General features: G+C 47.0%; 12 protein-coding genes and 2 long non-coding RNA genes across 35 annotated transcripts in view; 7 read left to right on the forward strand and 7 right to left on the reverse strand.

The window, feature by feature from the left end:
- LOC106745960 (runt-related transcription factor 1-like) overlaps positions 1 to 36,167 on the reverse strand; it is a 108,000-nt gene extending 71,833 nt beyond the window's left edge. For 2 of the 3 annotated variants that reach the window (XM_014622034.1, XM_014622032.1), the window contains exons 1-3: positions 35,906 to 36,167; positions 23,113 to 23,272; positions 21,569 to 22,842 (exon numbers count right to left, since the gene is read on the reverse strand). The gene's annotated coding sequence lies outside the window, so the exon portion shown is untranslated. The remainder of the gene's footprint in view (positions 1 to 21,568; positions 22,843 to 23,112; positions 23,273 to 35,905) is intronic. The other variant, XM_014622031.1, reaches the window with a different exon arrangement.
- Positions 28,601 to 59,071, forward strand: LOC106745959 (protein lozenge-like). Its single transcript, XM_014622030.1, has 6 exons — positions 28,601 to 29,838; positions 30,132 to 30,362; positions 34,670 to 34,783; positions 39,782 to 40,090; positions 57,316 to 57,486; positions 57,991 to 59,071. The coding sequence occupies exons 1-6, from the start codon at positions 29,583 to 29,585 to the stop codon at positions 58,455 to 58,457; spliced, it is 1,548 nt and encodes a 515-aa protein (XP_014477516.1). The 5' UTR covers positions 28,601 to 29,582; the 3' UTR covers positions 58,458 to 59,071.
- Positions 59,072 to 61,226: 2,155 nt separating this feature from the next.
- Positions 61,227 to 80,057, reverse strand: LOC106745957 (brefeldin A-inhibited guanine nucleotide-exchange protein 3). 2 transcript variants are annotated; one of them, XM_014622027.1, is made up of 22 exons: positions 79,870 to 80,057; positions 79,310 to 79,443; positions 78,085 to 78,219; positions 77,728 to 77,893; positions 77,280 to 77,409; positions 76,894 to 77,178; positions 76,244 to 76,477; positions 75,782 to 76,009; positions 75,191 to 75,567; positions 74,631 to 74,815; positions 74,388 to 74,550; positions 73,874 to 74,182; positions 73,570 to 73,792; positions 73,324 to 73,497; positions 72,722 to 73,130; positions 71,838 to 72,050; positions 70,888 to 71,776; positions 70,646 to 70,778; positions 68,049 to 68,277; positions 65,217 to 65,446; positions 63,407 to 64,955; positions 61,227 to 62,609 (listed from the first exon to the last, which is right to left on the reverse strand). In XM_014622027.1, the coding sequence occupies exons 1-22, from the start codon at positions 79,952 to 79,954 to the stop codon at positions 62,466 to 62,468; spliced, it is 6,624 nt and encodes a 2,207-aa protein (XP_014477513.1). In that variant the 5' UTR covers positions 79,955 to 80,057; the 3' UTR covers positions 61,227 to 62,465. The 2 variants fall into 2 exon arrangements, with proteins under 2 accessions (XP_014477513.1, XP_014477514.1); XM_014622028.1 differs by lacking the exons at positions 77,728 to 77,893; positions 78,085 to 78,219; positions 79,310 to 79,443; positions 79,870 to 80,057 and adding an exon at positions 77,593 to 77,709.
- Positions 80,058 to 82,167: 2,110 nt separating this feature from the next.
- Positions 82,168 to 85,692, forward strand: LOC106745910 (C-mannosyltransferase dpy-19). The gene is made up of 9 exons (XM_014621913.1): positions 82,168 to 82,329; positions 82,443 to 82,555; positions 82,647 to 82,784; positions 82,850 to 82,918; positions 82,986 to 83,345; positions 83,953 to 84,772; positions 84,859 to 85,021; positions 85,163 to 85,291; positions 85,365 to 85,692. Exons 1-9 carry the CDS (start codon positions 82,218 to 82,220, stop codon positions 85,582 to 85,584), a joined length of 2,124 nt encoding a protein of 707 aa, XP_014477399.1. The 5' UTR covers positions 82,168 to 82,217; the 3' UTR covers positions 85,585 to 85,692.
- Positions 85,693 to 87,040: 1,348 nt separating this feature from the next.
- LOC106745962 lies at positions 87,041 to 113,409 on the forward strand. 2 transcript variants are annotated; one of them, XM_014622036.1, is made up of 8 exons: positions 87,041 to 87,748; positions 99,905 to 100,129; positions 101,024 to 101,601; positions 108,447 to 108,627; positions 109,290 to 109,424; positions 109,980 to 110,460; positions 110,963 to 111,221; positions 111,711 to 113,409. In XM_014622036.1, the coding sequence occupies exons 2-8, from the start codon at positions 99,907 to 99,909 to the stop codon at positions 112,074 to 112,076; spliced, it is 2,223 nt and encodes a 740-aa protein (XP_014477522.1). In that variant the 5' UTR covers positions 87,041 to 87,748; positions 99,905 to 99,906; the 3' UTR covers positions 112,077 to 113,409. The 2 variants fall into 2 exon arrangements, with proteins under 2 accessions (XP_014477522.1, XP_014477523.1); XM_014622037.1 differs by having other exon boundaries at positions 110,963 to 111,207; positions 111,711 to 112,019.
- Positions 113,410 to 128,066: 14,657 nt separating this feature from the next.
- LOC106745946 lies at positions 128,067 to 145,924 on the reverse strand. Its single transcript, XM_014621999.1, has 3 exons — positions 145,155 to 145,924; positions 135,156 to 135,249; positions 128,067 to 130,811 (listed from the first exon to the last, which is right to left on the reverse strand). The coding sequence occupies exons 1-3, from the start codon at positions 145,194 to 145,196 to the stop codon at positions 130,027 to 130,029; spliced, it is 921 nt and encodes a 306-aa protein (XP_014477485.1). The 5' UTR covers positions 145,197 to 145,924; the 3' UTR covers positions 128,067 to 130,026.
- Positions 145,925 to 149,063: 3,139 nt separating this feature from the next.
- LOC106745918 (apyrase) lies at positions 149,064 to 160,342 on the reverse strand. Of its 4 annotated transcripts, none has more exons than XM_014621922.1 (12): positions 160,270 to 160,342; positions 153,669 to 153,806; positions 153,203 to 153,425; positions 151,880 to 151,996; positions 151,723 to 151,803; positions 151,318 to 151,519; positions 150,981 to 151,086; positions 150,650 to 150,744; positions 150,396 to 150,550; positions 150,120 to 150,299; positions 149,739 to 149,833; positions 149,064 to 149,434 (listed from the first exon to the last, which is right to left on the reverse strand). In XM_014621922.1, exons 1-12 carry the CDS (start codon positions 160,311 to 160,313, stop codon positions 149,197 to 149,199), a joined length of 1,674 nt encoding a protein of 557 aa, XP_014477408.1. In that variant the 5' UTR covers positions 160,314 to 160,342; the 3' UTR covers positions 149,064 to 149,196. The 4 variants fall into 4 exon arrangements, with proteins under 4 accessions (XP_014477408.1, XP_014477409.1, XP_014477410.1 ...); XM_014621923.1 differs by lacking the exon at positions 160,270 to 160,342 and adding an exon at positions 156,813 to 157,199; XM_014621924.1 differs by lacking the exon at positions 160,270 to 160,342 and adding an exon at positions 155,498 to 155,551.
- On the forward strand, positions 155,184 to 161,848 carry LOC106745922. Its single transcript, XR_001374567.1, has 3 exons — positions 155,184 to 155,398; positions 160,338 to 160,740; positions 161,761 to 161,848. It is a non-coding gene; the product is annotated as an uncharacterized LOC106745922 (long non-coding RNA).
- Positions 161,849 to 161,862: 14 nt separating this feature from the next.
- On the forward strand, positions 161,863 to 167,130 carry LOC106745917 (protein 5NUC-like). The gene is made up of 8 exons (XM_014621921.1): positions 161,863 to 162,082; positions 162,796 to 163,024; positions 163,377 to 163,976; positions 164,529 to 164,693; positions 164,798 to 164,902; positions 165,347 to 165,517; positions 166,151 to 166,340; positions 166,457 to 167,130. Exons 1-8 carry the CDS (start codon positions 161,952 to 161,954, stop codon positions 166,678 to 166,680), a joined length of 1,815 nt encoding a protein of 604 aa, XP_014477407.1. The 5' UTR covers positions 161,863 to 161,951; the 3' UTR covers positions 166,681 to 167,130.
- Positions 167,131 to 167,665: 535 nt separating this feature from the next.
- On the reverse strand, positions 167,666 to 170,692 carry LOC106745921 (methylthioribose-1-phosphate isomerase). The gene is made up of 5 exons (XM_014621940.1): positions 170,237 to 170,692; positions 168,717 to 168,952; positions 168,393 to 168,601; positions 168,082 to 168,290; positions 167,666 to 167,982 (listed from the first exon to the last, which is right to left on the reverse strand). The coding sequence occupies exons 1-5, from the start codon at positions 170,672 to 170,674 to the stop codon at positions 167,683 to 167,685; spliced, it is 1,392 nt and encodes a 463-aa protein (XP_014477426.1). The 5' UTR covers positions 170,675 to 170,692; the 3' UTR covers positions 167,666 to 167,682.
- A 91-nt stretch (positions 170,693 to 170,783) lies between these two features.
- On the reverse strand, positions 170,784 to 240,900 carry LOC106745919 (sex determination protein fruitless-like). 13 transcript variants are annotated; one of them, XM_014621937.1, is made up of 6 exons: positions 232,394 to 232,983; positions 231,191 to 231,744; positions 230,156 to 230,335; positions 227,342 to 227,465; positions 171,078 to 171,182; positions 170,784 to 170,927 (listed from the first exon to the last, which is right to left on the reverse strand). In XM_014621937.1, the coding sequence occupies exons 1-6, from the start codon at positions 232,503 to 232,505 to the stop codon at positions 170,797 to 170,799; spliced, it is 1,206 nt and encodes a 401-aa protein (XP_014477423.1). In that variant the 5' UTR covers positions 232,506 to 232,983; the 3' UTR covers positions 170,784 to 170,796. The 13 variants fall into 13 exon arrangements, with proteins under 13 accessions (XP_014477423.1, XP_014477422.1, XP_014477425.1 ...); XM_014621936.1 differs by lacking the exons at positions 170,784 to 170,927; positions 171,078 to 171,182 and adding an exon at positions 173,907 to 181,834 and having other exon boundaries at positions 232,394 to 232,986; XM_014621939.1 differs by lacking the exons at positions 170,784 to 170,927; positions 171,078 to 171,182 and adding an exon at positions 181,848 to 187,155 and having other exon boundaries at positions 232,394 to 232,979.
- Positions 219,718 to 230,301, forward strand: LOC106745923. The gene is made up of 3 exons (XR_001374568.1): positions 219,718 to 220,784; positions 229,340 to 229,535; positions 230,215 to 230,301. It is a non-coding gene; the product is annotated as an uncharacterized LOC106745923 (long non-coding RNA).
- Positions 240,901 to 255,783: 14,883 nt separating the features above from the next.
- LOC106745947 (RING finger protein 17-like) overlaps positions 255,784 to 288,358 on the forward strand; it is a 170,070-nt gene continuing 137,495 nt past the window's right edge. Inside the window, exons 1-6 of one of the 2 annotated variants that reach the window (XM_014622000.1) lie at positions 255,784 to 255,824; positions 256,597 to 256,989; positions 257,726 to 257,995; positions 258,079 to 258,161; positions 258,254 to 258,457; positions 258,535 to 258,615. In XM_014622000.1, the coding sequence (XP_014477486.1) occupies positions 256,851 to 256,989; positions 257,726 to 257,995; positions 258,079 to 258,161; positions 258,254 to 258,457; positions 258,535 to 258,615 (777 nt within the window). In that variant the 5' untranslated portion in view covers positions 255,784 to 255,824; positions 256,597 to 256,850. Of the gene's footprint in view, positions 255,825 to 256,596; positions 256,990 to 257,725; positions 257,996 to 258,078; positions 258,162 to 258,253; positions 258,458 to 258,534; positions 258,616 to 288,358 lie in introns of those variants that run through there. The other variant, XM_014622001.1, reaches the window with a different exon arrangement.
- Positions 258,821 to 288,358, reverse strand: part of LOC106745949 — a 40,802-nt gene continuing 11,264 nt past the window's right edge. For both annotated transcript variants that reach the window (XM_014622004.1, XM_014622005.1), the window contains exons 2-3: positions 260,276 to 261,825; positions 258,821 to 259,873 (exon numbers count right to left, since the gene is read on the reverse strand). In XM_014622004.1, coding sequence (XP_014477490.1) covers positions 259,529 to 259,873; positions 260,276 to 261,825 — 1,895 coding nt within the window. In that variant the 3' untranslated portion in view covers positions 258,821 to 259,528. The remainder of the gene's footprint in view (positions 259,874 to 260,275; positions 261,826 to 288,358) is intronic.

The raw sequence follows: 288,358 nt of genomic DNA on the forward strand, positions 1-288,358 counted from the left end.
AAAGAATGTAAATTAGAAGAATTCACTCTTTTTGGAGTAAAACATTCATTCCAATCGGGTGAAATACTTCTTCCGAACGAGCGAAACATTCACTTCACATTTGGAGTGGGACGTTTATTCTAATAAAAAGTAAAATGTTACTCCATTTCGAGTGGTAATATCTTCATTATCGTTTGGAGTGAATTCTCCCTCGTTTAGTGTAAAGTTTCACTCCAAGAAATTTAGAAAGTATAATTAATATCTTGCTAATTGAATTGATTCTTATGTTAATATATATGTGATTAATTTCATTTATTCCACACAAACAATTTCATTATATTGTAATTTACCTTTCATCAATAAAATATAATACGCAAGTCGTACATGTGCGCGATATATTTGTAAAATACTATATATATATGCTAAATGACGCGCGCCTAGCGGACACCCTATAATGTTCTAATAATTGGAAAAAACAACGTATTGAAATCACACGAATAGTAATTATGAGAAAAGGGACAAGATCACACGCCGTTCAGCTTATTAATCGATATGACTTATTCAATCGTTATACTTAAAAGCCCACGAAAAATGAACTCTAGAAAGATTCCCATGTCTGAAAACTATTTTAGACAGGTCAAAACCTCAGAAATTACGAGATAAAACCTCGCTTGCTTGCCAACCGCGAACTAATACTCAAAAAATATACGTCCGTCGAACAAAGCGACATATATTATCGACTCTGTGTGAGTTCTACCATTTCAAAAATCGTCCACGATAGAATAGGGAAAACAGAGAGAGAGAGCAACAAAAAGAAAAGGGGCCATTTGTTGCAGAAAGAACGTTCGCGTCGTCTCATTATGACTGCCAACCCCCCTGCTGTGCAACCTTGATACGTCACAGGAAGTCGACATTTATTTCGCCTGTTTCCGATGGCAAACATCACATTTTCGCTTAGCAACGGACGGCTTAACTTCATCCTACATTTGTGACGATTCCCTATAACCCATCTATTATGACGCTTTACTTCGGTAACTAAACCTAAGGTCAAATCGTTGACAATATAACTTTATACATTTTGTGCAATGCTGATTATATCTGACTCGCTATATTCGTATTATTTAAATGTATTGAAATTGAGGAAATATTCGAATTAGTCGGAACATATATAAGATATGATCACTCTCACATCCTACATATGCTATATAGTAAAAAAAATTAATATTAAATTTAATACATTTTATATATCCCAAACGGTTCACTCAAATTTTTGTGTTAATTTAATACAAGATAAATATGTTAAAAATTATTATTATTTACACAAAATACTTAACACAAGATTACAATTAAACAATATTTAATATAAATATTATTTCAAAAATTAACACAAAATGAATACGTTAATCGACATTGAAGTATAAAATATGTTATTTTAACACTTATACATGTTGAATAATGATATAACAGAAAATGTTGAGAAAACATAAACGTAATATATTAAATTAACGCACGAAATATGTTAAAAATTTAACACCAAAATTTGAACAAGGATCGATTTTAATACATATACAACATGTTTTTTACTGTATACATTTTATATTTTTTAAAACGCGTCGATCGCTGGTTGCAAAGTCAGTTGCAAAGCTTAGCGCGGTGATCCTTGACAACATAGTTCTATAATATCGTTGGAATAGCGTACGTGTTGCAATATGAAAATCAAAATCATACATCATTGAAGTATAAATATAATTTGAAGGCAGTCTTTTGAACCGATTTTCGTGTTAGCGTATTCTGGGCCATTGGTCATCCGCAATAAAGAGCTTCTGCGGAGATTGGGTTTTGCGGGTGTTTATAGAGCCAACAGTACGCCTATTCTGTTTCCTCTTACCCAACGACCGAAACCTCAATTGTATTCTCTTAGGACTTCAGCTCTCGCCGGCCTTGTTCCTTCGACGAAGACGATTGTCGCCTTAATATAATGAATTAATCGTTGCAAGTCTCAAATTTTGCAAAATATCATGGACGATATAAAACGTTAAAAATCGCATTTTGCATGAATGTTGTTAAGCTTGTGCGAAATGTCTCGATTGTATTGCACTAACATTAAAATATAGAGGTCCCATACACAATAAAAAATCTTATTTTCAAATATAAAAATTTTTTTTATGTTACTAACTTTTGATTATTACTTCAGCGTAAAATTAACATACAGCTGATATGTTACCATTTTCATGTGTTCTCACGTGTTATATTTATGTAAATTTAGTAACTTAATATTTTTTGTGTATCATTTGAAAATGAAATATTATTTCGAGTATTTTTAACATAATTGCTTAGTTATTATAACATATTGTATTTCTTATCTCCACATTTTGTGTTCAATCAATATTCAACATAAATATTAGAATAACATATTTTATAATTCAATGTTGATTAACAAAGATGTTAATTTTACTGAATTTTATTGATTATATTTTATTATACGTTAAAATTTATAGACAAATTGTGTTAATCTTATCCGCAATAACAGTCATCTCAAAATTTAAGCAATACGAAATACATGTGTAGCTAAAACATAGCAATGATAAAATAAACTAAAATAAAATAANCAAAATCAAAAGTTTCCGAGTTCGTGTCCCATCAATAGTAAGCATATTTTTCAAATATTAATTAAATCTTGACTAAATGGCACATAATTAAAAAGATTTCATACATGGTCATTGACAACATCTTAATACGATTAAAAAAATTGATAATTGCTTAAATATAAAAATAGCATTTATTACATTTGACATTATAAATATGTCAATTTAATTAATTGTCAAACGTTACTATTACGAATAAAATTTAAATCAAAATAATTAATATCATGTGTTGAAAAAAAATATGTTATTGTCAACTCATTAACATTTTCAATTTGTACAAATAACGACCAATGAGTTATTTCGACTTAAAATTTAAAGTAAACTTTCAAGGACATGTATAAAAAATGTTAAAATTAACATTTTATTTTTTACTGCATAAGCGCATCCCTCCCATTGTTGTTCTTCTTTAAACTAATTTCTTCGAACTAATTAAATCTGGAAAAAAAGAACAAGAAACAGAATTATATCTTCTGTCCGCCAACATACTACTAATCCTCTGTCAAAAAAATACCATAATACATTCTAAGACGATACAAAATCCTATAATCCTACCGACCCTTTTTCACCACATCATCTACACATTTGTTCATTCGAATCGCTGTCTGCTCTTCTCTTTTTCCCTCCGCCACTACCAAGACTTGACATTCTATTCATATGCTATCTCTCTCTCTCTCTCTCTCTTTTCCTTTTTTCTTTTTTTTTCCCTCCCTCCCTCCCTCCCTCCCTCCCTTCCTTCCTTCCTTCCGTCAATTTTTGCGACCATTCGACCATTCTCGCGAATTCAATTCATTTATCTCTACAATCCACAACAATGAAAATAAAAGAACTCCAAGACACTACAAGTCGCACGACCATAGACAAGCGAGTTTCCCCAAAATTTTGAGATTAACAGAGCGGATTTGTTCCGCTCGTTTACGGTTGAATATCCGGCACAGGCCAGCTTACGTCACGCGTTCGTCACGCTACCTTTCCGCATTTGTGTTCAATACTAAGAAGACCTGAAGACTCGATCTCGTACACCACAGACCTCCAGAGAAGGGTCACACATCCCGCTACGAATTTCCTCGGCCACATTCCGACGATAATCGCTCGTTTGTTACATCTTCTTTTTGCATTCTTAAAAGAAATAATAGAAGTAATCTCAGAAGAAGTTACCCCCTCGCAGTATTGAAAATGGTATCGCTTCTTTTCGTCAATTCAATTCAATCATAAGGCACAATAGGATAACTTTATAAAAGTGATAAATAGTAGCCACAGATCTGACATTCGCCGTAAATGTTACTTCTGCTTTTCAATCCTGTTCAATCTGATCCGGAGTAACCGCGCACATCGAAGGTCGATACAAAGTAAAAATGGCGCGAGGCGCGAGAGGTTCGATCGGATGATCCAACGCGGAGTCGACGTAGCCCCAGTCGCGTATAACCACGGATTGCCGGGGTTCTTTATGGGCAATCTATGGTGATGGAGATGATAGGCAACGAGATATACGTAAACCTGATTCTGGAGGATCTTCCGCGACCCTACTGGAAGCGGGTACGTGGCTGGAGGCGCTGGGAGAACCGCCTCGATTCCCCAATAGTTTAACTTACGGCCGGATTTACTGGCGGAGATAGGAGAACTCCCGCGCATTGGCTGATAGACCCGCGACACCTACGCTCTCACGAATTCTCAGCGATCCTCAAACTTTTTCAACAAGAACACGTCCTCCTCTTTCACCAATCGAGACGCGGTCAGTTATAATTCAATTTCACGCGCCCACGAAATAAGCGCACGATATCAATCGACAAACATCCGTCAGCTGCAAACGCAACTACACAAAAGGTATCTATTTTATCCTGGAGACGATTAGATAAAGTATATTTTAATATATTTTTCGATACCCGAGGTATCGTAGAAGGAAGTTGAAGAGATACAATACGCGAACGTTTAACAAGGGTAGTAGCAGATCGACCTCTACCACTCGAGTCATTAATTACGCGGCAGTTTCTCAAAGTATTCGACGAAAGATCGGCTACGGTCTCGCTAAACGCTCGAAAACGTCACCGGACACCATATCCGAGGCTAGTTTCTCCGGTATCGGAAAACCGTGGACAGGAAGCTCCTCGAAGCGACGAGGAAGCACCCCTGCTTCCGCGGCAGCCAGCGGCAAAAGAGAGCGGCGAGCAAAGCGCCGAAGAGAGCGTGCGCGAGTGAAAGGGAAAAAGAACGGCGCAGAAAGGGAGCGGAAGGGAGTGTGGAGGGAGATCGGGAGGGTGAGAGCAAAGAGCGGAGGGATGAGCTTGGTCTCATCTTGCCTCCACAAAGCGGCGCCGCATCAGATAGCATTTGTTTTAAATATATGGATCGAGGGGTATGGGCCCAGTGCGATCGCTGGAAGGGATGCCACGAGAAAAAGAGAAAGGGAGCGGATACAATACCCCATATCCTACGCAAGGACCACCCTCCGCCCGTCACGAACGTACGACAGAGAGCGAGAGAGAGAAGGGACGTGTGGCGCAGCGGGCAAGAGCAAGACGGGACGAGAGCCGCCACACGTTATACGACGCAACTCGTTTCCTCGGTATTCCCCAGTTTCGGGAGCCAATACTCCAACCCCCTCTACCGAATCTACCGAACGAGTCTGCTCTCCGTTCGACCTCTCTCACTCTCTCTCACCATCTCTCTCTTCCTCTTTCCCTGCGGCCAGATATCGGCTTCCCAATAACCTAACCGACTGCTCCGCGCCGGCTACCAGCGGTATCCGTGTCCTGGTTTCCTTCCAAAACCTCTCCGAATATCCTGCGATCCTTACTTCGATGAGAAAAAGGGGAAGATTTGTTGGGAATTGTTCGAGTTTAAACATGCGAGCGCGATTGAGAGGGAGAAAGAAGGAAAGAAACGGTATCGAGAAAACAAAACCAATCGCATGGTCGGTGATAAATTAAATTCTAAATAATTCATAGGGAAATGTCGGCGTGACTGATAGCTCGAGAAAAGCACGACATTGGCATACCGCAAATTCGATCGTGACGACTCGCGAAACCCTCAGCCCTTTTTCCACGAATAACACGTGGGTCTCCCATTTATCAATCGTTTCTTTTCTCCTTGAGGTTAAAAAGTGTCAGTTTCTCTTTTCTGAAATAGCAAAAATTCAAGCGGATTCGTTACTACTTAACAGGTCACAATAGCGCTACAATAGACGTCGTTTCACGACAAAACACTGCCACCTTCTATACCAGGTCCACCCGACGCGAACAACAATAAATATATAGAAAACATGAATAATCACGCGGGTTGTCTCTAGAACCTCCCGAACATCAGCCACGTATTTTAGGCAGCTCAGGAATCATTCCACAGAATGCAAAGATGGCGTCAACGGAATTTTGTATCTCTTGGAACGCGCGCCGCTCCGCACGGAACAAAAGGAAGAGGAGAACGCGATAATGTTTCGGAGAACGGTGACAAAAATTTCAAACTACGCATGTAGTTCGCCTCGGCGTACGTTATAGTCGATTTTCAACCTCGGTCGATGATGCGCGAACATTTTATATTCCGCGATATTTCGAGAACTCGAATCGTCAGGGCACGCAGATCCCCCGATGTACAACTGCACAATACTCGACAAACGGCATTCGTCCGGCAGCATTCCTTCGGATTCGCCGATCGGATCTCGGTAGCTGTGCACGCAGCACGAGCGAGATGCTAGAAACGGCGCGGGGAGGTGGTCGGAAGGGAGAAAGGCAGGCACTTTGTCAGGGGTCAGAGGTCACTCGAATTTCACACGTGGATTAACTCTCCGGCGAGTAGAGTGCGCTCCACCTACTCCTCGTCCTCCGGCTTCCTCTCGTTCCTTCCACGTCCGCGCGCTCCCATCGCTCCCCCCCTTTCCGCGGAAGGCCTTGCTACGCGAATTCCGAGATCCACCCTGTGCAGCCGCTAATGAACGCCCGCGCGAGCTGCGACAACCACCACCCACCCCCCACGGCAATATCGTACACGGGAGTGCATGACAACGAGCACCTGGCCGATGAAGTCGGGGACGCTACGGGGGTGAGGATGTCGGGGTGTGATATTCGCGCGGTGATCGTATTAAATCTCCTTCGAGCCGTGCTTTTCACCTTGCCGCTCACGCCCGCCGGCTGCGTCGTCCATCGGTCTCGTAATTTAACCTGACTTCAAATAAAACCATCGGACGGGTATTCGCAGCCCCCAACGTCCGCTCCAATTTAGAAAGTAGTCGGAGAACGATGATCGCGGCAACCGACAAAATATCTAAACTACACCGAACTGTTAAAAATTCACGCGGCACCAATAAAATCCGCTTACGACCGATCCCACTGGGATTGACATCCGTTGACGCGATAAATCTCAAAAAAATCTATCTCTTTGCTTAATACGAAAACGGAGTCGTCTAACTTCTAAGACTGCCATTCCTGGCTTTTGAATTCAAATAAAATATATTTGAATTAAAAATATCGAACAGATTGTAAATTCGATAAATATATTAGTATTTTTAGCAGCATAATTTCAGGATTATCGTATTGTCAACTGTGCGACAATAACGTTTCATTAAGTTTGGAATATCATGTAATTTTTGTAAACCAAGCACAAGAACATATCTTGATTTATATTCTTACAATTCTTGTGTAAGAAGTTCGATATAATAAAATTTAAAGATAAAATATTATTTTTCTCCAAAATCATCTCAAGTCTAGGTTGCCATCATGAAATATGGATATTTCTCCGAACAGTCGACAATGTGTTAATATACGAGAACCGAAAATCAGAAAAAAAAACAATCCTAAAATTGAAGTCATATGCGAACGAAGTAATAATGGGCGACCATTGAAGGGTTATTTTGTTAAATGTAGAGTGCCAGCTTCAAACAACTTTTGCTTATATTTCACGTAAATAATATACGACTCCGGAAAACAATTCGTCTTCGTAAATTATCCAGTTCCATGGGTGGAATCAGTTAAACGCGTTCATAAAGGAAATACTGTGAAAGGAGAATACATAACAGACTGACAAGAGTTCACGATTTGACTAATTCCTCGAAACTCCGACCATCCGGAGACAATTTTTTCGAAAGCTCCAATTTGGTTTCAACCATTGGCACGTACCAGCGAGTCTCGCAGGAAATTGTTTCTCCATGCAAAGTATCGCGTTCGAAAAACGCACTACGCGCGCTTGTATCGGGAGCAGCAGCTCCGCTTCGCTTCGTTTCGTTTCCGAAGTCACTTCGGAAAGCATAGGTTTGCCCGAAAAATAGTTCCGCGAACTGCAGCAAACAACACCCTCCAGCTTGCAGCGAACGAAAATCGCGCGCCCGACTTTCTTCCCTTAAATCGAATAAAATTTACTATCGTCTTGGAGGAACAATTTTCCGGTATCGCGATGACGAACCTTACAGACAGATTGCAATTACGCCTATTATTTTATCGACTTCTCTTTGTAATCATTGTTATTTTTTTGTTTTTAGCTTGGTCTATACCGTAATTCGTAGCCTACCAATATATTCTGCATGAATGTCGAACCAATAACGACAAAAAGCACTTTACGTATGTTTTAACTCTCTAAAGATTCTCTACTAATTTAAGCGACATGGCTTCTCCTAAAATCTTCTTGCTGCGTGACAATTGAATTTGTCGTGTAAATTTTCAGTATTTCTTACATCAAGAATTACTGAGACCAAAGTCGATACAAGCGAACCCTTCTACAATTCTTGCTGTTCCATCTTTTCCCGTTTTGTAACGGGATGTCACAGACGACAGTTAGCTTTTGCAGGGTCAAAGGTTTAAGAGACAACCCTTTACCGTTTACCCTTTACTTCCCATTTCTCCTATTGAGCATAAAGACATGGAAAGGCTTAACTCTTCTTAGACGTTCTCTGATCTTCTTCAAGGTAACATTTGAGAAAGCGAACTGTTGCCCTGTTTTATATGGGTTGGTTCGTGCAACGGACGAAACTATTTTTACAGTTGTCTGTCCTAACCGTGTTCGTGCGAATTTTTTTACCGTGTCAGAATGTCCAGCGGAAAAGCAAAATTCTTTGCATCATTCACGACTTACATAGGTCACATGAATCGATCAAAAATAGAAATAAAATCAGGACGTGATAAAAAGAATAGCCGGTATGTTATATTACATACTGCGTTTGACGTCTAAATGCAGAACAAACCAACATAAAAGAGACCACTTTTTTACAGCCTGTGAATAGTAAAAAAATGTAAGAAAGAAGGTCACAAGTTCTTAAAAAATTAGTCTTAGGCGTTCCAGAGAAAGTCTTTGGCGCAGGTAGCGAAAAAAAAACTGATCGACTTTTTAGGGATTGCTCTAAAAAACTACTTTATAAAGGAAAAAAAGTCGTGCAGGACACGTTTAGTCCTACATCGTTGGAAAATACGACGACTTTTTTATGCTTTTACAAGTCGACAGTGACCGTGAGGTAGAAAAATGGTGTACCAAAAAGTGGGATCTCGTTTCGTGTGATTCTCGGCCGGGACTCGCGCTTCGGTGTGCTGTTTTTAATAACGGTGTCGTATATTTTTAGAGGACGCTCCATTTTTTTGCCGCTCTCTATTTTGGCCACGCAACGCCAGAGATTTTACGCCTACGCTTTATGCCCTCGGGGCCCATACTGCGCTAATTTTTAACCAAAACAGAACAGTTTTTTGGGACCGACCTCGTAGAATCTGTAACGTTTTTTTTTTCGTGTTTTTTACGACGCTTACTAAAGAAGTAAATGCGGTGCGCTGCATGGTGTCACCTAATTTACGATCGGGCGCATCTCTCTTGTCTATCTTTTGCAGTACACCACAACGAGAATCTCGTCCCGAACACTTACGGTTTGCCGCTTTTCCACCCAAAAATCTTTCCCTGGATACTTAAAAAAGTCGTTCTAAAAAACGTAAAAAAAAAACTGTGACACGTGGACGCGATTCTCGTGTGATTTATCGTCTGGATCCTCGAATAAATCACGTCGTCCAGTCCGGGGGTACGAAAGCTGGAGGAGCTGTGCGACCACCCCGATTTTAAATCGAGAAATAATCTCCCCCTAATGCGCATTTTAAGATGCACGGCGTGATGCATGTTGCACCGCCGGCAGCTGTCGGTAGTCTCGACGTTAACCTCTTCGAGGCCAGCGAACCGCCAACCAAAGTCAAACACGCCGTATCGGCCCTAACGCTTCCATTTAAAGCGGAGATATCGTATGTGCGAGCTAACGATGCATTCCAACGGGAGCGGAGACGCAGGCGTGCACATGGAATGCATAAACGCGCGTTGCGTTCACCGCGGCACGCGATAAAGTCAAATTTCATCGATGCCCGTAAGATCCCCTCCGACATTACTGACATTAATATGAAAAAGTGAGCTTCTCCCGATCTCCCAAGATTACATTGCCACGATTATTTTTACGGAGACAACGAAACAAAAATATATCTAGATGCAATTGTGCGATTGATTTGCGTCAGCGGCGCACAATCGCTAAAGTTCACGGACTCCGATATTAATTGTATTTGATTCTCAGTATCACGTTCAATACAATGGTGCATTAATCGAACGTTAAACGCGATTGAAAGGACATATCGAGCCTCCCGGGCCCGCCAATATCTCTCAGCGGCATTTTCGACTTCCGTTCGGCGAAAAATCTCGCACCTAATGCACGCTTTAGAATACACCACGCAACGCGCGTTAACTTCTTTCCCAACCCTTTCCCGTCTCTCTCGCTCTTTTCCAATCTCTCTCTCTCCCCCTTTCTCTCTCGCCCTCATCATAGGTCTACCGCCATCCAAATTCAAACATCCGTCCCCGCTCGCGTTCTTCTACACACGTACGAGCACGCGCGCGCCCGCGCGTCCGCGCCGTTGCGAGCGGTGTGCGTGAAAGGGCTCGTGGCTGCACAAAGAGTGTGGCCAGGCCGGTCCACGGTGTGTTGGTGACTTAATTCGGTGTGAATATATGCAAGCGCCCCGCCGAACCAATCTCTACCCCTACCATCGGCCGCCACGCTCGGAGCATACACGTAGAGCACCGGCCGACCGGTCGGCTAATTTCAATACCTCCCCTGCCACCCTCGCCGCCACCCTCACGTCCACCAAGTACGTACGTGTGTACGTGGCCTCCGAGTTTCAAGCCGCCACACGGCTCGTGTGTATGCGTGCGTACGCGATCGTGTGGGTGGCGGACGCGCGACAGAGAGACGGGTCCTGCGTGCGTGTCGGGGTGGATTGTTTCGCTCTTGACGTGCGTGTGCGCGTACAACGATGCGGATGTATTTGACGCCGGAGGGATATGGGAGGCGACGGGGGCGGCGATGGGACGCCGGACGGAAAAAAGGGACGCGTTTCTACACAACAGGAAGCACGCTGTAGCACATACGCGAGAGAACGGGATTTCAGGAGAAGGGACGGTGTGCGCGCGCGGACGCGGGCGCGCGAGCGAACGAACGAGCGCGATATCCTCCAATTAATACGTCTCGCCTTAACGCTCAGCTTCATTTCTCGGCGTCGCGTCGAGGAGATTTTCTCTCGTTCCGGTGTCTCGCCGGTCGCACAGCGTGACGCGTAATTTAATTACTCGGCCACCCTTTGGAGGAACTTGCCCGGATTTTTGAGCAGCCGCTCGTACCACGACGGAAAAAGCGTTTTCGATTGATCCGTCGGATATACTCGCCGAATATCGAGATTAACGAGACTGACTCTCTCCGTTTCGGAAAGATTGCGCACACCAAACGCGAGAGTGTAAAAGCGAGGTGGAAGTAAAAAAGATAGGTGCGATCAAATCGCGCGTTTCGATCTCTTTTTTTCTCTCCTTTCGAAGAAGCTATCCGAGTGACTCACGACGCTCTCGTGCGACATGTAATTTCAAATGCGACGATGAGCACGCGATGACCCGGAAATGGACCGCTCGGAAACGAGGAATTGAAATTTCAAGGTGTACCGGCGGACCCTCAAGGTTCTCACGATGTCCTCGTCTTAATTTTGCCGCCTACAGGACACAATGGTAAATCGTTACCAACGACTACTTTGTGACTCAATTTTTGAAAAACACCGGCATGACGTAAGGTATAGGTCGGGAATTCGCAAAGGCGCCGCCCGGAGACTATTTTATTTCGAGAGACCGCACAATTCTCCCTCTACTCTTCTTTCGTCGCCCACGTCTTCGGCAAAGGGATCAGAAGGAACCGCCGTGGCGATCGGCGGCCCCTTTCCGCAGGAACTGCCCGAGCAATCACGCGCAATCACGGCTCGCATTATAAAACTGTCCCCGAGGGAGAGTTCTCTCGTGCCCGACACCGCGTGACCGGCGGAGTGAAGGGAGACGGCCGGTCGGCGGAAACGCGCGATATGGTTGGCGGAAAGGTTAGATCGCGGGGAGTCCTCCGTTGGAGATTTCGCCATCTCGAAGGGGTCTCGGAATGTGAGTACGTCGTACGCGAGCGGGACCTAACTACGTAGCTCGCTCGTATGGCTCAATGGCGGGACACGTTGTCCGAGACAATAGCCAACCCCATGTGCGGGGAAACGGTGCGCGGCGACGGGCTGGACTGGGGGGACGTAAACTGGACGGTACGTATCTTTACGGGCCATAAAGGCTGGCCCTCGTTACGGAGCGACTCGCACCGCACCCGTGGCCACCAAGGCGCCGCACCGCGAACCCTCCGTGTCGCCTTTAACCCTCTCCGCTCTCTATCTTTCTCGCTCGTTCCGCCGAGCCCTATCTCCCGCGCCGATCGCCCTATGACCCTCTCCTGCTTAGCCCTTGATTTACCCGCAGTATTCCGAATACCGCGCGCGGGAAATATCGCGCTCTCTCTTTCTCTCTTTCATTTTCTCTCCGTCAAACGGCTCGATTTAAAAAGATCACGCGTGTCAGCGATATAACGGAGGTGGGAGAATATTCGGAAATTTTCCCGCTCGTTCAGTCCGATCTGATTAGTCGCAGATTTTGGAGATTTTACGAGATTTTGGGCATCGGGAGAAGAAATGGCGTGTGGAGATCTTGGGGAAGATCCTCGTAATACCTTTGGATCTTTTAATACCGTCATCTCATTGACGACGTGCTTCGCTATACCGATCATCGCTGAAGCGTTAACGACGCGTCGTAGGTTGCCGAATTGATTCGTCGTGCCGGAGGAGCCTACATTGTAGCGTGAGCAAGGGCTTTGCGGCCGCGACGTAATGAAGATGTCTCGTCACGTCATAGATGTCCCGCGTGCGGCATGGGCCCTATTCACCCGCGGCGGACCGCGGGGGCGGCGGGGAGGGGACGTAAACGATGTCACGGCCGGCTTTGTGCCGCTGGCGAAACCGAAACCCCCGGTGGAATCGGTTCTCGAAAAGCGACCCGAGCTTTTCGCTCGCCCGACTATAAATAGCTACGGCATAGCATAATTGGGCCCCGAATCTATTGAGAGGTTCTCGCGGCACCCCCCGTAACGCGCCTCGAGTACCCGCGCGACCGAACAAAAGCGTATATTGCAACATGCGAGCGCGTGCGAGTGGTCCCCTTTTTCCAACCCGACATCGGACGTGGTTAACTTCGGTACTATTAAAAATAGTAGAGGGAAAACGTGACACAAGGGAAAAACAGGCGTCGCATTAACACGTTGACTGCCAACTACGAGATATCTCGTAGGTTGTTTACTTGCCCAGGACGACAACTATGAGTTATCTCGTCGCTTCATTACTTGATTAAATCAAATTGGCTTCTTAGACCAGAATCGTGAAAAGTTCCGTGGCAGTCAACGTGTTAACAAGAGTGATCGCAGATCACGCTCGAGACAATCTTCGCAACGCTATGCATTGCCATGCTGGAACCTGCGAACGTTTAACCCTCTAACGGCAAGATTGAGGTCGGCTGCGACCCCATGGCTCGTTTATTTTACAGCGTGTACGCGCTGTTTCTCTTCTCAATCCGGGAGTCACACGGGGTCATTTAGACCTCAATTAAAAGTCGCTATTATTAACAGCATATTATCGGTTGTCCTCTGATTTATTGTTATTTAAGGACTTTGTAAGTATAGATTTACTCGCTACTTAAAAAAAAAATAAGAAGAAACCACAAAAATATTTAAGAAACGGAATAAGCACATCAAGTGTTCGTGTTTGTTTACGTGAAAAACAAAAAAGAATAAGGTGACTATTCTTTTATCCATTTTGTACGTTGATTACATGAAAAATGAATAAAACAGAACGCGGAGTTGGATCCGACCTCGTTTTACTGGATACGTTGAAGATCCACCTTGCCGTTAAGAAGGTTAAATATAAAAGCGATGGCTCGCGTTTAACAATCGCTGTACTCCGGAGAGCATACGACAGAAGTCAGGTTTTCGGAGAAAAGGAAACTGGCTCTGGACGAACTGGTGTAACGAGCGAGAGGACGCGCGTAACTCCGAAAGAGAGAGTGATTGCAACCACCCCGTGGAGTGCCAAAATATTGAGGGGCCTTATAGCTCCTTCACGACGCTCGCCAGGAGGAGAAACGCCAAAGAGGAGGACGATAAATAGGAGGCTAACCTCATTTTTCATGTGGCCCATAAAAATCGTCGTCCATGTATGGTCGGGCTGAATAGGACCCCCGAAAAACCTTTCAGCGAGACTCGGCGAGAAGATGCCGGGGGCCCTGCTCATTGGCGGGCGCGGAAGCGTGACATTATATTTATGTTGTCACCCCGCGTGTCAACGGTGCTGCTACCGGCACTCGTGAGAGCGGGACGGGGAAGAAAGAGCGGGAGAAAGAGTCGCGATACCGTCGGGGGGCTCGTACGGGACCTTGTCTGCAAACACCGCCGTTGACGCATCTCGATCGCTACTCATGCCGCGACACCAACAATGCGGGATCCTTTCGTTACCGGTCTGCCGAATCTAGTCATCGTAAAACCATCGAATCGAATCGCGAAGAAAGCGACGGGGCGGTTTTTCTTCGCAGCCTATTCCGCGTTGATCGTAAAAACGGCGCGGGGCGACGCGACGAAAGTCAGATCGTATATGAATGAATCGGTCAGCGAGAAGCCTTAAGTCTATTCTACAATAGCCATAAGAGTATGTGGTAAGACATAAGCAGTAAGCTAATTGACCAATCGGATTCTTACAGTCCAAGAATAACCGACTGTGGTTGATTAATTAGCTTACTGCTTACATCTTACTGTACACTCTTACGGCTATTGTAGAATGGATTTTAGATAGAACAGCGACGTGGTTTTCATGCAATTCCTGGACTTGTTTGCAATAACTTTGATCGTAATTATCGAGGCTCGAAACAAGCGATAGGGAGATTTTTTAGGATGTACGAGCCGAGTGAGGGGAGCGCAAGTTAACACAACGATATACAATTATACGGGAGTACGATAATTAGAGCGCCAAGATAAATGGCAGGCTCTTCGGGCAGACGACGGGCTGAAGTCTCGAGCGATAAAACAGAATGCGTGTGTGTATGTGTGTGTGATCGCAGGGGGCCCTTCCGGCTCGCGTTACACGCGCGTGCCTCTGTTGTCGCAACTGTCGCGCTCGGAACAGTTGGCCAAAGACATTCCCGAGAATCGTCTGCGAATCGTCAACGAAAGATCTTACGCCGACGACATCCGGTCTCTCGTACAATACAACGCCGGCCACTTAACGTGATCTAGAATCTGTCAACGATTCCGCGGCTTCTTTTAACACAGACTCGTTTGCGGAAGTGGAGGAAAATTTGTGAACGGGCGATGTGCTACGAATTCCTGGACACTTAGGGTCCCGCTTAGTGTCACGTTTTAATTAAATTAAATTATCGTCGCTTCTCCTGAATTTAAGACTCCTGGTCCCTCGCTGCAACTGTCTTTGTTTGATGATGTGAAAAGCGAGAAATCGCATGCCAAAATATACTACGATGTACGTGGAGATAAAAAAATATACGCACAAAATAACATTCGTGATCGATTCAATATACTTCTAAAAATGTACGACGCTTTCCTTTAACCTGAACAATCAATAAATAAAAAAATTAACGTAACAGAAATCATGAGAAAAGATCGGTTAAAAACGTAAGTAGCATGTTTACATTAATTCTCGGCTATCTGTTAATTGTTGTAGTTAACCGTACGAAGGAAACCGTACAAAATATTTTTACAAGTGTGCCGAATCGGTTTTCCCTATTTTCTGCACGTTTCTTTGGTTTCTGTGTACAACAATTTATTTAAAAGAATTCACATATGTTCGGTTAAAACCTGCCACATTAATTTTTTCCGTAAAGAAGATGAGAAACCAAAGTGTCCGCGAAAAAAATTGGAAGAAAAACGATTCTTTCCAAAACTTAAAAACTTAAAAATTACGTTAAAAAATGTGCTTAATTTTATCTATTATTTATCTATCTTCTGTTTATTTATTTACCTATTGTTTATATCTCTTAATTGTCAACTTTTATCTTCGCGATTGTTCCTTCCGTCAAATTAAAAAAGAAAATCCAACCTCCACATTTATCTACGCTCGGAAGGAAGTGCGATAGTTGAGCTCTGTGTACTTAACTAGCTGACATCCAGAGACACGCGATACGCGTATAGGATAAAATCTGACGCGAGTCGCTCTCAGACCGGGACTACGGTGGCATTACCCAATAACCAAAACGTACGTAAAGCTCGTGACGAATTACTCGAAGCCGGTCGAAAAGCCCGTAGAACAATCAATATCCGTCGTTCGTAACTGGCATAAGTCGTACGTGCTCGCGGATGTTATAGGCGGGTAACGCGTGCCAGTTTCCATCGGGAGTGACGGTAACAGCTGTTGCACGTCCATTTCGAAGCTTTCTCCGTGGAGTTTCCACGGAGAAAGAGAGGCAGAGAAGGGGGCAAGGGAGAGAGCGAGGGAGAGAAGGAGAGAGAGATAGAGAGAGAGGGATATTGGCGGCGGTGATCGTCGCGTAAACACAACCTAAAAGCAGTAGATCACCCGGCTCCTCCTCGTACGTTTCAGAACACGCGCGACCGCGCTGCGCCACGCACGGATAACTATATGCTACCTTGAAATACCGCGTCCGATCGATTTATGGTTGTCAGACAGGAAAGAAGTAAACGAGCCGGGACTGAAGCGCCAATGCTGAGAAACATATCGATCGCGAATAAACTCCGGTCGCGTGTCTTGAGTGAGCCGAAATTCGCAACGGGAATCCCGCGGCTGCGGGAAATTCTGACTGTCCTCGCGCTTGGTAAAAATTACATGTTTGTGTTGCGAATCTCGCGCAAAGTTCAATGGAAACGATTCATCGATTCATACACCACATTTGTATATGTCCCTCCTCATACGTATATGTGAATAAAAAGAGAGATTTTTCTTCGTTTTCGTTACACTGATAATTGGCCATAGTTATGCAATAAGGATCCAACCCATAAAATTATGATTTTTTGAGATTTTATTAATTGACAAGCTTATCTCTTAAAAAATAGGTAAAAAGATGAAACTAGTAAAAAATAGCACAACTAGTAAAAAATAGTTTATATTTTTTTACTAATAGAAAAGTTTTTATTTTTTACTAGTAAAAAATAGTTTTTATATTTTACTAGTAAAAAATAGTTTTTATATTTTACTAATAAAAATTAGTTTTTATTTTTTACTAGTAAAAAATAGTTTTTATATTTTACTAGTAAAAATTAGTTTTTATTTTTTACTGGTAAAAAATAGTTTTTATTTTTTACTGGTAAAAAACAGTTTTTATTTTTTACTGGTAAAAATTAGTTTTTATTTTTTACTGGTAAAAAATAGTTTTTATTTTTTACTGGTAAAAAATAGTTTTTATTTTTTTACTAGTTTCATCTTTTTTATCCATTTTTAAGTTTGTCAATGAATAACCTTAACGCTAGAACCATGTTTGGGTCATTTTTGACCCACTTGTAAATTGTTTTCTCTCCCATTTCTCTAGACTTTCATCACTGGGAAGTTTTTTTATCATAAAACAAATAAACAATATCATAAAGTTGAAAAAAGTGAATGGATAATTACAAAAAAAGAAGTAGGTCAAAATAGTGACTCATCCGCGTTTCTAGGAGGAAAAAAAATTGCCGCAGTTTTAGTAGAAGAAAATGGATCATACTTGACTTCTTGAGGGATTGTAAAGAACCTCAGTGTTATTTACATTTTTTAAGTCATATGCTAAATTTTCATCTTCATTTTTCTCGAAACGTATTTCATATGGGTCAGATCTTTCTTGCATAACTATGATCAATTTGATATAAAACAGTGGTCAGAATTATTTACACTTTTGAAGCGATTTTTGAAACCCACTTTCTTCCCATTGTCTCTGCCGCTCATCTTTTGAACAACTAACAATTGTGCATTCAGCCTCAGGACTGTCAACTTCTTAGGATCTCTGTAAGACGCCCTATAATTTCTGAAAAGTTTTTATTGAAACTAGTCTTCTAAGTGTATTATTTTTATACGCAACAAATATTATTAAACTGTTAAAATTACAACGATAGAACCGTAATTTGAATTTAAAAACTTTTTAGTAATTAATGAGCGCCTCACAGTGTTATAAATTTGTCGGTCCTCAGGTTATGCACTGCGATTGTAATTACTTGACAGGCGAGCGGAAAGAAACAGAAAGGAAGAAAGTAGCTCCTGGAAGCCACTTCGAAAATGTAAATAATTCCGACCGCTAGTCTAAAACGTAGCCCATAAAAACACAATTCGGTTTACGACATGATAAGTTGTCCTATTCTTTCCTTGCTTTTTATGCATGACTTTTTTTATCATAGTCCGCTCTTCGATGAATCTTTTTGCGAATTTTTTATCGAAAAGCACGCGTCCGTTATAATAGGTATAATATGGTCGCCTCGTGGTGGGCCTCATTCTGGGCCTAACCGACTCGTTACCTGGGCGCTCGAATTTTTCTCCAACTATCCTTCGGTCAGTCGGCGGCGAACCACAAGGATTTTACAATCCTAATAAAAAACCCGCAGAAGGAAAAACCGGCCTCGGTCGTTTGTACAGAGAGCGCTAGCGAATGGTTGCTTGCCGTTTTAACCCGAAAATCCCATAAAAATTAAAAGACCCGCCGGACCGTGGTCAGCATGCCAAGCCATTGTCCCTTCCGGCTCCCTCGTTTCCCTTCGTTCATGGTGTATGTCTTTTTTCCTGTTTTTTATATGCCAAAAAATCCAAACCTTGATGGTAAAAATGCGGATTTGGCGAATAGTTTAAAGAAAAGGAGAAAGTTACGGAAAACGTCGAGAAAATATCACCAAAAAGGTGAAAAGGTTGAGGCACAATGACGTGAAGGAAGAAAAAAAGTGCATTTTTTTTTTTTTAGAAAATGGTAAATGCGAGACAATCGTCAGTCCGCTCTGTAACTCTGTAAATCGTACGCTCGGTCGTATATCACACGGTTAAAAAATAATATCCACGCTGCCCCCGCGTTTTTTGCGTGCCACCGCCTCCTCCGCACCGCCGGCGGCGGCATCGACGCTTCGCGCCGTCGCGTCGATTTCCCTTTTCTTTCGGCAGGCATGGGCCGCGCCGTGGCGCGACACTTGAAATTCTAATTCGTGCAAATTTACTGTCTAACGGGTCAGAGATATTTCATCGCGCGTCCTAATGAAACTACCTCGACGTGTGCCGCCTCCGCGCGTCCGTGCAATCGCGTTTTTGCGGCACGTCGCGACGCTTCAAAGACGGGCCACCTCGCGAGAAATACGCCGCGCGTTCGCGACTCTCGTAAATTAATCTCCGCAGTGACTTTTGCAATTTCAGGAACCGAATACGGGACGAGCGATCCGAGCGGTCGGCGAGCTGTATCGAAAGGGAAGCACGAAGTGAGAGGCCGGCGAGTTGCAGTTTCGCGAATCGACGGCAGCCTTACTCCGCGCGTCGAAAAATCGAGCACTCACGCCCGGTAATAGATAAAATCTGGCCGCTGTCGCGAGATCGTATCGGCAGCCTTAATGCAGCTTTTACAGCGGCAAACACGACGAACGTTCTCTCTCTCCTATCGCAGACTCTGTCTAATTCGACGCTTGCATCGCGTACGCGCGAAACACGAAAGAGATCCAAGAGAGGGATTTCGGTTAAACGTGCCGCATTCGTGTAGCCACTATTTTTCCGCAAAGGGCGAAACGCGACAATAATCCCGATCGACCTCGACGACCATGGCGAACGAATCGTCTCAGCCCGACAGTTTCGCGCTCTCTCACCCCTTGCCCTCTCGCTGCCCGATACTTTACGCGTTTGCGCGCGGTCTACTCGTGCGGCAAAAAAATCCACGCAACTGCGTAATTACATGTAATTCCGGGGCTGGACCGACGCGAAATTCGGTAGTTCCGCACCGGTTGCGCGCGAGAGCGTCGAAAGGGAAAAAGATCGGCCATCCATGCGCGTACGCGATAAAATCGGAGAGCCGTGCTGAAAGCGCGCCAGATCGTATCGGCCAGTAATGTGATCCCCCAGCAACATAATGGCGCAAAACCCGGTCCATTGTTGTCGACCGGGGTGCATTCGGTGCACAGGATGTGCTCCCGATTTTCTCGGGTGTCGTATAATGTGGCTTACGCCTAGCGGGGGGAACGGGAGGGAGTTGGATAATGCAGCGAGATCCGGCGATTTAGGATACTGAAAAAGAGGGAGACAGAGCGAGAGAGGGGGAAGGACAGAGGAGAAAGTTGTAGCGGCCACGCGAGGTGGATGTTCCGTACGGGATACACTTTTTTTTCCGCCAAATGTAATCCGTGAATGCATCCTCGTGCAAAATTACAGGAATCCGTATCCGGCGAATAATTTTGCAATGCAAATAATACGATATTGGAACGATAAAGATATTTAATCCTGGTTAGTCCGATAATTTCTAATTACAAAAAGTAAACATCTAGCAGTTTTTAGAAATGTATCAGTCCAAGTCCAAGAAATGTATTGGTGCAAGTCCAACGTTTTATTTTCATTGATATGGATATATGTTCAAGACACAATAGTTAAAAATTTTGAAATTTTTGTATGTCTCTGTATTAGCCCTTATACAAATTATCGCAGTATTTTTCCATAAAAACCCTAAATGTAGTTTAAAAGAAATTAAAAACAAAAGTTAAAAATAAGACATTAAACTCAAGGAACACGTATAAAAAGTGTCATCTTCAGTTATGAATATCTCTTTCGAAGAGTCAACCGTTTTCTAACTTTACACAAACGTGTAAATAATGTTCTCATCAATGCGCAGTTAAAATTTAAAAGGATTCTAAGAATATGGTTTGACAGATCAATTATCTTAAATACGATTAAATACGTCATACTCGACATTTGACAGACTCTACAATCGGACATTTTCCATTGCATATTTAAAGGAACACGATTTCGGTCTTTATGAAAGATAATTCAGATATCTATGATTTGTGACAATAAAAGGTAATCGATAATATCATAAAATTAAAATATCACAAACGTCACAAACACGCTTGTCCGAAAGGTGGCCTAGCATCGTATTCGTGTTGGAAATGCACATTGCACCGTAAAGTGGCGCCATCGGCGATGCACGGTGCAACTGCAAAGTACTTCGCAGCCGATATATAGTCGCTGCTGTCGTAAAAATTCTAACGATTCATTTACCGACTGCTCTCTTACCTACCATAAATATAGAAGTTATCGACGTTCACGATATACTCGACAGTCAAATGATAAAACGAAGGAATCTTGCAACGCCATTCGATTTTCTATCTATCTACTGCCGATTACAATTTTACTAAAATATAAACTCGCATTAATGCCCTTCCATTGCAAATTAAACATTTCCAAACTAGCACATCGAATATACATGCTTACTGCAATTACCGATTGTGAAGTCTGAATTTACTTTTTTATAGGTTAATGTGACATCGTATAATCTCTATTATGTTCACCTTGGAAGAGCTTAGGCGCCCTTTCGTAAGAAACGAGTTTTTCACTAAATTAGTAACACCGCGACATCAAATCGTCTCGAGTAAACAAATGAAGTCAGAAATACAATTAACTTACCAGCTGCTCAATATATGTTGCACTTCCCCAGAAAAGGCGACGCTGTCCTCTCGCCCAGTGTTGTTTACTTCACCCAGCGCTGTCCTGCTTTGTCTCGTGCAGTTCATCTCAAAAGATTCCAGGATCATCGCGAAATCGATTCCCGGGCACTCCCGAGACAACACTTGTACGCCCGATTCACTCACGATTTCGCTCGCGATTTACGCATTCTGACTTTGAACTTCTGACTTCGGTAAGAAAGGGCGCGAGAATGACGGTTACGCATGCGCATTCGGTTATATTCATTTAACCGAAATACGCTCGACGAACAATAGATTGTCGCACGTACGACGATTTTCAGTGCCACGGGAGGCGCCGACAATGTTTTTCGCATCCCACGACTTACCAGGTACTCTCAACGGTTAGGTTAGTACTTAATTGAGCCGTGAGAACAAAAAGAGCGAAAATCTCTTTCTCATGACTGATGAAATAAATGCTAATGTAAATGTCGATCACGGTTTCGGGACGCGATCCAACGACGAAGGGGGTGTCATGTCGGACGACATTCTTGAGATACATGTCCGAGATAGTCATCGCGGGAATACGGTTGATCGCGGTGTCGTATACGATAAATAACACGCCACGAGAATCGTACGACACTTTATTCGACACCCCCGAGTACTTTCGGTGATTATTCGCGCGCGGGACTCACCTTGAACGAGTTAAAAGACCGCGGATCCGTACAGCGTCTCCACTCGGCCGTAGGACGATACGAACTGAAAAGGGGGCTACGCGCGCGTAGTGATCTCGCGTATGTCACTCGATTAACATTGCCCGCCACTTATCATGTTATTGTTATTCGAAAAGTTTCGAGTTGGTTTTACCAATATTAGTGAGAATTCGAGTCTATTTTAATATTATTATTTTAATATTATTTTTACCGTTATTTTACGATCGGTTAAATTGATTAAATATTGGTTGGTTAATATCGGTTACCGAAATTGGGACTATTTTGTTGCAACGGTCGTCCTACGATACTTTCAGTGGTCGTGTTTAAAAATTTCCATCGGTTATTCCATATGAAACACCGGAGCAGGACGGGTCCATTGCGATTACGAACAATGGCACGGCGTGAAACGAGATAATTAAGGTAACCGCGATAAAGTCAATTCAAACGGTGTGTTCCGATACACTTTAAATGGTCGAGCAATGTATTATTTAATTTATCCCGTTATTTATTTTCTACGTAGAAAAACGTCGGGATTCACTTGGGAAGCACTCGGACACTGGAACACCTGTACACAATATGTAAGTTACCGTTTTAATCACAGCTTCATTATCAGATTCTGAATTCCGTTCAAGAGAAAGAAAAATATATTTCTGAAACTTTCTCTCCTAACCTTTATTTCTCATATTCATGAAAGATCTTGATAAAGCAGATTTTATTATTTATAACCTCAATTCATAAGTTTGAATATTTTTTTGTGGAATTATTCCTCTGTTTAAATACTTCTGTTTAATACTTGAGTCAATTTACGCTTTGCAATCCAAGCCAAACGACTGACCAACGCTTGTACTTTAAAGCTCGCACGACCAAATAGGATGAAATCCTGAGCGCAAGAGGGAGATAGACCAGATCTCACGTCTGTGTATTACCATCCTTTTGATGTCCTTCTCAAAGCCGGACCTTGTCGAGCTTACATTCCTCGCTGCTGTTCCTCGCTGCTGTAAGCACAGGGAGGTAGAAGCTGTAAATTTCGACGACTGTACAACTAGGCAACACTGCTCCATAGTCCTCATTGAGAAGAAATGCTTCTTATCTTTTCTGAGGTATCTCATGATATTTTATTTCTAACTTTTATATCGAAATATATGCAATTATTGTTTAAATATGCAAAGGATATTTATAGAAAAATAAGATGCTGAGTAATCAACTGTATTCAAACTTAGATTTTGTTTCTTTGATAAAGGTATACGAGTATTAACAAAAATCCACATTCTTACTATGTTAATTACTAGCAAATAAAGCTATGATTATTTGAGAGATTAATTGAGGAATATATATTAATTAAAACTTATATGGTTTAAATTATGAATTTCTAAGTAATTCATAAATAATGAATTATTTCTGCTGGTCATATGTAAAACTTAATGTTTCCAGGAAATGTAATTTTGCGTAATTAAAGAATGCAAATGACAGGTTGGATCGCATTATTAAGCATCGCTTTCTGAAGTGTCGCGAAATTCGTGTGCCATCCCTGTATCGTTGGAATCTGGAGTGTATACTGGACAATACAGGGAGACAGTCGCACGGGGGCTTTATTAAGCTTATTAACGGAACATACAAGGGTGGACGTATCTACGTCGGTGGTCGGGGAAAGTATAGCCGCTGAGAGGGACGCGAGGATGGAAGATAATAGTGGCGGGAGCTGTGTTTCAACTCGTTTAATCGTGGCATTCGAGACCTCTATTTGTCGAATCTAATATCATCGTATCCCTTTCCATTTTTACCGCCTCCGCCAGTTAGTTATCCTTCAAACGACGCGGTAGAATTAAGTGAAAGAGAAGCGCTTCACGAACAATTTTAATTAAGCATTAATATTACCTGGTAAAACACGACGTATTTTTTTTACTTCGGCGATTCTACGAAATATATAGCCAGCAGATCCAACGTTAATCGATAATTAATGAAATTGTTCGCGAAAGACTTGTGGTATCAATTGATTTTGCAATTAATTTGGAAATTGTTTCGAATACTGTTTCAATACATATATAAATTAGACGACACGTGTATCTCTAGCTTCTCGAACTGAAGCATAAAATTCGCAGTCGGTTATTCTCCAACCCTCGCCTCCGACTCTTCGACAAATCCTCTCTTTCTTGACCCTGCCGCCCCCGTTTTATCGCGTGTCCTGCCCAAAAGGATTATTAACTGCACGCTTCGTAGCTGGATTAACGAACGACGAATTATATCGACGGAAACGGAAACGGAAAGGATCGCTCCGTATGGTCACGAACGAGCTGCACTTTTGCTTATTTTTTCCTTTGTTCTTCTTTTTTCTAACAAAAATACTTGCCGGTGCCATATGACGTATTCATCATTCAGGTTGCAACAATTCAAAGTTATTCAGCTGCAAAATTGTTTCACAATCTGTCTTATTATCTGTCTTCGAATTTCCTTCAAATCGTAACGACTTTCTGTAACAGGCATTCTTATTTAGGCTGCTTTCTAAAAAGTTGGACTCCTAATAAAGTTGGCCTGTACGAATATATACGCGTAATAAGAACCGAGGTAGGTGAGGGCTCGAGCACGTAAAGGCCACGGATTTGCTCGTAAGCTGACGGAACAGGAGCGATCCTCGTCTAATCGCGTCCCTAGTCCTGATTTAGGACGGGATTTTAATTACGAAGGGTCAGTAAGTGCGGCTGTCCACTTGGCACAAGTATTCCTCCCTTATTTATAGTTCATTAGCTCGGCTTTTACGTAGACGGCAAATTAACTTACACCCAACGAATTCTGCCTTTGTCCACCGGAGAAACGAAGATTTGCCTTTCTATGAGAAGTATGTCCTCTTATGTTGGTATTATTATCACGATGACACGGTGCACTGTGTTTTGTTTATATTCATAATTGCTTATCAATTATTAACTTATCACATAATCATAAAACAAATTGTTTGCAGCGTAAAATTATATGAAATTAAGTTATTTAACATGAGACACATGAATACTTTTTAATAAAATTACCTATAACAAAATTAATCATTCTATCTCGATGACTAGATAACTTTAAGTATTGAATTTTCTTATTAGATCAAAGTAAAATTAAATCGTATAAATGCTGAACGAGATACACTTAATGTATGCCGTAAAAACTATTTCTTTTTACAGACCGACATTTTTCTGAGAAAGCAATTAACGATAAGCCGGTCTTGTGAGCTTTTCCGGTGGCGCTGGAAGTGACTCGCTACGAAGCGATATCGTCGTCCTGATAAAAAAGCGTCAAAAACGTCTTTCAACTCGTTTTGCCCGCCCGCTGTTAATCTGTTATCTCGTGCTGCCTAATGCAGCCGTCGGGTATAATCTAGCTGCGGTTGAATAATGTCTTACTAACCCTGTTTTCAGACGAACGCTGGCCAAACGTTGTCCGAACCTACTTCTAATTTGCATAAGAATATAAAATGCATGAGAATACCCGAGTCGAAATATTAAATTCTACATTGAGTCTTCAAGTGGAGGAAACGAAAATAAGTTTCCACTTGTAGCATGAAAGGAGCTCAATAAGAAAGGTAATTTAGTAAGAAAGGTAATTTAGTCGTCCAGAGTCTAAATTTTAGTTTTATATTAAATCTTCAAATGAAGAATAATTTTCCTATTTGTAGTACCAAGAAAACACAACAGAAGGTCTTTGAACTTAATGTAATTAATAACTAAATTATACTTAAAATAAAACTAAAATTTCGACTCGGGTATAAATTGAAGTTATGGTCGAAAACCTGTGCGAAGAATAATCATGCGTACAGTATTACATTCACAGAATGTATTATATATATTATATATATTTTAAAATAATCGGAACTGCAATTTCACATATATTACACAGCTGCAGTGCACTGGTGTTCCGACTTTTCGTAATCAATTATTCGGCCATAGAGTGTGTGAAATTTGATTCCTTTTATACACGAACGTGCCATATATTCTCAAGATCGCCACCTCTTATTGCCGCGTCGCAACTGATCGAAAGGGTTTATGTCTTAATTCTTGGTCAGCGTCACAGGCTGATACGTTACTACTTGTGTAACTTACAAATAATGCGGTCGCAGTGGTTGCGGTTTAGCGATTGATCGAAGCGCCGATTTTTGCGGCGTTTGCGAACATTTCGCTGTATATCGCGATATAGATAGGTGAGCGATCGGTGAACTCACCCTCATATGTGGAAGCTACCCAAGGAGTTAATCACCTACACGTATTCTTGCGAACACGGGAAACCGCATGTGCCTTCTCGATTGCGCTTCAGCAGACCACAGTGTAGTAAACAGTAGCATCATGTGACCGCGATTTGAAATTTTTGGTCTGGACACCCTAGTGAAACCGAGATTTAAACGATTCTCAGGAGACATACGAAATCTTGAAAAATATAGTGTCTTTCCTCTAGGCATATAAACTGGTTGCTAATTACATGACGAGACTCTCTTCTCTCGCAGATTTTATTTGGATGCCTTCCATCGGATAAGAAAACATAAGATTGCCCAAACTTTTAGAATCTAATTTTGAGATACACTTACTTGAACAGCAAATTGCAGAATGACATGATCTGTTAAAGTAATAAAAATTGAATGAACGTGACCGCTTAAGACAACTGTTTCAGTTAAATTCAGCAAATTCGGTTAAGTCTACTGAAGATGACCAGGAATACTTCTTAATTTATGCAACAATGGCTGACTACTGAAGAGTACCGTTCACCTGCGACAGTGTTCCACGTTTCCAGTGAGAAACGTTGAGATCCAAGCCTTCGCGAAGAAGGAAAAGGGAGAACGAGAGAAGGAGAAGGTGGAAAGTGGTGGAAGCGCAAAGGAACAAAATCGCGGGGGTGGGGCAAGCGATGCATGATGCGGGAGAGTTTGACCCCTCCACCTGCTTCCCCAACGAGAAGCTCCGCCTCCAGAAACTCGAGTGACGTCACATGGACACTTGTTACGCCTTGCCGTTGCTTGACAGAATGCTGTACTACTGAGATTTTGCGGAAACCAAAGAAACCAGCCAGCGTACGGACGTGTTTATGAACCGAGCAAATGTCATCCGCTTCAAAACATCCGTTGATCTCTGGTCGTAGTCAGGTCCATTCTGCTTCAAACATCCCCCAAAATTTCCTGTATAATTTATATGTATATAATATAATATATTTATAGATACAAGTGTGGGAAATTAATTCAAATCATGCTGACATGAACTACACGATGAAACACACGGACGCAAATATATACATATATTTATTAATGAGATAAAGAGTTTCTACATTAATTAATCATATAAAACTGACTGAATTAATTATGTAAGTACTGAATTAATTATATAAATATTGATGTGAACTATACAATAAAACACAATGATACAAATATATTTATTAACCCTTTGCACTCGAGGGCTCCGGAGTGGAGCCATTTAAAATTTGTCTTCAAACTCAAATGCAAATAGCAAGAGCGGAATATCCTATACACAATAGTTTTTACGATTTGTCTTTGTCCTTATGTTATGAACTGAAAGTTATTTGCATCGTCTCCATAGCGGAGCCCTCGAGTTTGAAGACAAATTTTAAATGGCTCCGCTCCGGAGCCCTCGAGTGCAAAGGGTTAATAAGATAAAGAATGAATTCCAACGTTAATTATAATAATTATGATTATAGTTAGCATTATACACACAAGGAAATATACGGACGCTCATACATTACAATATGGAAGATGTATATATAATGGGAGATTCGTTGCTAACTCATATCATCTCCGAATGACGCTTTCCACCCCCCACGTCGCGTCCGTTCCCACTCTGGAGAAAGGAGGGGAAGAATCGCCCGAAGGCTGGGCCATCGCGATATCGCGGCCAGCAGAGGCTGGACCGTCGTGAGAAATCACGCGATAACGTCGGGAATTTCTTCGGCGTTTATCCCTTATCGTCCGCGAGAAGTGACCTGAAAAGCGGCTGATCGTCATTAGTCTACGTCCCACCGCTGCACATTGTGGATTGATAGATCCACTTTTGGAGAAGTCGCATGGTAATTCTAGCGAAAGGCTTCGATCTGAAAACTAGTTGCTTGAATGTTAATTAAACACGGCCACGGCATAAGAATCGCCCAGTCACTGTAGGAAAAACGCGAACGTCGGCGCTGACACATGGGGAATCCCACGAATTTATTCAAACTCGTATCGTACACATGCGTATCACGTCTACTGGCTCGCGACCCGGCGAATTCATGAACACCATCTCTTTCTTCATGTAACGGTCACTGCCGCCTCCGGTGCGCGGGGACGAGAGAGAGGTTTCGCCGGGCGGCGGAAGTGCTGGAGAAAGAGTACGTCGTCGGCGAGGCGAGCGCACACCGCCGGAGTCGGGAGATCCAGCGGAGATCACGCTTCGAAAAGTGGCGCGACGTGGGGCGGACGGCGAGCAACGTGATGGTGGTGGGAGCACCCGAACGTAACCCGCGCGCTACGCTCTGCCGCGAGGGACGTCAGTTGGGGGCAAAAGCGGAGGCGGGGGTCCAGAACCCGCGGGCTTAGGCCGTCCCGGGCCGCTTACGCGCGGAACACGCGGTCCGCCGAGCCGCTCGCGCGGCATTACGTCGCGCACCGTCGACCGCGACTGACGTTCGCGTGAGAGCACCGACCGAGCGCCCCACCGACCTCGCGATCATAACGCAATTCGCTAGAAGGAAATGTCAGAAGGCGTTATGTAGGAAAAGTGCGCCGTTCGACCGAGTGTAACGTCGTGACGTTCTGGCGGATTCGAAGAATCGGCATCATCGACAGCGACAACCTGTAGGAGTAGACAGATGATTAGGTGTCACGGACGGTAGTGTTTCCGGGGAAAGATACTGGAATAGTGATGGGTACGTTGGTGTCAGTTTCGGCCGATGCTGGGTGTTGAGTGAACTGCGAACTGACAGTGACGGCGGTACTTTAAATCGCTGGACTATCTGCTATCCCGTCGTGTATGAGAAGTGTCACGGTACACCTGGAGGTCTCGTGGACGGCAATCTCCGTCGATCATGGGGCGAAACCGGTACGTGGCTTCCCGTTATTGAAATTTTCACCTGTGACTATGACGATCCCGCGTTTGATCATGCGAAACGGCGCAGTCATCAAGGAAGAGAAACGACTGATCGATCACGAGCAACGAAGGATCTGTTGGGCTAGCTGGTAGCGAGGTACGAAGACGGAACGACTTCGGGGTCGCCTCCGTCCGCGAAGCAAGTGAAATCACGACGTCCCGGCCAGGGGGTGCGTGCTTAGGCGACGAGGGGCGGCTACTGGCCGATGGGATGCATCTACCGGTGGGTTCCGTGGCCTGCGGGGAGAATTACGGCACCGTTGGATCCCACGAAGGCGCCGGCCCGTGCGGTCCCTCCCTGGCGCCGCTGCAAGGTGTAAACAGCAGGTACCACCAGATAGACGACGCCGACGTCGGGGGTGGAGGTGGCGAGATGAGCGAGAGTGCCGCCGTCGGCGAACTATGGTGGACCGAAAGACTCGTCGGCGAAGCGCAGGCCGAGCATCCTGGAGAACTCGTCAGGACAGGTTAGTATTTAGTATTAAGTGTGATTAAGAACAAGCGTAACAACGACGACGAAATCTTTGATATTTGAGAAAACAGACGCAAAAATACGTAGAAAAGGAAAGTGGGAGAATACACGTAGAAAATCGGATTGTACACAATGCGAACAGGTGTCGCGTTTGCGCTGTACTCGTCACTTCATTAAAATAAGTTCTGGCTTTCGTTGAATCTTATTTGAACGGAGTGACGAGTATAAAACAATTTTTTACGATAAAAACAATTTTCTATGATGAAAATCTGCGTGACTTTGTTGCAGGTTCGCCGTATTTTCTGTGCAGTCAATTACCGACTCACTGGCGGTCCAACAAAACCCTACCAGTGGCGTTTAAAGTGGTTGCTCTCGGCGAGGTTGGCGACGGGACTTTGGTGACGGTCCGAGCCGGCAACGACGAAAACTGTTGCGCGGAGCTGCGAAACTCGACCGCGCTGATGAAGAATCAAGTCGCCAAGTTCAACGACCTTAGGTTCGTCGGCAGAAGCGGCAGGGGTGAGTCTCTATTATTATACAAAATCTCAAACTTTACATTCCGAACGCAGTAGAAAAAATCATTCCGCGTTTCGTACAAGTCGGCTAGATTAGGATAGGATGAAACTGTTCCAACGGCTTAAATTAACGCATTTTATTTTTTAGTTGTTATTCTTAGTTTGTCCAAATTAGTTGTGCGATTCCCGAGATTCTGTAACGTCTACTTGCGACGATTCTTATTGTTGTCGATCGCGATGATAAACAAAATATATTATAAATATATATCAGACAATTCTTCCCATTATTGTGGACTCGGAGTCTTCAACGCGGACTCCTAAATTATAAGACGCGTATTCGCCAAAAAAGAAAGAAAAAGAAGTGAAAAAGAATCGTTTTGCGTTTGTGAAAGAAAGGTATTAAACTTCCAATTATTCGCTCGGGAACAATTTGCCATACCTTTGATCATATCGGAGTTCATACGAGAAATCCCCGGCGCTGTATATCAGAATGAGCAAAAGCGCGTGCCGCGATTTCCAGCCCTCTAAAATCACGGTTATTGTAATCATCATCATCGGGCCACCCTCGTTCACCCCCGTGCGTCCCCATCCGCGAGTTCCCGCTCCTGCCACCCCCAGAGTCATTACTCGATGTCTGCCACAAGCCCCAACCGAGCATTCGAAACAACTGGCCGTTAATCAGAAATCATCCGACGGATATGGACGGATATGGACGGAGAGGATGACTTGCCAAAATCAACCAACGTCGATCGATGCTCTTGACTTGTTTAATTTTCGACCCTAATTTTCCGACAACCTTTTGCGGCTCTTTCGCGCGCACGTCGATTGATAAAAATATCAAAGCAACGTTGATTGCGCCGCGATGAAAAAAGAAAATGCACTATAACGCAAAGTTTGATGACCGATGCGGTGAAAATCGAAAATGCGGAGAAAATATGAAAAACAGAATGTAATCTCGAATCGCGCTAGTCTCTCTTACAATACAAAATGTTTACAGTTGAACATTCGACTTGTTTGCGCTGTCGAAATATCGATTTTCCGGCCGGCAATAATTATTCACGGATCAGCAGGCGGCTTTGTCAAAGCCTACAAATGCATTTTGCACCCTATGATCCGGAGGGTGCGTTTATGAATTAACGGGGTGGACTGCTCGTACACGGGACGCTCGTCCCGTATCGCGTCATCTATGTTTCATTTGATTTGATCATGAAGTGCAGGGCTCGCGATTTTCATGCTCCTGATACAGGTGCATCGGTCCTCGGAGTCAATTAGCGAAAGAGACACTTCCCTCGCCAAAATCCTTCGATCCCTTTGTCCATTTTTCGGCTTGTTGTTATACGTTTTTTTTTTTTTTCGTCGTTTCAATCTCTCCCCCAATAATCCATAATACTCAATTTCGGCGATTGACCAAACCGCCCTCGGTGTGTTGATATCGGCCACCACCGGGCGAGCCGGGCCTCTCCTATCATCGAGGTTTTGTTTCCGCGACTTATTAATTTGATTGAATTGCATCGCATCGGCCGGCAAACTGATTCAAGAAATTGCAGCGAGGATTTTAAAACAGCGAAGCCACGAAAAATCGCGGCCGCTGCTGCCTCCTCGATTAAAAAGGGGATCGGCGACACAACGAGCAACACGACGAGATTATTTTTCGACGAGCGACTTCGCCAGCCGGGAGCCGTTCTGTCCCTCCCGATTTTTCTCACCGCACAATTTCCTCCGAGCCGTGTGTATATATCCGATTGAAATTACTTTTACACGTGTCTTCCGTCATCGCGCAAGGCGCCGATCGCGTCTCATGCTTTATTACCGCTAATCAGTCGGCTATTAAAGCTAGTTTGCGCTAAAAAGGAAATAACACGAGATGACCGCAAGTCGACGATGATGACTGAGCGTTTTTCTCTTCATTAAAGCGTATTACTGTAAACTTATCGGACATCGACCGTCCTTTCGAAATAGCGCGTGGTCTCCCTCCGTCCCTCCCTCGCGTCCACGATCGCCCCCGGCAATTATCGCCTCCCGTAAACGCCGGAACGGCTCATCCCGAAAGCTCACCGTGAGCGGAAAGAAACGAGACGTGGTAGCGCCGAATCAAAGAGGGCTGCTGGAGGCTGAAACGACGACGGCCGTTCGTTCCATCATCGCCGGGTCGAAAGCGGCCCGTGCCTATAATTAGTAATATACCGCAGTCTATATCGACACGGCTGAAATTACCACCGATAGTAATTATTTGACAATTGCAGAGACATCCTGTTGGGAGACTCGGGGACCTCCGCTCCGTCCCTTCTCCACCGACACGTCCGTTCCCTCGCCCACCCCCATATCCTTTCTACCCCGGTGTGCTGCTCGCCTAGCCCTACGCGACCTCGTCCCCTCCGCCCGTCGCCATGAGTATTAACGGACGGTTTTGAGTGGTTTCGGGCGGTTGTGTGTGGGCGGTTTGGGTTGGCGCGCTCATCTCATCCTCGGTGTGTTGCCAACGCACTGACACACACGCACGCAGGGAGAAACACACGGAGGACCGTGAGCAGTCGAGCTGTGATGCTGCACGTTATATAGGTGCCACATACGCGTGGCCCGGTTTTGTCTGTCCGTCCGTCTGTCCGTTCGTTCGTTCGTCCGTCCGTCCGTCTGTCCGTTCATCCGTCCGTCCGTCCGTCCGTCCGACCGACCGACCGACCGTCCGTCGTTCGCGAATGCACAGGCCGGGTCCTGTCTCTGCAGATGACCGTTCCCATCATCGAGTATTAACCGCAGGTCCGGGTGCCGGAGAGGGGAGTCGGCTGTGCGGCATTATTAGCCCCAAATGCGATGGACTCGGCCGGGGAAGGGGGTCCAGCGCGCGACCCTTCCTCCGATCGGCCGCTACCACCCCCCGACTTTGGCATCCCTCCGAATTTTCCGCGATTTTTCACCACCGGATATCGCTCTCACGCTCGTTAGACGCCGATTTAACCGTTGGGTGACTTAGATAACGGTCCACCACCGACCGCGGGACCAAGTCTAATTTCACCGTTTCTTCCGGCGAGTTCAGTTCGCTCGGCTCAAAAAAAAAATCGATTGCACTCTTGTCATTCAGGCAGCCCTGCAATCGCGTCCTGCAATCGCGCTCGAAAGAACCGTCTTCTGATGCAAAAACGCGGTTTTGCATTCCGGAGCGATGCACTTTGCGCGCGACAGATGAACGATGACGATGACAATGACGGCCGCGAGAGGTAGAGGTATCCTGGGATCGAGCGGAGGGTGCAAACGGGGGTGAGCTCTATCACGGAAGAGCGGAGAGGGCTACGATATAACTGGGATATAACGCCGTGTAGCTCTGCAGTCAGTTGCAGCTCCCGGGGGTGGCGGGGTTGGCGGTGTTTGATGCCGGTTATCATGTTGACAGACACAGCGAGGTGGAACTGGGTGCACCAAGGGGAGACAATTACAAATCGTTGACATTTACGCCAACACAAACGATTGCATGTCCGCGGCGCGTTAGGTATCGTCTCTTTTGGCGTAAACAGCAGTCTTGGTCGTGTTTCGTTTCGTCATGTCGGACAGATTGGCACCGAGTGTTTCGAGGACAATGCCGCGAAAACGGATAACATCGTACGAATTGTCCTCACCCAACTTGTCGCCTCCTACTTGTCACCCTTTGACGGCGGCCCGTCCGACGGGGTTAAAAAGTATCTCTTCCGCCTCTAATTTCGGAGGACGTAAATAACGCGGGGTTAAATCTTTTGCCGGGCGACAGAACTCTCTCTCTCTCTCTGTTCGAGCGGGACAGTCGAAAGAGACACACACAACCTGGCGTCTTCTGCTCGAACGGACGAGCTGCGAAAGAGCGGCGAATTACCGAATGCATATTAGCGCGCGATGGGTCGTTTAAGAGCGCGTAGTCAATCTCTCCGACGGACGTTTATGGAGAGGGAATTAATATACCGGACCTTCAACTTTCAGACCTTCGCCGATGATATATGTACACGACCGCTCCACCCCCGAGCATCCACTCCTCTTCTATTATCCTTCAGCGTGCTTAAGAATACCGAGGGTCCGTTAAGATCTAATAGACACGGGCGTAATTGCAAAGTCGCAAATTACAAATCAGACTCCACCTTCGTCGTATCGAGTGAAAGATGAAAACTCGAATAAGTGGCGTAGCGTTCAGTATATATAATTAAAAAAAAATTGATAAATACACGAAAATAGAAAAGAAAGTAGAAAATACTTCGACAACGACGATCGACAGAGCTCTTTGGTTTGACAGATTAATGACGAGGCAGACTCAGCTTCCAACTAATTCGTAATCATCACTCTCTGTCGCAGGGAAGAGCTTCAGCATCACCATTACCGTATCGACGACACCTCCCCAAGTGGCGACCTACACGAGGGCGATTAAGGTGACCGTCGACGGACCGCGGGAGCCGCGATCGAAAACGAGTAAGTGAATCACTTTACGCGACACTTTATGCGACGCTTCGATCGCGAGATCTATTCGGCGCGGCTCCGCCGCCGGCGCCGCGCCGCGTCGCCCGGGGATTCCCTGAAAATGTACCGATAATTCAACGAAAGTCCCTGTACGCGGTAATGGGGAGTCATTACCGAGCAGATGGTGCGCGATGATGCAGTGGTCGACGTGCGTATCGCGCTGGTGCGTGTTTCGGGTTGGGCTATTCGCGCATCTACACACACGCGCGGGCGCGCACGCGGGAGAGACAATGCTTTTACAAGCGCGCGTTCGTGCCCAGCCGGGTACGCTAACTCACTTACGCTAATTCGCCGCGAAAACCCCCGAAAAATTGCTAAAACATTCTGTTGGCGGGCTCATTATCGGTCGGCCCGAAATTGATAGAATCACGCGAAACGCAGTAAAAGTCGATCGGCGGTGGCGGTTCCCGACCCTCCAGTTTTATAACTCGACCGAGTTCGCCGGGTCGAAAGGAGACATCGCGCGCGCCCGTGCGCTATGCCCGTCGATTCGGCCAACACCTATTTTGGGATGCATCCGCGGCGAGCAAAAAAAATCGTCGTTATTTCGATATCAGATTAATAGCCGTTGCGGAGTTAACCGCGAAAACGGCAGTTTTTTGCGGGCGTTTCGCATTTGTTGTATAAAGTATTGATGGGCGCAGGGCGCCGCGCGTACACCCGCTGGCCCCTGCTGTTTTTTTTTTTTTTTTTTTTTTNTGATTGATTTTACTGATGTTTTTACTGCTTGACTCGGCCCACGCATGTCGGGCGCGACCGGCGCGCAAAAACGCGTGAACCTCGTCAATTTTCCAACTGGCATAAAGTGCACTTAACGGCGGAGTTAAAGTTTCAAGTCGGCGTCGCCATTCGACTTCCAGCTCTGCGGTGCTCGGTATTTTCAACCACGAAGACGCTCTCTCCGTTCGCCTTTACCTCGCTCTCCGAAACGCCCGCGTATTCGTCTACGACAAACTGCTCTATAAATCCGTACAAGCTCTTTCCCTCATCTTACTCGCTGAAATCGAACGCGTGGACGTGAAATAAAAGCCTACGAAGTCCGGTGTATTTACCGTTAAGGAAAAATGTAATTACCTTACGATCGGCCCAATAGAGCGAGCCGTGTTGCGGGAGAAGAGCGAAGTTACACCCGCGAGATCCACAAATAACTCGCGATACGAGCGAGAAGGGGCGCGCAACGGTGTCTTTCTCACACGATTCCTGCTACCTTTACGATTATTGCTTTCACCGGCGGTGCACGGTCAGTAGGTGGAACCCTCTTCAAATCGGAGGCTCGTTTAAGCCGTTTAAGTTGTCGGTTCGGGCAGACGACGACCGGACGTCGCGTCGCCGACCTACTGGCCCTCTGCGAACCGAAAGACGACACGAACGAACGCGCGCGTGTCGCGTGGCACGGCGGAATAGACACGCATGACGACATATTGCATACACGGGTTTTGGCACCGTGGCGTGCCTTGGTTGGCACGCACCAGGGACAATCTATGCAGCAACCGGCGTACGAACGTCGAGCTAAACAACCGGCGCTTTCATTGTGCTGCCAACAATGCGACGCTCGGCGCCCCGCAAACACCTGCCGGCTCTCATTATTGCGTGCATAATCGTGAGCTTTTTGTTATCGGAAATTCATCCCGGCCCGCGCGCACCCCACGAGTCATAGACGCGGCTGGTAATCGGGCAATTTCCGTAATTCGCCGATTCACAAGGCTCGACGTGAAAGAGTTCGGAACGGAGAGAGTGCTGCCTTCTTTTCCTTTCCTTTCCTCAGGCAGGCGAGGAATAAATTCAGGATAGCAAGTGCGCTGTCGCTCGATCCGCGACGTAAGAAACAAATGATACTCCACGTTCCGCGAGGTGTTTCTGGCAATGGCGGTAATGAGCCGTCGGCGAGCGATTAGAACCGCGAGACGATAACGCCGCCGTACTTTTCGCTTTCGGACGCGTCAATGGCGACGGCGTAGCGTCTGAGTAATTTGTCAGTTGCCAATAACCGAAACGGCAGCAGCGGTGCACGCAGGGACGAATCGAGCGTGGACGGATAAATCGAGAAAGAGAGAGCCGTACGCGAAACAAAGTGGCCGCCGCCCGTCACCGTGGCCCAAAATCATCGAAACGCAGCGAGCGAAACGATATCGATGGATGGGTGCTGTCAGTCAAAGGTCGAAATTGAATTTGCTTCGCTCCGTAATTGCTCCGTATTTGGAATGTCGTCTATTAGTAGTACGTCATAGATTCTCGAAATGATTTCCCGTTTTAATAGAAACGCGAGGCGCGTCCTGGTACGTCGCCAACGATATACTTCCTCCAACCTCCTCTCTCTCTCGCCGTATTCGCACGTAATGATGAACGATGACAGGACGCTCCTTTTCGAGAAATCCGCGCGAGAGAGACCCGGTTTTGCTCGGTTTTCGTCGAATCTATAAAGCGCGAGTCGAACGGGGCGATCCGTCGGCCCGTTCGACCGATGACGACTCGTCGACTTTGGTTTCTTGCCGCTGAATCGATCGACATTCTCCCGTATCTCCGCAAAATCGCATGTCCGCCAATCGACGTTCCCTTAAATGTAGTTTTCGAGAAAACCGATAGCAACAAAAGGAACCGTATACGAAGCAATTTCGATGGTCGGTGGCCGTCAATCAAAATGTTAAAATTGGACTGGGCTGCTTCGCGATTGGATTCCCTCGAGACCAGCTCTTGATCCTACCGGTCAGAGGAAGGCTCTATCGGCGACCGAAAAGTCTGATTAAAGACCACCTCCTGATAAAGCGGCGTCGAGAAGTGGCGGATCTCGTGGTGCTTCCGCTCTCGCGAATACGCGTGAGCCAACGCTCGCCGGAAAATTACAACGCGCGGTCACATCGCCGAGCGACGCGAAGATCGGAAATCGAGAGCGGATGTGCGCGGATCCTGCGAACGTCGGTTTCACGTTAAGAAGCGGAGGAAATACTGAGAAAAAAAAGTGAACATACGAGAATGGAATGTACGAAACGCGCGTTGGCCTGGGTACTGGCGTCAAGGAGGACGTAAGACGGGCGGAGGGAGGGACTCGTTATTAGAGAGGAGGAAAAAGCCGCGTTATTTCCGTCCTTTCGGGGCCGCCACACTGATTAGATAAGCCCACCACTCGTGCCATGGAGATTGGAGTTATTTCTCTCTTTTCTCTCTCTCTCTCTCTCTCTCTCTCTCTCTCTCCCCGCTCTATTATACTCTACTCTCTTTTTCACTCCCTCTCTCTCCGCTTATCCGAGCTCCGCGAACCAGTGGGGCGATTGATGAAGGTGTTATATCACCATCGTACTTGTTTATCGCAATTAAACGTTTTTCACGAGCCGATCCGGCGATCAAGTTAGTAAGGACACCGTTCATTCCGTGATCTTGCGCATCTTGATGGCCGTCCGACCACATTCCTCACGATCGCGCGAATCATAGGCAAAGAAAGATATATTTAGTCGAGTGTATAAGGTGTCGAAAGATCTCTCACGGATGATTTCATCCGTCGTTGATCGGCCCGCCCCGAAATTCCCCGCGGGTCCGTTTCTACAACAGCGGAGGCTACTGCAAAGAACCGAACCTTGCGTGTACCGTTTGACCTTTCACGAGAGCCCGAACCGAGCGAGGAGTACATCGACGGGCCCATCGCTGCGTAACGCTCCGTACGTTTGGGGCATTATCGGCGTCCGGTACGTGAGAAGTCGTGGGATCCGCGGGGCCCTATACACGGGTCCGGCTTGTACCTCCTGGCGCGGGCCGATCGTGGTAGTCGGTAGCAAGGAATAATCTTGTAGGCATCGGTCAGAGCACTGGAGCTGACCATCTGGGCTCGCCGACAATTTCGTGCAGTTTGCGGTCGAACTTTATTTGTCGTTCGCCCTCGTGGCCGGAGGCGTCTCTCTCTCTACCTCACCGTCCTTCTCTCCTCGCTGTCTCTCCTTCCTTCATTCTCTTCCTCCTACTGCTGAGAAATAACAATTTGCGCCTAGGCTCCCATTCTTGGTTTCTCTTCAATGTTGAAACCATCGAAAGAGAAGAAGATCGAGAGAGGCATGGAGAAGCGCGGAGAGTAACCGGGAGACCGGCGCGCAAACATGCCGCTTCTGTTTGTTCGCCAGTGATAGGTGGATTTCACGTGATTCCGTTATTATCGTCGCGGAGTTAACGATATGCAAATTAAGCGTAAAAAATCGCGAGGATCAACCAGCCAGGCGTCGACGAATACATATTTCACTTTGCGTCCGATTCTTACTTATTATCTGCTCGATGAAACATGAATCACGATCTTTGTAACTTCGCACCTGTCGCAACTATCGCTTCGGAAATTAAACATTACCGCTGCTCAAACTGATTTCGTCTTGCGATCGTGTACGCATCTCCGATGATTATGCAAGCGCTCAAGCTCGCGCGCACGTGCCGAGTCATGTGCATCACCGTGTAACGATATGTACCAAGCGTGTATTGGGACCCGACATAATAGGGAATCGGAGTATCCCCGTTATATATACACCGTGATACTTGGCTCGAGATTCTGTCTATCTACGAGGCCCCGGATATGCGAGGAATGCTATTGAAGTCTATCGAGGGAAGAGAGATCGAGTTTCTTCATTACCCCGCTTATTGAACTAATGACGTAGACGCACGCCGGTCAGTCTGCCCGATTTAGGGATACCACGTGTCCGAATCGCGTCCAAAGCACGACTAATAGAAAAAGAATTCAAAAATAATTCAATGAATCAAATAGATGCCTATAACGTGTTTCGTTTGAAATTCCCCGCGACCCTGTTGGCGTGACGATCTCCGTCGAAAGAAAAGAGATCAGAATCCTTTAATTGAATTGGACCCTGAATGTTTAACGGAAATACCGATCGCGCTTGTAAACGAATGAAGCCAAATACTGATGTTACGATGAGATAGCAGCAGCAATTTACATACATCGTGTTGTGAATAACTTGTCTTCAGGGCAACAACATCAGCAATTCCGCGCGCTCGGTCTGGGACAAAGACCCTTCCTTGACGCGCCGACCTCGTTCAGGTCCCACCTGCGGGAACTCGAGTCCTTCGGGAGGAATAAGCATCACCATCATCACAGTAGTCACTTACACGACCAGCAGACCGGCAACAACGTCACCACGAATTCGGTTAGCGGTGCCTGCACCAACCCCAACAACACCGACCCGACCGCATCGCCGGCTTCCAGTACACACCTCGGGGCTACCGGCGGCTCCTCGGCTCATCAGGATTGCTACAAGCGCAGTCCTCAGCACGGCGGTGAGTACTGATCTTCTCACTTATTCTTTATTATCCGTGTGCGTCTCATCGCGTAAATTAGTCCCGTCTCGCACAACGCGGAGAAATGATATCTCCGTTCGCGTTTATATATAAACGGATTATTTTATGGAAAATAGAACGATTTACATATAATGCCACTAGAAAAAGTGGAATTGTCTTCTTAAAAAACTTGGTAACGGTAAAGTACCAATGCCCGAACACGTACTTAACTGTGAACATTCTTGTTTTAGTTTTTAAATACGAATGTTTAATCTTTAAACTTAAAATATTTGTAAATATTCAATACATATACATATATATTCGTATTTAAAGACTAAAACAACAAGAATGTCCAGAATTAGGTGCGTGTCCAGGCATTGGCACTTTTATCTTACCAATGAACTTCAAGATACAAAAATAGAAGTTCACTCTCGTGCATAATAATTATCGAGGAAATGTCCGGCCAAATTTGCGACGACATTGCTCAACCTGCAAATTTTACACGTTCTCATGCACTTCCTCATGATGAAGGAAGGAAAGTCCCAAATTAATTAAAGACAACGAACGTCTCGAAGACGGTCCCGATATATTTATCGCAAACGAATCTCTCCCGAAAGATAGTCCCTACATTTTCGCAAAGATTCGCGCTTGTTTGTATCATAACAGAGATTCGCGCGGCTCTGGCCTAAGCGCTAAGTAGAAACAACATCTTCCGGTCTATTTGCTCCTTTGGTTCGTGATGGATATTCGTGCAGCTATCATCATCTCGCACTCTCGTGCAGCATCCTCGTGCCTCGTGGAACGGACTCGAAACTACGCACTAACCCCACCCAACCCTTCGTCGCGAGAGGGTGAAGAGGGAGAGATCGTGGAAGGGGATCCCGAGGGAAGGAAGGAGAGGAAGAGGGGACCTCTGCCGTTTCGCGAGGTAATAGTTTCATACCTCGTTCCGGCTCTGCACCCTCTAATTCAACGTAATAACGACATTCAACCTGCCGTTTGCATCTCCCCCTTCGCCGATCTCTCCCGATGCACCGTTGCGTCGCCGCGGCACGAGGAAAAAGTGTCCTCCTCGTGGAAGAACGCCGTCATCGGTCGCGAACAGACGGGCCGGGCGATGAAGCCCCGCGGAGGAAATTCTCCTCCTGCGGAAAAGATTTTCCCGCTGCGGACATTTTTCTCCGACGGATGAGACGGGGCGAGTCGTCGTTCGCGAGAGAGCACCGCGTTAAATCTCCCTCGCATCGCAGCACGCTAAAAATTCGAGCAGCCGGCAAAAACACGGCCATTTTCCTCGCGCGGCGGCGATACGCGCGAACCGCCCCGTCGTCCGTGCCGGATAGCTTCGGGTATTTCGAACTATCGAGATAATATAGGATGCAAAAAGGCGGGAAGGTCGAGAGGCACTTTATTTCTGCGCGGCTCGTCTCGCATCAGCGGTCTCGACCTGATCAAAGTTAAGTAGACGCGCCCCTGCTGGCGAGACCTCTTTGAAGCTACGTTGCGGTTTCTCTTTGCCCTAATCTCCTCCTCCGCCTCCCCTCTGCCCCGTCGCTCCTCGGCTCCGCGGTGCGATCGGGTCCTCCGTCACCTTCCGGACCGACTTCTCGTCACCCGAGACACCTTCGTGGATCGACCGTTGTGCTAATTAGCTCGTTTATCCGCGCGACGTTCACCATCTCCCGCGGCTAAAAGAACGCGGGAGAGCTCGTTAGCCGCTGACGGAGTGCGCAAAAGCGATCTCCGCGATGCGATTCTTGGACGTTGACTTCACTTTTGCTTGTCCCGGGCTAAAAAGCATCGCGCTTCCGCGCCGCATTTTGCATGAATGGATTCAATCTGGCGACGGATATTCCATTTACCGTTCATTCATTCGACACTTCTCTCCATCTCGACGCGTCTCTAATGAGCAGTTTCGATGCGGCTCGGCCGACAGTGCGTGGTGCGAAATGACCGAGCGCGTCGGTGGATGCAATTTTCATCCTCCCGCCTCGGCGGGGAGAAAGAGCTATCCGTCCTTAGCAGCTCCTCCACCTTGGAGATGTAGCTCTCCTCTCCTCACCCGATTCGGATCTCCGCTCGGGCGTGCCGTCGGCGCGAAGGATCCGCCGTGCTCGTGCACTCACGTACGACTCACGTGCACGTCTGCGTAATACCAGGGATCGATCGGTCGCTTCTCGATCGATCCGGAGCTGGATCCATGTTGTTTTTGCCCTTCGCTCGCGACTCCTCCTTTTATCTTCTGCTCGCTTCGCTTGCGACGTTACTGAATCGAAGTTATCCTCCTCCTCCGCCTCCCTCCCGCTCACCTTCTTCTACCCGTGATTGCTTTCTAAATCTCACGTACGTGCCAGAAAGTTGTACGAGGAGAAATAAAATTATTAAAAGTCCCATCGGCTTGATAAGTGCAAAAGCAAAAATATAAGAGCGCGTAACTACGTGAAACCGGCAGGATTCACGCTTAACTTGAGGCGAATGATAGAAATGTGAAATACGACGGAGGCTTGTGACGGTTTATGGAGCGAGATTCGCGAGTGTCTCGCACAATTGCGCGCGCGAGTACGATCGCTTTCCTCCGTATCTCGCAGTCACGCGCGTAAACTTCGAGACAGTAATCCTCCCGCGCGTACGTTCTCCTCAGCGAAAGGGCAAACGCCGGTCGGTCGGTCGATGGGTCGGCCCGGAGGTCGTCCCCGGGTGAGGAAAAAAGGGAAGCGAGCATTATTTCTGTCTCTTATAACTGTGTCCGTTTCTCGTCTTCCTTGCCCCGCCGAGTCTCATTTCGAGTCGTGATCGGGGTAATGAGGCCCCGCGCGCAGTGGCAAGCGGACCGAGTACCCGAAGAGGTGAGATGCGAGAGAGGAATGAGGCGGGAGGGGGGGGGGGAAGAGGAGAGAGGATCGGGTCTCAGGTGGTATCAACGTGAAAGGAACGGAGAAGAGTGCTCAGCACCAGGAAGAGGAGGAACGTGCGGGCGGGGGCGAGGCAAAACGGACAGAGAAGCCACGCTGTTGCCAACGTGGTAGGGGTAAGGACGCTGATTATGGGGTGTCAAACAATCATGCTGATTGTATATTCTGTGCTGACTCCTTCTGTCTGCCTCCACGTCTACTCGTATAGGCTGCAGCCAGCGGACTCTCGTTTCCCGTCTCCGCGTCCTCCTTCTTCTCGTCGTCGCAGTCGTGTACTCGCTCTCGTCCTCTCCTCCCCCAGCGAGAGAAGTTACTCGGAGAGACGAACGTCTTGGTGCGCCTTCTACAGGTTCACCGGTCGCAGTTGGAGAGAAAGAAAGAGAAATGAAAACTGCGTTTCTAAAGGCGCGTCGCGGCGGTTTACGAGGAGGAAGTTATTTGTCCGGCTGGTGATAAACAAATGGTCTCGCAAAATTGGAAAAATCCGTCGGCTGTGGGAGACCGGGTAGGGAGCTTCTCGGCCAGCTGTTCGTTCGTTTCGCTGCGGAATTCGAAGAATCCAGAAAATTCGGGTAATGACAAAAAGAAGGCACGACGGTGACCGGTGGAACGAGAGAAAAACGTCGATGACTCTCAATGAGAGAGACAATCTTGTCGCGATCGCGACTCCGCCGGTGTATTTTAACCCGCGTCAACGGCTGGCGATTTTTGCGTGCGGCCAGTTACCGGATGGTTAAGGTTAAGAAGCGTGTAATTCGTTGGGAGCTTCGTCCCCGGAGGTGCGCGCGAAGAATCCAGGAGCAGCTTGTCGCGAGTTAGCAAGAACGGGGAGCCATCTCTCTCCCCGTATACATCCCCCTCGTATTACCCCGGCGAGAAAGAGACAAAGAACTCGCGCGGGTCCGACGCGCGATCCCGGGAGGCTCTTTTACCTATTTACCGGGATGCTCGTACTTTACGCAGAGGAGATACCCCAAAAAGACGACGAGCCACACGCGAGAGAGCAGCATTGCGCGGGGTCCGCGGCAAAAGGGGGCACCGAGAGAGGAGAGCTCCGATCTCGCGATTCCCACGTGCCTCCGCAGCTACCAGGAATGCGGCTACCTTTCTGGCTGTTCCGTACATTTTTTCCACCTACTGATTGTCCTACCGTGGATCTCGGTACCTACCCGGCCGCGCGCGCACTTTACCCGTCGGTACTTAGAATGCTGCCGACGCGGCTTAATGGAAGCCTAGTGCGTGCTTGTACGAGATTATTACGCCTCCTTGCTACTCGCTCTCGCAGCTGGCACTCTTACTTAAACGTTATCCCCGACGTTCTTGAGAACGACGCGGTCTTATTCGTGTACGCGTCGCTTAGCAAGTCCATTTCCAATATCTCATTTTAACCGACTACCGCGGATGAATCCGGTGGACACCCAACGTGATTCTATCTCCCCGCCGATGCTGTCGGAGGTACTCGTTGAAGTGCGGGAAAATAATTGAGCTCTCTTCTCTTTTCGTTTGATTACGTTTCTGTGCACGAAGAATCACCGGTACATCGCGCCCTTATGCTATAAACGTTTTTCAGAAGTGGAGAGAGAAGTCTCATCCTGCGTACCCGCGTGTGCGTGCGCGAAATGATTTTCTCCGGAATACAATATGAAGTTTGTGTCCAGTTGTTGCTGGAAAGTTTCCAGATCCAAAGTCTACTAACCCCGCGAGAAACAGGCGGATAAGGGTTGCTTTTCTTAAAGAGGGGAAGGGGTAGGAAGTTGCGAGGCAATTAGGAAAGTGTCACACACACTCCTATCACGACTCACCCTCGCAACATGGCGACCCCTATCATGCTCTATCACGAGGTTATTAACGGGCGCGCTAAATCTGTAAGATGTAAAAGGATCTATGACACGTTGGAAAGAAACTCGCCTAGAACGTCGATCGTTTACACTCTCCTCGAGACGTCTTCGAGATTATTTATGCGTGTTACGTCGCATCGGATCCCTCGATCCATCGGACATTTGCTTGAAAAAGTATCACAGTGTGAGGATAAAAGTGGATCATTGCCGCGGCGCAGCTTGAGAAACGACGGCGTAAACTTTTCTTCTTCTTCTCCATCTCCTTCTTCTTCTCCTTCTTCGCAATTTGTACTTCCCGCAGAAAAGCGAAGTTCGGCGTGGCTCGTCGCCAACGAGCCTTCGATGCCTGCTAAAATGACAAACGCGACCGCAGAACTTAATTAAACTCGTAAATCCGTCGGCACCATCGTAGACTGCCACGACCGTTGTTGCGTCTCTTAGCTTATTTACCTCGGGATACACGCTATAAACACGTCCCGGCCAATCGGAAACGTCGAATGCATCATGTATACGCGCGCGTCCATGACGGATTCCTGCGCTTCCACTTTGCATTGAAAAACTTTATGCTGATGAGGCTGCATAATGACGTGACAATAATACGGTTGTAAATCCACTGCGTAACTTGTGCGCAGGATACCTCGAGTTCTCCATGGCTCTTCTCACCTCATGCCACCTTCGATTCTTCGATTCTTTCGTAGTCAATGAAATCTTTGCCAACAACGAACGTCTTCCTTTTTACATCCAAGTTTCACGTCACGATTCAAATGACACGATATAAAATGAGGAGAAAAACCGTTCGCGCTTCAGAAGCTTGACCCGAGGAATCTTATGTGGAGAAAAGGTGTCGATTCTTCGTGAGACTTCCTTCCGGATCGCAAGGTGGCGGCCGCTCGTTGCCGGGGATTCCGGTGGAATCCTGCGAAACGCCTTCCGTAAAATGGAATTTCAGAAATCTCTCTCCCCTGCGGTGCCCGGTGAACTTTATCGCCTGCCGGTTTATCGCGTATCCTGGTGGTACAACATCCTTCGTGTCCGTCCAATCAGGCGCGCACTTGGCGGATGGCTTAAGGAAACCCGTGGCGACCGCTTAGCCCAGACCGCGATAATAAACAGGGCAGCCGTGTCGTTCCGTTTCCACGTATTCTTCGTGTTACACGACCAAGACCCGGCGAAAGACTCGGCCGCAGATAGGCGGAAGCACGGCGACTCCTTTCCTCGCCTCCTTACGTCGCCTCGAAGGATCCCCGTATCTCCCGACGGCGATAAAGTCAACGAGCGTGTCCGACTAGAGAGGCCACCTAATTAGTTCTGCCGGCGAAGTATATTCATCCTTGATTCGGCGTCGTAAACGCGTTGCTCTCGCCCACCTGGGTTCGAGGGATCGAGCGACTGGCACCAGAAGGTAGCCCACCCTCGTTAACCTTATAATACCGCGCATATCCTTCCATGGTACGCAGGAAACACATTGTAGATATACGATCTTCCGAAAAACCCACGCTGATTTTACACTCTCCTTCACGGCTGCGATAATTTCTCAACTGATGAATATACAAGAATCGGACAGTGTTCCATTCTGTGGTAAGTGGAATTAATTGAAATTGATTTTGCTCGAGAAACGTAGGCACGTGTGTAAGGTCGGCTGCGAGGTCCACTGGAGGAACTCCGGTATAGTAGTGTCGAGCTAAAAGCACATCACATATATATATACACGTACACACATTCTCGATTACGGCGAATTAAGGAATGCGCCCGGCAAAAATGCGCGCGGCGAGCGCATCTCTGCAAAACGTTGCCCCGTAGAAAGGGCAAGCTCGATCGAATCGAACCCTTTGCTCGGACGCATCCACGTTTTTCCCACGCGACGATCGACGCGAGTTCCAGGCCACTGGAGATAGACTGCTCCCGCGTTTCTTCTACCCACACCTCTCTCGTCGTCGCTTCTATTACCAATTTAACTTCCGGTATTCGAGCCCAAAAAATCCGTCATTAACGCTCGCGCGAAGTAAGCCTTTAAATGTCTCAAGAGATATTCCGAGATACTGTTCTTTTTTTGTTAAAGCACTTTTCATTTTTGTCGATTTTTTTTCACTTCTAGAAGTGTTGAAAAAAAAATCAAGAACTAAAGTTCGATTATCTTTAGTCGTGTATTCAATCATCATTGAGACATTTGTTTTTTAGCTAAATCGTTCGAAGCTACGGCGGATTGCGCGAGATACAATGTTCCACGCCGAAAATCAAGACGTCCCTCAATCAAAGATACTGGTTCGAATCGATTTGAGTTGATCGAAGGACGATCTCGGGCAAATCGATCCAAGGCTGATTCGCCGGTTGAAATCGTAGAAAGAATCGTGTCAGACGAGCGAAGCGAGAAAGCGATTCACGAATCGGAAATCGAGATCATCGTTTCACTGAAACATTCATGCGCGCGAGTAAAGAGATTTTAAGATTACCACGATAAAAACTAAGTTCAGATTTTATAAATAACAAATTATTATATTGGAAGAAATGGAACGTTGTACAAAAAATTAACGTTTTTATATTGATTTGTTAGAAACTTAAATCGTTCGTTCCAGCAACGTGAGTATTATTCGGAATATTCTCTCCTCATTTACTTATTTACGATGATAAAAGGATCCTCCGTAATGTCATTCGCGATTCGTGCCGCGTTTCTTGCCGTTGCTTCTCTAAGTCGTAAATAATCCCGAGCTTAGCCGGCGGATTTAAAGTTCCCACCACGTTTCTCGTAATCGCTGCCGTTCGCAGAAAGTATTCGCGACGAATTAGCATACTCTTCCCCGGAGCCGCTGCGGAGAACTTTCTTTCCGACTTAACGAGCCCCATCCTGTGAATCACATCGAAGATATTTAATCGATCGGGTAGTTCACGGTCGCCATTGAGTCAGCGATATCAAATGTTACTCGCTCTTTTTCGGACTCACTTCACGGGCGCCGCACACGATGCAAATTCGCAGATCAATCTCGGTGTCGCCGACGAGATTCCAGGCGCGCCAGAACAGTGTCGCTCCTTCCTTCCACGATTTCGCGTCGATGCCGGAAATTCCACGAATCCCAATGTCGTCACCCGACCCCGTCGATTTACCTCGACCCCGATACGGAGAGTTCGTAATCTCGGTAAAGGATCTTGTAACTCCCCCATACCGGCCGAATAATCAGGTGAAATCGCTGATTACGAAACGGTATTTCCGAAAATACATACATCCGTGTACGGCCGTCGTGTATCCGGCAAATTTCATGCGTCTAGAGACCGGCTTGGGGCACCTACCTATAATTGAAAAAAACGCGGGAGGCTTTGTGGGAAGGAGCAGTGAAACGGTGAACGGAAGTACCGACGAGGTAGACGAATTAGGATCGGGAGGAAGCCCATGCTCGCCCGATGCCTTTTTTTCGTATACGAAATTCTTGTACTCGTAACATCGGCCGGTACACTGACTCGATCGTGTCGACGGAAGGAGAGGAGAGGAGAGAGCGAGGGAGCCGACGAGAGAGAAAGAGAGAGAGAAAAAGAGGAGAATAGAAAGGATACGCAACCGGGGGAGAAGAAGGTTACCTCTCTCGCGAAGAAGCGAGAGAAGGAAAAGAATGAGAGGCAAGACAAGAGGAGGTGGAGGTAGTTACGTGATCCACGCTCGAGAAGGCACGGACGCCCCTTTCGATCGTTCGATTTTGCCTCACAATGTTGCCCGGTCTCACCTGTCGCTATTTATTTTTTAATATCCGCGCGAAATACGCCAGTGAACAAATCCGGCACTCGTCAACGCGTCCCGTCACTGCGATCGTTAATAATTAACCCTCCGCCCATCCTCGGCAAACGCAACAGCCTCGGCTCGCGAGAAAAAGCGGAGATACTCAATTTTTACAATTTATTTCGTAAAAAGGGAGAACGGTGCGCTCAGTGAGCTGTTGGAGAGTTTCGGTTTTCGTGCGGGCCGCTAGATATCTCGAGTTGAGGGAAGCGGGAAAACGGATCCGTACGTGCGTGGTGGCTCGCGAAAAAAGCGGTTACGGGCGACGGCGATCCGTCACGAAAAAGCACACGGCCGGTTGCGCCGGTGTCGAGCCGATAAACAATAACGGAATCGACGTACCGATCAACGGTCCATCCGAAACGCCGTCCCAGCGCAGTCGAGTGGCAAGAACTCTCCGAAACCCTCTCTCGTTGTTCTTTCCTCGTACCCTGGATTAATTATAGCCAATCGACGGCACGATTTGAGCGTAGACAATTGATTAACGAACTGCCACCGCTTTCGCCGCTATTCCGCTGCTCTGCAGCCGCTATGATACTCCGCCGCGAGAATGTAGACTTAGTTCGGAAGACGAACAATACTTCCACGTGCTTCCTCGTTAGCACAGCACGTGAAGCGTTCAGTCCTTTGAGTTAGAGTTCTCGATTGTATAGAGTGTAATTGATTCGGCGTATCGTAATAATTTAACAGAATCACCGTGTAACAGGCATAAAAAAAATCGAATTAGGTGTTTTACGAATTTTGGAGAGATCTAGAAATCCTAGTCGGAAGGAAATCCATGATCACACCGCGTCCGGGGAAGAAATAAGGCCACCTACGCGATTTCCGTCGGCCCGGATCCTAATGAAAGGCTTCCCGTGACCCTACCGTGCTTCGGTACAAGGAATTTGAGTACTGGTTTAAACGAACTCGGACCAAGTCAGACCCGAGCTGCAAGATTGTAGATTCTTCGAGTCGACAGTCAAGAAACTATTCCTGGAAGTAGCAGTGTCATTGAATGAAAGGTCTCCGATTCATCTGGCTTCTTCTGCTCCGCCGCTCTACTTTCTTGCGGTGAAAGACGCGTTCTAAGTCACTCTCGAGCTATTTATTTGTAAATTCGGTGTCAGTTAAGCGGCAGTTTGCGGAATGTTAATGCAATAATATGTAATGCTCGCCGACCGCCTCGCCTCGTCCAGAAAATGACACGTCGAAAGAAAAAAATGCGCGCATGACGTGCGATCGTATTGACGCATCTCTCGAGCAATGATCCCAGAATTACGTGAAGAAAGGGCCGCTGAATACACATACGCGAGGCATACACTTACCTCAATTATCCTTTCCGTCGCTTTTCGAGGACACAATAAATAACCGGCCTTTCAAAAGCCAAAAAGGCGTAATTGAAAGTCGCTTCCTTTCAGCGCCCACTTTTGAGACGATCCTGTGAAAACGTTTAACGTACAAAATTACGAGCACTCCGGAAACTCGTTCGTGAAATCTCACACCGACTTTCGACAACAGTACGATACTTTCGCACGAATCAAATATTTATTCATTCACACGAATAGTCAAGCAATTAGATAATTTACCGATTGTAAATTAGCAAGAGAGGAGAGCTCGATGAAATAGCAAGCATCAATTATACATAGTAATGATAATAATAATAATAATCTTTATTAAAGGGAAATATCCTTTATAGTACACATGATTAATTACTTAATATCATACATAGAAAAATATCAGTAAATACCAGTAAGAAAAGAAATTAGAAAATGATTAATGTATGTGTATAAATAATGATGGTGTGTCTGGATATGATATGATGAAGACAAGAAGTTCAAAAAATCGCACGCAATATTAAATATTTGAATATTGTCAGATTATTGTGAAAAAAGTTAGAATTAGAAAATAAGCTAGATGTTAAACATAATCTGTCCATATAGGAATTTAAATCACTTAGAGTTTGATGATATTTAATGTAAAAAGGTGGACAGTGTGTTAAAGGTTTTGTTTAGGAATATAAAAGGAAGGGCAACCGTTGTAATTATTAAATTATCAATAATAATTAGATCCAGTCCCCAAAGGAGACCGCTCTCACGCGCGCGTTTGTAGTTTTGTTTTCACTGATCGATTTAATAGCTCAGTTTTTCGCTCCCAGTGCTTTATCCAATCCCGTCGTTAATCGGAATCGGAGATTTTACATCGTCTCGACGAGCTACGTCTACGAACCTCCGGTCAAAAGCACGACCTCGGGATTTCCGGGCGCATCGTCGGCTCCGGCTCCCCATTCATGCTTCGTTCTTCATTCACCCTGGAAATTGCGCGCGAACGTGCAAGATGAAAGAGGAGGAGGGGAAGGAGGCGCAGAGGAGAGATCCTACGAAGAGATCATATCGAGAGGCACAAACACCGCGAACTATCGGACGCTGGAAGAAGAAGACGACGATGACGAAGAAAGGGAGCGGAGGAAGAGCGAGAACGAGAGAGAAAGAGAGTCAGGGGCAAATTCGTCGATCGGTTCTTTTTCTTCGGCACCTAAGTCCGGGCCCCATTGTCCGGGCCGGGGCAAATTACGGCGATGCGTGCGTGCGAAACACAGGGGCCTCGAAGGAGCTGCGGCCAGGCGACGTTACGCTAAACAGATTTCCTCCTCTTACAAATTCGGGCGCGCGAATTGAATGGAGCTCCGGGTGCGGCGAGATAAAGGAACGCACGGGGGATGAATGGCAACGTGAATGAGAACGGGCTGCGAGGGGGAGGGGTGGAAAGGGCGTCGAGGGAGGAAGGGTGGAAAGAGGAGAGGCGCGAGAACGCAAACCGAGCGAACGAAATTACCGACGATGGTCATTGAAGTCGAGCAGCGCGGGGAGCAGCGGCATTGTCGATCTCGGTTTCGCAGATTGAACCTCCAGGTTACTGACTCCCGCAGGAGTATCGATATAAGGGAACGCAGGAGGGAGGGAGGGAGGGCGGGAGGGAAGGAGCGATCGAGTTGCTCCGAGGTGGGAAAAGATCGCCGAGAGCTTTGTGCTCGCGTTCCCGTTTTCTTTTTCGCGTAACCAATCCGATCTAATTGGGCGGTTGGACGGAATATAAATAACAGCGGTGCGAGAGGATCAAGTTTCGCGCGTTATAATTTTGGGAAAACTCCAGCTATTTTCTCTCGACGGCGCTACCGTGTACCGAGGTATCACGATGAAACTGGTGGGTTTGACTCACATAAAAAATATCGCTAAGTTTTGAGGGTTTCCTCGGCACAAGGAGAACGCGTGCGGAGAATTTCGTGTCTCCGCGAACATCGGGGACTATATATATATATATATATATCTTCTTCGATGAGACGTGAGAGATGAAAGCGGTGACAGACAGACGGAGGGCCCTTCGCCGAGATCTCCGTCGTCTCCGATGAGAAACACTATCCTCGAGACAGGATACTCGGTATAAAAAGAAATCGTTGATGGTAAGCGATATGCGCGAGTTTCCTGGACGCGCGTATGCGTAAGACTTCTCTCGTTCTCGTACGGTACGTTATGCTGGTTTATGAGCCCCATATCGGTACCGGCACATATATCGATCGTATAGACACGGAGACGCCCGAGACGGTATATCGAGACGAGGCGGCAATATCGACTTACATTACACGACCGAGCGAGCATCTATCTCGGTGGGAACCGAAGCCCCACGGCTTCTTGAGTTCTTCTTCTTAACGGCTATGATCTCGGGATCCTCTGAATCCTGCGCACGCCACGTCGATCGGCGAAGGACGAAGTCGACGAGGTGGAACCGACGTTCGCTCGAAGGCGCGTCGAACTCGCCGAACGCGTCGCGCCAGCTCTCCAGCCTCGATCGCGATCGCTCGGCTTGGAGGAAAGTTTTCGCCCGACGTAGGAAAACCCCCAGCCAGCTGATCAGGAAAAAATACAGATTTCCATTCACCGATGTAGCAATTGCAGATCGCCGCCGCTTGCGCAACTGTCGGCGCGTGCGATCGCATGCGCAATCGTCCCAATTGCTCCCGACCGGCTAATTAGTCAGCGACTCGAAGACGGCCCGGCGGGGACGGTTCTCGTGTCGCATCATCGCGCCGGTTGAAAGGTGACCGCGACGATTTAATATCAAAACGCTCCTCTACAACTGCTACAACTCGTGAGTATCAAGGTCGACAGTCACGATCGCCTGGCGCGGCCGGCTTCCTTTTCTCGGCGCGCGGAGAAGAAATCCCTGAACGATCTTAAGTGTCGGTAGCGAGAAGATGAGGTCGATCGAACCGCTGGATAGCGGTAGCACCGGCCGAAGGAGACGAGGGACGTTGGCGGAACGGGAGGGAGGGGTAGAGCGGGGGCGGCGGCTAGATGGGAGGGAAACCGAGAAACGACGAAATGACGGCGGTCGATGGACGGTTCGTTAAGTAGATGGCTGGTCGGGGGACTAAGCACCAAAACCACCTCACTGTGGTTTCACACCCGCGGAGTGAGAGAGCGAGAGAGATCAAGAGAGGGAGAGAAAGAGAGAGGATAAGACAAAGAGGAGAGAGAGAGAGAGGTCGGCAGTAAACAACTCGGAGTTCCTTCGGTCAGGACTCGCGCGTTCTTTCAGCGACGACGGTGAGGCTCTTGCGATTTCTGCAAGGATCCTCGAAGAAGGAAAAGAAGTCGCCTCCTGAGAATCGGTCACCCGGCGACGGCGCGAGCATTGGCGTGACGACGACGGTCAGCTGCGCGATGAATACCGTGCCGAGCACGACGACCGGCAAAATAGAGAAGCGTGGCATTGATTGTTAGATTATTAACGGATAACGATCGTGACCGCTTCCGACTTGTTTGCCCCCGCTCTTGTCACCGGGCATTACGTTCCTCGACGGTACAGATCTTGAGCGTCGCGCGATCGGGGTAGGTGGAGCAGACAGAAAAACGAGCATCATTATCGGTGTGCAAATGAGCGCTGAGGATGCGAATGACGTGGCTAAATCGCCTAGCTTATCTGCGGTTTAATTGATGACCCGGTAAATAGAGACTCCAATCTGCCGAGATATCAACAATACTGCGACGCGTGGAATTTTTTTTACCCGGCATAACTGATAGCGTGCGTCCGTCCAAGCCGCAAAGTCCAATATCCGACTGATGATTGGCCGATGCGATTACCATATTTCCCGAGTCCGAATTCCGGGCTCTCCGATGATTAGGCGGACTATTATCTATTACGTTGCTGTAACGACGGCCTGAAGAAATAAGCCTCGGGAGAAGCCCATAAAAGAATACATTTAGCCGCATTGTATTCGGAATAGCGTTAATTGGGACGTGCCGTCCAAATTCGAAAACTGTCTCTAAAACGCGCAGGACGTATGGTCACCGTACTAATAAAGCATCGCCGAGCGAACGAAGAAGAAGAAGACGACGACGACGACGACAGCGACGGAGCAGAAGAAGAAGTAGAAGAAGACGACGAGGACAAAAAAAGCGATCCTTCTCTCCTGAATGGAATCGAACGCCACTTTCCTTTTTCTCGCTCATCCGCTCATAGAGCGAGAACCGTTCGGGAGAAACGGACTATTATCCAACAGATGGTCCTGCCGACACCGATCCGCGGACTGGTGTGTGCCTTTGTTTTGTTACCGTTGTTCCGGTAATTGCGGCAAATACACGGCCATTTTCGGTAATCACCCTGTGCGCCTCCCGCCCTGCTGGTCGCTCCTGCCACGGCGGTCCCCTTTGAGAATTCCGAAACGACCTCGACCTTCCGCTCGGTAGGCGTAACGACAGTTTTACCAGCTCGGTCCCGACCTCGACCTTACCTCGTGGTGGGTCGGCTGCTCGAACGATACCCCGAAACTGTATCGGTTGTACTCATCGTCGCGCGTGTCAATGATCGAATCCGCGCGTTTCCACCTGGAAGCTGTTTCAGGTATGAGGAAATCAAGCGCGTTGATAGCATTCGATGCGACTCACAAGTTGCAGAACGTCGCGTATGATGCAGTCGGTAAAAACGTCTTACACTTTGCATACTGTATGCGACTCGTGTGGAATGGTAGAGAATATTTTACATATAAAGAGAGAGGAATTCCCCTGGCGTTCGCACGCGAAAGAGGTAATTCCGATGAGTTTCGCATTAATTTTCCCCGAAGCTTGCGGACGAAACGTTAGCGGCGACTGGGTATAATTATTATTGGAGGACACGTGTTGTGAATAAAGATTCTAGCAATAGTCACGCAGAGCAACCTGTTTCGAAATCTCGTCCAGATAAGGATCTCTGTAAAAACGCGACTTATGAGTCAGCAAACTTTCATCCCAACGTCTGTAAAGCTTTTTAAGGTATTTTCGATGTTGCTAATATTTCCTCTGATATCTGGAAACATAAAAATGCTCAGATGTGATTCATTTGCTCGTTCGTGAGAATCGTCAATAAATTGCGGAATACAACGGTAACTACGGTGCTAGGGGATTCTCAAAAACGAAACGGTGACAAACGTTCTCACATGAATCAAATTTTGTCTTATTATCTTGCCTCTGTCTCTATATTCATCCGGTGAGAATCGATAATGCTTGTACGGGTTTTCCACCAGCTCCCTCCACTTAAGAATCATTCACATTGTCACGTGCGCACTTCTATTCGTCATTAATAGATTATTCACACGAACGATCATCGCTCAAGTGAATCCGAAAAGAGCGCGGCCCTAGACGATCTTTTAAAAACGAAAAAATTGCATGAATATTAAAAATAAAAATAAAAATAAAAATTGAACGCATAAAGATCTGAAAATCGATACAAAATTATATTTATACACAAGTGTACATATAAAAATACATATAGGCGTTTATGGAGTGTGGAAATGCATGATTCAAAGAAAATAGAATAAATAGATTCAAGTAAAATAGAATCATAGAATTGTGCGCATATATTTTAATTGAAGGATATGCTTCATCTATTTATATTTAACAGAGCGGAGCCGCGAAAAATTTCTCCGAATTGCGTATGATTCAACGCTATCATCTCTATCTCCTTCTTTCTCCGCGGATCTTTCATTCCTACATTACGAATGATGCCATGCGTAATCCGGAGAACCGGAGGCGCGATACTTTTATTTCCTGCGCCTGGGTAATAAGCATAGGAAATAATATTACTAATGCTTCCTACAAATATAGCTGACCGTTGATGCGAAGAATCGTGATTTGAGTTTCTTTCGCGGAAACAAGCTCTTCGGAGAGACAGAGAGAATGCACGGCGTGAGTTTGCAATTATAAGGCTCGGCACGGCAAGAAGATTCCTATCGCAACGGGAAGAAGAAGAGATACGCGAGAAGATTTTCATAAATCAAATCGCGCGACGAAGAAATCCTCCACTTGTGCAAGAAGATCCGGGAGAAAGATACGATTTTGAGAGTCGCGCGGGCTCACGCCGACCGCACACATCGGGAACCCCCACCTTTACCTGCGTTACTCTTACGCAATCATTCGTCGCTTCACTCGACGATGATCTCGATCTCGTCGCGACGCGTTCTCTACGTGCATCACACACGAGACAAGCTTCTCACGCACGACGCACATACGTTCACCTCCAGCGAGCGTTCAAACTTCCGCCGTGCCTGCTGCTACTACTTGTGACTCATATCAATTAATCTGTCGGTGTTACTCACTCGAAACACCGTTACCGACTCATACGATTTGCTGCGCATTTTAAGAAGCGTGCCTTATGGCGCGCGACTGTAACGCGACCGCCGCGTGATCCTCCTGGATCTTCTCGTATACGCACACACACGTGACAAGACCCACAAAATATTTTGATAAACATTGTATATATCCTACACGGAGGAAATATTGTAATAAAAATTGCCACAAAATTTTATAACGTTGGACCATATTGAAGTTATGTATTGTAATCATTAGTGATATATTTTATTGTACACATTATTAAAGATAACACACATAATAATTCCGGTATGGTCCAACGTTACAAAATTCTTTTCGGTAATTTTTACTACAATATTTTCTCCGTGTGCGTATATACATTTGTGTATATTGGATGTACTGCGTATGTACAGCTGTAGTGTTGTGATCTTCTTTAACAGATGCACATACAATATATATTTACATATGTTTAAGTATATTACAAAACATGTGAGTATGTATGTAACATGTATATTACAAAACATATCCATAGAATATATTCTCTAAAATGCAATCAGTGTATTATTATCAAAATCAATGAAATACTAGACAAAGGAGCTAAATTTTCACAAAAAATTAGTGAATATATAATACTCACTGATTACCGGTAGAATACTGTTTCAACTGAAAAAAGTACGATCGATATCATATGAGGTATATATGTATACTAAATACATCACTGCATATATGTACTATATATTGTAATGTATATCTACCTCATGCATATAAAACGTGTACACAATGTATATACAGTATATTATATTATTATATTATATTATTTGCACATCATGGATGCATATATGTATGTACAAGGAAATATCCAACGTTATATGACCATCGTGGAAATGATTTAAGTCGAGCATATGAGCATAAATTTTCCTCGGACGCACGCAAATACACAAAAAAAAGCAACATGCAAATGACACGAAAAAATTCTTACGCAGAACATTTGATTGGGAATTAACGGAGGCGGAAAGAAATGCCTCGTAAAATATTCTCGTGTCGCGGGTTTTACCTGCGCGAGCAATCGGTCGATTGACTCCGAGGACGGATCGTTTTTTTGCTGTTGCAGACACGGGTGTTGGCACCACGGAATGGACTTACCCGTCCACAGCGCCGTCTTATCCTGCGCCTCCAGTCAGCAGCGGCGGTTCCTATTCGCCTCTGCCCGGCGGCGCGTTCTCGTACCCCGGGGAGTCATTGTCGCACCATCCCACGACGGAACCGGTGCCGCTGCCAACCGGTACGGACAGTTCATGGCAACGAGACGGTCAAAACAATAGAATAGAATTCACTTACGTCGCGCCGGACGACACGATTCTTCGGCTGCTAATTGAAAAACACCTACGACGATTTAATAACATTCTGACGCATAGGTCGTACCAGGAAAAAGTTTCGTAACGCCTCGCGTGCGTTCGTCCCGTTCGTATCCATCTAGGAAATTATATTGCAGTTGACATTACAGACACGGAGACTCGCTTTTAAAGGATCGTCTTGCCGGTAATTAGTCGCGGAGGTAGAAATTACCGAAACGCGTATCGCGAACTTTCAAAAGCAAATCTCACGAAGAGGATACGCCACGATTATCAAATTCTCAATAGACCCGTGTGTGATCGGGAGAGACGTTCGCATAACACTTGGCGACGAATTTGTCCTTTCCACCGTAAAAATCGCACGATCGCTTTCGTTACACGTCGAAGGCTCGACGAAATCCACACAATCGGACCGTTCCGTATTCTGCTTGCAGTATTGCCCTCGGAGAATCAGCAGGACACCTACACGCCGAATTGCATGTCCATGTATTCGGGACACGGCAGCTCGCCGACGTCCTTGCCCTTGGTGCCAGCCAGACCCAGCGACCCCGACATCTTCGCCAGCGGCGGCACGGGCAGCGGCAGCCCGGGTTACCACTACGGCTCGTGGACACCTGGCCCCGCCACCCCGGTCCCAGTGGCCTCCCACAATTACAACCCGAATTATCAGGGCTACTACAACAATCCGGGCCAGAACTACATCAGCCCGCCGCCCATGGTCCTCTACCCCCAGCTGTACAGCACCGTGAATCAAAACCAGATACACCTGCACCTGCACGGTGACATCAGCGAGGAGCAGGTCACCATAGCCGGCAGTAATCTCACCATCAGCAGCATCCGAGAGATCGGCGTGCTCGGCGAGGAGAGCGAGCAGAGGAACGATGTATGGAGGCCGTATTAGAGAGAGGAAGGGAAAGGAAGGGGGATCCTCGGTGCAACGCGCGATCGAAATCGTCCGTGAGGGGTGTCGTGCGTGAATCGCAGTGCGCGAGCTCCCGATCGTGGCAATGTAATCCGTAGTTAGTGCTGTGACGACGTGTGAACGTTGACTCTTGGAAACGAAGGTAGTGCGAGCTTCTCGGGGAAGGTGCGAAGGATCACCGTCGGGACTCCGTCGTCGCTGTGCGACCATCTTTAGGCGCGCGAGTCATCGCGAGCAAAAGCCGGCCGGTGGACGATATCCGGTGTTTCGTAATAATGATCGTCAGCGTAAGTGAAAATTGTGGGCCCGTGTCGCGAGTGCGAGGCGTATTCCGCTGAAAAAGAAAAGAGAGAAAATATAAAAGAGACTCGTCAACCTGTGAAAGGCGTCGAAGAGCAACGGGAGATCTCATTAGAATCGAAACGTGAGACTAATCAGTAACAATTCCTCGTGCGTACGCGAGTGGTGATACACTCATCGTTACACGACGGACGTTCTATCCGTTTCACAATTGTAAATCGAATAATGGAAACGTCGTTTGATTCTCGACCGGCAAAAAAAAATTAGTCAGACGCTGTAACGTTGTAAATACACACAGATATTTTCAGAAACGAAATAAAGTCTTGCCTGACAGGCTTCCTAAATCCCTCCTCTTGACGCTTCGTGATGGAGAAAAAAGAATACAGTGTGAATATCGAAGACAGCAGGATTTTGAAACAGGATTTCGAACAAAAATCTGTTTCTCTCGCACACACAAAATGCACCGGGAAATTTGTTAATTTTTAAATTCGTAGCCGAGATTGGTGCGAGAAAGACGCGACAAATAAATAAATTGGACCCGGCGCTTTCTCTCTCTCATCATCCGTAGAAAGATCTTCGTGCGCGTCATGAGAGTGGACCGTGACAACGCCGTTGTCTCTTTCGTCGCGAGGGAACGAGTAACCCTTTTTACGAGCGCAGCGAGCTCTATTTAATATTTAAAGCACGCTGGAAATGACGAACGGATGGATAGTTGCGGTTAGACCAGTCGCGACATCGCCGGCTCGTCGTTTCTGCGTCCCTTTATTAGCGAGCCACCCTGTCCTGCTCCATACGTCGACGAAATCTTTAAACCCGTCTTGTTTAATTTAACCAATATTGCATTTTGCGCAATAATCAATTTTTTCACTCGGTAAAAGTCACCGTTGATACTGAACCATTGAAATAATAATCGGAACAGTTTTTGAACTTTAAAAAGAAAAAAAACTACCGTTTGAATATCGAAGTGGCGAGAAATACATCCGGTGGTTCCCAAGGATGAATAATTTACTAAATTTCCACGTTTGTTCGGCAATTTGCTTTTAATTTATTGAACTCTTACACACAGTGCGTGACTATTGGATGACATAAATCCGGAGGCAATATTGTAGTAAAAACTACTAAAAAATTTTGTAATATTGGACCATAGCGGAATTATAACTGAAATTATAATGTATATTGTAATCTTTAGTGATATATTTCATTGTGCATATCACTAAAGATTACAACACACATCATAATTCCAGTCGTAATTTCGGCATGGCATAATGTTACGAAATTTTGTGGTAATTTTTACTGCAATGTTTTCTCCGTGTGCAACAAGGACGTGTCGTCGACGTGCAATCGTTTTTGATAAGAAATAATAGTACACCGTCCAGACGTATACGTCATAATGAAATTATCACGTGGCTGAGAATTTAATTAAAACTGCTCGGCGGTCTTGCCGTTTGACACCGATGTGTACACGACGACGAAGTAATCTCCGTAAATCGTAACTGGAATCAAAGGTATAATGAGAGGCTGGAAACGCCGAACGTCTTTCCATTAACGAGTAACTTTCCTCGTCTACTCCTCCTTCTTTAATAATCGCATCATTTGTTTCTATAAATAACTACGAAAGGGACTCGGAGTAACCGAGAAGTGGCCCCAGACAAAGAGAGAGAGAGAGAGAGAGAATCAGCGACGTCTCGTAATTAGAGAACTGTAGTTCGTCGGTGTCGTTGCATCTGCAGGTAACTCTTCGCGAACATCTCGCGATTCCTCTGCTCATTGAAGTCGCGGCACATGAAAATGTTCATAAATTAACAGCTGGTGTCATGCGTCTACCTCCGTCATTTCTCCCGCCATGCAGTTTAAGCGGAATCGAGCGAGCCGACTGTTACGTACGGAATCGCGGATAACGACCGGAAAGCTGGACGAAAAATGCTCAAGACGACTTCACACTTCGAAGGGAGATCTCTCTCTCCCGGCTGTTCTCTCCCATTTGCCCCTCTCCCGCGAATGTTTACAGCCTCGACGCGTCCTGCGAATAGGACGCCACGAATAAAACCACGGAATAAGCCGAGGCGGCCGTCGCTCGTAAGCTTCTCTCTTTACGAGGATGAGTCGACTCGCAGTCGACCGCAGACGAGAGAGTCTCCCGCCCTTTCCTGCGTCCGTTAAGGCGAACTGAAATACGTTTCGTCTCGCAGGAAACGGTCGACATCTTCGGTACCATCCGAGCACGGTGAGAATAAATCGCGCGCGGTTTTCGCGCCCTCGATCGAACACTTGGACGACGAATGCCGCTTGCATGAGAACCCTGCACGACGAACCAGGTAAAACAAATAACGATAGATGGAAAATGAAGACTCAGGACGAAAGATAAGAACAGAGGGAATTCGCATTCACACTTCTTCAATTCCAACGTGCGCTCTCTCTCTCTCTCTCTCTCCCTCAAAATAGTACTCGGATATTAGAATTCATTTATTAACGTTCGTACACACCTCGTCGGATACATGTCATTTGAATTGCCATATATACCGTGTATTTCTCGTATTTAATCGCAGACGCGCTTTCGCGGTCGCATTGTTCCACACGAAAACAAGTTTCTCGTTACATTCACATTCATTCTATTTCTCACACATATAGACGCATTTTCCGGGAGAAAAACAGGGGGTACATAGGCACGTTTTATTATCAATTATCAATCCCTCCATTATACACTTTTAAACCATCTGATACTCAACAACATTTACAACATTTATGGAATGCACCGTATATCGGGAAACATCGGGTATATAATATTTGATATATACATCAACGTTCACAATTATTATCTCTACTTTGATTACGAAACGACGAATATAAATGAAAAATCAACAAACAATATAATACCGGCTACCGAACGTAAAACACAAATCACCAGCGGGTTACCTAAATCAGACACACGTCGACGGATCGATTCGTTTATATACAATAAAATATAATACCAATCGCAAGGGATGTAATACTTTCCTAGCTCTCCTCGCCCCGAGATTCTCCGTTCTATTCTTTGGTCTACGAAAGAATGATCACCCGATAAATAATGGCGATGGGATCTACCACACTAGCGACGGGAGCTGCATAAAAAATGACGTTCCACTCCTAGAGATCGTGTTCTTCTTTGTTTCTCTCTTTTTGGCAAGTGTACATAGAGGAGTATGCCGGTAACACCCGACTCGCGCGGCGGGGCGCGTCGCGCGAGACGCGTCCGCGTTCTCAAGCTTTGCGTTGGAAGCAAAAATCCCGGTACACCCGGCACTACGACCGGACCGCAAACTACAGTTAAGCGCAAAGAGCATAAAATGAGAATCGAGAGATGTGCGCAGAGTGGATCGTAAATAAAATCCTTGTCCCCTCGTGTCGACGCGTCGGCATGCGCGGAAAAAATAGGGGTTTCGCGCGGGCGCGAAAACGGGACGCCGCGTTTTTTCCTGCCAAGCGTGAAACGAATCGCGCTCGATCTGATCGCGAATAAAATATGCACCGGCCGCACAGTGAAGTCTTCCTCCGTCTTCTCGTCCCTCTCTAACGAACTTTACATTCGCATCACAGCAGTAATGAAGGACTTGTTGAAAACAATACGATATATCAAATTGTTTCTCGTACGAAGATCAATTCGCAACTAAGGCTGCGATCGCGCACGCATGCGTGTCTGAACGATCGCTGTTAATTATTTGTCAATCCATAAAGCACGGCAATACGGTGAAATAGAACCGACAGACGTTGCTTCAGACCGTGATCCACGGCATGCCTGGTCAGCATACGCACACCGCCCACAAAAACCGGAAGCAGCGGCGCTAATTGCTCGTCCTGCACAAAAGAGTCACCCAACTTTAGTCTAATCGGATCAGGAAATTCGCGATTTATAATATAACAATAATTAATACGTTCTCTCCCGTACGAATGTTGCGTCGAACTCAAATTCAACGACGCTTATTTTACAAAGATATTTTGCACTTTTGTTAAAGTCTGCCCTTGTTAAAATTTTTATGTGAAATCTTTAACCCTTTGCACTCGAGGGCTCCGGAGCGGAGTCATTTAAAATTTGTCTTCAAACTCGAGATGGAGACAATGCAAATAACTTTCAGTTCATAACATAAGGACAAAGACAAATCGTAAAAACTATTGTGTATAGGATATTCCGCTCTTGCTATTTGTATTTGAGTTTGAAGAGTTTGAAGACAAATTTTAAATGGCTCTGCTCCGAAGCCCTCGAGTGCAAAGGGTTAACATACCCATGCGTTAATTTAACAAATTGTGTTTGTTATCTTAAAATTTTGTGCTATGTCGATATTCAACATGTGTATTAAAATAACACATTTTATATGAATTAACGTATTAATTTTGTATTAATTTTCGACATAATATTTGTGTTACTTTTCAACATATTCATCTTGTGTTAAATTAACACGAAAATTTGAGTGGACCGTTTGGGACATATGAAACGTGTGAAATTCAATATCAAATTTTTTATTGTGTACGAACGAAATCTCTTCCCCAAGACAGCTCGTTTACGATCTCAGAGAATCGATATCAGAATTATTGATTACGCGGATAATCATTTATCATGCAACGTGTGTCCAAAGTGAAATACGAAAGGGACTCACTGGTAAAGCTAAGGCCCATTCCAGCGCGGTGCCCAAAGTGTCCGCCCAAGCTTTTCTGTGAGCCTCGCTGTCCTTGTTAACGTTCCTCCTCTGGAATTCCGCTTCCTGATTGGCGACCTGCTGGCTTTCGCTTGCGAATTTCTCCTGCTCTTCGCGTAAAAAAGGATTCGTCCTGAAGCCTCGCTTGCTGCGCTCGTAGTCGCGCAACAGTTCGTCGATATTGTCGAGTATCTGCGAGGACTTGGAGTTCTTCTTGTCCTCCGGCTTGACATCCTCCGGTTCGCAAGGCTCGCTCGCAGGTTCGGACGTCGTCCAAGCGGACGCGCTTCGCAGTTCCATCAGCGAGCGCGACCTCACGTCCGCCGAGTCGAACATCGAGGGATTGTCCGCGTTTCCGAGATCCGCCTTGAAGACACCCAAGGACAGGATCACGTCACTTCCGCGTCTTCTCGGGTATGATTTCCGGTACAAAAAGTCTTCGTCGAAGAACGCGTTTCGATCGAGCACCTTGACGTCCGCCATGGAGGTCCTCGAGGTGTCGACCGACTCCGTCTTCCAGAGCGAGTCTAGGTTATAGCAGAGATCGTCGCGACTGTACATCATCTTGGGCGGCGCTGGGGTCCTAGACTCGAACTTGGGGTCGATGTAACCTTCGCTCGAAGTTCCGCCAGAGCGATCAGGATAAACGATCTTCTCCGTGACCGACCCGAGCCTGGACACCGGCCTAGAGTCGTCCGTTTCCGGCTCGGACTGCGGACCAGAATCGGTAGAATACTCCGCAGCGAGGTCCGACAACCTGAAGGGTCTCGGATCGTTCTCGTTCTCGGCTCCGAGCTCCTCCAAGCCGCTCTCGTCGTCTAAGTTCGGATTGTACACGTCCACGTCGTCCTGATCGTCCTGGTCGTCTTCTTCGTCGTCCACCTTGTCCTCACGAACGCCGGGATTCTCCTCGGGCGGCTGAGTGCCGGACGCCGGAGTGCTCGTGACCACCCGGTCGTCGATGGGCTCCTTCCTCGTGATCTCGGGGTAGTCGTCGGGTTGCGCTACCAAGAGGAATATCTTCCTCTCCGAGAAACTGTCGATCTTGGTGTACCTGCCGTCTTCGTCAATAACCACCTCGACGTAAGTCTCGCATAGCTCGTCGAAGGTCGTGCGAAGTTGCCTGAGGTACTTGGTGAGCTTGCGGTGCTTCACGTCGTAGACGCATTCCCTGTCGTTCAGACCCGTGCCCAAGATGGTCTTCACGAGGTCCAAAGTGGCGTGCAGCTCCTCGATCTCGCGCAGGCACAGCTCGAACAGCGTGACGATCTTGATGGTCCAGGCTGCGGCCGCCTGACGGTAGAGATTCGCCGGCTGCTCGAGATTCGCCACCTTCTGCACGAGAAACTTGAGGCCGGGTCGGCAGTCGAACTTGAGCGCGGCTACGTAAGACAAATCCAAGGCGGAGAAGAAGACCTCCACGTGGTGCGGGCTCAAGTGCGACAGGTAGCCCCGTTTGGCAGGGTTGGGCGAGCTGCACGGCGTCGAATGCGGGATCACGTGAGACAGGCTACGGGAAAGCGTCGTTTCGATCGATTGTCGATCATTGTGATTGCGATCCGTCTCTTTTCACGATCGGTACCGAACTCCGAACGAGTCAACGCCAATTACACGGCCGATTCTTCTCAATTGATTATTATTGATCGATTAGTCAGTGATTGATTGAATGATTAAATATTCTTAGTGGAGACTCGACGCAATGAATATTTTTGCCACGTGCACGGCTCGTGTCTCATTACTCAATCTGGGCGAGAAAGGATCGCGTACGAACCTTGAAATCGAGGCACCAGCGCCCTGAAGGAGCACGCTCGCGATGCAATGCAGGAGCATCTGGTGCACCAAAAGCCCGACCACCAAGGCGCGCAGCTGTACCCTAACGATGTAGAGGTCGGGATTGAGCGTGGTGCCTACGGCGGGCGGGTACAAGAGGAACACGTACGACCTTTCGTCGGACGGCCGCGATGCATCCTCGACGCGCGTCTGTTCCTCGAGGAGGAACACCTAAGGGACAGAAGCGTGAGTTATGAGGCCCGAAGCTCGCTCGACACAGCCGTCAGAAGATGAATGGTATATGACGCAGTTCCTCGAGATATCCGTGAGTGGGTACTTTGCAGCTATACAGAAGCAGTTGTTGTGTCTTTGCAAGTATCCCGATTGCAAGTAAGATTATTTCTAGCCCCGTCTATTTCCTCGTTTCCGGTTACCGGAAGGATCTCTCGAGACGTGTGTTGCTCGAACACACATCATCGGCCGATACGACTTCGACGTCGCTTGCTAAGCGATCTCGTGAGGATAATCTTAGTTACAATAGTAGTAATCGGTATGTACTCAATCAGCCTAACGCGTCCCCGCATTTTTTGCCCGATCGAGAGATATACAATGTGTGCACACTACGAAAGCTGCAGCCTCTATAACACGGTGTCGTGTACCGTTGCGTACACGTTATTGTGACAGTGAAATTCTAGCCATGGACCCAAGCCATGGATTTTAATGGTGATTCGCAAGACCGTGCCAAGAAAAGTTGGGATGATTCCTTTGATCGGCGACGAGGTCCTTTTCTACAGATTGCAAATTCTACAGATACGCCCGTATCTCGATTCTTTTATTAATCGATTTTTTAACGTTTCATCAGCGATTTATTAGAAAGAGAGAGAAAGAGAGAGAGAGAGATACAAATGTTATTCGAAAAATTTCCTTCAAAGACAATTTTATTTTAATATATATTAAATTATAATATATCTTATATTTTTTTATTCTCTGAACGTATGAAAAATTCGATATAAGAAAGACAATTAAAATACCATATTGTTGAAACTAAACTTTCTTTAATTTACATATCCTGAAAATACACATAAATGCCGACAGACTTGCGGCAACTTTCGCATCTTTAGTTTGCGGAAAGGACCTCGTCAAAGCGCCTTTGCAGCCTAACCCGTGCCTTCTACCAGCGTGTGCAAATGTTCAAAATAAAGGAATATGGTGATTCGAATCGAACAGCGTTTCCTCGTCGACAGGCGGTATTCCAAAGTAATCCTCTCGTCATTCAAGGTGGAGGGTGGCAATTGAACAGTCAACCAGCTCTGATAATAGAAGCTCTGTATATTTGTGAACACAATCATTCAGCGGTACAAAAATACATAGGAGACCCTTGGACTTTGTCGCGTCACGTCGCCGGTATCAGCCACATCGAACAAGCTAATGGAGAACACATCGAAAGCGATCGGTCGATTATGCTTGCGCCAATGTAACATACTCAGCGGGGGTACAAAGTACTTGTGCTTGTGTGTATATATTTTTTTTCTTTTCTTTTGTTTATATATATATATATATATATATATAAACAAAAAAAAAGAAAAAAAAATATATATATGTACGTATGTATGTGTAAGGTGAGATTGCTGGATATACAAAAATATTCTCTCGGGCTGAGAACGGCACGTAATCGTCCCCGATAGTAAGTGAAAAGCGAGCATTAAAACCTGGCCTGTCGACGACGACACGATGATGGCACGCCTCCGCGGACTCTGTGAATCACTGTTTCTCGTGAGTCGCGCTCGTCTCGGCCGCGTGTTCGCGGCCGGACACAGGCTGTCCACGTTTACGCGTCTTATTTCGTTTTCGTTTCTTTTTTTTGCTTTTCTCTTGCAAAATCGCTCGAAATGGTGGAACGATGCGATATAGGTAATTAAGTAAGGTTTCTTTCGGTTTGATTGTTCTTAAAATCCATGACGTGAGTTACCGTGGTCGGCTAGAGCCATTGGGGGCCCGTGTTCGTCGTAGTGTTAGTGTAATCGGGGGGTGTCGTGTGCTGCCTACAACCGACGGGGTAGGAGGTAGTGTGCTGGTCGATCAGTGTCGTCTCAATGGTCATCGAATCCTGGAAAGGCGTCGTCGGCAGTGACGCCGCGCTCTGCCTCTTGATGGCAGTCAATACCTCACGCAGCTGGCTCACCTGAGATCAAGTCAGGTCAGGAAGACACCACGTGTGTCCCTGTATCTTTCTCTCCCTCTCTCCCTCTCTCGCATTCTTTCTCTCGCACGTGCACGCGCATCGCGACACATCAAGTACTCTCGCACTCGCTACATCGCCAACAACACACCATTCGGAATCTATCGGATGGCAAGGAGATGGTCATTGCGAAGGAAAGTCGTCTAGTCTCGGGTAGATAGATGGTAGAGCGGTCGATAATAAAATATTAAGCTGTTGTCGTGTGAATATGAAGTCTAAATGAAGGAGGACGTGAGGAGACTCGCGTCTCGAGCGTAACGCTAAACGCGACCGTTTCGGACTGGAACGACCGGCCGGTCGCGTTTAGCGTTCGAAGGATGTGAATTACGGACCACAAGCCCTCGATGGGAGAAACAATCACGATATCGTGACGCATGAGTGACGAATGAGCAGAGATGGACTTTTCCTCTCTTTTTCTCTCTCTTTCTCGAGTTCAAAAGACGAGCTCTGTGCGCTCCGGAGGCTCGTCTATCGAGATCTCATGGCTACACGAGGAGCACATCGACAAAGCACATCGAACGAACAACAACCAGAAACGGAGAGTCGGTCCTGCCTTGTTCGCCATCTCTCGTAAACGAGTCTCAGATTACTTACCTGGGCGGCGAGCTGTCGCAGCCGTTCCGATTCTTCCGGCGTCGCGTCCCGGCGCGCCGCGACCTTCACTTGCGCGACGTCCCCGTAAAAGGATTCCGATCTGGGCGAGAAAGCCATGGTCAGCTGGTGCAGCTCCTGGAGCGAGTTGGAACAGGCGCGGTAGCACGCGACACCGCAGACCTCCCATTGTTCGGGGGTGAGAAGCGGCCCGCTGCTCACCAGTATGTGCCTGTCAAACACGGATTCACTCTTCTCGTGACTACAGCCACTCGATACGTCGTCTCTGATTTCCACACGCGTGGAACAGTCGACATTACCATAGGAATTATCGACACAATCGAGGGAATCTAGATTTCCTCCATGACCGGTATTCATAGTCGGATCTTATATCCAAGATCTTCTTTTAGGCTGCTCTTCAAACACTGTATGGATCGTTTTTATTGCCTATGGAACATCTGAAGATGAACTTAACCCTGGAATACTGTGTCTCCGAGACATGGATTATTTTTACAAATCCCCTCTGTCTTCTTTGTTTCTCACTCGACTAATTTCCAATTCGTCTTCATTTGTATTTTGAAAATATATGTCATTAAAAAATGTTCTTATTTGTTAAATGTTCTTTATTTATTAATTATGTTCGTATTTTGAAAATATATGTCATTAAAAAATGTTCTTGAGATTTCTCTTTTCTTTTTTATCATTATACGTCTCTCTTTTGCAAAACGAGCATTAAGAGCATTGGTCCAAAGTAAGGGTTAGTATTCTATATAGAAAAAAATTGCTAGAATTAAGTAAATGACATGTTTTTTCAGCTTCTTAAATCATGGAATATTTTTATCAATTTAAATCTACCTTTAATAGCTTGTAGAAAGTACTTCATTACGGAGTAATCTTAAATATAAGCCCCGACTTTAAATACCGCTTCATATATGTATTTATTTTTCAAAATAAATCCAAAAGACCAGCACTGTGGGAGTCGACGCTGTAATCGGTTCGTGATAAACCTCGCCCGTGCGACGTGCGATTGACAGTAATCGGATTTCTCGTGTTACCGTGTGTCGACGGTACAACGATATACCGGCCAACGCCGTCGTCCTTTCCTCAGGCGATCGCTGCTTCGTAGCGCGCCCGCGCTCCTCGATCGAACACCATCATCCGATCTACCGGATCGCGCGCTGGAAGAAGTGGACTGCCGGCCTGCACCGGGTGACTCTAGGATTTCAGATCAGGATACCGGCCGGCTCGTCATCCTCAGCGCCGGTGTACGCGGACCTGCTCCTCCGTTTTTAAAGTCCCGGCGTACACGTGTACATCGATACCTCGCGATCGACACCGAGCGATCCGAGGGATCGGGTTACGAGCGGCGCGGCGTTGCGTGCGTGTACGCGCCGTACGTGCATCAACACGGAGAAAATGCGCCCGGACGACTCCAGGTGGACACGACGCGGCGGGGCAACGTGTGTGCAGTCGTTGGCATGACGCCCCGGGGGTGTCGAGTGTCGGTGGCTACTTTATCCCACCGGACAGCCTGTCAAGCTTCGTTATCGTCTTACACGCACGCTCGTTACGACGATATACCCGACGTCCGCGGCGACGCGCATTCCACCGAACCCGATTCGCCCCCGAAACTGGAAATCGCTGATGCCGGGACTTGTTTACTTGTGCATCAACACAGCGCGAGGTTACGTAAGCGACACCGCCGCGTCTGTCTTAAGACCGTTCTACAATAGCGTAAGCGCACGTAGAAGTTTCAGTTCTACATTACGCCTGTTTAGATCCAAGTCTTCAAAGCTCTTGTGTCGCATTTCCTTTGATGTGTTATAAATGAGAAGTTATTTCCGTCTTCTCCACTTGAAGACTTAATGTAGAATTCAAAATTCCCCCCCCCCCCCCCNGGAGACCTTGATACCTTTTGCAGCGTCGAATTATTAGTGCTTCTTTGATACTACGAATGAGAAGTTATTTCCGTTTTCTTCACTCGAAGACTTAGCGTAGAATTAAAATTTCGACTCGAGTAGGCATAATAATAATAATGAATGTTGTTCGACAGATTAATCCACGTAAAGGTACGTCGTAATTTGATTGCGGCGGCCGATCAGAATGCAGTTATCGTCACGTTCATTTCCATAATAGCACTCCGATCGGTTGGCTTTTACTTCTTACGATGTCGTAGTCGTGAAAGATGAACTTCAAGCATTTTTCACAGCACACTTTACAACCGGTAGTGGCTGTACAAACTGCGCCTTACGACACTTTGCAACTGCTTACGACTACATTTACGCTATCGTAGAACGGCCTTTATCCTGACCATCGTTTTATGACCCAGCTTTCCTAATTCAATTACGAAATCAACGACGCGCCGTCTCGATCGGCCGTTAAAGAACCGCCGCTTTCGCATTCTCTCCTCTCAGTCACTGCTGCCCAGCCGTCATCCAATCGCCGTCGGAACGACTTCCCATTTGCACGGAGGCGGTCGCGTTGCGTTAGGCTAAACCGCGCAAATATTAACGAAGGTCGCGAATCGCAATAAAAATAGCGAATGAGCGAGCGCAACGCGCGTCGCGAGCTCGGCCGAAAGAGACCCAACGACGACTCACCTGATGCAAGCGCAACCGAGGCGAGCTATGCTCTCCGTGGGCTGAACCACGCATTCCGCCATCACCAGTAACAACTGTTTCAACATCAGCGTCGTGGCCGGCAAATAGACATCGTTCCTCACGACCTCCGGGCCTGCCGGCAATTATAGAAACAGGACGACGATTAGCAATCGCGATTACGTCGACCTGCGCACTGCTCTTCGTCTCCGAAGCCTCGGGAGCACGATTGCCGCGCGTTTTACCTTGCAAATGAGTCAGGTAATCCACCACGAGGTCCGTCGTGAGACCGCAGCACTGCTTGAAGTTGGGTGCGAAGTTGTCCCACCCGCGGAAGATCTTGGACGTTTTCCTCAGCCAGTTCTGCACCATCGGCAGGAGCAGGTGGTTAACGCAGTACAGGCCGAACGCCGGTCCCGGCACGTTCAGGGTGTCGCGTAGCAAGTGGAACAAGGTCTCCAGGGTGTGCGGTTGGTAGCGTCTCGGGCAGATCATCGTCGCGCTCGCCAGACCCTCGATGAGGATGTACCACACCCTGAGGATGCCGCTGGGCTTGTCCATGCTCTGCAACGTGACGATGGAGTGCGCGTCCTTGTCGATCAACGGGGTGAGCACGTCGTACGATCGCTCCGGTATGACCTCCTGCATGGACTCGATGTGCTTGTCGAACCTGGTGAGCTCCAGATTCGGGATGATCGGGTCGACGTACTGCGGGATCGTGGAGACGTGAATCCGCTGGGCCGAGTGGAAGATCGGACAGGCCGGCATTCGGTACATCGACGAGAGGATGTCGCTGCAGCTCAACAGATACTTCAGGCTCTCCACGCACAGTCGCATCCTCCGCGACTCCGCGCTGTCGATGTTCACCGGCTCCTGCTCCTCCGGCTGGTTCTCGTTGTCGCCGATACCTCTCACGTGCCTCAGCAGGCACAGGATGCAGTCGAGAGCGGCGTTGGCGAAGACTAACGTGTTGTCCGTGGAGAGGAACACCCGGAAGACCTCCAACAGGGGCGCCGACTCCACGGAATCCGAGTTTCCCACCGACGCGACTCGGAGCGCGCCGAAGAGCGGCCGCCAGCCCGACCGGATCTCGGTGCGATTCGTCTCGACGAACTCGCAGATGCAACTGACGATCTGCGAGGAAAAAGGGAAAGTGAGGTAAGTGATCACACGCTGAGACAGGTCGGTAACCCACTTGATCCTGCACGTCGCTGTCGCAAAGCTCGAGGCAGAGGAGATTCTCGAAGGGCTTGAAGAGCGCCTCGTTGAAGTGGAAGTGCGGGAGCTCCACCTGCTCGTTCAACAAGGCCGCCATGGAGTCGTGAATGCACTGAACCGCTTTCTTCGAGATGCTGCGATCCTCGTGGCAAGCCGCTTCCATAAAGTGTGGCCCCAAGATGCTCCACACCTGCGGGCGAATAAGCAACGTTATTCGACGCGATTAAACTTAGAAGAAGAGAAAAGAAACGATTATCGATGTAAAGATTTTCAGATAGGCTATTTTGTGAAAGAATTAATTTAAAACTGGGAAATTAATCTTGAAGCTTGGCAAAACTGTGCGACTTTTACCGTGTGACTTTACACGAGATAGGGGAGAGTCGCCTAATTCATACCAGTTATCTGTTATAAATCGTACCTTGTCTTTTGTCTGTAATTATTGAATATAAACGCAGTAAGCAAGAAATCATGAACACAACGTTATTATAATAATATTTTATAACATGTAATGTTTTCAAATATGTAGTTCTTAATGTCGACGTTGTCGATTTAATATTTAGAAATGTTATATTACCAAGTAACAGTTTAAAAACATTTATAAAAATATTATTTCAAAATGTTCATAAAACTCACATAAAATTAAAATTAAAATTAATATTTCGAAAAATTGACTTGATGTTTCTTACTTACTGGGGTGATGTAATAAAATAAATGAGCAAAGAAAAACATAATCAAAACTTGAAAAAATTACATTGTGTTTTCCATGTGATATAAACATATTAGAAATACCTTGAATAGTAGTGATTTGGACAACTCGTCCCTACAGTTGTAAGATTTCGGATATTAGAAATTTAGTCTCACCCCCATTATATGAATCAGAGGTCTGCCGCTCTTCACGCACTTCAGCATAACTTCACCCAAACGAGCCAACAGTAGCACATTCATCTCGTTCTCCCTCGGTTTACTTCTCCTCCACCAAAACCTCTTATTGTCCTTACAACCGTCAGTGGTCTTGAACAGTTGCGCTTTGCTAGCCTTGCAGAGGGCCGTGAGGAACGAGCAAAGCGCCCTGAGATTCAGCTTGAGCGCCGCGTCCTCGAAGAGCCTGTCGACTTGCTGTGACAACACGCATATAATTTTGGCCGCGTAATCCGCCGGCAGAATGCCGTTGAACTGACTGTCGGCGTTCGATTCCTGGATAATCTCCGGGATCGTGTCCGAGCTGGGGTTTTGTGTATAAGGGCTCGAAAGGAAACTGTAAACGTCCACGCTATAAAAGGGAGAATCGGAGAGGTTGAAAGTTACTTCCACTTTTTGCGGAATACAAATTTCTGATCCTTCATAAAAACATACAATTGGCATAGTATAGTTGAGGATTCATTACTTTCGAGAATTTTCGAAAATTAATCGTGTTAAATGCAACTGGAAGAAGAAGAGAAAACAGCAGAGTATAAAAATCGTACCAAGATTCTTCGTCATCGACGATGTTGAAGTTCAGCCGAAGCCTGTCTTGGCCGTTCTTGGCGTCGCCGTTCGCCGTGTCTTTCTTCTCCTTCTTCTGCTGAGCTTTGGGCAGTGACGGGTTTTGGTTCTTGCCGAAGAAATCATGCTCCAGCTTGCTCACGTACAGGCAACACCTTTTCAAACGTATGATTTGATTTTCATATACGTAAGAACGCGTCTTCGGGAATTTGTCGAGAATGACTTACGTGAAGACGTGCGGCCAACAATCGCTGCCGTGGCTACCGAGCTCCAAGCCTCTCCCCAGAAGCACGTCCATGCTGAGCGCATGAGACGTGTGAATATTGGTCGCTCTGTTCTGCAGTTTCAGCCGGAGAACGTCCTTCTTACGGGTCATCCTCGAGATGGACTGTTCCGTGCAGGCGGCCTTCGCGAGAAGGGCGAAGATGGAGCCGCAGCGATTTTGCAAACCTAAAACCGAAGAGTGATAAGAAAGGAAAATGAGAAAAATACGAATGGAAGCTTATAGAAGGAAAGAAGACGCATGTGTACCGAGTACGTTGCTTAACGTGGCGGCTTTGTGAAGACCCTCAAGCGCCAAGACGACCGTGTCCCGGATCCCTCTTCTGCTACCGTCTCTGTTCAGGATGCTCTTGTTGCTCTCCTCCTTGGGAGGATTCAGTCCCGTCGAAAGAACCGTCATCATACTGCCCCAGCAACAAGTCAGCACTCTCCTAGAGAGTTTCGCGCCAGCCTCCGCTTCCGGAGTCGGCTCGCTTCGTGAAAGCTGGGCCCGTTCCAGTCTTATGTAATCGGAGAGCAACTGCCCGCCTCTTTGGCTGCCGGGTATACCGTCCACGTCTGTGAATCGTAGAAACTCACGAAGTGCCCACTTGTAAAACCTCCTTAATTTAATCGACCAACAATTTAGTTAATATAGATTTTACGAAGAAGAGAATTATGAAGCGATTAATTTCACGAAAAGATTTTCATTTTATTTTCATTTCATTTTCATTTGATCGAAATCTCGTCTGTTCGGAGGAAGTATCGGGTGAATCGCACGTACCCGTGAGGACATTGACCAACGCGTTGTTCTCCGTAGAACTGGGGTTGTAGCCGCACTTCTCCAGTAGATTGCACGCGAGCACTTGTTGATACAGTTCGGAGAGCCACGTGGCGGAAAGGTAAACCAACACACCCGATCCGTGCACCTCCTCCACAAATTGCTCCTTGAAAGCGAGATTCGCGAGGGTGAACGCGAGGAGGTCAAGAGAGATAGACGATAAAATGATTTTCGGCTGAAACGCACCTCGCTGACTGGCACTTGCCGGGCTTCCTCGTGATAATAATTGATTCGGATCAATTTCAAGTTGAGGAGCAACGCCGCGTACGTCGCCAGGTAAATCCCGTCGGCGTTCATGATTGTGATTAAAGCGCACGAGTCTGTACTGGCGTCGGATTGCTCCTGCATTTTCTGTTGAGCCGCGAACACTCCTTAAAACATCAAATCGAATAATTAGGTAATACCAATAAATAATACTAATTCATACTAATAAATGGTAATTGTACAATAGTATAATAAAATCAAGTAATATCGATAAATAATATCAATTTGTTTGTAAAAGCAAAATTATCCTCATATTATTCATTTATTTTACTTATTTATTTCTTATTTTACTTTCCCGTACTACTTTCTTCTTAATATTTTCGCATTGTACTTGTAACTAAAGGATATGAATGAAGAAATAAATAAATAAATAAATATTACTCAATTTGATTGGAAATTTTCTATTCAAACGTCATTATTCTCGTCGATTTCTTTTTATCGCCGTAAAATTCATTTTACCGAATCGTCGCGATTGTACACACCTTGACAGTACTCGGATGCAAAATTCTGCAGCGCCTCGTCCACCTCTATGTTACTTCTCAAGGTGAGCGCCATCGGTATGAGATCGGATCTAAGTGTCCTTACGAACCGTCTGGCGTTATGCCGCTCCACGTCCACGTTGCATTCGTCAGCCACCTGCCGTCCTACGTGAAGACACTTGGGTAATTTCTTTAATCTCAGCCTCTCGCACTCGTTCTCCATCGTGCAATCATTGTCGTCGGGACTGTTCTCCTCCTGCGCCTCGTCCGACTCGTTTTGCGGCCCTTCGGTGTCCGTTGAATCGCCGTCCTCCGACGGCCCGTGCCCGGATGAATCGGAATCCGAGCCCATGCCCTTCTTCATTAACTCCAATTGCTCCCTGTCAAATAAATGCTTACAGGACGTTGCAAAATTTACAACGTCACACGAGTTAGTGCGAAAGAAAATTGCGCGTGTATCACGACACGAGTCCTAAAAATGGCTCGGGCGAAAATTGCACAAACGATCGTTTCTCACGGGAGTAACCTTCAGTTGAATCGATTAAACTCTCTCCCTATGGAGCGACGCATATATCTCCGCGTTGTTATGCTCACCTATATGTTTTTGGCAGCCGCGCCATGCTCTGGTAGGTCAGAGGTCCACGGTAGTCGCAGGATTCCAGATCCTCGTACAAGCTATTGATCGTGCACGTGTAATTGTGATTAATGGCCTTGCCCTCGCAAAGTTCCTGAAGCGCCGACAGCATAGCAACTACGCAGGAGACACTTGCGTGCAATATAGCCAATCCGCCCGCTGTTGATTCCTCGATCGAGTCCATGGCGCTGAAACGACACGTGCCAAATTCTCGAGCAGCGTCCCGAGTCGAAATTTTCAATTCTACGTTAAATCTTCAGGTCGGGAAAACGGAAATAACTTTCCATTTGTAGCGTCGAAGGGACAAAATGGACGACCTTTGGAAACTTAATGTAGAACTAAAATATCGACTTGAGATTTTTTTATTATGCGGATCAGGCTGAATCTGCCAATCCATCTGTGGGAAACTGTGAGAAACTCACAGTCTCATCAACGCCATGTCACTTTGTATATGACTCGAGCGGTCCTCCTCCACCAGCAAAGGCCCCGAGAAGTCGACCATCCGACTGGGACTACGCAGCAGCTCCTTCAGCGCTTTCAGGGGCTCCAGACGTTGCTGCGGCGGCGGATACAGCAACATCCTGTGGAAAACCGACTCCAAGACCGGTCGCAACGGACCAACGCATCCTACTAGTCTCACCAATTCTGTACCAATGCTGAAATACATTGCGCCAAAATCGTCATACGATTAATTATTACCCGGATAATACAAGACGTCCCAGAATCACTCTGAATGTAATCAAGTTATTCCGAAGAGAGCTCTAGGATATCCTCTGTACATTCGGGATAATCTCAAGGCGTTCTGTGTTATCACAAAGTTCATGTAACTTGCGAAAATACTAGAAACTGTTTAAAATTTTCCCAATGAGTGAAATTTATCGATCAAGCGCGACAAATTCGCACGGATGACGAAACGATTCTCAACGTCTAAAATAATCTCAGAATGTTCTGCGCTATCTTGCGCTATATTTGCCACCTTCGATTAAATGTTGTCGAAGTGTAAAATTCAATGATTCCTACGAATCCGAGAATTGGCCGAATCCTTCTACGGGATCCCCGTGAAAGCGTTCACCTGTAAACGGTCTTAGCCTGATGGCTGTCGAAGCTCAACGACGTGGCCAAGTACCCGGAGCCTCTGCCGACCTCGTTTTCCTTGCCCTCCCGCGAGGTGAAGGTCTTGTCCACCCGTGGCGTGCCCAGGAAGGCTATTAAGGCCGGGCAGAACTTCTGCCACAGGAAGGTGGTGAAATGCGCGTTGGTGTGGATCTTCTGCGGTAACGAGGATATGAGCGTGTGCAGACATTCTAGCAGGAAGACCACGGTGTTGCCGTTCCTGCCGTTGCTGGAACAGGATTTCCTAAAGAATACGGAGGAGAAGAGCGAAAGATGCAAATTAATCGCGCGATTGTGCGTTTTCCTAGCGTCACTTCTAGTTCCCCAAGCGTGCGTGCTATTTACTTCTGTGCCTCGTCCAGCTTGCTGCAGATGTATTGCAGGATCGGCAAGGCCTCGTTGAAGCATGAAACGCCTCTCTCGCGTACATTCTTGTTCCGCTTCGCGTTCTCGTCCATCTCCTGGCACTCCTCGTCTGCGAGCAATATGCAAACGAGCGTCATCGGACAATGACGCATTGAAATGGCACACATCGGCGATGCGTTCGCGACATATAGCGAGCAACGGTCGTTAGGACGCCTCGCCGATGGCATTCTCTTCGAGTCGCATTCCGCCGGCACGCGATCTCGTAATTTATCGACCAAACATTCTGACATACCGCGGCAGAAGCCGTCGCCGTCGCCGTGCATCAAGGCGATGCGCATCGCCGACGCGACCGGTGATTTCTATTACTCTTTTCGTCTTTCTCCCTATCTTCCTTGTTCTAATTTCCCGCCCGGATTTCCGCGATTACCTAAAAAGAGACAAAACGATCGCAAGGTCTGGCTGGTCGCCGCCTGCGCGGCCGTGCGCACCGCTTGATTCCCATTCTCGAAGGCCTCGCAACACGTGGTCAGGATCGCGATGATCAGCCGGCCGTTCATGGTCCAGTAAGAGGAACAGGCGACTTGCAGCAGGACCTGGAAAGGATACGAACGATCGAAATCGGCCACATTTCTACGCGTCTGTGATTTTACCGCGAGGGCTGAAAACGAGGGAAAGATATACCCAACTTCTGCAGGCCCGATTATTAATCCCGCAATTACTATCTCCCGTCGGTTTCTCGCTTTTAGATCGATCGTTTTAGATTACCGGTGACCATCAGACTCACTTTGAGCATGTCCGTTTGCGTGTCGTCGGACTGCGAGACGATGGAGCTCATGGCGTGCAGCATTTGCGCCGGCAGCCATAGAGAGTCGTCTTCAGGCTCATAAGGCGACTGGAACCTGTCGTCCCTCAACATTTTCTGCGAATTTCATTTCCCGCGTTATTTCTAACCCTCTAACGGCAAGATGGATTTTTGACACATCGAAGAAAATGGGGCTGAATCCGACGCCATGTTCTGTTTTGGCCATTTTTATGTAATCAATGCACAAAATGGATAGAAAAAGTAAATAATAACATGATTCCTTGAGAAGGGAAACGTGCACGCTATAAAATAAACGAAACCGCGGGGTCAATCTGACCCCACATTACCGTTACAGGGTTAATCGCCTAGTAAGCAAGAGATCATTAACACAATGTTATTACAATGATATTTTGTAACATTTTCAAATATATAATATTATATTCAACGTCATCGTTAACGACATTTGATCCAAATATTAAGAATAACACTTCTACGCTGTGATTTTGAAAAATTCAGAGATATTTCCAGCAAACACGAAATAACATAACTCAGTTATAACTTCCCCCTCAACCATGTAAATGCAATATAGCACTCGTGTTATATTACAAAGTAACAGTTTAAAAACATTTACAAAATGTTGCGTCAAAATGTCTATAAAATCCCAATAAAATTCGTGTTTCGAAAGATTAATTTAACGTTTCTTGCTTAAGAGGACAGAACAAATTAACACGTGACGTTGTAATCAAAATAAAAGAAACGTATATTCACGGGTCGGACTAACGTTCCGATCGCGCATCGATCGATTGCCGTGATTGACGTCTCCACGCAAAAATATTCGAGCTTCGCAAGAGCGCGCGCGAGAGTCACGTAGGGAAGAACTCCTCGTGTTCGCAATCGACGCTCATTATAAGTCGCCCGACACATCGACGAAACTTGGCTTAAACTGTCGCAGCTGTTCGCCGGTATCTCTCGCTTTATCGCACACGGTTCCGGAACATACGTGTTTCCACGAGTGGTCACACCGATGCCGACCACACGTAGGCGGAGAAACGGTTTGAAGATAAAGAGCGCGACATTTTCCCTTCCTTCGCGCGTCGCGACTTACTCGCGCAAAAATACCAACGCAAAGCTGAAAACGGAGTTTTTCCGGCCGGGCGACGGAATGTTTTTCTTTTATATTTTCTTTAATCTTTGTCGTTTTACTCACGTGCAATCCCGAGAGTCCGAAAGCGACGAACTTGCTCCGGTTGGTCTCCAGTGCTAGCTGAAACGTATGTAGGCATTTCGCGCGCAGTTCGTGAGGCGGGTCTCGCAGCAAGCCCTGCTGCTTCTCCAGGAAATCTGCAAGAAAGCGGTATCATCCCCTTAACACGAAACCCCCGTGTGATCGTCGCCTTATGGATCGTTTCCGATACATCCGGTATATATGCTCAAACAGCACGATGTAACACCGAGACGCTAAATATATAATTACATTAACGTCATTGTTATGCTGCGTCACATTCATACATTAGTACACGTTTCCAGATGGACGTATGCGTGATTTTTGAAAATGACGGTGAAATTTCCAGACCATACGGTCGAATTATACGATACACTTTTACGATTTACAATGCGCAATGAAATCTAACGTGAGGGATCGACCAGCGAGCATGCTCGACGTCTTCAGGAAGAGGCAACCACAAGCGGCGAGTTTAGTACGTAAAATGTCGAATTAAAAAAATTGCAAACACAAATCTAATTGTCGAAGGTGCGGTGTGTGCTTACCGTGCGCTTCCTGCGCCGATTTTCGTAAATTTTGTAGCCTCGCATTGTTCGACTCCCTGACGATCTGCAGCAGGAGATCCTCCATGACACGACGGGCTACCACCGCTACCACGCGACTGATCGATAACGGGAGTGCCGACACACGCTTCGTTATACGCACGTCCTCAGGAGCGTAAAACGAGTCTCCCTTCGGAAAACCGGCGCGTTTGTTGAGAATAATCGGGCAAAATGATTACAACGGTAATTACGGCGAGAACGTTAGTCAGAAATCAGAACGAAAAGTAAGGATTTATGGTGTTACCTACGTTTGTTTTTATTTTTTAATAAACATACGCTCCTAAATAAACGTGGTTTACAAATTTAAACCCCCATAAGTGGGCCAATTTGTGCGCAGTTTGCGAAAATCTAAATATAAATGGTATAAATGAACACATGTGCAAGATTTTTATACTTTTTCATTAAGAACTAGAACTTCTTTGGAACCTCGCGTTATCCTATAAATGTATGATGTTATTATTATTATATAGCAAAAATCACGGTAATATAATAATGATGTTATTTTAAGGCAACCATGTCACAATAAAATTATGGAGAAGTCACAATAACAAGCGAGTGTCCGCTTTATCACAGGTACGATGTCGCTTTCATCATTATGATAATAGAACAAGATACCATAATCATACAATTCTCATATCACAAAATGGTCTTATGAATATTTTTATTTTAAAATAAATTTAGTTTATTTGGTGCATAGTTTATATTCTTTTATCTCAAAATATATACATATATGTACTTATAAATTGATAATTTTTTTGTTACCTTTTTCAAAATACGTTTACATAATATTCTTATATGAGTCATATAATATTTTTATATACATACATATTATATATATTCTTGTGTAATAGAAAAAAGTAACGCCGTTATCAAGTCGTTATCGAAAGAGTAATGATAACAGCATTATAAGTAATGCGTTACCAACCTTGGGATGCGCAGTGACGAAATCGAGGCACTTAGTTTTCTTCTTTTTGGTTCTTTCGCGTTGCATGCAATCGGAAACTGTGTTTTGAACCACTCCAAGTTGTTATGCAAGTTTTCTTCGCACCTGTGCTGAGTTTTAATTCAGAAGTGCTTGCAACTTCTCATCCTCGATCGTCTCCAGAGCGCGGTCGATCGCTCGCATTGAAGTTTCCTCTTTTATATTTTTCAAACCATTCTTGGCACATTCTTTCTTCCACAAGATTGTCCAACAAAAAATTCTTGTTGCTTTAGTAGTGGTTTCACCGCGATAAAAATAGGAAAACATGTGTAAAGGTTAAATTATTATTATTTCATAATTTAATATCTCAAAATAATAAAATCCAATCAATTAACTATTATGTTTATTTACATATATTATTATACGTGACTAATTATTATAATTATTTTAATATTAGAATAGAAAATATATTTCATTATGATATATTTTAAGATATGTTTATATTTCCCGGTCTTTGGTCAGTTCTATAATTGGTCTGTTCTTTTTCATTGAACTGCTGCACTAATTCAAGAAATTTACACACAATGAAACGTGTAAATATATATATATAAAATCTGATTATGGATGCGTTCGAAGAGACGCTATTTAACGTAAGCGCATCATTCTATCTTTATTACTCTTTACATGTTCAACAAAGATAGAATGATACGGTAGCGCTAAATAATGTCTCTCCGAACACACCTATGAATATCGGCCATATTCTGACTAGAGGTGTTTTACTAAACTCTATCTTCTAGGGACTTTGGCCAAAACCGTTGTACTACCTAACGTACCACCGCTAGATGGCACCACTAATCTTGTGGATAATTTGTTTACCAGGTCTAATTAATTCCATCTTTTATTTTTTATTAATTTAATCAATTAAATATAATCTGTGTGTCAATGATAAGAAAGATAACACGTTTCTTACGATGCAATACAGTATAAAATATTTTTATTTTTATGAAATAATAAATATAAAATCAATATTTATATATCATATATAAAATCAATGTTTATATGTTAATTATCACCAATAAGATTTCTGGTATTATTTTTCTGATATTATTTATTGAAATATGAATGCACAAATATAAAAAAATTCTAGGAAAAGTTGCTATATATAATATAATTCCTATTCGCAAAAAAGTTATTGTTCATTGTCACAACGATAAATTAAATCAATTTACTGCAACACTCCACACCGACTCATTCACATAACAATAAAAACAATGCTAAGTGGACTGTTCCACTGAGGAGGAAGCATGTGGGAAGGAAATTGCCTGAAATGTCCGAACTGCCAAGCGGAACGTACTCCGTTTGACAGCACATGGTCCACTGTATGTCAAAGATGGCGACGAAGAGTGACAGGAAGCGCAAAGCGGGCGAGAAACCGGCACACGAGAGCTCCGCTTTTTATCATTTGCTTGTAACTTTTCTGGGTAATGACATTTGCGATTCGTGCGCGAGGAGGCCGTGCCGTCTGTTTGGTCGACAAGCTAAAGAATCGGCGGGTCGTTTGACAGCAAAATAATTCTTGCTCCGACTCCTACAGGTTTAAGTTTCGGTTACCTGCACAATCTGCACGTATCCACGCTGTTCGAGAATGACCGGCACTTTTCTCACCTTTCGGAAATCGAGCGCGAAATGTCCTTTAGGACTGAAATGGTACGACAGTAGGTGACGATACTTTACCTATTTATAGCTTGCCCTGCTGCGTTACCACTGTAACTTCTCTTGATGTCTTCCTTTCTTTTAGGGTATGTATTATTCCTATTACAAGACCATTGCCGAGTCGAGAGACTTCTTTGAAGGAATGGACAAGCTCAGTCACGACAATCTGTCTGAATATGGAAACGTCATCGACGCTACCAGAAAGTACAGTCTTTTGCCTGAGGTAACTGTGTGCTTCTCACCTTAATGTAAATTCAACGACACTTCCTACTGTTATTCTTTGTACAGATCGTGATAGGCTTCCTGTATCACGCTGCGAGGAATTTTGGCGTTATATCTCAGGAGCAATGTTGGGTGGTAAGACTCACAGGACCTCTTTACGGAAAGCCAAGACGATTCTCAGGATTAATTTGCTGTTTTGCAGATAGAGAGAGGAGACGGACTGTCGCATGTGACCAGCTGCGAAGGTCTCGGTGTGCCTGTGTACTTCTACTTGGAGGTAGTCTGGTTGACCACGATGTTTACAGCGGCGATGCTCTTTTATTACGCGACTTACTTAAGCGACTCCATTTACGGCGGACTCGTGGCGATCCTCTTCTTCTTCTTCAACCACAACGAATGCACCCGCGTGCAGTGGACGCCGCCGTTACGAGAGACTTTCGCGTATCCCATGTTGCTCTTCGAGATGTATAGTGTCACCTTGGCAATTAAAAAGTACGCCAAACACGACTCGGACAAGGAGCCGTCCTGGTTGAAGGGCAGAACTAGACAAGGATTGTTCGTGGTAATTTACAAAGAAACGTTCTTTTTATTTCTTATATAGAGTGTTTCGAAAAAGGGCTAGCTATATACAGCAGTGTAGGATACGTCAGTGCAAGCAAAAAAGTTGATGTAAACTTAGTGTCAAAAACAAGCTCGACTGATTAAGGCCGTGTAAAAATTACGAGAAGAATATTTGTTATAATTGACTCTGGTTTCGATACTGTTAGATATTATAGATTTGTTTCCTATTTTTAAACTAATACACCAGTTCAGGAATAAAGTTCAGAAAATAGATCTTACCCAGATAGCCGAACCTGGGCAAACATATTCTGAACAGAGGCTGCTACAAGTTTTTGATGCCAGAAAGACAACAGATCCAGTCACAGAAACTGCTTCTTCTGATAATGTCGCCAAACTGCCGCCAGAAATGTGACATAATTTCGAACCAGCGCCTGATAACACAAAAATTCTCGTCTTTGCACAGCCTTAACGAGAGTTAGGCGCTACGTTAATACGAACTATTTTGTTTGCATTGATTCATTCTATACGCACGCAAAGCTAGTCCACCTTTCTCGAAACGCCCTGTATACGAAGACCGCGTTCTCGCTAGAGCGATTTTGCTCCCGCAGGACATATTCGGCTCGACGATCTGCAGCTTGTGCACCTGGCAATTCTCGCACTTCGTGTTCGTCACGCAGATCATAGCGCTGCTGATACTCAAATGGTTGAGGATCATTCCGTACGACTTCTACAAGAACTTCTGCATGACCCACGCGTTAGCCATCGCGGCGGCGACCAACATAACGAACGGCACTCTCATAGTGTCCTCGCTCTACATGTGCCTCTTGATCAGCAGCAAAGTGGCCAGCCTGATCATGAAGTTGTCCCGGTTCCAGAACACCAAGCGGGAAGTCATACTCGAGATCGCGATGACGGTCATCTTCACCAAGTGGATCAAGTCCTACGTCCTGTATTCCCAGGACGACGCCCACGTGTTCAACATACTGAAGTCGAAGTTGACGGACTACCGGGACTTCCACACGATGCTCTACACCTGCTCGGCGGAATTCGACTTTTTGCAGTACAAGACGTACGAGGTGATCGTGAAGACTTTGCTGTTGCCAACGGCGATACTCGCCGGGATGCTCGCGCTCTACTATTGGTACCGAAGCTTCAAGACCGGCGATTATCCGCGCTGCATAGAGGCCGACGTGGCGTATAACGGCTTGCAAACCGGCGCATTCATCGTCATGGCGGTTTTCATTATGAGACTGAAGCTCTTTATGACGCCGCATCTCTGCATCATCGCCGGCGTGGTCTGCAGCAAACGGTACCTGGAAAAAGTCGGCCTGAGGAGCGAGCTGGCGCGTGCCGCCGTCATTTTTCTTCTGGTGAGCGGCATGTCGTACCACGGTATCGATCGATTCCAGCAGGAGCGCGGATTTGTAGGTGAATACGGCAGGTTCAGTCGTCGATCGATTCGTGCATCCTTCCGAATGTCTAATAATCTTCCACTTCGTCCGTTTTTCACGCAGGCGAATACAGCAACATCGAGCAGGAGGAATTGTTCGAATGGATCAAGAGTAACACGCCGAAGCACGCCGTATTCGCGGGGAAGATGTCGTTGATGGCGAACCTGATGCTGTCCACCGGAAGACCGATCGTTAACAATCCTTATTATGAGAGCAAGGAAATGAGGTGCGTGTTCCGATTCAACCAAGGGCCTTCGCACACAGATCGCCGTAATCGTGAACGTAAAAATAAACTTAAACCGAGGAACCAGGCCTTCGAACGATGCGCCCGTGCAGAATAACGTATTCACTAGTGCGAACATTACAGAGATCGAACCATGAAGATCTACGAGATCTTCAGTCGGAAGGACGCCGCCTCCGTGTACACGTCTCTGAGAAACATGAAGGTCGGCTACGTCGTGTTGGAGGAGCCGCTGTGCCTTGGATTCGCGAATCTGTAAGTTCGGACGAAGCCACACGCTGAGCCGGCGACAACGGTTGCGTAACGTCGAATTTCATCTCCGTTCCAGGCCGCGTGGATGCCAAATGATCGATTTATGGGACGTGGCGGATAATGGGACGTCGAGAGCGGCAAACAGGCCGCCACTGTGTCCCCTGCTGTTCCAAGGGAACGCTTATCCGTTCAAGCGAGCGTTCGTTAACAGCAATTACGTCGTGCTGCAGCTGGACTACTCGCACTACGTGGAGTTCAAGCCAAAGACTTCCATGCCACTGTACCATCAGTTCTAGATGAACGTCGCCCCCTCGAACAATACGGGATTTACCTCGTGAGACTGTAAAGAAACTTATTTTTTTTAAAGCGAAAGAGAATTATGTATATGAAGAAATCTATCTCTATCTATATATATATATTATGTATACATACATATACATATATATACATATTATTTATATATATATATATATAATGTATACATATATATATTTTTTTTAATACAGAGATTCGCGCGCGTGCGAGTTCAATGTTGACGTCGCGCGATCTCCGCGAAGTCTATCCGTAGATTTGTACATATTGTAGTCTGTGAAGGGGCATTCAGGTATTTTAAAACGCGCACATACACACACATACACACAGATGTTTCTAGGATTACGCAACGGAACCAATGTATATTGTTTACTCTTTCATAAGAAGAATCTTCCTCCGATCTCGGAAATTTCTTGAATCTTCGTTCTTTATTTCAATGTTCACGGAACATTGTTCCAATGCAGCTAGTGTATCGCGTTCAATATCGGCGAAACATGAGAGTTCCGTACCTTGAAACACACACACACACAGCTATTTAACTTGCTAAATGCCACGATAATGGAAACGATACGCCGTTTTTCGTCTCGAGTGACGAAGAACGCGCAAGATAATGCCTCGTTTCACAACGTGATGTACACACTTGTGATAATTTCCCTATACTTAAGAGAGACGCGTCTGTCGACTCGCCCGATCTTCGGCGGAAAGCGAGCGACTCTCGAAGATCCGTAATTGTTACAAACCCGATCGTCGTGTTCATGCGTGACCCCGCTGTAAAGAAAAAATACGAAGTAGCGCAAAGAGAAGCATCTGTGCCAACGGCCAATATATGTCTCGCTACCTATTTATACACACAAATCTATTCCCTCGCGCGCATTTCAATAAATTTCCTATTTCATCGATTAACGGCATCCTCTCTCGCAGCACACGCATACCGGACAATAAATCCCTGCTGTCTCGCGTCGGAATCGCGCTCGTTAGATCGCACACACCCGTCTACTTAATCGTACCGTACATGACCATGTATGAATGTTTTATCATAAGTTTTTTTTTTTTTTTTTTTTTTTTTCCAATAAAGTGATTACAGATATGTGTAAAAATGCGAAAAAAAATCATTGTCGTCGCGCGTGTCGTCGAACGCTCGTTCGTTCGTCCGCAAGACCGACAATTTCAGGCCCTCCTATCGAATAGTGGATTCGAGATTACGCGGCTCGAAAATCCGCGTTTCTGGCTGGCTTTCCGCGCGAATGATCTCAGGTGCGCGGGGGATGCCCCGGAAGAAAAATCGAAGCGCGCGGCGAAGATAGCTCCGTTATAACGCGCGTAGCACCTTCTCTCCGGAGCTGTGTAACAGATAGTATAGTCGAGAGGCAGCAGCCTTTGGTATACTACGTTGTGCCGCTGACCCAAATGAATCCTGGCCGCCAGTCAGTCCCGCTCCGGGCTTCTTCGCGGCATTATTGCTCGCTCGGCGTTCTCCGCGCTCGGACCCGGTGATCTGTCAATTCTCCCTTTTCTCCCTTTTTCGAGCGTCGACGACCGTGGAGGACCCGGGAACGCCGAGGTGCTCTAGCGGCCGTTCTCGTACCGCCGCTCCACCCTCGCGATCGCGTCAAATTTTGCCGCGTTGTGACCGCTTGTGACGCGCAGTGCCGATTGTTGTTAATTTCGCCGGGCTCGGCTGATTCGGGGATCCGAAAGCTCGCGGGAATCTCTTCGTTTCGAACGTCCTCGATCCACGTCGATCGATCTCGCAATCTGAATCGGCGTAGCTCGGGGAGGACGAATCATTCCTCCCGCCCGAGCTGGTGCTATCGTGCGTGCTAAAACGGTGCCGCTGTTCGTCCGCGAGTGAAGGCACTCTCCGGGTTTACACGGCTCCACCAGCTGCCGCTCGTCAAAGAGAGAAGCAACGCGGAAAGACGGCCGATCTGAAAATACACATCCAGCGGACACCGTGGATCGAGCAGGAGCGGCCGTGCAGAATGTGAGAGGGTGTCGATGCCAGAGAGTGCGAGAAGAGTTCGCAGGACACCGCCAGGACACCACCGGCCCCCTATTCGTCCGGAGCGCGCGCATCCTGTGGCAGCCGGGCTCGTCCTAGCGATGCGACATTCCACGCTGCTCCCGCATAGTCATTGACAATCGGCAGTAAGTAAAAAGAGACACAGAGAGGGAGATAATAAATAAACAAATAGGAGATGTTACGATCAAAATACAAGCGAGAGATATCCTGAGTCGAAATATATTTCAGTGCTACGTTAAGTTAGGTAGTTCTGCATTAAGTCTTCAAGTGGAGAAGACGGAAATAACTTTCTATTTGTAGCATCAAAGGAGCATTATTAGTGGACAGAGAGAAAGAGAGAGAATAAATAAGCGAATGAGAGATATTACGATCAAAATATAAGTGAAAGATATCCCGAGTCGAAATTTTAGTTCCACCTTGAGTCTTAGTTCTACATTAAGTCTTCGAGCGGAGAAAACGGAAATAACTTTCCATTTGTAGCATCAAAGGAGCACAGAAAAAGGCCCAGTGAAGACTCAACGTACTAAAATTTCGACTCGGTGTTCGTTGCAATTTTTACGTATTAGCAAGATCGCGCTGTTCAGATATTATTTTCACCTCAATTGTCGGGAGAGACGCAGAATCGCAAGTTACATAAGTTACTACGTAAATACAGGACGCGCGAGTGACGCGGTTGAAATTTTCAATTCTTTTCCTTCTTTCTCTCCCCGGGAGGCGATCCGATTGCGTTTCTCGGTGTCTCGAAATAACGATCTATTCCGCTGCTCTTTTTCTAATTTCCGACTGGCCGGCTCGGGGCACGGCGGAACGTCAAGGACGTGTCTTCCTCGCGTCCTTGCGTCGGTTTATGGACGGTGCATTAATTCGCTCAATGAGCATAACAATGTAAATGCAGCCCTCAATCAGATACACCGCCCGTACACCGTCCCCCGTTAACCCCCCGTCTCGTAGTACCGCAATTTCACGGTAATACTCGCTCCACTATTGCGGGATATTATATCTGCAATTGCCGGTACACATGCTAAATTTCGAATTTGTAGCGCGCGCGCTTTTACGCGCGACTCCGCTATGGAAGGCGTGTAATTTGTAAGCGCGTAATCTACATTTGCATCGGAATCCGACGCGTAATGTAGATAGCGAGAAAAAGAGAGAGAGAGAGAGAGAGACCTGTTCTAGTTGCACAACTACGCGAACGCGATTCGTGAGGCGTACGCGCTAATGTCGGCAAATCCGGACCCGCCCGAATTCGCGAATGAGGTCGAGTCTCCCGATCGACGGAAGATTCGCGTCTCCCGCGCTCAAAACGAGAAAAGTAACTGTACAAGAGACGCGCGAGAATAAGGGAGTAGGCATGCGTTCCTCGCGGTCCCGTTTCTCACCGTTGTAAATCGAGTCGCGACGTTATATCGAGCGGCGATATCGGTAGCAGAAGCTTCGTAATACCGCGTAAAACCCGTTCCTCTCTGGCCTCGAAACCGCCGCGCGCTCGCTCGGTCGTCGGATCGGGTTTAGGAATTTGGCACATACCGAGTTAGGAACACTTCTCTCACGGCGACTCGCTCGGAGCGAATAGATGCGGAAGGGGATCGCGGATGAAAATGCAGACGAGCGAAAAATTCGCCGGTTTGCCGCGAAATGTAGTCATTAAACTACCGGCGGTCGGGGATTATTCTTTCGGCCCTTTCCATTTATTCTCTCCGGCGAATTTGAAATTATTCGGGAGAAATTGTTTGCTTACACTCCCAGAGAAAGTCCGGCCGAGTCGACATATTCATTCTGCAATCATTTTCTCCGCGAGTAATTTTGTTTTTTACCTGCCAGCCGCAGGAGGCATACCGCGCGCGCGCGCGCGCGTAGACTTTTAATCGTAAGGAAGAATTTCGATCGTACCCGAGCGAATGTACGCGCCTAATCGCGGCGAGCGGAGCGACAGATCGACGGTGTCGGTTACTTTCTCAAAGCACGTTCGTATTCGTAACCTACTTCGAACCGGCGATGCAGTAACCGGGTGCAGACGGCAGGACGGTGTCCGTGCCAAGACTCGAATTAGAAAGATCTAATTCGTCAGCCTCGGCCACGGTACTCGGTACCTAGTTCACGTTTCTATAACGCAGTAATGATATTCTCGTACCGCACGGGAATCAATTGCGAACTAAAGAAAAATCGAACTGAAATTTACTCGGAGAGATTACACTTCTGATATTGAATGGTAGGAGATTCAATGCCCAGTAAGCAAGAAACATGAGATCTTTTGAAAAATGGATTTTATATGGATTCTATAAATATCTTATGAATTATGTGTTATTTAAAGTGTTATTTGATGATATAATATTCCTAAGTACGAAAATCGTAACGTAGAAATATTATTTTCAACGTTTGGGTCAAATATTGTTCACAATGACATGCACATCATTACATATTTGAAAACGTTACATGTTCATCAAGATATCATTGCAATAACGTGCGTTAATTATGTCTTGCTTACTGGGCAAGCACTAATGGTAACATTACATTACAATTTAACTGTTACATACAACGCATGTTATATTGCGCTTACATTGTTGAGTGAGAGTTGAGTTATAACATTGATATAATATTATTATTAGTTGATGTTTACTGGGGAAACAAATTTGCGTAGCAAAAGATGAAGGAAGATATTACAGATTGGAAAAATTCGGAAAAAACGGAAACCTGGTTTCGAGATAAATTCAAATAAGTTCATTTGATTTTTTAACATTCGAGCGCCACGAAAAATAAAATATCGTCGATCTGCATTTCGTTGCAAATAACATAAGTGTGAAGTCTCCAGCTCGTAAAGAGATAAGATGAACGACCGACGAGGCCAGAAAAGCAGGAAAGCCTAAGTCGGAAACTCATTTCACGCCGAATGAAACTCAGTAATCTCGGGAATCAAAGTTTTCACAAGACCGGCCGCACCCCCGTCGATTTACCTGTCTTTGTTACCTGCCCGCCGGGTGGTCCCGGCGCCTCGTTGAGGAACCGTGAAATGTAATCGCAAGGTGGAGGCCGTCGTCAGACTCTCGCCGGCATTCTTTCGGAATCGGTTCGTGCGTGTGAAGCGAACGAGCGAGAAAGAAAGAGAGAGAAAGAGAGAGATGGGCCAAACCGGTGAAAGGAGGGGGAGGCGCGGATAATGGGCGGTTTGTCGTCAAAGTTTCGCATGACCGAGTTAGAGCACGATCCAGCTGGAGGACGGAGCATCGTAGCGATGAACACGGGATCGTGTGTGGGCGCCGCGCGTCCAACGCGTCAGTTCGCGCTAATTAAATGAAGGCCACAATCATAAACGTAATTCCGCTCTGTTGTTTTATCGTGTGCGCGTCGCGAATGCAAAGGCGCGCGCTCGCTCGCCGTAGTGTCGTGTGCGCGCGTTGAAGTCACTGCGCTCGCGGCATTCGGCCGCGCCGCTCTTCCGCGTCAACACGCTCACGCACGGCGTACGGGACCGCCCGACACCTGACGATACTTCAAGGGGAGGAACGGGTCTTCGAGGCTGACTTCTGCCGGCCGAAGACACGCGGAAGTCGCCGGTCGGAGATGGCTCTTTAATTTCCAACCGCCGAGAGGACATCGGGGGCTTTTCGAAAGAGTCGAAAGAACCGCGCGCGCGAACGGCCGCGACAGAATTCGAGCTGGCCGAGAGGCAGGCGTGTAAAGTGGGTTGTACGTGCGATTTGAGGCTGCGCAACCGCGGTCGTTCGCCGTGGAAAATAATCGGGCTTGATTATTCAACGACGGATTAAAATCGGGATGCGATAGCGATAGTGAGAAAGAGAGAGAAAGATAGCGTAACTCAAGCGCTCCGGGAAAAGAAACCTCTCAAGCGCTAAAAATTAGGTAGAAGAAAATTCATAAAATGACGTTACGATAAAAATAAAGGCGGATATCACACACATACAAAGTACAAATCAAAAATAGTAATAAAAAATGATAAGCACGCATGAAGGGCGGAAGCAAGGCAAGAATCGACGTGACGATGCAAACCAGTATAAAAAGAAAAGATGAAATTAATTGTATAGAGGTTATCTTAATAGAAAGAGGAGATTGGTTTCCAATTTGAGGTCAAGGTAAAAGAAGCTTACATATCGAGCTGTAAGAGGCTCCACGTTCTAATAAAAAGTTATAGCAACCAGTTTTGAGAGAAAGAGGGAGAGCGGGAGAGATGTACCTGCGTATATAAATGCTTTAATGACCGCTCTAGAGTTGAATCCTCCAAGAAGGTTACAACATGTACTTTTTAGTATTACAAGTTTTACAAAAGGAAAAAAAATTGGATGTTTCAGATCGATTTGTAGTTTGTAAAAAAATTTGTTCGGACGGTAGCGCAAGAAGTAATTACAATTTGCTAGTCGCATTAGTCTATTTGGTTTAGCGGCGCAACTCTCTATGAGAAATACAAATGCGTACAAATTTAACTCTTTGCACTCGAGGGCTCCGGAGCGGAGCCATTTAAAATTTGTCTTCAAACTCTTGAAACTCAAATGCAAATAGCAAGAGCGGAATATCCTATACACAATAATTTTTACGATTTGTCTTTGTCCTTATGTTATGAACTGAAAGTTATTTGCATTTTCTCCATAGCGGAGCCCTCGAGTTTGAAGACAAATTTTTAATGGCTCCGCTCCGGAGCCCTCGAGTGCAAAGGGTTAATAAGCCTGATTAATCCACGTCAAGTCGGCGCAAGTACGAATGTAAATACGAATGTTCTCTTTTAAAAGAGCTTAGAGTTCCAGTTTTTCCAAGCCTTTCAGGAAGAGAGAGAGAGAAAGAGAGAGAGATACAATGCGGGTTGCGTTTTACTTGCACAATACTTTAACTATGTTACCAGGTGCAATCGTGAACGATACTTATTAAGTGGAAAGCTATCTCCCGCTTAGTCTACACGCTATTTAACCGATCGGTTTCTAAACTTGCCGGACTTTCGTCGATTTCATTCCCCACTCGCCGTCGCGGAGCGCGCGACGTTCGCAGTTAAATGTGCATCTCGAAAAAAATAGAAAGATACTCGTGAACCGCACGATCACCCGATATGGCACGCTGTCCCATATTTACGCAGGCAGCAGTCTAACCGCGAATGATGCTGCATCATCGTGAACGCGGTAGACACGTGTTTCTCTCCTTCGGAAAGTAAAAAATTTTCGAACGTTTTCGCTTCGTCATTATCACATCGCGTACTGCCGATAAGCTTGTTCGTTTTTACCAAACTACATTGCACTTTTCCCCTTTAGAATGAAACAAGTTTATAATCTAGCATTGAAAACGAATGAAGTTCCAGTGCAACACTAGTTCATTTAAAACAAACGGGCAACAGGCTTCGTATTAATTAAGAAATGTGTCATTCGATGTGTCAACGAAGAAAGTTTCAACGAAGAAAGTTTCTCGTAAATTTCGACGTATTGTCTATATTTTAAGATAACCAAGGGAATTGTAATTATAATAATTAATTATGACAATTATAAAAATAAAAATCTAAGAAGAATAAAGTACTGTACACTCATAAATAATTATCAAAATAAAAGTCTAGGATAAATAAAATATCGTGTATTCATGAAACGCACGCAGAAAAAGATCGTAAAATTGATATAACGTGTCAGTCCATCCGATTCGATTTTCTTCTTGGTGCAGGATCGGTGAAGAGTCGTTAATAACTACGGCGATTATTCGACTGATGAATAATTTATTCCCGCTTATTACAATAAAATCAAATCGTCGATGCAACTCGAGTCGGGATTTTAAATTTTATATTAAATCTTCAAGTGGAGAAAACAGAAATAAGTTCCCATTTATAGCATCCAAGGAGCACGACCTTAGAGCACTTAATATAGAACTAAGTTAGACTTAAGCCAGAACTAAAATTTCGACATGGGGAAGATCGAACTTTTAAACCGCGCGACCCGACAATAAATACTCCAATAATTCCAGCCGAATCTCTTCCCGCTGCACAAACGACTGCATACTTGAATCCTGGATGCGTCCCGGACTGGTATCCTAGTTTCGAGTAACACGGTCGTGTTGCAAAGTTGAATGCACGGCGAAAACTTGGGTCAATAGTTGCCCGGGTCGTTTTGTGCCGCATTCGCGACTTCGGCGGATCCTGGACCGCGCAGGATCCTGCGCATCCTCACCCGGGACGGGATCTTCTCTGCGGTGATATTATCGGCGAAACTGGTCCGCCTGCACCGCCGAAAGAAGGTCGGCCACCACGGTCGGCGTAGCGTCATCACCCCCTCGGCCGATTCAGGTTCACCTCCGCGAGCCGCTTTTCTGACCTTGGTCGCCTCTCGGCATTCCAGCCTAATCGAGATTCACGTCCCGCTGACAAGTCCTTGCTCGCACGAGCGTTATGCTCGCTCGTGTGGAATGCGCTCCGACGGACGCGCCTCCGTACGCGTATCCACCTTTGACCTCGAACGGCGCAAAACACTTTACATAATGCCGTAAAGCAAACTCGTCCGATCGTGTCTCGCGCTTAATGAGCGGCACGCACACTTCCCGTGAGCGGGAGAAGAGCGCGCGCGGACGTTAATAATTCTAATAAAGCCCTCGTAAGTACATTTATGAAACCATGTGCGAACTATATTGGGATAACACCCGTGAGGAAACGTCGGTAGGAGAGATGAAAATTGCAGCGGAAGTCGGACACATTACGCGCCCGTAGGAAACATAAAAACGATCGTTCCGTCGATAATTATATCATTCAACTTTCGACGTAAAATTCGAATTTTATCACAGACGTGATGTTACCGTGTGCCGTATTAACCGTAATTTTCCCGCGTGATTTCTCGCGGTTGATTCCTGCTCGGTTTTAATGTTTATGTAAAACCTCGCCTGTCCAGCGGTTAACGTCGAATTCGAGAGGAACACCGCGAGGCCGCTTGTACCGTTGGGAATTAATTCGCCGTTCGCCTCCGGTCGAGCAAGACTCCGTAATACGAAAGAGAGAGAGAGAGAGAGAGAGAGGGGGACTTTAAAAGGGACACGGTTCCCCGCTATCGCGAGGTCCGACTTCCTACTAATGCACCGAACATGTCGCCTCTCCGACTACGGAATTCCAACCTGGACAGTAACAGCCCGTACGAGGGACAAAACGCGTAAACCTTGCCGTTGACTCGCGTTTCTAATTTTACCGTATGTTTAAGAGCGGATAATCGGGTCGGCTTTTATAGCGATGGCTCGTAAAACGCGGCGGCGGCGAGGCGAGAAGGAGAGAGAGAGAGAGAGATTCTCTGCCTTCGTTTATGCCGAACCACGTCGCGCGCAAAACTCCACGGTGAACTTTCCTCTCGGAGTAACCCACATCTTTCTCCCTCTCGGCCGGCAGAAGCGTGGAAATAAACGGGCGACTGAGTCGAGCCGATTACACGAGCCGGGTATAATAGCGACACCAGGAGATCCTCAGACCAGTTTTCCCTGGACGACATTGTTATCACTCGCGGGAAAATTAACTCGGTTCTTCTGCCCGCGCAACCGGTTTAGCATGGCGATGATACTCGAAGCTAGGACTCCCGTAGCGAAGTGCGATTGAAATGTACGCAGTGCGTCGTGGAACTTTAACCCTTCGACCGCGCACTTCTGAAAAGTCGATCGCACCGCAATCAAGGTCCTATTGACCCCGTGCGACTTTCTAAATTCTATTTCGGAAAAATTGTGGAAGGAAAGAGGTCGATAAAATTCTAGAATAAAATGTAACTCTTCTACTTGAATGTTTGATTATGCATTCACAGAAAATCGAGTTTTAAGTTGCTGAGAAAAATTTCGAATTTAGACTCGCCAATGGTGGTGTTTTACCGAAAAATTCGTAATATTTTTACTTTTTATTATTTTTATCTGCAATTTCAGGGCGATGAAGTTAAAAAATAGTTCTAACAGAAGAAGAATATGACTCTTTCTGGTGCGCCATTCGAAAAGCACTGAAATGAAGATATTTTCAAGTGTCGAAAATAGACGTTTTTATGACGTTATATATTTTTTATGACAAAAATAGTTTACCTTTTACTTGCAAAATGGTGATGCGTCGTTTAAAAAAGTAACAAATTATTTAGTATCGCACTTTGTAGGACACGTTCGCGTGATTATACGCTGTCTGAGATTGATATAACAATATCATTCATTATTTTCATAAAATTCAATATATACTATTTTCTATTCTATATCATTTTATTCTTTTTTATTTATATTCTTCCTTAAATTACTTCTTATTTATATTCTATTCCATATTTTATAACATTTTTGTAAATTTCATTATAAATCACTTCACTTGTGGCGTCGGATTATACACCGACCGCATTATGAATCTAACTGACCCTGCTTCAAATTCAGATGACTCTTAAGCACACATCAATCAGCTCATCAGACTCGCATCACGTCTAACGGACAAAACGATTCTCTAACGGTTTTCTGAGAGTGAGGAGAACTCATAGATCACGTATTCCTTTTCACTATAGCTCCACAAATACAATTCACCGAGTCTATCTGACACAGGACACAGTCAAAGGATTAAGAACGCCTTTCGTTTGAAAAAAATTTACAACCAATTCTTCCTGATTAAAACGCGCAGAAACGCCTGGCGATGCTTATACCCAGGTTCCTGATATTTAAAATAAAAATTGTACACTTCGCAAATTTCTCTTCCTTCGCTTTCACTTCTTTGGCACATTATTTTTTTAATTTCTTTCTTCCTTTCCATTACGCTGTTGTATCTTTCGTTCATCCTGCAGAATCAAAGGGTTTTTCTTCGTTAAAATAAATGACGATGAAAATGATTAAACTGGTCGAGTGGACTATCTTTGAATAAGTTGAGGACACTGTATGCATACGTAACTACGACGAACCCGATCCTCACAGCGCAGAACCAGAACGGGAACATTCGTATCACCGTGCTCAAACGGGATCTAGATTATTATGTAATAGCGCCAAACGTATTATCGTTCCCTGCCGGGTCTGAGAGCCGCTCTCGTACTCGCGCTCTCTCGAAACTCGTCGCAGCCTGAAACGCGAGCGCCGCTCATTTTTCCGTTGACATCCCGGATCGTTTTCACACCGGGGCCGCGCTACCGTAATCGCCCGCTCGTCGATTATCCAATTTGCCGGGGAGAAAAGAGCCGCGAGAGCTGCGGCACTTATCGAACGGACGGCCGGGCGGAAATTTACGGGTCCGCCGTGCGGAATGCGAACGCTCATTCGCGGCGTTCGCACGTGAAAGTGCGCGCACCGCTGAGAAAAGAGGAGAAGGCACGCGACCCGCAGGCATTCGGAAACACGCCGGCAGATAAAAGATACATATTTACCGTTCCCCCGGCCATTGAATTCGATGCGTTTTCGATAAGCTGCGCGCGAAAGTGCTATAACTCACCTCGCGTCCGCGGCTGCTTTACGGGGGTCCGCCGTTTCTCGCGTTTTCCCCCTGATGGGCGCGAAATCGCGCGAATTTTTATCGGCGGCGCCGCGCAGAACGCAATCGATTTTCATAGTAAGATTTCTGATACTCGGCCGCGCGATCAATTTTTATCGGGACACGTACAACAAAAGTTGCTGCCTGTCCCGATTTATCAATATTTGTCTCACGTCCCGACTGGATGGCATTTCGAGACGCTGAATATTCGGATTTTTAGAGTTAATTGATGCTGCTCAAAGCAAGAAAAAGTACATGTAGAAGCAAAAGTAAATATAATTTTTCATATTTTGTTGATACAAGTTTTTAATTATTATTTTAAACGTTTTTACATATATAAATGGCAGGTATTAATATTATGTTGCGTTTGTTATATTTCATTTCTTATTGTAGTTTATCTTTTTGTGTTTAAGAATTGTTTTATTCTGCTCTGATTGTTTTATTTTCCAAGTACTATCCCTCCCCTCCGGTAATTAGAAGTCCCGAGTTTCTGTCGAAGAAAAAGTGATACAATACGCGGTGAAATGCGTGACCTGATTCATTTTTCATCGCGGTACTCATATTAAGCCCATGGTACACATACAAAGGTACACCGAGAGAAATTTATTTTCGATGCCAATCATAACCTTTTTATAATTTTAACGCATCGATCGATTTACTTGAACGTAGCAATTTCTTTTTCCCATTGCGCTGTATTGACACTAAAAAATCGGTTTTCCGATTATAATTCTTTTACCATGACGATCATAATTACAAATACCAAATATTCTTCCCTCAGTGTGGGCAATATGACGTAATCAGTAAACAAATCGACCAATCACAATCGACCATTTTCCTTACGGTCTAAGAATAATCGACTGTGATTGGCCAATTGCTTACTGCTTACGTCTTTACCGCTTACGTATCTGAATATATATAAGGCCATGAGCCTTGTGCCGCGTAATTTTGCGCCGTGTGAAGGTGATCGCTCCTTCATCGCGATAACTACGAGGTGCAATCGCTTTTCACGGCGCGAGGGAGATCTCGATGACTCTCGGCCGCTCGGTCGGAAGGCGAGAAACGACCGTGTCGTTACGCGATCGGGATGCATCTTCCTCTTCCTGCGTCCGCATATCGCGCGTAACTCCGTGGTAATAACGGTGATGGGTACATCGACGTCGGCGACGACGCACGAGGGGACCGTTTCTCGCGATCCCGCCGCCCGGGGGAAATTCGTTACCGGACGCGGCGCGGCCGCACGAGTCGGCTTAGACGATAAATTAGACCGCGACGCCGGCACCGCGCGGAATAGAAAGTTGCCTCGAGTCGCGCACGCGGTGTGTGAGAAGCATCGGGGGAAAGAGAGATGGAAAACGTGCCGAGACTTCGTACGAGGGGGAAAACAGAGCGGAGTTTACCTCAACCCGGGATAATAACGCACAAATATATTTCGGCTCGGCCGCACGCTCACGTTCGCAAATCCTCCTGAGAATCCCGGGACGACGCAGATCGGCGCAAACGGGCCAGCCGCGGCACTTTAACTGGAAAATAAGGGAAACGGGGGGATGGGTGAACGAAAAGGAGCGCAATGTGCTCGCGTGAAATTTATTCGTCGTTCACACAGAGAAATCGATCCCTTCCAAAAGCTTCTCTCGACGGAAGTATCCACATTTCTCGAGTTGGAGAATATCGATCGTCAGAATGCCACAGTCAGAATCGTTGCAGCATATCTGCACGGCGTCTTCTCGGAGGTCTTTGTGTTGTACAAAAAGTTCCGATAGAGAGAAAGAGAGAGAGAGAGGGAGAAGGAAAGAGAGAGGGAGAGAGAGAGAGAGAAAGAATGGGTGGGAGGACCGCAGAGGAATGAGGATAGAGAAAGGAGATACCTCGCGTGAAAACACCGCATCCCCGCCGCGACCTCGTCAGGTGACATTTGTACGAGGCCGTTCTTCCTTCTCCCGTCGCGTTAATAGCTCAACGGTAACTGCCACCGTCTCGTTCATTAACAATAATCCAACAGCTCTTCCTCGTGCGCGGATATAATTTGACGCGGCGCGCTAATTGCACTGGCTTTCATCGAGATTAGGATATCAGCACTCTCACTGGAAACGGTCCTGCCTCGTTCCGCGCGGGAGGAGAAATTGCGCGCGAGTCGCCCTCATGAAATCGCACGATTCGTCCCGCGTATTCCCGACGACTCGCCGCACAGCTATTCATATCCCTAAAGACGATGAAGCGTCTGATATTGTCGAAGAAATAACGACAGCTTTAGCGACATATAACGATACCTTTACTTACACGATTTCAGTCGAAAAGTTCTGCTCGATTTTCAAATCAAATTTGAACTCATCGTATTCAATAGAAACGAATTGTCCATCCGTCGAGTGAGAGGAAGAGTTCAATTTGATTTATTTCAGTTTATTTTGCTTCAATTCTTTTTATCCCCAACAATTTAATTTTAACTATATAGTATTCTATAAATAGATATTATTAACTAATTTGTTTATTACGATAATACATGGACATCATCAACATCGTTGCCTGTATCACGTGTATGTGACGCAATCTATACGGAAAGAAGGAATTAGCTGCCCACATGATACAACTGAAATTTTGTTACCAGATCTAGTTTTTAACTGTGAGAGAATTAGGTACAAGGAGAAATAAATTAGTCATATTATGTAAGTTTATATTATATGAATAGCTAATTTTCACCTGTGGGAGCTAATTGTTTTTCCGCAGTTTTAGTGAAACTCGAAGCGATGTTTCTGACTGACCTAGTATTCGACATAAAACACCGCGATAATATGCGTAGGATATAATCGTTCATCGGTCACTTATGCAATCATTAATTAGTTAACTGTACACGGCGATTATTCGTCCTCCGCAGAGATGCGGAGCGAGGTGGGCGAATGGCTGGCCACATGCGTAGGTTCGCCGATATGCATCCTGCTGCTGTCATGGTCTCTGCTGATCTACCAAAATCAATCATCGTCCGCGAAAAGGAAGATCGACGTGCTGACAGTCGCGATTCTCTCTCAAAGCCTCGCGCATCAATTGGGACTACTGCTGTACGCGATTCTCACCTTGATCCGTCCAGCAAATCACTTCGGAGGTAAGCCCTGAATGGCTGGTTTAACTACATTTATATTTCGATGTAACAACTCTTCGCGAAACGACAGCGCAATGATGCATCTCAATTGCAGGCGATTCAAAGGCGTGATTTATTAATGTATTCGCTTATCCATCTGTTTATTTACGGGGACAAAATCCTTTGGTACACCGAAAGATAAAAGTGATACCGTTAAAGTAATATTTATTTGATCCTTGGCAAATATTTATCAGAAGCAGAAATATAATTGATAAACTATTGATATACAATGATATTTCCTCTATATATAATTAGACTTTTGTATGTGTCAAAATAATTCCAACAAATATTAAATTCATAATATGAAGGATATCAGAGTTAATTTTTTGAAAGCTAAATCGAACTTTACTAAATCGAAAAATCGATATTTAAAACCACCGGGTTTCTTCAATGAAATATTACATAATCCGAGTATACTGTTTCTAAGTTTCGAATCATTTTTTACACTATCGTTCATTTAGAAATCGATGTATTGATATGTTCAGGTATTCAGTACAAGTTATTAACATATACTTGACCGAATAAAAATACTTCTTGATTTAAGAGGCTATAAAACAGGTAATTCCATTCGCTTGATTCCAGCACTTTTTTCCCTGCGTATAAATGTCACGCGGAACGGAAGCGGATCATATTTTATCCCGAAAAGTCGATATCAAAATTCAGTCGCACGCCGTGTATATCGCATACTTTCCACGGCCGCGGGATCGTTCGCCTCTACGGAATTCGTCCCGGCTTTCCAACAGCCGTGTCATGCAAATCAATTCGCCGGCACTTCGAGCACGGATGCGACCGGCGGCTCGCAAAAGAAAAGAGAAAAAAGCCGCGATCGCTGAACGATTCGCCTCCTTCTTGCCGCAGAATTATGCTCCACGCTGGTATGGGTGCTGAACTCGTCGAGCGTCCTCCAGGAGCTGACCCTGACGTCGATCGCGGTGTTCGCCGCGATCAGCAGTCGCGACGAGGCGGTGAACCTCACGAAGAACCACCTCAAGTACCACCTGGTCAGCCTGAGCGTCATCAGCGCCTGCATCGGCGTCACCGGCGTGCTCAACTTCGAGCCGGAGGTCTGCGTCTTCCTCGCCCACGAAATCTCCCCTAAGTACGGGATCTTCGTCAACTCGCTGAGAAGCCTGCTGGTGCTCGCCTCCCTCTTCGGCGTGTTGGTCGCGCTCTTCAGGAACGTTTGCCGCGCCCCGACCTCGGAGCTGCTCAAGTCGGTCTCCGACCTGTCCGAGGCGAGCTCGAAGAACTCCTCGGGGGCGTTCGAGTGTCAGCCCCAGCACTGGGACCCATCCAGCGGCTCATGCACCAGCGGCTCCACCAACAGCAGGGCGTGCCTGAGGAAGAAGAGGGTGCAGGTGGACGAGGCCAGCGGCAGGTCCACCGTCTACAGCATCCTCTTCGTCTGCTACACCTTCGAGCACCTGCCCATCCTGGTAATTATTCGATCGATGTACTTCTTACTTATTTCTTATCTTTATTATCGCCACTGCTGTTCTTACTTATCCGTTGACATGCTCTCTTTCTTCTTCCGCTACGTCTTCGAGCATCTGCCCATCCTGCTAATTACTCGATCGATCGCTTTTCTTATTCGTTATCCTCGTTATCGTTATTGCTGTTTATCGCTGTTTATTGCTAATCCGCTGGCCGATGCTCCACGGATCGCTCCCCGGCAGCTCGACCGTGACGCGATGTCGCACATAAGACCGGTTCCCGCGCTATTTCATCGACTGGACGAATGAAAATACGAACGGGAAGATTGCGCGCGGCTGTTGAGCGCGCCGCGTCGGCATTTCCGCACGCTGATTGAGTACAGTCCGGTTAAGGAAAAACGGCCGATTAAAAGAGGCGCGAGTTCCTCGTGCCTCTTTTACCAGCAGCTCTTTCCCCCGCGGTGAGCTGGGAAAGCCTAAGCGGGAAAATTACCCCGATCGTTCGCGTAATCTCGTTCGCGATCCGCGAAGTGGAAGGCCCGGCAGCTGCGCGAAGTACGTTTCTAATTTATGTAAAATCGTAAAACGCCGAGTCGCGAACGGGCGCGTTTCTTTTTTCCACGGGGCCGTTTTAAGTATTACTATTACTTTCGAATCTGGGGGCCTCGACGAAACGACGACGACGGTGACGGTGACGGTAATTGCCGGTTCGGGCTCGGGGATTTGTTGAGTCGGGAGAACCGCGCAAAAAGCGCGCGATATTTATTAAACGCCCCGCAGCCGCTAGATCGCGGCTAGACCGAACACTTTTTTTTTCTCGCTCGACACTGAAACCTTCTTTCAGACGCGAGCGTCTCGCCCGTAAGAGGGGTATTTCGCAATATCCTCGAAATTATGCGCGCCAAGCCAACCGTGACAATGTTACATAGCCAAAGGTGACCGACCCAATTTATGACACGCCCTCGGTTATGCTTCTCGGCGCGGCAAAACGCCGAGGATATCCCGTGCCGTTTTTGTTCTGCTTCCTTTTTTCTAACGGATTCGTTACGTCGATCATCAACATGTGTCGAACTTCGGGCGAGGCCGAGTTTCTCATTAAAGTGGAAAGGAGAGGGGGAGGACTGTCGTGGATACAAGCTGTAGGACTTAGCAATTGTTTTTTTTTTATTTTCCGTAATAGAAAAATATTGTTTTTCTTTTCCCTTTCTAGGTTTACATTTCACAAACACACGACTAACACGGGCGGTCCCAGCGAAAAAAGATTATATATCAAAATACGAAAACTATTATTTCTTTGTTAGTTTCTAAATATTATGCAGGTTTGATATTCTCTTACTATAGCGTTAAAATTACGAAACATAAATATATATTATAAATCATGCTTGCAAACTGCTTTATCCCAGATTTCTCAAGCTTCATCGTGTCGTCATCAAGCATTACCTCTCTAACAATACCCAAACGACAAGTACATCTAAAAGACACCTCAAAAACGTCCTTAAGACGTCTCATTGTCCAAACGACGTCTTTACGGCTTAATATCACCTGGGATTGTCACGGGCCAGCTACCTTCAATTTCTCGTCACGACGGCCGGACAAATCGTCCGATCGCAGCAATTACATCCGTGCAATTACATCACCGGTCGCGAGGATTTTCGTTAGCGAGCGAGCGCCGGCCGGTAAATTCGAGCGACCGCCATCCGGAAGCGCGGCGGACCCTACGCTCGTAAATTCCGCGCGTCGAGAAAGTGGTCGCGAAACAAAGAAGAGCGGCGAAAGGCGGCGAGGACGGTCGGGAAAAGGGTCGGTGTCGATGGCAAGCGAAATTCGAAAGCGCGATCTTAATACGGCCGGCGACCTTAATCGGCCGCGGCAAAATTAAGATTCGCAGCGGCGGCTGCGCCGCTCGACCGACCGGCCGGCCGGCCGGCGTTCCGCAAAAGTCGTCCCGCGGAGAAACTTCCCTGACCCTCCTCATTAATATTAATGATCGAGGCTATTACACACGCATGACGCATACTGTTTACATCGTATAAGAGCGATGCGCGCCAATTAGCTTGTCGCCAGGTGAGCGTGGGCGATCCGGCGGTGGTGAATAGATTCGCGAATCTCAAGATCGCGTAGTTGGGTTCCGATATATATATATATATGTGTGCGGCTACGGCGATCTCTCGAAACTACGGCACCGCGACGCATTAGTTACATTAGCCGAACCGGAATGCCTCGTGTTAACGGCCGCTCTTATTTTCGTGAATCATCGTTGCCACCGATCGCCAAAGTCTGGCTGGCCGAGCAATTGCGAAACGTTTTACCGACTCGCACATTTTAACTCGTTGGGAAATAATTATCGGAACATGGTTCGTCGAAATAAACATCGTTCCCTGTTTACACGCCGGGCCGTACGCGTGCAAGCGGACAGCGTGACGGCTGTTACACTCGTGCTTTTTTTTCCCTTCCCGATGATTAAATCAAACAATATTGATGTACACGTTCCGATTCCAGTCTCACGTGACGAGCGTCGCGACCGGCTCGCCGGAGCTCGACGAGGTCGACGACGAACTCCGTGCTTCTTTTTCGTGTTTCTTTCTATTTTTTTTTTTTAGAGTCTTTTCGTTCCTCGTTCTGAGCGAGAATAACACGGGCCGATAAAAGAATTTTCAGCAAGTGTCTCTGATCAAAGTAAATGTTTCTTTACTTTTATTAAATTTCAATACGGAAGAGAAAGATTTTCTTTACATTTTTTTAAGCGAGTCATTTAAATGTTGACATTTCAGTAGCAAGAATGTGTTTAGCCGGTAAAATCACTAATTTGTCGTCTAGATGAAATTCAAAATAACTGAAACCTGACGCGACATTGTCTCTCGTGACCGAAAAAACATGGCCAGCGGCATTGTCTCTCGTGACCGAAAATCTACAAGGAACACTTTCTCCGATTAGAATTACTTGAGAAACATTTTTTGTCGGCCTGTATAATTAGCGTTTCCCCTTCGAATCTCGCTGATCATCGCGGAGTCGCAATCGCGCGAGAAATCTCGCGCCGATGGCTTCCCCAAATTGGGCAATTGCTATCGGCTCTGCGATCGGCCGGGATCGGACGTTACACTCGCGCTTGCCATCGTCAATTAAAGTAAAACGCCTAATGTCCATTCGGGATCCAGCTGTGAGCTGTTCGCGCTGCTGGGATCGGCAGAACGGAGAAACTCGCGCGCGACCACGGAGTCAACAGCGGTGGAGAGAACAGACCGAGCGAAGAGAGCGAGCGAACGCGGAAGGAGAGGGAGAGGCATGACGCACCCCCGGTTATTGTAGCAATCATCGCGCCAACTGGAGCGATATGTTCGACAAATAAAGAAGAGAGAGAGAAGGGGAGAAAAAGCCGAGGAGACTGTAATTAAATCGGTCTCTCGATATCGAGTAAGAGTGGGAAAAAACCAAGTTGAATGCGCGGTAAAGGGCATTCTTGCGGCATACAACGAAATAAATTTAATTCGGGAAAGCGAAATATAAGGAAAATTTATGTGGTAGCCGTCACTTCAACCGAAACGAGATATGTTCGTGGGAGAGAGAGAGAGAGAGACGAGGTCGGTAGTTGCGTGCTCACACACTCACACACGCGTACACGCAGCGTATTAGCGCTTGTTCTATTCTCTAATTAAGGTACAACTAGTTTCGATTTCATACTTCGGACCAGACCGGCCGTTATTCACGTAACCAGCGGTACTACTGCACGTTATACCGTTCACGCGAGAATATACAGCGCGAGACAAAAGTGCGTCAGTTACGCCGGAGAGACAGAGCCCTATTATTATCTATTAATTAACGACAATTTAATTATCCTGATTAATTAAAGTCCCCCACATGAAAAGAAGAAAATCGCACACAAACAAAGTACTGCTATTCTCACGTGAATTCGCATTAGTGCCGTGAAAATTCATATTTATTGTCTCGGAAACTTTTACATCTGTTTAATTAACATGCCGTATTTTCTTCTGGGAATATCAGATATCAATCCACGATTAAAACCAATCCTGTTGTGCGAACAAGCGTACAGCAAATCGGCCATCTCTTACAGTATCTTTTTAAAATCACATTGAGAGGAAAAATATCTAAAAAATAAAAAATATTTATTCGATGGGCATTAATGGCATGTTTGCTTAAATTTAAACGTTCTCTTATTTAAATAGGATAAAAAATTGCTCTCATGAAAAACAGATTGAAGAAAATGTATATTTTTTTTCTTAAAAAAAAACCTCTCAATGTATAAAAGATATATATTAGTATAAACAAATATGTTATTAGCATCAAATAGGTATTTTATTATTTTTTAAATATCTTTTCCTTCAGTGCGGAAACGATTGTATAAATTTTGAAAATCTGTACGTTTTCTCATTTGGGAAAACTTGTTTTCTCGGTATAAAAATACATGTGTGTTAATAAGTAAATATGTTGTTAACATCCACCGAATACGCATACTTTCTTAGGTATTTTTTCTCTTAATACATTGCATATTGTATGAATTTTGAGAATCTCAACTGAGACGAGCACAGGGATCACGTAGCGTGTGCCGTTCGCGGAAGAGCGCGGGGGAACGCTAATCCGAACCGAGGCGGTTCGCACGCACGTACACTTTTGAACGAGGTTGTAAAAACCGGCGTGTGGCACGCAGGGAGTGCGTGTGCAGCGCACGTAAAATTGCGTACCGCCAGCTCGCGCGTCGTGCACGACGGGCGCGCACTTTTGAAAGCGCGACCGCCCGCCGAGTTTTCACCGCGAATTCTTTCGTTTCACGCGCGAATTCGCGCTTAAGATCGAAAGTTTTTTTTTTTTTCACCAGTCACCAGCGAGTTCACGCACCGGCGCTCGCAAGAGGCCCGTTTTTTCTTCCTCGGCTGGACGGAGATTTTCGTTCCTCCTCCTCTCGCGCGAAATCCACGAAATCTCGCTGTCTCGCGTGCGTAACGCGTACACATCGCGCCTTGCGAGCAATTAGCCGCGTGAAATTGAGCGACCCGAACGTTCGACGTTCGCTGCGCGGAGGAGGCGAAAGCTGGGCTGGATTTCTGAATCCCCGACTTCTTGACATGATTTCTGGTGAAATTTATCAGCGCGAGGAAAAGCCCCGCCGGCGCGGTCTAGAATGCCTCACTCGGCTACGTTGCATTACGTTGCGCATTATGTGCAACGCGTCTCGCAACGGAGACCGCGGAGAATACCGTTTTCTATATAGCCAACCATGCGGCAATGGCCACATTCAATTAATGACCGGCGCGATCGCGTTTGAGCAACGGTTATTATTAAACGTCCGAAACGGCGTAACCGATCCTCCGTAACGATATTATCCCGTGCGCTATATACCGCAATGTCTTTATCACTTGTGCTGCTACACCGAGGAAGTTCGTCAAGTTTCACAATGGTTGGCTCGCCTGGTCCCAGGCGCGTTCAGGCGAATCAATTGTCCCGGCACGTAGCGCACGATAGACCGGGAGGAAGATCTCGTTTAAATTAAGCGGCGATGCGCACGAAAAGCATCGCCGGCGAGACAATTGCGCCGCCTGAACGCGGCTCGGCACCCGTGAAAGCTCCGCGAGGGCTTCCGCACCCTGATAATTATGTCCATTACGTATACCGCGATATCTTTTCACACGTTTGCATTACGCGTCAGTTTTGGCTTTCCCTCGACCTAGCACCTCGAAATTTCGATCCACATTCTCTTACAATGCGATTAAGCACACGATAAAACATATTTTCTATTAAAATCGATTCTTGTCAAAATGTTCGTGCTACATCTTTAACATACCCGTGTGTTAAATTAATATTTGGACTTGTTATTTCAATATGTATTTTGTGTTGAGTCGATATTCAATATGTGTAACGCTTAAAGTAACACTTGTAGATATTAAAATAACGTATTAATAATATACTTCAGCGTCGGTTGTTAACATTAACGTTAACATAAATTTTGCGTTTATTTTTTTATATGATATTTGTTATTTTTCAACATATTTACTTTATATATATAGACTCAACAAAAACTATTAAGATAACATAAACAGAATATGTTAAATTGACACACGAGTATGTTAAAAATTTAATACAAAAGTTTGTAGAGGCTGTTTGGGACATGTGAAATGTGCTAAATTTAATATAAAATTTTTTAATATGTATTATAATATTTCTTACCTCGGAAACTCGCTCTACGTCCTCTCTCTCTCTTTGCATTTCGCTCTGCAACACAAAGCTAGATCGCGGCCAATACGACGATTAACACATTGCGGACGGATGGACGAGATATCTCGTCTTTCGTATTTCATCGTTAGGGGCCGATGACGAGATATCTCGTATTTCATATTGCGTCGTTAGAAGCAAAAACATATCCGGCCACTGGGTACGGTTAGCAATAAAATGTCTGGTCCGCAATGTGTTAATATGTAATCACATTTTACTCGTGTTTTTGGGTAAGGCAGTTACACCAATTTCAATAAGGAAATAATAAAGCTCATCAAAACTATATAATTAAAAAGAATGAGGTCGTAATGAGTCAGTCATGAATTACGTAGCGCTACAGAACGGGAATTAAAAAACAACTCCTTACTTTGGACTTCCTAAATCTTGCAGTTTTCTTTTTAATTCCTGTTTCATAGCACTACGTAATCCGTGCTTGGCTCATTACGGCCTTGTTCTCTTTGATTACGTCAGTCTCATTGTCGTCGCCTCGCCCTTTGATTTGCGTTCTCCATTCTCATTTTCGGTACCATAATTGACTTTTCCTTCTGCTTGTAACGACCAATAAAGTTATTATTGTTATTATTACGTACTATACTGGAGAATTGAGAAAAATGTCCATTTCGCAGATCATTTCCATCAGACCGAGCCTCCTGCGGGACTTCTGCACGCCTCAAAACTTAGCGACATGGCTGCCGCTGGTGAAGGACACGCTGCTTCCGGTCTTCTTGGCTCTCTTCGACAAGATGTTCTGCCGATACGTGGCCAAGGTGTACACGAAGCAGGATCACGCGAGGCGGCTGTCGCACGGTACGTTTTTCTTCCTCTTCTTCTTCTCTCTTTTCCCTCTTTTTCCTCCCTTCATCGCAGAAGCGGGTTTCACGATATACTCCGCGCGGGCGCGCGTCTCGCGTTTCGTAACACACAACGACGCTACGTGATTTCCATTCTTTCGTTAAGAAAACACACTGACCCGTTCGCCGTGCGTGGGAAAGTAAGACGCCCGCGGGCCCGTAATAATCGTGATTTCTGCCCGCGCGGCGATATCCCGCGCGACAACCGGCAATTTTTCTCGTTAACGACGCGCGCACGGCCGATTTACTCGGCCGTGTTTTCATTTTGCAACCATGCACGTATGCAGCTATTTACACGGTTTCTTCGTGCTCACCCACGATCGCCGGAGGATATTCTCTCTTTCTCCCCGTTCAATTCCGGAGCGCTCGACCCGCCACGACGTTACCGCCCGGTTGACGATTTCTCGATGCCGATCTGAATCGCCGCGATACCGGATTCACCGAGGCCCATCGTCGCGAATTCCATTCCCAGAGAGATATCGCGACTTTTATTCCCCGGGAGAAATATCGCGCTGAATAATTCATCGAATCTCTTTCTTTCTCTTTCTCGCTATACGCGGCCACGCGAGATCCGACGGTAAAAGGACGCGTATCCTGAAAGATACGTTTCTCTTTCAGGCGGCATAGACGGCAAATTTCGACACTTCGAGCAGGACACCGAGTACAAGCTCCAGTTGAACCTGAATCACGGGCTGAAGTTCCCCCTAACCAACGGAAGCCTCTACGGACGGTTGCACAGCCATCAGAACAGAGGTGAGCGCGAGAGCGGATGTCAGCGGGATTTAACGACGTGAAAATGTTCCGATCGGCCGCTTCTCTCTTCGTCCTGGTCCCTCCCTCTCCACCTGTCTCGGCCCATATTATTGTTAATTGCGAAGTTTCGTGCGGCTTTCGTTAACGCACTCGCCATGGCGCGGCCACGTTAGAAAGTCCGAGGCGAAACCCGTCTCTCGGCCGTAATCGTCTCTATTCGACCACCGGCACCAGCCGGCACCGGCAGATATCCCCCAGTATTACGGGTCACTGTAACGTGAAAAGTCGAATGTTTCGATATTCCCGAAAGCGCTTTCGCGCGAGCGAGGCGGACGTCGCTTCCTTTCTATTGCCTTGACGAGCCGCTCGTCGGAGCACGGCGAAGACGCTTTAATTAAAGGATCGTGATCGTCGTCTGGTGGTCGTCGGCTTAAATGTCGGTAAATGGCTGTTACAACGCGCGGAGAGCGAGATGCTGTATCGACGAGTTGCAATCACAGTTGCTCTCGTGGTCGTTTTTCCGTTCGCCCGGTGATCGCCCCTTGCCGTTCGCAGCGAAGACCGGTACGATCACCATGGGAATCCAACAGCATTATCCCAGGACGCAGCCGGTGAACGAGGACGGCAACTACGCGTCCTTGCCAGCGGAACTGTCGTCTTTCACGAGCTCCACCTTCGAGCCGCGTCAGGAGAGGATCCTCGAGCAGCCGCCGAAGAAGAATCCCGCGGAGCAGCAGAACAGCAGACGGCCGAGACCGAACGAGAATCTGCTCGAGCTCGCCGGCAATCGCAGGAAGATCGGCAGCACCGACGTCTTCGGGCAGAACATGGAGAACCTGGTGCAACTCGAGGACCCGGCCGGCAGCCGGAAGTCCTTCGCCAAGAGCCTCGACGAGATTCGCGAGGAGCCGTCCAGGCGGCACGCCAGGAGCGTCCTCGGCCTGGAGAGCCTGATCGTGGGACTGGAGAGCAGCCTGCACGCCCAGCATTATCCCAGGAACGCTCTTCGCAGAAATCAAAGCTTCGATCACGCCAGGTATAACAGCTCGCCGGCCTCTCTCGCCGCCGGTCGCGTTTTAGCGTACCTTCACTTTTGCTCGTGCCATTAAACCGCCGTTCACGATATACGTACGCCGCAAAGTGTGCAACTGGAAAGTGAGACGCCAAGTTTCTTATAAATTATTCAAAACGCACGTTTCGAGGTGCATCATGCACCGGGTGTCCTACATTCCACGCGCACGCCTTTCATCCGCGCTAACGTAAGCTTCTTGATAGCCCGAATTAGCTCTAACGTGTGCTCTTTAAATCGCATCTCTTAACGCGACTCGAGGAAATTCGAAATTCCTCTCGAGCGCTTTTCAGTTGAAATATATGTATTTGAAAAAAAAAAAAGAAAAAGAGTGTCCCGAAAATTTTGCAGGACACCTTGTATAATAGACGTCATATATATTCGATATTTTCTCCGCAAATATATCGGAAATTCCAAAGGCATAATTCATTACTACAATAGATCGATAACATCTTTGCACTTTCATCAGATACCACCGACCCGTGTTTGACACAAAGACCTACAACCTGAAGAAGGACAATCACACGCGGGAGCAACAGAGCCTGCATCAACGGCAGGACAGTCAGGGCCACTGCGACGGTTACGACAGCTCCGACGACGAGAGCTGCGACCTGGAGAACGGCGACTTCGACACCATGAGCTCCTGCAGGAGCAGGAGCAGGAGCTGCTGCTCCGTCACCACGGTCGCCAATGACGATTTCGAATATTTCCAACGTAAGGGAACCAAGGTAATCTCGTACGGCTGAGTTACGCGAGCTCTCGCGCTGCTCTTCGAGCTGAACTACTCGCTACGGTGCTACGAAATTCACGAGATCCCGCGACCGGTGAAATCGCGCTTAATTAATCGACTTTTAGTACCACCGCGTCAATCTCCCGTGTATTTTTGTTTTATTCCACCCGATTAATTGTACGCAACTGACCGGTGAACTTTTACACCGTCCCGGTTTCACCTCGAAGACGATGGTCAGCGCAATCCGCCGGCGGACAGGTCGGTCGGAGCGACCGGTTCGGTCTGCTTCGCCGGTTCTGACGTTAGACGCGAGAAGGATGCGAGAGGCGAGAGCCGGAGGCACTTTCACGAGAAAATGCATCCCCGGCGTGAAGAAAAAAGCGCTCGGCACGTCGACGGAGCGTTTCATCGGCCTTTTCGCGCCGATGAAGGCTTACGAGCGCTTTACGTAATCCCCCGCACATCGTGAGAACGTCCTGTTTTGCAGGTGGAGCTGCTGCCCTCGAAGCGAACCGGCGAGGTAAAGGTCAGCATGCGATCTTTCACGCCGCGTATCATAGAGAACGGCACGGGCGAGCGGGAGGACAAGAAGCGCAGCAACAAGCCGACCGACACGAAGCCCAGCATACAGTCCTATCACCTGAAGAGCAAGAGGATCGGGCCCGGTTACTCGATGAACGACCTGGACAAGCTCACGATTGACAGGAAGCTGCCGAACCTCTCGATGGAGAGCCTCAAGAGCATCCTGAAGAACTCGGACGTGAGCTATCTCGACAACGGCGACATTTGCAAGCACGACATCGGCGGCTCGGCGCCGGACTTCAAGAAGATCTTCGTCACGGAGTTCATATGAGACGCCCGGACGCGACGTAGACGTGTTCATAAAGGCGGAAGACCGTACCCTTCGTCCTTGTGATATAGCGCCGACATACCCGTAGACTCGTAGGAAGTTCGCTTCGAATCCGCGCAGACCGGCGCAACACACGCTCTCACGGTAAAAAATTGTCGATTACAAACGACCCGTTCAAGTTTTCGTGTTACTTCAACATGGAGAATATGGTAAAAGGTATACACAAAAGGGAAGACCCGAGGAGTAAATAATTACTTCAATAATCCTCAGCAAATTCTTAATCGGACCGATATCTATTCGATCCAGGTAAAATATTTCCCCAAATAAATGATCCAAATACAATATATTTACTTGATCCGAGTATAATTTATTTAAGTCAAGTAAACATTTCCTAAGGAATATTGGAGCGATTACTTACTTGAATGCAGCACTTTTTCCTGTGCAAACATGTCAAGTTAACATATTCACCTTGATAAAATCTGACTTTTTAACATATTTATTCTGTTGAAATGACACAAAAATAATGTCGAGGATGGACCGTTTGTAAGATAAAATTTTTTACTGCGAACCAACCGCAGAGGGTATCTCGAGCGTACTCTCGACGCGATCCTGCGGAAGCTCGTGTTCGCGGTAGAGGTCTCGGAGAAGTTCGTAAATTAGAGCATTCAGGTTCGCGACGATCCGAAGTCGTCGATAGAGAGGGAGATTGACGCGAATATTATAAGTAGTTTGCGCCCATTGCGCGTATTTTCCAGACACGGCGAACTGTCTTCACTTTTGTAACATGAAACCTAAACCTCGTTTATAGTACGCGAGCATCTTTGTTTTTTTGATCGAGCGTCGCATCCCCGGACTTGTCGTTCATCGCAAGCTGCGGCCGATGAGTCGCGAACAACGCGAAAGGCGGAATTGTCGCGGGCGCGGCGCGCGCCTGTTTTGTAAAAATTCTGTAAGATACTTTACGACAGCTAGCGAAAATCTGTTCCCCGCCGCGAATACACGATTCTACACAGCCGCGTTAACCTGTAAATATTTTGTATATTTGTACTACCGCAATATATTTAATGTAGCGAGAGATTATGTGTATGTGTGTATACAATTACGCGTGGCTCCACGACGTGTTCATTTGATTGTCATGGAAACGACGATGCGGGTTGTATAAATTCATTGCAAATATATTTTACTTCTGGGTTTATGCGCGAGGAAGATACTTCGACAACTGCCTCCCCTCGTCTAGATCGATCGATTTGTACAAAATCGTCGATCATACCACACTGAATTAATCGTTAACATGAAGGATCGACTGTACACAGTAATAAATTTGTGTGAAATTTAACACATTTCACATGTTCCAAATGATTCATCCATCCATTTTGATTTTATATTTAACACAAAGTAAACATGTTGAAAAATAACACAAATATGTCAAAAATTAGCACAAAATTATATAATACGTTAATTGACATTGAAGTATAAAATGTGTTATTTTAACACTTACACGTATTGAATATCAACAAGGAATATTGAGATAACATAAACACAATATGTTAAATTAATACTCGGTTAACTTGAAAACTGAACGCAAAAATTTTAACAAGGACCTATTTTAACACTTAGTTACTAAGACGTTTTTTTATTGTGTGCTCATCGTCGGACGTGCATATGCATCTTTCGAATGCATTTTGTCTGACGTCGCTACGAATTTTCTCGGCTGAGATATCGCCGAACGGCGAATCCTCTGATCTGGAACCAGGACAAACTACAATGTTGCTCTATAATCAGTTGAGTGCGCCGCCGCTCGGAGGAGGGAGAAGTGCAAAGACTGCAGCGCGGATGCACTGCAATGTTCATGTGCGAGTCGCCGGCCGTCAAAGAATGCACGTCGCATATGCGGTTGAAGCGATTTCAAAGCGAAAATTAAAAATAAAATTTTTTAGTTTAACCTCAGTGAAAAAACAAAGACACACAAAAAATAATAAAATTACGCAAAATGAATCAATATTAACATAAATGAATAAGAAAAACGGAACAGATTGGGCGCGCCTGAACATTCATATAAATTAAAATCATTGCCGAAAGTCCCGGTGGCTTCTGCTAACAAATGACAGTAATTTTCGATTCCGTAGAATGATATACGTTAGAAAAAAAAATAGCTTGTCGAAGAGGAGTGCCCGAAAGATCATAATCGGCAAAGTTTAAGCGCGTGCACTTAACCGCAAGATAAAATGTCTTCTCAGCATTCAGAATAAAGTGTTAGATTCAGGTAAATAATTACTTTAAAAATCCTTAGCAAACTTTTACTTGGATCGAGTAAGTATTATTCAATTCGAATAAAATATTTCCCAAAGAAATTATTCGAATAAAATACTTATTTGATTATTGACAAATATTTCTTACTTACTCGATCCAAGCGAAAATTTGCCGAGGAGTTTTAAAATAATTATTTTCAAATAATTAGACGGATGAGACAATGTGATCCGTCAAGAGAATAAGCGACACGTTGAGATTCAAGAATAAATATAATATACTTTATTGAATAGTTTCTCTTTTACAACTCGTTGCTTATTTCTAAAGCCTGAAGTACGACTGAGGTGTTTCCGGATTGTTCGACGATTTCCCGCGATCGCGCGAATTCGCCTTGCGTTCGCTTTGCGTCTTGCGGACAAAGAAGAACAATACAATTCTTCGGCTCTTCGTTAGTTTCCCATTCCTTTTCCCGTTTTCTTGTACGCAGTGAGTATTATTCGCTGGCCGGCAAGATATTGAGCATAGCCGATGTCGCATGAGCTCATGCGGTAGATTACAGGCACGCCCGTCGTCGTCTGTCGCGTGATAAACGCTGTAGTCGCCGGCGGCCGTAATAATAATTGTCTAATTAAACGATCTATCCTATTCGGTCGCGATTTATTATGCACACGTTGACTAGTAATACACCGTTTGGTATCGTTAATCGTTATCTCTACTGTGATTGCATTCGTCAGCCAGTGGCGTAGAGACGCGAAGCCAGTGGCTCGATGGTGGATGAGTCGCGTTAGTCCGGATCCACAACGAGTGTGCAAGTTTTTACTCTGAGTAATCAAATGTAATTTCCAACAAGAGGCGTTTCCCGCTTTGCCAAAATTCGCAGTAACGCTCGAATCTTAGGAATCGCGACGTCCGGCAATGTTGAAGTCGCTTCTCGCTACGCAGAAAAAAAGTTAGATTCAAATAAATAATTACTTTAAAAGCCTTCAGCAAATTTTTACTCGAATCGAGTAAGTAATATTCGATCCAGATGAAATATTTACCAAGTAAATTGTCCGGGTAAAATATTTATTTAATTCGGGTTGAATTCACCTGGATAATATTTTGCTCGGGTAATTTACTCGGGAAATATTTTACTCGGAACAAATAACGCTTACTTGATCCAAAGAAAAATTTGCCAAGGGGAATTAGAAATTGTTTCAGTAATTATTTATCTCGATCCGGCACATTTCTTTGAAATCACATTAAAATTTGCTCAGAGCAAAAAACTGGAAGTTCACTGCATCTAATGCAGATTCGGACTTATTAACCCTTTGCACTCGAGGACTCCGGAGCGCAGCCATTCAAAATTTGTCTTCAAACTCTTCAAACTCAAATGCAAATAGCAAGAGCGGAATATCCTATACACAATAGTTTTTTACGATTTGTCTTTGTCCTTATGTTATGAACTGAAAGTTATTTGCATTGTCTCCATCTCGAGTTTGAAGACAAATTTTAAATGGCTCCGCTCCGGAGCCCTCGAGTGCAAAGGGTTAACCCATATGGCCGCCGGACTTATCATCGTGATGAGCGCCGGCGGAATTCCTCTCCCTTCTCCCTCCCCCCCTCTCCCTCGACTATTCGGCGGCCGCTGCTATGTTTTATCTCGAGGACGCATTATTTGCCACACTGTTCGCTCTGCTCCGTCGAACGCAGAGATACTAACTCGGTAGCGCCTCCCTTCGCAACATCCGTGTGTAGTCGCTCCGGTTACATAATTCAATTTTGTTTCCGCACGGTGGCATAACGCGCTCTCGGATTGTTAACGTAATTTGGACTTCGTCGTTAATCAGAACGCGCACGTACGCGCGTCCTTCGCCGGAATCTCGAGCTCTCTCTCGGCGAATCTCCAAGTTCTCTCCTCCAAGGACGAGTGTCGCGCGCAACGATACCCGCTTCGCGTATAAAAGCTTGTAAAAGCATTCGTCTCCCGGAACCAGCGAACTCTCAGTATCTAAAAATAGTGCGCCGCCGACGTCGAACTATAATACATAGCCACGTTGTTCGCATTCTACGCTCTCTCTCTCTCTCGCACGCGCGCGCGTTTTATTCGCGCGATATCGCCGCGCAGCTTCTCCATTATGCACGCGTGCCGAGCGCGAGAACATTCGCTCGCGAGTAAAAATAATCGAGAATCACACGACACAGCTTAATCGATTAATAAATTCATTCCCGAGCAATAATTAATCTCGCAATGCTCGCGATCTTCTCGTTGCGAACGCGCAATGATGATATCGCTTAGCGCCTCGCAGATCCACAGAAACAACGACTTTTCGCGAGCAATTTGCGTTAATCCACCGGTCCCGATCAATTAATAATTGATAAATAAATAATTGTTATTTCGCCTGATGAGTTTAATGACTACTGACCGTTCGTACAGGTCCGTAGGATAATGATTTCCCGGCTCAATTATTATTCCGCGCTCGACGAAGAATCAATTTACCCATCATTGTCATTATCGCTTCCGAACGCGCTTGAAAAGCGTCGCGAGTGAAATTTCGCGCGAGGCGCTCCCGCTCGATGAGCTACTCTCTTAAGTCGAATCAGTGGAAATATCGTTAATTCAATTGGCGAAACAGTGTCCTACCGATAATCAGTGAATATTCTAATTTTTAGTGGAAATTCTTCCGCTTGGCTCTTTTGTCTAATAGTTCTCCGATTTTGGACAGTGAAAGATTCACTTCAAATCGTTGTTACGCGTCCCGTAGCAGAAATATGTATACATGTCGCATGGGCGTCCAACCACGTGTCGTATTTGGCGTAGTTCGTACACTGAGAGAAAAATATTTGGTATTTGTAATTGATAACCATCAGGGAAACCAATTTTCTAGTAAGCGTTACTATAATGTTAGTAATAATAATCTTACGTGTACGTTGTTATTACTATTTTTGTGGTTGAAACTATAAAAATATGCAATTAACACTGAAAATAACTGTGATTTCTCTCAGTGTATGGTAACAGACTCAAGAACCAGAATTTCCGAGATCGAGCCCCACCAGGATATGCATGCTTCTCTAACTCGATTGAAATTAAAACAATTAAACATAATTAAGAACAGGCCAAATCATTAGCAATACCTTAAGAGTGTGATTAAGATAACAGGAAAGAAGTAATAAATAATATCTCCTTTCACTGTTTCTGCAATAAGATTTCTCCGATTGGAACCGTTGCTGCCATTAACAGACATTTGCAGCAAAATTTTACGAATTTGCAGTACTATAGTTACAATTACAGCCGCGCAGAAGAAATATTCTTAAATTAAGAGTACATATCTCATGTATAAGCAAGAATATTATAATCTTTCTCGGAGATTTTTACTCTTGAACTGAGTACAAGTAACACCCGCGTCAGTAGAAATTCAATCGAATCAAGACTAAAATTCACCCAAGAAGATTATAGTATTCCTGCCTTTTAGTATATATAAGAATATCTGTTCTTGACTGAAGATGAATTCTTTTTCCCGTGCACCAACGACTATTGACTGCTTCTCAGTGCTAATACACTGATTGCACTTTAGAGAGTACCGACGCGTCACGACGACTTCTACGCCACTGCGAGCGAACCCGCGACTCCGATACTTCGGTACGAGGATCGCGGGAGATCCAGCCGCGACGTTCGATCGATCGCGGCGATCAATGACTGGCGTAGACGAGATCGCTCCCGCGGAAGACCGCGTCTATCATGGACTTCCGGTTGAGATCGCCGCCGCCCCGGGACTCCATCATGCTGACCAGTCGCTGGTATCGTTTCCAAGCGGTCACCGACGCCGCTTCCTTTTCCGGCCGGTCCTTAATCTTGTCGCATGCGTCGCCGCTGTTGACCGCAACCTCGGAAGCCTGGCACACCGCCTCGGTATCCGGTATCATCTGCGAATGCGCGATCGGTTCACTCGATTGTCGCACGGACGGATGAGCCGCGGACGACCGGCACGTCGGCCATCGGGAATTTCCGCGCGTCGTTTTGCAATGCGATTATTCCGAGAAATTCCCGGAGGCGGTTCTGGCATTTTCGTTATTCCTCTTTTTCATAATCATAATTATTACGTGATCGCGCACGTACAAGCAGTCGATAAAGAAGTGGAATTTGCCATCTGTCTCTCTCTTATAGAATACGACGCAAATAGCTATACCTCAGTCGAGACTACATTGAAAAAGCAATTTAGTTGACTCGAATCAAATGCTCGCTTGGATACGGGCAAACGTTTCGATTGTGGGAACCGAAATTTTCTTCTCCGAAGCGAACCTTTTTCAATTTTCGTTTCAGAGAACCGAACTTTGGTTCTCGATCAAAACATTTCTTTGCCCCTCCAAACCATGGCAAGTGTTCGTTGGGAATAAAACGGACGATAGTTTTTCGACGAAAATTCCCCGGCTCGTTGATGAAACGTTTTCGCTTCGAGTCGTCTCTCTTTCTCTCTCGACGGCGCTCGTTTCGGCCGTATCGCCTCGCAATCGGAAGGGAGGAAATCACGGAGGGTTTACGGATAAGCGTGACCGATGTTTGCAGGACGCGCCGTAGACACACGTGTAACGCTACCCTAAACCCCGTGTCTGAAATCAATACTCGAACGGCATTACACTGTTACTAAGGATTCCCAACCCCCATTGCCAGATTTCGCGTCAGCCCTCTGCGCCACTTTAACCGCGAGGTTCAACGACCAACGCGCGATCGACGTGCCAATCGCCGTCGATGTCGCGATACCGTCGCGATCATTATCCCTCGTCATCCGCCCGTCGCGTTATCGCTCGTTCTCCGAACGCACGCATCCTGATAAAGCCGACTTAATATCGTTTCATAGCCGCTTATCAACGGGCTCATTAATTAACCGAGACGGCCAATTACCCGACGCTTCTACTTACCGACAGAATACCGAGTCTGCAGCGAGCCTACGGCGATAAATCATCGCTCATTCGCTTCATTTATTAACACAAATGCGAGGCCGGATTATTCCCGTTCGCTTTGTGAGAACTTCATGATCAAGCCGGCAACGAGCAGATCGTCTTCACGCGTCTCACGATCCCGTTGAACCTACCCCAATATCACGATCGCCGAACCATAAATCAGGTGAATAAAAAGAGATAGAGGGAAAGATCGAGAGAGAAAGAGAGAGAGAGAGAGGAATTCCATTCCGCTATCCTCGCGAGCCCGTTATCTAATTACCGTTCCGTTAGTTAATTAACAGAGGGTCAAACAGCGTCGCGTGCTTCGACATCGCGCTCTTTAATCGCTCCGCCGCTCACCTTCGCTTCACGCACGGTCTTCGCGCGACCCCGTCGCCCCCGGAGTCAAGGTCGTCGTCGTCGCTGCGCCTCCGATGCGATCCGATGTATCCTTCGATTCCGACGCCGGGGAGAATTTCCGTCCAGCGACGAGCGGCCGGATTCGGGCGAGCGCGCGGTCCAAGAGTAACTGAGGAAGCGCGACGACCAACGCGTCGACCATCAGCTGGGTCCCCGCGATGACTTTCCCCCCTCTGGTGGTGCTCAGAACTCACATGTGGCGACCATATGGGAGAGGGGGGAGGGGGGCCGGGAAGAGGGTGTCGCCGCCGGTCGGCCCGGCAACAATAACGGAGGCGACGAGGACTCAACTCTTTCTTTCTCGCCCTGGTCGTGACTAAATCCTCCCCCCTTCCCCCTTCTTCGGGGAGCGTGTTTCCGGTTCTCTCTCTCTCGTGGTTTCCCGGCGTACCGCGGATTTTCACACCGCGCTCTTCAGACCGTCGCGATGTCGTCGTCGCTCTCCCGATCGATGCACGCGCGGCGGAGTTTACGCTTTGCCGCTTTGCACGCGTTTACAGTGTTATTACAGCTCTTCGCGGCGAGGAGTTATTATCGCGCTCGATTGTGCAACCGCTTATTCCAGCGCCCAGCGACACCGGCGGCCCCCTTTATTACGAATTAATTGCGGCGGATCATAACGCTCATTTCCGTGTATATATATATATATATATATATATATATATATTTATTTATTTATTTATAGTTATTTTTTCCTTCGATTATAACAAGTCAGCGATTCAAAGTTAACGTGTAGTCGCGCGTGTACCCGTGAGCTTCGCAGGCCTCTTTCCCAGTTTCGTCTCGTCGCGAGAACCGGGATGGCGAAAAAGAAAGGAAACTGTTTTGCATAAAGCGTGAAGTAACGAAGCAATCGTCCTAGGGGTAAACGAGAGAAACAGAGAGAGAGAGAGAGAGAAGGGAGGGGGGAGCGCGTGTAAATAAATAAAAATGACAAACGGACGACACACCACGCTTTATCGGGCGGAATCAACTCCCCCTCGGCGCTCGACGGCGCGAGATACAGGCGACCTTAGACAAACAAGCGGCTCTTTAATCCTTTTCATTGTGCCGCGAGGTGTGTGCGATCACGCGCGCGAAAGGGAATCGTCGTTCGTAAGGCAGGAAGAATCGCGCGGCGGCGGACTCGTCTTAAATGACGCGTGCTTCATTCGAAGCGTCTGCGTTCCATGTCGAAGTTGAGAAAGAGAGGAGACGCCGGGGCCACCGTGACGAGAATAACGACCACCATAGGGGCCGCCGGTCCATTGTGGCAGCGCCCGGGGAATCGAGTAAATTGGCTGAATTGGCCCGTCCGTGAACCGCGCCGCGACCGGCAGACACACGCACACAGGCGGAGCCGCAGATGCAGATGCGCGATAGATCCCCGCAGTTGCGTAACCCGCAGACGATCTCCCGCCGGGCCGAAGGAACCCGGGCCTTTCGGACGCTGCGCGATCGCCAGCCGGAAAATTACTAGGTGGAGTCCTTCTGAGTGCTGAAATATAGAAATTCTTTCCCCGTACGCCGGTTCGCGGAAGGACGCTCGAGGCTGCCGACACGTTTAATTTCGTTCGGATCGCGGGAAAGAGGAATTAGCTGGCTGTGTACACGGAAAAGATCATCTCCCGTCCGAATGTTCGAACTTCCTCGCCGGCTCTTCACCGGTGTCTCAATGTCTAATTAACACACAGCTCATGTGTTGCTACTTTCATTTTGACGTTTTCCTGTGTCAGATTTTTATGTCGGTTTAGTAATTCGATATTTATTTCGCGTGTCGTTTAAAAATGAGATATTCTTTCGAGTTGTTTTGATACGATTCTTTCGAGAAATCGACATTTTCTAAAATTATTTTGACATCAACGTGAGTTAAAGTGAGTCTACAAGTAATATCGTGAACTTTAACGTATGAAATAGTCAAATTTTGAAAGCAATGTTTCTATTACGAATACTTTAAATCAAAGTGATTAATTTCATGTGTTATTATAGCATGAGAAATGTGTTCTCCAGAATTATATATTAAAGCGTAACATTTATTTGATTTAACATACATCGTACGGACAGATATGTTTCAGCAATAATTTTTACATGTTTCTTTAATTACATTTTCTCGTATTTTTTCACTATTCTTTGTGTTATTCCATTCGTAAGTTAGAACAACATACACAAATGTAGAACATAATGTATTGTCGAATAATTGACATTTTTAATGTGTTAAGAAATAGAAGAAAGAACACACGACGAATATATTATCTTAACATAAAATTTAGAGTGGACTTTCTCGGACATACGAAAAATGTTAAAATTAACATTTTACTGTTTACTATGTAATACAAAAATTTAATTTAGTTACCAGGCCTGGCTTTTGGCTGTGGGAAGCTAGAAACTAGGGACGAAAAAAATATGTTAAATTATCTAAATTTCAGTTTCCATTACATGAACAGCTAATTTTTTAAACCCGTGGGAGTCAGTCTTTAGGTGTAGGAACGAATTCTTTTCTGTGTGCGATTTCGCATTCGTTTCTCTTTTTTTGCACGCGCGTGTGTGGCACTCGATAACGCGGACGAGGATTTGAAACTCGCTGCAACGCGTCCCTCGCGTGCGAAAATCCACGTGGATTCTTTCGCGATTAACCGACCGCGCTTGCCGGCCGGCGCGGATTCAGCGGCTGATCGCTGGTTTTGTATCGGGTGCTGACGCTCGAGAACACCAACGAACGGCGTTCATTGTTCGATCTCGCGTCCAAAGCGGAATATGACAATGTAACGGGAGGGGGGAAAAAACAGAAGCGAAATTAATTACGTGCCGCTCGTAATTCAACGAGCGTTGCAATTTAATGCGGTGTACGTTGCAAAATTTATTTATGGCTACTTCCGAGGAGTTTGCTCGCCCCGAGGAAAGGGCGGAGGGGGATGGTGGTTTTGCAAAAAAATGTCTCGGAAGCTGAAGTGGCGGAAAAAGGTTCGTGCACCGCACAGCTGGTCGCAGCATGCCGTGCATCAAGAAGATGAAAGATATTAAAAAAAGTTCCGCCTTTCCTTGCGTATAATGAACGGCCGTTGTTTTGCGCATCCATCTGCCGCGCGCGCGAGAGAGGGAGAAAGAGAGGCGAGTGTAACGTCGTCACCGGGGCAGCGCACAGCCCGTGAGAAAATATTGCGGATTTCGAAGGAACGAAATCGCGAAACGATCAAAACATCCCGTTCTATCGTATTCCTTTTATGCTGCAAGTGGGGAAATTATTGTCTTTTTGTCTGCTTGAAAATTTCACCCGAGTTGAAATTTTAGTCCTATTTTAAGTCTTATTTAGTTCTATATTAAGGCTTCAAGGGTCTTCTATTGCGCTCCTTTGACGCTACAAATGGGGAAATTATCACTGTTTCCTCCGCTCGAAGACTTGAAGACTGAAAGAAGTGCCAATCAAACTGCAAAGGGAATTTAGACCTCCCGGGAGGGAATTTTCAACTCTGCGCTCAAGCGGAGAAAACGGAAACAACTTCCTATTTGAGCATCGACAGGAGACGTCGCGAAAATAGGAAAAAGGGATCTCGTCCTCCGTCCGATCGAATCGCGGGCGTCGGCGCGTGGAAAATCGATCCTTCACCGAAATCCGCCAGATGCGGACCTTAATGGCCAATCGGCGTGTATTGTCTCGCCGCGTGCGTCGGGGGCGCGTGCAGCCATAAAGAACGCACGACACGCACACTACTTTCACAGCTGCCGGAAGTATACATCTGCTAACGCAGAATCTACTAACCGTGCGGAGGAGATCGGGCATCGGTGAGCAACGCCCTCGACGACGATCCTGCGTCCGCTCCGTCAATTTTACGCGATCGTGGAATCGCGCGTGTGTGCCTCTTTGTATCTCTCTTTTTCTCTCCCTCTTTTCTTCTTTCTGTCGCCGAGACGAATAATCAAGACGGTTGATTAAAGTCGGAGAAACGCCAACGAAACGAAATAGAGTGAGAGAGAGAGAGAGAGAGAGAGAAGCTTACACGTGGCGGGCCGCGGACAGACGGCGGGGCCCACCTTTATTTTCGAAAAATAGCAGCAGCTGCCCGGAAGAAACGATCGCGGCACGACGTGAGGCTCGTGCTGAACACCTTTCGCCTCTAAATCGAGGGCTCGTGGATCTCGGCACGATTTCAACGATAATGCGCCTCTAAATATACGAGGATTCCCGCGCGAGCGTGTGCACAAATTAACGATCGCGCCGGGAAAACAAGAGATTTCTGCGCGGCGATAAAAATGCGCGAGACGACACACCGAGATTGATTCATTGCGAAATTTTCAGGCACGGACGCTGCTGCGCATCTACGACGCACCGCTTAGAAATAAATAACATGATGCTCGAAGGAGGAAAAGGGTAAGATGACGCGTCTCTCTTTCTCTCTCTCTCTCTCTCTCTCCTTGTCTCTTGAAATCATTCGCGTCATCAATGACGAGAACCGAGAACGCAGTCTTGTTGTTGGCCATTATTAAAACGGCATACGGCAATCAAGTATCACGGAAAAATCGCTCGCATGCGTGCATGCGTGTGGCACGCGTGTGGCATTTCGTTTAAGATCTCTTCGTTATCTGCCGCTTGTAACGGGCCGTTTGCACGCATAACTCACCTCGGGCCGCCGTTGTAAACGAAACTCTCTCGCAGGTGTCTTCTTCGATGAAGAAGTTATCTCTTACCGGCCGATAATAAATAATTCTTCCGCCGCGGGTTTGCGCTTCTCCTCGCGAATTATCGTCGCTTTATCAAGATCGAACCGCCGTTAAGGCGAGATAGCGAGAAGCGAAGAGAAAAAGACGAGGGGAGCGAGAGAAAGAGAGGGAACAATTTATTATTACTTCCAAGAGAGAGAGAGAGAGAAGGGGGGGGGGAGGGACAGAAAGAGAAAAGAAAGAGGCTTTATCGAGATAAACGAGGAGAAGTACAAATGGATACGATAAAACGCAATTATATATAAGTGACGGAGGTATGTGAGGAGGTATCTCAATAGATACGTTAATTCAATAATTAACGTTCAAGTACAATCAACAGTGTCTCGTCTGTCTAAAATCGGTCTGTTTAAATTAATTGCATCGGGACTCTATTCTCATCGCAGTGCGCGACGAGTACGCCAAACACAAAACTGACGAAAATCAATGCAAGATTACTGTAAGAACCAGTATAAAATCGCAAGTTTCCAATTCAGCGTGTGCACCCGAGTCGAAATTTGAGTCCGAGTTTAAATCTAATTTAGTTCTACATTAAGCGTTGAAAAGTCTTGCATTGTACTCTTTTGACGCTACAAATGGGGATATTATTGCTGTCTTCTCCTCATTTAGGCTCTGGAGGACTAAATTCCTTGCGTAGCATTAAAGGAGCACTCATTGTGCTCCTTCGATGCAAATAAGCGGGAACTTACTTCTGTTTTCTCCGCTTGAAGACAACGTAGAATTTGAAATTTCAACTCGGCTGAAGTGGCGACAGAAGTAACACTGGGTCGTACTTGACGCCGTCTACCAATTAGAGAGAGCATCACAGAGGCGGCAGAGAAAAGACGTTTAAAGAGACTCGCTCTTCGACAACAAGTACGCGATTCCACCGCTCTCCGCTTCGCCGTGAACGTCGTGGCCTTTTGGAGAACTCGAAGACCGCGCAAACTTCGCAGCTCGTCGAGTTACGAGGTCGCACGGCTATCGAACGCGCCACGATTTTCCGATCAACGTGACCCGCGGAATGCTACGGCCGGGCGCAACGTTTTCAACCCTTTTTTCGTATTCTCACCCCCGCAGCTGACGAGCGCGGGATACCACCTGACGGTTACCACTCGGGACAGCTGTTCTCTCCCCTTCGCGGGCCCGTGCATCCTCCCCCTCCGTCGCCCCGCGCTGGCCCAGCGCAGCCAAAAAACCGAGACGATTTCATGTGGTGTATAAAAAAAAGTCAAAAAACCACAGGGGCTTCGTCCCGAGCGGCAGGATGTTCGGTCGGCGGGGACGAAAGGGAGGACGTGAAACCATCGACGGTGGTTCTCGCCATGAGACCGCATTGTAGCGGCGCGTATCGTTATCGATTGTCATTCGTTTGATGCGTATTAATCCTGACGGAAGAAAGGATCTGTTAATAAATAGATAAGATAGATAAATAAATAGATATTTGATTAAGTTGGCCTGAAATAAAGAATAACGTGTACAGTAAAAAATTTCCTGTTAAAAACAGTCTATTGAAATTTTGTCAACATTAAATCATTCAAGATGGCTCTGAGAATCGGCGATTGGTCGAAACGTCTGTTATTTTTGTTTCATGTAAACTTTAATACAGAGAATCAGTTAGTCGACCGAGGTAGACTCTTATTGGCCAATTTTGTTTATTATTATTTTTTCAACATATGCTTATAAGGCCAATATATTATATTTAACGTTATATTTGCATACTTCTTAACGCATTCCCCATGTTAAAGTAACGTAAGATTTCAGTGGATCGTTTTTAACACGAAACTTTTACTGCATGCATAATAAAATTGAATTTCAGTGTAATTTCACGTAAATTCGTGAATTCAAACTCAGTGTATTGAGGCATTATAGTTAATTCAACAGATCGAGATAAGATAAAAAATGTATGGACACTTGCATGAATTTATCGGAGTGAATAAATTCATATTGTTGTAATCGAGTCTAATCGATGCTAATTCGTCCCGTACATATTAATTACTTTATTTATTTTATCATTAATCTTTCATCGTTAACTTCTCTTCAAACATTACACCGTTCGCCGTCCTATGAAAGCATAATAATAATAATGTTTACATGCATTACGTTCACCTACATCGCACATTCGCACGTATTCAAACACGCACATTCGTGAATGCTGCGAAAGCGCGGCCTGAGAAACAAACTCGCTTTGCATATTTGTGAGGACTGGAATCTGAACTTAACAAATAAGAGAAATTCACCACTCTCGTCCAATAAGATTCCGAGATCTCAGAATTGACTGAATCAGTCTCAATCGGATTGTTTGCAATCGAAAACTTGCATCGCCATTGTAACGCTCATTACCTTATTTCGTTGTTTCGATTATTTTCAGATAAAGCAGTTAACAGCAATACTTGCTGACGCCTTTTAGTTTCTGCATTTTTCTGTTCTTCTTCCCTCTTTCTCTACTTATGCATATGCTGGGCGCAATAAAGCAAATTATTATCATCATCATCATTAGTTCCCGAAATATCTTAATCGGAAGTTTGATCGACGTGAAAATTCGGGAAAACGAGCAACTACCGGTTTGTTCCATCACCTTCCATCACATCGTCGCGCACGATCTGTCATCAATCTGTCATTTACTCGATCAAACGTCCGTAGTCCATATTCCCCGACCTGTCTGTCTCCGCTATCGTCCTGCTATATCCGTCGCTGTCGTCGCGTCCTCTCCTCCGAGTCCTCCGGCTCTCCGCGACCGACTAACCCGGCCAGCAATCGCGGAGGGATCGCGAGACGGCGGCCAGGAGGTCGGCGATCGCGGATCGCGAGGGACGGTAAGAAAGCACATAGATTCTCCTGGTAACAGCAGTCCGGGCTGCCCCCGGCTTATTTTCGCCGGACGAACGTCGAAGACAACAAAAGTACCTCGACGGAGCAGATGCATGGCATGTGCTACGAACCGACACCAGATGCCCCATTGGCGTAGAGATCCCTCCCGGCGAACGACCCCGATAAAGGTGCACACGGCGCGATTCTTTTCGAGTTTGGTCGCGTGCCAGATCCACGGCTCGACCCTTCGAACGGGCCCTCTTCTCTCGCGGACCGTTGCTGCCGGGAACGTCTGAAGGGCGTCCAAACGGCGCTTTCTTAACGTTCGTGTTTCCGCGACGTCGGTCTCACGTCTCGAGAGATCTCGCGTGAAATATACGCGATACACGTGATACGTACGTATATCTCTTTCTCTCGCTCCTCGCATCCACACAGTGAATCGTGAATGAGGGGTCGGCGATGTGTCGATGAGAGGTGGAACGTCGTCTCTTTCACGCAAACGTCGAGAAGAAGGAAGAAAGAGAGAATCGTTATCGGCAATTGCGTCTCGATTCGTGCACGTCGACTGGTCCCCGTTCGGTTGAGTCTGCGTCGCATCGAGTGTTCTTCACTTGTTTTTATTAGAAAAAAAAATAAGAAATAAATCGTTACACATTCCATTTCACAGCGCGAACGCGAGATCGCAACATCGGTGTACGCAATGACAATCTTGCGAGGCGGTGTCATCTCGATTGGAAATGCCGAGCCTCCGCGAGATCGGTGGCCCCTAATTAAAATTATTCCAAGGATCCGACCGAAAGATCAAAGTCCTCGGGAGATGCAGGGAGGTGAGTACAGTTCTTGGCGACGGATCAAAGACGCATTCTCGACGATCAGAAAACGAGCGCTACGTTGGAGGAGTGGAAAGACGAGAACGAGACGGCGGACTTAATTAACTTAGCGGTCGTTTATTTACTGTGTGTGGTCAATGTTATCTACAATGATTTATTGTAAAAGTAACAATAGTTGTGTATAAGTTAAAACGATATCATACATATGTACAGAGATATTTTACGTTACTCGGTACGATCGATCGCGCGGAAAGGACGCGCGGGAAGTAAGCAGGATCGCCGGAAGCAGACGGACTCTGAAAAAATGTCCGGCTATTCGTTTTGCGATTCGTATCTCCTTTCTACGCGATCAATCACGACATACAGGTCGCTGGGACGAGTGACGCGCGATCGAGGTCGGCCGTCGATCCTGAATCACTCGCGAGAATCGGTCTTATTTTACTTCATCTTTAATTCTTTCTCTCTCTCTCGTTTTTTTTATTTATTAATACCGAATTGATCGAACGTCGGCGCTGCGAGGCGACGTGTGACGTCCCGATCAATTCGTCGTATACGGGGAACGACGATCGTTCGTCCTAAATAATAATTCACTGTGATCTACGGCCGAATAAGGTTCCTACCTAGTCGCTGAGCTGTCGTCGTCTCTCGCCTAGTCCGAATTATGTACATACAATTTTCGGGGCTGAAACGTTTCCTTGCTATTGTCGACATTGTGGCCAATTCTCCTTCCTATACGATCCGACTGAAAATCGTCTCCCGCACGTAATCGCCGGCAAAATGCAACGATCCAGAGGAAAAGGAGATATCGTCGAGGTATTAAAACAACTCCTCCGACGCAAAGTTCAAAGTAGATCTTGGATATTAAAATAAAATTCGTATCTACATGCAAATGAGAGGTCAAATTGATGCTGTTATCTATTACTTTTTACCTTTTTCGCAAAATCGTGAAGCCCAGGCGCGCGAATGTCACGCTGGCGACAATTGAGAGCGATTTTCGCGATATTTCGCCGGCGATTGCATCGATGCTTATCTCACGTAACAAATAATTAACAATTCCCCCGTTCTCCGTTATCCTGCTTAATCAACTTCGTCGATCGTTCTTCTTTGACTTACGATAAACTAACCTAGGAATTTGTTCTATGAATAGCTAGTTCTGTGATTCACCGAACGTTCTCCCAACTCGTCCGACGATTCCCTAACTCTGTCGGGGATATTTTCTCTCAGTGGCTCCCGAAAATCATCTCCCAATCATCGCGAAGGAGCACTGTCGGGAATTTAAGGGAAACGGGAGAGGAGCGCGAATGGGATCTTAGTTCCTGATGAAACGCGATCTCTACGAGATTCTCAGAGAACGGCGCTCGAAATTAGAACTGTCAAAGACAGAAATCGACGTGCTTGGTTCCAGCACGGTCTGGGCGTTCTCTATCATCGATGATTCAACGAGAGAGCTCGACTTCCGCGAACCAAACAAAAATAAGTCGCACCCTTAGACCATCGGCTGCGTTTCCAATCTGTGCGTGGAGGGAAACATCACAAACTGTGCTGAAACCAAGTGTACGATTGCATTCACATCGATACCGACGTTACGAAACGTACAGCTAACGAGTCGACGCCGCGACGAAACCGAGTACACCGAGCGATAATCCGATCGATGAAGTTTCAGCAACGTAAGGAAGAAAATGGTAGGAAAATCGAGAGAAGCGCGAATTACATGAGCGCGAAACCCGAGCGAGTCGGCGGCTCTCGAGGAAATTAGGGAGCTCCTCCTCGGGAGGGAAATAAGAAAGCGAAGAGAACCCTGCGCAAACTTCACGACACACCGTGTTCGCGTTCTTCAGCGTGCAAGAGACAACGAAGACAGAGAGAGAGGGAGATGTGCGATTAATTTACTTAAACAATAAGATCAATTTACTCGGAACACTTCCTCGAGACTCCGGAGAATATCCCCCTCTCGCGATCTCTCGGGAGAGAGGGCTCCTCGACGACGACGACGCGTCCTCGTGAGAGCCTGCAATAATCGTTCACTACCTTGATCCGGGAGGGCTTCATCGGCCGAGTCAATCCAGGGCCAGATTCATATCCTGCGACTTGGCCTCCGTATAGCCGGTGTGCTGGGCGAACGCCCGCTCCCTCTGCAGGTCCAGGTGGTTCTTCATGGCGATTACCGTGGGATGATGAAGCGGCAGGCCCTCGTCCTCGACGAGGTACCGGAGCGCCTCGTTGGCGCAGGCGTCCCAGCCGGCCGCCCAGGAGTCGGTGTCCTGCTGTTGGTGGCCGAAGTACTTGTTGTCAGGTTGCGCGGCGGCCTGCTCTCCCGTTCTCAGACGCTGATCGAGACAGATGTAGCCGGGGAAAGCGTGACTCGCCGCGTCCTTCGGCTCGAACGACCGGCTGCGCTGCTCCTGCCGATCTTGGCGGTAGGCGTCGAAGCTCAGGAAGGACTTGGTGCGACCGGCGGTGCTCCGCTCCTCGAACAATTGCCCGCTGCGGGCGAAGAAGTCGCTCTGCTGATGAACAGGCGCCTTCGGCTCCGCTTGATCCTGCAGGCAGCCGCGCTCGAGGTAGCTCGTGTCCTGCAGCATCTCCACGCAGTGCGCCGAGCCCCCCCGGGCCTGATGCGCCCCCCTGCCGGAGGTGGACGGACTGGATCGTGTACTGGAGTACTTGAGCTCCTGCGCGAGCGAGGCCGCGAGGTGATGCAGCAGCCTCGCGTTCCCCGTCTCCTCGTCGTCGTCCTCGAGATCATCGATGTCCACTTCGACACCCTCATCCTCGGATGAGGACACCAGGTCCTCGTCGCCGTCGTCCACGCCTAGCAGCGTCAATAACCGTTCGGCGGCATCTGCGCAACGTTGCAAACGGCAAAGAGATTATCTGCCAATGCGGAGGATAAAACTCGAAGATTACTGGACGGATCCAATGAAGGGAGGATATTACTCATCGGCATGCGGGGAGGAGCCGACGGGAGAGGGGTAGAAGGGGGGGGGGGATAAATCGATCTCAGCCGGATGGAAATACTCGTAAATAAAAGCCGAGAACGATCGAGGCCGGACCTAGGATAATCCAGCGGCGCGAAATTGATATTTAAGACTAATAACGGGTTGTTATCGGTGTAATAACGGAAATCGTGTCGTCCTCAAATTACGTCGCTTTGTACATCGCGACCTCGTGCCTTGTAATCTTCAATCTTCACCGTCGGCCCGCATAAAGTACATCGTGGCCGCGCGAGTATATCGAGAGAACACGTCGGGCGGATAAGGCGGTTCACAGGAGTCCGTTCTGGGAACGTCCGAGGGAGGAGGGGGCCTCGTTATGTCGCGCCGGATGCTGGGCATTGAGATTTCTCCCGAAAAGGACGAGACGTCGCAGATGCAGATAAAGGCGCGACGGAGTCAACGACAATAACTGGGACGGAGTGATAGATAGGCAGAGAGGAAAAGAGAGAGAAGTCGCGTTATTGTAACAACCGGACCAGAACGAGCGATTCGATGAGTCCGCGCGGCGGCCCGGTTTTGCGCTCCTGTGGGAATCCCGGCCCATAAACGTCCCACGGGAACTACCTGTCGCGCAGCCGAAAACCCACCCCGTCATATCCGTCCTGCGAATCGCCGAATTTCGCACGAGTCTCTCTCTCTCCTCTTTCTCATCTCCCTTCGCGCGAGCGCGCGCCTGTCTGTATAAGTTTATGCGTACGCGTGTGTGTGGTTGCTTCACGCGGTTATACGAAGTGTATCGGAGCCGTGTACGTGTACCGGGCTCGCCGTTTGCACACCCTTGCGCGAGCGGAAAGGTCGTCCGACGAGGGTAACTTCGATATACCTGTTCCTGGGAACGGGAACGATTTCGATCGGTAGGTGGCGATCGATGAAATTATACGTTCGAGTGAGAAGGTATCGCGGCACGACAGATGATAATTAAAGTTTGTAATTATGTAAATTTTCGTGGAACACACATCGTAAATACAATGATTTGTTCTGATTACGCGGATTTAACGAAGCGCGTATCTGAAAAGCTGCACGAACCGCGCTCGTCTCGCGCGAATGGCGCGTTGGCGAGACTATTGAATAATAATAATAATAATAATAATCTGACGATTACACGAGCTTCATATCGGGGATTATCGTGATAAAAAGATGCATATTTAAAACGCGACTGACGATTTCGCCCCGAGGGTCGAAGCCAATTCTTATGGCGGGATTTAATATACAAGTCGACGCGATATGCCCGTTTGATTAAAAATGTAAAGTGCAAAATCGAAAGGATTTTATTGACAGCGGTCAAAAGAGTTGAGTAGGGTGTGCGCTTGCGTGGACCCGTTATATCCAATGTCCACGTTATTACCACACTTTTTCTTCGACTAGCGTATTCAATCGTTCGATCCAAGTTTTTCAGAAAGGCAGGCGTACGTTACGAGTCGTGTCGCGCGCGCGCGCTCTCATTCTTTCTTCTTGATGGTAATAGAAAAGTCTGGACCAGTCGGGAGCGAGTTCGTTGATTCTTCTTTTTTTCCAACCAGCTCCCTCTCTCTCTCTCTCTCTTTCCCTTTCTCGCTCTGTTACTCCCCTCCTTCCCTTCCTTCCCTGGAAGACGCTAATGTGACTCTTTCTGCCGAACGTTCCCACAGGGGTACCCGCATTTAAATGGTTTCTGCGGTATCTAGCGAGACGGTATTAGGTTGAATTAGGTTAAGCGACGATTTAAAGGGACTGAAAGGCGTCTAATGAACGGATGAGTCGTTTGTTTGTTTCTACCCAAAAAACCGCAGATAGAGAGACCGTAGGAAATAATGAAAGTCGCTGCGACATCGCGAGTATGTTAGTATGAATTATAAATTTCCTAAAGTTATACGTTCGAAGCAAAATAATCAATAATTCTGAAACTTTTGTATAATGTTTCTATATTGGACCTTAATATCACAATAGTTTTTCATTAAAATACAAAACGCAATTTAGAAGAAATTTAAAAATAAACGTTAAAAATCGGACATTAATTTCAAGGAATACGTATGAAAAGTGTCATTTTTAGTTGCAAATATCTCTTCCGAATAGTCAGTCGTTTTCTAACTTTACAAACATGTAAGTGGTATTTCTATCAACGCGCAGCTAAAATACGAAAGGACTGCTAAGAAAATGGTTTGAGGAGCCAGCCGCCTTGAAACAAGAAACTCGCTGAATATATACCGAATGTGCGGAGAATATCTCCCTTGCGAAATAATCCGCGAAATCTCTGTTAAATAAGCCTCATAAAATGCATTACGTCAAACGTACGGATAAACAATTATCTTCCCGACGACCAAAATGACCAAGTTGTTCCGCCGGTCTCCGCGCGGATACTTAAACGTGACTCACGATAACGCGGCGCTGCAAAGTGCTTGTCGTTCATCGTCGATAATAATGCGGCGAATTATCGCAGCGAAACTATGTATATAACGAATTACCTTTTATCGGCCGATCGCTCAGCGTCATCGTGACGACCGTAAATTTGTTTACATTCGCTTTTACAACTCGCGTTACGATTTATATTATTCGACGATACCGTCTGAAATTGCCCCGCCGGGGGAGGTCATAATTCTCGTCGGTGAATAGAAATTCCCGTAGCTGTACGTATACAGCAGAATGCCCAGCATTAGCATAGAAAATTCATATTTCAGGAGGATCGGCCGAAGCGGTGACGCGAAGTTATTTTCTCGAGCGATACGCGCGCGCGCATCCAACTTAGATATTCCGTGATTAACGACGTCGACCTAATAAATTTTAATGGTTCACTCGCACAACGCCACGGAAATAAATACGGGTACAAAGTTGCACATTCACGCCGACATCCGCGTCATTTGCGCCTTATTAAAAGTTTTAATCGGACCGACTCCCGATGATCGCGCGCCTGTCGCCTTTCCCGGTGCGGAGTCGTTCTATATCGCCGCGAAAATCGCGCCGCTCGGCGGGCTAATTGAACGGCTCTCATACAAATAAGAGTAAACTTCTAAAGTGCGTAAAAAATTAAAAAAAAAAAACAGAGAAGAGTACGTCGCGGTACTTATACTTTATTATTATTTTCACGTCACTCTCTCCCTCTTTATGCGTGTGTACAAGATGTCTCAGCATAAGGAGAACACCGAAATATCTCCTTTGTTTTTAACAATGTGAGAAATGTGCTTAGAGCACAATTTAAATGATCTCGCAGAAGGAATACCGTAAAAGGCAAATTTTTTAAATCGTCATTTTGTTCGATTGCTTTTTTAAAACATATTCAGGCCGCAAGGTGTTTTCTTACGCTGGAACCATCTCATAATACATTCGCACACATCTTGCGAAAAAAGTCGAACAAATCCGAGCGCTCAATTAATGCCTTCCGCAATCGGAAATTTATTCAGCTATTCCTTAGTTATGTCGCATTCGTGAGCCTCGGGAGCTCCGATGTATCGCTGAGAAATGGAAAAATTAGCGCGGAAATTCTCACGCTCGTAGGGAGCACCGAGGGAAAGGCGACAGCAACCCGACGTTATTATAGGAAACACGGTCGAGGCATTTTTCAACGGGACGCGAGCTAGGATTTTCTGGGGCGCGCGAATCCTACCAGGGGTGGCGCGCAGGTACGCCCTTACGACCGTCGTAAAACATTTCCACTTTGCGTCAGTGCTTTAAAGGGAAGCCAAATTTCCCGTATTCGCGAGCAAACTCGACTTGTTCTATCCCGCGGGGAACGCGATAGAATCGCTACGGAGGTGAAGATAGAGGATGCGGATATATATATATATTTATATGTGTGTGTGTGTGTGCACAGCGAGGTAGCAGAGATACGTGCGTGCTCTACGACGTAATTAAGCAACAATGTAATCAGGAATAATCAAGGGAGAACTGACGCAACGCGCAAACATAATTATCGTCGAGCTCGTAATTCGCATTATGCGTGCTTCAGCCATTAAAGCCCGACGTATCACATGCACAATGTTATCCGCATGAATCAGCGTAAGACGCAAAAATACGCACTGCCGAGTTATAAATTGCGCGTATTAATAATCCGAATCCTAACCGTAAGTATAGTTCAATCGACCGGTCGAAAACTTATAATCACGCGCGCCAAGTTCTCCGGCGTACCATATCGAATTACCGAGATTACCATGAATAAATCACCGTGATTTGTTTACGAGAGACCTGGTGGGCTTAAAAGCGAGTAAAGGGTAAATTACCTCGTATGGTAGGCGAACTATCCGTGATGTCGGTGGCCAAGTCGACGAAATCCTCCAAACCTCCACCGTCCCCGCCGCAATCCATCATTGTGTCCTGAGCAAAAAGACGGAGGGAAAAAGAAAGATCTATTCTGTGAAGTTGTTACAACAGCCGAGCCCGAGAATTGGCAGATTAAACGGGGAAAATCTCTCTCTCACTCTCTCTCTCTCTCTCTTTCCTTCTTTCTTTCTCTCGCTCGCTCTCACTCTCTCTCTCCCGATCTGTCACGCGTTTCACGGTCATTAGTCTCGATCGAGAGACTCGGCGGGGAATGAATCAGTTTATTGTTTGAAGCACAACTGTATCGTTTAAATCGGGATTGAAACGCCGCTTGAAAAAAGGCTTTTCGCAAATTATCCACGCCGCCATACCGTGGATCGTTGAAACGTACGCAAGCGTACGTATATATAACGTGCGGTTCGGGCGCGATTCGCGGAATATCCGAATTTATTCGCAGACGCGCGGAATTTAATTAAAACCCGCGTCGCCGGCGGCATCGCCGCGCGAAATGTGCGCGAAAGCGGCGAAATATTATAATCGCAAAATAAATAATCGCGATAAAATACGACGCGCGTTAATAATGCCGGCTGTAACGCCAGCCGGAATTTCGCTCGGCCGTGCGAAAGGGGCTCAAAATTCAAGCGTAACCGTCAATTTCGGCGCGAGACACCGGCGACGCTGAACGTCGTGAATTATTGCTAGTAGCCGATATATAACCACGAAATTATTAATGCCGCCGTTTATATAACTTTCACGCGACACAGCGCGCATTAACGACACTTGGCCGAAGCCCGGCAGGCCGTCAATTTGCCGCGAAACTTAGTAATTCGCGAGGAAGCGCCATCCACCGTTAGCGGCGACCCGATCGAGAAAGACTTTCCCCGAAATAATTGCCGTCCACGATAATACGCCGATCACTCCTAAGGACGATTTCTCTCTTTCCGACGCGATAACGAGCCCTTCGCTCCCGAAATTTTAACAACTGCAAGCCGGAGACTTGCCGAAAGCGCGAAAAGAAGATTAAATTGAAATGATTTCTCTGCCTTCTCACACATCCGATCTTAAATATATTTTCATCGCTCTAACGTTGTTCCTCGTTATTTTCCTCCAGCTACCGTAAAATATTCGTCGGTTCATCACGAGAGTATTCCGTTCAATAATAAATTATGATTATAACAATATTAGAGCAATTTTAACTTCCCGCACATATAGAAAATACATATTGCATCCAAGTAAATGTGATATTCGCTTCAAGTGTTTCTCACAAGTTTGCGTAAGTATATCATAAGTTCATCGTAAGCATCAAACTTCTTCAAAATATATTCAGGATCCTAGATAAGTTTAGTATACTTCAATCAAGAATATTAAATTAAAACGCTAAAACTAAAACTTCGGTTTACGTATTTTAATTAACCGGATTTAACTTTTCCTCGATAAAGTTTATAATCTTGAAAAGGGAGAACAAATTCTTCTTTTGAGTAAATGATGATGAGCTTTTCTAATATTTGTCATGTAAAGATATTTTAATATTTTTTACACGAAAAAAAGGAGATTTTTCTGTTATAGCTAATCACGCTTTAACTGAAAACGTTTTGCTGCGATGCTCAAAATTTGCTGCTATAACTAAAACTTTAGTTACCGTTGCTAGGTGCACAAGTGCCATACCTAATACATGTCTACTGTAGTTAAACTTGTTATGCACTAGCTAAATCTCCGTTGTAACACATGAATAGATTTAGCTACAATGTGTACACATATATTGGATATGGCACACATATACACTTAGCATCAGTAACTAAAGCTTTAATTACAACAACAAAGTTTTAGCCACATCAACGATACTTTATCAGCTAAATCGTGATTAAATGTGCCAGCAAAATTCTAAAATCCTTATATTAAGAACGTATTCTTTGTTCAATGTAATCATTACTTAAAAGAACAAAAATAAACTGAGTAATTGCTTCCCTTCGCAGCAGTAATACAATCATATTTTTCTCTGTGCAGTCTTCAGAGAAAAAAGTTTAACTTTGCTTCTAAAAGATAACTCGGAAGATGTTTTACTTTTTCCGATGTATTTCTCAAAATTTCAAATACTTTTGAGACGTCATTAAGAAACTTCCGTTGGATCTACAAATGAATCTCCAGCTGCGCATCAATTGCGCTCGCACGAATAATTCGCCGATATTCCCCGACTCAACGGTGTACTACTATACACCGATCCTCGTAAACGCTACACACATTAAGGTTCCTCGTACGTCATGATCGTCCGGTCGACAATAAAGAACGCAATAACGATTCGATCAGCAGTAAAAGTCACCCCCTCGCTTTAACTCGTGTTCCATAATAGAGAATGACCGACGTCGGTACGTCCCGCATTTTTCGAACTGCAGACCCCGGAGGCGTGGGAGACTGGCGAACTTTATGTGTGACCTTGGCTCTTCGTAAAATTCCGAAGATTCCCGGCACCCGGGATAGAAGAGACGAGCGACCAGGCGTGTGGTAAATATCCCGTTTTGTCTGCCACCCCGGTGACCCAGTGACCGGCGGTAAATACCACGGGGACTGTTACGGCACCGTTGTCGTGACGCTCCCTTTTCCATCGTGAAAGAAAGAATGGAAAACGTGTCTCCTCAGTTTTCCGAAAATGCGATCTTTCCCGGACACGAGCGTCTTGTATACATAAAGGCGTAAAGCGTACGCACGGTGCGGACTTTTGAAAGAAAAGTGGAGGAAATCTACGGGGTTTTCTTGCAGCAGCAGGCGGTGGCGAAGAACGCGTGCGATTCGCGTGCGGTACGAATTCCCTTGGAATGGGTGAAAGCGAACGTGGAGAAAGTTCGTGAATGGGTTAAGACGATCGTGCCAACCGAGATTGGGGACCTAAGGACGGAAATTGCGCCGAAACGAAACGGCACGAATGATCATCGACGACGACGACGATGATCGCTTACGAGAAGACATCGTTCCCGACGACTTCCGCGACGACGTAACGGCGATGAACGGGACTTTCGTCACCCTGATTCCTATGATAGGAATGCATAGAGCCACGATGGAGTCGAGTGTGATAAAGCAAATTTTAGAATTACTGATTCGAGAAATTCACATGTCAACCAACGTTTGGAGTTCGCGCGCCGTTTCGCGATGTATCGCGGATAATGATGGAAGCAAAGGATGATTTTGCCTCTTTGTACATTACTTTCGAGTACGATAAAGTATACGACACACACATACACACACACACACACATGATATAGTGATTACTTATAAATTAACTCAATTACGGGATACACGGGCGCAGATCAAGCGAAATGGCAGAATAAATCGGCAGCTCGCGCTCGCAACAACGTAACGCATAAATTTCCGAGTTAATGGAAATTAATATGCATCGACACGGCTTCGGAGGACATCGGCGCGCGGTCACCCCGATGGCGATTACGATCGGCAACGACCGGCCGAGAAAAGCACCGAGCAGACGCGCAAAGATCGTTCCCGATCGGGACTCTCGCACGTCGCACGCTAATTACCGTCATCGCGTCAAATCATAGCCCCGACGGCGCGGAATTATGATACGCCGTTATCGATGCACTCGCCGCTGCTCTCGCCGCTAATTGCATCGATATGGAAATACATTGAAACGAAACGAGCTCTCGACGCGTTCGAGCGAGCAAACGCGCGCACGGCTGACGCCGAGCCTCATCTCCGAGCGGGATCGATGTAATCGATATATGCAAACGAGTGGTTATTGTAAATTTCCGCCGTTAAGGGTACGCTTTCTCCCGATCGGCGAGAAGATAATCGCGGCGCCGCCGAATCCGTAATGCGACCGCCGAAATGTGGCGAGCTTAACTTCGAATCTGATAAGGACCTTTTCGCCGATTCCTTCTTTCTCTCTCTCTCTCTCTCTCTCTCTCCTGCCTCGTCGTTTAATCCCGCCGATTAAAGCCGATGCGCGCGTAATAAACGCATGCAAATTCGGATACGGTCTTCCGACTCGATGTTACTCCGCGGTAATGGCAACCGGCCGGCCGACCAGTCGATTGAAATATCTCGTCTAATCGAGAAGAAGCGAAGAGGCGAAAATAGATCTCGGCGGTGTTTTCGGTTGTCCGAGTGCTCCCGTGCGCTTCGGTGAATGGACCGTTCCGAGAGTGTAAGGTGCAGACCGTGATGCATGTTGCCGGCTATTGATTCCGAACGTTCGCGCACGGTACGATATATACAAATCGCTCTGCCCGAAGATCCGAAGAAAATGTATACTTTCGACCGAACGTGCATTGACATATACATGTCCCACGGGTAGAAACGAAAGAGAGAGAGAGAGAGAGAGCGGGCTTAAATTAGGTTGCAATTGATACGTGCAAACGAGAAAGCACGACGGATGTCCCTTCGTGACGGGCGCGATATTCGGGCCATCGATCGTGTAAAACGCGAGTGTTTAGTTAACGGGTCACAGACACGCCCGTTTATCTCCGGCAAACCGTAGAATCCACGAGCACGGCGATACGTTACCGGTGCAACGCCGCGAGTAACATTCCGAGGAGCGTCGCACAGTCGCGAAACTCGAGTGCTAAAATCCCCGGAGAACCGCGATACCGATATTTAATCAATCGCCGCATCAAAGAATTCTCTTTCTCTTTCTCCGTCTCTCTCGTTTTACTATATTTTAATATTGTTATTCATGATTATTTTCTCTATCGCTCTTTTCTCCTTTCTTTTAAATACATTCATATATTTTCACATTCACATATTTTCAATTCTTTTCTCTCCTGATTGTTTATTATGCTTCTGTACAGTAAAGAATTTTGTGCAAATAGGGGGATATGTTAAAAGTATACAAATATATGTTAAATTAACATATTCATCTTGTTAGCACTAGAACCGCGGCAATTTTTCCTTTCTACAACCGTGAATGGGTCACTTTGGACTCGTTTCTTTCCTTGTAATTATCCGTGGACTATTTTGAATTTTATAATATTGTTTCATTGTTTTATGATAAAGAAGGTTCCCCAGTAATGAATATCCAAAGAAATAGGAAAAAAGAATCTACAAGTTGGTCAAAAATAACCCAGCTGCGATTCTAATGTTAAAATAATACAAAAATTGGACCGTCTTTAATGTAAAATTTTTATTGTGTATTAGCAAATATCTATTTCTTCATCTATCTATTTATCTATCTTCAAATCTGAATTATCGTGCATCTCTGGACACGTGTTTTTAGTCAATTGTCTTACTGCTTCGACGCCTGAAAGCTTCCAATATTTGTATTGCATGCATCGCGACTTTTCTCGATAGACTTTGGTCGCTCGCGATCTTTTACGCCTAATTAATAGCTATAATTAGCGCATTTTTTCACCTTTAATCACTGCCGAAAAATAATGAGAAGGTAGTTCATGGCGAACCGTTGCGGATCGCGAGTCGGATGATCGATCTCGGCTGTGCCGGGTGTGGGCGCATTTTTCATTCGGGCGAAATAATAAGCGGAGTCGCCGCGGTTCAATTAGGCAAATTGATAAATACAAATGCCGGATTCGTCCTTCAGCGCCGCCTTTCTCTATAGACGTGACTTCTGTTATGCTCGTCTGAGCTCCATTTCTCTCTCTCTCTCTTTCGAGAGAGAGAGAGAGAAAGAGAGAGAGTCGAACGGCGAAGTAAACAGCAATTTGCTGCTATTTTTTTCTTTCGACGATGGTCCACCGAAGTAGAGCGTCTCACGCGCGCGCGCGCGGGTCGCCTAATTAAATTGCGTCGAAAATAATATAATCATGGGCCGTGCAGGAAGACGAAAAATAAGAGAGCGCGACCGCAAACGAGCTTACGATAAGCGATTAACATGCCGCCGCAGATAAGACCGGAGATCAGGGCGACACGAAGTTCGAGCCATCCGCGGCGCCCGCAAAAATCCGTAACAAGGTTTCGAAATATATTGAAGTGTGCCTCGGAGATATCGGCAGGCGATAAACCGGCGAGGTCGCGTGAAAATTAAACGTTTACGAGAGGAGCGGATGCGAGACGACACGAATTAAATTGCCGGTGTCGCTCGAGTAGATGGAAGTCATCCGCTGGAAGATCGCGAACGGCCGCGATAAATCTCGATAAATCGACAGGTCGATAAATTTTCCCGCCGGACGCGACCCGCTCGATGGATTTCGGGACCCCGTTTAGGAACTTCGTCCTCGCATCTCGCAGGACCAGGATCACAAATACTCTCTCTCTCTCTCTCTCTCTCTCTCTCTCTCTTTTGCTCTTTCTCTCGGCAGCAGCGGCGTTTTTATCGAGAGACTCGGGGATATAAATAGAACGAAGGGAGAGAATGCAAGGCGAAGGCGCACAAGTACGGCACGTAACGTCGTAACCGAAGGGACACGTTTGACCACTTCAGTGCAGTCTTCTCGCGCTGGTTACCAGGCGGACATTAGAGAGCAGACGAGGTGCCGCGGATAATGCGGCCGGTATTCCGAATTCAAAGAGTGTCGCCGCCCGGACACGGTTCTGGTCCTGAGAGCACCGGCCGAAATTTCGGCGATGCGCGCGCGCGGTGCGTCGTGAGATTTAACGGGGAGGCGGTGAATGAAACGCTTATTTCGGGGAGGACGCGATCCGCATTCGAGCTCAACGAGCTTAGCCCCCGAGTATTACGAGAGAATATTCCAAGAGAGAATGAGAATCGCCGTGATATCTACGCTGAGACAGAATTGTGCCGTGGAACCTAACACGGAGAGACATTCCTCGAACGCGAATCACGTTCCCGTCGTCGCTAATAAATGCAGATTTCCTCTCTGGAGTGTAATCAGTGCGTTATCACTGAGAAGCAGTCAGTGGTCATTAGTGATCATAATTATAAGTATAGTAACGCAAATGAGTGAAATTTCGCTGTAAAAGTCTGTTGAAAGCAGCAATCGCTCCCATCGAAGAAATCCAATTGCAGAAATAGTGAAAAAAGATATTATTTATTGCTTCTTTTTTATATTATCTTGATCCCACTCTTGAAGTGTTGTTACTGATTTTGCCCGAATTGTTCTTAATTAATTCTTAGTGTTTAATTGATTCAGTTTATATCGTATTTGATGAATACATTTATCTTAATGGGACCCGAAATTTCCAGCTCTTGTGTCTGTTGCCATACGAATTACGCAAAGAACGGCATATAATTGAATGCAATACGATATACATATTTAGAGGAGAAAGTGATATCGTGGACCTTGTAGGTATTATAACCCCTCTTAATAATCCCGCTATTAAGTGACGATTCTAGCGATTACTTATGGAATCATTTGTTTATGTCTTAAGGAATTTTATGGAATTATTTGTTTATGTCCTATGGAATGTTATTACGTATGGAATTATTTGTTTAGTATCACGTCGTTATTCAATGGTGATAATATGCCAATACACAATAGCCGATAATTGAAAAACAAACGCTTTGTCAAATGTAATTGTTAAATTTTCAATTTAAAATCTTTTATTAACAATGTTATTGTACAAAATGTGAGTGGAAGGTCATTACATCATCTTCTCCTCTACATATTTCTGTTACGGGACAGTGACTCGCAGTGAATCTTTCATTGATCAAAATCAATGAAATATTCGAGAAAAGATGCGAGTGGAAGAGTTTCAATTAAAAATTAACGAATATTCATTGATTATCAGTAGAATATTGTCTCACTCAATTAGTGACATTTTCACTGATTTATCTTAAGAGAGTTGGCGTAAAGAGATCGTTGTCCTGACAGCTCCCTCTCTCTTTTTCTCTCTTTCTCTGCCTGCCGACGATCGATGACGATTCGGGCAGAGTTTCGCGAGAACGCCTTGCATATCCCATTAATCATCAATAACGCAATACCAACTTCGTGATAGAATTCGCGACGAAGTCTTATTTGCGTTTCCGTCCGTGTGCTTCTCGGGGACGGGCCGAGTCAGCCGCAGATTAGATTCGAACGAGTTTTCAAGACGGGTGGGGGAGGGCGGGGACGCCGCGAGCGGGGCAAAATCGAAATGTTCGGCGAACCTCGGGGATGATCAAAGTTCCAGAGGTGCGACGGGGCGAATTCGAGCGGCTCGTGCAATAAATACAAATGTCGAGACCGCGAAGAAACGGCGACGGGGGCGCCGGGCGCGTCATACAGCGACTCCCACACATTTTATGCGAGATCGCACCCTTCGAAAAGGATTCCTCTCCCTCCGAAGTTCCGAGACGAAGCGCGGGACGTCGGGAACGCAGTTAACTGCAGAAAGGGCGCATCCCTCCGCGCGCGCGATGGGACTCGATTTGAAATTCTAATTCTCTCCTCCCGCCTTCTCCGTCCCGAACGCCCGGCGAATCCCGATAGAATTTTAAGCGAGAAAACTCGCGGCGATAACGCGCCGCGAAAAGATCGAAGTCGAGAGATAAATAAGTAAGTAGACGCTGGCGCTGCCAGACTGCGTCCGGCTTAGAACCCAAGTTTCGTAAACAGGAAATTACAGTTATCGGATGCGTATCGACCACGGGAACGACGGACAATGAACGAGGGCAAGGCAAACAACGTGATGAAGATAGCGATTCTAAGGGATCGATGTAATTCCATAGTCTCGCGTGAAAAGCGGGTAATAACGGACGCGCGTAAATCGATGCGCCCCTTTTACCGTTAATAATACACCGACTGCGCGGGACGAAACGACCGAGAGAGAAAGAGACACATACACAGAGAGAGAGAGAGAGAGAGAGAGAGGCGGGTGGGAAAAGTGAGGAAGAAAAGGTTGCCTGTGTAATCCTCTCTTGCTCCCTGCGTCGCATAAATCGCGTATATCGTGTGGATAGAATCAGAATTACTTGAGAGAGAGAGAAAGAGAGAGTTTTTCGCTTTAAATGGAGATTTAAATCACCGAATGGGGAGTTTACGCGTTTGTCGCCGTCTCCATAGAACTCGAGTATTTCGCTGTAATGGTTATGGAGGACGGGAAAAGCGAGCGGAAAAGCGACGGTGGACATGACAGGGAAGGACGACACGTTTGCTACATCCGGCTCTCTCTCTCTCTCTCTGGCACACTATATTGCAACTAAAGAAAGAAGGAAAACAAAACGGATGGAAAAGAAGAAAAAATAATACAACATTGGTTTCGCAATCGCAGGCCGAAAACGAACGAGCGTGCCGCGTTCGGGGAACGTGCAAAAAACCGATTCGCCCCTTCGCAATCGATTTCGAGCAGGTGCGCTTTGGCAGCGGGACGCGTCGCTGCAGCCTCTCGCGATGCATTCCGCGGTGCAATCGTATAAATACAGATGACTATCAACGACGGACGACGGATTGGAATTTTGTCCGAGCAGCATATCGACCGCGAGGGATAGGGAATACGTATTACGGATGCTACGAGAGTTAGTACGACTATTCGACTTTCAATAACAGAAACGACATACACACACCGCGTTACGCGGTTGGCACACACGGTACGCGGCTGGTACCGTAGAAGTGGCATAAGCGTGCGTTCATTGTGTTGGTCGATCACGCCAATGTAAACACAGAATCCGTGCCAATATCGCCGAATTGTATCTCGGGCGCGTTTCGCTAAGCATAGAGCGATGATGGTGCGAATTTCCGCTTGCTCGTTGAATTTCTCGTCCGACCATCGCTGCTCTATATTCGCGGTTTCGCTTTATATCATTGCGTTTCTACAGTTCGACGCATTATCGCGACCGATTATCGTTAACTACCGGACAGCTCGGAACGTTTTCTCTCACACGAGGTAGTTCGTTTCGCGTGGTGGCCAGAGAAACGCAGGTCGGGTAAATTCGTATCCGCGCGTCATCCGTCAGCAACATCGCCTTATCCGTCCGCACGCAAATGCGATTTGAATACTGCGGCACGCAATTCGACCCGGGGGGTTCGAAAGACGAAGGCGCAACACGCGCGAGCAACCTCGTCAGACCTGGAGAGGCTGCGAGAACGCGAATTCGTATCTCCAATTTGTCCGCTCTTACGTACCTCCGACAGGGCGTCCTCCATCATATCGCTCGTGTCCCTCATGACTCCCGATGGAAACTAGCACCGACAACAATCACTCAACGCCCACGATATATACGTTCGGCTCCTTCTCTCCTTCGCGACTCTCCTCTTTCCCCGTGTCCCTATCTATCTATCTGTCTATCTGCGCGTCTATCTTCTTTACTTCTCCTCCTTCCACTTCCCTTCTTCTTCCTCCGTTTCTCCAATGTGTAAAGATTTCCCTGCCTCTCTATCTTTCCCTCTCTCTCTCTCTCCTCTCTTATCTCCTATCGGGAGAGCGCACCGAGAGAGCCTCGAATATACCAGCTACGCGTGAACAAGGCACGATGACAAGTGCTCGCTTCCAGCAGCAGCGAGGAATTCCGTGACGTCACGAGCACATTTCTTCCATCGCCAACGGGCAGGCGATCTCGCGAGTTCGCCGTTCGGCTTGCCGCTGCTGCTGCTGCACGGCTTTTGACGGATCGATCGTATCGCGACGTGTCGCTCTCCTGGGGGCCGCTCGCGCCTCTCCGCCTCCCGCACTCTCGTAGTCGTCGTAGCGATTCTTCTCGAATATACGCCTGGCCGCGAATGCGTGCGCGAATCGCGCGAGACTCTCACACGCGCCGCACTTCGCGGCGATCCGAGCGTCTCTCGCCGTGCGTGCGTAGCTCGATACTCTTCGCCGGGAGTTGGAAGCGACCTCGCCGCCTCGGCCCCTCAGCAGCAGCTCGGGACTCCGCGATCCATCGGAGTGCGCGACTTCGGAGACACTGCCGCCGTGCGCGCGCTGGCAGGTAACGCCGAGTGTGCAGGTCGAGACCCTCCTGCCAGAAGGCAGACCTGCCTCCATGACAGTCGCCGGCGCGCACTCGCGCGCTGTCTCTCGGCCCGCTGCCGCCGTTCTATCCTCCTTCCTCCACGGTACGCGTCCCTGTTCCGTCGCACTTGCACGATAACCGAGCGCCCAGGGACGACGAGAGAGAGAGCGCCCTCCGCCCAATTAAGAATCGTTCCCGAATTTCCAGCTAGTCCGTCTGACCCCTTTAACGTTGCGATCGGAGAAAATTGACGAACGCTCGATGCTCTGTTGTTCGCTATTACGATTACGTCGCGAATAATCGCGATTTCCCGCCGTCTCTCCGGCAGACCGCAATTGCATGGTAAAAAATCCCGCGTTAGATTCAACACGTTTCGCACGTCCCAATCGGCACGCTCGAATTTTTCCGCTCATTTAGCGCGGGATGAATATGTTGAAAAGTAACAGAAATACCACGTCGAAAATTGGCACAAAATTAACATCCATAATTTGTTGACACCGAAGCATAAAATGTGTTATTTTAACACTTACGTGTATTAATTATCAGCATAACACAAAATATTGAGATAACGTAAACACAATTTGTTAAATTAACACATGGCTGTGTTAACAATTTAACATAAATATTTGAGTAAAGGCCGGTTTTAACACAAAGCATATTTATAAATTTTTATTTGCATAAACAAATAACGAGGCGTCGTTGCGCTCATTTTCACGTTTCTAGGTTTCCCGAACACCGTTTTGGCTCCCGTCATCTCGATAGCTCAAGGAAAATGACAATAGGCGATTGGCAGTCCCATGTTTTGATCCGCGCACAGTTCTCTTTCCTTCACGATAACGTGATCAGGGAAGAAATCATGTCAAATCCATTTGTCGTAATTATATGCTAATCGTACGTGGTAGAAACCACGTGTCACAGAGTGAAATTAATCACTCGGCGGAATCAATAAATCCATCTTGTCTACCAATTAATGCTCGTCTCCTCTCTAGTCGCCACTACGAAACGGCACTGCGATCTCGACGTGTCTCCTCTCAGTCTAACCTTCATTCACGCGCTTCGTTCATCTTAGTCCACGCGCTCTCACACACACACACACACTCTCTCTCTCTCTCTTTCGGCTGTGGTCGTACGACTTGGCTCCGGAGCAGCTGCCTCCGGGTCCCTCTCCTCGCGGACTTCCTTTCCAGACGTCGTGCCACCGCTTCCTCGCCGCGGTCTCATTGTCGTCGCGACGCTGTACGACCGCGACGTTCGCGATACGTCAGGCGAAACGTGCACGAACGTCGCAATCGTCGGCAGAAACGGGTCCTCATAATTGACTGATGAACCTGCTGGTGTATCTCTCTCGTCCTGAGACGAGAAACGCTTCTCGAGTAACCTGTCGCGCGAGAGATGAGAAAATAGGTCTATTAGTTTCAGCTGCGTTTTTCCCCGTGTTTTGTTTCTCTTCGCCTTCTTGCACTTGTTTCTCTTCGCGCTTCTTGTACTTCGGCTTCTTCACCGCGTGTATTTCGCTTTAATCGCGGATTGCGCGAGAAAGTACATCCGAGAAGAACAAGTCGGAGCGATTTGAAGCGGCTTCGTCGGATATTATCGCCCTCCGCGTTTCTTTTTCTTCTTCTTCTTCTGCTCCTCTCGATAACGCGATCGGAACTGTCAAATTCATTTCATTCATTTCGCTCGTCCGAGCGTTCCCAAAATTTCACGTTCGAACGTCAAAGTAACACCGTTGATACCGCATAATTTTGCATTGTAAATTGCGACCGAAGCGTTGTTATCATTCGGCGGAAGCCTCAGCATCTCCGGCTATATCATAGCTCTTCTCACCTTCCGACGCCATCGATAGCGCGTATTTACGCTCCGGCTCGCGCACGTCCCGTGTTATGTAAATCGCCGGAGATATGCAGATCGACGCGAACATTATCAATGCTACGCGCGGCGTAATGAACGTTAATTGCCAGAAAGCGTTGCGCTCGGCCCGCGTCGCTTAGTGCTTAACGCACGCCGGCGAATTCGAGCTTGCACCTGTTGGGAAGGTGTCGCCGGGCCCCGAACAGCCTCGTCGCAAGAGAACGTGCTGCTTTTACGTCGTTACGGAAAGTATTCTAGCCGGTTAATTTTAACAATCGGCAAATATATAAGAAACTCTAATATAATGCATTATCTAACTCTATACAACGTTATATCGCCATATTACTATAAAATACAGTATAAAAAGGTGGGTAAAATGTGTGTGTTATGTACGTATAACACGTATGTTGTAAAAACTAATATGTATCGGGAGATATTATAAATATACGATATGTGATGCGCGTTATATTATAAATGTACATAATGAGTTTATTTTAATCTGAGCGCAGCGGCTCTTTTTTCTTGCCTTCGCCACTAAAAACGAGCGTTCCATGCCGGCGCTACAAAGCGGTTCGCGCGTTCTGGTCGAGGGCAGGAACACGGACGAACAGCTGCTATTTCACCTGTTCGATACATTATTTAAATGCTTCATCTGCCCCGATCTCGAGATACTGCGAGATAAGCGGCCGACGTTTCCTGCTTTCTTATGGCTATCATGCAAGACTCTGAGAGAAGTTCTTTGTCAACGTGCCTTTTTCGTTGATGCCCGTCTGGCTCTTTATTCACCGAGCTTCTCCACAATTGTTTGAGAAATGGTCAAGGACGCCGGAGGAAATCGTAACGAGAGAAAGTTTTATTCGGTATTGTATAAAAATTAAGTACTTCACTGCCATGACGGCAAGTATGTTTCCAGTATAATGCCATACTTGGAGTGACAGCCGATTAAATACAATATCACGTGCGATGTGTGAAACGCGATTCTGAAATTGCGAAATTGAATATCACATGTGTGCTTTCAAGAAAGGCGTACCTGCTTGTTTAATATTCTATATAAATGTAAACATATTATCAAAGTATGTGTTTATCATAAATATTATATAAATATTTCATATTATATGTTAAAATATACTTTGTACTTTTATATATCTATTTATAAATATATTAATATATATATAATTATATTGAATATGTATATATATATTGAATATATTTGATATATATATAAGTTACTAGATCGATAAACATTTCTTTCAAATACTAAATTATATAATCTTTCTCTCTAATCTTTCTCTCTAAATGCGGTTTCATGCAGTATTCAAAAGTTAATCTAACAATTCAGATTTAACGATCTAACGATCTAACGATTTCTAGGATTTGGATTTCAGAATGATCATCCGTCGGTCAATCCCCGCAATTATGGGGCTCATCTTTGTCACGTATTTCTCGAGATAATCCATATCGAGCGATCCGATTTGGTGATTGCGACTGCTATTCTTGAAAAGGATATAACTGTCTCCGCCGGTGACCAGGTAAGATGGTATTACCATTCGGTACCATTGATCATCCACCACATCCTCAAATACCGGATATTCGCAGGCCTGGCACCTGTCGATACGTTCGAACAAATTAAAATCGTCAGTAACTCTCGGCAAAATTGCCGTGAGATCCGATGACCCGTAACGGATTTAATTTGTACTGCAATTTTATCTCTCGAAACGAACCGAGAGAACGAGAGAGGTAAAGTGGAGGAGGAGAAATTCCAAAGATAAAATCAATTGTATAATAGAAGGCTCCTCAGATTGCAATCATATAACTTACAAAAGATGTTAGAGGCCAAATTTGCAGGTGATAATCGCTTAAATTGATCGAATTTTCACTACAAAGCTGCGATAAAGATGAAAGTTCTCACCTGATTTTAACGTTTTCCACGATTCTCTCTCCACCGTCTATTCTGTAAGTGATTTTCAGCCCGGACCAGACCAGAGTGTTTCTCATTACCAGGATCTACGAAGGAAAATAAAATTTCATTCCGCCGCTCGATGCTCTCCTCTTCAGTCTCCGTCCCCGAAGAGAGGCTACTGTTAATGCACGCTTGCGTCCACGCTTGACGTTCTACAAGGCGTTACTTCACCGAGTCTATCTAGGACGCTGGTATGATTTCACAGTTCACCGCGAATCAGAGCGAGAAAATCCGGTTCGCGTCACGTCGTAATCAATTATATCCAAATCTATCGATTTCCTCAGAAAGAGCAACGTTAGTTCTCGTTCGCGACGAGGAGTTTCAACTGACCTTCTTGATGGTCTCTCCGTTCAGCTCGAGAGTATCCCACGTGTTCTCGAAAGGATGGACCGTTATCAGATCGCCGTAGGTGATGTCCGTCGGCTCGAGGCTGGTGCGAATTCCCCCGGCATTCGTACACGCCACCGCCGCGTACGTCCAGTACGACTTGTCGTCGATAGCGTCGACGTACTGTGTGAAATCAATGCCATCTTTAAGCCTCTCAGTCGAATCTCTCGGTTCGAACTCGGAAGAGTACGAGGCATCGCGAAGCAACATCGTACGTACCGCATCCACCATCGCGTCTGTTATGAAATTTCCCAGATTGCACTCCTTGTTGCGACATCGATAGTCGAGCGCAACCCTAGAGCTGCCGATTTTTTTCATAGCCTTCGCGTCCACTTCCTTCTTCCACGGCTCGAGTTCTTTCAGGATTCCCTCGTCTGCGTGTGTAATTAGTTCGAGTGTCGTGTCAGGTGTGTTACATTAATTGCCTCGGTAATGGCGACACAAGTCGGATTCTCGACACACTGAAAGCTCACCTTCCTCGATGGAGTGGTCCAAGAGGATCGGATTGCCGTCCCAGTCGACCACCTCGCCTTGTTCGTCGAACCACACCGTCAGGTTACCCAAGTACCTTCGGTCGGAAGCAGGTAAAATAGGAGCGCGTAAATCATCGCGTTCTCGCGTGTATTTGGTAGAATCGCAAGAACGGGCTCTACGGACGATTCGAGGGAAAATTTCTCGATAGTCGAGAAGCTACATTAAGAACGAAACACTCACGAGAAGGCGCCCTCGTGACACTAGATAGCGGAATTGACCTTCATGATAAGGGACACAATTGACACAATTTTATATCTCGGAATGGCATACTTTGTAAAAGCAGCTGCTTGAACAATAAGGACCGTTCTCCGCGTCTCTTTCTGCGTCACGACCACGGGATACTCGTCCACCGGCTTGTCAATAAAAGGCGGCGTGCCTACGATATAACAGTCAACAACATTGAAAATTATTACATCGATTATGTAGATCCACCACTTGCGGACGCGAACAAATAGCGACGACAACTTTTCGGATTTCGGACGCGTACGAATTTTTGATACCCACGACTTGGATGAATCTCGAATAAATCGATCTTGTGGTTACACCTGTTCGCGTGTAAGCGCAATTTTCGCTGTTTAATCGGTATGAAAGACTGCTTTCGCAGAACCTGTATAGAGAAACGTGTGCGAATGACCGCCGACAATCACATCGATCAGGGGACACTTCGCAGCCGTGACTCTGTCCACGTCCAGTCCACAATGGCTTAATACTATGATAATGTCCACGCCTTTCTCTTTCAACCGCTGGGCTTCGGCGTTCACCGTCTCCACCTCGTCCAAGAACTTAAGATTCTCCGTGCTGGAGATCATCTGGGAGAATCAAATGCACATCAATAAAATTGTCATCTGGGAGAATCAAATGCACATCGATAAGATTGTCCTCCCAATGTCGTGTCTTGCGAGATAGAAACGGGTGAATTAAAGCGATCGGAGAGACACGATCCGATAAATTGAATCGAATATACCACGTTACTTGCTAGATTGTTAAAGAACACGATTGATCGGTTACTCACATTCGTAGTCGACAGGATAACACCAATAATGCCGATCTTCTTACCGTTACGTGTGATGATCGTGCTGTTCTGATATAAATTCTAAAAAAAGGAAAGAGAAAATCAAAGTAGGAAATCAATTTATTTCGGTAAATGGATCTAGACGGAAATTACGAACATTCATTCTCGGCTCTTTGCTGTTGTCAATATTCGTTACTACAACCGGCGCTTTGACATGCTGAAGAAAAGGGACGATACCGTCGATCTTCTGGTCGAACTCGTGATTTCCGATCGTCTGTGAAAATATCATGTATATTGTCATATCATATTAATAATTCTCTCCCTTTCTCCTTTGCCCGTAAAATTATTTACATTTGATCGTATTTTAATGGTAGTCGTAATGTAAATGGTTTTAGATATTCCAATAGTCAGTACTTATACGATGTGCAGACAATATGACAAACGCTATTAAATAAATAAATATTGCAAAATAATACGCAATATTATTATAAATATTATAAATAAATATTGCAAAATATATGCAATATTATTATTATGATATAGTGAATGTTAAATAAGTGAGAAAATTAATCACATAATGCTGTTCTCAAGCGCGACGCGCTTGGCACGGCCTAAGGATCGCGGGACCTTCAGGATAACAATATACGTAAGTATAAGACAAACAAACAAACAATCACATGACATTCAGACACGGATCATAGACACTTCGTCATACGACACTTCCTTGTAAAACATTTATTCGTTACACGGGCGATCATAAGTGAAAGACTGATTTGAAGGAACGGCATCAGAGAAGCTTTAATCTGAAAAGTAAAGATATATTGTAAAGTAAAAATGGTAATACAGAAAAAACGAAGAAAAGTTTAATAGACGACAAAATAACTGAAGGACAAGTGCCTATGAACAACGACGAAAAAGCACACGACGAAGTGACTTGCTACTTTACAGGTAAACGCAACTCGAAATCGAGCAAACGTCGCATGTTATTTTCCATTTTTTTCAAATCTATTAAATTAAAGCCAGCGAATTATATTACTTCGTGCTTGCAACCATCGTGCTGCATTAAAAGTGCCGTTTTAAAGAGAAATATACACATCGAGCTTTCGTATTCCCGATACGTTGACAACGAACAATCTTCCTCGTTGGAAAACTTAGAATCCAGTGGAACTTCCAGCTGCGAAGCTAGTTGAACTTCCGGGAAATATAGTGTGGGAGAACCTAATTCAGGCTGAATAATGTAGGGTCATAGGTAAATTCACGGATAGTTCACTTTGTACTTCCCTATCTGATATTGGATAGGTGAAAAAGTTCGATTTGATTTTCATAATCATCGAAAACTGACTTGTAATTATTCGAGACTTTGGCAGTGACGGACTGATTTTTCCGCTTGGAAACAACAATAAAATCTAATATTCGCTTCTGAGAACTAAAGTTTCCTTTCGCTTTATCTTGACCGCGAGATCGGCCTATACTTAATTACCATGGCGTCCTGCGGCAGCTTATTCAGAAACAAAGCGGTGACGTTCCAACGGTGAAGATTGTACCAGAGGGTACCCTGAAAGTTATCGCCGGCGTTCAGGAAAATCGGATTCGGCCGTTCGCTCATGAGCCGAGTGGCCGCCGTGTAGACTCTGGCGATTCCTCCCACGCAATCCTCCTTCTCCTTGTGACAGGGTCCAGAGGTCGGGCTTGTCTGCTCGAACCTTCGACACAGTTTTTCTGCTCTCAAGAGTCACGCTTCGACGCTCTAACGAGCAGTCGCGATCGCGAAAGCCGCGCAAAAGTCGCACAAAGGGTAACGGAAGGAAGCCAAGGCCACGATTATTATATAATCGCGCTCTTAGCCTTAGCGCATTTCGCGATTTCAATTACCGATCGAATCACTTATCGCGCACACCCGCCGAATGTATCGCACGCTTATCACTCTCGCGAATTAAATCGCTCACCTCGCGTGAAAATCATTCCAATGGATCACAGACAGCTCGAACAGAGCCGTCCTGTTGGGATGAGGGACGTCGTGTCCGGTGAATCCCCAACAGACCTGGCTCAGCAACAGCAGCAACGGCAGCGTGTACATGTTGCACCTGTCGGAAAAGATATCATTATGTTTCGGTGCGGTCTCGGTTTGTCGCCGCGAACACGCGATGAGGAACAATGAAATATCGAGAGATGAGTAAGACACATCGAGACAGACGAAGCGAAATATCGAGTTGCGTGGCAAAACTCTCCGCTTTTTTCGCAATACACTCAGGTTGAGAAGGTCGAGGAGGTCGACTTGAGGAAGACGCAACGAACGCGGCTGAGAAACAATCGCTCGCAGCGACTTCTTCCTAGCGCGACGGTACGTCACGAAGCGCGTACCTACTACAATTCTTCTTGCGCCAATGCGAAAACAGTAATTGTACTCGTTCAACGACGCGATGTCGCATTTGTAGAGCGACAATTACGGCTGAGGTAGATAATTCGGGCGGTAATTGCACAAACGGCAAAATTCAGAGACGGGATAACAAATTATTATTCGCGTTAGACGACGTCAAATTGAACGATATATTTCCCGTAAACGGATCTGGCTGACGATTAATTCAGAAGCGCGCATTAATCACGGACAATTGTAATTCGTCGATATAACCGAAGTACAAACTGTAATTATAATGCGTGGAAACTTACGTAATCATAGGTTTCCAAAGAGTCTATTTTTTATATTTATAAAGGCTATATTTAATCCCCGTTTTTTCGTTTCTCATATCCATCGTTGAAATAATCACCGAAATCTTCAACGTAATGTTAAATTAAATTTAAAAGAGAAAGTATCACACACACATTATAACACATATGTATTTATCCGCCAATTATCGCGGTCGGGAAGCATGCTCGATTTCGCGTCTTCGCGCTCTTTATCGTTGATCACATCGATATTCTAATTAATCATACGATGTGCGCGGTAAAAGATAACGTCTTATTCGCTTTATTGTTAATTATACTAATCAATGTCGGCAGTAATCAGTAAATTATACCAATCAGTATGTTCTCATGTACGTAAACAATTTTAGATAAAACGCATCAATACATAAACGTTTATTTTCAACGAGACAATGTATATCGGTCTGACGATTCCCTCTTTGTTCTATATTTCTGTTATCTCGCGGGATTATTTATTGCAATTCAGCGCAAAAGAAGCTCCTCAATCTTGCCGCGCCGATGATCAATCACAAAAAATAGCTAATCAACAAAGAGAACCTCGCGCGGAGGCCGTTTGTTGAAGTCGCTCGCTCGTGTAAAACCGCGAGATCATTACAAGCGTGAAGAAACCAAAAAAGAAGCAAAAGGAGAAAAACAGGACAGCATAAATCCTGCGACGCGATCACCTCCTTGCACCTTCACTCCCACCAATTATAACGCGCGCAGATATGCGTGACGCGCGAGCTAGGCAGGTGTCACGGGTGCGCGAGCGAGTCCTGAGATAAAATAATTGCGCCCGTGAAAAATTCGCAGTCGGCATAAGGCGGCGCGAGCACACCGAGCGCCCGGTTAATTAACTTCATGTGCGAAGACGCGCGTAACGTAACGGATGGCAACGTGACGTCACGGCGGTCCCGATGAACGATCTCCGATAATTACGCCACCGGATTACATTACGACCTCGGATGATAATCTTTGAGCGAACGATTATCCTCGGGTGAGTAAGGAACGGTGTTTTTACGGCAGCGAAGTTATCGGAAAGATTTACGTAACGATTTCCACGACGGTACGTAAACGCGTGCGATTTGTAATATACCTCGTGTAATATACGTCGTTACTTCGCTCCCAATAACATAACGCTCAGTGAGCATACGTGCCGAATATTCGCGTGGAACTGATGTTCCAAACACTACCACAGCGGCTCGTCTCCGCTCCTTCCGTGAATGCTGATTATCGCGGCTCCCCTACTTCACCTGTGATTACAAAAGATTTCGGCGCGCCTCGACGCGTCCCGGCCGTCGTCTCGCTCTCTCGAGACGCATCTCCGGGTACGTCGATTCCCGGGATCTCTCTCACTGTTTAGAAACACACGATGCGCAGAACGAAGCAGTAATTATTACAGCTTTGAATATTTGCGAAAAATGAAAACGTTTCGATTAACGGCCGAATCAAGACGGAGAATGCTTGTATTTGCCGATGTTCGAAGTGTGTCCGACCACATTGTTGTCGCGATCCAGTTTCTGATAAATCCATTTTTCTCCCACTTTCATGTCGCGAAGGTACTCGAGATAATTGTTATTGCATCACTATGTATTTTCGGATATGTACAACACACACAGTGAGATAATTTCTCTCGACGCCGCGTATCGCCCACGGCGACAAAATGACCCACATGATTGAATTATCTGAGCTATCTCAGGTACAAGCTGAAGCTGGGAAGAAAATTGAGAACTGTTTAAATTCAAATAAACAGTCGTGGAAAAAAACTTATGCCACGCAATAATATACCTGGCTGACGTAAACCGTACTAACGAAGACAGGGGAGCAGCACGATAAGTAGTTAAGCACATGGAGTGTGTCGTCCACTTTTATCTGTGCTCCGTAAAAATGCTTATCGCCAAATAACCGACGTGTAATCTGTCACAAGTTACGTCGATGCTATGGAAGTACACTATCAATTAGTGCCTGGCCGAAATCACCTTTTTCAGTTTCGGCCGAAACCAAAAACGAATATTAGGTTTCTTTTCAATTTCGACCGAAACCGGAACTTCAGCGGAAATTTTACAAAAGTTCAAAGAAAAGATGGAAAAAGAATTTCATGATGAATTTCATGATAAATTTCATGAAAACGTACATTTATAACGATGTTTCATTAAATTATAATACGTGTGTATGTGATGATTTATTAAATTTTATTCAACGCAACGTTGAAGATTTCGATTGTTTCGTTGGATATAATTGGATTCTGATTTTCAGATTTCCCGAAGTCTTGCATTTGGCGCGAATTTGCAATTCCAATGCGACGCATACGCGACTCCTGAGTATACGAGCGATGCGCTTATAAATCGGAATCCCGACTAAAGTGGAAATGAATAATTCGAGTGGATATTCCCGATATCTGCGACACACACCTGTCTTCTATCCGGGCATCCATTGAATAACTTTGTTGCGCGGAATCGCTTTATAAACCGCGAATTTGCACACGATGAATTCACGCGAGGAAACCAGTTTCCTAGTCTGTATCACGATCGACCTGTCGTAATTCATAACAGATATCATGTAAACCGGCAGAACTACCTAAATGACTACCTGAGGAAGAAAAAAGAAAATATTCTTGTTAGCATATCGTAGGTAGTAGATACGTGGAACGCGCGACGAACGAAATCTAACAATTCCAATAACGGCCGAAGCATTCCGATAAACCGACGTATCTCTCCGTCGCTTTTAATTACCTATACAAATTTATTCGCGCTCGAAGAAAAAATCAACTCGTACACACCGGCGACGACAGAGGCGTGCTTGCGGATTGGCGATTTTTATCGTGAAAAGACGTGGAAAAAATCACATACACGACGTCTTCTAACTAACGTAGAATCGCGCCACTTCTCTTCGTCGATCGAGATGATCAGATATTTCGCGACGAGTGGTACCGTACGCGAATCTATCGCACGGAGATACGGATAACGCGCGCGGATTCGCGCAGAGAAGTGCGATTTTGCGTTTCCCCTGCGGACGAACTTCAAGATAAAGCGCGCGGACGTAATGCTCGCAAACGACGAAAACACGGCCGCAAATATGCGGCCGGAATAAGCCGCCTCGATTTACGACGAGTAATGAATTTATTTCTCACGAACACGCACAGGACACACGGAATACGTAACCACATCACGGACATGCGAGAGAACGAATAATGAGTATGTGACGAACAGAAGGAAACGATGCCAAGGAACTTACTGAATGGTCGACACTCTGGCTCGCTGACAAAATTACAAATCTACAGTCTTTCCACTTTCTCGGTAGCCGTGGTGTGTCAACGGTGAACTATCTTAACGCAGAGCACATCGGGGTGTCAGGCGTAGATTTACGTAAAAATTATCAGAATGTCAGCATCTATCATCGAAGATAGAGAGAATGATCGACTTTGATATAAGATCTTAATTCGGAAGAAAAGAGAGACGACCGGCGCCAGAAGGCAGACTTAAGCGCTCGAATAACTGTCTAACTGCCAAAAATGACACGACTGAAGAGTCGAACTTGAGTCCTGCCGCAGAAGATGAACGGACCTCTCGAAACGTGACGGTCTTTTCAGCTTCAGATAGTTGTTGGCGTATGCCTTTTCACACCTACATCCGTCCGCCTTCGGGTACTGATCGGACCTTCTCTTTTGAAAACGCTGTCGAAGATACAATACCCGGCTCTCGTCCAGACCAGTGGGTGGCCGGTCGGCACCAAAGCCCATTACTCTTTGTCAAAGTTGTAATATTGATCAACACGCGACGAGACTGGCGAGTGATGCATCGAACCTAAATAGCGTCGAGATTAACGGGAATTGTAAAACAAACATGTCTTCTCGCTGGACATTTGCCTGACGATTTAAATGTTACTTACTTTTCAACAAATTAGACGGTCGTTAGGTCTGATGAGTCTTTCTTACACGTGTTGGAAAACAGACTCAGCTGGTGAAAATTAGAACACTTAGCAGGGGATAGTAGTCAGTAATCATGAATTATCACTTGAAGAGCTTGAGACGCAATTTGTAGAGAGAACGGGATCAATAAAATTATTAATATAAAATAGGCAGAAACGATAACGAGGCTACTTGGAAACACCGCATCTAAGAAACGTCTCAGAGACATCTGTTAGCGTCTCAATGTCACAAAGACTTCTTTAAAGCATTTAAGAATGCTTGGTATTCCCTGGAATATCGGTTAAAACAGCTGACTATCGAAATCACGCATACAAATTTCGAAATAATAACAAGTACTTATCGATTTCGATAATGAATTATTAATTAAAAGCGATTAATCAGTTTATTTTTCTTCTTTCAAGTAATCTAAGTTATCTTGAATAAAGAATATCTTCTTAATAATGATGTTAAAATATACTAACATCATAAATATTACAAAAATTCATTATCATTTACTCAAAAGAAGAATTTTTCTCTTTTCAAGAATATTATAAATAAATAAACAATCTTAATAAATAATAAACATCGATAGAACAGACTTTATCGAAGAAAGGTTAAATACAATTAATTTGAATAGATAAACCGAAGTTTTAATTTTAGTCTTTTAATTTAAGATTTTTGATTGAGGTATTAAACTTATTACAGAGTTCGGAATATATTTTGAAGAAAAATTTGATGCTTATGATAAACTTGTGATATATTAGTGTATATATAAATTTATGAAAAATACTTGAAGCAAGTATAATATTTACTTTTCAACGCAGTATGTATTTTTCCGTGTGTACCATTTTTGTGTTTAAAACCGTAAAGAGAATATAATTGAGGCCAAAAATAATTATAATTTCTCTCGGTTAAATTAAATATCGTACTGAGAGAACCAAGGTACGCACTCGCTCTGTGCGAGAATTATATCTTTCCGTTGGCATCTCCAAGGAATCTCTCATCGAATCTCTTATCGTCCACTCACGCATACACTCACAAACGCATACAAATTTCGAAATAATAACAAGTACTTATCGAAATCGAAATCGATAAGTACTTGTTATTGTCAAAAATCTTAAATTAAAAGACTAAAATTAAAACTTCGGTTTATCTATTCAAATTAATTGTATTTAACCTTTCTTCGATAAAGTCTGTTCTATCGATGTTTATTATTTATTAAGATTGTTTATTTATTTATAATATTCTTGAAAAGAGAAAAATTCTTCTTTTGAGTAAATGATAATGAATTTTTGTAATATTTATGATGTTAGTATATTTTAACATCATTATTAAGAAGATATTCTTTATTCAAGATAACTTAGATTACTTGAAAGAAGAAAAATAAACTGATTAATCGCTTTTATCCGCAGTACTTAATATTTTGCTCTGTATAGTAGCAACACGTGTGTAAGATCACCATTGACACTATAGTAACATTTATAAAACAATTGTTTCCCTGACTATAATTCTTCCATTGTGATGATTATAATTATAAAAACCTAATATTTTTCTCCGAGTGTTATCTTACGAACAAGTTAGCACATACCATTGTCAAGGTAATAATCTTATGACGACGAGCTCGTTATTCTAAATCACGCTTACGCCATCGTCCATTTTGAGAATAGAAGTTATCTGAACAGTGAAACGACTCACAGGTATGTACCAACACTTTGACAAACAAGCGCTCCCCACAAAAATGGAGTAAGCGAGCGTATCTAAGTACTCTTTCGAATGCTTTTGATTATTTTATCTGAGCGCTTGTCGAATGTTTTCGTCGAAATTATCTCAAGTCGGGGTGTGATGAAAACACGACCCGCGATAGAAAACCGCGATAAGTCTCAAACGCACGATGAGTATATTTATGACAAGGAATTAGCCAGATAAGCGGCAGCGTCGATTAAATTCGACTCTCTTATTACATTCGACTATTCTTCTTCTTATTATTCTCCCTTCCGCTCCTCATCGTCTCTCGACCACTTTCGGTCAGAAAATTGCCAAGGCGTGCAAACGAGGCCCGGCGAGCTGAGCGTTTCCCGACGAAGCGTGCTGGTTCAAAGTAGCAGAAATCTCGACGGAGAAGTCGGAAAAAGGAATCCGGTGGGGCCCGCACGTCGGCAGCCGTCGACGTCTGTCATATTCAGTCGACCCCGGTCGCTCGGCAAAATCGGCTCGGCGTCTCTTGCTCCGCACATGTATTACAACTCGCTCGAAAACACCGCCGTTGCCACCTCCGCCGCCGCCTCCACCGCTGTCACTGCCATCGCCACCGCCGCCGCCGCTGCCGTCACGATAACACGGAAGAGCAATTAATACGCGTCTGCTCTCGTAATTATGCCAGTATTTATCAGCACCCTTCGCAGTCAAGTGACGGTAGTTGGTGCGTTAACTCGGTACGTTGCTTCTTTCTCTGTCTTCGCTTCGGGCCGTTTAGAATTAGAACGCTTCGAACAATTTTCGGCAAATTTCTCGCGCGCGCTACTCGATAGAACGTATCCCCGGGAAAAGAATTTCTCATATATAATTATATATGATTATATTTATATTTACATATAATCATATATGAAAAGGTGTTAATTAGAAGATGAGAAGATAGAAAGTATAATTAAGAGACCGGAGGATAACGAGACGACGAATATGAAAGAGACGGTGAGAGGATGCGATCGGCTCGCCGTAAATGTGCGATTCCAAGTTATCTCAAGATCTCGTCACGTTGAAATTACAGCTTACATTGTAACACAGTTTAGCATAGTTGTTACGCCGGTCGTCGATGGCGCGGTGTGGGTATTACTCAATCTTTGGCACCGGTCGCACCGACTGGCACTGGTGGCGCATCGAGGGGTATTAAACGGGGGATTACACGTGACGTAATGTTATAGCTCGCTCGTTTTCGTCGTTCGTGCGTTCTCTTGCGAGATCTGGAAGGCCGGAATTAAATCCCCGCCTCGGGGATGACCAAGTCACATTGTAGCCCGGATACTGCCGAGTGGGCGAAAGGGTGTCTCAACGCGCAAACCCCGGAGGAGCTGGTAATTCCATTAACCGTTTCCCCCGCGAAAATTAGTCAGGCACGGTGCCAAGCGGTTCGGCCGGATTGATTACTCGCCCTCGAACCGTCTGATCTTGAAGCACGCGTGATTTTACGAGCCGTTGCGTTTCTTGGCGAGCCCGCCGTGTGTTTCGAAACGGATCGTAGTAGCCGAAATGGATTTAGATTCTCGCATATTTTATGAATGTCGCGCCTCGAACGCGGCGCAAACGAAAATATATTCTCGCGCTTTTGATAACGTGTGCACGCTTTTCCGCGTTCCCCGCGCGGCTTCGAAGAGTCTGCGTGAGATCGAGCGTGCGAGACCGAGAGATGTGGTCAGTGAAATGAAATAGGATGAAGTGTGTCTTACGTGTTCTTACAGATGTCGAATCGCGCCAGGTGCAACGTGGTAGCTCGTCGGTCTTGAGGAAAATGAGATAGTTTGTGCCACCGTGTGTGGGAAAAACGTGTCTTATCGGTGCGGCAAACAAAACGTAGATAAGAAACGAGGAAAACTCGTAAAAAAAAAGAGTGGAAACGCAAGTAACAAGCGAGTAACAAACGAGCGTGTCGATGGAACTGATCGCCAAGTATTGCGCTGTCGCGCTGTTGGTATTCGCGAATGGGATCCTCTCGAATCCCGTTTTGAAGAAGGATGACGATTTCACCATCAGGATCGTTCACACGAACGACATGCATGCGAGGTAAACTTTGTCTCTTACTATCGGAAGAAAAAGTAAAATCGCGCGCTCGACTTTCACCGATCGGGTAAACGGGCAGCTTATGGGAATGTAACTTATCTAAGCACTCGGTGTATCGCGCGAGACAATAATTACCGTCACCGTGCTCTGAGACACGAACGTTAAGTTAGTTGGTCCATCAAACCACTTTCTTAGGAATCCTTTTAAATTTTAGCATATTGATGAAGAAATACTATCTATGTGTCTGTAAAGTTAGAAAAGATTGGCCATTCGGAAGCTGAGATATTCGATATTCTGAAGGTGACACTTTTTATATGTGTGCCTTGAGGTTAATGTCCTATTTTGAATTTCTTCCAAATCACATTTAAGATTTTAATAAAAAAAATTATTGCGAATTATACGAAAAGTTCAGGATTTTTTGCCATTTCTTGTTTTAAAGATATGGCCTTAGAAAATTTGCAATTAATAGTAACTCCTGCAATATGAATATATATACATATTTAAATATTTATATTCCGCTTTCTATACCTTGAAATAATTCCTCACGTGGAAATAAAAATAATTTCTTCAACTGGAAATTAAACGCCGCCTAAGTGTTCTCACATGGGGATAATTTCACGAGAAATCTTTCTCGTTCTTTCGACATCGTGACTCGCGTATCTAACGCATCGCCTGATCGCCCGCAAATTATACGTTAGCAAGTGACACGTTTTCAGATTCGAGGAAACGTCGAAATTGTCGACCGCGTGTACACCGAAAGACTCCAAAGAGGGAAAGTGTTACGGAGGCTTCGCCAGAATCGCGACCTTGGTACGCCAAGCGAGGTCGCAAAGGCCGACGATCTTCTTGAACGCCGGCGACACTTATCAGGGAACTGCATGGTACAACGTTTACAAATGGGTGGCGCCGGCGGTGTTTCTAAATCTCTTGAAACCAGACGCTATCGTAAGTATAGATTTAGAATCAGATTAAGCAAAATCTCTTGAAGAGGCAGAGGGAGAGATTTGCCAATCTACATACCGGCGATTCTAATTAAGTTTATACGTTTATTACGTTTAAAGAAATTTAGTTATCAGACTTAGTTTTTAGCTGTGGGAGATGAAAACTAGATACAGGAATAAAAAAAAATTAACTGAATTGACTAAATTTCAGTTGTATTATATGGACAGCTAATTTTTATCCATGGGAGTTAGTTTTCAGCTGCGAGATATAGATAATTCTTTTTTCCATGTATGAGATCGTATGATCTTATCGTCTCCCATTGCATTTCACAGAAATTTTAATTGAATAAATTCAGAGTTTGGGCAACCACGAGTTCGACGACGGTGTCGAGGGTTTGATACCGTTCATACAAAACGTTACATTTCCCATCGTAACGTCGAATCTGGATCTCAGTAAACAGCTGAATCTGCGAGCTACGAAGCTAAAGAATAGCACAGTCCTCACTGTGGGCGACCGGAAGATCGGTGTTATCGGTTACCTGACACCTGAAACGAAGATCCTGTCGACCAGCGAGAACGTAATCTTTAAAGACGAGGTAGAATCCATCCGGGAAGAGGTTAAAAAGCTCAAGGATCAGGGTGTCGACATTCTCATCGCTCTAGGTCATTCCGGCTACGAGACCGACAAGAGGATCGCCAAGGAAGTCGAGGACATCGATCTGGTGATTGGCGGTCACACGAACACCTTCTTGTATAAGGGTGACCCACCGGATTCTGAGGTACCGGAAGGTTATTATCCTACGGAGGTGAAACAGAAAAGTGGTAGGACGGTCTATGTCGTTCAAGCGTACGCCTATACCAAATACTTGGGTAATTTCTCTGTGAGCTTCGACGCTAGCGGAGAGGTGACGCACATCGAGGGAAACCCGATCCTGGTGGATTCCAGCGTGGAGCAGGTAGGTTTTCGAAGTCGTGTGGAAGAACTGGTTGTAAATGCAACTGAATGTTGATGAATAAAAATAGTATATAAATTATAATACATATACTATAATACATATAAATGTTGTGTGAAAAAAATTATATGTAATTTATATGTGTGTATTGTATGTAAAATTAATATGTGTTTATTATATGTAAAAATATTAAAGAGTTAAAACATAAAGATATATATAATACATATATGTATACTGAAGGAAAAATATCTAAAAAATAAAAGATATTTATTCGGTGAAGATATTCCAATAACATATTTATTTAAATCTCTTTAAATTATTTTCTTCAAATAGGATAAATATATTGTCTTCATGCAAAGTTACACATTTAAGGAAATATATTTTCTTATTTCTTAAAATTTTTCTCAAAAACTGATATAAGTAAATATGTTATTATTACTCACTGAATATTTTTTTTATGTTTTAGATATATTTTTCTCTCAATGTATATACATTCAAAAAGCATATATATTATATGTAACATATATAATATATTCTTCGTAATCCTTATCGCAGGCGAGAGATGTCCAGGCGAAAATAGCCGAGATGAGAAAGCCCATCGACGATTTGATGACCAAAGAGATCGGGAAAACACGAGTGCTCCTCGACGGAGATAGCAAGAACTGCAGGCGAAAAGAATGCAACTTGGGAAATCTGATCTGCGACGCTCTACTCGATTATGTAAGATCTCCCATCAATTCAACGCGAATCGTACCTTTCTGTATCGCGAAATATTCACAACTCGAGATTGACAATTCATTTTTTCTTGTCTTCTCTGTTCACAGTACGCCAGTGAATATTTGTCTAAGAAGGGATGGACGGATGCTGCCATTGCAGTTCAGAACAGTGGCAGTATTAGAACGTCCATCGCCAGAGTGAAAGATGATACGGTGATTATAAAATAAGTTTCTCTTGTTTTTTTTTCCGACACGTTGATTACTCAAAGTAACTTTCATCAAAATTCAATTCAGCTAATCGATGAGTAATAATTAGAATTGCCATCCTCAATTTCCAGTTTTATAAAACTTGTTATTCAACAATAATCGAAAAGTTCATAATTTCTATATGTGTTAGCAAGATAGAGCAAGTAACACTTGACCGACGGCAATTTTAAATCATTGATTAGCTTAATCAGAGTTTGGTGAAAGTCATTAAGCGAGTTAAGGCGCCTTAATTCATTAGATACCATTAATAGTCACGTTTTACGCATAAATTAATGAAATCCGACGGAATCACCGAATCGATCACCAGTGATCCTCATGAACAACGTGTTAAGAATGTCACCTCTGCAAGACACATCGAGCACAGTGTTGTACTGTAATGTCACGTTGCAGGTCACTAGAGGTGACATCATAAGCGTCTTGCCTTTCGGCAACGTGATCCAAGTGGTTTCCATGACGAGAAAGCAGATCCTTTCGATGCTCGAGTGGAGTGTCTACAACCTCGAAAACCGGACATCCACCGGCAACTTATATGGCGCTTACCTGCAATACGGAGGACTGCAGGTAATTCAGAAACGCGGAAACAAATCCGACGAAGATTACGTGCAATCTCCGCCAAATCAACTTCTTAAGAATAATATACAACAATATTCCGTAATATTTAATTAAAAAAAAAAACAGTCACATATACTCCGCACGGTGATTGTCTCTTTTCTTGGCTTTTGTTTGTTAAAAACTCGTTTTGGCTTGATGAACAAACAAAAATTATGGATTAACAAACGTGAACAAACGATCCTACTGCATTATTTAAGAAAAAACACTGTCAGATATGCTTCTGACGGTCATTGTCTGTTTTCTAACAAATCTGATAAAAACAGACGAAAAACAAAATCAGAGTTCTTTACTTTATGAATATTGTGTTGTCAAGATCACTGTTACGTTCTGCTTCTTTGAATCTTTCGTTTTGTCCTTAAAGAAGCAAATTATCGAACATGATTTCTTGCGATCAAGTTTTTGAAAGGGCTCATAAATCGAGTAAGAAAAGTGTGAACTTTTTTTCTTAAAAGTGAGGTGTTCCTAAATAAGTTAAGAGAAGTGAGAGAAGCGAGTCGCTTCCGTGCCTGTTGGTCTTCTAATCTGCATTTATCGGGACGCAACTTTCGCGAGCAAATTCGGACACGTTCGCGTTATTTGCAGGTGACCTACGACATGACTCAGCCAAAGAACTCGAGGGTGGTTTCCGTTCAAGTTCAATGCGCCGATTGCCAGATACCGACGTACAGTGATCTTCAGGAGAATGCCACCTACAAGGTCCTCGTGAACGATTTCATGGCGAACGGCGGAGATGGTTTCCATATGCTCGAGGGCCTCAAGTCAACTTCCCTCGGTACGTTGATACATTGTGATACGCGTCACCTCTAACATTCACTTCGCAAACGCGAACCATTTTTACCAGCGGGCGAGAATAACGTCGTTTATCGTGACACCGTTGAATTTTCACAGGCGTCACCACGGCGGACGTGGTGGAACAGTACTTCGAGAAACGCAGCCCGGTACACACAGGCGTCGAGTGGCGAATTTCATACACAGACTCTTCAACAGACTCTTCAAATTTCGTGTACGCACAAGAGATGTTCCCTAAGCAGAAAGGAAATCACGGGACGACTGTCCAACCGATTGGCGTGACGATTCTCTTGTCGATCATTTCGTGGCTGTTAGCGAGATAACGGGGCTAGAACGTTATCAGCTGCGACGACTAAAAGTAACCCAGTGTGGCATTGTTCGTATTTCCCTATGGACAGTAATGCCTCCTACGATCCGACTACCTCAATATTATCTGCGAGTTAACATAGTTTTGTATATCCTCCTTGCATCAATATTCACTAGTGTGCGCGGAAACGTGTAGGCACGCAGGAATAATCACATAACGAAAAAGCGACAAACTTACGTGATAAGCTTAATAAACGCAATATTTTCCAACGCAGTCTTAGTTTCTCGAAAAATATGTTATATATTTAACAAATGTACAATGTCATCTCAAAACATTTGTGATATATATATTATTTCGTAATAATACTTTGTCAAAAACTTTCTCCCACACTTTCCCTCACACAATGAGGCAAACTAGTTTCCTCTCCGTGTGTTAACTAATAATATTAGAAACAAAGAAAAAAAAATAACGTTCAAAAAATTCTTAAAAAATAAAAAGGTATGTCTATAAAGTAGCACTTGTGATCGATTGAGCAGATGACAAAATATTTCGAGAACCTTTCTTTTTGCCCTTTGTGATTAAGAGTCGTAAAATTAACATGGCAATGTTATGCAACCAACAGCATAGTATAACAATAGTGTATATGTAACAGTAGTGCAATAGCGTACCTGATTATCCTTAAAAGTTCACAAAAATCGCGATAAAAAATCGCGCGACCTCGATGGGCGTCGAGATCACGGCCCTGGAACACTCTTTATACGACGATTCTCTCCGGTATTAGCCTCTCTCATCGATCTCATCGATTCTGTTGATTTCCCTGAGTTCCCTACTTCGCACAAGCGAACTCCTCTAGAAAATGGCACTGTGTTCAGGAGATTAGATCAAAGCAGTCTTACGTCTCGATGCTCTTCGGTTTGGCATGAATCCCGTTTGTGAATCCGCGTTCGAAGGAAAGAAAAAGAAAGGAACGGAAGAAAGGCGAGGACAAAGAACGACTGACGTACTGAGTCGAGAAAGTTTACGAAATTCGTGTTCGCTCCAAATTTTCCTCCGTACTCAGTCGTATGAGCTCTGGCGGCCGGTAAACGCCGACTTCCGTGATTATGCCGGCGATGAGGTGCGCCGGTGTCACGTCGAACGCCGGATTCCAGCACTGTATACCCGGCGCTGCGATCCTCTGCTCCTTGATGTGCGTCATCTCCCGTTCGGGCCGCTCCTCGATGACGATCTGATCGCCACTGGCTATCGCGAAGTCTATGGAGGTGCGCGGCGCAGCCACGTAGAAGGGAACGCCGTGATGTTTCGCGAGGATCGCGATCTGCAATCGAACGGGATACATGGAATAAAGTACCAAGTGCACAGGGAGAAGCGACGTTTCCCAGACGACGTTGTCGATCGCCCGGGACACGTTTGTTACCTGATAAGTGCCGATCTTGTTGGCGGTGTCGCCGCTGGCGGCGACCCGATCCGCGCCCACGACCACCGCCGTAATCTGCTTGCTTTTCAGCAGCGCGGCGACCATGTCGTCGCAAATTAGAGTTGCCGGTATCTTATCGTGCACCAGCTCGTAGGCGGTCAGACGGGCGCCCTGATTGTACGGTCTCGTCTCGGTGCAGTACACATGATCTGGAAGCAGACAGCAAGTTGGAGATAAAAACGTCTAACGGCACTTTGTATCTTTCCTTTGCATCTGAGCAGGGGACCTGAGATAACCGGCCGGACACGCACCGAGTTTCTTCCTCTTGCGGAGCGATCTGATGACACCCAGAGCGGTGCCGTATCCGGCGGTGGCGAGGCTGCCGGTGTTGCAGTGCGTGAGGATCCTGATAAAGCTGTCCCCGGGCACGCTGCGCAGGATCTCGTCAGCGCCGTAATTACCGATCGCCTGGTTGTCGGCCACGTCTTTCTCCAGCATGGCAACTATGGTATTTATGAATCTATAACGAGGATTTTCAAAGTGGAGTATAAGAATGCCTCTCTCTCTCTCTCTCTCTCTCTCCGCCTGTGATCCTCGGCGCCGGACGCCGTGGACGCGTTTATATATGCATTTACCTGTCTTTCATCTCGCACGCTGTGACCTTGTCGTTCTCGCTGAGGCTGTTGACCAGCGTGATAAGCTCGTCGGCCGCCGTCTTCATGTTAACAGCGGTCGGACGCGCCGACACCAAGTAATTCAGCTTGCCCTCGACCTCGTGACGGAAGCGTTTTTTATCAGTGATATTTTCAGGCAATATCTCGGCTGCCAGGCTGAGACAGCCGACGATAGCGATGGCTGGTGCACCTCGTACCTACGCACACGTTCGTTACATTGTGACGGTTACGTTGGTGAGAGATACACGCGCGCGCACGATCGTGTCGAAATATCTTCGCATAGCCAGTGGTGGAAACATTGAAACGCTCGTTTCCCCGATTAATTTTGCAGTGCGTCCCTGTCCAATGGGATAATTCGCTTGCTGGTAAATCTCAGGAAACGTATTCTCCTATTGGACGCTCGATGCGCTTTGAAATTCGTCGCGATGAAAGTGTCGCGACTTTTTTCCATCCCATTCTCCATTATCTCTCTCTCTCTCTCTCTTTCTTTAGAATTCCGCCATTACATGCAGAGTGTTTCGTAATTATTTTTCGCTGATACGGGCTGTATTCCGAAATAGATTTGGTCGATAAAAAAGATGAAATTGGCAATAATAATTACTGATGCTGCACTTCGTATCTCCTACCAGTAAATCAGCTCTTAGTATATGGACAGTTAGCCAAACACTCAAGAATTATTACAAAAGAAAGGTAAATCAATTGTGAATTAACTGAAACAAGGCAAAAATCATAATATAATAATGGAAGGATATATTTAATTTAAAAACATTTTCAAATCATCCGGTAGTTCCTCTTCTAGCGACAGTGACGAAGAATTGAAAATTACTTTATTCAATAATGATAAAAATGAAAGGAGGACAGTCCGAAAAAAAATTAGAAATTATTGAGCATGTCGCGCGTTCAATATAATTTCCGATTTTTGAATCTCAATCGCCCATTCATCAAAAGCTGATTTACTGAGTGGGAGACATGAAACCGCAGCACCCGGTAATTGTCATTACTGCCAACTTCATCTCTCTCATTGGTGGCCAATCAAATCTCTATTTCGAAATACGCCCATATTCGCGTCGAAATAAATCGCGCGGACAATTGTTCTCATTTATCCCGAAATTCGTCAAATTAAAAAGCGTTGCAATCTTCCCGCCACCGGCCGCACACATCCATACGTCACGCATACACCGACTCATTCCTGCTGGCACATATATATCTGTGCGGCCACAAACGGCCCCGGCAAAGCAAACAAATGTCGTGCGCTGGATGGCAAATGTAAAAAAGACACAATGTCGTGGTACAATGGTAAATATTGACAATATATTGAGAGGTTTGATTAAGGCGCGAGAGTAGGGGGACCAGGAGGGGGATCGGGGAGCGGCGTGCCGAATCGACGTTCGATCGAGCGAGACGCGTCTCGCGATTATCGCGAAGCGTTAGCGAGACTGGCCGACGAGGTTCCGCGCGGACAGAGATCACCCGGGCGTTACCTGCATCTTGTTGATCGCGTGCCAGCCATCCTCCACGCCGCTGATGAGGACGGAGCGCGTGGTCTCCGGCAGCAGCGTTTGGTCCAAGATCTCCAGCCTGCCGTTGTCCCAGGTGATCGCCTGCAGCGTCATCGCCGAGATCACGTCGTGAGTCGCACGCGCGAGACCGACGAGCGTGGCCGAGAATAAGAGGGAGTCGACCTGGCCGGACGGCGAACGACGGCCTTTGGATTTTAAAGAACGGAGCCGCAACGCCGGACGGCATTGATCGGAGCCGGGGGAAACATTGTAGCGCGGCGGGCTCGACGTGAATCGTCTCGGCGACGCGCCGCCATCTGCCGGCGCCGAGTCGCAACCGCTCTCTCTCTCTCTCTCCCTCTTTCTCCTGTCTCTCTTCCGTGCCGCTCGGCTCCAGGCCGTCGACTTTCGCTTCTTCATCTTCGCACAGCTCGCTGCCTCCTTCTCGCCGTCGGAGTGTGCGCCAACGAGACGCGGGTAACGTTATCTCGCCGTTGCGTAATGCTGGCCGATAGCGGCAGGGCGAGAGGCGGCGGCGGTCGTCATCGAGCTCTTGGAGTCGTCGTGTTTTCGGGATTCGTTCCAGCCGGAGCTGATAGCCGCGAAGGCTGCGAGGTAATTGCGCAAGGCGACTCGATTCGCTCCGATTCGCTTGCGTCGAATATGCTCGTCTCTGCGACAGAGAGAGAGAGAGAGAAGGGGAGGGAGATAGATGAATTTATCGTGCACTCAGGAAAACTTCCTCTCAAGCGCCATTTTAGATACAAAATAAAGAATAGAGGAAAGAGAGTTATGAGAGTAATTCCCTGGACGGAAAAGTTACCTGTGTCAACAGCCTCGTCCATTAAACGAAGCGCCCCCTGAAGATAGTTGTCCGTCCATCGATAGGTCACAATCGATAGATCGCTCCCGAGCGTTCGAGTACTCGCTTGAACAAATTGGGAGCGCGCGTCGCCGCTCTAATTAGACTGATTAAGAATCTTTTTTCCTTATCTAAATGAAGCGTCGAGAGAGAGCCCGGAGAGAGAAGGGAAAAGACGAGGTTTTATTCTTTTTTCATTTATCCGTAATTACGTGAGTAGAATAATCACGAGTCTGCTCCGGTCTCGCCTTATCAAGGGCGTAGGATTTGAATTTTTCAGCCCCGGCGTCGTAGATTGAAACACGCCGCACATATCGTGCAACGAATACAGCTATTTTTCTTTCTTTCAATCTCTATATCGTTAACTATTGTATATCTTTCCGTGGAAATCGATACGAACGTTCTCGATGAACGGCGCGCGTTCGCGCATTCAAGGTGTCATAAGGAGCCGGCATCGCGCGAGGCTCATTTTTCGAAAGCACGAATCGTGCTCGCGTCACGTAACGCGTAGAATTTACCAACCGATATTACCATCGTCGGCGAGAATGCGAAGGAGAATCCGGCTAAGCGAGCGATTCAGCGGAGAGCAGTCGTCGAGTCGCCGCGCGCGCTCTCGCGCAACGTTCGCGACTTATTTTCGCTATTATTTTCGGCGAAATTGCAAATTCGCGTGTAACGCACGTAGAACGGCGTTGCCCGCAGCATATCCGATGGATCCGGCCGACGATTTGACTTCCAGCTCACGTCCGCCGTAAAGTCTGGCGAGGAGGCGCGCCGCGAAGACGGCGCGAAAACGCTGTACGTTCGAGCACCCGCGCACTACATCTTCCTATCTCTTCTTTTTCTCCGGGCGACGGAAGCGGCGCCGGCCCGGCGCTCGAAATCGCCCGTAGTCGTAATTTCATTTATCGGACGCGGCGAAATTTCGAAGTACAAAATGTCGCACGCGCGCGTTTCTCGAGGAGAGGAACGCCCCGCAAGTCGCGCGATAAGAACTCCTCTCAAACGCGTTATCACTCGAAAGGGAGGATTAATTTGCATGCTGATACGTGAACGAGGCATTTTTCAAGTGTGAGTATCGCATCAAGATACCACTGAATCGACCTGATATATTGAGAGAAAAAATATCCAAGAGAAATGATAAATATTTGTTCGGTGGGTACTAGCAACATAATTTATACTTGTACCAAAATACGTATATTTTTGCAATGAAAAAATGTTTTTCAAGCGGGCAAATATACATTTTCTAAACCTGCAGCTTCCCATGAGAGCAATTATTTATTCTATTTAAACAAATGAATATAGATTTAAATAAATATGTGTTTTCAGTACCCACCGAATAAATATTTTATATTTTTAGATATTTTTTTCTCTCGCTGTAAAAATAGGTGAATTACCAAATACTGACAGAATTTTATTTCGCGTTATCCAGTAAATATGTTTCAAGCGTTTCCAGTCTCAATTTTCGAAAATCAGAATTTCACGATTTTGTAGGACACTTTTCGTGACACCGACTTTAACTGCATTTTACACAATCTCGTATTCTCATTTCGGAGAAATATTCGAGAACGCAACAGACTTGTCCCTCGATGGTCTTACCTTTCGTCTCATTCACCGGCTGCGCGGTATTTGCATATTTCGCATACGCGCAGACGTTATCTGGCGTGGACGTCACGGCTATTAAGTGAGTTTCTTTCGACAATACGTGCAGCAAACAGCGCAAACAGCGGGGGATTCGACATGTCTGGAGCCTTTCTCTCTCTCTTTCTCTCTCTCTCTCTCTCTCTTGCAAGATACGGATCGCGAGCCGAGACGTGAAACATTATCGCGCCAAATATAGAAGCGAGATCGCGCATCGATATGCATCGAGATAACGCGAGAAATTCGCGAGGAACAGCCTTCTCGGGAACTTGATTTCGCGTGTATCCCACGTACCGTGGCCGAGCTGGACCCGAATTTCTGGCAAAGTCGATGTGACGAATTCGTCTTGCACCTCAAGTCCAAGTCCTAAATCGAAATTTTGACGCTACTTTGACGTTCTTAAGATAGTTGGCCCGCCAAATCATTTTCTTAGGAATCCTTTGAAATTGTAGCTACATATTTGAATATTTATATACCACTTTCTATGTGTACATCTATTAGCTCAACTGACGTATAAATAAGGCATTAGTATGGAAAATAAAAAAATAACAAATATCTCTGTGTTTGTAATATTGTGTGTATATTTTTCTCAATTTTGCGCGCTCAAATTTAACATTTACCAGACAGATAGTTAGCTAGATGGTTAAATAAAGTTACAGGAAAGTACTGTTTTAAATAATAAACTTATGAAGGGATCCCTTAATATCGCCATTGAAAATCCAGCAGTCTCTACAGACCGACCATCTTAAGAATAATTTGCATCTATTCCAGATGGTCAATAGACTAGTAAAAATTTACTTTTACAATACCAACACTTATCAACCTTTCTCTTGAACTTTTATTTCTACAGATTGAATTTTCACGCTGCCTTGAACTACTTATTTCAGCGCTAAAACCGCACAAACGAAAATCGAAAGTATCATCAGGCTCAGAGTAGAATTAAATTATCAGAATTGAAAGCTTAACATAGATCCAAAATTCCGACTCGGCATTACCGGTGAGTTCACACATAAGCGAGGGAACACGGCGAGTAAAATGAATCAGAGTGGCTCGCATCCGAGGATCAAGACGAGTCCTCCGTCCGACCTTTCAGGGAAAGGTGTTCGTCCGGGAAAGAAAGGGGGACGGCGAATTGAGCATCCCGAGGGCTACACAAATTCATATTCACTTTAATTAAATATATCTATGTACAATATAGGTACATCATCATAGTACATTTATACCGTGTGTGATAACTGTACAACAGTAGCACTTTCAATACTGTTCACAAAAATACATCGCATATAAACGAGCAATGAGTTTATACGCAAGGTCGGTTCACACAACTCGCGACGCAACACAGTGGCGTTATCATCGTTAGCTCTCGAGTATCGCAGCCGCGAACTCGCGCGGCTCGCTTGTGTGTCGTATAGTGTTATTATTATTATTATTATGTACAAAAAAATGATTCGTGCTCGAGTCACGGGCACGTCACGGGCCAAGAGGAGGAACGTGTGCTACGAGAGAAGATTCTTTACCATATTTCGTTTCCTGCTATTTTTTTTCTGGTTTTCCCTTTTTTCTCCGTTTCCTTTTATTAACTTACTGCGCATAAAGAACATTATCGAGGCCGCGCCGCTGTGGAGCGCGGCGGCGGCCGGCCCGAGGGGGCCGTTTCGTTTTAAGTACCATCAAGAGACACGAGACTGACAGATTGATATCGATATTTATATGTAGTTACATCGAGTGTGTGCAATAACTGACAATCCGAATCCTAACCGTCGTGACGAGAATACGCTCGTCGGCTCCGAAACTTACCAAGCCGATATCGTCGACGACGTAGGATGGAAGGAAGGACGAATCGGGGGTGGATCATGGGGAGTGGGGTGATTCGCAATTCGTCAGCCACTTGTACGAGTCGGCATTTTATCTGCTTGTAAGCGCGCACGAAACAACAGACGCGATTCCGCCGCGATGTGCTCGCGAAGCGCGCTCGCTGAAAGATCTCGAAATCTTTGGACTAAAAAAGGGAAAAGAGAACCAAGAAGGTTCCGACGTGGGACACGAGTTACGCGGGTTAAGGAAGGGAGAGGGCGCGGTTTCTCCTCTCTCTCTCTCTCTCTCTTTCTCTCTCCCTCCTAAGAAAGGATAACGATAACGTAAAAGGGATTAAAATAGGAAGGAAACAAAGAATCCCTTTAAACTTAGTACACACCTTGGAACCTTATCGCGGTGATCGACAGAGTTCGCTGGGCGCACTCTCCGTTTCGAGCTTATCACAATTGAATTCGACCTCACCTCGCTCGCGATTCGCACGCGCTTCATCAGTTATCGACGTTCACTATTTACAGGAGTATTCTCGCGAGAAAACAACAAGGAACATTTGGTATCGAGGGCGATAATTCGGTGAATTGCGGTGTCGGTGGCCAGGTGCGGGAGATCGCGCCGCTCGGCGTCTAGGAACTTGTTTGTGGCGTTTGTGTGTAGCGCAAGCGGTAGCGTAGAGAGAGTACAGGAACGTCCGATTGCGTCGTGCTCTCGAAATTTCTCGGAGTGAGCTTTCACTCGAAAAGTAAAACGACAGCGACTCGATCTGACTTTTCACCACGTACGGAGTGAATTCTCCGCTCTGAGTAATCGAGTGAGCATTTTCATTCGAAACTGAAGAGTGAATCTGACACGTGTCCCATGGGAACAAATTCGTTCCGATCGATTGAAAGATTCATTTATTTATAGAACGAACGGAACAAGTTCCCTTTCTTGCGTGAAATAAAACAGGATACGTACAACGACGATAACAGAAACGAAAGGTACGCAAAGTGACGACGAGGGCAGAAGAGAAAAAAGATCTACACTTCTATGAACTTCATTTGTTTCTGGTGGTATGGAATCGAGATCCGTTCTAAGCTTAAGTCAAACAATCACCCTCGCGATTTCGAGTGGCGATATTTTCGCTTCGAGTGAAAACACCGTCATATTTCCCTTATTTCGAGCGAGATTCCGCTCCGAGAAATCCAGAGAGTGCCCCCGCGTGGTCGCGAGGTGCAGACGCGAAGTAACCGCGCGGGTAGTTGCGACTTTGTGCGACGTCGTTATCGAGGAAGACGCCTCGCAGTCCGACGACGAACGAGACTCTCTCTCTATAAGTCTTTGTCTAACTAAGGGAAACCGAAGTGAGGAACGCGCGCGAAGACGGAAGACAGAAAGCAACTGCGTCGGCCGGAAGGCTGCTGCATCGGAAGGAAGCGACGAGTTGCATCGGGGAGATACGCAGCCGGCTGCGACGGCCGCGTCGCTCTGCATGTTTGACGAAGCCGATATTTACCTCGCGACACCTCGCGCGCAGCGGATCGATCGGAAAGTCGGCAGACTCAGCAAATTAAACAGCCGTCCTCGAAGTCCCCATTTCCGCTACACCGGACCACCAACACGGAGACACGTGTACGGGGTGTCGCGCAAAGAGCGTGTAACAATTACCGGAGGCTGTTTCTCGCGCGCGCGTACAATCCCCCGGGAGAGTTCAATCCGTGAGATGCTGGAATTTTTCCGCACCCGCGAAAATGTCAAACCGGGAAGAAGAGAAACGGAAGTGTCCGGGACACAGTCGGCTGATGATCGGAGAATTTATCATTTCTGAAAGTTGCTGATGTCTTGGATCCAATCGTAGACTTCTCGGAATCGTTCTATTTCGAATCCGTCCGTTTACACCGCGACAAATCAGTTAGTATCGGCGCATCGGAATGATCGGATTCGTAGGCCTTAACCGTCGACGAACTCGAGGTTGCCGACGTGTGAAACTGGAAGGTAGGATCGAGCTCTCGCCGAGGAAACGTTCGCGCGAAATCCCTCGGTCGGAGGGAGATAATCCTAGCCGTCGGTAAGCACACTTTTTGAGACGCACGCCCTGTACACTCGAGTATAGCTATCTACGTATTATGTATTACATAATATATGTATGCGCGGTGTATGCATATGTATACGTACTACCTAGCTCCATTTGAGTTGTGTGGAGGATTCCGATGGGATCGACATGACGTATCTGCGCTGATCGAGGAAACGTCACAATTCCATTTGGACGTATCACGAGATGACACCACTCCAGTCTCGCGGCCGCGGTACCCTATTTACAATGTAGTGAGTTTGTGGACCTGTCTGTGTATGTGTGTATGTCCCTTTTCATCTGCACCCTCGCCGAGGCGAGAGGAGCGAAGCGGGCGATCCCGTCTCGAATAACTCAGACCCGATAATTTGGTCGGACACGGAACTTTTTAAATCGAGCGCAAACCGTCGAGCCCGCGATTGAAAAAGTACACGTCGGACGAGTCTCTCTCTCTCTCTCTCTCCCCCTCGTTCTCTCATTCACCTCCACCCTCTTCCTGTCTCTCGTTATCAGTGACGTGCAGCTTACCGTGGAGAGTCCGGCGAGAGCCGCACGATTTAACCCGTGCGAGACCCGATTCTACTTTTAGTTATCCGTGTGGAATTAATGCGACGACGACGACACGCTCCTACGGCTAAGATCGTTGCCCGTGAAAGCGAAGACCGCGCGCGCGAGATCCGCCTTTATCACAACCACGACCATTCGCACGCCCGAAACCCGAGGGTGCATCCTCGGGCGGAAAAGACGCAAAGGCGAGATATAAAAAAACAGTACGATACAAAGTGGGAAGAGGGGACGAAATAAAATGTCGTGCTACGACAATTATTATCAGAGGAGTGCTCGGGAACGTAAGACGATGCGCAAATCCTCGTGACGACTAGCTAAAAAGTTTCCGAGCCGAACGGATCCGGTCCGCCGACGCTCGCGCGTTTATGTACTGCGCCCAGAAAGACAGTCTAAAGCGAGTCCCTAACGTTACGTTTGCGTGTCGTAAAAAAAAAAATAAAAAACAAGAAGAAGGAAGAGATGAAAAAGGGATTAAAAAATAATTGAAGAAGAAAACCCGGTGTAGAGAGTAGACAGTATCGATCGCTCCGCGTCAGTATCCGCGATATTTACACTCGATTTTACAACGAAGGTCCGAGACTGGAGCGATTTGTCGCAGGCGAGCAGTGTCATCTCTCCCTCGAGAGATCAGAGAAGCGCGTCTTCGACAACGTCGCGCAGAAAAACGCGCGATCCCGACACGCATTCGGAAAAACATTACACGCAACGCGTCAATCAACAAGGACGGACTGGCTGGACACACGATCGAACCGACCGACCGATCAGTGACGTTTCTCGCGTTTTCAAATAAAATATAACACCACGCGGAAAAATACACGACGTGCACATCTGCACAGAACACTTCGTCGTCCAGGGTTTTCACGCGCGCGTCGTTCGATCTTCAAACCTGAATCGTTGTAATCTCGGACGATCACGCGAGACCGTGGACATTCTTTCAGTATCGATCTTTTCGACAAACTTCCGTGCCTCGGTGAAAAGATCGACGAGAAGCTCGGTGATCGTTGATCCGAGTGAACGTTCTCGCTGATTAATTTTTTGCCTTTTCATCTCTTCCCTTCGTTCACTCGCCATATCGCATCGAGACAAGGTTAATCGGCCAGTCCGTCCCTGCGAGTAATTAGCCTTAGTAATACCGCCCCTAATATATCACATAACTCCCATTGTGACTTGGCTTGCTGCTATGAATAAAACTTAGGAACCACACGTCAAAAACTCTCATCTCGGCGTGAGGTTTGCTTAGGTACTTTACGAGCCTCGATAGCGATTACAACCGTTCATTACACGAAGAGTTTTGGTCCAAAGAGAAATGTTCGGGTATATCTGAAGTGATCCGCCGTCTCGAGAGAGACGTCGTTTCGTTGCGGACAGTGATCTAAGACGGGGGCTCCTCAAACAGCGCAACGCTATTCCCAGATGGATCGCGCAATTTGAAGAGAGAGAGAGAGAGAGAGAGAGAGAGAAAGGAAAGTGAGTGCATCGCAATCTTTTATACTAAATATTAACGCATTCTCTTCGTGCCCTTCCCGAGCGGTCTAGATGGACTTACAGTTCGTTACCCGATATTTACAGTTCCGAGACACTCGGGCTGGTCTCGAACGCGATTACGGTGAGAAGCGGAGTGTCGATGAAATTCGAAGCTTTCCGCGGATCCGGATGGTTGGAAGAAGCACGGAATCGACGAATAGGATGCGTCCGTTCGGATTCCCGCGCTTGGTGATCGATTTTGGCAATCGCGCGTCAAACATTCGAAGAGCCCCGATTTGTGGTTTTTTTATTTTCTCTCTCTTTCTCTCTCTCTCTCCCCCGATAACGCGATTATCAAAAACCGGCTCGCGCGTGGAAGCTCGCGAAGCGCCCGTTGAATCGTCTTTTCGGATCATAAGGTCGCTCCAGTCGACGTAACAACAACAATATTACAGCGCGAAACGCGCACTCGAGCCCGATTCGTTTATTACGGTGCGACCGCGCGATGGACGAAACGTGAAGACCGAACGAAGTTCCCGATGCTCGCTGCCTTCTCTGCGGCGTAAAGCGAGGAAGCTCGACGCGGAGCGTCCATCGAACGGTACTGCTCGAACTTTTCCCGCGGCGGTTTCACCGCCGTTCACTACTACCACCACCACCACAACCACCATCATCACCGCTGCCGCCGAAGTATTTTTTTACACGGAACGTATCTGCACACGCACATGTATACTGTAATACTGTTACGGACGTATTGAACGTCTCTGTCGCGCGTTATCGTGTTCGCATACCGCCATCCTCGGTCTACGACGACGACGACGAAGACGTAGAGGCTCACGACGAAACTGAGCTGCGGGTCTTGATTAATTAAAAACAGAAAAACTTACGCTCCTAGATATTCCGACACACTTCGTCTCCCGATCCTCGCGGTCTCGTCCGATAAAAGCCCGCCAAGCGAGGGAGAAAACGTGTAAAGGGGTCCGTAATAAAAAAAAAAAAAAATGGTACGTTCGTTCCCTCGGGACTTTCTTACGGTCTAAGTGACTAAAATCGTTCGTCCGGACCTTCCGGGCCCAGTCTTTGGACATTAGAGCGATTAAAACAATTGGGAACATGAGGGGGGTGAGGAATTCGTTTTCGTATACCGAGGTTCACCGGAGTGTGCGTATGCATATACCTCTCTCTCTCTCTCTCTCTCTCTCTCACTCTCGTTCACTCACACACGTAGATCGCTTGTGTCTCTGGCAACGCAGGAATCGATCGTGAGAAATAATCATAATAATAATACGCACGATCGCGCAGCGAAAATAATATTAAGATTAATAGGATCCTCTCTCTCTCTCTCTCTTTTTCGTAACAGTGATAATGGTCGCTATCACGATAATAATTCATAGTACCCTTTGAAAGAATTTCTCCTTCTCTTTCTTTCATTTTTGTTTCGGTGTTCGAAGATCACAGCGCGCGTTTCAGCCTTCCATTGCATATAATTAGAACCGTTTGACATCGAAGCGTGAGCGCTCGCGTGGCCCACGCCTCGGCGTTCCCTCACCGTGCATCCCTTCTCCTCCCTCTTCGTCGCTTCTCGCCTTACCTTACCTCGACTGTGCCGTCGAATCATCGACAAACGTAGAGAGACGGTTCTCGATCGAAATCAATAGTCAACGAAGCGTAACGAATTCTCTCGCCGATCTCTAGCGACGATTGCAACGACGTGTGCGCAATATGTTGTGGTAACGTCTTCGAGGGGGCGGACCGTCGGAGAAACCGCGAGACATCGCGACCGGACGTCGCGGAGCAGTCCGCGACGAATCATCGGTCGTAATCGATGATTACGAAGCGCTTTCTTCAGAGTTTTTCCCGTCTCGCCTTGCGACCGCGCTGATCGCGCTAATATGAAATTTCCGCTTTCCGGGAGCGTTTCGCGCGGCTAATTTTAGAAACGATGACTCGAGAACTCGGACAACGATCGTCGAAGAGTCGTTGTGAAAAGAAAGAGCGAAACGATCGGACGCGAGCCCGGGGGGAGCTTTCTCTCCGCGAAATTTGGAAAACACGCGGGAGAGCCCGACGATTCCTGGGCGAGCCCGGCCGCAATTTCTCACGGCGGCCGCCTCCCCGACGAGAGAGAACCGAACCACACCTCGCCACAGTCTTCGCGAAAACTATTCGAAGCGTTACCTATCGATCGATTGTCCTCGCAAAATTCTGACTTCGTGCCAGCCATGCACCGCCGCCCGACCGTCAGCGCGTGAGAGCACGTCGTCGATAGATCTCCTGCCCTATTTATTTCTCCCTCCCCTCGCTGCGCCGCGTCGCCCTTTCGTTCGTGCCACGTTTCACGAGATGTGACGGAAGTTTCGAGGGCGCGGTGATCGATAACCGTCCTTTCTCTCACCCTCTCGCGCCTTCCCACTCCGGCGGCGCGGCGGCGGCTTCCGAAGACGCGACGACGACGACAAACGTGATTATTATAACCGGCAAACAATTATCGCTAATGAGGCCATTGGTCGAACGGATTCGCCCCGCGAATCGATTATACCATCTCGGACCGGATCACAGCCGATGATGATCCAGCCGCTGTTGCCGCCGTGAACTCAGGAGGGGGTGCACTCTTTCCGACCACACTCACCCCCCCCCCTGGGAAGAACGATGCTCGGGACCCGCGAGATCGTGGTTGGTGGGATCGGAATCGAGTTCCAGCGAGGATTCGCCGCGAGATCCCAAGCACTTTCCGCCGAAGAGTCCGCGTTCTCCTCCTGCTCCTCCTTCTCTTGAGGATGTTTTCACCACTCGGGCCTCCGGTACCTCGTCGGTTCGAGGAAGGACGGTCAGGGCAGCCCGAAGCCGAAGAAGGGCGCGACCGGGCGCTCGTGGAGCAGACGCGGCGGCGGAAGTGGCGGCGGCCGCTTCCTTCGCGGGGCGATCACCGTCCTCTACAAGGACCCCTTCCCGGCGAACAGCATGTCCCTGTGCTTGGTGCGTATGTGCGAGCGCAGAGTGTCGATCCTGCTGTAGGTGGCCGGGCAATAAGGGCACAGCGAGCGCTGCGCGGTGTGTATGTGGAAGTGGTGCCAACGATTGGTCACCTGCTTCCCGCAGGCGCGGCATCTCCACAGCGCCGGGCTGCCAAGCGACACGGCGAACATCTCGTGATAAGAGAGGCCGACCGGCACGCTCGGCATCGTACCTGCAAACCCAACAGCATCTACATGCCCTTCGTGCACACCAAGCGCGAGCAGCACGCCGTCGCTTCGCGTTTAACCGCGCACGGATTCCTCCCGTGACCCCGAGATCCGGGGATTCCGCGTGTCCGGAATCCACGGAGACCCTCAGTCAGGGATCCTTGTGGGGGGAGGAAAAGGGGAACACGTCGGGAGTCTCGGGATCGTGAGAGCCTGAAAACCGGAGATCCTGCCGACGAAACCGCGGAAAGCCAGCCCGAGTCTTCGTGCTTGAAGCCTTCAGGATGTCTCCGACTCGTCGAGTCCTTCTCGATTTTCGACTCGCCACGATCCTCTCGAGACTCTCGGCCCCATCTCGGTGACGTCTCGAAATACTCGGACCCTTCGGCGAGGCGAGTGGTCGTTTGTGTGTGTGTGTGTGTGCGTGTGTGTTCGTTCGGCGCAGTGTCCTTGTGAACGGTCGGTGGGCTTGCGGCCGGTGACGTCCTCTCGTGATGTAACCCGATGTCATCGATACTCGCACACGACGGAGAATCGCGCCGATGTATCACGAGAATGCATGCTTGCTCCAGATTCGCGAAACATGAGACGCGTCCCCTCCGCGCGATTCCTCGCGGGGCGATGCGAATTTTCGACTCGGAATTGTTGCTTCGGGCACGCGAGAAAACCCGACACTGTTCCCGCAGCGGACTCGAATTTTCTGCCGGCCCGAGATTGCCGAATTTCGCCGGAGAGTCAGCCGGACGTTGCTCGCGCTCGCTCGCGGAACTCTCCGAGGAAATTCCGGCCTGCGCGCCGAAAACGAACGGGAGAAACGTCACAAAGCAAGACAGAGCGAGTCGGAAGTGATCGGGGTGGGGGGAGTGTGTTCGGTCATGTGTGAACGCAGTACACACGCACGAGATCACCATTCACCTTTCCTCTCTTTCACAGTCTCCAGCAAGCGCAGATATTCCACAAGCGTCCCAGGGTATATACTCACGTTCTGGTGCCCGCCGTGGAAGCACGAAGAACACGTCGACGGGCTGGCGGGCCGGAAGGGGGTGGTGGGGAAGGTGGAAAGGTAAAAATAGCGCGTCTCTACATCTCGAGAGAGACACCTGAAAATGTCTCTCAGGTACCCGCCGGATCCTCGAGTGCGAGGATGTACGCGCCCACGTGCGCTCGTGCTCTCTCTCTCTCTCTCTCTCTCTCGGATATCCGCGAATCGTGTCACTTTATAAAGCTCGCGGAAGATCGGCGAGAATCATCGGATTGCACGTACCCTTCTCGGTTCTTAAGCTCTCACGGCGGCTTCGTCGAGATGTACTCACGGGCGACATAACGCGCGGGTATACAGTAGGTAGGTGAGATACACATAGAGCACACGGAGGAGAAAAATACTTAACCGAACGTTTGCCGATGTTATTGCGGGATTATCCGCGACGGAGCTCGTCGCCTCCGATAATCCGTGCCGGGCGATGCAGGAAGTTCACACGCTCGAGATGGTGGCTGTCTCTAGTCTCGCCGGCGACGGGAACTTCGCGCACCATCTCGCGTACAATGCGATCAAAAAGTCACGACCGGGTGTGTATTGTGACGTCGGAACGGTAACTGATTGTGTGCTTGGCTGCGTGTGTGCGTGTGCGTCAGCAGAAATAACTGCACTCGGATTCCGGTTTTTTTTTTCACGCAAAGAATTTGTAGTTCCGTTTCAGATTCCGACGCGAGTTTTCCGTCACGCGACTTTTCAATCGCGGGCAACTTGCATATGCACAGATACCAACACGAATCTTACATCGTGGATAATTGATGGTAATTTTCTCCAGGTGTGGATATTACATGATATTTACGAATTCCGTGCAGGGAAATATGTGGGAGGGACTAAATAAGGAAGTTTTTAATCGCGCGACTTTTTAATCGACGCGCGAGTGATTATCAGCTCGAACCATTCAACATCGTGGATAATTAACGATCGCTTCTCGAGGTATAAATTTCACGAAATTCCCGGGATTCCGGGCGGGGAAGTGGAATAAACCAGATAAGAAGCTTCTCAATTCCCCGATCCACGCGGATGTACATATACACGATGCGAGTAAACGGACAAATATTGTTCAAGAATGTCGTCCTACGCAAAGCTCCCTTGGCACCTACCAGACTGGCGACGAAGAAGCGTGAACTTTATTACTTTGCATATAGATCAGCCCTTTGCTCGATACAGCGTGATACCGCTCTTGCGCGCACCTCGGAACAGCCGGTCTGACTAGGTGTTGCGGTCCCATCAAATACCAGTTCACCCCCCAAAGGTACGCCGCGCGCATCGATTATCGAAACGGATTACCTGCGAACGAAGCATCCGATAATCCACACTGCGGACCGAGTCTACGGTAGCTTCTGCCGAGCTCTAATCGATATCGCGAAATTATCGGAGGCATTCGAGTGCCGTGCGCGCTCCCGCTCCTCTCTCGCTCGCGGGAAATCCTCCAAAATCCTCGATCACGATGCCAACTCTCCTTTATTTTATCGTACAATATATATATATGTATATATATTAATATATTTTCATATTTATATATATTACATCTTTCTTATAATCTGAATAGCCTCATAATGCGTCTACATTCAACAAAGAAACCTCGATCCTCCTTAACTCTAATTGGCCATTAGTCGCACAGCCGAAACTGCACATACGCGCGCGCGCCGAAGCTGATTCGTATCATGTTCCCATCGCGGGGTACGCGAGCGATTATTCATACGATCGTTAAAAAGCGCCCATTACGGCTGCCGTTCGAGTGTTTCGAAGGGAGCGGCCGGATGGCAAGCAGGACCGGTCGATCGAGCGCTCTCGCGTTCCACGGGAAGATGACACGAATCGCCGGTGCTTCGCGAGAAACTCGCGGAATGACTGATGAACGACTCGATGGGGGAGCCCCCTCGGCCTCGGCCGGAGGGGGGGGCCGAAGGTACAAGTAGTAGAAGAGTGAAGTTCGACTATTCTTTGGGAAACGCCAACGCGGCGTTCGCATCGTTGCGTAACGCGCCGGTACGTAACGGTACACCTCCTCTCCGAACTGTCTTTGGCATCTCGATGGCGGAAGAGAGTCGGGGCCGCCGGTGTGTACGTGTGTGCGTGTCACTAAGCGGAGCCGCGGATCTACGTTGCGTTTTACATGTCTACGCAGAGGCCTACGGGGACCTACTCTCTCGCGTGCGACTCGTGAAACTGACAGCCTGTTGATCCGCGAATCGGCGCAGCGGATGACTCGACGACAGGTGCATTTGGCGAGTATTCCTCGTCGAAGATCGAGGCGTTCCTCGCTCATCGAGGTTTACCAGAGCGAGTGTTCTCCCCCCGCTGGCAGACGACGAAACGGTTTAACCCGCAAGTGCATGCGCGAGGGTCAAACCGGCTCGTGAATAAACGAATCCCGGGTAGAAATTTGAAACGGGAACTGGAAAGGTTCTCCAAAATTTGTCTTCACTTGTGTCTAGTCTCTACAAGTGCAACATTCGTACAAATTAGGGCCAGATTTGCAAACCAAACTGGGCCCTATCTTGGTCTAACTAGACCATATCCGGGATATGTTTCTCCGTTTCGTTTTTGTCCGCTTTCAGTAACTCGCTTCCACCACTCACTCTTGGATTTAGCGAAGTAGTGTCGATAACACCGAAGAACCTCAGCTACAAACAGCAATTAGTTCAATTCCTCAAAAAGTCACGTGGCCGCTTACAGGTTGATCTCGCGATGAATTTTCATCATCTGCGGCGTCAACTGTCCACCGTTGTTCGAACGAAAAAGCAGCAATAAGCGAGGTCTTCGTCGAGGAATACTTGCGGTTGATGTACGCCGGAAGGAGCGCTCGCCGCATGTGCATCGAATACGGCAAACTGTCGCCGCGTATATCAGCTGCCTGTGTATATTAGCTTATGCGGAAAGCTAATAACGTGCCGTACATTAGACGCAGGCCGATGGGCCTGTAATCGCGCGCAGCTACCTGCAGCTCGTTCCCATGAACATCAATTAAAGCTAACCGAGGTTTAATTGCCACCCCTTGCTCCACGTTCGTCCCGAAGAAGGTCGCCCTCCCCCCGGCTTGCCGCTGACTAACGTTTACGGGAACGGCCCTGCGAGGATCGCCGCGACCCGGCCGTTTGTCTCCCCGTCCTTCGTCACATCCACTCGGAGAGAGCTCGAGAGTAATCGTGATTGCGGAAGAGGAGAGTCTTCGCGGCACCTCGACGACGACGACTTCTTCTTCTTCTTCCTCCTCCTCCTCCGTCCCGTCCGTGTGAAATCGTGCGATCCGGGCGCGCGTCGGCCGAATAATGAGTCCGGGAAATTTTAAAGCGCGGTCGTGTAAACACGACCGGGCGCGAAGCCGCTCGGAGGATCCGGAGAAGAGGGGACACTCGCTGGTGTCTGACAACGGCGACGGAATAAGAGACAGAAGGAGAAGGAAGAAAGGGTGAGACAGACTGCCGGGCGGAGAAGAGGACGGCGAGGGCTAATATTTACACGGTGAAATCACACGGTCCTTACGATTATCGAAGGAGTACGCCCCCGAACGAGGGGCTGGGGGAAGACGAAGGGAGACTCGGTGGTGTTAAATGCAACGTCGATTATCGACCGCTCGGAAGAGACAGACAAGGGAGCGGAGAGAGACGAGCGGACACGGCTTCCTGAGCTTCGTGTCGCGAGCGCAATCGCTCTCATGTCCTCCGAAGCGTCCCTAATGGAGCGAGGACTCACAGCGTCTCGGATCCTCGAGCCGGAGAGAGTATCCTCGGATACTAAAATTCCCGGAGCTCCGGCCGACCGAGGCGACGCGGGTTCACTACGTCTCGGTAACACAGCGTCTCCTTGGACCTCTTTCGCCAAAGGATCCTCCTTTATACGGCCACAAGGCGCTCCTCGCTTTTCAAGCAGCTCGTAATCTCGTTAATCTAACGGCGGGATCGGCGGCCGTTGCCCGATGCATACGCACGGCTGCGAGTTCGAGACGGAGGAGGAAGACGATAACGACGATGATGATGATGATGATGATGATGAAGAAGAAGAAGAAGAGGAGGAGGAGGAGGCAGTGGAACTAGACCCGCAGCTTGAAGTACGCGGCTCGCTGGTGCATACGTTATTGCGCGTTCGCGTGCTTGGTGCGCGTGTGCGTGAGCAGGGTGTCGCTGCGCGTGTACACCGCCGGACAGAGCGGGCAGGCGTACTTTCCAGGGAAATGCACGTAATAGTGATTGCGCACGTTCGTCACGACCTTACCGCACAACGAGCACCGCCTCCTCTCGTCGCTGTTACTCTGTCTCTCAAATATCTGTGATATCCGCCAATTTTTCAGCTCTGCAACAACAGAAACCACAGCGTCAGCAAAGCACTCGAATTAACCCCGAACTCGGCGTCCTCCTCCTCCTCCTTCCCCATCATCCGCTCTTCCTCCTCTTAGCAGCGCGTGTCATCGCTCTATTTCCGCTTCTGTTCTCTCTTTCGCGAATTTCCCCTTCTCCCCCTCTCACTTTTCCATCGCCCGAAAAATTCCTCCCGCCCCTCTCCCCCGTCAACGTCGACTCTAAGATCACTCTCAAATGGTTGTTGTTCTTCCAGTCTGTCCGTTTCCCCGGGCGTGTGCGTGTACGTATATAACGATGCGTGAGCAGTCGGCGGGACAGTTCGGAGTGAGGATCGGGCCTCGAAAGTGCGTGAGATCAAAGGTCGGCCGGGATAATCGAAGATGCCGAGGCCCAGCGAGCCGGAAGATCGGTACATCCATGGAACTCGAGCGCGCCGGAATGCACTCGAATCGAGGATCTCAGCAGGTCTGAGACTTCGCGGGAGGGCTCGCAGCTTGGAACCCGCGATAAGACGGACAAGATCCTCCTCGCGGCAAGATCGAACGATGTCGCTGAATATCGGCGATGCATCGGAGAGAAGATCGATCGAACGAGAAGAACAGAGAATCTCGACGTTATCAAGATCCGCACAGCTTCCCGCGCGCATCCGGGGAGAAACCGCGACGCGACGGCGACACGTTCTCACGGAGAAGCCCCATTCGCGTTCGTATGAATCCTCGGGAACGAGCCGTGTCGGGAAGCATAACACCACGAACTTCGGGAACTGTAAAAAGCCCGGCAGTCTCCCTCTCTCTCTTCTACGAGGAGAAAGGAAGACGGTGACGAGAGACGTCCACAGTGACTGGTGAGAGGAAGAAGAAGAACATACTCTCGAACTCGGAGCGCGTCGCGCTATATAACAACTTGTACATACGTATCGACACGCTGACATAAAATTGGAGCCCTGATAAGATCGCACACGTGACTTGGAAATGTAAGCGGCTGCTCTATCGTCGCGTCTAACCGTCTTCTCTCGCCCCGACGAGCATCGACTACTGACCTACGTTCGACGACAAGTCGAGTGTGTCCAGACGGGATCCGCGGATTCCCGCTGCTGAGAGAATCCAATCAATCATATCCGGTCGGAGTCCGGCGACTTGAGAACACGAGAAAGTATACCGAAGACGCTAGAATCCCAAAGTCTCGGGACCGCCCTGATCTCTTTAAAAGGAGAAGATGGAAAAGAGTTTCTTGAACAAATTTAACTCTTTCTTCTAGCGATAGGATTATCAAGCTCGCATTTTCACCTATCGGTTCATCATTTAGTCGAATTGCGACCATTTGTGTCACATTGTGTGTAACATTTATATCGGTATAGATTCTCGGCAGCTCGGCAAATTGCGTCGATGCAAAATGCGCGTTTTAGAACTCTCTTTTCAGCTCTCTCAAAGATTCGGCATATTCCCGTCCGCTCTTCTTCTCTTACCGGTTAGAAAATCACACAGGCACACATACACACACACACACATACACACACACACACACATATACGCGGAGTTACATATGTATATCGTAAAGTCGTCGAAATGTCACACAGATCAAAAGCGGAAAGTCGTTCTTGCGCATCGATAAAGCCGGTCCGATTGCAACGATGGGCGACGGGAATAATCGACGAAGCCATTAATGTCACTTCAAATTATTTCGCGCTAATAATAACGTTATCGCAGGCGGTAGTCGACGGTGGTATTTCGGCGCAGCTTAAATGATTAGGTGTCGTTGTGTCTTCTCGCCGGTTTGAATTGAACGTGATTCCTGGGATGGCGCTTCGTCTGCGATTACGATTACGTAGCTGCCACGACACGCCCGAGACGTACGGGCAACGAATTATCCCACATTATCGCACACGCGAAAATAAACGTCGGATATGCAATCGCGCTTAGTGTCTACGTGCTCGTGCTCGAAAAGGTCGCCGGTTCATTTTCGAAGACTGAACGATCGCGACTTTCCCAAGACGTGCAATCTAGTCGCAGCGCGCACGGTGTGTCTCTTCGTTCGGGGATTCAGGGAAACGCGATTCATTGAGCTTTAATGAATAAAGCCTTAAAATTTATTAGTGAAAAACTTACTAATTATTTCTTCGTTAAATCGCCCCACTCTAAGTCTTTCTAATCGTTCTTATCGTATCTGGATGTGCATATATGTTGCATGTGCATATATGTTGCGACTCTTCGTTATTCGGCTTATCTGTCATTTCGACAGCTTGATATATCGCATCATATCATATCGTATATTATATCACATCACATATCATATTATATCCAGACGTGATGGGGAGAAAGGATTAAAAAGATTAGCGAGCTCTGACACAGTAAATGTTCAAGTTCCACTGGAGCTTAGTGTACGTTCAGGCGTAAAATCGCGAATAATTATTAGCGGGAAAACGAAAACGGGCAAGTACGCGCGCATCGCGTGAAAAGGGAGAAAAATGATCTGGAAGAAAAAAGAAAGGTAGACGGCTCGGTTAACACACAATTATGTTTAATCAAAAAATTAGTATGAAATACATTAAATGCACATGTGATTAATTCTCCATTTTTTGTTTATCATCCTCATCATTATCATCATCATCGTTATCATCATCATCATCATCATCATCATCATCATCATCATCATCATCATCATCAGCCGTATTATCTACACTACAATTAAAGATGTATATAATAATGCAATTGTAAACATAAGAGACTTTATGTTAGAATATAACCATAAGGATAAGAATATAATCGTAATAACAATAAGAAGTAGTAGTAAGAATAATTTTTCGTAATAAAATCGGTTACGCCTTAACTATTTTTTTTCACTCCCACGATCGGCATGGTCAGAAGTTCCTCTGCGAAATTTTCCCTCTTATCCGTTTTCTCTGTTAAATATATACGCCTATTGTACGTTTCTTCTTTTTCTCGAGCCAAACGATCGTTCATATATGTAATAAAAGGATATCTCTCGAAAGCACCCCCGTCGCTCCGTCGCTCCGAGTCTCCGTCGCGGCCATCGACGTCATCTCGAGATCTGTCGCCGTTTCGAGTCGTTCTCGCATCCGGAAAACAACGACAACGGCAACGACGACGACTATGACGACGATGATGACGACGACGATGACAACGACGACGACGACGATCGTGCGGACGTAATCGAAACGGCAATCCTCCGTTTCGTTTGTTCGCAAAATTTCTCTCTCTTCCCCTCTCTCTCTCTCTCTCTCTCTCTCTCCCTCTATTCGTAAACACGGACGAACCTAAAGCACGGCGGATTTTTGCTCCCTTTTTGTCCGAGTGTTTATAATCGATCGGCTTTTATGATATCTATATATATATATATATATAGTGCCGCGGCGGTGTCCCCGTAAGTAACTGCACCGTCGGAAAGCTTTCGAACCTTCGAAACGAGTGACAACGGTGAAAGGAAAGAAAAGACGGGAAATAAGAGTCGAAACCGAAGTTCGGAAAGAAAGGCCGAAAGGGAAGGGGGCGGCGGGGGAGGAAGCGGGTTATATAGTCCGAGACCGAGAACGTATGATCGGAAAAAAAGGAAAAAAATAGGGAGAGTACAAACGAATGACACGCACACGTCGACGAAAGGTCTGCGCGACATCGTTCCGCTCGCGATCCTCGCGATCTCTCGATCGATTCAGCTCCCTCGATCTCGCCGACCGTTCACGTCCGGTTCGGCTTGTGAAAACGCGTTCGGTGGTCGCGCGAGGGTGACCCTCGGCGCGATGAGAAAAGTTTCCGAGAGATGGACGTCTGAAGGAGCAATTCGTAAGCTGCAATTTTCGCCTCGTTTCCGCTTGCCCGTGCGACGGCAACTCGACGTTCGCCGATTAAATTTTCCGACGGAGACCACCGAAATGATTTTTAACACGTTTCCTCTGAGACGAGCCCGCGGAGAGGGACTGGCCGAGGTAACCCTTTGCTGCCGCAGAGAGAACGGCGGTTCGCGCAACGGACGGCGATGCAAATTTTTCCGACGTGCGTCAAAAGAGGAGCGGGACACGACATGTGACGGAAAGGAGAGGAGGGGAAGGGGAAGGACGTTGATCGTGGTTTGGTTCTTTGTTTTCTCGCAGGCACGCACCCACCAACGCACGCACGCACTCATTCTCTCTCTCTCTCTCTCTCATTGTCCATCCGTTTCTTCGTCATTTCTTACTTCCCCTCTCGCATATTCTCTCTCTCTCTCTCTCTCTCTTTCTTTCACACTTGCGCGCTCGCTCTCGCTTCTTTTCTTCTCTTTTTGCGTTTACAACACACGGAAAATGCAACGAATAACGATTCTCTTCCTCTCGCCGTTCGTTCATAACATCGAATCTACTTTTAGAGGCTCGTTTTTTCTATATTTACACGCGCCGTGTAAAATCACAACTTTCAGTCTGACAGTCGCGCCGATTCATTTTCAATGTATTTTATTTTATTTTTAGTTCTTTTCTTCTTTTTTTTTTTTAATGATGAGTAGAACACGCTCAGTATTCTCGCGGGGAACACTGATCCCCTATTGTGTTACGATTTACAATTATTACAGTTTATTCATCCCCCGAGAAAAATAACAAAATGTACATATATAAATATATATATATATATATGTATATATAAATAAATATATATATATATTTATATATATATTTATATATATGAAGATAGATATATATATATACATATATCGTGTGTGTATATACATATATATCATTAGTTTTATAATCCGTAATTTGTATATATTATTATATAAAGAGATAATTAATAATAGTACTTTTTTTTATTTAGTTTAATAATGTACAAAAGGGGCGTGGGGCTGTCGCTCGGTGGCGAAGAAAACAACGAAACGCCTAAAAACACGCTCCTTATCCCTATCAGCTAAGCCTAATCCCTAGGTAACACCTACGCCTATTTAACTACACTCATAATGTTCACTTGCACAGCCATAGTTTCTTTCTTCGCTTTTCTCGCATTCAATCCTCGTAAGAATGTCACCTCGATCGCCGGGAGCCGATCCACGCGATATCCCGGGGATACATATGGATGATCGCCCGTACCTCAGCCTCGCCGCGAGCGTGGCCGAATCAAGTCGAGGTACTACTACTCCTCGTGTATGCGCGCGGTTAATAGTCGAGCGCAAAAAAACAAAACGTGAAAAGTATACGAGCCGCGTATGCCCGCTTTTTAAACATTTCCCGAGGCGTCTTCGTTTCGCCCTCGAAGCGAAATTCCGAACGAGCGAGTCCGTGGAAAGCGATGCACCGGCGCACAGCGGGGAACGAAGCTCCGTCGAAATTAATCATGATCGCCGCAATCGAAAGTTTAGAATCTGTCAAACGTAGCCGAATGGAAGATACAAATCGGAAATATCCCGATGTTTCGTAAACTCGTCGATCGCGAGTTCTGCTATGGAGACTTCTTAAGTTTTAAAAGATTAGATATTCTCAAAGATCATACGTGTCATCGGGACGCCGTTCCGCTCGCTGTGCGACGATACAACTCGATCCGTCCCGACGGCTTCATTCCGGGGTTAATGCGTTTTCGCATATCCGAGTAATTGACGCCGTGAGCACGCGTATCGCCGTCGAGTCATCGCATTCCGCGGATCGCACCGTCGAAATTTGATCGTTACCGAACGGTGCGCGCAGACACACATTTTCTCTCTCTCTCTCTCTCTTTCTCACATATACACACATACAACACATCGCCCGGAATCGAGTGAACCGCCCGGCGTAAAACGAGGATTTCGAAAATTCAATAGAAACGTTATCCACTCGTTCGCCTTATTCGCTCGTTCCCGCCACTGAAAAGTACCCGGAGAACGTAATTTATCCGTCGCGCGACAGCGCCACGCCCCCGCACTTTTACTATCGCAATATTGCACGATTTTTTTTTTCTTTAAATTCATCTCAATTTCAATAAGGTGTTAGCACCAATCTATTATATCACAATGTTCCACTCCACACCACGCAGTTGTAAATATATAAATACCTATATATAGTAATAATAGTAGTAATAGTGGTAGTAGTAGTAGTAATAGTAGTGGTAGTAGTAGTAGTAGTAATAATAATAGTAGTAATAGTAGTAGCAGTAGCAGTAGTGGTAATAATAATAGCATATCGTAGTAATTTCTGTTTAATTAATAAAGGTTTCGATATAACAGCCAGGCGACCCGCGGCCGAATCGAACGACCACGCGGGTCGATTCAATATTTTGTGAAACTGTGTGTGCCGAGTATTTCTCCCTTTCTCTCTTTCTGTCTATCTGTCCGTCTTACACCCCCGCCCCCTCCCCGCGTATGTTTCTCTCCTTCGACTTCGTTTCATGCCGTACATGTCAGTATACGTACATACGTGTATGAGTGTTTTTTATTTCTTTTCTTTTTATTTGAAGATATACACATAATAGGACACATGTGTCGGCGTGTGTACGTGTGTGCGAGCTTCTACACGTATAAGTATCGGGCGCCCTAAGAGAAATATAAATCACCAACCGGGAGATTTTCCTTCCTTAAATCAATTTACGATGAATTGTTCCCTAACTATGATTTATCCTAAGGATTAATTACACAGAGAGAGAATTTCGCACATCTAGAGTCTGAAATTTATCGGAGTCTCTCGCGTGTGTTACGTTAGGTTTATATGTGTGTGTGTGTGTGTGTGTGTGTTTGTGTATGTGTGTGTATATGTGTACATATATCTATATATATATTTATATGATAAAACGCGCGTACGTCCGCGGAACGTGTCGACACGTGCGGATAGTCGAATGTCAAGGAGTTATTCGTCGATCTCGCGTCAGAGACTCTCGTAAAAACCTCAACATTATCCCTCTTGAGTGACGAGAAATATTGCCAAGGGACACACCCGTTGCTAGTGATATATATGTCGTATCGGGACACCCTATGTGTACGAGGTTTCTCTCTTTCCCTCTCCGTCCATCCGTCTCTCTCTCTCTCTCTCTCTCTCTCTCTCTCTCGTAATATTTCATCCGCTCCGATGCTCCGTCCGCAGAAAACGAACGCGAGAAGTTTCGGCGTATAGTTCGCGGATAAAAAGGAATTCCGCGAGCGGCGTACAAAAGTCACGGGATTTAGAAAAAGAAGACCTTTATAGAAATCTGTCTTGTTCGTTTTCTCGCGGGCGGGCGCGCGTCACGCCACTCCCAGGAAAATAAACTTTCCGCCAAAGGTTATTGCCTCGCGCGCTTCCATAACGCCGGTTATCGTCGCGGCGAGCTTTCCCCGGGACCTTCCTTTTCGAGAATCACATGTCGATATTGCGCGAGAGAGACCGTGGAAGCAGCACCGGGCTTTCCGAGGACCCCGACGGCTCTGTTCGAAACGAAATACGTCGTGTCTCCTCGCGTCGCCTCTCGTCGAGCAACATCGCCGGTGGATGCTCGCGTTCAAGCGCGGACAGTTATTTATTAACGGAGATTATATCGGAATTCTTTCTCTCTCTCTCTCTCTCTCTCTCTCGTGTGTGAGATCGCGAGCGCGCGACGATATCCCGTCGGATCTTCAGGATCGCGCACTCAGAACGAAACGCGCGAGCGAGCGACGAAAATAATTCAGAAACGGCGCGAGGAATCGGCGATCGCGATCGACTCGGTGGATATTACGTTTCCGTTCTAAAATCAGCGGCTGTTTATCGGAACTCGGTTTAAGCCCGTCACGGGGATCGGCCAGTCTGAAATCTCTCGGCGCATCGATAATTGCGGGTTACTCCGCCGGCGGAGTTCGCGACAACCGACGGTGATTTTTCGTCGCAACGAAAGACGATGACGACGGCGGCGCGACGGCTTGCTCTTTACTCCGGGGGGATTACTCTTAGCGTCGCGATTTATTTCGCTCCCTCGCAGCACATTCGGACGAAAGATTTGACGGGTCGTTTATATCGGATCGCGCTGCTCCGAGTTGACTTTTTATCGGCGGATTCGTTTTATCCAGTACGCCGACATCCCGACGGCACTTCTGTAGCTTCCATTGTTGCCCGCTCGGCTGCCGCGGCACTCTGAGTTTGCAGTTCTCCGTCGACTTTCCGCGTCGCTCCACTTGCCGACGAGTTCACGGCGAGTTTTGCTTTTTGCCTCGCCCCGCGTCGCGTTTTAATTTTCTAATGGCCTTTTGAGGCGGATACCTCGCGCGCTTGCCAATCTGAACAAAAACGGGAGGTATCGCGACCGAGCCGTGACGTGCCAAAATTTCCAGCTTTTTCCGCGCCCCTTTGACATCTCTGTCGCTTCGAACGTTTCCAAAGGACACGTCGAGCGCACAATCTCGCGATGTCCGGTGATTCTAACGCGAGAAAAAGTCCAATTCGAGAACGGCCGATATCTTCGCGCCTCGAACCCGAGGGACTCCCGACGCTGAATAATTATCACGCAGCACGCGAGCCCCCACACGAGCCTTTCCTTCTTCCTCCCTCAGGGGTCACGCTTAAATTTCACCGGTCGGTTTGTAAAATTTCGTCCGGCACATCACCCTGCTTCGTCGTATATTCAAATTCCGTGCGGTAAAATGCAAAGTCGCGAAAGAGGATCCGTAGACGAAGGAGAGCCGCGCGGAGGGGCTGAGAGAGCGTCATAAAGCAAATCGCGCGGCGGCGTCGCGGACACCGGATATAAAGCGCCGCGAATAAATTAGTCCGCCAACACGCACGCTCGCTCGCTCGCGATAATGCAACGTGGAGCCGCGAAAGCTCGACGGTGACGAAAAACGACCGCGTAAAAAGCTCCCTATTCGCGTTACATGTACGTACACTCACACGTGTGTGTGCGTGCAAAAGGATGATGTTGCGCTGTGTCGCGTATCGCCCGTACCGCATGGGGGAAGGGCGGCGATGCGGGTGGCGGAAAGTTCATTCATCTGCTTTCGACGCGCGGACGGAACAATCCACGCCGATTACGTCTCCCAGTCGACGGCGACTTCATTCGCGGCCGTTTCCCCGATTTCGCGCGCGTCCGCCTCCACGGCATCGGCTGTTTCGCACCAGTGTTTTTCAAACCGCATTTTCCACGACTTTCTCTCTCTCTCTCCTCTCTTTCTCTTTCTTTCTATCTATCTATCTATCTATCTGTCTATCTATCCTTTTTTCTCTCTTTCCGCGCGATACATTAAAACAAATTAGAAAGACGTGGGCGGGAACAATGGGGAACCGCTGCGAGTATCAAAGGAGTCAATCAGTCTGGAAAGTTAAAAGAATATACCTTCGCAGAGGGGAAATTTACGCAGGATCAAATCGCGACAAAGGATATTACGACGCGCGAATCGATTTTTTTCAAAGAGGCTCGCTCGGAGAAGCTTTGAAAAACACTGGTGGTCCGCGATGATGACACACGCGCTCTTCGCGACGTTTCCCGCGTGTACTCACGATGCTCTCCTTCCGGGTTCGTCTCTTTCTCCCGGGTAAAATAGAAACTAGCCTGGCTCTTTCCCCCCGCCGCTCGGGTGCGCCGGCTGCCCAGCTATTTATCCGCGAATGTTTGAAATACGTAACATGCCAGGCATCGTGCCTCCGCGCGTATGCACGTGCGCGCAATCGGCGAGCACTCCTGATCCGCTCGTGCACGGCGAGCCGATCGATACGGGCGCGAAAGTGCGCATCAGATTTCCGGCCGGTCGTGTACGTTCCCGCGATGAAGCGTGGAATTATGGTAGCTGACAGGCCCGGAGGAGCCCACAGGGGCTCTCCGGTGCGGTTTCGAGTGTTCCGAATAATTTCACGTGAAAATTGGCGAAAACTAAATGCGGCGCTCCGAAGAGCGCGACTTCAGTCTCTCCCCGGAAATCGAAGAAAAGCAAAGATCCGCGAAGATCGAACGATCTCGCGCGCTCCACTGAGGTCTTGAGATTCCCAGCGCCGTCGGCCTTCTGAAATTCTCGGCCAGAATCCCTCGAGAACGATCACGCCTCGATCTTTTTTTCCTCCGTCCGTCCGGGGGATAAATGACTCGCCGCGTGAGAAATTCGCCCTCGACGAGCGAGCTCATCGACGATCGCAACGCCAACCGCGTGTAATAGATTGTCGCGTGCGCGACGGCTGTCGGACGGCTTTATACGTCCGCGGCCATTTGACAGTTTGCGTACACGGGCAATTCCGGAAATTGACAGTGGCGGCGCTCGACGGACGTTCAACCGCGTATGTAAATACCGAATAAGTGAAAAGTCACGCGCACCGAGCGTTGTGTGGAATAATAATCGCTCGCTCGTACGAGAGCGTACGGGAGAGAGCTTTAATTTCGCGTAAATATCGCGCGATGTTTCAAATCAAGCGTTTGTTTCACCGCGTCCTGTGTCGCGTTTCGACGTAACACTCGCGATCGGCTGACCGGCGTATTGTAACAATTAACGATTAAAATATCGCGTTTAGTCATTTGCATCCATGACGACCCGACGGACGTCTCAGCGCGGAGATCGGGCGATATTAACCCTCAGATAACAAGGCCGGATCCACATTTCTAACGTTTCCGCGAATACGCTTGCAAAGCGTTCTATTTCAGGTATTTTACGAATTTTCCGATGTATCTGATTTACTTTTAAATCGTACTTCTAACTAATTGTGAGAATAAAAAGTATCTTATCGAAGAAAATTAGTGGAAAATCTACAAAAATGCTTCTACGGGTCGGATTCATGTGAACTGATTTTGTTCGTCGGAAAATTAACGATCGTACATACAACACCGCCGACTTTCACGATATCCTGCCGAATTTTCTAGATCGCGCGGGATCGATGACAGTTTCGTTTCTGTTCTAAAATCAACGAGTGTGTATCGGAATTCGATTTAAACTCGACTTCGGTGCCAGGATCGTAGCCGTTTCCCGGCAGAAACCGTGTGCTTTTATATCCGGTCCCGACGCGACGCAATTCGAAGGGAAGACGCGGAGAAGACACCGACGACGGGGGGTCGTGATTTAACTCGTTTTACTGCGCGTTAAAATGCGAAACCGTAACGATTACGTAAGCCGGTTATTCTAATGTCCAGCTGTAACATATTGCGTGACTTCCTCATCGATCTGTATAATTCCACGGCGTGTCTACGTGTGTGTGTGTGTGTGTTGGTTCCCGCGACGTTCGACCATTTAAAAAATTAAAAACGCCTAAGTACACCGCCGATGCGGGAATTCCGGCCTCCTCCCTTTCTCGCTCGCTCACCCGATGGCGTCGATTGTTCGCGCGGTGCGACAAGAGTGACAAAAACGAAAGTTTCACCCCGGAATGGAGCTTTTCTCTCGCCAGTCAGCCAGCCGGCTGGCTGGCTAACAGCGGCGGGCTGCATTCTAATGGCGACGAGAGGGGGAGTGGACTTTCGCAATATTAGGATGAAAGATGAAAAGCAAACTGCGGCGTTAAACTTTGTCGCGGTCAACCAATTAAGTAGAACCGCGCGCGTCCTGACTGCGGCCGGCGGTAATTCCGCGCGGCGGAGCATCGATCCCGGGGCCGCTCCTCGTTCGTTCCGTTCGTTCCTTCATTCCCTCCCTTTCTCGAGGAGAGCTCGCTCGCAATGCACCCCCGTCGTTCGGGGCTGGCGTGCAGCGGCTACGACGGCGGAAGAGGAGGCGGTCGTGCTTTCTCGCGGCGAGCGAGGCGAGTCACGTGTGGAAGCGCGCGCACACACGCGGCCGAAATCCGCGGCCACCCCGCGCGTCTGCAGCCATCGCTCATCGTTTATCCGGGTTTGACGTATCGAGAGCATCGCGGAGCACACGTGGAAAAATATCGCGCTGACGTTTTCACACAGAGGTTCTCGCGCTCGCACGGCGCTCCTCTCCGCTGAGAGGAATCCTCGGCGACTCTCGAAGGACTCTGCGCGTTTCCCTCGACGTTAGCGTCCGGAAATATTGATAATTCTGATCTCTCTCTCTCTCTCTCTCTCTCTTTTCTTTTATTTATATCTAATTTTCTATTTGGCTAGAAGAAACTATCTCCCGCGCCTCACTGAAACACGAGCACCTTGAATTTCCGCGATTAATTGAGGAAACAATAGTATTGGCACATTACTTTGATTATTTTAATAGAACGCGGCGCCGTTTTGCGAAGCATGAGGACCCCTGTTTTCGTACAGACGGAATTGCCGGGGAATTCGGTACTGCTCGTAAAAGTCGCTTCCCTCTTGTTCTGCTCCAGACTCTGCTTCTTCCACCTCACACACACACACATATTTTCGTCTCACATACATACACACATGCACACATATTCTTTCTTTCTTTCTCTCTCGCTCGCGTATGCAGAAGAAGCGACTCGTCTCATGTTACTTCATCTTCCGGCTCTGACGAGAAAATTGTAATCGACTCTTGAAATTAACACAACGGTAGGCACTCCGCGCTGATTTCCATTTCTCTAATGACGGAGAATTAAATTTCACGTATGTCACAAAAATGTCGTCCGTCGACTGGCGTTTCTAAGCAATTTTCCGCGGAAAATATCCGTGAACACGAATATTCACGTCGTAAGAAATGTTTGAGGAAAACCCTCTCATCCGAGTTACAAGAGTCAGAGCCGAAGAAGGAGTTATTATCATTCTTTTTCGCGGTAACCAAGTACCGACGGATGTTCCAACATCGACACGCGCGTCGAACCGAGTTCGCGCTGTCAAACACGTCGCGCGCAGAGATGACAAAGGAGGAGAAAAAAAAAACAAGAACCAAGAGGAAAGTTGAGAAAAGCAAGGTGAAGAGAGAAAGAAGAGAAGTCGATCGGCGTGCGATCTCTCAGCCAAGGAGGTAGGCCTGCAAAGTGCATCGTGACACATTTTTCTCCCCGCCCTGTCAATAAATAATCTTGCGTGCGTCGCATATTGCAATATATAATGTTTGCGCTGTATATATAAACACAGTGAATAACATATATATAAAATCATAAAACGATAAAACAAAATAAAATAAATTATCCAATATATTAATATATATACTTAATAAATCTGCGTAATATATTAATATTCTGGTTATTTATATATTATTATTATCATCATTATCGTTAAATTATATATAGGTATGCGTGTTCGGTAGCCTTAACTATGCAAAGTGCCCCTTCTTTTTTGCAAAAAAGAGAGAAGATCGACGGTAATATCATTTCATCACAATATTGCGGTTTGGCTCTTTGAATAGCTAGCGGATTCGGCGTATAGTCATGTGTGTGTGTGTGTGTGTGTATGTATTCATGTATGCGTGTCTGCCTGTGCACGCCCGGATCTCTCTCGTCCATGTACGTGTTTATCCAAGCGACCCCCGCGACGTAGACGATTATTACTCGCGCTGTGATTTGTCGAGTGTGCGTCTCGCGAGGACGGCGTGTTGAAAGTGTCGATAAGTGAATATTTTCGATTTAATGCGCTCGCGAAAGTCCGGCCGGCGGGAGAAAAACCGGAACAGAGAGAACACTTTGTGTCAAAGAGTTCGCTTACGCTTTTATCTCTATTATTAACGTTACCAGTGCGCAAAGAGAGTGTCTTCGAGCCGACTCTCCATCTCCGTCACCTTCGGCTTCAGCTCCAATTTCGCGAATTAGCAAACCGTTTCGATTACGAGGCATTCCACATTGTCTGCGGAATGTTAAACGCTACGCCGGGGGTCGCTAGGCGCGCTTCCGTGTCAAGAAGGAAGGCTCTCTCTCTGCCACGATTGTGTGTCACACGCCTGCGAGGCGTCTTTCCTCTCTTCAACTCGTGTGTGCATGTGTGGCGTACAGATATATTATATGTATGTGCACGCCGCTCAAAATTATTCAGGAGGTGGATCATCTCCGCGGACGATTCCCCCGAGGTAGCGAACGAATCGAGCGAGTCGGAACGACCAGGAATACCGTCCGTCGGAAATGAAATTGAGATACCGCGAAAAGACGAAAGGTTATAAACTTACGAACGTTCTTTTCCGAGTAATCGATCCACTCTGCCCCCTTGAATCTCATCTCGAGCGACGCGCGTTTGTCCGTGTTCTTAAAAGAAAAGAACAAAAAAAAAGAACAAAAGAAAAGTGAAAAAAAAAAAAGGGGAAAGAAACCCTCTATCGTAATAAACGTAAATTTCATGATGTGTGGAGAAGAGAAAAATAAATCAACAAACGAAGAAGAAAGTAGAACAAACAGATTACAACCCCAACCAATTAAATATCAATGTGCAAAACGACGATGCAAGTATCGTGAGACCATCCCTTGGATAAAAATTGCTCTTTATATAACGTAACTATCTCTCCAACCGATGTGTAAGATATTATTAGCGGGTAGGTTATATAAAGTATAAAATATAGTACTATAAATCATCCAATACAATAAAACCTTATTTGTTGCCTACGCACTTAAGTCCCGAATCGTGGAATGTCTCCGTGATTTCCACTATATTTCGCGTTGCGTCGCGCGCCCGCGCGCGCTCTAATTATTACACGCGCGGCGCGCAATCGTTCGATCATTTAATTATCATAGACTTTAGGTGTTAATCAACAAGTAACGTGCGTTTTATAGTCAAAATTCATATTAGGACTGCAAAGGACCGCGTCACACCGTATTCGTATCGAAAGATGTATTCCCCCTCCCCCCCTCCCGCCCCCCTATCACTCTTTCGCGAACGTACGGATAAGACAGAAATTTCGTTGTTGCTCGATTCGCGTTGCGTGTTTTACTCGCGCGTGTACGTGTTTCCTGTTGCTGCTTGCATTCGTGTCGCGTGTCTGTGCTGCCTCTGTTTTTGGTGTCTGTGTGTGCGCGCATGTGTGTACCTGTACACGTGTCACGAATGCGTAACGCGTGTACGCCTCTCTTTCGCCAACGCTTCGTGATTCTCGTTCGAGTGCGTATGTGTGTGTATGTATATATGTGGATATATTGGTCGTTGTGTGTGTGTATATGTGTGTGTATATTTGCGCGTAAAGTGACTCCGGGACACGTACGTGCGTAGGTGTGCACGCATATGCAATATTGCTACTGGTTCCCGAAGGCTGTTTAAATATAATACGATTACAATCTAATATGAAGTCCAACTATAAACTCTTCAACAACTATACGACAACTCACCCTGCGTATCGAATGAATTACTCCCAGCGACTCAGCTTTAATTAATAGATTATAATTAATTAATTAATGAATTCAATGATTCATTAATATTTTTTCCGGCTGCCGTCTCGCCGTCTCGGCCGGCCGGCAGCAGCATCTACGGGAGGAAATTGGCACCACGTTTGCTCCCCTTTTATATATATTTATATATATATATATATATATATGTATATATAATTATGTAATTAAACCGCGCACAATTAACCGTGCGAAACGCAGTTTCATATCTCGTTTAATCGCGCGACTTTTTTCTTTCCCCCGAGCACTTCCTACTTAAAAGTATCGTCGATCGGCGCAGCGCTCGTTCTCTCTCTCTCTCACCACGAAAAAAATAAAGCTGCCCGGTCTTTGGACATCGTCGCGGCGCGGACGCGGTCGCGCGCGAGGACGTTGATGCGCGCGAGCGTGGCGGATAAGCCGGGCGGATCGGCAACGAAAGTACGAACGGACGAACGATTGAACGAGACGCTCCGCGTGAGAGAGACGAAGGGACGACGATCGCCGGCCCCTCCGTGAGTTAGCTTCTCCCGCGAGACGGAGGCTCCGGTAAAGCGACCCGCGCTAAAAATACAACTCGTGTGGATCGATCGATCGAGCGATCGGCGACGCGGCCCAGCCTCGGTTTCACGCGTCCGATCCGAGATTCGCGAGGATTCGGCTCGGAGCGCGGCGAAAGCGAGGAGGAAAGGATGGAAGTGTGAGAGACCTGTCGCGCGACCTATTTGGAGAGGTCGCGTCAAAACCGGTTCGACGTTTGCCAAATCGCCGAGGAAGAGCGACGCGTCGCCGTCGCGCTTTCCACGAGTCCGTCCCCGGCGAGACAAAAAATCGGATTTAATTTTCGTCGCGGAGCCTCTCGGCTCGGCGAGAAAGGACACACGCTGCTCTCTATCTCTCCCTCGACGCCGAGCGCCGTCGTCGACCTCGCGCGATCGCGTCCCGCGACTCCGCTCTTCGCGCTCGCGCACGCCCGCGTGACCTCGGTGACCCCTAATAATAGCTTAGAACAGCCCTCACAGCTTCGACGTTAGCTACAACAAAGCCCACTCCCAAGTCACCGCACGCTAAACTGTACACATCGCATGTATGTATATTAATCTTTTTTTCTTTTCTGCTTAAATTCATTCGCCTCCTCCTCCTTTTTTTTGCTATTTTCACGATTTTCGTCTGTTTTAAAAAAGACCCCTATAGGAGAATTTCTCGATCCCTTAAGCGTAGAACCTACAAAAGATTTGGTGTTCGAGAAAGAAGAAAGCCGAGAGAGGCCGGCCCTTTTCCCCCTATGGCCGTGGCGTCGGGGCCGTATCGTCGCAGTCTCACGCGGAATACTCCCCTGCGGCCGCGGCCACCCCTGCGCTCTCAGTGTTTATATTATTATAATTCTTGGGGCGCGTACGTTATGTATATATATTATGTTTGTAATATGTATATATATGTATATTCATATTTAAATATATATTTAGATATATATATTAAATATATATATTAAATATATATTTAAATATATATTAAATATATATATATCTCTCTCTCATGGTTTTTTTTTCTGTTCTCGTCCGGCGTCTTTAGGATAGCGTGTTCATGGTGTCGTTGCTCGTTGAGAGCGCCAACGAGCCTGCCATGAAATCGTTTAGATCGATCTTTCTTGCTTCGGGGTGTTTGAATTTAAAGTGCGTGCGCAGGTTGTCGCTACGTGTGTACGTGGCACGACAGAGAGGACACTCAAACCTGCCGGGGAAGTGGACGTGGTAGTGGTTCCTGATGTGCGTCACGACCTTGCCGCACAGCTTGCACCTGTGAAGGTTGCAGCCGCCTGGCACCCGGTCAAAGGTCAGCCGCATGTGCCAGGCTTTTGAACCTGCAACATCAACACAAGACAAGTCACTTTCAACTGTTGGTCTCCCAACACGAACTACGCGGGCGAGCCGCCCGGTCGTCGGCGGCTCGTTTGTTTTTTTTTTCCGTTTCTTTTTCTCTCTTTATTTTTTGTTTCCTGATTGATTTTCGGTTTTGTTTGTTTTTCGTATTGTTTTTGGTTTCGTTCGTCGTTCGTTACTCCGGTATTACGTTTACTGTTACTTTCGATGCCGATTTCCGTTTTTTTTTTCGCTTTCGCTTTTTTTTTTCCGTGGTACTCTATACTTCGGTGCGTTTCTCGAGTTAGGCTCGCTTTTACACTGGTCTCGATTTGATTTGGTTTGGTTTCGTTACTTTCGGTTCTGCGATCGATAATAGAGCGATCTCTCGAAGGGTCGCCGGATCCTTGGATACTTGGGTAGGTAGTAGATCGACTCGAGTTACTCCCGCGGATCTTTGAGCCCGTGGATTCCGTGGGGCGGAAGTCCCTCGGATTCCAGGATCGTCGAATCCTCGAATCCTCGGACCAACACCAATGCAACTGCGACGGATCCCGGAGGGTCGGGCCCTCGAATCTTTGGATTCTCGAATTCTCGGATTCCGAGATCCCCGAGTCCTACGATCTCCTTTGAGCGATCTTCGGAATCTTGAACCTACGGATTCCCGGCCTCTCGAATCCTCGGATTCTAAGATCCCCGAGGAGGTCTTGAGTCCACCACACGTACATGAGGGTCGTCGGACATTTAACTCCTCGCAGATGCGAGCAAGATCTCTCTTTCTCTCTTCTCTTTTGTCTCTCTCTCTCTCTCTCTCTCTCTCTCTCTCTCTCTCTCTTTCTCCTTCTCTTTCTCTTTGTCGTCCTCCTGTATCCACGGATCCTCCGATCCTGATCTCGCTCTCGTTAATTTCGCGCGTTCGTCGTCCCTGAGCTCGCTTTTCCCTACCTTTTCTACGTCTCTTTCCCCTCATTCAAAAGTCCTCCCTTGCCTGCGAGACCCCTCCTTTTCCCGCGAAATATACAGTGTATGCATATATATTGTCTATCATTTCGTGTCCTAAACGTCGCGTTAATCCGGTCGCCGGAGACAGACAGAACATGGGACAGAAGCGCATATTTAATCGGATGATCGAGCAATAGAGAAAGAATAAAAAAAAAACGAAACCGTTGCACGTTTATCACGAATATGCCGCGGATTATCGCCGTCGAATTATCGATTTGACAGTCGGACGGAGTCGCCAAGAGTTAAATATCGACACTTACTTTTGGAATAATTATAAAGCTAAAGATTATAACTTGTACGCTGCTTTAGGAACGAACGGTGTACGGAATAGCAGACTTCATTCAAGAATACCTTGCACGATAAACCGCGGGCCCTCGATTAAAAATCGATCGCTCGTTACCGCCGCTCGTCCTCCCCCCCGAGGCGTCGCGGCTCTTTGCGCGTTACAAGACATAGTATCGTTTAAATAAATTTAAATAAATTGAGCCGCGGGGCTCATATCTCGAATAACTCCGTCGCTTGAGAGACGCTTTCCCTCTTCTCTCTCTCTCTCTCTCTCTCTGTATGCAAGGAGCGCGCTCGCATGCGCTTAATAATTCCGTATTTAAAAACATGGAATTTCGCTTTGTGAAGGCGCGAGCTCTTACGGGCCATTTTCGCAAATACCCGATATAAAAACGTCCCGTAACGAAGGAATAAATATTAAATCGAGTCTCTCTTTCTCTCGCTCTCTTTCTCTTTCCCGGCCAGACGAGTTAAATGAGCGCCACGGCTCCCGGAAACTGCTTATATGAAACTAAAATTCTGCACCGTCTACGTGTAAACGACAATGGCTTACATCATCGCTGGAAATGGAGGAAACTTTCGCGAATTCATCATCAATGCGCGTTTGTTTCATAAATTCGCCCGGGGTGTAAAAGGTGTAACGCGAAAAATGCAACTTGTTTCAATCATACGATTTTATTTCTCGTTTTTGTTCTCGGAATTTTATTCTCAAAAACTCATTTTCTCATATTGTACTTCTCGTTGTTGTGGAAGAACAGATAGAAAATTATCGCAGTTCGAGAAGTCATTATACCGAAAACAATTTTCAGCGGAACGATTTTTAATCTCAGACTTCTCCGAGTCTTTATTCACGCAATTACGTAATCATCGAAGCTTCTTTAATTTTCACGGCGCAAGATTCTTCGGGCGTATCAAGTATCGACCCAGATAAAGAGAGCGAGACAAAGAGAGCCGTGTCGGAGAGATACGTCGCGCATCTTCGAACGAAGTGCAAACACTTGCCTCTCAAGGTACACGGGAATACGTGCGATCAAAGTGCAAACATGTAAGTTCTCTTTAAACATCGATCCAAACTCCAAACAAGTGCGATTAATCGAGTAGAGAAGCGTAAAACGACCGTAAAAGTTCTGTGCATAGGCAAAACGAGCTGATCGCAGAGGATATCTCGCGTCTTCCCCCAATATTTTCGCGTTGCGACTCCCGGATTATTTAGTATTAATAAATGAATCAAATTTCATATCGAGTGAAATGACCGAAAAACGTCACCTTCGCGAAAGCCATAAAGTTAATAACATCGAACGCCCCGCTTTCAGGTCGTTCATAAATCTTTTCTTCTAGCGTGAACCCGCGGAAAGTGAAAACTTTTAAATACACCGGAACTGGAAAATCTTCACTTTTTTAATCCACCTTCTTTAGTTAATTTAGTTAGTTAATCTCATTTATTCACAGCTATTACTTTTCAAATTTTTTTTGCGATTTTAAATTTACAGGATCCTTCAGTTAATCACCGATCTTAAAATTTTCATTTGATAATCGGCTCATGTTTTTGATTCCTTCTTAATTCGAATTTTTACGAGTTCACGCTAAAGAAAAGGACATATATTCAACCTCCGATCGATCATCAGTCGATCGGCACATTGCGAATTTGCGTCTCGCGACGTTCTCCTAAAATCTAACGTTAACGAGCCCGTGGAAAGCACGGATACTGGCGATGAAACCGGCGAAGTTCGCACAGAAGACATTTTGTCCAAAGAAATTAGCGACGGCGTGTCCGACGTTATAACGGGCGGCCGGATTAACTATTGAAACGATACGTATATGCGCGAGGGGTGACTGAAATAATAATACCCCCATATCCTAATGTACGTGAAACGAGGTCGATATATTATTCAAGTATGCCAAATGGTTCTGTCTGTCTCGTGCTATAAGTGCTCGGCCGAAATCACAAACGCGGCTAGAAACGGATCTAAAACGTAATGGAGCACTCGGCGACGGGCGAGAGAGCTCGCTGCGCTGCGCGCTGTACAGTGACGGTGGTGGCTGGGGTAAGCCTGTTAATGCTGTGTGTCGTGAAATCCCCCGCCGGAACGCACGGAACACCTCGGAGCGTGACGTCGATCCCTGTCTTTGAATCTACGAGTCACTCTTATCAGGCGCGTCTCTCTGTCTTCCATGGACTTATCATTCGCCGGGGAGCGCGCAATCCGCGTCTACGTGCAAGTCCCGCGAGTCGTTTCGCCGCACCGTCGCTCGAACCAAAAACGATATTCACGAGCGAAGGGGATCGGAATTGCAGCGAGATCCGCGCGAGGGAGGGAGTTTACAATTCAAAGACGCTTCGAGAAATCGAAGCGACGTGAACTTTCCGCGACGGAATCGCGCGACGCGGCGGAAATTTGATTTTTTACGGATTTTACGTTCCCGCGTAATGAAGCTCACGTCGAGGAGCGCGACACGTGCCGCGTCGTCGTATATAAGGAAGTATTTTAATTTATTTTGACGCGAGAGACGCGAATCGAAAGTGATTTACTCCACGGCGCGACAGGGAAATGACACTCGAGGTGCTCCGTGATCTGGAAAAATGGAGTCCCTGAAAGCTCCACGATGTTGCCGCGCGTTCGAACTGATCAATATGCGTTTTTACGTGTCTCACTTAGCGTATTTGCACGTATTCGGGATATCCGCCGACAATCATAACGGGAGGCACAGGGTGCGAGGGATGTGCCAGCAGCAGCTCGGGAAATCGCGCGTGACGATTTATCTCCAACTATAAAGATAATTAGCAGGAATTTAACCGACTACTTGTCACACACGTCGAAATACAGAAGCACTTCCCCGTCCACGACAGTCCCTTTGAACACTTTTCAAGCGATCAGCATTTAAAGCGCTTAAACACACGGCTCTCGAATTCCTCGCGAATTTCAAAGCGAAATTGAAATTTCTGCCGGGGAAATATCTCTCTCGCAGTTCTGCGCGGAATAAAACGCGTCGTTGCTGGCACATACTATAGGATGTATACTACCCCCACGGTCGTACGGAACACCCTGTAGACTGCCTTTTACTCTTGTCGGGGCGAGACCATCTCGTGGCTCCGAGTAGGCTGAGCGAACTCTCGCAGGAGACTCCATTCCGGCGATACTCCAAGCATGATATCGCGTGTTAACCCTCCGCAAACCGACTTATTTTCGCGAACCGTCACGTGCCGCTTTATTTCGCCGCGGCGAAGTCAAGCAAAGCGCATTTGCAAATTACAAATGTGTGAGGAAGCCGTCGGAGAGAACGAGATTTTATTTTCAATGAGGAAAAATGGAATCTTCACAGATACATCGGTCGCACTGTTCAACTCGCATGATGCGTGCACTCGCGAATTTTAGGAATCCGACGACGACCGCACGGGGAAAATATTTTCAGTGAAAATTACCGCATTAATTTTGTAACGTTCGATCATACCGGAATTACAACTGAAATTATGACGCGTGCTGTGATCTTTAATGACGTGCTTCGTTGTACACATCCGAATTCCAATCACAATTCCAATATGGTCCAACATTTACAACATTTTCTCGTGGTAATTTCCACTGGAATATCTCCTCCGTGTACGTTAAGAAAGAGAATCGAGGGGAGAATTCAAGAGGAAACAATCGAAAGACTTCGTTTCTGCTGATTATCAACGGCTGCATATCGCTAAGCACTCTCCGATTAATCACCGTAGAAAATGATCGCTAATTAGAGCGACATACCCCGCGGCGTTGTATTTACACGCGCATCCGTGTGAATTATATAGTACATCTGGCCGCGTTTTCCCGATCTCCTCCAGTGCGCGCTCGCGCGTATGTGTGTGAGTGAGTGTGTGTGTACACGTGTGTGTCCAAGCGTCACTTTAAAGCACCTCTCGCGGAAACGGCGGGCCGCAAAGGGTTAAATCGCTGTCTACCCTTCTTCAACGAGCCGATTGCCGCGGCGTATCGTCGTATCGATCGACTGCATTCACGCTAGCTTCCGTTCTCGATTAATGCACGATTTAAATAATATTCGCGTGACGGCGCGGGGAGGGCGAAGAAAGAAGGTGAAAGGTCACTCCGCTTCCGATCGATGAGAGAATGAGAAAGAGCGAGAGGGAGGGAGGGAGAGAGAGAGAGGAGGAAGGGTAGGAGGAGGTGGGCCGGAAAAGGGTTTCGCGAAAGAAGGGAGCGGGGAGAGAGGCGGGACGGGGTGAGACAGCTGGACGACGGTTGAAGGAAGTTAAAAACTTTCCTCGTACCATCGACCGTTCGATTTTCAATGAAATCCGATCGCCGCCCCCGTCTACTTTTTCATTTCCACACTTCCGGCTTTTCGTGACTAGCGCGCGGAATGCAGTCGCGCGAACACGACGTTGTAAAACAGGCTTTGTACACTGTCGCACTTTTTACACATGTACACAAAGTCAGGAGCGATATTTTGTTTATATACATATATATACATATATATGTATGCATGTATGTGTGTATATATATATGTATATATGTATATATGTATATGTATATGTATGTTTATGTGAATACCTCTTCTCTCTGGTTAGTGAAGTAGCCTCGGTTAGATTCGGTTAGAACAGTGTTTTTCAACCCTTTCTGCGTGACAGAGACACCTTCGGGACGAGCGCGAGAGATCGGCGGTGGTGTATCACGGAGAAACACGATTGCGTCCTTTTTTACATCGCCGCGTATCGATAGCAGGTGGATTGCTCGATTGCAACTTCGCGATGGGATAACGCGCGATTTAATTACCCACGGGCTGTTTCAACTCTCCGCGGAGAAAGCGGATTACAAAAAAAAAAAAAACACGACGGGATAAGTGCAAAAAGTATCGTTCCCGCGGCTTCGAGCGGAACGTCGATTTCGAGTCTCTTCCGCTCCTGCTATCGATATACCTCGCCCACGAAAAGTCATTGCGCACTCTCTCTCTCTCTCTCTCTCTGCAGTCCCTTTGATCTTGATTTCACGCGACATGACAGGTACTTTACGGACTCGCGATATACGACAAGATTAGCTACCCCGCGAATCATCTCGTGGAACGCCCGAGACGGGCTACTCCGCTACTCGCAAATCCCTTTCTCGAACACCTTGTGCTGTTACTTTACTCGCTTGAGATTCGTCTGGATTCCGAGTACCGGACGGAGGTTTACTCGTTGAAAATCTAGAGTGAAAATGTTTGTAAAGGGAGAGAAACGGATCGAAGCTGCACGAAACTTTGTCATCGCGAAATTGTCCGGACGCTGGGCCGCGGAACAGAGGTTGAAAAACACCGGGTTAGAATACGTCCCTTGTGAAGAACGGAGAGTGTCAGTTGCTGTTACATTTCGCGGCTCGCCATAATTCAGGCGAGGCCGACGTAAGGCCTTGAGTAGGAGGAGAGAAAGAGAAAAACAGAAATGTGGAGAGCACAGTAGGAAGGAAAGAGAGAGAGAGAGAAAAGAGAAATAACGAGAAACTAGATGAAAATGTGTGCACGAGAGAGAGAGGAGTATAAATGTTATAAAGAGAGGAAAGGAGATCGAAAACAGCGAGGGCACAAAGCAGCTGTGCGTCGGAAGACGATAAACTTTCCAGGATAAATTCCAAGTAAACGAGAATCTGCCCTTCTTTTCCGGAAGAAAAAATAATACGATGTGGCAGTCCTTTCGCGCGCACTGCGCGACACCACGACGGCCGTTCCGTTGCGCGGGCGGATAATGAAAGGAAGGGGGGGGGGGATCAGAGAGAGAACCACGATGAAGCATGCGTACTCCCTTGTTGTTTTCAGAGACGGAAGGGAGAGAGACCATCCCTCTGTTACTCCCTGAAAAATAATCCGACTCGACCGAGCCGCTCGAATATCGAATCGCAAGAGTATCGAGTCCGGCTGCCGCGACAAAACGATGAAGCACAAAACATACATACGTACACGCATACACAAAACACACACGCCCACCCATGTACATACAGACAGACAGGCAGACAGACGTACATCCCGCGTGTATTCCACGATGGGTTGGATTATATAATCACTGTTTATTATTTCACAAATCTTCTTGGTACAAAAATATTACAGTATTTGCCTGGTGAACCTCGTTCATACCTTCGTTAAAATCGCTTAAATCTTAATAGGCGATGCGCGCACCAAGAAAAATTTCCCGCGGCACTCCTCGCATTTGTGCGCGAGATCGTCTAATAGTCGCGACTTCCAACGCTGCAAGAGCCGAAGGCTCGCGAGGGTGGGAATTTTCTCCTATTTTTAGGTGGCGAATGGTTCGATAAACTGGAAACCCCGGGATCTCGGAGCCTTCGCTCGTTTTAACTCAGCCTCTATGGAATTCTGACTGAATCCAAGTTCAACGTGTATAGACTCGAGAGCGTGAAAATATCAAGAGCCCTTTGCGTTCTCGTGGAACAAACACGTTGATCGTGAAACGTGATCCGTTGGGCGGCGTGGCGCTTCGTATGCCGGGAAATCGATGGAAATAGAAAATCACAGGAGGACGGAGTGGAAAATTTTACTTGGCGCACGCACACGTGGGAATCCTAATATCTAAATACACAAACGTATAGCCTCGAAAGCGATTAAATACTTAAGACAATTGCGCATTAATCTACGGCGCATAGGCAGGCATTACGATGCGATTTTTGGTGGACACTGGGAATGAGAGCTCAGGACTAGCGCGATGGTCGACGCAATCGGCCTTAAACGGTACTGTTAATCAATCTGTCGTACGTACTCCCGCCCTATTCAAACGGTATATCGAGGTGAGGAAAGGGCTGAGCCCTGCTGGCGAAGGTGAGTAAACGAAACGAACGATTCCACGCGGGGAATCGCGTCTACGCGTTCGCGAATGCAACTGGAACATCACACCTGCGTGACTTTTTCTTGCGAACAGAAAAGAAACCTTCCTCAATCCATCGTACGACATTTGCTTCTTATCTAGGTAACTCTTAATCTCCTCCAACACAATGAAAAGACGCTTTATACTGCAAGTTATCGCACCGAATCGAAATCCCGAGCACCGAAGAGCCACGGATCTGGCAATTCGTAGGTCGGACTGTCCCCGGTGCAAATTCGGGGACCGTCCGATCGGGGGAGATCCGTGGATCTTGGCGTCCGACGCGAATTGTCTCTCTCTCTCTCTCTCTCTATCCACATCTGTCTTTCACTTTTTCTATCTCATATACATGATACTTATGATATTAATTGGAGGAACATGGCGTTCAAGAAGTGAAAATGAAAATTCGGCGAAATTCGCCGTCATTCCGAGATCCGTATTTTAGCGTGCTTGTCAACGTCGCGCGCGATATGGGGGGAACGTCGAAAAAATATTCAGCCGACTATTTCGCGGGTGTACACACACGATATCGCGCTGCATGCACACACGGCACGCGGTATAAAACGTGCTCGCGTGACACCGGTTATATTTTATTTATCGAGCAGAGGGAATCGATGCGCCGCCGACAATGCCAATATCTCTCCTCGCGAAATAGCGGACTATTCTCGAGCCGCGGAATTAACGTCCGGAAATGAAGTTCGATGGTGCAATCTTGATTCGCGGCCATCGATGCGACGATCTTGATTCGAGCGCGACGTGACGTAACCGGGAGTGACGTTGACCGATGAACGTCGAAAGATAACACTTTGCCGACGGCGTGTTACGCCACCCTGTGTTTTTCGTCGCCGACGTTATATAGTATCGGACGATTATGCGGAATTACACAGGAAGAACGAACATCGTCGCAGCGCGGGACGTTTATTAAATACGGGCGTAGGTATGCGTGTTGTTACGTGTGTATGCGGGATGTGTACGGATCTTCCTTCAGTTTTCTCACACGTTTACGGCTCTATAAATATATAAATATAACGCGCCAGCGGCGTCCGCAAAGTGTTAATTAACCGCAGTGTCCTGCGACGCGGCGATTAAAATCGCGCGGCTGAGGGACACTCCGCCCCGGCGGAACTTTGACCAGAAAACAAGAGGAACCGGGGGCGTGTGAGCGAATAAATAAGCCGAAAATAGCCGGCCGACCAAGGCCGCTTCACAGCTTTTACCATAAACGCGACGGTCACCGTCGTATCGGCTTGCAATATCGACAGATTTCGGATGGAAAGTCGAGGAGGGACACGTCGGGCGAACCTCGTTGTCGATCTACCTCGGGTTTCGTTGGCGATACTCTCGGCGGCGTTGAATGTCGATATCTCGGCAGTCACTTCTTATCGCTCCGTCTACGCTTTCGCGGAGACCGAACTTTCGCTCCCCGGCATATTAATATCTGCTATCCTAGTGTTCTCTTTTTCCTTCTCTCTCTCTCTCTCTCTCTCTCTTTTTTGGCAGTCTTATGTATGCAGTGAGATACGCGAAGGGGCGCATGCCAGACACGCGCCCGCATTTCCGAGAGTACGCGCGACTTTCGATCCTCTTTGGCAACTCACGTGGCAGTCGGATATTTCGCGTAGGACTCATAGAAAGGGAAGGACTCTCGAAACGGCGAACGGAGTGCGCCCCGTCGTGCTCTCTGAATTTTTATTCTCTCACCCGTCGCCAACGCGAGAAGCGTCTCACCGGTCGCGAGGGTGGTAGGTATTTACGATGCCCGCAAACACACCGCCCCGCGAGGAAACTGACGTCGAGAACGGATAATGCGGGACTCGGAGAGTGAAGAAATCAGAAACGCAACACTCAGCCCAATATAAATGAAGAGGGAATTGTCGGTTCTTCAATCGTTCCCGCTGGACGATCGATCTGCTCTCGGCGAGGCTTATTTCGCGATCGCGCGCCCCTCGCGAAAACGCAAAGGCACCGGAACGGTTGAGGGAGCGGGCGAATGAGAAACGATCGGAGAAGACGGACGGCCGGCGCGTATTAGTGTAACAAGCAAGCGTCATTCGCTAGCGTGATTATTTCCGAGACTTCGAAAGTGATCTTATCGGTGGACGTAACACGACCCTCACAATCACCGGCGGGGCGCGCTCGCTCTTGCCAGGCTCGCATGATGATTTATATCGGAATCGCGAGGCACGAACGTATTCAAATGCTCGGCGGGCCGACGGTGGGCGTCGCACGGAAGTGCAAGCCAGTCGGAAGTGGAAGTATTCCTGCAGAGCGCGCCAAGACAGAGACGAATGAGGCGGATGTGTGGGATCTGCTGGAAATTACGGGGCCCGCTGTTTGTACAGCGACGCGAGCCGTCTGTAAATGAGACGCCAATTTTCTCGGCCCTGGGAGAGAACCCGGCGGAATCACGAGAGCTAACTCTATCTTCTATCGCGACGAAGAGGGGGGGAGGGTGGATATGCAGCGCTCTCTCTCTCTCTCCTACATCGCAGCGCGAGCGGGCGCGCGAGGCGCGACGAAGAGATATCGGAGCGCGGAGGAGTAGTATACACGTCGAGATTTATGAATAAGGGAACCACCACTCCGAGGGGCGCGCCGTCGTCGGAGTCACTCGAACCGTTTCAAAGCGTTCCAAAACTTTACGAGTAGGTGCTCTACGCGCTTCCTGTCGTCTAGCGCTCGTTCCGCATCGATCCGGAACGCATACCACCCTGCACAACTTAGCCGGCCCGGTTAACCTACCTCCTCCCATTCTTCACCCTCTCTTTCTCTCTCTTCCAGCCGAGATACATATATCCCGCTAACAAGACTCGACGAGATTTACCGAAGGATCAACGTCGCGCGCTCTCGTCCGAGAGTTTGTCCTAGACAGGAAACGAGGCTACGTCTCTCTCTCTCTCTCTCTCTCTCTTGTGTGCCTCCTTAACTGAACGACGAGTGCCCGAAGGAGGAGGAGGACGACCCTCCGGCATGCTTGTCCCTAATGTGCACCTTTAGATTGTCGCTGCGCGTGAACACGTAGTTGCAGTAGGGACACTGGCAGTTCTGCGACTGGTGGGATCTTAGGTGGTGCCATCGGTTACTGACCGACTTGCCACAATAGAGGCAGCTGTACAGCCTGGGACGCCAACCCTCCCCGGGTATCCTTACAAACATATCGTACTGATGGCCGCCGCCGCCGCCGGCACCGCCGCCCGTCACCCTTGCGCGAGCATTCTCCGGCTCGGAGGGATGCAAGGGCGGAGGCATCCGGCGGGGCAGCTGGAGCTCCGCTGCCTGACCTTGCGGGCCAACCCTCTCTCTCTTCAGTGAAACATCACTGGCCAACACTGTAACAGAGAGTGAGAGGAAGAAAGAGAGAGAAAGAGAGAGAGAGACGCGGAGATACATAGGAGAAAAAGAGAGGACGAGGAGAGAAGAGCGGCAGAGAGAGCGAGAAGGGAGGAGGTGAGACTGAGGGAAGGACAGAATAGCGGAGGGGTCGCTCGAAGAGATTTATTATGCGAGGAGCAGAGCGAGAGAGAAACGGGGTGAGCCCTTTCGGAGCTTAACACACTTTGTACCGGGCGTTGCACACGTAAGCTGTCTCTATTTTTCGGGCCGCAACGTTGATATACGCGCGAAGGAAGTATATACGCCGGTGGTTTATATTCTGAATAATGCATCCGAATTTTCCTAGGAGGAGCTTTCCCCTCTTTCCTCTTGTTATCCAGGCTTTCGCGGGGATAGTTCATCGCGCACGGTCTCTCTTTCTTACAATCGCAACAATACGATGCAATGACACCCAAGATACAATTATATTATTTACGATCTTCTCCGTCTTCATTAGTTGCTCCCCATTAATTCCGCGAGATTACAACCCAAAAAACAAAACACACGCGGTTAATTTTAATCAACCGCGCAAAGAGGGTCCCGTCTGTCGTCGAAGCAGTCTCAAACAATCTCTCGGGATCCAGCGACATGCAAGTTCAGTCCATAAAATCGCGCACGTTAACAACGCCCAATCTTTGCAGCGTGGAACCCGATGTTCGCATACACCGGCATCGATCACCGCGCTGCCGCGCTGTGCCAGAAAGAGCCGTTAAGGAGGGTGGGATGCAAGAGGGGTGGAAGAGCGACAGAGAAAGAGGGAAGACGCAGGAGTAACGCGGAGAGAGGATGAGGGGCGACGAGACGGCGAGCAGCGAGAGAGAAAGAGAGAGAGACATGCGTACATGTACACACATACACAGTGTATTTCCAACCCTCCATTGTGTGCGCGTCTCCTCCCGAGGTACATTCGAGTAAACTGCATATATGCCGAGGACTGTAGCCGTATGATCTATGTACCGGCGGATTCAACACAGCGATCCGCCGCGTGTTACAGGATTTCGCGTCTCCCCACGGCGAAATGACGATCATACGGTGACGCGGGAAACGACCCGCCGTATCCCCACCTTTCATCCCTCCCCCTCTCTCTCTCTCTTTCTCTCTACCTCACTTTCTTTTTTTGTTATTTTCGCTCAAACCAGATGCCGCGCGCTAAATTCACACGTGGCTGCCGTGCGCGGTAGATATCTGCCGCGTGTTACGCGGCAGCCCGTATTTTCCGTCGAACGAGGAACTTTTCTCAAATCCCAAGCGAAATCGCGACGCCGGGCGGTACTCTCAGACCTGAGCCGAAGGACTCAATTTTCTTTACGGTCGGATGTGTGCGATAATAGTGCTCGATCGCGTGATGATTTCTTCGCGCGGCTTCGCGAATTGTCTGACGAACGGGGATCATAAGATACTGAAGAGGTCTCGAGTCTGACACGTGAATATCCGCAGTTGATCGTAGAACGTGATCTTCTAACAAATTATGTACACGTCTTTTTCAATATATTATACTAAAATATAATATCAATGTCGATATATATAATATATAACTTTTATATATATTATTTTATATATATAATTTATTATATTATATTATATATAATTTATTAATATATTATATCCTTTGGAATATATTATATTAAAATATATTTAATAATATATTGAGAGGAATACGTTATATTGGAAATAAATATTATACGTATGATATAAATTATCAACAAAGAAAAATTATATTTAACTGGAGGGAAAAAGAGACGAGCTCCCATCGATACTTTTCCTAGCCGGCAAAAATATGTCAGAAAAAAGCCCACGATCGCAAACGACGTGGAAACTCAGCGAATGTAAAATGCGAACGTTCGTTCGTAATTTAACCGCGGGGAGACGGTCGCGCGAATTGCGTCGCGACTTTAGAGAAACGACGAAATTCAGTCGTCGCGCAAAACTTTCCCGAAGCGGTTGATTCCCGGAGTACTCGTAAGGTCAAAACGTTGGAACTTCATTTCGAGTACTCCTGTCAGACATATATGTACAGCGCTCTGCCCGGGTCTGAGTAGTACGTGCCGCTTGTTCGAAGACAATACCGCCGTTCCCGCGAACATGTAACCTCTCAAGACATGAGGAGAGCGAGGGTCGATTTGAATTACTCGGAAACAACGATAACGAGGACATTGCGATGAACGTGAGGAGGACAGGAGAGACTCCTATATTCAATTGATCATTCAATGTTAATAATAATGGCTGCTGCGATTGTTTAGATTATTCGACGATAACCGGATATCGACGGACACGCTCTCTCCAAAAGTAGTACCGGAGACTCCTACTATGGCTATGCAATACGAATATAAATACACGAAGCAATAAATTAATACACCTAATGAATAAGAATGCAGTGCACATTGTTTGCGAGCGAAGAGAAAAACGATCACGCGGCTTCGGCGAAGAAGAACGGGCAGGAAAATCCGCGGGTACACCTCCATTGTCCCCCCTGCCCCCCCGAAATTGGACAATTGCAGGGCGAGCCGTGATAGGATCGTGTCTGACGCAAATCCGATCCGGCGAAATCAAGTTTTTTTTCTTTACCGATACATAAATACGCGAATAAAATTAGACTATGAAAACTTGACTCGCTCGCTCGGACTACGGGGGAGCTCCGCACGAAAAATCCCACGGTGGTTAAGTGGTTAATGGCTCGATCCGCGGAGTTTCGCGTCCGGGGGGAATCAGAGAGAGATCACGGCACAGACGAAGTTTCTCTGCTGCTTCGAGTGAACTCTCGAGGACGTATCGGCGGAAGCCAGCAACGGCACCGGCACGGTTTCTCCTCCATTGGCTAAGCCACCAAGTTTAAAGTAAGCGGGCACGAGCGCAAAAGACGAAAGCCTCTTGTCGTGTGCTCGAGAAACGAAACTCTTTGCGGCGGCTCGTTGCGCGCCTCCTCCTACCCGGCGATCCTCTTATTGAGGACACCAACCACCCTCTTCCTTCCGCCTCGCCTCATCCTGAAAACCGCCGGCACATCCGTCCGACCGTGAGACGCGCGTTCGTGTAATAAGGGCGAGAAGATATGCCGGTAAGGAGCTTATCGCTCGAGAAAGGACCTCGTCGCTCCTTGGACCGAGTATCGTGCTCGCTCGCTGCCGTTCGCGCATAAGAATATTAAACAAGCCGATGCGTCTCGGGGGCGAAGGAAACTAGAATATGTGTGTGTGTGTGAGTGTGTCGTTTCGTAGAGGGATGCCGCTCTGTTCGAGAGGAGAGATCGATTGACCGGGAGAATAAGTATCGGTCCCGGAGTAGTGATTTTAGAGACGAAAGTGGGATCAAGGAATTACGGGCGGAAGGAGTGCGCGAAGGTAGCGGAAGTAAGGAGAGAAAAGCACGGGCTAAAGAGGGTGCTTAACGTGAAGAAGACAAGCGGGACGCTGTCGAAAGAAAACCCGATTAGAGGAGAGACGGCCTCGCGAGTTGCGCATCGTAATTAGGACACTCGCGCCAATCTTCAGATCGGCGTGTCCGCCGGAAGAAGAGGGGAGGTGGAGAGGAAACCGATGAGCTTGGGCGTCGATCGAAACGAAAGTAACACCCCGTGACGTTTTAATTAATCGGCCGCGGCTTCCCGAGCGTCGGAATTATGAGACCGACGTAGCAGCGCCGCCTCCGAGTGAAAATGCGCCGGGGCTCGAGAAAACAATGAGAATCATTAGCGCGATTATTAACACAGAGCGAGAAGGGAAAGAGACGAGGGGTCGTCTTAGCGTTCGTGAAACTCTCGGTTTGTGAAAATGTGTGAAAATACGATCGAAGTGCCACAAAGAATATCGGGCCGGATCGATCGCATCGAGGACAGAAGACAGCGCATTGCGAGAGTAATTAGGGTAATGAAGGGCGGGCTGTATAATTAGATGCAACGATGGATCGATGGACCGAGCTATTGTAGGGGATGCAAAATGCTGTTGAGCTTTTTATCGCCCGACCGTGCCGAGAGCCCTTTGACCGCGCGAGCGCGGGACGGGGAAAGTCGCGCGATACTAATTTCCATTTGGGCCCTGCCGAGCTCGGTCTGCTAATGCAGAGCAACGCCGTCCATCGTTTCACCACAGGCGGGGAGACGGACGAACGGTTTTCCGCCGTTGAAGGTCGCAAAGTTGCGCACGGTTCAACGCGTCCCCGGGCAGCAGGATGGCGAGATATAATGCAGCCTCCGACCGTTACAGCTGCGCGGCTCCGAGACGCTCTCGCGACATTATCGCCGTATGCGAATCGTCGCCGCGACTACGTGTTCCTCCACGTTGCGCCGATGCGCGAGCATCCGAAGATCCCGTCGTGAATTACAAATTCCGGACGCGAGCGATTCGGCTTGAAAGCACCGTGTAAAACGCCAGTTTCTAATACTCAAAATGAATACTACGTTCGCGATTCGCACGCGCTCAGAGCGATGCACGGCGAACGCTTGGTCGGGTGTTAATTTGAAAAAATAATATCGAACGCGACGCGCCATTGTTATCAATCGACGCAAGAGGCATTACAGGCGGTTTCCGTGCGATTCGGGCCTCAAGATCGACGTCGCTGTCACGGATGAGCGCGCTTGTTTGTTCGTCCGACTGCCAGAACGCGAAAATAGTCGATACTCGTGTCATTGACAGAGCTATACGGCTCCAAAACTCTTGCAATTTTTATTACGCACCGTTCGGTCGCGATCGATGCGGGAGCCGCGTTTATCTCGCGGAAAGTGTTTACCGTTTCGAGGAAGAACACGAGGAGAGTAGCGGCCGCAAACTTGGAAAAGGGATCTCGGGAGACGAAGTCGCGAGCGTCTCGAGCCTCACGACGACCACGTGCGCGGGGGAATCCGACGTTTACAAAATACATCGCGACGCGAGATAGCTTTCTAAATACCGGAAGCGACGATAGCCAAGGGGACAAGGTCCAAGAAGCCTCGCAGCCGCCAAGGAGAAGGCGGAGCAGACGTTCGTGCGGAGGAGGAGGGCAAAAGTGAAACTCACAAGCAACGTAGGAAGTTCTCGTATGATATTTTGCGGCCAGTGTGTTCACAATCGAAGTAAGTGCCCCGCCGGTGAGATATCGCGGACTATAAGTGGACTCCACCGAGAGTTCGCCCGGGCTGTCGATTTTTTGCAGGTCCCGGAAACCGTGACGTTGCCAGAACACATCCGCCCGGGGAGAGAAGGCGCGCGCGAGAGGAGGAACGAGAGGACGCTCTCTCGTAATGCGTGAGTGTGGAACAAACGTCGGTGCATTCCCGTGAAACCACGGCGTCGCTTTATGCGAACGAACAGATGGCAAAAGTTCGTCGCGCCGAGTGCGGCGCGGGAATGTTGCGAAAAATCGCCGCGGTAGAATTCCCTCGAGAAGTCATGCCGACGACTATAACGACGAGGAGAAAGAGGGAGGGCGAAAGAGCACCCGATAATTAGAAAGTGTCACGAGGGGACGACCTTATTACACCTAATCCTGCGAAGCTGTGTACAACTCAGCTTAATTCTGCGCGGTAATCCCCTCTCGCGGTTTCGACTAGAGTAAAGTTTCCGATTAAGATAACGCGGCGGCCTGTAATCGGCTCGGGTTCCGGATAATCGACGCGCGAGGGGAGGGCAGAAAAGAGAAGGGGCGGGAAAGAGAACGACGATCTGACGACTATCCTTAAGACGTAGAGAAGCGTGAGTGACAAATGTATCGTCGGGCGTCGCGCGAGCACCGTGCGACGCCCCTTTCCGAAAAACTGCGACGACATATTTACTCGATCCACGTCCGATATTGGCGCGAATTCAATGGCTCGAAGAGCTAAAAGTGTCGCATCTGCAAATAGAGAAAGAACGTGGGTAAAAAAACTGGCTCGACGCCATACCTCCCGCGGAGGAGGCGCGGGCGCCCGTCATCGAGAACGACAGCACGACGACGCGCGGGTAGAAACATCGGCGACGGGGAGAAAGGGCGTGCGAAAAAAAATAATAATTGCATATTGCGTAACGACGTAAAGGGCTATGAATGTGTGACCACGCGCTGCCTAAGGGAGGTATTCGTTGCTCTTACTACGAACAATTATTATCATTTACCGATTATTGATTATCATTGTACTTAAGCGAAAGGCACCATAAGTGAGCTCGTAAAAAGCCTGCTTCATCCACCTTTTTTTTCTTAGATCTTCCTCTCTCTTTCTCACGACAGCCTATGGGCCTGCGGGACTAGTTCATTATGACTATTTTTGAGCGAGCCGTGGCGGCTCGCAGAGATCAGTCTTCCAACATGATTCACAACCTCTACGACGTATAAATATAAAATATATATTATATGCGCACACACACAACACGTCGGAAAAGAAACATTTTGCACCATCCGACAACCGCGTGGACGATCGATCGCGCGAATGTTGAGAAAGACGCGAGGTCACGCGAGAACCTATCAATTGTACGTTATTTTCTTTTTTGCACATCACTTCTACGAAAGAACGATCTGATTTTCTCAGCGTAACTCTTGACGTCAGGACGCGCCATCTTTCTAACTTCGAATTCAACTCTTTCGTTAGGGGAGAGAGATTCTCAGAATCATAATGAATGGTGCAAAACTTTTCGCGCGACACGCGTTTATAAGGTTACTTCGCGATATATCGTCCTGCTACGCTTGCAGATGCGATAGCCGAAAAATACTAGTGTCCGAAAACCCGGGAATCCGGAAATCCCGGCCCGTCCGGGGAAGCCGAGGATCGGCGAGTCCTCGGGCAGCCGGTGTGACTCGAGGATTCCAGCGTGACGGAGGTAACGATTACGAGATCGGTCCGTAATCTCGGAGGAACGTTAAAACTCATCGGAACTTGGTACACTCGTACCGAACGATCAACGGGGAGGTAGAACACGAACAAAGTTTTGTACTCGAATTACTTTCGCTGAGATCTCCGGCCATTGATTTTACGTAAACTCCGCTAATGTAAACCTAATGAAAAGGGAGGCCCGGCTTCTTCGCGGGGGAAGAACGGGGACTCCGCGTCTTACTCGTTAAAGTTAAATATTAGAGTCTATGAACGCATGAGAGAATAAATAGATTTGCATAAATATATACATATATATATGTATATATATATATATATATATATCATGGGATTATAAGGGAAAAGACGCGCGCAATACGGTACACACCGTTTCTACGATACGCGGGGCACGACGAAGGGAGAAGGGTCCTTCGTGCGCGTCAATCGTGGCCGATTGTAATACTAAATTACGCGCGGGTTGACATCGCGAACGATGACGTTGCAACGCGCGCCTTCGTCAGTCAACCTTCTCTCCGCGAATGCACGCGCGCGCGAATTCCACCAGACTTACACCACATATGATAAAAAATTAATTCTGTAGCCGAGACATCTCCGCGGGGATTCGAAGGATCCAAGCATCCGGGGACGACGGAGTCCGAGGATGAGTGGAGCTCAGAGGATCCGGGGATTCTCGTGACCCGCGCGGTTCGCATTACTTCGCATGTGGCGCTCGTTGCGTGTCACATGCGACTCAAGTCGGCCACTAGGTGAAGTAGCCCGACTTCCCTTTCGTTAAAAAATGCTTGTGCAAACGCATGATCGACGGTTCCGAGGACGAGTGTTTCAATTTCATATGCCTTTTGAGATTGTCAGACCTGGTCAACGATATGTAGCAGATTGCGCATTGGTACTTTTCAGGATTGTGCGATTTCATGTGCTTTTTTATATTGGTTACGCTCTTGTTGCACAGGTTGCACTTCGTGCTCTGCGGGTGCTCTAACTTAGTGCGATTGTCTTTAGCTATATCCTTCTCTTTTTTGTAAGTCCTTGCCGTTCCTGGAATACAAGGTCCCGATTTCAATGAATTTGTCACAACCCACTCGACAATGCCAACTGTGTCTACTAGTATCACCCTAAGATGCACAAGGATGATCGATTCGACGTTATCACTCTCGATCTTTCTTTTTTCTGCGCAATGTTTGGAGATGCCGCTTGGATGCCTCGATTGATCGAAAAAAATCGCGCTGCGTCTACTAATTAATTCAGTGATTAAAAAAAAATCTCTATAAACGATATTACACGAACGTAAAGTTTCGCTGAAAAAAAAAAGAAAAAAGAAAGAAAAAGAATAATATATATGCACACAAGTCGGAGAGACGGAATAGAAACGCGAATTTATGAGAACTAAAAATGCCTAAAATAAATATTAAACAGCTGTTTTCCAAGATTATCGACTGCGCCTTTACAATAACGTATAAACGTAATAGCTTTTTCTTGCATTATACTGGAACTACCGCATAAAGGATTTCATCTTTTTGTTCTTTATTGTAACGTGCAAAAGTTATAAGCGCGAATATCTCCTTATTCGATTTTAAATATCTCCCTGAAGAAAACGCCTCGAGTTTAAATATATCATTTTGCTAACTACCGTGTCGAAAAGATAAATATTTATTCACTGATAAAACCCTAATACGCTTAAAATTCACTAAACTTTACAACATGAGCGTAGGACGCTAAATATAGACGTATTTTATTTCACACAAGTAAAATTTATAACTCTCGTGTATTTTAACGTCTTTCTAAAAAAATTATCTTTCAATGTAATTTCTGCACCATCCTAACGCGATATAATTATCATTGCGACAAAAAAGCCGTTTCGGATGATAACGTTAAACGGAGCACCCCGCATACTTCTCATAAGTCACACTCTACGCCAAATGGTTGCAGAGAAGAGGGAATTCTTTCAATTACGTTCCAAGTCAACGAGGACATCATTACGAACACCACACTTGTCCTTATTACAGGGTAACGCACTTGGACGGAACTACTTGATTTTCTCTCTTGCTCTTATAAACGCTGAAAGACAGCTCTACTTGCATCGAAAGAAACAAAGTATATGCATGTAAAGTAAAACAAAGTATATACATGTAAAAATAAATCAAAACAAAAAATCATTTCAAAGACGCGTGAAAACTCAAAAGAACGAAAAGTCGTGATTCATTCGTGTCTATCGAAACAAGATAGAAAATCGACTAATTCCAGAAGGACCTCGCCCTGCAATGCCTTAATCTATAATTTACCTACTTGTACCAAATGTCAAAATTACTATGTAAAAAAAGCGCATTTCTACTGTCATCTCATCGCGTTCCAAGAGACTAAAGATGCTGGCACAATACGTACAGGAGAAAGAAGAAAAAGAAGAATAATAAGAGGAAAGGAGAAGAAGAAAAGAAATTCAAACCAAGAAGAACAAGAGAAAAAAGTAACCCAAACGGAAAATAATATTCTCAACGCAGAGAACCTTCACGAAAGAGAAACTTGTCGATGTCTACACGTTTTGCGTAAACGGTAAACATCGAGAATACGGACTACTGACTTTGTCCCCAGTTCTTAAACACCGTCCATACGTAAATTAATCCATCGCAGATCGAACGCGTACGTGCCGCGATCGTTGCAACAATGCAGTTTATGCAACATTTCAGCTGACTATGGAATATATAATCTAACGACGACAACGACAACAACAACAATGATAACGACGACGACGACGACAACGATGAAGACGGCAACGACGACGATGGTATTGATGACGAAATCGCAATGATATCGAGAAAATGATAAACAGAAAATAGCGTTAGCAACAAAATCGAATTAACGAACGTTTAATCGCGTGTATATATCTCTCTCGACTTCAAATATAATCGTTAGGAAGAAAAAAGTAATACTCAGGGTTACGAGCTCTCCTGCTACTGGCAACTATCATTAATGCATCAACGATGCGCAGCAAAGTTGTGTGACTATAAGTAAGCGTGACGTATTGATAATTCAGACTAAAGACACGAAGGATATCTTGTATTTAATATGCTGTTTAAAAATGCTCGAACTTTCGAATCTGCCTATTAGTTTCGCTGATAATTTGGACGAACGATTAACAGTGGATTAACGGTGAAGCAGAACGCGGATCCATAGATTCCAATTTTTTATCGAAATTCTCGAGATCTTTCGGACACCTAGATTCCCCGGTTAAGAGAGACGCTGGCTACTCTAAATTCCAAAATCTCGAAAAATTTCGAATTCCGACCTTAGGACGGACGTTGGGAATTGTCGGATCCTTGGATTCGCCGTGCTTGAATAATAATCGCGTTTAGCTAGTATCCATATTCATCTTGAACCATTGTAGTCATCGCGGAACGTGTATATGGAAAACGTTTTACGTAACGAGTTCTTCCCGCGGCGCGGCAACTTTATTAACACAACGACGACGAATTGCGCAACGACGGGAGATGTGCCGACTGCATTTTTGTTGCTAATATTCTCGTTCACTTCGTGCAGATCAAAACGCAGAGAGACGTGAGAATGTAAGATCAAGATCGCTAGGCACGGTGACGCAAAGATACGGACAGAGGGTATTTATAAGAGAGAGGATATAGAAAAAAACAAAAAAATAAAGAAGTAACAAGAAAAAAAAAACAAGTATGAAGACATGCACAGAGAATCCCGCCGTGGTAGCGCGCATATATATGCATATGCCTGCGTACGTGCGCGCAGTATACGTATATATGCCGTAATGTCTATATATGATATAACGTTATGTACACGTCGTCCCACATACATACGTACACACAGGCACGCGCACATACGTACCAACACGCACGCACCAACGACACATTCTCGCACTCATTCGCACAATGTGGAGTTCGTTAGAAAATGTGACATCACGCATATGCACGTACGCACACGCGTCCACGCACGTGTAAGAACAGCGAGATGAACTCAGCCAGTCACACACGCGCAACCCACACGCCATTGCAGTGTTTCGGGCACAAAAATATAGGAGAGTAAAAATAGAGAATTAGGAGTACAGTCCATTTGCTGATATACACCATGTCCCAAACCAACGAGTTTTGTTATATATATAGAGATGTGTTTTTGTGTATGTATATATATATATATATATATATATATATATATATATATATTAATATATATATATATATATATATATATATATATATATATATATATATATATATATATATATATATATATATANAATTAAAACTACCACAATGACGTAGCAAATGCACGATACCATCACCACAACACCAAGGGTTCATGTAATATACATATGTAGTTAGAGATATATATATACACACACGTGTGTGTCAATATGTATGCATATTTATGTGTGTGTGTGCGTGCGTATGTGCGTGCGTGTATATATATATACACACACACACACACACGCACACACGTACACATATACATGTACATAGAAGAGAAGGTCCTTCACTTTCTAATGTTACACTCACTACACTTGATCAGATTTGGAAATAGAGGGATGCTCGCTTCGTACGACACCTACGTACGACTCGACGTGACGTCCAAATTCTTGCAAACGTGCATGCAGATCTCCCTCGATTTCTTAGATATAACATATTTCCCGCGCGATGTGGAGGAATCCGCGACGGAGATATCGTACTACACGCGCGAGGAGGAGCTCATCGCAGACATCGTCGGAGATCACGATACTTTAGGAGCGAATCTAACGCGAAATCTAACGCTAGTCGTTAAAATATCTGTGCCGTCACCATTTATTTACGCGGGATTTGTTAACATTGAAACTGATCGCGAATTAAGTTCGGATATATCGGATACTTCCAGTATGTTACGTTTTCTCACGCACACACACGATACGCGCGAGTTTACTCGCAGAGCAGAACGGCTCCGTGCGAGATACAAAAAAGGAAATATGTTAGATCTAAATGAAATTTTGGTTGTAAAGAATACATTGTGCAGTCTTACCATCAAGTCCGTCGAGCATCTCCGGTGGATTGTGGTGCTCAGATGACTCAATCCCCTGAACACCATCGCTGAGCGCCCCTGCCGTTGGTCCTCCGTCTTCTCCTATCAATCCAACTGGGTGACCCTGCGCACGATACGATCACACATTTATAAATAAGTGGACAATAATAACGGTAAAACTGATGCGTGTTTTGTGTCTTGTCATTTCTCTTTTTTTCTTTATACGAGATTTTTCTTAGACTTTTGTGACTTTACATGTCCGTTATTCAGACCCTTGTAACATCCTCCTCCGATAGCGTCTTTAAGATTAAGAGCAAAACGAAAACGCATTAAAAGTATATATTTACTTCCAGTTTTTACACATATGATGTTTTTACATAATATTCTTTGATTAAATTTTACATATAGCATGCAATTAAGAGGAAAATTAACGTTCTACGAGAAGCATAGCTGATAGTTCGTGAAACGTTCTCACTTATAAATAAGACTGGTCCTAAATGTCGCGTGTGAGGTAATTCAATTCTTCATAGGAAATATACGAACTAGGGATGTTTGCATAGAAGAGAAGCGATTTAATAAAATGCGATTTTTTTAGGAAAAAATTGATTTTCGTAAAAAAATCGATTCGGAATCGAACATCCCTAACACGAACTCGTCGTGAAGCAACATCGTTTTGAAACAATGTGCGCTTTGGCATCTCCCTTCTTTTTATCGCGCATTAAATAATATAACACACGTATAGCTATTTACACACACGTACACATCCTTCTCACGAAATGCAACATAGTTTCTCTGTGTGCGGAGCCATCTCAAAAAACATTCCACCTTATCGTAAAAATAAAAACATAAGATATTAAATACAAAACACACATTGTATATTCCATTTCGTTCATTTTAAAATGACGCAATTCTCGAGACCATAAGCGTATCACCAATCTTTTCACATATTATTTAAATATACAATGGTACCATTTGACAATATCGTCATTTCGTAAAACGCTGAATATTATATTTACATTCATTCGTTTCTTTCTTTCTACTTAAATGAGCAAAGTCGATCACAAGTTCGGTAGGCACAAGATAGACGTGATACGACACGTGAAACGGCGAAGCTAGCACGTCTTCGTCGTATAAGCGTAACTCTCTCTCGCTTCGCTTTCTTTAATAACGCACAGATTATGCGCTTTGCACTTATCGTGGTGGTTCACGATCTCGAGTCTAAAATTGCCGTTACCCGCCGCGAAAGAAGTGCGAATTTCAGGTATGGATTCGCTCCACTTTCTGCAGTACTTGCAAAACATAAGGTTCAATCGTTCGTCATATTGCAGCCACGAATATATATCTAACCAGCCGGGCTTGAATCTACCGGCCTTACGAGTACTTTGCGTAGCGGAACGCTGCAAGGACGTGCACAAGGTCGACTGAATTACAGACATTCCCACTTCCTGATTCACTCCCAGCGACCTATGCGTGTCACTTTCAGGCATTTTGAAATTTGGACTGCACTCGGGCAACGACTCGTAAGATGCGTTCAAATCAACGTTTTTGTACGAGTGGTGCGAGTTCGCGGGCGCGATCTGACTCTGTAGCGGATTGTACGAATTCCCGGAGAATTCAGTCCCTGATATATTGATACAGAGAGAACCTCCAGCCATGACGGTACTTTCGCGAGAAACTTGCATCACAGCCGTATCTGGATGATTGGGAGTCATGTTCTGTACATCCATAGTTTCGTCACTCTTCCCATTTCTCTGAACCTCCCACTCCACACTAGTCTGTCAACAGAGAAGGAAAGGATATGTGTTTAATCAACACATCTCAACCGAATCTCTTTTAGTATACGAAAAGCCAAAAAATTTTGTAATCTCTCTCTCTCTCTCTCTCTCTCTACTTGGAAAATCCCTTCCTTCCCATGTCTGTTCTGACTGAGTAGTTTGTAGGACGACGGTAGGTCAATTCGTCATCAATCGTGGGAACAGTAACGAAACTCTGTTACAGGGAAAAATTATCTTCGCGACATCGCGAGACCTTCGCACCTCTTTCAGGAATATGCGAAGTGCCTTATAAGCGAGAAGCGTGTAGCGCCTTTGGAAAAAATATGCGAGCAGAAAGAAGAAAGTATTTTTATCAACACAAAGGATCGGAGTAACATGCGGGAATAAAATCTACTGCATCAAGATGCCTCGTTACACAAGTAACTCACACCACAAAAGCATTCTATATATATGTTATTTTCAAATCAATGTATATAAATTGACATATAAAAGTTTGTTTTAAATACAAGTATTATATATTGAAAGGTTATATGTATATCCTATAGTAATGATGCATACATCAAATAATGTTGCATGTAATACACGTTTATTCCATTAAAACATTGTAGGGAGATGCCATAAAGTCCCTAATGTAACGAAAGTTAAAAATACTTTGCAACTCACATAGCCTATATGATTTCCAAAGTAAAAATAGACAGTTACTTTTATCTTTATTATACCATCATAGTGGATACACAGAGAATGACACAGTTCTCTTTTTAACTGTGCCGGTAATAGAATTCCAAACGACTTGGAATATTTATAATTAGTTTATCAGGAGAAAAAGCATATGCACATACATTATGTTGCATGCGATAACACATAAAGTCCACAAAGTTTAAACTAAATTAATGTTTTGCATAAAGATATGTAACGTATCAGGAGAAAAGTGAACAAATATATGTAAAGGATTACACAGATATGAGAAATGAAAATACATGAAAATAAATTTAACTAACGTGAAGATGTATAATACATATAAACACAGAAAGTTACTTACAGGGAGGGAAATATTGTCATGGAAGTCAGGCAAGTGGTGATCCACCTCTTGTTTTATAGGAGCCTGCGGTTGTGATGCAGGAGACATGGGTCGACCACCATCTTCCATATCAACTCCCAGGGCATTATTTAGCTTTGGAATCACAGGAGGACTTGATTTGTAACTACACTGCGAGGATGTCTGAAACCAATGAATCGAAAACTTTTTTCTAACCTTTTGAAATGTTATCAACCCTGCCTTAGTTTATTAGCACATTTCATTATGAGATTGTCTTTATAAAAAAAAGATACAAATAGACGAATCATTTATAAAGAAAACGAATGAATTTGATTACAATAAATTTATATCAAGTATCTAAAGTAAAACTGTCATGACTTTACGGTTAAGTAGCACATGGTGTTGCGGAACAGATGAATTATATATCCTTCTCAGTATGTGTGTGTGTGTGTGACCTTAACATCAAAATTTATATAAAAAGTAGAGAGAATATTACAGTAATTGTAATACATTGACTCTGAATCGGACGACAGACATGAGCTTTGAACTTCAAGGTTACAAGAAAAGTTGTTTGGAAAGCTGTGCAATCATGCACACATGTAATTCATCGATAATAATGTATAACATCATAAATAAATAAAGTCTCGTGTTGTAGCCAAAGTCTCAAGTATAAGTCCTCATTATATATCACTTAACTGCAACAAATGATGATGAGTAAAGTAAAAACTCTTTGCAATATTCATAATAAGTGGAATTTGAAGGAAACGATTACAAAATACAGTAACGCTTGCATAAATGTAAAAATAACACGCTGTATCGTTTGTTCTAGAATGATTTGTCTTAATCAGGTAGAATATATCCTTAAATAATATGTATGTGTGTAATTTGAGTAAGTTTCATATCGAATAACACATGCATGAAGTATGTTGTACTTGTGCAGGTGAAAAGAGTTGAAAAAAAAAGGAAGTGAAGTGAGACATATGTCATCTATTCCGCGATACAGTTAGAAAACATCAGGAACAAATGACGTTTACATACCTGAGAATCAGATAAGAACCGTTCACTAGGTGGGCCAGTAAGGGAAACATCGTAGCTGCCTGAAAGTTTTCTTTTCCTTTTCTCAGGATGAGACTGGAGGTTAGGCGAATCAGTATGTCTGATTCCGGTTTGTGTTTCTGGCTCTGGTGACGGGCTTTTCTCCTCCGTCTTGTTATTTACACTATTATCAGTGAGGCCTCTGATCTGTAATGCCTCTGCTGTTTTAAGGAACATCGGTAGCAGATGCTGACTAACGTTAACTTCGCCCTTATACATAAAGTGCAGCAATGCCCTCATCTCCTTGTCATTCACATCCTTGAGGAATATGATTGGATGAGGATGGGTGTTCTGTAGGAAAATGCTCTCAAAATACGGACTGCATGCAGAGAGTATCGTCTGATGTGCTTTGAATGTGTCTCCAACACAGGCCAGGGTCACATCACAGAGTGCTTCTCTTTCAAGTAGTGAGCTGAGAACGTCTGTGAGGTTGGCTGGATGATTGTTCCACCGTAGGCAATACTGCTGGTCCATCTTGTCTATCTCCAATCCCGACCCTACAACCAAACTAGATGCCCTGAACTGTCTACATAAAACTATGCTCACCCTGGCTACTTGAATGCCTCCCTAACCCTTAAAACGCCAACTCACACACTACTTCCACGCGCACTCTCCTATCGTCCTGACAATATCTCCCCGCAGATTAAATCGCGACTCTAGACCCACACAACGTCCTCCGTGCTTCTGCAAATGTGCCACATTGCAGTATAACTGTAAAACCCTTCAGGGTTCACGCCGAGCTACTATACGTGCCGAAAACATTTTTTCGCATAACCTCAGCGCCCGACCGAGCTAACCCGCGCCGGATTTCTACGCGATAAGCCACGACACGGCAGCCGCGAGGTTAGACCGCTAATTGCGACGCAGTATGTGCCACCCACGTATACGATAATAATCCGATATATTCGGAGGTAATGTTTTCGGCAATGTCAATATTCGCGAGGCTTGGGCGCCATTGTCGGCCGTGCTCTCGTCTAGCCTCCACGAGCCTCCTCGCGAAAACTCGATTTGTTGATGCCCGGATTTCTAACCACTCGTACCAGCCTAGCCGCACCGTTTTATTTACGCGAACACACCGCGAGTTATGCACCGCACATCGCGCACCGTCCGATACGTATTCCCGACTCGTACACGCCGATTACTCACCTTTCGCAAACTTTTTGCCATTACAACGCCACCCGACCCTTAACGTCCACTGCCATACCAATCTGCCAATGCCTACGGCCTTATTTTTAAAATACTTCTGACCTTCGTGCATCTGCCGCGGGGAATGGCGCGAAGGGCGCTCCGATTCAAACGCGGTTAACAGCCGATCGCGTGTCCGCCCGCACTACGAGCGAGATGCTGCGTCGTGCGCGACATTCCCGCGGTTCTATATATCGCCCACGAGAATACGGACGATTTACTCCACGCTCACCGCCATATCGATCCGCGATGTCGCCGCTCTTATATTTCCCAAATAATGCATACTTTCGCACGTCGGCTGCGCGTTATGGCGCGCGGAGCGCTCGATTCAAATCGCTTTACGATGGGTCGTGCGTTATATCGACGTATTTTTTATACTTGTTGCAATTAAGGAGCTGCCGAGGATAGAATTTTCAAGATAAAAAGTGCGCGCGTGTCGTTGGACATGTCGTAAACTTCACGCAGATATTTCTTTTCTACGAAATGTGAAACTTTTGGGGAAATTTTGAAAGAAAGTCGGAATATACTTTCAATCATTTTGTGAAACGTTATCTTTCGCTAAAAAAATATTTAATCACCCATAAAACATAAATATAGTTTACTGAAAAAAATCGAAAGTTGACATGAATTTGCCAATGCAAATTGTAAGGTTAATCACGGTTGTTTTTGACTGATTTCTTTCCGTCATCAATGAATGATTTTATAGCAGATGCATGAACAGCTGATTCATTTATCGAACAAAGATACTAAAACGTATAAAACACGTAAATATATTTCAATAAGTGATTGAAGGTTGATAAAAATTTATCAACGCACATTGTTCTAACTCTTTCTTATGATGGTTCTTTTGAGAAACGATAGACTTTTTCCTATTATTAATTAATTATTTCGCAACAAAGGCATGAAACAGTTCACTTATCGAACAAAACATATGCAAAATACATATTAAAACGTATAAGGCTTAAATATATTTCAATAATTGAAATTGATAAATAATAAATAAATTTGCCAATGCAAATTTGTATAACCGTTTATTACGGTGATTTTTTTGTGCAACATTTTTCCTAACATTAATGAATGATTTCACAGTAAATACATGAAACAGTCGATTCGTTTATCAAGCTTGAACGAATGCATCGCGATAAACGCTCTTATCTTATTTTCATCGTGCAAACAGCGATAATTGTAGTACAAATCCTGCTTTCCTAAGCAACGTAAAAGTTCTGATAGGATTTCAGCAGCGCATAAGCACGCAGAACAAATAAAGCGGTTGCGCTGTATTCGGTGAGTTGGTGCATTTTCAGACGGCCCCTCAATATAGTAACTTAATTTCGCCTATTCTCTCGCACCGCGGTCCGGCACCTAATTTAACGCATACGTTCATTACAAAGCTCAGTCTGCGGCAAGAAGTTAGATGGCCGTACGTTGAAACACACTTTTAGAAACGAATGTCCCTTTTGTGCGGATAAATCTCGTAGCAGGCACCGAATTTCAATTCCTATCGAGTAAATACCGAATGCGATTTTATCGTGAACGCGCATCTTTCCCCGTCTTCCCACGCGTTTCGCCTCGGAATAAACGAGTTTCGGGAAAGTACTTCCACACGCGACATACTTTACGTCTCTTTACATATTCGCTCATTTTCCTCACTCTGCTTCGCGACGAGATGTACATGAAAAAGAATAGCCGCATTTAAAGCCCGTAGCCAAAAGGGGAAGTGAAATCGGCGCTGATTGTTACTTTTTGTTCGCCGTTTCGCCGCGGTGCTCGAGATTCCGCGAACTCTCGTCGCGGGAGAAAATGTGGATTAAATTCGCGGGACCTTCGAGAGCGCGCGCGGCTTACTCGCATAAATACCAGGCCGCGGAGATACAGGCGGGCCGCGTAAAATGGAGATATTTTCACGTTTTCATCCATTCGGTTTAACAGCGCGAGTTTAACAGCGCGAGAAAAATTGTACGAGCGCACATCTGACCCTACCCGATTTCTCCGACGTCGTCGTAATTACTGAAAAAGCCGTATACTCAGTCGAACGGTGCTCGATACATTAAAGCGAAAATTCCACGAGATTCTCCGGCCGCGTTAACGCGCCCACCGAAGCGCGTTTTCCATGCGAGTTCCATTTCGCGGAAAATTGCAATGCACATGGAGACCCTTTAGCTTCATTTGGCGGTAATAAACGGTAATTCGCGCAAATCGCGGAGTTTCTGATATTAATTTGACCTCCCCCCGTGTGCTTTCTCTCTCTCCCTCACTCTCCCACTTACTCTCTCGCTCACCCTCTCCCCTATCCCCTCTCCCCGAACGATAATCGTGTTACCCACGCGAAATCAATAGGCACCGGGGAAAATTGGAAAATCTCCTCAACCGAGGTTTCCAACGCGGATTTACAAGCTTTGAACGGCTGTTAACAGATTTAATTCGCGCTTTCACCGGCATCGCTGGAAATTATGATTCACGTGCGCGCGTCCCGTTCAAAGATAGAAATGCAATAAATAAAATCCCCGTATACGTCACTTGATGTGAATTGTTACCGCTGCCGTTGGAAATTATGATTCGCGAGCGTATGCCCCGCCCATGGATGCAAACGCGATACACAAAATAACCTCGACAATGATGAGATAAACACGACGCGCGAGCGAAAGAATTCGATACGCGATTTCTCTTCTCTCACGTTCGCTTCCCCTCCTCTCCGCTCCGAGCATTGTTACGTCGCGGCTTGATTGCTTAATTAACCGCCGCCGTCCGGCGAGATTGTTGTCTAAATTCGGCGCAGCATTGCCCGGTCTCGAGACGGTCTTTATCGGTCGGAAGCCGGCTTACCCCGGCAAAGAGGATTCGTTTCACGGACATGTCCCGATTGCGCCTCGTTTCACCTCGTAATTTCCCCCATTTTTCCCTTAAATCAGAAATTAATCGCGGAAGCGACGATACGCGAGAGTCCTCGCGCGTACCTGTTTACCCCGTTCGGTTGAAAGGGCACTGAATAATATCGCGTTTAAAGAGCACCGTCGCAGATACGTCGCGCGCACATATGTATCCACGGCATGTAGGAAACAGCATGTACGTTCGAGCGACAATTTCAACCGCCGCGTGTCAGTGTTACACGTCAGTGAAAACGTCGTCCGTATCCGGGAAATATTCAACCACCTAGTCGCGGCCGTCGAACCGAATCTGAGTTAACAGGGGTCAGGCATGGGGAAGAGATAATACAGAAGGGACGTCGCTCGAAGTCGAGTGGGAATTTAGCGCGCGAATTCACGACCCCCCGAAATCCGTATCGCCGATCACGCGCGGCACATCTATAGATCGCGAATTCGAGCGAGAAATCCGAAAACGCACGAGATATGTCTGTGTAACTGGTCGCATTACGCTTTAAACACCGGACTGTATCCAGCGATGGATAATTACTCCGACTATGAACCCGATTACGAGGACCTTTTAATTACATCTCGCAACTCCCCAGCCCTCCGCCGCGAGTGGATGAGACGCGCGTGTTGAAGACGGAAAGGTTCTCTGCCGCGGCCCGTCTTAACGACACGCGCGTAGTTTAATAAGGACTGCGTAATTAGCCCTATCGGTGGGCGCTTCTTCATTAGGCGAATCTGCGAGCGCGCTCTTCCTAACGATATCCGTAACCGGGACAATACGATGCCCGGGAAATAACGAGTGTCGTCTCGTCCGCGTTTTCTGATAAACGGCGCGAGATAACAGAGAGTTATCCGTACAAAGTATCGTTGAAATAATAATCCACGCTCGACGTCGAGCGTTTCGTCGACGAGCACTTTCTGTTCTGCAAAAGTCATCTATCCATTAGACCCGTCGCCAACTTGCGGCGGTTCGCGAGCGCGTGTCGTGAAACCTCCCCCGTACTTGAGCGCTTCAATGTTTCAGTCGTTCTATATGCATTAGCCTGGCTAACATCCCCTCCCCCGAGTATCCTCCCTCGAGTACTCTCTTGTCTAAAGACAATTCCATTTCTTGATTCTCAAGTCGTTCAATAAAAAAAAGTCATGAGCGTGCAACAGACACACGAGAAACGGGGAGAAACTGAACCCTCTAATGGCAAGATGGTTTTTCTAAGAAGGTGGAGTCGGATCCGACCCCGTGCCCTGTTTCGTGTTCACTTTCCACGAAATCGACGTGCGAAATGGGTGAGAGGAGTAAATTAAAATACACGAAACATTCCTTAAAAAAGAAGAGAAGCAGTGCGCGTACGCTGTAAAATAAACGAAGCCGTAAGGTGAATCTGACCCCACCTTTGTCATTAGAAGATTGAAATACGTTATTTTTTTTCTTTTATGATAAACCGACCTGTGGTGTCCTGCGTGCATCTTGCGGGACGTCGTCGCGACAGTCCGCGCGATTAAGCGACGGCCGACCTTGGCCCTTCGACGCCGAAAGCGCGTTCGGGCCGTCGAAATGCACCGACGATCGATGCGCCGCAGTTGCACCGCGCCGGGAAACGCCGCCGCTTCCCGCACAAGGTTGCGGCGCATCGGTTTATCGTCTATCTTCCGGACGATCCCGCAGGAGATCTTCTGCGCGTCGATATCTTCGCGCGCTGTACGTACCAAGAGCACGCGCTCTTTGACGCGCGATTCTCGATTTTATCGGCAGATCGCCGCCATGCGAATCTACTCGAAATCGCAGATCGTCTTAGAACCGGATTCCTCCTCGGTTTTCTTGAGCAAAGTACAGTTCGCAAGGCGTGAAAAAATAGACTTACGCTCCGACCGGCCGAGCGTAGAAAAATAGAAGCGACTCGATTCTCTTCACTGCTACTACCCCCTTCGCCGTCTCTCTTCCCGATCGTCGCAAGCTCGCTCGCTCGCTCGCTCTCGCGCAACGCTGAGGAGACGCCAGCGTCTCTCTTCGAGATTTCCGTCCGACGCCGCGAATCGATTAGGGATTGGAAGTTTCTCGAGTCCGTGACGCAAACACGAGCGATAACGTGGAAGCGCTCGGAAAAGCTCTATATAGGACGGCCGCGCCGATAAAGGACGCGCCGCTGCATTCGGGCGTGCATTTTCCCGACTACAATGCAGTCGAAGCGCGGTCTCGCCGGTGGGAAAGGGCGGACGGGTGCGCGCTTTGAGCCCGGATCTTCAAACGAAGCCGACATTTCTCGCGAAGCAAATGCCACCGCCGGCGAATTTTCTTCGACCCTGCGTGCGGGATGTGACGCGCTGCTGCTGCTGCTGCTCAAGAGAGAGAGAGAGAGGGAGAGCGGCTCCGAAATATCCGCCAAATGACTCGAGAGACCGAGCGGCGCTCCGAATAATAGAAACGCTTCGAGACGTTCCCGAGTAACTGCCCGCGAGAAGGTGACGGGAGACGGAAAACTTTGGAGTACCTGGCTCACCCGGGACCTGCTCCGTGTCTCTCCCGCAGCCATCACGGAGAATTACTCGTTCCGCACGAGCTGCCTGCTCCTCGGATCGATCCCGAATCTTCGAGTCATTTTTCCGACACTCTCCCGCAAGTTCTCCCTCTCTCTCTCTCTCTGTCTACTCCGCTCTCTCGGGCAAGTTTGATCCCGCTGATCGTCAACGTGAACTCGCACGAAGGGGTTGAAGAGGTGTGACGTGTCGGGAGGGAGACGGTACGTTCGCGTCACGACGCCCATCGTCTCTACTACCCTGGATGATTGAATGAACGCGTTGCTTGGCATCGAGCGCACTGCTTGAATCGGTGCCCGAATAATTTAAAGTCGCGCGCGACCACGACGACGCATTCGTCGTTGACGACGACATATTCGTCGCTGACGACGGTAACGACGAGGACGACATAATGGTCGCGCAGAGAAGGATCGCGGAGGGGATTAAACAGCGGGCGTATCCGCTGCCGGGGAAAACAAAGAGGCCCGGCGCTCTTTGTTGCGCCGGAAATAAAAAGGAACAAACGCAACCGCGCGGTGAAGTTAAGCGGGAAAGTTATCCGCGATTAGCGCGCCTCGCGATAAACGCGCGATTAAATTTGCATAATAAGCGGCGGATTATTTCTCTACGGCGCTACGTGGCAGATTAAAAATTAAGCTTGACATAGAACGCCCGCCGACGCCGCTGCCACCATTGCCACGTGTGTGCGGGAGACGGCGCCGCGACGCGCGCGCGGGAAAAAAAATGCTTTAACGCTGAAATACGAGGTTGAAATTACTCGGTTTAACATTCGCAACCGGCCGCCGCGTCTCGTAATTAACGCGCTACGAATTGTGTAACTATCTCCGCGCACACATTCGCGCGGAAATGAATCGCGAGAGATCGATCGCGATATATACCTCGCCGCGAACTGATCGTCAAATATTGTACTCGCCGCCAAAAGAGCGCCGCTAATCGCATCCCCGTTCAAATAGAAGAGCGTAATTCACTCGTTAGGAACGGATCCGATCGATATATCGCCTCTTGACGGTCATTATCTCGCGACATTCTCGCCGAAATATCGACACTTCTATTTTAGCGTAAAAACCAATGGAAATGTTTTAATGATGAGAATCACGCCCGGCAGCTGCCCTCTACTTTCGTATTCCAAGCGAGGATATTTTTCCCTCTTTATCGATTACATGCTGACTCGGCCGAATTGTTTCATCAATCGTTCCTCTCAAAGAAACGCCACTTCGCTGAATTTGTTTCCCTTTCTCCGATAAAAGGTAAAGAGGCGAGGCACATTCGCGAGACGAGTTTCTCGTAAGTGCGACATATTTCGCGGAATATAGCGACCATTTATTATACGGGGATGCAGAGATAAAATTTATATTCGAGATATTAAATTTTTGAGAACGGTTGCGCCCTATCGCTACGTAAAATTCTACTTTATCAATCGGCCGGGCTCGTACGAAAAAGAGAGAGTGAGAGAGAGAGGGAGAAAAAAAGGAAGACACGAGATAAGACCGCCCTCGCGAGGCACGTTCCTTGAAAATGCGGCATATTTCATCGGAAATACCATGCACCTTTTACTGCAGGGCCAGTAATAATACCGGCGCAAACGAATAGCGAAAATATGGAAATTCCAATACGACCGCGCGGTCCCTCTCCGCAAATAACCGCATCCTTGCACCTGCCTACGCAGCGCCCGTGACTCTCCCTCTCTCTCTCTCTCTCTCTCTCTATATATATATATATATATAGAATCAGCATACATTATCGCGCATTTTTCCCCGCTAATGAGCCCGCTTGTGACTTGTGATTTCGATTTCTCGACGATTAACGCGTCCGGACTAGACAGTCGCCGCGGCGATTCACGCTGTTAAAATATTCGGCAATAATGCATTCGCGCGGACAGTCTGTCGACGTTGTCGCGGACGAAAATACACGTCCTCGTCCTGTTCGCGGCACACGATCCCCCGCGCTCAACTTCCGTCAACGGCGAGTGTCGGCGATTATACCGACGACGACGACGAGGCGAGTTTCGCATTCACGTCGAACTTTCCGCGCGACGTGCCGCGTCGATTCGGTTTATTTACACGGCGCGCGGTCCGCTTCTCTCGCCCATGCAAATTTATTCGCGCGCCTCCGAGTCCTCGACGAAGGTTGCGGAAACGAGCGCGAGCGACAGCTCTTCGCGACGAGAAATTTCGGGCGCGACGTGACGCACGACGCTACCTGTCTCCCGCTCCTCCACCCCCGCGTGCTGTCGATCGCGCGATCGATAAATCCGGCGTTCCCGCCCTTTCCCGTCGCAGGCTGCGTCGAACGCGCGACTTTCGCCGGCGGATGTCCGGTACATCGTTACCTGGTTTACTGAAATTCGTGAACATGAAATCTCGTCGGCCACCCGCAGCCGGCGGCGCGTAGGGCCGTGTCGCCGTCGTGCGTGATCCTCTTCGGGAGGAAGCTTGGCTGCTTGGCCGGCTGGTGGACGATCTTCCGCGACGGTGATCTTCCACGGGCGAGAAGGCCGTGCTGCTCCGCCGCTTCCGCGGAGAGGGCTGCTGCTCCCTCCGGAAGTCCTCCGCGCTGAGTGTGTTTACTTTGCCGCGCACTCTCGGATCGCAGGATCAAACTCGCACTCGTTTATACTCGCGGTAATACCGAGTCGCGCGGACCCTCCTCTCAGCTCGCGTCGGCCATCGTTCGCGCGCGCAATTCGAAGCGATGAAACGTCCGGAGATCGTCAAGGACGATGCGTGGGGATACGCGTGCGGATCACAGAGAGGTCTCTCTCTCTCTCTCTCTCTCTCTCCCTTCACCTCTATCTTTCTCTCTTTCTCTCGGTAACTCGCGCTCTCTAGTCGTTGTCGGTCTCTCTGTCGCGGGCGATCGAGAGAGGGTGGCGCGCGCGCGACGATGCAACGTCGACGGTCACGGCGCAGTGAGGAACGTTGCGAGCGAGTCCGCCAGGGAGGACCAACGGAGTGGCGTGTGCACCAAGTTGGCCGCGGAGCGCGACTGAGGCCAGGGGTGGCACCGAGAGAGGGTGGCGTGGATGCAGGTCGACGTGTACGCTGCACGGGCACATCCCCCCTAATGAATGCACCAGGCATGTGCGAGAGATTTTATGTTCGCCACCGCCGCCGCCGCCGCCTTCTCGTCTACCTCCACTACCGACACCACCCGAGAATCGCCGCCGCCGCCGCCACCCCTGCCGCTCTCCAGCTTTCCCTCCCCCGACTGACGTGTTCTCCGCTTCGCCTCTCCCGCGATCTCTCTCTCTATCCATCTGTCTCTCTTTTTCATTCCCTCTCCCTCCCTCGACCTCGCAGTCTCTCCCTCGCCCTCCCGACACACCGTGTCGGGTTGAATCCCCTTTTCGCGCGCCACCCGATAGTGCACCCGCCGCCCAGCGCAACCAGACGCGCGCCGGTTCCCGGGTCCGGCGTGGGGTGGTTTTGCCCCGTATGGCGGAAGCCTCCGCGCTCCTGGGGCTGTGCCCGGTTTTCGCCTCCTCCTGCGTGCCCGCGGACGTACTCTGTACCCGCGATTGGTACGCACAACTCACCCGCCCGTACGCGGATCCTCTCCTGTGCACCTGCACACGACTGCACCCCCGCTCGCCCTTCTCCACCCCACCCCCTCACGTACCCTCCGCGAACACGCAATACCGTCCTTCCTCGCTCTCTCCTCCCACTCCACCCACCCCCTGTCCACTACTTCTCCGTCTCTCTCACCTCCTGTCGCTCCTGCTCGCCGTCTCTGTCGCCGAGGTTTCTCGGTCTCCGCCGTTTATCTCCGTCCTGCCGTTACCCACGCCGTGCTCTCGATATCGCTCGCGCGGTACTCGCGCTGACCGCCGGGGAACGTCTTCGAGGTCCGCCGGCGGTTTCGCGTCCCCGGCACGTAAGGAGGGTATTCCGTTGCGGTCCGAGCGTTCCGCGTGGGTCGATCGATTAATCGATCCCTGTGTGACGCGCGTCACCCCGGAATCATCCCTTTTTACGTAACGCTCGCGATACGCTCGATACGCACGCCGATATTTCGGTCGTCTACGCGAACGTGTCTCGACGACGTTCGCTCGGTGGTCCGATAAAGGATTGTTGTACCGAATAAGTTTCCTTGTGCGACCGTAGAGCCTGGCCGCAATAATTATATAAAGATCAACCGAAGAGTCGCGCGGAACTCCGTCGGAAATTCGATACACGTTTCAGCCTTTCGAGCGTAATGCATCGCCAATTTCGAGTGTAATTCCGTTACGCTTTGTACTCCGAGCCACTCTACCCACCATCCTTGCAACAAATTCACTTACCGGCAGACAACTTAGCGCATTATATCACGAGCGGACAAATGTACTTTTCGCGCATTTCAGACATTTTTGCGCTCGCTGCTCCCTCAAACAGCCTCGACGACCGTCCGCGCGATCCTCGCGAGACAGCGATGGAATCATTGACGCGATACTTCGAATAATCTACGTGCCACGCGTTCGCACACGTGCCCTGAAAAACTGATTTAATTGACGCAAACAAAATTCTTGTTCGGTCAAATAAATGTTTTGCACCGTGTCGTCTCGGCGTTCATACGTGAACTTTCGACAATCATATATTCGGAAACATCATTCTTTACCGCAATATTCTCACTCAATTCCAACGTGACGTTGATTCTCTTCCCTCTCTCTTTCTTTCTCTTTCGTCGCTTTCTTCGCAATAAGAGATACTACGAGTGAAAACTAAACGAGGTTGCACGCCAGGGCGGGCCGTAATTATACCGAGCTTAAGACTTAGCTCACTCCTCTGTAATGGCGTTACAAAACGCAATGCCGCCCCCTCGTCTCGCGGTATAACTAGCTGGTTGCCACTTCGCCTCGTCTCCACGTCGCGTCGCGCCGCGAAAATACGCACCACGTGATAAATCGTCGGCAAAGGCGGCGGACGCGCATCGCCTCTTTTTACGATATTATTTTAATTAAACCGTGTACACCTCGTCTCGCCGCACTGCTGCGTCGCCGCCATCGTTGTCGCCGTTCTCGTCGTCGGCGACATGCCTAACGGCGAAGCTGGCGCTAACGAGCCATGACAGCTCTCTGTTTTACGTTAATATTACAGAACCGTCAAACGTGCTCTCGGCTATCAGCGGTTAGTTACTCCCCTCGCGTGCCGACGCTCGCACACTCACACTCGATTTAGGATAAAGATCTTCCCATAGTGCACCTGACAATCTTATCTCTGCAACTTATCTCGGACGTTCGCGAGTCTTAGATAAAACATCACTCGAGGTCTCCCCCTACGTTCTAATTCCACGAGGTAAAAGTACATTGAAATGCGAAATTAAAATAAAATAATACTACGGGGAGAATTTCCGCGGCACGGAGACGAAATTAAATTCCTTCCTTTTGGCGGTGTAGAAGGGGGCGAAGAAAACGACAAACAAGCGGCCGAATTGAAAGTTCCAACTACGAAAATCGACTGTTCTTCTCGTTCGGCGCGGCGATACCGGTACCGCTAAATCCTTCAGTAATACCACCGCGACGTCCGGATGTCTTATTTAAGGTGCATTCGCAATGAAATCGCTAAGTGGTCGGGGTTACTGCATGGCGAGCCGCCGGAAGGAGAAAGAAACCGCGCCGTACGGCCAAAGAGAGAAGGGCGGCTGCCGCTGCGAAGGAGGGGGCGAGTCGGTTTAAACGCCGTACAGAGACTGATGGTATATATTTAGATGAAATCTTTCGTTTGGTCGTCGGGAGTCGAGCTTTAACAAACTTCACGAGCTTTTCCGTGCGGCGGCCGAGTATCTGCTACGTACCAGCCGTCAAGTGCAGGCTTAGAAGCTTAGCAGGTCGTAAGTACGTGTAAACCAGAGCGGAAGTAGTGGAAGGTATGCACGCGGAAGGAAGGATGGATGGAGGGAGGAAGGGAATGAGCGGGTTGATGTGAAAGAGAAAGACGAGTACAGGATGATTCATGCATCATAGTGGCTCTCGCTCGGCTGTGTGTATTTTGTCCATAAAGCTTCTGCTGGAAGGATTGAGAACGTTTGAATCTCTACTCTCTTTATTTAGATACATCATACATCTCAGGGGAAAGAGAGAAAGGGACGCGATGCGGATTCCAAAACGATATCGAAGGAGATCCGGAGAGAGGAGGATTTTCGTTGTCAGAATGTTTGAACTCAGCAACTTCAAGTATATACAAATAGCGATTGCGAGAGGAGAATTTGAACATCGAGTATTCGAGGGTGCTGCGATTGCACGGAGCACCCAGTATATCGGAGAAAGGTTGACGCCGGCGAGAGGGTGCGCTGGGCTTTCGCAAATTGAGCACGAGCTTTTCAGTTAATCGTCGTGTTCGTAACCCGCCTCGTACCCTTCGCTCTCAACAGCGCGCGCTCTTTCTTCGTCGTCTCCCACCCACTCTCTCGCTCTACCGGTGTTTTTTCGCGACGACCGTCGTGTGATTCCGCGATCCAACCTGCCGGCAACAACACGGTTCGCTGCTACCTGGGAAGCTCCACGGCGGCGAGAGGAAGAGAAGAAAAAAAACAGCCGCGCGACTGCATGGGGAAAAAATGAAAAATGAAAACCCCGACACCTAATAACCCTCGCTCGCAGCCCGGTGCTCGATGTAGTCGTCGTTGTCGACGTCGTCACCGAGGCGTAGCGTAAAACGGGACGAGACTCCTCTCCTGACGATGAACAATGAACTGGCGACTTTATTCAACCGACCCGATTATACGAATGTGTGTGAACCCCCGCAACGACCGCGGAATATTAAACGGAGGTTCAGCACCGCACGGCGTGGTAGTAACGAATCGCAGCCATATCAATATTTGATCGAACAGTCGGCCGATACCGGGAGATGCATGGCCACGCGCGGTAGACAGCCCTTTGTAAAATTTCCGATATCGTTTCTCAGACGATTTCTTGCCTTTTTCTTCGTCGATGGACAACGTCGCGTTTTTCATTTTCCTCGAAGAAGATCGATATATTAAACGCGTTTTCCGCCCGCAAAGTGAAGTTAACTCGACAAGGTTAACGACGACGAATGTCCGAGTCATAATCCCATCTTCTTAAACTTAAAAGTCGCCGATGATTACCGTGCTTGAAGACGCGTTAGGCGAATCGCGCCCTCGATAATGAAACCGATGCAATTTCTTCGTATTAATTTCGCGTCGGGATTTTACGCGGACGGAAAAGTTTGCCCGTGCACTTAATAATATCGGTCCGCGCGCAATAATCATTTCATCAATTTGTTGCGTATCATCGATGGAGCCTGACGGGAGCTATATTAATTTGCCGCTGTTGGGCCCAGGGGGCATCGATTTGTTCCCGTCGGTTTGCTAACTGGTCGGCCAACACGAAATTGCGATTCCACGATGAATTTATGCAGCCGTGATTCGTTCGACGTCTCTATATAAAACTGTCGTTGCAGTTGCACAGCCCCCTTTCCTTCACCCTCTCGCCTACCCTCCGTCGCCCGTAGTCCCTGCGGCGATTCGAAACAACGGCTACACACGACGGTGGGAATCGCGTGCACCGGCGTGCTGTGAACTGCTGCGGCCGCTTTGTTAGAGGAGCCGGAACGATTTCGACAAAAACGCGACACCGCATCAAAGAATCGGCGTGCACGCGCGGCGGGATACGCTCGCTCGGGATTCGGCTTAGCTGCGAGAGCGCGGGCTCGTGACAATTTCGTCGCGACAAAACGCGGAAAGCGTCGCGCGTGATCGATATCGCGCTCCCGTTTTATACTCCCCTCCCCTGAGTTTGATATCGTCAGGGCATACTCGCCGAGAATAACCCACGATTTCGCGTAACCGAATTACACGAATCGTCAAAGTTGGTGATGATCGCGCGCGCGCTGCGGCAGAAAGGAACCTCTCGTCGTATCACGGCGACCATCTCCGTCCTCGTTTCCTGTCGGAATTACACGATCTAGTTCCACCCTCATTCGTATGTCATTTACTCCCGCTGTGGAGCGAGCTCCGCTCTCGCTCTCGGGGATTCTTAAGGGACTCCTCCCGGAAACTGACGCATTCGCCGTCTCAGCCGCGTTTCTCGTTCGCTTTGCGACAGAGAAGCGCATACGCAATCCGCTTGTCGCTGCCGCGATTTATTCCGTCATCTGTGGGAAGTGCGATCGAACACGGCAGCGGCGTTTTTATCCCCGGCAACGAAAAGCGCACGCTAATGAATTTGGAAAGGTCTCGCCAAACATACGCTAATTGCTCGCGTCCGGCACAAACATTGACCCCGTGGTACGCCGGAAATATAACGGTGGAATTCCTGATCCTCGCGGTTTTCGTCGCGACTGACTCGCGGGTTTCGAGGAGACACACGCGTCGATCAAACGACCGCGACCAAATCCTATTCGCGTTCTGGACACATGGCGAAAGTTAAATGTCCGTCTGAGCTAAAATAACGTTGTACGTGACGCTCGTGTAAGAAAGAAAAAGAATTTGAAATCGGACGACCATGTTGCACCCAGAATAAGACTATTGGGCCGCTGAACTCCTGAGCGTCGCGTTCGACTCGTCGTTCTCGCGTAGAGCTTACAGCACCAATTTGCCTGATGATAATTGTAACGGTTGCGCTTTCCCACCGTGTTACTTTCATTTCGGCCGGTCGAGACTCGTTAATTAACAGCGAGTACTTAGGACTGCTGCGATTCGGGGCGTTCTCGCGAAAGGCGAAGTGCAAACGCGAGTGGCGGCATCGTAAATAGTCGAGTTTCTTATTTTAAACACGGCAACTTTATAGACGTAATAATTAATGCTCGTAAGGTAAACGTCGCGCCGCTCGGCGTAGAGTTCGGATTATAGGAAACGGTTCGTTTAATCCGACGTGGACATTGGAAGTTCCTCTCGTCATTACGTTATATTAACTTTCTGATGTTAAGCCGTACCTTTACCATGTTTAATATAATATCCCGACGATATAATAATAATCTAATACCATCGCTTCGTATTCACATGAGAGAAATGAAACGAGAGAGAGAGAGAGAGAGAGAGAGAAAGAGAGAAGAGCGTGTTTGATTTTATCATTTCGAAAATTCAAACTCGCACCTCTTATCGATCGTTCCGCGCTAGGATTAGCCACGATGCACCCGGACAATGGATTCTGCGGAAACCTCGGCGCGTTTTTCCGACGTTCAATCTCGAGAGTCGTACGACAGACCTTTAAAGTCGAGCGTGTAATGTCTTTTCCGGCCCGAGAACGAAAGGAGAGAGCGGTGCGAAACGGTCCGGGCCTCTAGAGTACAGTCAGTTTGCAATATGCACCCCAAAGGATGACGGAAAGAGAGTGAGGAAGCGAGAGAAAGAGAGAGGGAGAGGAAGATCGAGCTAGGAAGCTAGAGAGGAAATTAACGACTCCATCTCTCTTTTCTTTTTCGACGTCAATTTTATTGCGACTTCCCGGCTCTTCGCAGGCAGATCCGTCCCGGCTCCGGATAGCAAATGTCGACTCTCTTGATTGCCGGAGACCTGCGAAGCTACCCCGAAGACTGAGATACGGCGAGATGCGAGACGACGAAGGCGAAGTAAGCATGGTCGATAGCTGCACGACTATTCTTCTCTCTCTCTCTCTCTCTCTCCTCCCCTCTCTGTCCCCTTCTTTTCTCTCTCGCTCATTCTCTCTCTCTCTCTCTCTCTCTCGTTCCTCCTCCCCTCCTCCGCATACCCTTTTCCGCTTGCTACCTCCCTTTCTCTCCTTTGCTCTTGCATCCTCTCCGTTCTCACGTCCTTCTCACTAGGCTTTATTGCACGCATATTCTCATCCTTCGTTATTTCTTCATCCAACTCGCGTTTTCATGCAAACTCTGCGCGGCTCCGCGACTCTTTTCTTTAATTTTCGCAGTTTAACGCGACATGTCGGTACGGCTTCGCAGCGATACCTATTATACGGTGCATCCATACGACGACGTCGTCGATAATGGCAATGACGGCTGTACCACCTTCTCTCTTTATGCCACCCTATCTCCCAACCCCCCATGCTCGCCCGTGTAGCCTTTGTTTGTTCGTCGCACGCTGCCGTTCACTCGGCCGATCTCTTTCCTACCTTTTTCCTCGCTTTCCCGTATCGTTCTCGTACTCTCGAGACATCCAAGTGTGACAAAGCAGCGAAGTGTCCGTCAGAAGAATGTTATATCGTACGCTCTCTGATTTACGACAGCGCGCGAGGATATCACGTCTGCCAAGGCTCCAAACGTCCGGAAAATCGAGAACTACCGCAAACAAAACAACGTCCCAAAAGCTTCCGGAAATTTAAATAGCCAATGCTTGATATCGCATGTCCTGAATCGCAGAGAGAGAGAGAGAGAGTATAGGAGTTGGTCCGAGTTGGTAATAGATCTCATAACGAAAACCGTACGTAAACCGTGCTTAAATAATATTGTGCCCGTAATTGCAGCCGTAACTTGCCGCGTAAATACACGCCGGGACGCTTCTGAAATTAATGCAACTACTAAATCTAACGTCAGGCCAAATCCCGCGGTACGAGAGTGAGGATTTAAAGATAGAAGCTTGTACAAAACAAGGATTGTGCAAATATTGATTATACGGGCGCGAATATAGATCACCGCCTATTATGATAAGCTCGCCATCCCTTTCTGTTGCGACTGGGGTGCTGGCAACCGGACGGTCGATAAATAATGTCATGTGCGCGTTACACGCAAGTCTTGCGGAATAATTTTGCAGTTTTTAACGAGCGCCGGAGTACGGTCAGAAAGGAAAAGAAGGGAAATAAATGTGCGCGCGAGCGAGGAGGAGGTTACGGTTAAAGGTTTACGTTTAAAGGGAGTGTAAAAGGAGGAAGAGTGCGGAAGCGCGAGAAATAAATATCTTGGAAACATTGCTCGTCGTCGCGCGAGCGTCGGCTGTCAGGATAATATTCCGCGCAAAATATTCCGGCAAATTTAACCCCTCACTGTCGGATACGACGGTATATACGATCCGAGCTCGCCAGCTTCTGATTTTACGCGAAATTAAAAAGATTAATCCCTCGCGCTTCGTGATCGTCCATACGGCGACTTTCCGGGAGAAGTTAAAAGCTTAATGGGCGCCGTCGTGTCTTTATGCGCTCTTACGTTATAAAAGAGCAAGAGAGAAAGAAAAAGAAGAATGCAAAGAACGATGGCGCGCGAAATGTTTATAGAGTGATTAGACGGGGCAAAAAATAGGGAGCAGCTAACGGAAGGACTTTTACTTCGCTGGACTTTTATGCAGTCCATTCATCACGCCGCCTACCACGTGATTTATCAATTATTCATACCATTCGTTATTCATGAAGGAAAGTCTGGTACTAATAATCATCGCTTAATTCTACTTGGCATTCGGCCGCCTTCATCACTTACTTCAAAAAGAAGGTCGCCGCGTCGGAGGAGTCGCCAGGCTTGCGGTTCGTTCAAGCGCGTCGGGAAAGTAATCGCGAACATTTTGGTACGTCGAGGATTTTCGGGACGCCGAAGGGAGAGAGATAGACCCATGTTTCCAGAAATGCAGAAAAGAAGCGCGTTAATTGGCGCCGCCGCAAACCCCTTTAACGACTCGCGGAAAAAACATATCGCGCGCGTGCGGCTCTGCGTTTTTGAGAGACTCCTCCACTTAAAAGCTGCAAGTGCAACGCTCATATCGCGCGTGAATAAAAATTAAGCGCGAGCCTTATTAACTCCGTTCGTTTTAATTTCGCTTCCGCGCACTCCGCGCGCTTCTTTCCATTTTCTCCGACCGAGGAGCTCACGAACGCGCGTGTATCTTACTCGAAATGCATAAAGCGCAAGAAAGGGAAGAGGAGTTTCCGTGAAATGCGCGAAACGTACCCTATCGTGCGATAAAAGCCATTCCTCATTCTCATCGGGACCCGCGTTCTCACGCCCCTCGGATCGCATCGGGGTTAATATACACGGGGAAATATGTATACGCGCGATACGGCGGGTTGTTCCGGGCGAAAGTTCGCGGTATGTGACTGCGTGCGCGAAGATAGAGAGTTAGAGAGAAAGAGAGAGAGAGAGAACAGAGCGGGGGCGTCGGTTCGATCGGCTCGCCGGGCCGGAAAAACGGCGCGGGAAGTAGTCGGCGCGTTCAGAATTCCGCAGGAATTCCCGAGTCTTCCCCAATGGGTAATAACGAGGATTCGGCCTCGTTTATCACCACTTGTAGCTCCATCCCTGACCTGACCACCCGCTCCGCGAACGAGCGAGCGAGTCCACCAGCCCGCTCGTGCGCGAAAGAGATGTATCCAGAGAGCTCTCCAGCTCGGCCCGTGTCTCTCTCTCCCTCCCTCTTTCTCCCTCGTTCTCCGTCCTTCTCTCTCGCTCTTGAACTACCCCGCCGCGACACGTGTACGCCACCCACTCACCCTCCCCTGCAGCCCCTTATTTTCAGCCGGTTCCGACCGACGCCCGCTGCCTACCCCGGAAACGCTCTCGGCTCGGTTATAGCGAGCCGAGGGACGGGACTAGATATAGTGAGGAAGGTTACCGTGTGCGGAACGTGCGTGTGTGTTCGTGCACGTGGAAGTGTTGGTGTGACCTCTACACCGACGAGGATTCGCCGCGCACGGCGAGTGCTTGTCGCTCGCACGAGCCGAGGCTTCTCAGCCGCCTTCACCTGACCGATATCGTTGACCTTTAAGGGCAAAGCATCGCCGGTGAATACGAACTACCGGGGAGCCCGAACGAGGTGACGTTCGGCAGCTCTAATTTAGTGCCTCAACATTTTGTGAGTTTTAGAAAGTACTCTCGCGAAACGACGAAATCGTCCGGCAGCTGCTTGGTGGACGATTGCGAGAGACCTTTCGTCGGTAGCTTCGTCGTAGAAATTGATAGCGGTTAGGAAAGGGAGTGTCCGCGTTGGATTGCATAATTTATGAGCCGGGAGAGCCAGGCCGGCCAGGAAGGGAGACGCGGAGTAGATCTTCGGGTGGCTCCGGCAATTTTTGAAATTATGCAAGTTCTGCCGTCTACTTAATCACTGTCAACATTTCTCGGCGGAGGACCGCTTAAATTTGATTGAGTTCAGTTTTCGAGCAAGCACTCGAAAATTGTCTCTCCGTATTTGTCTCAGCAACGGTGAAAACGCGACAATTGGCGCGGCTCTGCGAATCTGCAGATTTAATCTTCGCCGATAGAAGCTGTTACTTAGTCGCGGTTGCACGTAGATATAATATTCGCGTCGCCATACGCTCGCAACATCCGGAGTTGGAGATTTCTTGCTTGGTAGCTATTTGCTGAAAAGGAGGACGAGAAGGCCAGGGATTGCGCAAAACCGTTCGTCGGCAGGATCTCGCAGCGGCGACGGCGGTCGCCGCGCGCTGCCGTTCCTCTCTCGCTCTTTCGCCCCGTAGGAGTTTCGAGATTCGCCAAAAACGAATCCCGTATATAACACGAAGCCCGAGCGATTCCGCCGTTCGAAACCGCGTATAAAATTCGCCGCCCTTTCACGGACTCGCGCTTTGCCGCATGAATTTAAAGCGTGCTCCGACGCTCGCTTCTATCGGAACACGGAGCGTGGTAATATCCAACGGCGGTAAATATTATACGGCGGAAAGTGCGCGATGTGAATTAATGTCAACCGCACGCTCGTCATTTTTTCTCTCTCTCTCTCTCTCTCTCTCTTTTTCTCTCTTAATTATTAAATACATTTCGCGAGCGCAGCGTTTTCGCGCGGAAAATAAAGGTGAGCGCGCGTTATCAGGAAGTGTGCGCCCAATGCGACAGATTATTCCTCTCTCGATTCATGTCCGAGCGTGCTGAGGTTTAAATGCGTTTTAAAGTTTCACAGCGAAGGCGTGTAAACGGCCCATAATGTCTCAAACGACTCTAGACATCGCCTTTTATCTCCTCGTCGCTTCGTTCATTCGCTCGCTCACTCGCTCGTTCGCTCGTTCGTCGCGGCCGTTCGCTCGCCCATTCGTTATTCCGTGAATAAATAATCGAGCGGGTACGCGCGCGAAAGGCTGATGAAAATTTCAATCGATGGCTTTTCGCCCGTCCACTACTCCAAAATTATTCATCGATTTCTCCCCCTGTTTCCGCCTCGCCAACCCGAGTCCCCCTCCCCAATCTTTTCCACGTCGCGATACTCTCGACGACAATGACGGTTCCGAGAGGAGAAATCCTCTCGGACGTTTAGATCTTACAGAAAGAGTCGCGCGACTCTCAATAAGCCGGAAAACTCCAGGAGAAACGACTTGGTTCCTCGACGGATCTTAGCGAGGGAATTTAAATCTCCCGATTCGATGATCCTTGGAATCTCACGGGGGACAACCTTTCAAAAGTGGAATGCAATTATATATGAAAATTGAGGCGTTATGAGTTACGGTTTATTAATTCCGAATTCATGGACCATAATTTTCGTTTACATTTTAATTTATGTTCGCGCGTCGTGAAACGACGTATCTGCCGGACGTCTGTTTCAGAGAGAGAGAGAGAGAGAGAGAGAAAGAGACCGTGAGAGAAAGCTAGTAAAAGCGAGAGAAAGGCGGAGGAGAGGACACGGGAGAGAGAGAGAAAGAGAGTCAACTGCAAACTTCCATCGTGTCACGTAGCACCTAATCTAGGTCAACGGAATTGAATTTAGAACCCAGCCGGGCTACCGTAGTTATATACCGCTGTTTAGAGCCGTCTCTTCGCGTAGGCAAAACGTTTCCGGGTCCACGGCGTAAAAGACGCAGGATCTCTCTTGAATTTTGCTAGGTCGCTGTTAGATCGGAGAGCGAAAGAAAATAAGACGTAGAGGAAGAGAGTACAAATTAACTGTATAATTTTAACACAAACAAGCAACGCGTGTTTACTCACAACAGCGTAGATGTGGTGAATATTAATGAATATATCCTCATTTTGGATCCAAGGATATACCTCTGGGTGCTCATTAATAATCCTGTCACGCGTACCACGTTATGTTGGATACCGTTACTCTATTATATTTTCATATTATTACTCTTTATTGCATACGGATATGTATGTAAAATAAAATTTTATCTATTATTTTGCCGTGGTTCTTTCCTCCGCAATCAATACGTTTCTCCTATACCTTCATCCGCAACGGTAAATAACGCCAATATGAACAAATATTCAGAAAGCTGCATATTGCGGAATATTTGGATAGCCATAGATTATTCCATAATGTGTATCGGGTGACCGTGTTGTGTACGTAGACAGGTGTATGAACTATCAGTTAATAATAAATGACCGCAGAGATAGAAATTTACGTGTATCCGATGATACGAGTACAAATTACACGTATCCGCGGCACGTTCGATATTTTTACGGCATATCCCGGAAAAAAGGCAAAGATCATGCACCACGTCCTCTTAAAATTGCGTATCCCGTCGTCTCATATGTCTGTATCTTCTCTTTCCCACGTGTAATCGCTGTAGACGCGAAGACTATTTTTGAACGTAGAATCGTGCGGTATGTACGGCAGAAAGAGAGTAGAACGAGACTAATGCCGCTAATGTCTCGTCTATGTAGTGGTATGTAACGGGATCTAATAGCCGATACGCCCTTTCATCCTCCCGAGTAAGTAAGCGAGCGAGCGAGTGAGCGAGCGAGCGAGCGAGCGCGAGAATTACCCGTCGACTCTTGGCGAAGCTGGCATCTTATTTGTCTCGCTTCCGTTCGTTTCCTTATGAAAGCCCGACACAGAGAGTCGACGTGTATCGCGTATACGCGCGCATCTTCGCGATCTCCCCTCCCCTCTCTCTCTTTCTCTCTCTTATTTCTATCCGTGTATCATCTATCTTTGCCTCTCCGTCGCTACTTCGCTGCGTGAGCGCACCTACACACACGCAGAAGCGTTACAATGTACAGCGCGCTCAACGTACACTTCCTCGTTCCCCGACGATACCATACGCAGATACCTGAGAGGAGAGAAGATCCTCCTTCGTCGCGCGCATTTACAGAGCGGAGAATTCCGGGAGCGAAACGCTCCACGTCGGCAGCCCGGGCAGGAAATAATAGCCGAGTGATAGAGTCGAGCGCAGAGAATTTTTATGGCTAAATCGATGTTGCACGCGCTGCGCGGGTCGCGGTTCGCGCGAGTGGGACGGAGAACGTCGCGGGAGAAGGAGCCGAGAAGGAAACAGGGCAGAGCGAGAAAGAGAGAGAGAGAGGAAGACAATGAGAAAGAGGTCCCCGGGAGGGGGGAGGATAGAGAGAGAGGGAAAGATACAGAGAGGAGCGAAGGGCGCTAGAAATCTGGGGCGGGGATAGATCCGGGCTTTGCGCTCTGCACACGACCTTGAATGCCAGCCAGCCTAGACCTTGCCTCTGCTCTTTCGCTCGCTCGCCTGCTCACGCTCGCCTAGTCCAGAGAGGCCGTGCGGTTGTTGTTTCAAGCAACACGACGACCGACGGATCGCGCCTCTCGCTCGCTCGCCACCATCTCGCTCTTCCGCGTCGCGATTACGTAAAAGAGAGCGCGCGCGCGAGATAAAGGACGCGCTGGTTTTCCGCCGCTCGCACGCCGATTACCCAGCCGGAGAGAGATCGGTGTGCGCGCGAGATGACGGACGTCAGGATGGCACGTTTCCTCTTCTTTTCCTCGCCTCTGCGGCGAAACGAATCCACCTGTTTTGCATTTCGCGATATCGGTCGCGCCTTAACAAACGACGCTCCGATAATGCGGGCCGATCATTCCGGCACTTTCGCGGTAATTCGCGGCTTCTTCCGCGCGGACAGCTCTCGTCCGGAGGAAATTGATTCGCTGACTATTGATTCGCCATTTGTCGAAAATTCAATTTAAAAGTTTCCTTCGCGCTCGAGAAGTGCGGGAAACACCTCGGGAAGCACCGGCTTAGGTTCGCGCGGAATGGGCCAATCGATCAACGGCGGCGAGACGCGCCGTCGACGACGGTGGGCGGGCGGGAATTCGACGCATTCGGCCGCTGCGATATTAATGACGCGAGAATACGTCCGTCATGCGGCTTTTAGCGCGCGGCGTCCCGCCGTCGTCGTCGGGCGTATTTTATCCGACACGCCGGCCGGTCCAAAGCGCAGCGTTGCGTGGCAAAGTGCCGGCCGATATCACGGAAGCAAAAGCAGCCGGAGACGAGGAAGGCGGAAAGTATCCCGTGCGCGTCTTCGCGAGTCTGCTGCTCGCTGGAGCGAGCGCTTCTATTGGGTGGGATCATAACGGACCGGCCGGCGACCGCGCCTAGACGCGGATATAACCGACATAGCCTCTATCGCGGTCGCTTATCTGCCTAGCTACCTACCTACCTTTTTGCATTTTTGGCAAAGCCGCGCGTCGGCAGCCAGACGAACAGCATAGACCGCAGCGGCATCTGTTGCTCCGAACGATCGCGCGTAAACCTCGCCCGCACGATCGTTTCCCGACGTGGTAGACGAACGCTCGGTTCGCGCCAAACCTGCTTCGATCGTCCGCCATAGGCAGCAGCAGTCGCTTGAAGCACACGTCGAGCCGCTGCTTCGGCGCGAAGTTGCACGCTGATTGCACCTTCTCCCCCGTCGAGAGACTCCGGGCAGACCGTTCGTTGGATCGCCGATTTGTCGGATCGATACTGCGGATCAATCGGGAAAATTAATCTCACGCCGATCTCCAACGTCGCTTGTATGCGGATCGTTTTCGCAACGACGGAACGCGAGTCCGTTGAAGCCAAATCGATGTCGAGCAAGCTCAACTATTTAGTTAGAACGAGATAGCGAGTGACGATTGTTCCCTCGCCGAAGTTCGATTGAGATCTCGCGTCTCAGAGAGCATCATTGACCACCGACGTTATCGATAACGATACAATAATGAATACGATTGAATAATATGCCGTCATTGTGACCGGAGAATTATCTATAACACGCAATAACGGTCGTAATTGCGGAGAATTTTACTTACTTCCTTGGTGGGGGAACCATCTTGAATTTGATCGTTGCAAAATTAGTCGATTGTTTAGTCTCGTATCGTTCTTATAGTTCGATCGATATATCGAAGTAAACCGCTTCGCATTTCTCGATCAAGACGTTCTTTTAGGAGGCAATATGTCGGAAGTGTACTGCGTCGTTGAAATTGCGCAGGTAATTTTGCGAATTTTACAAGGCAATTCCCAATGTCAAAGGCCAGAATAACAAAGGCTACGTTCAGAAAACACAGGCGATCAGAATTAGCGGTCAGTGATTATTGGCCTTTACTGTTAGATTCCTAAATTTAGATCAATTATGCTGACAAATTACTCAACCGTTGCATGTACAACCATTGTGTGTTCTGAACGCAACCAAATACAATCCTAACAAATGATGGCACACCGATAACGCGAAACGATCACTCGTACATTCGTCATTTATCCAATGCCACATATTAAGAATATTCGTGTGTCGATTTTTTTGTCAACTGATTCGTCTTTCGCGACATAAACTGTTTCGGATTAACCAATCACAATAAAGAAAACGTTGTTCTTTCTGATTGGCTAATTAAGTACTACTCTACTCGTTGAGTGATATTTTAGAAAGCAGCTCGGAGTGAAACAGAATCTGTCACTAATCAGTACATATTTTCGGAACTTAAAAAGAAACAGATATATAGCTGTGATTTTGTATAAAAAAAAAAAGAAAGTAAAACTAGTGCAACCAGTTCAGTTATAAAGAACAGACCTAGAGCTCGCAAATACGCAAAGTGCGACGCTAATTCATTTTCCGTTGTACTTTACCGCCATTTTAAAATTTATTTAACCGGACACTACGAGACAAAAAAAGTTCATTGCGTCAGAAATGCTCGCTTATTACAAACGCTTTACGCGATGACCTTATCTGGGAATCCTTGTTGATAAGCAATTTTAACCGACAAGAGCAGGTGGACGCACGATTTCAATTGGCGCGATCATCCGAGTAAATACAGCGGCCGGCAAAGATAAGGAGCGCGAGCGAGTGCTGACGGGTAGGGAAGCTGAGAAGGACAGTTGTTTGTTCGAACGGGCGCGATACTGTCGTCGGTGTGAGTCGTCGTTGTCCGTCGCGATATACGTCGAAAAGTGTTCGCGAGCTTTGACGAACGTGTGAAAATTGGCAAGTACACACGCTTTCCTGCACTGTGTATGAATTATCACGATGTCGATGCCATCACGTGTGAGAGCATTCGTGCCCAACAGCAAGGCGTCATCGTCTTTCTTTACGTGCTTCAACATCCCCAAAACGAAGTCCAAGCATGTTACGTGTGTCTCCTGCAGCCACAAGTTCTACGTACCAAGTAATTGCGCTTGTCAACTTTTATTCGTCCTTTTATCCTTAGTGCGTGACGATATCACCGCGCAACGCCACTATTGATTCGCACACGCCGGTGTTTTTTTCGTAATATCGGCGTATCTTTGTGAAGAAATGCACAACGTATGTGTGTCGTCGAAGTTTGTACGACGCCGTGTACAATGCCGATCATGACGAAGTTCGTGAATGTTAGATGTTAGTTACGATTTAATCGATAAATACACAGAGTGAAAAAGGCCGGCACGCGCCGGAGAGGTTAGGATTCCATGTGTCTCTTCCAAGTTGCCCTGTAGCATGAAATGCTTATAGTTCGGGTGATAATTTAGTGCTTTTCTCACATTCATTCGATGCTTTGATGAAAATAGACATATGCAGATGATTAAATCGTAAACGAAATGTTTAAATATTTGATTCTATGTACTCACAGTTAAAGAAGTTTCATATCTTTTAGTAAGAGTTTTATTTTGATTGATTATATATAACATTCTTATAGATAATATTTCTTGCATGTAAATATATATATATATATTATATATAATTATATCTGACATACGTAGAATATTTTAATAAAAGATGCATATATTTATATATTGTCCTTCTGTATTATTATACAACATAAAGATATATATATCTTGTACATTTATATACATATAGCTTGTACAATTATAACACTTTAATATTGTGAGGTAAATTACTAAAGATAATTTGTTTAATCCAAATAGTTACAGACAAATCGTTGCTGACTGGATCCTTAATTCCTTTGGTATTACCTTGTGGGCATCCCATTTGCAGTGGATGTGTGAAAAAGAAAACTATATCTTGTCCTTTATGCAAAACTAATGTGAAAGATAATATTAAAAAACTCCCATTGAACTTATATACTCTGGGCCTACTTGTTTCATCAAGCCAGCAGCGCCCAGCAGAAAATGATGATGAAGATTTTGCATTTTGTCATAAGCTGGCTGTACGGTTACGGCAAATTAAAACCCAAGGTTAGACTTGGAACTTAATAACAGACTAAATATATTTGCCAAAGTGATTGAGGAGAAAATTTAACAGTTTCGTTTGCTTGTAGGATATTGTCATGAATGTGGGAATTCTGCTTCTGTTAAGTGTGTGCAATGTATGGTTCTCTTTTGTTCCAGCTGCTACTCTAAAGTAATTTGATGCTTTTTTTTTAAATAAAATATGATGTTTATTAGTTAAGCACATTGGTAATAACGTCTTGTAATTTCCATTCTATTTTGTAGATTCATGGAAGAGCATTGCAGAACCACACGCAAATCTTACTAGTTAAAGAGGAAGATGGAAATTTCTGTCAGATTACAAACAGTTGTTTACCAACATGCTCTGAATCATTAAGCTATTTTTGCAATGACTGTAACATATCTGGCTGTTCAAATTGCATGTTGCTAAAGCATAAAATGCACAGTTATATCACGTTACAAAAGAAGGTTAGTATTTGAATTACAGCAAATTAGTTGCACGTTGTTATGTAGTATTTAATTAATCTGCGGAATTTCTTTTACAGAACGAGGACATGATGGCTGAGTTCAACGAGGTCAATCAGAAAATCATCGAGAATTTGCAAAGGGTCACCCAGGTGAAACAGGTGAGTACCCATTTTCAACAAATATTTTTATTAGCCAGAAAACCGTTCATACAATTGATACGAGGCGAGTATGTGTTAGAAAGAAAGTAATCAATAAATAAATTTATTAACAATTTTAGTAAAATATTAGGTACACGTAGACAGAACTATATTTGATTCTTTAATAATATTCAAGATTATTCAGTGATAAATTATAAGTGGATACTCGAGTCATATACTCGCAGATATATCAAGGAAATGCATACTTTAGGTTGAAACGTTTACTAAATATAACATCGCGATATATTTTCCGTATCGATCGCCACAGAGAAAATATGTGGTTACATATACTATATAATATGATATATATGTATTGATATACTTATGAACAAATGGCGAAACCTATTCGACATTTTTTACGGACGATATAGTATACGCGGTGAAGATATTGATTATACTCTCGGCGCGCATCGCGCGTACTTCCACTATTACTATTTACGTCATTTTCCGTTGAGATACGAAAGTTATGCGACTCGACGTTGCGCACAACTGCGATAATACACAGTACTAGGCGATTCGTCAGGCGTAGATCGAAAGAGATAGCGCTTCGCCAAACGGGCGAGCACTTTCGGTTATAAATAGTACACAATACGCATATGACTAGAGGGAGTACAAGAAATACCTAATATATCATCAGCCATTTCATACCCGTACATAGCGATCGCGATAATCTAACTTACTTTTTACACGCGATCCTCTCTATCATTAAATCACATATAACTCTATCATACACATATTGCACTTTTTCGGGATTGCGAAGCAGCTTCGCAACCCACGATGGGTTTTTGCTGTTCATTTATCATAATGGCAACGAGACACATACAGTGTGTCATATGTAAAAACTAAGTTATTTAACACATAACGCTATATGCGTCTACTCGTCGTCGTCGTCGTCGTCCGTCGTTTGCGGCTTTCCCTTGTGTTTATTCTTCTCTTCTTGCTGCTTCTTCAGCTTCTTCTCCTTCATTTTTGCCTCCATCTCTTTGAACTTGAGTTCCAAATATCGATCTACTTCCGGGCCGGTGAAATCCTCCGGGAACTTCGGCATAATTGGTAGAATGTACTTATACAGTCGTTCGTTCAGCACATATAGTTGAGTGGTCGTCTCGCATTTCACGTTGAACCACCAGTCGCAGGTCAACGCCACCTGACTGAATATCGTACCGTTCGGACATAAGAATGATGACTTGCCGCCGTTTAGGTCGCAATAATGCCATACCTGAAAACAATGTTATTGTTATCAACTCGGAAAGTCAAAATTCGCGAATGTTACAGACTGCGTTCCGATATTCACTGCAAATCTATAATATAACGTGAACTGTAGTAGTGAATATCAAAACGCAGCTATAATCGAGACAAGAGCGTCTCCAAGTATTACAACAAAGGAAAAAATCGAAATAATCCGAGAAATATTTCAAGGATTCTGATTTTTTTATAATCGCTTTTCATATCAGTAACTTGAAATTTCATCAAACAGACACTATGGGCGTGTTCATAGTTCAATCTTAACATCTAAATCGTTTCGAATTCGTAAGGTGAAAGATTCAAGATGATTTGAAACGTAAAATTGAATGATAAATATCGCCCTAAAAATTATAATAATTTCAAGCGCCACACTCACTTGACATCCGGTGGCCGGATCGCCGAAGAATCCTTTGTACCTTTGTTCCTTGCAACTGAAGGAAGTTTCCGGTATGGTCGCGTACGCCGGGTAGTCCACGTTCGGTTTTCCGCGCGTCGCGCCGTACTTTGCCGACGTTTTCGGCATCTTCGTTCCCGATGTAATTTCATTCGGCGCCACGTAGTCCTTCTTCGGAGGTACCTCGGTGGAAATCGGCACGGTGTACCGTTCGTCCTGCAGGACGTCGTCGCTGAGGTCTTCCGTGATCTCGTAGGAGTGATCGGTGGATTCATCGGGTCTCACGGTCGGCCTGAACCTATGCTTCGCGTCGTTGGAGATATCCTGAACGTAGGGCACGTAGTATTCCACCTTCTCGTCCTTCACGTGATTGTAATCAGGCTGTACCGGCGTCTTGATCGGCGCGTCGTCCACGTAGTCCGTCGCCTTGTATTGCTCGGGGTCCTCGGTGAAATACAGAGGATTCGGCGTCACCTGGAACTTCGTCTCCGTGATCACTTTCGGCCGCGTATACGTCTTGGGCTTGTAATTGTCGTAGCCGTTCAATCGGGGCGGCAACGGTGACGACGACGGCCCTTGTGGCTGCGGGAAGTCCTCCTTTCGCGAATTGTGCAGGATACTGAGGATCTCCACGAGCGCCTTTATGCTATTGTCAATGTTGTCTTTGTCCAGCCTCTCCGGCAGTCGTTCGGACAATTGGAAGCTTTCGATTAGGTTGTTCAGATTGACGCTCGGCTTTCGGTAAACCGGCGAGATGAACGACGGCTTCCTCTCGGCCGTCTCATACTGCTGCTTCACCGGTTGCTGCACCGACGACGGGATGTATCTCACCCTTTCAAATTCATTGCTCGGGTAATTAAAGGCGGCAACCGGTCTCACCGTGTAATCCTGATCGTATTCGTCCTGCGAGCCGCCGATTACCGGTTTCTTCAGCAAATGCTCCCTCGCAGGCGGCCGCAGCGGTCTCGCGTAGTATCGATTCTCCTTGTGCAGGATCAGATTGGAGGGCGTGGTGATCTCGGGATAGGTCTTTTGGATCTGATAGACTTGCGGATAAGCTGACGTCGAATATTCCGCGTAGTTGATCTTGGCGTTGTACTTGACCGGCGAGAAATAGTCGTTGTCGCCGCCGACGTTCCTGGGATCGAATTGCACGGACGGGATGAACTTTGCGTCCTGGTTAGCAGGAACGACGCGATACTTGTTACCGCCGCCTCTCCTCGGGATGCCGGCTATCCGTAGCAAAGAGTGCTGCAAATGCTGCTGCAGCTGTTGTTGTTGCTGCGGAGTTTTTCGGAACAGGGTGACCGGGAGCTCCTTCGCATAATTTTGCGCCAGCGCGGCCTGCCCGTTCACATAGTTGTTGGCGACGTAAAAAGTCATGTAGGGTATCAATCTTCGGAATCTCTCCTTGAATAACGTCAGGTTCATGTTTGCCAATAGTTCCTCCCCGTCATCCTCCGAAATAGCGCTAGTCACGTTCGGCTCCGTCGGCGATGCTCCGCAGCTTTGCATTGATAACAACACTGCAACTGAGAAAAAAAAAAGCTTCGTTCTTTATCGTCCTTTTTCATATCGATTCCGCTGTCTCAGTTCGTAGCTTGTAACATTCTGTGTTGAAATTATTTTGTCATCGAATCTCCTGCTTTATATCTTTGATGACACGCAAGTTAATATTTACAACAGTACACTGACAGAAAAAAGTGCCTTATTTAAATCAATATTTGTCAAGGAGTATTGGAGTAAATTAATTAAAAGTAAATTTGAGTAATTAATTAAAAGTACCTTTTCCTTTCAGTGTAACAATACAAGTCAGGACGTTTGTTTCTCCTTGTTTTTCCTGAATGTGTTAAAATCGTCGCGCAAAGAACCGTCCGAAATATGAATGCGGAACCAAAATTTCAACTCGGGGTTGCGTCCTCGATACGATATCGTCGCGGATAACATGGGCGCGGCAGAATGTGAGGAGAGAATGAGAGATAACGCGGGTACGTCTCTGAAATATCCCGGTACACTCGACGGAGACACGAATCGTGGAAAGGGGAGGACGGAGACCGTTCTCGAGGGTTGAAGGTTGAGTCTAGCGAGATAGAGGAGGATCGGTACGTTTTTAGTGGTTCCGCCACTCGAACGTGCCAACGCGAATATACCCCGGTCGCGAGAGTGTGCCGATACATGTATATACGTGTTCTCTACGTACTACGCACGCACACGAGCGTACCTTTATTCTTGCCATCTCGCCGCGCGTGCAAAAGCGCTGGCCAGCCCGCTCTCTTTCTCTCTCTCTCTCCCCGAATATTTTCCTTCTAATTTAATTTCACCTGCGTGGAGCGCAGTACGCGCGTTACCTCGCACGTCCCGAGGACGAGGGTGGAGATTCAGACGGGGAGTGTGCATTGCGCCGCGGATATAACGATGCGCGGTCGCTTTTCGAGAGGTCGATTAGAGGTGTATTTCGTGCGGGGGCGAAACCGGAACGTATAGAGGGTGAATTCTTTCTCGATTCATCTCTCTTCTGTCTCGTTGCGCTCTACCGTCGAGACGAGGAGGGGAGGACTGCGTTCGGGACTGAAAATTTCCGGATTCTCGACATCCGCGCCACGTCGCTCCGCGAAATATCCGCGTCCCCCCCGCGTCCCGTACGTTGTTTCTACCGGCGTGAATGAATAATTACTTGCGCGCGGTTTTGAACTTCATTCGCGAGGCATTCTAAAAACGTGCGTATCTCATCAGAAGCAACAATGGGGTCTATTTATCCGCCGTACAGCGCGGCGCGTTCTCCCACGGGAGCAGTTGGTCCATGAGATACCGCTATCTTGGTCCGCAACGTACTACGTATATAGTTTCTGTGTGAATAATTCTATCATTGTTAAATTCGCCACATCGCGCGGTGTGCATTTGCACGCGGCAAATTAAAAGGGAACATCGACGCTGAATTTTTTGCACGACAAACACTGACCGTTATCCTACGTCGCGATCCGACGGATAGAATTTTACTTTCCGCTACACGTAACGGATTTCGAATCAACCCAATCGAAATCCGAATCCCTCTGATCTCTTTTTTTTTTTTCCGAGGGATTAAACAAACCACACGTGCCGCGTAATTTTTTCTTCAATATCACCCGACCTCGTTCACCCCGTGGGTATTCTCCGGCACGCCCTGCGCGACGAGTACTCTCGTCCACTTTTTAATTCGCGAGCTTTCGTCACATCGTCCGGCTGGTGGATATTGCGGTGTACGAGATGTGACGGGGGTGTGGAGTGGCGTGGAGGGAAACGTGTGGCTCGGAGTGGTGCCGGATATAAACCCGCCTCACTAGACTCGCCATGAATTTTTATAAACCGATTATTTAGCGTCGATGTAACAAAGTGCAGCGAGCCCGTTGAAAGAGCGTCGCGCGGCTCTCCAAGCCGGCGCACATCAAAGGGACGCGCGTCCCGGCCATATTACTCTCTCTCTCTCTCTCTCGTGCGCGCGTGGGTTACACACAGTTATACACCGACCCCGACCTGGAAATCCAATTCGATTCTGCATGAAATGAGTCTGGAAACTCTGTCCGCCTCCCTCCGCGTTGCGGCGCAGCGCGGAACGGAGCACGGGGCGCTTTATTAATCCTGTCAGCGCGAAACGTGATTGAAAAATTCGCAAAGCGCGTGTGCCCCGCGCGATCTCTGAGAGGCGCTCGTCTTGAAAATTTTCAAAGCGCGAGCATCGTCCGCGGAATGCATTTTCTGCGTCTTTACGTAAAGAGATACGCGCGTGGGCCGAGGCGTTGTATTTTTCGCGCGAGTTTGCCTCGTGAAGGAAGCCGCCAAGTTTAAAAGAAATCAAAGGGAATCTCGCTTGTGTTTCTCCGATAGAATCACTTTCGCGTCGACCCGGGGGCATCTGTTATTCACGAAGAAATCGAGACTAGTTTCCAGATGCGAGCCAAATGTCGCAATTATCGAAAAATTACGAGCCTTAATATCGTCAAGTTAATATAAACAACCATGTGATGTAAATTTCGACATTTGATTTCGTTACGAAGCAACATCTCGTTCCCAGCACGTCGTCTCAGACGAATCGAACGCGAAAGACCTTTCACTTTTACCGTCCCGCGCAAAAAACAATTATTCCTCGAATTGGATCTCAGCCAGACGGAAACGGTGAGCAAGGTTGCCTTCTTCTTTTTCCCAGTCATCGCTCGATAGTCACCCCTCCCCACCGATCTTTTCGTCGTTCTCCCTTCATCTCGGATGTCAGTCCAACCGATGAAATTCTAACTCGAGTTTTGCGTTGCGCAATGCGCATCGTATCACGTGAAAGTACGCAGTGACGGGCCAGGGTCTCGTGCCGATCCACCCGGTAACCCGATACGGAATATTAATTGGCGAGTATTGGTCTCCCAGATTACGTTATTTCGAACGCGCGTGACTTGGAAGCACGACAGACAAGAGGTCATGTCGCGCTAAAAGAGACAGAGAGAGAATCGCGAAACAGATGCGGTTGGAATACAGACGTAGCCTTGTTCTCGGCCAACCTTTCCCGTTCAACGTCGAAGCGAACAAAAATTCTCGAATTTAATTACACAAGGATCTACGCTCCCGAGTGCGCGATATTTAATTAATTTCCGACGGGACGAGGGTGAGTTGCGGCACTCCATAGCGAAACGAAACGGGAACGATGTCTATTTTCGCGACGCGCAATTCTGCATAATGAACACACCTGTACTCGCCTATTCCCCCCCCCCCCCCNCGTAATGTATAGAACGCCGCATTCAGCAAAAAATAACTACGAATAATTGATGTCGACGTGGGGACGAAGCGTCGAAGCTTCCAATCGCGCGTGGCTGTGAAATTACTGCGACCGTCGCTTTATTTATTGCACACGCGCGCGAGAGACGAAGGGCCGTCGCTCTGAGGGGCGTGCAATATGCGCGAGAAAATCAAGCCATTTTTCATCCTCGGCCACGCGAGGATGGAAATTCTTAATGAGTGAAATATCGCAATTCCCACCCGACACCGGAGAAACATGGCGTCGTGCGAAAGTCCCTGAATACGTAGCGCCTGGTGTCACTGAATTTATCATTTGGAAGCATGTTAGAACGAGTCGGAGAATTTTGAATACGCAGAGAGGAACGATGGGAGTACAAGGGAATCGTTTTATTTATCATTCGTATAATTAAACGCGAATGTTTGATTCCGATAACTTTGGCGTCGTGATAACGTCGGTGTCAAAGTTATCGCGATCGTGCCTGTACGTCGAACTTCATGGGTCGCGTCCATCCTTTTGTCCCCGTTTTAACTTTGATACACGCATATTCCAATGACGCACACACGTGCGACGCACGACATCGCGCACTTACAATTCCGATATTTACCTCGATGAAGATACGTAATATGGCGACGTGGAAATAATGATTCACACATCAGCACTATTGTGTTTCGAATTTATAGCCGGCGATATCAATGCGAAATTTAATAATTATCCGGTATTGCGCTAAGCAGTGCGAAAGGAATCGCGTGTTTTTCTCCCACAATACGTACGCGTACGCACGTAACGAAGGTAATTATACACACATGATACCGAAGCGAAATCGCGATAGCCTGGCCGGGGAGGCTGGAGAGAGAGCTGATCCTCAGTTTGTCTCGCGGAATCGTCAATAAGCGTAATTGCTCCGCGTACGTGCGCGTATGCATCGCCTCCGAAACGAACGAGAAGGAGAAACGTGGCCGGCCGTTTGCCGCAAGGCGGATAGCGAGAGAAGTCTGTGAAATAACGGTATTTTCAAGGATAATCACGTGTGCCGATGGCTGTATAACCGGGCTATCAATTTCCCAGTCCCCGGTATACATAAATCTTCCGTCTCTTCGCGCGATTAACAAACATCAGCGAGAACCGGACGAGATGGACCGTACATGACAGGATGGATTTTCGCGACGCGCAATTTTCGGACGAAGCCGCGATTTCGCACGTGATTTTAAATTTGCGTTCGCAACGGCACGGTGGAATGAGTTTGTTATATTTTTTTTTCCCAATATTCAGTATTTCCGTAAATAGGTTTCGGTAATGAACAATAAAAATTTATGTGTGCTAAAACAAAACGTCTTTTTGACTCACCGATTGAATAAATCTCATATGTTTAATAACGTAAGATGTAACAACTTTCTTTCAGTTTACTTTCTTCTTTGATGAATTTTATTATTTAAAATCATAAAATTCTAGAAAAAAGAACATGCAATAGGTATATTAACGTATTATGAACTTGAATGTTCGTCTGATAAGAGATTTAACGCATTTAGTTAACCTGAGAACGTTTGACCTTTTAAAATTATGTCACCTAATGGCTAATCTACGATATGTACTCTTCCGAGATTATTCAATTTCAAGTGATTCTAATAGATTTCGCAGACTAACGTTGATTTAAATGTGAAAATTTAATCTAAACAAAGTTTAAAAGAGATATTGTTTCAATAATTGTTCATTAAAATAAACATTTCAATCGCACAAGTTTGAAAATAGTACATTCGGCAGCGATCAGATAGTGCTCTTGTTTATGTATACATAACTTGAAATATTCATCGAGAAAATGTAAATATGTAACACGCATGAAAAATGAATAATACATTCGTGTTCACATTTCTGTACAAGTACGAAACGAACGTGCTTGTATCACTTCGAAGCACAGTACGAAAATTCAGGTCATACATAATTTAGGAAACGTGTCCGATTCTTTCCGTTGCATTCTTGTCGCAATTTCGAATTTCCGTCCCATTATACGGCGACTTGGCGAGTAAAACGAGCAATCGGCACATCGTGAGGAGGAAAAGCGTGGAATTTTGATCGCTCAGCCGCGCCGGATCGTGCTCGAAAAGTGGTCGTGAAAAACGCGGCTTCTAACTGAAGATACTGCAATCGTAAAAGCGTACGATGCCGCGGCAAGTCCTATATAACACTGCGAAGTGTTGACACTTGTGCCGCGCTCGAGCGCGGTGTGCCGTCGCGCGGGGTCACGTTTCTCATTGTCGGCCGTATCTTATGTCGCACGAGGGAGGCGAATTTCTCCCACGGCCGCCGTCGGCAAACGAGCGAAACGTCGTCGTGCGAATCGCGCCGGGGTGACGAGATGATCCGTGGTGTTCGCATTTGGAATTCACGGGCTCGCCGATGCAAGAGAAGAGAGCAGTTCGGCGCGTTAAATACGCGTCGTCGGTGGTGGTTAGCGGGCGTTTCTGGCTTACGGTTGACCCGTCTCAGCATGGAGCTCCGGGAATCCGGAAAAAGCGGATGCGCGCCGTCGCGTTTTGCGCGTCATTTAATTAAAGCCGGAAAACGAGCCGCGTAATGACACTGGCGCGCGCGCGGAGGCTCATCGCATTTCGACGAGCACCCAGCTCGTGCCCGGGCAGGGCGGGGTCGCGCGGCAGGTCCGAGCGATTCGACTGGAGGATTCTGCGGATGCAAATGCGCCCGGTCTGCCGCACCGCGGAACGGTCGGTTGTAACCGGCACTGAAGCGGACCTTAAGGGGATACAAAGCTGTGAAATTGGACGGAACAAGAACGGCCGGAAATGTAAGTTAAGATGGGAGGCGCCGTATATCATCCGGATGCCTCGCGGCGCGGAACTTGAATTTCACCGTGGGATCCACTCCGAGGAGATACTCTTGGCCGCGCCGGGGAACAACACTCGCGGATGTCGTTAAGGAGAGACGGCGAATTTTTCGGGATATTGTAACCGAATCTCTCTTTCTCTCTGGAGTGCGAATTTGTTTTACTTATTAAAACAATATTTCCATCGTCGCTTCTGGGTGGAACTTTGCTCGGGCCGTTGGAAGGACGAAGCGACTGTGGTGTCGCGGGCGGTCCGCGGTTTCTTTGAACGTACCGTTCCACGGTTGCACCTTTGAGTCATTTTACGCGATCGGAAAGAATAGCCGCTTATATTATTATGCGCGTAACACAGCTGCCGCGCGATTACCGTTTGATTTGTCGTTCGCGTGTCTCTTTGCCGCGCGGCGAGCGGTTCGATTAGCTCGGCCAAATCAGATCATGCGGACGCCGGTTAAATAGAAACCAGAGCCTCCCATCGAAATGATAGTCAATAAACGCTTACGCTCCAATAGTTTAGCGGAAAATGTGCAAACGTTTAAATGTCAACAGATAACCAGTTCGCTTGGGTACACTGTCCACGGCGCGCGATCAATCGATCCGGCAGTGACACTTCCTGTTCCCGACCGCACGTTCTATAGCCAACTCGCGCCTACAACAACGCGGCCGCGATTTTCGTCCTGACTTTCTCCTCGCCGCGGGAAGATCCGAAATTCTTGATAATTATCCTCTCGGCAACACGCAGTAAACTCGAGAAAACGTCTCTCTCTATCTCTTTTTAACGCGCTTACACGCAGTCGCGAAACGATGGCGTAAAATCGAAATCCGTTTTCGCTTCGGATGAGGCAAATCTATAGCTTCGATAAAAAGAGAGAGAGAAGAGAAAGAGACGGTCGCGGAGGAAAAGGGTGCTTAATGATAACGATACCGCGAGAGAAAGGGGAAGAGGCAAATATGTGCGCGCCGGCTATTGCTTATACGTTGCCGCCGGTACGTTGTATTAATCTTCGTTTGTCTGCCTTTCGGGCTTTCGCATTGTCCGCCGGTACAATCGGGCGAAATCAATCGATTCAGGGAAACACCGTATTCCCCTCGAGGATCGGCGCGGGTAGCCGCTCTCAAAGACCTCGGCTGATCGCTGTAGCGTTACAAATGCAGCAAGCCCGAAGAATGGTAATAGGTTGCATGTGTCCCTAATGAACCCTTCGGAATGGCCACGCGCGTTTACATTGTACGGCATAAACCGCGAGGGGATATACGGCGGGGCCGCTACAGGATGGTGGCGACGATGGGGGGCATTAAATTCGTTAGTCCAAGTGCGCGTAAAAATCTTGGTGTTTGCCGTGTCGCACAAAGGAAACGTTTCGGCAAACACCGAGGCGTTTCCGGGAGGGAATTCGAAAACGGCCGGCAGCCAGTTTCGCCGCGTCGATAGAGATGGCGTTCAGTACATGAAGATTGCTCGTGCTGCGTTTTATTTTATCGAGAAATTCAATTCGTTGTTGTGGGCCCGGCAGCGGGCGGTTTTGGGAATCGTTTTTGGGAGCGCGATTGAACGCGAGTATTGTATTGCTTATTTAATAGAATCCGAAAACGGCCGAATTCACACAGGGAGATCAAATTCGCGTGTTTGAAGGGTCCAACCTACGGAGTTTACCAAGTTTCGGCATTTTGTTTTATTTAGTTTTGCGCAAAGTTTCACGTTTATTTTACGCAAGGATGCAAAGTTGAAGATTTCGTTGAATCCACCAAGTATTCGAGAAATAGCGTGAAACTCACGCTTGCACACGCACGAGCCGCGAGATACGTGACAATGCATCTGTAAAATATTGCTGGAAAGTCGCTCGTCCGATATCGCGCGCTCGAAATGCTCTCGCGTTTTCAACTACGAGCGATATACCGCTAATTTTGCATTTTCCGCCGTATTCGTAGTTGGTTAGAAAAATCACCGACTCGTAATATTGTTTGAGTTCACCGAGACGTAGAATCGCCATATTCACCGCCGCAATTATTCGGATTTTCGGCCAACTCGTTCGTTTGGTCGGATAATTTCAACTATTCGGTCCAAGTATTCCGTAAATTTTAATCGATTCCGCGCGTTCAGTCTTATTGGCCGACTCGCGCTACTCGTATACAATTTTCGCTGAAACGTTTAATAATACAACAAAGCGACGCACAGAGAAAGAGAAGGAAAAGGAAAAACGAAAAGGGAGAGAGAGAGAGAGAGAGAGAGATATCCTATCTTTTTAAAACCAATATTATGATTTCTTTTCCGATGAAAGTTTTGCTTGGACGATCCGTAAATTTTGCGTTTAGACGATTTTCCGCGTATACACGCCTCGTCGCCATAGTTAATACGGACGTTTCATGGTCAAATTAGCAGCATGGATGGTAGCCTGATAAACGCAAATACTAATCAGCAAATACTGATTGTCTTTCATTATCGTGGTTGATATAATTATTTTCTCGGGGGAGAATCTGTGCGGAGGAATAACGGGAAATAGGAGAACGCAGTCATTCGGATAATACCTATTTAATTAACAGTATACATCATCAAGCCGCGCAGATATCGCTCTTTCGAGAAATCAAATTAAATTTGTGGCAAAGCCCGTATAAATCGTATTAAGCCCACGGGCCGCCATTTTCTATCCCGACGAGTATTTCCAATTCGTATCTATGGTACACGCCCTGTTCTCTTAACCCTTCCTGATCACGCTGGCTCGACAGTTCCACTCCGTCGATCCTTTGACCCGCCGAGCAAACCATAATACCCCTCTCGTCTGCCAGAATGCTTTGAAAGTCATCTCCGTATCACGTTCGCTAAAGAACTTGTGCTGTACATATATATATATATATATATATATATATATATATATATATATATATATATACTGAGGCAATATGTAGGGCGGAGATAGTTTTATCACTTTGAACGTACGGTACAAGTACGACCCACGGAATCGACGCAAAGTGGTTTCCTAACGAAAAATTAGGATAATCGAACTTTCGCCGTGTAATTTCCGCGGTGAGCCGAGAGAGAGAGAGAGAGAAAAAGAGGGTTTTTTTGAACCACGAGTCGAGGATATCAGCTTCCTCGATACGTGACTCGGTATGCGTATATAAATTACGTCGATTCGTTAATCTGGATTTATACAGCGAATGACGTAAACGTAAAAAAAAATTTCACGAGAAAATCTACAAACAAGCACCAATTCGTACACGGGAAAAAGGAATTAGCTGTCCATGTAATATAAGTGAAATTTAATTATCAGACTTATACTTTATAGCTGTAGGAACTAAAAACTAGATCCATTAAAATTAGTTAAATTAATTAGATTTCTTAGTATTATATTAGCAACAATCTTCACCTGTGGGAGTTATTTTTTTTTTTTCCGCATAAGAATTCATACGCGGTCGCGTTGTTGAGCGTCGCAAAAGAACAAAGGGAATTCGCGTTGCATTCTGTCTTTTCTGTCCTATCTTGATGGGAGACTCGTGCGCGTGCAATTAGTTAAGCGAAAATATAGATGCATCTGCGGTAATATCTCTTAATTATACGCGACGTCGTATTCATCTCACGAGCGTCTTACGTCCCGCGTTTATCGTCTGGAAGCGTCTAATCGTCGCGATCGAACTCGTCAAAGGACCGTCTCATTCATGTTTGATATGCGCGCGCGCGATATTCCCATTTGGACGAAGACGCAAGGAACTGTTCTACGTCGACGTCGCTTAAATCCGACATGTCAGGTAACCGCCACGTCGCTCGCTCGATGCGTAACATTACGCGCAAGAAGGTTTCCTACATCGGCAACGCGGTATTGGTTTCCGGACGACATTTCACCGGAAACTCCTTACACTCGAACGAGCAGTTTCCACTCGGGCTGGGCTCGCGACGCCGTCGGGCGTCGTCGCCTGGGCTGTTGAAATTACAAACGCAACGACGACGGCCTGTCTGCTTTCGTTACGATCTTCGGGACAACTTTCGTGTGAGTTGCGCGCGCGACAAGTCGGCTGGCAAGTCGGATCTAACGACGTTAACGCTCGCGACTTACTTCCGGTTACAAATAACGCGTACGTTTCTCGTGTTCGTCGCCGACGGCAGCTAATGTAAGCGTTTTCCTGTGGAAAAATATTGCATTTTGTCAGGCGACGTAAGTGAGAATTCGTCGACGTGGCGTCGAGACGCGGAAACTAGGAGCATAAGTAGAGCGAGCACATGTGTCGCCGATTTGATCAGAAAACTATTGCCGTGCGCGGTGATGTGGCGATACTTTGAACTAAAAATATCCGGTTAACAAAGATGATGATTCAAAACTTGGTTTTATCGGACGAGCGAATCTGTCGCTTACTTTTGAAATCGCCAATCCGACCTCTGGAATTTGAAATTTCGCGTCGACTCACGACTCAGCTTTTTCCGCGTACGTATTATAGCCGTATACGTCAATATTAGAGCAATATCAAACCGTCCACATAACGGCCGTCCAAGCATGCATGGGAGAAATTTTTTTCGGAGTTCATTGAGTGACGTTCTCTATGCATCGGTGAGCAGATAAAGCACGATATAGCAGCGACACGGGAGGAATAGCCGGAGCGCCACGTATTTTTAGATATTCCGCCGCGTCCGTCCTAAATCGAACGTATAGTAAAAGCCCATCGCAATTAATCTTTATTAAAACGTGTCCGTGGCTCCTCCCCCCCCCCCCCNCCCCCCCCTCTCCCCAATATAAATCGCGTCGCGCGGCTGTAAATTACATCAACGTATTTCGCGAGAGGCACTCCTTTCGCGAGACGAAACACACGAGAGCGGTTATTAAATGGCCGGTGCAATTACAAGAGTGAAAATGCACGATGTAATGAATCGATCGTCTTGATTGATCCGTACATACGCGATTTATCACCGCTATTAATCCGCGGCTCTCTCCGCGCAAACGATTCCGGGCGACTCACGCGTTGTTAAGTGGGAAAAATGTGAAAATGAAAAGGAAGGGGGAGTTAAACGCGCGACTTTTTGGCCAAACAAGCCATCTTTTAATTACATTCCGTCGCCCGTCCCCTCCATTTCCCTGCCCGCCGCTCCGTCCGAATACTTTCCGTGCGGTTATCGCACGTGCGATATGCTCCATTTCCCGAATCACGAAGGGCGAGGGGAAAAGGAAAAGGAAGATCGTTTACAAAGAAGCGAAATTAATTACACGAGCGTCCCACGTGCCTCGAACTTGGGACGCGTCTCCGTGATCGTGAGTCCAGCACGTCGCGTCCGTTCCTCTCGCGAGGTCGGAAGATTGTCAGTGCGATCTATTCGCGAACGAACGACGGATGAGATAACAATACGTGTTCGCCGATTCCGCCTCCAGCATACCCGAGAATCGGGAGCTCTCCGCGGAGTAATCTGGAACAATAACGCTCGTGACTCACGGTCGACACCTGACCGAAATTCGATCGGCGAATGACCATGGGGAGTCGACTTAACTTGATAGTTCGTTGCTTCACGCATCGAGCGGTGTAGTCCGCTCTTCCCCGCGCCGAGAAGCTCGCGCATATGTACCTCGCTCGACCATCCCCTGCACGCATCGATTATTAATTCGAAGTCGCGGGTAGTCGCGTTCCCACCGCCCCCCCCCCCCNCGTCGTTTCTCCTCTCGCTCGCGCATCCTCCACCGCGTTTTCCTCCTTGATCCCGGCTGCATCTCGGGCCGCGTTTCCCGATGCACCGCAATACCCAGTCTCCGTTCCTTCCGCCTCGCTCCCCCTGTGCTCACTATGACTCGCACTCGAAATCCCCGGGCGGGTATTACGCTAAGCACATTAGTCGTCGCCTCTCTCTTGTGATTATACGAACTTCGTTCCTCCAACGGTCGTACGTACCGGTTATGGTTGACGTGCAACGGAGGTAAAGGCCACGTCGGTGTGTACAGGCCGAGGTCGGTAATGAATGGCCGGGTGGGAGAAGGCGAACGGCGGGATATCATCGCGGTCTCGACCATTCTTCTCGTCGACGATCTTCTACGTCGCGTTGTTCCTCGCTTCGCGCGGATATTTCATGTGCGGGGACGTAACTCGGCGCACGGTAACGCTAAACGTTGTCACGACGGATGCACGCAGGCATAATCTGGTCGATCGCGGATTCGCGTTGTTGTTTGGTGAAACGTGCTATTAAGAGGAACGTTAATTACGTCTGCGGGTCGCGAAAACGAACCGGGGGAAGCTCGGACGTTTCGTTTAGATCCGTGAGGCTGAGATTGGGAAGTCTAAGGTATGACGAGATACGTGTGAAAATACGACGGTACATGAAAACTGTCAGTCTTGGGAAAATCTGATTTATTTAATCAATGTGGTATTTTAACGCGACTGGGTCGCGCAGTTAAAATCAGCGGAGTGTGTAATTCAGGCGGCTCTCCGAGCGCTCGATGAAGATTCGTAATTAAGTTCGCGAGATAACGAGAATCGCAGAACAGTTCGGTAGTTTCTCCGCTCGCATCAATGACTAACGTTTTGAATGGCTTCTAATTAACATCTGGAACGAAACTGTCACTCCGCTCGAGCCGTCCGCTGCATTTTTAATTCTTCACTTGGCGGCGATGTTTGATGCTCCCCTTATACAGTTTCTTCATTTACGTGGAAAAGTGAGAAAGAGAGAGAACGCTGAACGAGAGGTCATTTTCAACTGGTATATATCCAGCTGATGCAATAATTAACACACAGCGCGATTCAGCGTGCAAATTGTATGGACGGTCAGCAATCGCACTGCAAATCCAAGTGTATAATTTTTACACATTTATATGTGTGAAATCACTTTTTATTTTCCAGATGATTATTATTATCTTGAAAATTCAGTGCTTTTTAATTAACATTAAAAATTAGACGGTTACAGGTTGGAGAGAAATTTCTTAGCGTTTTTCAGCAAAAGTGCTTAAGAATTGTCTCTCCAATCTAATATTTAAACATTTCCTCATAATTACACATAAAATTCACGTGTAAGAGATCTAAATGCATAACATTGGTTTATGTATTTTTATACATTTAAATTAATTGGAAACATATATATATTGTTTTTTTTTCACAAATTTTGTACTGTGTATTATATTGTGTAGAACGAAACCTATTAAATCGCCCGTTTAAATGGGTACATTAAAAAAAATAAAATAAATTGTGTTATTTTTAAGCAACAAATCAAATTACACATATAAACGTGTAGCTTTATACGCACATGTATATTTACGTGTATATTTACACAGTTGGATTTGCAGTGTATAGCATGTGTCGTTAATAGTTTATAATGTCATTAAACGTTTCGTAGTCTTTGCCTTTTGCTACGATTTCAATTAATCGGGGGATATTAATTAAACATAGGAATTATATGAATAATGATGATTTTGATTATATAACGCGTATTAATCCTTCACGGTAGAATTCGGTTTGAAGCCCCCGTCTCTTGCGTTATCAATTATCCGAAATTCGCCTGTGCGCGCACGGATGAACGCCGTTATAGCCACAACGAACATTCTAATGCGTCAATTTAACGCGAGATAAAGCGAAGCCGAGGTAAAAATTGCTCGCGCGGATTTTCCGAGCCGCAAATTTTTCGCGTTAGTTTCGCGAGCTCTCGCAATAAGATTGTCGTTTCCTCGCGTTGCCGAGGACCGTCCAAATTGTCCGGATCTTCTCTTTGCGCGACCGCAAAAGTTTCCCCCATTCGTGGCGCGTTAATCGGGTAAGATTCGTCCGCCGGACGGCGCGAGCCAGCGAGTATCGTGCATGGCGTGTCGAGAAAGTCGAAACGCTCGCGTCGCCACTTTATCATTTATGGGTGTAACGCACAAGCCACCGGAGAAAGCGACGACCAGTTTGTATACGGTTTTGCTTCGTAGGTTTTACGGCGGTCGCTCGGATCGTTGGCTTTTCAAGCAGCCTGTATTTTTCCTCTCAATTTTTACGACAGCCAACTACGAGCGTGCAATTACATCACTTCCTTATTATCTTTTTTTTTCTCTTTAATTTCCTATTCTCCGTGTCGTAACGATTATATCAACGTACCGCGCGATCCATTTGCGCGATAATACGAAGTCACGGATCCTCCGAGATCTTCCGATCCGTGAAGTCTCGAGGGAGGAGGGGGAGAGAGGAAGAGATGATTTGAGGGATCTGGCAGCGGAGTGCCGTGATTTAGAGAAAGATTTAAGTGCACGGGAGAGTGCAGAAGCCATTCGCCGCCAAACCATTATTTACGCGCGCGCTTTCTACGCGCGCGGCTCCCTTCGCCCGGATTGTCAATTAATTATATCCACATACCCGCCAGGAGTTGCTAATTAGCGCCTTCCACGACCGTGTGCCGCTAAACCTCTTCTTCCTATCCCCCTCAGCTCGTTATCCACTCTCGGAGCGCCCCGAGCTCTGTCGTTCCTTATTATTTTCCCGCCGGCCCTACGCTGTGAATCGCTTCCTCCCTCGTCTCCTCCCGTTCCCGACCGCAGATCCGCGTCTGTGTGCGTACTTAAAAATATTTCGACACCCTTCACGGGAAAGCACGAAGAGAAGCGCATCAGGTAAAGACTCCGTCGCGACGAACTAGCGGCGCGATTAAGAAGAAGTCGCGGAGTATTGACGCGAGCGGAAGATCGCGAGTGGAAAATAGAACCTCCCCGGAGACGTCTATCTGGAGAAGATATTCGACGGTGCTTCGGGTGAACCTTTCACGACATCTATTCTCCGGGGGAAGCACACCCAGCCATTTTTCCGATGCGACGCCTTTAGAAGGAGCTTCCCGCGACTAATGGACGCGCTTCATTCCTCGACAAATCCCGCCGACTGTTCGTCGTGCGCCTTCCCGATAAAAATTCGATTCGCAAACGACAAGCGGCGTGTGCGTTCAGAGCATGCTTGACCAATTCCTGGCTCGCCGCATTATTTTTTTGCGGCTTGCCAAATGCTCCTCGTATTACCCACTCGAGATATGCAGTGATTAGACAATTTCCCACTGATGTAGTCGCAGCGGTATGGAACTCATCTGGCGGAAAGATAATGCGGCGAACTGCGAATTGGCCTGACTGTAATGCCTTATTCTCTACATTCCTGTCGTGTTGTCTGGGAAAAATTAGTACAATCGGAAATCTTTCCGAGGAAAAGAGAGAGAGAGAGAGAGAATACACTGAGAAAAGGGTATTTACAAATTTATTTGTGGGATATAAGGTTTGTCATTTCACAGGAATTGACATTTCCGTCCCCGGCATCTTCGACGACGGTGCGACGAGGTTGTTATAAAACACTCGCGCGAACGTCGGGTAAAAGTATCGGTCGCGGGGGCGGCCGAGTAATGAATCGAATCGGCGCGCGTGCATATGAAACTCACGTAGCTGCGGGCACACGTCGTCGGGAAAACATGCGCCTCGCCGCGCGCATACCTATTCGACGGCGGATTGAACGCACGAAAAATTACGTTAGCGCACCTCGTCTAGCATCGTCGGAATTAGCGTTGCGGCCTCCGCGCGACGCGCTCCGAATATAAACGCCGGAGCCAAGGAGCTTCCGAAGCAGATCGCGTCCTCATATTTCGCACGTTGAATTGATTGCGTTTACTTATCCCTCCGAAGTATGTGCTCACTTTACGAGTAATCGTGTTTTTCTCCCGGGGATGCCCCGTATAATGAAAAGGCCACGGTTAAAAGAGGGATCGGGAGAAGGGAGCGAGTGGCTGGGACGCGGTAGTAGCTGAAGGAGCGTATCGAACAATCTCGCGATCGTTACCTGCGCTCCCCCGATTCCGACTCGTCGCGCGACGGGGACTATTAAAATCAACGGATCGAACGGGAACGACGGGGGGAGGGAGGCGGCGGACTGACGTAGCTCTCTCGGCGCCGTAAGAAACGGAGGGAAATAGCGTCGTCGAGGAGTAGGAAAAGTCAGGCGACGTGAATAATTGAAATTTTCCGGAAGGAGAACTTAAAGTCTCGTTCGGAGAGAAACGGGCCGCCGCCTCGCCCGGGGGTGGCGGAGAATCGGGGTGCAAACAGCGAGGCGCAGAATGCGTGTACGTGTCTCCATCGGGAACCGTGCTCACCGCGTCGTCTAGGCAAACAACCGTCGCGCCTCTTCGAGAATGAGCTAGGAGATTTTCGATGGTGTGCGCCCTGCGCGCACGACGAGGAAAATTCGCTCGACACGCACTCTCCCGTGTGCTGAAAGAGGAAAAGCTGTTTAGAGCGCTGGGGAACCGTGAAAGATTCGCGATCTTCCGCGGCGGAGATCAGACCGAGAAATCAGGAGAGTTTGTCGAGCTCGAACTTTGTGCTGGAAAATCTGCGAGTCGAGAATGGATGAAGAGGGCGGACGCGAAAATCTCACGCGTATCCGCGCTCGCGAGAAGGTAACCGCGCGCATCGGAAAATCGTGTGAACTCGATCAGGAAAGTTTATCTTGCCGGATAGACGGGTAATTACGAGGGGACGAAAAAAATGAGAGGTATTATCGGGCCGCATGCTTAATTACCGCGAGAGTTGAATGGGGTCGAGAAATCGAGCGGGGTATTACGTAATCGCGGGAGGGAAGTGGCGCTTAACTCTTTCGCCGCCGCTTTCGGGGAAATTTACGTCTTTATTTCCCTAACGAGCTGGAACTTAATCGATCTCCCTATGATACTTGGCACGAATTTGGCCTTCGATTCTTGCCGATTTGTCGACTCTTGCACCTGCGAACGGTCGAACTTGAGGGCAAGTAAGAAGATTAGAACCGCCTCTTATCGGCGCCATTTTTGCTACCTCGGATTTCTCCCGATAGTCCATTAAATTCGGCGCACGGCGAGTATTACATTCGTGTTTTCTTCTTTTTTTTCTCTCAGGGCTGTGTTGTTTGCGACAAGACCGCTCTCTCGTGTGGTCGGACACGAAACTTTCGTAGAAACCGAGCCCGCGGCGGAAAAGCGTAATGAAATATGAACTCGGGATCGCGGTTGAGATACCCCGCGCGGGCAACGGGAGGGGCATCACGATCCTGCTGTAATGCATTTGCGTAATTGTGAGCCACGGGGAAAAGAAAATGCGGAAAATATTAGCTCGGTTTCACGCCGAAGTTCCGCGCCGGCTGATTTTATCAACGAAATGTTGCGCGACATCGTGCCGCGGCTACCCGAGGAAACTTTCGCAATTAGCAGTAACATTGGTAGCCGGCGCATAATTATATTAAAACAGTACACGACGGCAATTAATTATACCCGGCTGCTTTGTATTAGGAATTTGCCATACATACTAACCCGGCCGACAATGTTAACCCGCCGCTCGTCTACGAATTATGCCGGCGTACAAAAGGCGGCGCCGCTGTTTACTGGCTTTCCTCAAAATCCCTGTGTTTTCTCTTCTATAGACCTCGCGGCACAATAGGGGTCGCGGTAAACAATTTCATTTCTAACATCTCGACGTCGGCAAATCAAATTATTAGCGCTTGAATCGCTAACGAGATCCGTAAAATCGCGTCAAGGTGCTCGGAAAACCGTGCCATGTAGTGACGTCCTGATTTTCTTCTTCGAGAGACTACTCGCGAAATGCAGGCAGCGAAAATGCCGGCGGACTAACGTTCGTGGATAATTGGTGACGCACACATACACACTTAACAGATTAGAATATAATATATAAAATTATTGTATTTCTACTGCGGAGCGCGCGCGCCTCAAAGCTTGAAACGAGTCAATGTTGCCGATGGGATTAGAGAGTTCTCTCGTGATTTCGCTTTATTGCGTGCGAGAAAGATTTTTACCATTTATCCTCGCATTGTTGTACGAGACGCGTGGAATATCGAGTGCTCACGCGTTAGAAAGTAGTAGCGGGGCGCGAAGTATTACACACACACACGCACGGATGGTTATAAATTTTGCCGCGACTTGGAAACATGTCACGAAAACTCGTTAATACTCGTTAACATCAACCTCGATTTCTCGCACAACTCGTTTACCTTTGCCTCGGATTGCGTCCGCCTGACTTGCGCGCGAAACTTCAGCGACGTTAATGTGACGCGGAAAATGCCAACCTCTCTCTAATGCCGCTTACAGGTCAACTAACATTTGACTGTTCTGGAAAACAGACTCGTCGTGTGCAATTAACTCGGTTCTCCGTCTCCCTCGCACCTAACTCGCTATCAACGCTGAACGAAACGAGAACTCAGTTGCGGAATCAAGCCTTGACGACATTTTCACATTCTTTAGGCGTTCGTAGTCCCGAGCTCTTGAAACTCGACGACCCTCTGGGGAACTCTTTCGCTGTGATCGCCGATGTTGATTATCCCTAATAACTCCGAGTGGCGCGATTCGAGTTATTCTACACACCGTTTGATTTCCTCTCGTGCAGGCTTCTGCAAAATAACGGGTCATTTGCACTACGCGCAAACGTACTTATTTTATTACGAATTAGACCTTCACATTTCGCGTGTATCTCATACACGGGTTTGTCATTAACGTGTTCAGCGTCGTGACTAACATGCCCATCGATACACCGGCGAAGCGCGCTCAACCGTGTACATACATGCTCGAGAAGAGAGTTACGCGTGTCATCATCATCATCGGAGGGAGAGAACAAAAACAACCGAGCGGTGCAACGAACACACGTTTGTACGGAGCTCGCGTGTTATTTCTCGCGCAACTCCGGTCTTTCGTAAGATCTTTCGCAGGAGTTCCCCGTCCGAGGAAATTGAAATTTTCGCACGCACGCCGTTGAACGCGTTAATTCGTTGAACGTAGCCCTTGGGCTCTCTTCTAGAGAGCTACTTCTCTGTGGTGGGATGTATTTATCCTGGCATTGCTTCCGCACACGTAAGACGCTGCACCCTCCGCTCGATAGACCTTCACGACCCCGAGCGAGTGAAACTGAAATCCGATCTCAGGGGTGACCTCCTCTTCCCCCCGGCTCTCCCTGCCCTCCACCGCCAGCCGCCGACGCGAGTTCGCGTTTCCCCATCCGGGATGCCGGAAATCCACCCCTAAATCGACGCGTGGCCTCTTTCTTTCACAATGTCCTACCTCCACCCTCGGGAACGACCTCTTGAACGGTGCCGTAGTTTCGCGCCGACGAGCGATTCGGTGCTCTCCTCGTGCAACAGGTAGATGTGGCTACGGGCCAGCTGCTACCCCTATTATGCATAATTGCTCGAGGGTGGAAGGAGAAGACTCTCCCGTGGCAATCGAACGCGTGTTCTGTCCTCCGCGCTGTTTCGCCTTTTGTTGCCAACTTCTTCCGTTTGTCGGCGAACGAGCGCGCATTATCCCTCGTGGTAGCGACCGGAGAACATCCCGGCTGACTTTTTACGACCCCGAAAGAATCCACACACTCTCTCTTTCTTTCTCGAGTTTCTCGCGTGTGGATTCGCTCGCGGGATTCGAAGACTCGCGTGCGCTTGTTGGAATTCAAGTGTCTCGGCGGTCGACTTCTCACGTGCGCGAGGACTCGTAAAGCCTCGCTCGCCGTTTGATCCGCCTTTCAGGTGTCTTTAAGGGTACGCGAGTGGCTATCGCGATGAACTTATTCGTCGGCGGAGTTTTTCTTCTCGAATCGTCAGTTATTAAGACACGTCGATTCGTCGACGCGAGCGTGTGTCCTTTCACCTTATCCTTTTACGTTCTATTTGCTTACAGCCTCTCCTTTCCATTTTCCGTCTGCCTCGCTCTTCACCCACTTTCTCGTTTACCTCCCCCCCCCCCNTCCATCTCTCTCGCTCCCCTTGCTTTTCGAAGCCGTCAAGAGGAATCTCTATGGCATAACGCGCACTCCAATATGTCTCGTCGTCAATCAAATGCCGTCGACGGATTCTAGTGCATTTGAGATATAATAATGCGTCCGTCGATCCATCGTCTGCGTCACGGTTGAAGTACGATGTGAAATGCCGGGCATGGAAGTCTATGGAAATCCTCCGCGCCCATTGATCGCCATGGATCAGTACTACATCTTCCATTACTTTCAAGTACGTTCTTAAAGAGAAATCACGAAACGATTGTTTGCCGAGATTTTCGACTCTCCTCACCACGTTTCCTCCGTACACTTGGAAATCTCGCGCTGTGCGCTCACGTATCGCGGGAACTCGCGTAAACTCGCGTCCGTAACAATTCGAGAGTGCAACTGCGCGGACTGTGATCTATCTTTCTTAAGACTCCATCACCACGGGACAACTGAATCAATTCGCAGTGATCGAACAATACAAAGCAGAAACGAATAAAGCTCGCGTCGCTCGAACACCTCGCCGGTCCCCGTTTGAAGCTGAGCGGCATCGGATGGAGAAGCATCGAAACGACTAAGAGAGATCGACGAGATGAGAGGGTGCGAACGACCGCGGCGGGGTGGGTCGCGCGAGTGAGTGAGGAATAAAGAAGGTGGATTGATGCATACCGAGAGAAAGATAGGAAGGAGCGAGGGAGGAGGAAATGCGGGAAAGAAGGAAGGTCGAAATAAAGGGGGTAAGAGCGCGGGCGACGAGAGGGATATATGTATGCACACGCCGCCACGATGGATTCGTATATACGTACATAGGACCGGTACATGACGCCGGGGCAGCCGCCAGCTTTTGCCGATATATACGGATTGCAGCGGCAATTAAGTTTTACGGGCGTGCATCCAGGGAGAGAGACGCCTGTTTCGAACGCGTTGAGTGCCAGTCGTAAAGCCGGCTAGAGGGGGCCAACTGCGGCGCGGGCTGTTTATCCCTTTTCCCTTTTACAGCGCGCGGCTAGATGGGGCCGTCTGGGACGGATCCGCCGGGTGTGCCGGAAATTGACGGAAATACGGATGACTCTATATAGTCATCGATGAATGACGCTCGCTATCGGATCACGTGTCGCGCGGGGAATTAAGAATGTAAATTGGATCGAAAACTCTATGCGAATCGGGGGTAATTTCGGGCAACTCGGGAGTCTCCATTCGCTCGAGATTGAACCGCGACGAGGAGGTACCAGGGTGATTTTACATCTGCCTTTGATGCCCGACTCGCCTGTTCTTCGTGAGAAGAATCGCGCAGGACAGTTCCGTTGCCCCTCTCCCTCCTCTTTCCGGTTGCCGACGACGGTGAGCTGGAATGCGTGGCCGAATATTAATAGATTTACCGGCGTTGCCGGTGTATGTCGTTCAGCCGCGTTAGGATAAAAATCTACTCGCGAGGTATTCGCGCATGATATATTTCGCAGGCTACAGGTTGGAAAGCGCTGGAGCGCTATTCATTCGCTTGTGCCTGTCGCGCGATACTGCTCCTCCTCTCTGTCCTCGCTCATTCTCTCTATCTTCCACCTGTTCTCCTTCCCCACCTGTTCCGTATCAGCGTGCGAATTGCAAGGGAAGTGGAATCCGTGGCATACGTGCGCCGCGTTGCAATACCCACCGTCGGTGCACTTCCGCGATATAGTGATCGAGGAATCGATGGTATGTACGCGACGCAGCGCGGCCGGAAGTAGCGGGGGATGAATAGAGGAGGCGGAGAGTGGATAACAAACTCGATGGAGCCGTCGCTCCAAAAAGTATAGTTCGTGCGATACAAGAAACGACGTTTCGTCGCTTCGCCGCTTGTTCCCGTTTCCCGTTACACGCTCGTTACGCTCACCGGTGAGATCTTTTTTTTTCCCCCTTTTTACAAACGCGCGAATTCAAATGAGAGATCGATTTGTTCGTCTTCTTCAGTGAGAGAGAGAGTTGCGGACGCGTTTTACTTCCCCCCGATGACACGCGCTCATCCGTACGGTTCGTTCCACGCGGACGGACTTATCGTCGCGAAACGATCATTCGCACCGTCGCGTTCTCCGTTTGTCCGAATGCAAATTGCGCGCAATTAATCCCGGGCGTTCTGCCAAAAACCACGGAGGTGATGAGATTTCGGCAGTAGATCGCGGCCGTCCAACCCGTTCAGCCGCTGCGCGACTCTCCTTTTTCGCCGTCCCGGAAAGACAAACAACCGGGCGTCCTGATCGATCCCCGGTCCGAAAGCGGGCCTGGGATTCCGAGTTAATTGCGCGCTCTAACACCTGTTAATAGGACTAGCAATGGGGCTGTCAGGTATTTTGTGCCCACGAGGTAAGGTGGGTCGTCGTTCGTGCACGGCGCGGTCGGAGGTGGTGCAGCAGACGGCGGTGTCAGGGCGCATACACGACGAGCGTGTGCGGCAGGGGGTGGGGCGATGGGTCAGGGTGCTGGGTAGAGAGGAACAACGAACGGAATAAGAGAGAGAAACGGAGAGAAGAGGGAAGCGAGAGAATGCGAGGGAGAGGGGGAGAGCGAAATACACGGATAGCTGCGACACAGGAGGAGAGGAGATAGTTGATGCAGGTGGAGAGTTGCAATCTGTTCTCGATGGCTCCCGTACCGAGCTCTGTGGTTACCACTTTACAGTCCCCTCGCCTGTAAACCCATCCTAACCTCCGACGTTCCTCACCCTCGCGCGGTGTTCTCCCTCCCACACCGTGCCACCCTCGAACCTATCAACGTCAGGGCAACCTCATCTGCTCGCCTGTCCGCAGGACATTAACCGAACTCAACGTTTGGTTTCCGTTTATATTCGCGCGCCTACTCACGTATCGCGTCATTAATCCCGAGGAACGATCGAAACCGAATCGAACACATGGTGCAATCGGAATCACGATGGATCTCGCGATGGGAAGACGGGAAAGAAAGGGAGCGCGGGAGAATGTAAAGCGCGCCGGAAGCTGCCGGAAAATAACGTCTGAACGAGGATATTGCCAAGGTGAATGTTCTAGTAACGATTTTGTTATGAAATTTTTTCTCGAGGAGGAAGCGCGCGCGACTACGTAATTATGCGTGAAATAAGAATTCTCGCGCATAACTTGTATCGCAAACCCCCGACGAAACACTCGACAGATTCGAAACGAGCGCGAATATAGAACGGATGGGGCTAGTTTGCGAGAGTAGAAACCGGCGTCAACGATAACGATATTCGTCACGACATTTCTCCGCTTGTAAGCCGTTCTCTTCAACGGACCCGTAGGCGTTCGCCCCGTGAGCGAGAAAAAAGACGCGTAGAACGCAAATGATGATTGCAGTTTCGGCCGGCGCAATTTGCGCCGCTCGAAGAGCTCCCGCCGATTGTAAAATCGCAGCGGCGCGATTTTATATAAAAACAACGCACGAACGGTCGAGTTTTGCGTGACGCACGCTGGCATAATAACGGGTTCGCCGGCCTCCCGCTCGATCGAAAAACCGATCGCGCGCGGGCATCAGCGAAACGTAACACCGGTGTGTTTTCACTGCGTTCAATATGGACGTCTACGGTTCCGTTTAGAGATCGTTACAGGAACGCCTCGTATATCACCGGATTACTATAATTTCGAGTTGTAGCGATGGACGTTTACGGCCGTTTCTCCGCCGGTGCCGAGAGCGCGCGGTGTGTATTCGTCTTTTACGAGCCGCGCGAATGTTTACGCGGCTGCTAACCAGATCGGGATTGAACAAACAAAGTGCGAGACCAGCCAATTGTTGGACGTGCGAATTTTTCCACGTTGAGATGAAAACGTGGGGGAATTACTACTCGTGTCGAGAAACTTTCCGTTCGCGCGGATCTTGCGTGCCGTCCCAGCAGATCCAGCATTCTAATTTCCACGCTATTATCCAGTCACTTAAGTCACTTTTTGTCATTTTCTTGACAAGTCACTAAAAAATTCATTGTCGTGTAAAGTGGATCATTATAGTTACTTTTTCCCCAGAGCTGCCGTTACATTTATAAAATGCAGGCGTTCTATATATAATCTGCTGACGATTGCCGCTCGTACCGGTCCGTTACGTCGGTATCGCCTTCATGTCTTTCATCTTCCCTTGTACGAACTTTCAAACCGTGCTTTGAAAAGAACTCTCTGTATGTTAAGTTGTTCAAAGATGAGAAGATAAGAGTAGGTGTTACTTTTCATTTTTAAATGACCTTAATTACTGCCAGAATTTGATTAAAAAAAATGTAATCTTTGGTCGTTATTTTGATGTCTCAGAAATCACTTTTTATTATCTTTTCTGCCTCGAAGCAGTCACTATTTCACTGTTTTCATTCCGGTGACCGAATGACTGAGTACTGTAATTTCCAATCAATAACGCAATCGTTGACTTTTAAGTCAACTCTCAAGGTTCCGTGTTCCACAAATTTATAAATTCAAGGATCTCTAGTTTCGATGCGACGATTAAGAAATGTGGGCGTTTCTTAATTCGTTATTTCGACACGCACTGGACGTGTTCGACAGCTCGAAATTTGAAACATGCCGATCTCAACACCTGAGCCGTTTATTTGCAATTCTGAGAAAGAGAGAAACGGGGTCGTGCTCGCATCCACGTGTCTTTCGTCGTCCCCGAGGAACATTCCTCGGTAGTTCGCGAACGGTACGTTCCTCGTTCTTACAACCTTTCGCCAAGTTGTTCGTATATGCGCGAGCAACAGGTATCATACCTGTTTTCGCGAATTTCCATAATGGTTTGACCCTCCCGTCCCTCGACTTTATTTTTCGCGAGGGACAAACTCTCTCTCTCTCTCTCTCTCTTTCTCTCGCGAAAGAGATTGCTTACATTTCACTTTGGCTCGCAGACCATCCGCTGTCCTCCGCCGACTTTACGTTCGTACTTAAACCGATTATTCTCCTCTCTCTCTCTCTCTCTCTCTTTTGTGGTAGATCGTAAAAGCCAAATTAGCGAATATAACTTCTCTGCAAATAATTCTGTAGAGCGGTCAAGACGAAAAGTTGTCAACAGAAACGAAATATACGAGGGCAGTCCGATAAGTACTTAGCCTACAAAAAAAACGAAAATTTTGGAAAAGTGGCGATTTATTTCTCAACATAGTCTCCTTTTAGCTCGATACACTTGACCCAGCGATGCTCCAACTTCTTTAACCCATCTGAAAAATACGTTTTCTCGAAGTCTGCAAAGTAGGCCTCCGTGGCGGCGATGACCTCCTCATTCGGCCAAATTGGTCGAATTGGACTACGAACTGCTGCCCCATCCACCGTATTCTCCAGATTTGGCCCTGTGCGACTTTTTTTGTTTCCAAACTTGAAAAAGTCACTCGCCAGGCAGAAATTTGAGTCGAATGAGGAGGTCATCGCCGCCACGGAGGCCTTTGCAGACTTCGAGAAAATGTATTTTTCAGATGGGTTAAAGAAGTTGGAGTATCGCTGGGTCAAGTGTATCGAGCTAAAAGGAGACTATGTTGAGAAATAAATCGATAAATCACTTTTCCAAAATTTTCGTTTTTCTTTTGTAGGCTAAGTACTTATCGTACCGTCCTCGTAAAATTCGCCCCGTGTTGCATCGTTTCTCTCTCTTCGATATCAACGGTGAAACACGGCAAGAGAACGCAGCGAATTGCTTGCTTCGACAACGAGCAATGTGCGCGTCGACAATTTATTCGCGTCGCACTATTTTTCTATCGATCGTGCATCGTCTTTCTCTCTCTCTCTCTCTCTCTCGTTTATTCGCCTAAATCGGCGCGCGCGGCGAAAATTGTTTCGTCGCAATTCATCGGGGCGCGTCTTCGCCCCGGGGGCTGCGACGGCGGATCGTAACCCCCTCTCGGAACGAGATATATCGGGGCCCTCGATCATCGCGGGATCCATCGTCCTGCCACCGACGCCGCATCCGCCGTAAATACGCGCTTGCATCGGAACGACGCGCTCGTCCTCGCCGCTATTTGCCCGCTGCCGATTGGCCGGCGGCACCGTATATAGCGTGCCTCTTTTACGAGCTACGGTAAAATTTTCTACGCTACAAAGTTATGAATTCGTTGCGGCGAATGCCATCACCACACACCGTCACCATCGCCACATCGCTGCCCCCGCGTCCTCCCGCCTTCGCCACTTATTCTTTTCCTATGTCGCGTTCTTCGTCCTCCTCCTCCGCTCTCTCTCTCTCTCTCTCCTTCACCTACTTCTCCCTTGTTTCCCGTCTGCGCTTTGCAACGAGGCGGCCGACGTCGTCGTCCCGTTTGACGACTACACCGCGCTTTATGACACGCGATATCCTTTATCCGAAATATTATGCACGAAGCGCCGCCGGGTCTTCTCGTACCTGCCGCACACCGCTCGCGGAGCGCACACGCGTACCGGATTCATATTGAATCCACAGTAAACTTTAATTTCGCCAACTGGTCGGCCGAAGGGAAGCGGCTGGAGGAGGAGGCAACGTAAGAAGCGGAGAACAGTTTGCCTCGCTACGTTTATAGCATAAAGAGTCGCGGAAAATCCCGAAGGATGCGCCCCAGGATGGTTCGCCGGTGATGAAGGATTGTATCGCGAAATTCGAGCGCGCTCTCCGACAAGAGCGGCTGCGAAGACGCGCGGCAGATGAACGCGCTTTTATCGCGCACGCGAGCTACGTGGTATTACGCGTGTTTGGTTGTTGTTGTTTTTTTTTTTTCCCAATGCAAACGGGATCGTCAGTTTCTCGAGAGAGGAAAAGCATATGTCTGTGTGTGTGTGGAGTAGATAACAGAGAGGAAGTCGAGAATTAATATTCTAATTAAACGTCGCGGGCGT

This window comes from Dinoponera quadriceps, unplaced genomic scaffold (assembly GCF_001313825.1).
Source record: "Dinoponera quadriceps isolate SergipeBrazil2010 unplaced genomic scaffold, ASM131382v1 scaffold1872, whole genome shotgun sequence".
In the NCBI taxonomy this organism is placed as follows: Eukaryota; Metazoa; Arthropoda; class Insecta; order Hymenoptera; family Formicidae; genus Dinoponera; species Dinoponera quadriceps.

What these genes read in the sequence shown, in the direction of transcription:
- LOC106745917 (XM_014621921.1), top strand. Translation starts at nt 161,952, where the DNA reads ATGGAACTGATCGCCAAGTATTGCGCTGTCGCGCTGTTGGTATTCGCG. An exon ending in TCTTGAAACCAGACGCTATC is followed by an intron (nt 163,025 to 163,376) that starts GTAAGTATAGAT and finishes GAATAAATTCAG; the next exon opens with AGTTTGGGCAACCACGAGTT. An exon ending in CCAGAGTGAAAGATGATACG is followed by an intron (nt 164,903 to 165,346) that starts GTGATTATAAAA and finishes GTCACGTTGCAG; the next exon opens with GTCACTAGAGGTGACATCAT.
- LOC106745910 (XM_014621913.1), top strand. Translation starts at nt 82,218, where the DNA reads ATGGTCCACTGTATGTCAAAGATGGCGACGAAGAGTGACAGGAAGCGC. An exon ending in AGTACAGTCTTTTGCCTGAG is followed by an intron (nt 82,785 to 82,849) that starts GTAACTGTGTGC and finishes TTCTTTGTACAG; the next exon opens with ATCGTGATAGGCTTCCTGTA. An exon ending in TGCCTTGGATTCGCGAATCT is followed by an intron (nt 85,292 to 85,364) that starts GTAAGTTCGGAC and finishes TCTCCGTTCCAG; the next exon opens with GCCGCGTGGATGCCAAATGA.
- LOC106745962 (XM_014622036.1), top strand. Translation starts at nt 99,907, where the DNA reads ATGCGGAGCGAGGTGGGCGAATGGCTGGCCACATGCGTAGGTTCGCCG. An exon ending in CGCGAGGCGGCTGTCGCACG is followed by an intron (nt 108,628 to 109,289) that starts GTACGTTTTTCT and finishes TTTCTCTTTCAG; the next exon opens with GCGGCATAGACGGCAAATTT. An exon ending in TCCAACGTAAGGGAACCAAG is followed by an intron (nt 111,222 to 111,710) that starts GTAATCTCGTAC and finishes CCTGTTTTGCAG; the next exon opens with GTGGAGCTGCTGCCCTCGAA.
- LOC106745921 (XM_014621940.1), bottom strand. Translation starts at nt 170,674, where the DNA reads ATGAAGAAGCGAAAGTCGACGGCCTGGAGCCGAGCGGCACGGAAGAGA. An exon ending in ACGCGATCAACAAGATGCAG is followed by an intron (nt 168,953 to 170,236) that starts GTAACGCCCGGG and finishes ACGTGTGCGTAG; the next exon opens with GTACGAGGTGCACCAGCCAT. An exon ending in ACAAGATCGGCACTTATCAG is followed by an intron (nt 167,983 to 168,081) that starts GTAACAAACGTG and finishes GTTCGATTGCAG; the next exon opens with ATCGCGATCCTCGCGAAACA.
- LOC106745919 (XM_014621926.1), bottom strand. Translation starts at nt 232,505, where the DNA reads ATGCACGAAGGTCAGAAGTATTTTAAAAATAAGGCCGTAGGCATTGGC. An exon ending in TGGCAAAAAGTTTGCGAAAG is followed by an intron (nt 231,745 to 232,393) that starts GTGAGTAATCGG and finishes GTTTGGTTGTAG; the next exon opens with GGTCGGGATTGGAGATAGAC. An exon ending in GGTTCTTATCTGATTCTCAG is followed by an intron (nt 230,336 to 231,190) that starts GTATGTAAACGT and finishes CATTGGTTTCAG; the next exon opens with ACATCCTCGCAGTGTAGTTA.
- LOC106745959 (XM_014622030.1), top strand. Translation starts at nt 29,583, where the DNA reads ATGCATCTACCGGTGGGTTCCGTGGCCTGCGGGGAGAATTACGGCACC. An exon ending in TGGAGAACTCGTCAGGACAG is followed by an intron (nt 29,839 to 30,131) that starts GTTAGTATTTAG and finishes ACTTTGTTGCAG; the next exon opens with GTTCGCCGTATTTTCTGTGC. An exon ending in ACCGGTGCCGCTGCCAACCG is followed by an intron (nt 57,487 to 57,990) that starts GTACGGACAGTT and finishes TTCTGCTTGCAG; the next exon opens with TATTGCCCTCGGAGAATCAG.
- LOC106745918 (XM_014621922.1), bottom strand. Translation starts at nt 160,313, where the DNA reads ATGAGGAGCGGAAGGGAGAATAATAAGAAGAAGAATAGTCGAAT. An exon ending in GCACACGTTTCTCTATACAG is followed by an intron (nt 151,087 to 151,317) that starts GTTCTGCGAAAG and finishes GTTATATCGTAG; the next exon opens with GCACGCCGCCTTTTATTGAC. An exon ending in GTGGAAAACGTTAAAATCAG is followed by an intron (nt 149,435 to 149,738) that starts GTGAGAACTTTC and finishes ACGTATCGACAG; the next exon opens with GTGCCAGGCCTGCGAATATC.
- LOC106745957 (XM_014622027.1), bottom strand. Translation starts at nt 79,954, where the DNA reads ATGGAGGATCTCCTGCTGCAGATCGTCAGGGAGTCGAACAATGCGAGG. An exon ending in ATCGGCGCAGGAAGCGCACG is followed by an intron (nt 79,444 to 79,869) that starts GTAAGCACACAC and finishes GCTTTCTTGCAG; the next exon opens with ATTTCCTGGAGAAGCAGCAG. An exon ending in AAGCTGGACGAGGCACAGAA is followed by an intron (nt 77,179 to 77,279) that starts GTAAATAGCACG and finishes CGTATTCTTTAG; the next exon opens with GAAATCCTGTTCCAGCAACG.
- LOC106745946 (XM_014621999.1), bottom strand. Translation starts at nt 145,196, where the DNA reads ATGAGGGACACGAGCGATATGATGGAGGACGCCCTGTCGGAG. An exon ending in TGGAGGACGCCCTGTCGGAG is followed by an intron (nt 135,250 to 145,154) that starts GTACGTAAGAGC and finishes CTTTTTGCTCAG; the next exon opens with GACACAATGATGGATTGCGG. An exon ending in TAGTTCGCCTACCATACGAG is followed by an intron (nt 130,812 to 135,155) that starts GTAATTTACCCT and finishes AACGTTGCGCAG; the next exon opens with ATGCCGCCGAACGGTTATTG.